This window comes from Esox lucius, chromosome 22 (assembly GCF_011004845.1).
Source record: "Esox lucius isolate fEsoLuc1 chromosome 22, fEsoLuc1.pri, whole genome shotgun sequence".
NCBI lineage: Eukaryota > Metazoa > Chordata > Actinopteri > Esociformes > Esocidae > Esox > Esox lucius.
In genome coordinates this window covers 15,845,050-16,130,375 of record NC_047590.1, presented here as the reverse complement: position 1 = coordinate 16,130,375, position 285,326 = coordinate 15,845,050, and the positions used below count along the sequence as shown (strand labels likewise).

General features: G+C 43.1%; 17 protein-coding genes and 1 long non-coding RNA gene across 34 annotated transcripts; 11 read left to right on the top strand and 7 right to left on the bottom strand.

Annotated features, from left to right (window-relative positions):
• The first annotated feature begins 27,246 nt into the window (after positions 1 to 27,246).
• Positions 27,247 to 39,430, top strand: LOC105019688. Of its 2 annotated transcripts, XR_002195937.3 has the most exons (4): positions 27,247 to 27,933; positions 33,328 to 33,493; positions 35,503 to 35,682; positions 39,044 to 39,430. It is a non-coding gene; the product is annotated as an uncharacterized LOC105019688 (long non-coding RNA). The 2 variants fall into 2 exon arrangements; XR_828665.4 differs by lacking the exon at positions 33,328 to 33,493 and having other exon boundaries at positions 27,351 to 27,933.
• An 8,210-nt stretch (positions 39,431 to 47,640) lies between these two features.
• LOC105019689 (mid1-interacting protein 1-B-like) lies at positions 47,641 to 49,386 on the bottom strand. Of its 2 annotated transcripts, none has more exons than XM_010886049.4 (2): positions 49,293 to 49,386; positions 47,641 to 48,990 (listed from the first exon to the last, which is right to left on the bottom strand). In XM_010886049.4, the coding sequence occupies exon 2, from the start codon at positions 48,625 to 48,627 to the stop codon at positions 48,154 to 48,156; it is 474 nt and encodes a 157-aa protein (XP_010884351.2). In that variant the 5' UTR covers positions 48,628 to 48,990; positions 49,293 to 49,386; the 3' UTR covers positions 47,641 to 48,153.
• Positions 49,387 to 50,573: 1,187 nt separating this feature from the next.
• Positions 50,574 to 78,850, bottom strand: LOC105019692 (tetraspanin-7). Of its 2 annotated transcripts, XM_010886050.3 has the most exons (8): positions 78,646 to 78,849; positions 55,934 to 56,122; positions 55,720 to 55,794; positions 55,463 to 55,558; positions 55,194 to 55,349; positions 54,974 to 55,057; positions 53,924 to 54,005; positions 50,574 to 52,151 (listed from the first exon to the last, which is right to left on the bottom strand). In XM_010886050.3, the coding sequence occupies exons 1-7, from the start codon at positions 78,724 to 78,726 to the stop codon at positions 53,937 to 53,939; spliced, it is 750 nt and encodes a 249-aa protein (XP_010884352.1). In that variant the 5' UTR covers positions 78,727 to 78,849; the 3' UTR covers positions 50,574 to 52,151; positions 53,924 to 53,936. The 2 variants fall into 2 exon arrangements, with proteins under 2 accessions (XP_010884352.1, XP_034145737.1); XM_034289846.1 differs by lacking the exon at positions 50,574 to 52,151 and having other exon boundaries at positions 53,923 to 54,005; positions 78,646 to 78,850.
• A 2,347-nt stretch (positions 78,851 to 81,197) lies between these two features.
• On the top strand, positions 81,198 to 89,260 carry LOC105019750 (transcriptional regulator ATRX). The gene is made up of 14 exons (XM_029116866.2): positions 81,198 to 81,469; positions 81,901 to 82,026; positions 82,193 to 82,285; positions 82,607 to 82,669; positions 82,804 to 82,962; positions 83,175 to 83,324; positions 83,526 to 83,684; positions 83,809 to 83,964; positions 84,160 to 84,284; positions 84,443 to 84,640; positions 84,789 to 84,975; positions 85,111 to 85,208; positions 85,313 to 85,372; positions 85,659 to 89,260. The coding sequence occupies exons 1-14, from the start codon at positions 81,439 to 81,441 to the stop codon at positions 88,464 to 88,466; spliced, it is 4,413 nt and encodes a 1,470-aa protein (XP_028972699.2). The 5' UTR covers positions 81,198 to 81,438; the 3' UTR covers positions 88,467 to 89,260.
• Positions 89,261 to 90,742: 1,482 nt separating this feature from the next.
• On the top strand, positions 90,743 to 92,513 carry LOC105019693 (dynein light chain Tctex-type 3-like). The gene is made up of 5 exons (XM_010886052.3): positions 90,743 to 90,904; positions 91,212 to 91,253; positions 91,585 to 91,708; positions 91,802 to 91,879; positions 91,988 to 92,513. Exons 1-5 carry the CDS (start codon positions 90,869 to 90,871, stop codon positions 92,062 to 92,064), a joined length of 357 nt encoding a protein of 118 aa, XP_010884354.1. The 5' UTR covers positions 90,743 to 90,868; the 3' UTR covers positions 92,065 to 92,513.
• A 565-nt stretch (positions 92,514 to 93,078) lies between these two features.
• On the bottom strand, positions 93,079 to 99,274 carry LOC105019694 (cytochrome b-245 heavy chain). The gene is made up of 13 exons (XM_010886055.4): positions 99,230 to 99,274; positions 99,042 to 99,134; positions 98,434 to 98,544; positions 98,149 to 98,233; positions 97,880 to 98,028; positions 97,189 to 97,370; positions 96,750 to 96,876; positions 96,564 to 96,656; positions 96,096 to 96,349; positions 95,574 to 95,736; positions 95,092 to 95,238; positions 94,664 to 94,788; positions 93,079 to 94,525 (listed from the first exon to the last, which is right to left on the bottom strand). Exons 1-13 carry the CDS (start codon positions 99,272 to 99,274, stop codon positions 94,408 to 94,410), a joined length of 1,692 nt encoding a protein of 563 aa, XP_010884357.1. The 3' UTR covers positions 93,079 to 94,407.
• A 44,273-nt stretch (positions 99,275 to 143,547) lies between these two features.
• On the top strand, positions 143,548 to 174,959 carry LOC105019695 (prolactin receptor). Of its 4 annotated transcripts, none has more exons than XM_034289919.1 (9): positions 143,548 to 144,233; positions 163,271 to 163,383; positions 168,497 to 168,638; positions 168,871 to 169,040; positions 170,134 to 170,312; positions 170,765 to 170,918; positions 171,031 to 171,130; positions 171,413 to 171,482; positions 172,004 to 174,959. In XM_034289919.1, the coding sequence occupies exons 2-9, from the start codon at positions 163,293 to 163,295 to the stop codon at positions 172,679 to 172,681; spliced, it is 1,584 nt and encodes a 527-aa protein (XP_034145810.1). In that variant the 5' UTR covers positions 143,548 to 144,233; positions 163,271 to 163,292; the 3' UTR covers positions 172,682 to 174,959. The 4 variants fall into 4 exon arrangements, with proteins under 4 accessions (XP_034145810.1, XP_034145808.1, XP_028972351.1 ...); XM_034289917.1 differs by having other exon boundaries at positions 143,550 to 144,233; positions 172,001 to 174,959; XM_029116518.2 differs by lacking the exon at positions 143,548 to 144,233 and adding an exon at positions 156,689 to 157,038 and having other exon boundaries at positions 172,001 to 174,959.
• A 3,161-nt stretch (positions 174,960 to 178,120) lies between these two features.
• Positions 178,121 to 186,605, top strand: dusp27 (dual specificity phosphatase 27). Of its 2 annotated transcripts, XM_010886057.3 has the most exons (6): positions 178,121 to 178,202; positions 178,953 to 179,130; positions 179,486 to 179,604; positions 181,641 to 181,872; positions 182,328 to 182,545; positions 183,563 to 186,605. In XM_010886057.3, exons 2-6 carry the CDS (start codon positions 179,006 to 179,008, stop codon positions 186,253 to 186,255), a joined length of 3,387 nt encoding a protein of 1,128 aa, XP_010884359.1. In that variant the 5' UTR covers positions 178,121 to 178,202; positions 178,953 to 179,005; the 3' UTR covers positions 186,256 to 186,605. The 2 variants fall into 2 exon arrangements, with proteins under 2 accessions (XP_010884359.1, XP_010884360.1); XM_010886058.4 differs by lacking the exon at positions 178,121 to 178,202 and having other exon boundaries at positions 179,044 to 179,130; positions 179,527 to 179,604.
• Positions 186,606 to 189,454: 2,849 nt separating this feature from the next.
• LOC105019697 (POU domain, class 2, transcription factor 1) lies at positions 189,455 to 205,030 on the top strand. 2 transcript variants are annotated; one of them, XM_020042518.3, is made up of 14 exons: positions 193,991 to 194,011; positions 195,208 to 195,292; positions 195,532 to 195,594; positions 195,839 to 195,921; positions 196,526 to 196,720; positions 196,801 to 196,912; positions 197,007 to 197,095; positions 197,689 to 197,865; positions 198,043 to 198,184; positions 198,316 to 198,470; positions 198,732 to 198,978; positions 199,220 to 199,457; positions 199,539 to 199,597; positions 200,907 to 205,030. In XM_020042518.3, the coding sequence occupies exons 1-14, from the start codon at positions 194,006 to 194,008 to the stop codon at positions 201,185 to 201,187; spliced, it is 1,932 nt and encodes a 643-aa protein (XP_019898077.2). In that variant the 5' UTR covers positions 193,991 to 194,005; the 3' UTR covers positions 201,188 to 205,030. The 2 variants fall into 2 exon arrangements, with proteins under 2 accessions (XP_010884361.2, XP_019898077.2); XM_010886059.5 differs by lacking the exons at positions 193,991 to 194,011; positions 195,208 to 195,292 and adding an exon at positions 189,455 to 189,539 and having other exon boundaries at positions 196,801 to 196,930; positions 199,539 to 199,609.
• A 76-nt stretch (positions 205,031 to 205,106) lies between these two features.
• Positions 205,107 to 219,346, bottom strand: cd247 (CD247 molecule). The gene is made up of 7 exons (XM_010886067.4): positions 218,856 to 219,346; positions 209,346 to 209,446; positions 209,118 to 209,174; positions 207,194 to 207,265; positions 207,058 to 207,087; positions 206,884 to 206,973; positions 205,107 to 206,642 (listed from the first exon to the last, which is right to left on the bottom strand). Exons 1-7 carry the CDS (start codon positions 218,911 to 218,913, stop codon positions 206,571 to 206,573), a joined length of 480 nt encoding a protein of 159 aa, XP_010884369.1. The 5' UTR covers positions 218,914 to 219,346; the 3' UTR covers positions 205,107 to 206,570.
• A 1,069-nt stretch (positions 219,347 to 220,415) lies between these two features.
• creg1 (cellular repressor of E1A-stimulated genes 1) lies at positions 220,416 to 222,596 on the bottom strand. Its single transcript, XM_020042301.2, has 4 exons — positions 222,228 to 222,596; positions 221,696 to 221,815; positions 221,380 to 221,580; positions 220,416 to 221,040 (listed from the first exon to the last, which is right to left on the bottom strand). The coding sequence occupies exons 1-3, from the start codon at positions 222,507 to 222,509 to the stop codon at positions 221,380 to 221,382; spliced, it is 603 nt and encodes a 200-aa protein (XP_019897860.1). The 5' UTR covers positions 222,510 to 222,596; the 3' UTR covers positions 220,416 to 221,040.
• A 72-nt stretch (positions 222,597 to 222,668) lies between these two features.
• Positions 222,669 to 223,571, top strand: LOC105019700 (late histone H2A.2.2). Of its 3 annotated transcripts, none has more exons than XM_010886069.4 (2): positions 222,669 to 222,782; positions 223,067 to 223,571. In XM_010886069.4, exon 2 carries the CDS (start codon positions 223,078 to 223,080, stop codon positions 223,495 to 223,497), a length of 420 nt encoding a protein of 139 aa, XP_010884371.1. In that variant the 5' UTR covers positions 222,669 to 222,782; positions 223,067 to 223,077; the 3' UTR covers positions 223,498 to 223,571. The 3 variants fall into 3 exon arrangements, with proteins under 3 accessions (XP_010884371.1, XP_019897861.1, XP_010884372.1); XM_020042302.2 differs by having other exon boundaries at positions 222,683 to 222,782; positions 223,057 to 223,571; XM_010886070.4 differs by having other exon boundaries at positions 222,695 to 222,782; positions 223,045 to 223,571.
• A 1,100-nt stretch (positions 223,572 to 224,671) lies between these two features.
• On the bottom strand, positions 224,672 to 229,577 carry setdb2 (SET domain bifurcated histone lysine methyltransferase 2). Of its 4 annotated transcripts, none has more exons than XM_020042299.2 (10): positions 229,512 to 229,577; positions 228,815 to 228,880; positions 228,582 to 228,695; positions 228,367 to 228,501; positions 227,367 to 228,216; positions 226,304 to 226,473; positions 225,907 to 226,182; positions 225,529 to 225,728; positions 225,347 to 225,435; positions 224,672 to 224,998 (listed from the first exon to the last, which is right to left on the bottom strand). In XM_020042299.2, the coding sequence occupies exons 2-10, from the start codon at positions 228,846 to 228,848 to the stop codon at positions 224,881 to 224,883; spliced, it is 1,986 nt and encodes a 661-aa protein (XP_019897858.2). In that variant the 5' UTR covers positions 228,849 to 228,880; positions 229,512 to 229,577; the 3' UTR covers positions 224,672 to 224,880. The 4 variants fall into 4 exon arrangements, with proteins under 4 accessions (XP_019897858.2, XP_010884373.2, XP_010884375.2 ...); XM_010886071.3 differs by lacking the exon at positions 229,512 to 229,577 and adding an exon at positions 229,324 to 229,449; XM_010886073.3 differs by lacking the exon at positions 229,512 to 229,577 and adding an exon at positions 229,306 to 229,386.
• Positions 229,538 to 234,183, top strand: LOC105019702. Of its 2 annotated transcripts, XM_010886075.3 has the most exons (9): positions 229,538 to 229,652; positions 229,946 to 230,051; positions 231,551 to 231,759; positions 231,917 to 232,039; positions 232,251 to 232,483; positions 232,568 to 232,702; positions 232,788 to 233,061; positions 233,143 to 233,226; positions 233,319 to 234,183. In XM_010886075.3, the coding sequence occupies exons 3-9, from the start codon at positions 231,573 to 231,575 to the stop codon at positions 233,462 to 233,464; spliced, it is 1,182 nt and encodes a 393-aa protein (XP_010884377.2). In that variant the 5' UTR covers positions 229,538 to 229,652; positions 229,946 to 230,051; positions 231,551 to 231,572; the 3' UTR covers positions 233,465 to 234,183. The 2 variants fall into 2 exon arrangements, with proteins under 2 accessions (XP_010884377.2, XP_034145658.1); XM_034289767.1 differs by lacking the exon at positions 229,538 to 229,652 and having other exon boundaries at positions 229,711 to 230,051.
• A 199-nt stretch (positions 234,184 to 234,382) lies between these two features.
• LOC105019704 lies at positions 234,383 to 246,342 on the top strand. The gene is made up of 23 exons (XM_034289915.1): positions 234,383 to 234,652; positions 235,148 to 235,317; positions 235,442 to 235,466; positions 235,581 to 235,694; positions 235,791 to 235,949; positions 236,098 to 236,192; positions 236,308 to 236,428; positions 236,521 to 237,063; positions 237,805 to 237,968; positions 238,077 to 238,101; positions 238,800 to 238,922; positions 239,017 to 239,157; positions 239,624 to 239,751; positions 239,950 to 240,070; positions 240,309 to 241,823; positions 243,085 to 243,150; positions 243,265 to 243,428; positions 243,599 to 243,623; positions 243,826 to 243,939; positions 244,119 to 244,256; positions 244,427 to 244,548; positions 244,710 to 244,830; positions 245,435 to 246,342. Exons 1-23 carry the CDS (start codon positions 234,556 to 234,558, stop codon positions 246,085 to 246,087), a joined length of 4,944 nt encoding a protein of 1,647 aa, XP_034145806.1. The 5' UTR covers positions 234,383 to 234,555; the 3' UTR covers positions 246,088 to 246,342.
• LOC105019751 (coagulation factor VII-like) lies at positions 237,062 to 241,986 on the top strand. Its single transcript, XM_010886149.5, has 8 exons — positions 237,062 to 237,618; positions 237,805 to 237,968; positions 238,077 to 238,101; positions 238,800 to 238,922; positions 239,017 to 239,157; positions 239,624 to 239,751; positions 239,950 to 240,070; positions 240,309 to 241,986. The coding sequence occupies exons 1-8, from the start codon at positions 237,438 to 237,440 to the stop codon at positions 241,844 to 241,846; spliced, it is 2,421 nt and encodes an 806-aa protein (XP_010884451.4). The 5' UTR covers positions 237,062 to 237,437; the 3' UTR covers positions 241,847 to 241,986.
• A 660-nt stretch (positions 246,343 to 247,002) lies between the features above and the next one.
• Positions 247,003 to 256,908, top strand: LOC105019752. The gene is made up of 18 exons (XM_034289913.1): positions 247,003 to 247,200; positions 247,511 to 247,671; positions 247,798 to 247,822; positions 248,056 to 248,169; positions 248,644 to 248,775; positions 248,957 to 249,225; positions 249,356 to 249,473; positions 249,632 to 249,819; positions 249,926 to 250,224; positions 253,462 to 253,581; positions 254,388 to 254,581; positions 254,914 to 255,077; positions 255,190 to 255,214; positions 255,303 to 255,416; positions 255,509 to 255,640; positions 255,735 to 255,820; positions 255,976 to 256,096; positions 256,226 to 256,908. Exons 1-18 carry the CDS (start codon positions 247,143 to 247,145, stop codon positions 256,810 to 256,812), a joined length of 2,907 nt encoding a protein of 968 aa, XP_034145804.1. The 5' UTR covers positions 247,003 to 247,142; the 3' UTR covers positions 256,813 to 256,908.
• A 143-nt stretch (positions 256,909 to 257,051) lies between these two features.
• On the bottom strand, positions 257,052 to 260,555 carry pcid2 (PCI domain containing 2). Of its 3 annotated transcripts, none has more exons than XM_010886078.3 (13): positions 260,450 to 260,555; positions 259,793 to 259,846; positions 259,358 to 259,447; positions 259,064 to 259,203; positions 258,847 to 258,888; positions 258,706 to 258,760; positions 258,508 to 258,611; positions 258,324 to 258,399; positions 257,978 to 258,220; positions 257,798 to 257,871; positions 257,579 to 257,704; positions 257,349 to 257,472; positions 257,052 to 257,216 (listed from the first exon to the last, which is right to left on the bottom strand). In XM_010886078.3, exons 2-13 carry the CDS (start codon positions 259,826 to 259,828, stop codon positions 257,127 to 257,129), a joined length of 1,200 nt encoding a protein of 399 aa, XP_010884380.1. In that variant the 5' UTR covers positions 259,829 to 259,846; positions 260,450 to 260,555; the 3' UTR covers positions 257,052 to 257,126. The 3 variants fall into 3 exon arrangements, with proteins under 3 accessions (XP_010884380.1, XP_019897859.1, XP_034145657.1); XM_020042300.2 differs by lacking the exon at positions 260,450 to 260,555 and adding an exon at positions 260,317 to 260,335; XM_034289766.1 differs by lacking the exon at positions 260,450 to 260,555 and adding an exon at positions 260,042 to 260,060.
• Positions 260,556 to 285,326: the final 24,771 nt, after the last annotated feature.

Sequence of the window (285,326 nt, the reverse complement as noted above, 5' to 3'; positions counted from 1 at the left end):
TGTGGACAAAAACTAACGCATAGAACGTATGTACACTGGCATGCGATATGTAAACACACGTGGGCACTTCTCTTTCCAGCCGCCATCCGCGGGCGTCAACCGATTTGAAAGAGACTCCGGGCTCCTGTAGAACGTCATGGGGGGTTAGTACATACAACCCTGAGCAACTGAAACGAAGCACGGTTTGTGAAAATGAATGGCTCTCGTTGCGAGCGTTTCTTAACTTCCAGCTGCGTTAATGTTAGCTCGCAAAACAAACAGATATATTCGTGCATTTATGCAAGCTGTTATACAAACTCATTAGACCAACATTTTTGGAATTGGATCAAAAGATCCGTTGATAGTCCAGAAAGGGAGGAAGCCCCAAACACCCCACTGCCCCCAACACGCACACAAAAACACACACTGACATATACACAAGTTGCAACTTCTTCTATACCATACTCAATAAACTGTAACTCCAGCCAGTAAATGAGGCATATACTGTTGTTTTGTGTGCTTACATTGACCAGAGCCTCACCAATTACACAGCAGCCATTTAGATGATCTGCTGCTGAGATGGCTCCTGCCTTGTAAGTGAGAGAGAATGCAGCGAGAGAAAGAGAAAAATCCGAGGTAAAAAGCAGACAAGGCTAGAGGAGTTGAAGTAAGAAGCTGTGTGAATCATGAACGCCGTGTGGACAGGTTCCCCCCTCCTCCCTTCTGCAAGTGGACAGCATGATATCACACTCACAGAAACTCTTTTAAAACCTCAAGTATTTTCCAGTACGCACATACACACTGGTTAGATAAAAAAAAAAAAAAAAGGTACATTCCATCCCATTTTAGTCTAAACAAATACTTTGGCTCCCTCGGGAAGGCGGGTGTTGCCGTTCACTGGAACAGTCTTTGGGCTCCGCTCCCTTCCCTCAGCTACAGAGAGGAGAGGACAGTGGCTCGCTATCAGTATTCAGAAGGCTTGGTCTGGATGGGGGATAATTCCTTAGCTTCTTTGATTTTAATGTATGCTCTGTGTGAGTCAGCCAGCCCTCTACGGACCGACTGCTTTTATTGCCTTTTCCCTCTCTCTCCGGTCGGGGAGCAAGAACGGCCCTCGAGGACTCTGTATTATTCATCCTGCTGACAATGACTGTGTGCGTGCGCGTGCGTGCGTGTGTGTACGTGTACAAACAATAGTGTGTAAGCACTGCTGGGGTCGGCACAAACGGAACACACCGGAAACATCCGGTTTTCAGGCATACAGTGTCTTCAACCGAGCTTCCCCGAACAACCCTTGGTGAGGCGCCTGTCGTCAGTAAAGTTAGTACGCAGGGATGTGTGCGTCTCAGCAAATGCTTGCACGTGATGTGTATGCATGTGTGTGAGCCTAAGTGTGCGTATGACTCCTGGTGCGCTCCGTGCTGCAGGATGGAAGAGGAGGCGTGAGCAAGAGGGGGAGACATGGGGGAGTGAAGTAGAAAGGAGTAAAGGGGGAGGGGGCTGAAGGAGAAAAAGGGAGCAGTGAGTAAGTGTTGGCTCGTGGTGATTGAAGACCTCCGCCAGATCTCTCCCGGGTTGCTGCCTAATTAATTGATCGATATGTACCTCACAAGCGCTCTCTCTCTCTCTCTCTCACACACACACACACACACACACACACACACACACACACACACACACACAGAGAGAGAGAGAGAGACAAAGTCAGAGAGACAGACAGTGAGGCCTGTCATTTAACAGACAAGGGCGTGCATTCCCACCCCATTCACAGTATCTGTATATTTCATTATAGCCCGTAGATGGTTTCAGCAAAAGAGATTAGAAAATGTCCCTGGCTTACATCGAAAGGACACAAACAGACGAGCAACTGGCACGTTTAATCTGTTCTCCACGGCGTCTTGAAGAACGAGCCTCGCAGCGATCGGATGTTGTTGCACAAGACCTCGAGGGCTTTGTTTGAGATGGTCCAGGTGTACGGTTCTGAGACTCTTACACGGGTCCGATTGATGACTTGGGCCACTCCGCTCCCATTCCACCCTTACAGAGACAGAGACCGACCATTCAGGTTTTCATGGCTGTCATTGGTGGACGGGATTCATTCAGCTTTGACCTTTCTGTCGGTCTGAAACCATAAGGACTGAAGTCTACAGATGGAAGAGTGCTATGTGTGGGACGTACTGCATAATGTGTGTGTGTGTGTGAGAGAGAGAGCGAGAGAGTATGCAGCACGTGCGGTTACTGTGTGTGTGTGTGTGTGTGTCAGAGAGAGCGCGAGAGAGTATGCAGCACGTGCGGTTACTGTGTGTGTGTGTGTGTGTGTGCTAGAACGCCGCCAGCCTGTAAGTGTCAGACCGCTTTGTCCTCCCCGTACCCTTTCCTCTCTGCAGCAGCCCCCGCCCCCCTTCCCCGCCTCCTCTCCCCCAATCGCCGAGGGAATCCATCAGCGCGCCAGAAACAGCGGATCTCCGTCTCCAGCGTTCCGAGCGGGATAAAAGCCAGAGGAATTACAAAGGGGCCACTGCGTCGAACGGGGACGCGGGTTTCAGATCAGTGCTCAAAGCCCGGGCGGCACCGCCGTGCCACAGAGGCTGCCAATCAAAGACGGGTCCCTGAGCAGCCCAAATGCCCCCAGTGTTCATTAGAACACCAGCTACATTAGCCGCGTTAATTGAAACAAACAAATAACTGACATTGGAGGGACGGATGGGGTGTGTGCGTGACTGCTTCTGTATGCCTGTGTGTGTGTGAGACGTGTCTTAGCGTGTCACTGGTCCTGTGTTGTAGCTGCTAGCTGTGAGGCTGACCGTTCATTTCCCATACCTACGTGTACAAGATCAAAACCGCCAGATGGGAGAGAGAGAGAGAGAGAGTGAGAGTGAGGGGTTTCACTCCCTGACATAGCAGTCTCCCTTCCTTAATGCTAATGCGTTTGCGTTGACAGCCGCTGTCTCTGAGATTGTGCCTGTATGACTTTATAGGAGAGAGAGAGAGAGTGAGAAGCTGCGCCAGCACTTGAGTCAGTGAATGCCATTCTCAGTGTGTGTGTGTGTGTGTGTGTGTGTGTGTGTGCGTGCGTGCGCGAAACAAGGCTTAGCCTAGGCCGGCTCTCCCAGGCAGGCAGGTGAATGATGCACAGAGCTGAGCAGAGCAGAGCCGTCTCTCGGAGTGTCTCGTATATGACCGGGACATTTCATCGAGAGGCCAGCCTCGACAGCCACCCACCCCAGATCCTTTCATCTAGTACAAAGACAGCTCTGGTCCAGCAACCCGCAAACCAACGCACTCAACGAAAGAACCACTCAATTGCTCGACCAGGGAGGGGTCTGTGTGTGTGTGTGTGACTAAATGTGCCTAAGAAAAAGAGTCCCCGCTCGAGAGTCAGTCATAAGGGGTAAGACCGACTAACTAAATCTTCAGAGAACGGCCAATTAATTTTCTCTCTGGGGTTCTGATTGCACTCCTGTGCTCCGGCATGCAATAAAGACATCTGCCACTTAGGGGCGCTAGCCAGCCTTGTTACCCCCTGTGGAAGAGGAGTCAAGTGCGTGCGTGTGCGTGCGTGCGTGTAACTGCCTTAGCACAAAGAGAAGCTCCCTGCCGCCGCCGCCGCAAAACACGCATGCAATAGGGAGCGCAGCAACGGTGGCAGGGATGCACACGCACAGAACCACACGCACACACACACACACACACACACACACAGGGATGTTGCAGTCCATGTGTTATAATGAGGTGCATCCTAATGAGGAAGCATGTGTTTGTTTCTCCGTTTGAGCCTCAGGGAGACCTACAACAAGACATACCATGCATGGTAACACTCTGCTACCTGTCCCTCAGGACCTCTACTCAGCACCAACACACACACCCTCATACACACACTCCCTCACACACACACACACACACACACTTGTATTTCCATCCATGTTCCCTACATCTTTACGTCTTACAGTAATGCTTAACCCTAAACCTAACCTGCAACGCCTAAATCTAAAAGTACCCACAATTGTAATACTAAACCTAACCACTAAGACTGCAATTGACACTATCTTTGTAGGGATCATCAAAAGGTCTTAAGGGCACATCTTTCATGTTTTACACTCCTTTTGGTTCTAATTTAATTCAGCTACTAACACTATCCCTAATTCCTAACCGTGACCCAAACCGTTAAACCTCACTGTGACCCAAACCGTTATACTTAACCGTAACCCAAACTGTAATACCTAACGGTGACTCAAACCAAGATACCTAACTGTAATACCTAACCGTAATTCAAACTGTAATACCTAACAGTGACTCAAACCAAGATACCTAACTGTAATACCTAACCGTAATTCAAACTGTAATACCTAACTGTAACCCAAACCATAATATCTAATCATAAACTTAATCCTAAATTATTTACCTATTTGAGTTTTTACTTTGACTGTAAACGGTGGCTTTCAGGTCATCCACAGACATTTATCTCCACCTTGACAAACATAAAGGACTGAAGAAAGACTGTGAGATCTTGTTGTGCACACACACACACACACACACACCACACAAACACCTCATCTCATTTATCTTCCTCTCACTTCTTCAACACACACGTGCAGACACACACATCCAGTCACACACCAAAGCACAAACTCCCCAATGAGCTAACTTGGCACACAGTGCCGTATCCCATTAACAAGGAGCCGTTTCAGGGACGTGAGTCCACCTTCCTATTAGAAGCATGAACACGTAAGGCACTGAATTCACCCAACTTTGATGTGTGTGGGAGAGAACAGTGGTGGGGGGGGCAGCTACAGACAGACAGAGAGGTCGGGGGCAGAGAGACAGAAAGAGAGGTGGTGGACAGTGAGACAAAGGTAGGGGACAGAGACAGACAGAGAGAGGTGGGGGACAGACAGACAGACAGGGGGTGAGGCAGTGAGACAGACAGAGAGGTGGTAGACAGAGAGACAGACAGGTGGAGAGCGGTGGTGGACAGAGAGACAGACAGGGAGACAGGGGGGGCAGTGAGATACACACAGAGACAGACAGAGAGAGGTAGGGGACAGACAGACAGACAGGGGGTGAGGCAGTGAGACAGACAGAGAGAAAGACAGAGAAGGGGGGACAGAGAGACAGACAGACAGAGAGAGAGGTGGGGGGACAGATACAGACAAACAAGTAATGGAAGGTCTTACAGGGGCTCAAGTCTTTACAAGGCCCTGCAGACAGTGACAGATGGAAATACACAGTATATGTATATAAACACATACATATTTACATGTAAACATAGTATATATTATATATATATATATACACAAACTCAGACATAGGCTGTGGAATTGCATTTTTAATGCGGTACAATCAAACCCTCTTTTAGATCCACGTGCAACGAGACCCTCGGTAACGCATCCGCGCAGGAATTACGTACTGATGGAATGATTACGTTCAGTATGAACATATCACCAGTGCTATTGTGTTCAATATCAACATATCCCAGTGCTATTGGTCCTTAATGACTCACAATTATGTTTGATGTCAACATACGAACAGTGTTGTTTGCCTACCATCGGAAACGGTCCGGGGCAGTTATGAATGTATTAATAGTTAAAGAGTGGCTGTTTGCTTGTGTGTTGTGGGCGGGCGCTTCCAAAACTAACTTTTAGCTTTTCCTGCGTCATGTTTGATTTTATCGAGAAGCAAGACTTTTGTTTAGAAATTGTGTGGTTGAGACAGGCGTTTCTCTGTTTTCGGAACCTCATTTTAGCCTTCATCCTAACCCTGACTTCAGAACTGTGAGGCCTAACCTTGACCCTAAGTTAACATTTACCGCAAATATTTTGTTACAAGGTATTTTCCATTTTTAATTGATTAAGTTAATCGCTATAACCAACATTATAGCAAAAATGTTAAGGAACAACGCAATAGTGAGTCATTAAGGATCAGTAGCACTGGGGATATGTTGATAGTGAGCGTAATTCCACCGATTTCTGTTAATACTGCACATAATCACGGTTTACAAAATAGATCCATAGTTCAGAACAGAATTTCTGAGTGGGGCAGATAGCACACCTGATTCAACATGTCAGATCATCTAACCCTTGATGACTGAATCAGGTTAGCTAGTCCACAACTAAACCCTGGAAGGTCGGAGGGTCCGCCAGGAGAGATTTGAGAACCACTGCTTTCAATAAAAGCAAAAACATAATTTGTACAGTAGGAGCTAGCTAATTACAACCATGGACGTTTCTGGCAGTTGAAACTACAGCTTGTCATAATGATGTAAATCTGAACAAGACATCCATTTCTTTTAACTATGGTTCATGTTTTTGTTCTCAGGTCAAAATATGATTTATTTGCATGTGTTACCCTTTTCTATAATACTTTTTGGCGATGCCCAATTTGTGAATATGACCTTGCCTCATTGCAGAGAGATTTAAATATGTACTCTAACATCTAGGCAAGCTGTTCTGCTTCTCATCACACTGCTCCTTCAAATGGAATGTTTTTGGTTTTCTTTGCAGCTTGGATGAGAGTACAACCACGACTGTGTTGGCAACAGTAGCCTATGTCCTGCCACAAGGAGTAGCTAAACCGAGATAAGATACCTACACTTATGTAGATTTCCTGATGCTTCAACAGTGTGTGTGTGTGTGTGCGCGTGTGCGTGTGTGTAAATCAATTAATTGCTTTTAAAAATAAAAAACCTTGAGAAATTGGGATTAATCCCAATTAACTACAGAAAATCATGTTTCATTGCTGTTAATGTTTTCATTTCACTGCCTTAACATACATATTTATTATTTCTGCTTTCAAATAAATATATACAAATATATACATTATATGTGTGTGAGATATATATGTATGTATGTGTGTGTGTGTATATATATATTTTGTATATCTATATATATCTATATGTCTATATTTAACATTTCCTGTGCAAGCACGTGCACACAAAGGGAGCTATATATATCTTAGACCCTGGCCTTTGATTTCTTAATCTTTCCCTGTCTCCAATCCATCTTTCCATCACGGAAGCGCACACACACACACACACACAAACACACACACACATACACCGCGGTGTTACGGGAATGAGAGGCAAGGAGCCGCACAGCGCAAGCGGAACAGCAAAACAGAGAGGGAGGGCTTACACACACGCGCGCACACACACACACACACACACACAGGCAATTAGAGTGTGGCACCTGGGCAGGAAAGGAGTGTGTAGGAGGAGGAGGGGGGTGAGGGGAAAATTAAAGTCCCTCATTATTCAAATCAGCGCGGAGGAAAGGAACCTCGTCCCGCTCCCCCCGTTTATCTGTCGGCAGCAAGAACCCTTACCCCAGTCCCTCCTCCTCCCTCTCCTTCTCTACCGATCTGTCAATCGCTCTGCTGCGCTCCGCTCTAGTCCCCCCCCCGTTCCTTCCCCTGCGCTGTCGCTCGCTCTCAAATTACATCGCTGCTCCTCCGTCACTTCTCATCTCCGGCGCCCGTTGCCGAGGCGGGTTGCCGGGGGGAGGACAGGGCGGCCGGTAAATGCTTTTCCACAGTGCACCACCCAGCCAGCTCACTCATCTCCGGGCAGTGTGACAAGATCTCACAGCTTCACGTTACTATTTGACGTTTGTCCAGCGGAGATAAACGTCTGTAATGAAGGTGAAGGATGAGAAGACCAACCTCTGACAACAAGCACAAGGGTGATTGTGATAGTTGTAGCAATTGCACTATAAGTAACAGTTAGGGTTAGCTTTCCATATGCACAAAAAAGTATATTTTTCTCAAATGTGTTTACATACCTAATGTTAGCGAGCATGTCATTTCCCAAGAATTGGGAAATGTCAATTCCCATTTCCCAATGCACCCACCTGACGTGATGTGTCAAATCAAATTTGATTAAACATTATGGCCATAACACGGGTGCCCCTTGATACAGTGGCCATAGGCTTTTGAAAGACAGGAGCTACAAACAAAGTAAGGGGAGAACAAATAGGGGAGAGCGTAGGAGAGTCCCGCCCAGGACAGAAAGTACAGGGTTTTGAATGTACACGCGGAAAATGTCTATGTACACGCTAGCGACCTACACGTCTACATTGTCATAATGCGCGATCGGAATTATAGATGAATAGATCAGGGGCTATTTTTTTAATATTGTTATTTTTATTCAATTTGAGTTTCGGGGCTATTCATAAAAGATCCGGGGCTACAGCCCTGGACGCGCAGGGCTAACGACTTCACTGGAGGGAAACATTGACTGTATGGTATTAACCTGACACAGCCAACACCCTTCAGACCAGCTGTAATTACCCATCCCCTGGGAGGCATTCTTTCTACCTGTTCCCGACATGATTCTGTTTTAGCAGTGGGGGCATTGACTGCCCTAGGAGGGGTCCAGGGGCAATTGCTTCCTCGTAGAAAAGCTGTCAGAGGGGCTACAGTTGTTTTTAGTTTTATTTTTGATTTTTGATTTTTGATTTTTTTTTCTTCACTGTGTCAAGGGTTTTTGTTTGTGTGCTTTGATAAATGTGGTTTCTCCACTTGGTCTTAATGTTGTGTAAACGTTTGGGCTGCCAGGCGACTTCATGACCCTGCAGACAACCACGGCCTGGCTGGCGAGTACTGGCAGAGAGCACCAGCATGCACCTGTCATCACTAATTGCCCTTGTTTCTCTGTCCCCAGAATGAGACTAGGCTGGGCATTCCGGGATGCGAGAAAGGAGCTAGGATGCCCGGAGAGGATGAAGTGCCATCTCAATGAGAAGTCTGCATTTCCCCAAAGCCGCCAGATTCCATCCAACTCATATTCCCTTAGAATACCTTGAAATGTAAAGGGAGTGACGCGTACCTGTTGTTTTGGACTGCTGAAGAAGCAAGTTCCTCTCACCTGCCTACGTAAGCTGTGATTATCCCAGTAGTCTCAGTCACCCATCCACTTTTGGCCCATTCTACTTCAAAATGACTTAATACCCATCATGTTGGATCCTGGGTCATTCCAGTACATTCACCTTTTGTTTTTGGAGTCATGTTTGGTGTCCTGCTGGAAGATGCATCTTCTCCTTACTCCCAGATCTATTGCAGGCAGATTTTCATCCAAGAAAATCTTTCAACAGGTTTTCATCCAAGATTTCTATGGACTTTGCTGCATCCATTTGGCCGTCTATCTTCACAAGCTTCACACGAGAGGCATCCCTATATGATGCCGCCACCACCATTCTTTGCAGTAGGGATCATGTTCTCTGGATGAAGTGCCCTGTTAGGCTTGGGCCAAACATAGCACTTAGCTTTGAGGTCAAAATGCTCTATTTTAGTCTTATCAGAGCATAGACTATTTTTCTACTTGGTGTCTATCAGAGCTTCCCACATGCCTTCTGGCAAACTCTAGCCTTGATTTGATGAGAGTTTTCTCTCTACAATGGCTTTCTTCTTGCCACTCCCATAAAAGCCACTTTTGTGAAACAGTATGCAGTCCATCCCAGCTCAGCCGTGGATGACTGTCACTTCTTTAGAGGTGCCATATGCCTGTTGGTGCCTCCCTGACTTATGTCCTTCTCGCCGGGTTACTCAGTTTTTGAGGAAGGCCTGTTGTAGACAGATTCACAGTTGTGCCATATTTTCGCCATTTCTAAATAATGGACTTTCCTGTGCTAAGGGGGAAATACAGTGCATTTTTTGTTATATGCTACCCCTGATTGGTGCTTTTGAAGAACTTATTCTGGATTTGATTTGAATGTTCCTTCGTTTACAGGGTGTGAACAATGGCTTCCATAACTGATTGGAGTATTTTAAGACAGATTGTAACAGGGACGTCCAGTGTTATTATTGATGACGTAGATGGGCCACCTTGCCTTGTCTTTCTGGTTATTTACAGCCTTGGTTACCTCTCCAGTTCCTCGACCCCTCTCTCGCTCTAATTCAACCTTAATAGCCCTCCCCTTTCTCGTGACATTGCTGCCCTTGGCATCGATCTAGGTGGGAGCTGGTTTGCATGTGCATGAGTGTGTTTGCTTGCAGAAAATGGCAAGAGCACACACGGGAGTGTGTGTGGAATGGGAGGTACTGGGTGGAGGGCTGTTGGCAGCGAGGGAAATGGGGGTTGTTATGTGTTACGCCTGTCACACACTGGATGGAGGGAGCGAGGAAACGAGTGAATATGAGAGAGCGATACAGGGACAGAGAGAGGTAGAGAGAGTGCTCGCGAAGCAACAAAGAAGATGACACAGACCGCTGTCTCTGCCTGTTAGCTCGTCCCAGCTAATCCCCACCCCGTTCTAAAAACAACGTTTCAGTAATGGTTTTCAGCCGAGGAGATGCTGGAAGGTGTTGTGAGAGAAAGGGATGCTGGATGGAGCTGGAGAGATGTTACAGGAGGTCGTTTATTTTTCTCCCACTAGTCTCTCTCTCTCTCTCTTTCATCTCTCTCTCTCGCCTTTCATCTCTCACCTCTCCCTCTCTCCACTTAAAATACGATGTGTGTGTGTGTGTGTGTGTGAGACTGAGAGTGCGGTCGGCCGCCAGCTGTGTCTCAGAACACATGAAAGGAGGTTGATTGGAGCTCCGCATCAAAAGTCCACCAAGGAATCCAGACCCATCTCTCCCTAGACACGCACACACACGACACACGTGGGTGTGCGCACACACAGCCCATCTTTGTTTAGATTAACTTTTTTCTTTCCTCCCCTCTCTCGCACATGTCTTTGAAACAGAAGCTGGGGTACACTGTGTCATTTCATCACTAGGCAACTTTTTTTTTAAAGCCCTTCCCAAACCTTAACATACAAAAAATGGATGTTGATACAGACAAACATTTAGGACTACCTGGACAATGGATTCTGAAGTTTAATCTTAGGATTTTGAGAGATATGGTGGCAGCTTATGCTCCGAGGATGTAGGGGTTAGGCTCCAGACTTTACAGGGTTTAGAGGGAAGGGAAAAACAGCTGTGTTTTCACAGAGCACAGAGTCGACGGTGTCCAGACAGTATTCTTTGAAGTGTGGAGGGTTTCCTGTCTACAGGCTAGTTCTGCTGTAACTCATAACCCTGCAGCCATGTACAGTAGGCTGAAGATTGCTTTACCTGATAAGAGCACACTGAGGTGGTATGATAACACACTCTTGCCTAGAAGTGGAGGATACCATAAGCCAGTATGCCTGGCTGGTTGGCTGACTGGGTTGGTTGACTGCGTGGCTGGCAGGTTGGCCTGGTTGACTCGCTGGTTGACTGGCCTAGTTGGCTGAATGGCCTGGCTGTTTTTTTGGGGGGGTCAGTTTGTTGCGTTTATAATTGTTGCGTTCATAATTTTGTTCAGAGTATATATGAACGCTATACAGTGGGGAGAACAAGTATTTGATACACTGTCGATTTTGCAGGTTATCCCACTTACAAAGCATGTAGAAGTCTGTAATTAGTATCATAGGTACTCTTCAACTGTGAGTGATGGAATCTAAAACAAAAATCCAGAAAATCAGATTGTATGATTTATTAGTAATTAATTTGCACTTTATTTGATACATCAGAAAAGCAGAACTTAATGTTTAGTACAGAAACCTTTGTTTGCAATTACAGAGATCATATGTTTCCTGTAGTTCTTGACCAGGTTTGCACACACTGCAGCAGGGATTTTGGCCCACTCCTCCATACAGACCTTCTCCAGATCCTTCAGGTTTCGGGGCTGTCACTGGGCAATACAGACTTTCAGCTCCCTCCAAAGATTTTCTATTGGGTTCAGGTCTGGAGACTGGCTAGGCCACTCCAGGACCTTGTGATGCTTCTTACAGAGCCACTCTTTAGTTGCCCTGGCTGTGTGTTTCGGGTCATTGTCATGCTGGAAGACCCAGCCACGACCCATCTTCAATGCTCTTATTGAGGGAAGGAAGTTGTTGGCCAATATCTCGTGATACATGGCCCCATCCATCCTCCCCTCAATACAGTGCAGTCGTCCTGTCCCCTTTGCAGAAAAGAATCACCAAAGAATTATGTTTCCACCTCCATGCTTCATGGTTGGGATGGTGTTCTTGGGGTTGTACTCATCCTTCTTCTTCCTCCAAACACGGCGAGTGGAGTTTAGACCAAAAAGCTCTATTTTTGTCTCATTAGACCACATGATCTTCTCCTATTCCTCCTCTGGATCATCCAGATGGTCATTGGCAAACTTCAGACAGGCCTGGACATGCGCCAGCTTGAGCAGGGGGACCTTGCGTGCGCTGCAGGATTTTAATCCATGACGGCGTAGTGTGTTACTAATGGTTTTCTTTAAAACTGTGGTCCCAGCTCTCTTCAGGTCATTGACCAGGTCCTGCCGTGTAGTTCTGGGCTGATCTTTCACCTTCCCCATGATCATTGATGCCCCACGATGTGAGATCTTGCATGGAGCCCCAGACCGAGGGAGAACGATCGTCATCTTGAACTTCCATTTTCTAATAATTGTGCCAACAGTTGTTGCCTTCTCAATCAGCTTGTACACACACACACACACACATCCACACACACTTTCCCACATATATGTACATATATACACACATACACAAATATACACCGATAAGCCATAACATTATGACCACCTGCTTAAAATAGTTTGGTCCCCCTTTTGTCGCTGACCCATCGAGGCATGGACTCCATTAGACCTCTGAAGGTGTGCTGTGGTATCTGGCACCAAGACTTTAGCAGCAGATACTTTAAGTTGCAAGGCAGGGCCTCCATGGATCGGACTTGTTTGTCCAGCAAATCCCACAGATGCTCGATTGGATTGAGATCTGGGGAATTTGGAGGCCAAGTCAACACCTTGAACTCATTGTTGTTTTCCTCAAACCATTCCTGAACCATTTTTGCTTTGTGGCAGAGGGCATTATCCTGTTGAAAAAGACCAATGCCATCAGGGAATACCGTTGCCATGAAAGAGTGCACATGGTCTGCAACAATGCTTAGGTAGATGGTATGTATCAAAGTTACATCCACATGAATGGCAGGACCCAAGGTTTCCCAGCAGAACATTGCATCTGCCGACTTGACTTCTTCCCATAGTGCATCTTGGTACCATGTGTTCCAGAAAGAGGAAGCCATCAAAACTATAAAATATGTGTCAAACAAGTCAAAATACATTTATGTATTTTACATTCTTTAAATTAGCCATAATTTGCCTTGATGACAGCTTTGCACACTTCCTTCACTCTGCGGTCCAACTCATCCCAAACCATCTTAGTTGGGTTGGGGTCGGGGGATTGTGGAGACCAGGTCATCTGTTGCAGCACCATCACTCTCCTTCCTGGTCAAATAGCCCTTATGCAGCCTTAAGGTGTGTTTTGGGTCATTGTCCTGCTGAAAAACAAATTAATGTCGCACTGAGCAGAAAGCAAATGGGAGGGTGAATCGCTGCAGAATGCTGTGGTAGCCATGATGATTGAGTGTGCCTTGAATTGTAAATAACTCACACCTCCTCCTCCATGCTTCACAGGGGGAACCACACATGCAGAGATCATCCATTCACCTGCTCTACATCTCACAGACACAGTAGTTTGAACCAAAAATCTCAAATTTGGACTAATTTCCACTAAAGATTTCCACTTGTCTAATTGTCAATTTCTTTTGTTGGCCCAAGAAAGTCTCTTCTTCTTGCCATAATGGCCAGATACACAAATTCTCCCCTGAACAGTATGGTAGAGACATAGGAGGAACCACACTGAGGGCTGACATGTCCTTTTCTGGCTGTGGCGGGTGAAGATTATAACAGTGCATGCCCTTTTGGACCATATCAATGTTTTTGTCCTCTGACTCCTCTCATTAACAAGGTGTTCTTCCGCACAGAACTGCTGCTCTCTGGACCTTTTTTGTTTGTCGCAACTTGAGAAAATGTATTAATTTAAATCTCAGGGTCAGATGTTTCTCAGATGATGAAAACACCACATCTGGCACCAACAATCATATCACATTCAAAATTCTTCTCCACTCTAATCTTTGGTCGAACAACAACTTCACTTTTTAATGTTGCCAATGAGTGTATGTATGTGTACCCAGACACCGACATGTATACACATGTACAAATACATATATACACAGAATTCAGACACCTTCGCTTTCTCCACATTTTGTTGAGTTAATGGCTTAATTTATATGGTTTTTTTGCCATTAATTGACACACAAAATGGCATAATGACAAAACGTGAACACATTTTTTTAAATATGCAATTTATTGTACATAAAAAATATTCTTTCTGATGAGACAATAATCAAACCATTAGGCATGAAGCATTACGTCTGGCAAAAACGAGGTACCAGCTAATCTCCTGGTACCATCCTCATTGGTGGTGGGAGCATCATGCCATGGGGATGCTTTTCAGAGGCAGAGACTGGGAGACTGGTCCGGATTGAGGAAAGGATTAACAGAGCAAATAACACAGACAGATCCTTAACAAAAACCTGATCCAGAGTGTATAGATTCTCAGACCGTGTGAACGTGAGAATTGCTATTTGGGACGAGGTGATAATTGATCTCACGTCTGGCAAACCAAGTGTCAATATGAGTCTGACACTTTAATGTTCATAGCTGAACACCAATGCTCCCATCCAATTTGACAGAGCTTGAGAGGATTTACAAGGAAGAATAGGAGAAACTGCCCATATCCAGCTTGCCACAGTTTGGTAGAGGCACACCCAAGACTCAACACTGTGATCCCTGCCAAAGGCACTTCTAATTACTGACTGAAGAGTCTGAATACTTAAGTACATTAAATGTTTTTTATTTTTTATTTAATTGGCACAAATGTCCAAAAATATGTTTTTGCTATGTCATTGTGGAGTAATGTATGTAGAATAACCCACAATGAAATGGAATGTAGATTGATGCCCAAATCTAAATAAATAAATTATAAGTCTTTAGCACAACAAAATACTGAGAAAGTAAATGGGTCTTAATACTTTCCCTGGGCAATGTATTTATAAATAAAACTAACATTTGGTCGACTGATTTGCTTGCTGACTGTCTTGCTTGTTAACTGGCTAGAATGTTGGCTAGCCAGCCAGTTCTCCGTTTCTTGTGCGTCAATCTTGCAACAGAGCATCTTTTATATGTGTGTCACTGCGTCTCTCTCCAGGTCCACTTATGGGACCAGACATCTATTCCAGCTACGCCTCGGTGACTACACCCCCGTCTCCTCTCCCCACGTCCTCCCCCTCCTCCCCTCTAACCCCTCCAGGGGCTTTTCAAGAAAGCCATCAATTTGTCGGTGAAGAACTGTGGGGCTGCGGGGTGTGGCTAAGACAGCGGGAGCCCTGAGGTTTATGTAACCCCACAGCCATCTATTAACCCCCCCCCCCCCCCCCCCCCCCCCCCGCCAGACACACAGACACTCGCTGACGCACACACACACCTCACATCCATTAACCACCGCAGCCCTGTGACAATTAGGCCGGAAAGAGCGTGGTGGGAGAGCAGGGAGGGGTGTGGGGGGGAGAAGGGAGGGGTTTGTGGGGGAGAAGGGAAGAAAGGGAGGCTCAGCATCGGCCGGTACAGCATAACTGACTGACAATTAAAGAGGGGGTGAGGGAGGAGAAGAGAGAGAGAGAGAGAGAGAGAGAGAGAGAGACATGGTAGAGACAGACAGACAGATGGCCAAATATATTTACGTATACATAAATCTCTCCTCCATTTATAAAAAAGTGAGATTTATGGAGTGACAGAGAGGAACAGAGAGGAACAGAAAGAAAGGAAAAGAGACAGACCCAGACAGAGGTAGAAGCACACAGTGACACACACACCCACACACACACACACACAGTTACACGTAAGAACACAAGGACCCAGTCTGTCCCGTAGCAGGTCACCTGTATGAACACTAAAATCCCACATGGCCATTCAGACTGGGGCTGGCCCAGCGCACTACTCTCTAGAGCAGACCCACTCATCTCCAAACCTCGCTTCGCTATTCATCAAGACCTCTCGTTACCATGGTTTCCCCTGTGTGTGTGCGTGCACGTGTGTGTGTGTGTGTGTGTGTGTGTGAGAGAAAACGAGGGAGTGTGTGAGAGCAACCAGCCTGCCTGGGCTAGGCATGTACAGAGCATAGCGGAGCTGAGTGCAATTCTGAGGTGTCCATTGTGTCTGCGCTTATACGATCACGTTTGCGTATGCATGGATGTGGGTCGATGCGTATAGTTGGATGTATGTGTGTTTACAAGAGCGGGTGTGTGTGTCTGTTGATCCGCGCCACAGCTGGAGCTTGGTATAAGGCTCTGTGTGGGGGCTTGCCGCTGTTGTGTAAGCAAGCAGAAAGGATCTGCATTCACACAGCGCCGGGCTTAAACAGTTAATGGCCTTTGAAGACCCATCCACGGCTTATGAGATCACTGGGGCAAGTCTGTGAAGGGCCCTCCACCAGCAAGACAAAAGCGGTGTGTGTGTGTGTGTGTGTGTGTGTGTGTGTATTTGGTATGAATCCAATTTGATTTTAACTCAATGCATTGTGCTTATTAAGGACATTTAGAACTATGTTTTTTAATTCTACAGAAAATGTTCCTCGTGTAACTGTTCAGACAAACGCATTGGAAATGGTTTGGGTCAAATTTGTCTAGGTTTAAAGGTTGGGGTTGTTATTCCTTAGTTCCAGATGTCAGGGAAATAACTGACTCTCTGGATCAAATTCAATTGTTTTATTATAGCCAATTGAGAATAATAGAGCCTCTCTCTTGATTTCTCTCTCATTTTTTTTAATACTGCGTTCATGTGCTGGAGCAACCTATCTCCATAGAGCTCCATAAATATGCAATATATTCAGTGAGAATAGCACGAGAGGGGTAGGAACTGGAGTAGTCAAAGAATATAATGGGGTCTGTATTTCGTGGTACACAACGACCAAATCAACAACGGAACATCCGTCCGTTCCTTATGTTTGGTGAAGTCCATTAAACCACCCCACAGACAGAAGTATTGTTCTTCCTGTTTTTGCCTGCTAGCTGAGATTCTATCTTCAGAATGATGTAACAGCTTGTCACAGTTTGGTAATGCTGCCTATATCATAGAATTCTTCCTCTCTCTCGCTCCTCTCTCTCGCAGTCTGACTCACCCTCTCTCCCTCATAAACCCCCTTCACCCCCCTACTCGTATGTAATTGAAAGAGAAAGCGAGCCCCACACAGCAACACAATGCTCATCGATGGGTTTCAAAGGTTCAGCACCCAGTTGAGACAGAGTCTCTACGGTCCCAGTCACCTTGGCCCGGAGCTGCAACATGGGCGTTAATGTGTGCGCGCGTGTATTAGGCATCACTCTGCCTGCCGGTAAGTGATGTGCCTACCTGCCTGCTCCGTCATGTCTGGTTGCTGTTGGGTGGATGTTATTGTCACACATACATTCATACCCCCCACCCCCCCCACACACACATACAAACACACACAGACACACACACACCAACACTGCTCAATTAAAATCAGACTTCAAAAAAACAATCACGCTCCTCAGAGTCTGGCAAATAAGCAGAGGGAGAGTGAGAGGGGAGGGAGAAGGGGTTGGCTTACGTGAATGGGCGGGTGACGCACGGAGGACATTGTGTCCCTGTCGTCTCCTTTCAACGGGGCCCTCCACCTTTTCCCACCGTCTTTAATGTGTTGACAGAGGGGAGGGATGGACGGAAGCCGGGACGGAGATGGGTGAGGAAGAGAGGGAGGGGGGTGAGGGACAGAGGTAGGGGGCATGGAAAGCGGGGAATTGTCATTGGTCCTCTGTGCGTTTAATGTGTTGACAGAGGGCAGAGCGGTGGGAGGGATGATGGAGACCGAGAGAGAGGGATGATGGACGGATGGGGAGGGCGACTCGTTCGGCGCTACGGCGCCACGTGCCTCGGCAGAACGACTGGCGGAGCGGCAGTGGAATAAATGCTAACCAATTTGAGTGGCGAGCGAGCGGGCCCGTTAATGAGCGGGGCAATGATGAGCCCCGGATACAAAGTACCTTAATTAGCATGATAATGATCTGTCATTTAGAGCCTCTTCCACTCCGCAGCTGAGCACAGGAGAGACGGAGAGAAAGACGGAGAGAGCGAGACGGAGAGAGAGGCAAAGGGAGACGGGTGGGGAAAGGGTTGAAAGAGCGTGGGAGAAGGGCTGTGGAACGGGCAGAGAGCTAGCGAGAGGGAAATGCAGCTGGGGATGACGGAGAAAGAGCAGACCGCGAGAGAAAGGAGAAAAAGTGTGAGCTGGCTAGAGAGACACAAACACTCCACAGTAAGTGCTCTTGCTCGCAATTTTTTCCCCCCGTCTCGATCGCTAACAGCAGGGCGTTTGTGTGTAAGTGCGTGTTGCGCGCGTTCGCTCTCTGTGCGCGTGTGCGTGCGTGTGTGCATGCGTGCGAGCGGGGTTATTCAGCGTGACAGCCAGGGAGGTGTCTAATCATAGCGTCGCTGCAGAGCGCTGACGCCGGGCGTCACGGCAACAACAGCGCCTGGCGACAGCGCTGCCAACACCAGCTTCACACTGTGGGAGCGGAGTGAGCCTGAGAGAGAACGCTTTCCGCTCAGCACTGCCACCGTAAACACCCCTGCCAAAGAATACCCCGCCTGCTGTTCATGTTGAGCTCACCCTCATTGGCACCGCGGCAGAATTACGCCCCTCTAGCTCTTGATGGTGATTAGGCATGGCAGGGGTCACAGCAAACAGGCACCGCTGGCACAACTGGTATAGCCTCCCTCCGTCCCTCTCTCTCACCCCCCCCCCCTCCCTGGATTGAGCTGATCTTTTAGCTGCCAACTTCCTAAAACCCTCGTTCTCATTTGGCCTCATCACAAGTAATGAAGATTGATGGTCCTCCATGCCTAATCTCCGGTTTCACCGATATGGGAGACGGGAGACACAATGCAAGGCCGTATTTAAGCTGCTGGTGGAGGGTCGCGCCGAAGCATCCCAACCCGGGGACACATTTACTGGAACTCTGTATATCTCCCCTTTCTATAGCTTCCTCATTATCTCTCTCTCTCTCTCTCTCTCTCTCTCTCGTTCCCTCTCTCGTGGTTTGAGCAATGTGCAGACCTAAACAGCTTCCACGTGGCCCGGCAGTGGGGGTGGGGGGTGCGGGTGTGGGGGGGGGCAGTCAGTCAGTCGGCAGGCAGCCGGAGCCTCGCTCCTCTCCTCTGGTAATTGAACGATATTATCTGCCAGGAAGAAAGATGACGCTCGGCCACGACTGAAAGCACCAGGGGCGGTGGGTGGGGGGTGCTGCGTGTGTGTGTGTGTGTGTGTGTGTGTGGCGGCAACAATGAGAGAAGCCAGATCTCTCCCTCACGCACGCACGCACACACAGCCTCCCCTTCTTTACATATTCTCTCTCTTTTCTCTGTCTGTCTATAGTCCTCCCTCTCCCGTACACTTCGCAGTTGCCACCTCGTCAAACATTCTCTCTCTCCCTCTCTCTCTCTCTCTCCCTCCTCCGACACTCTTTCTTGGCAGCCGGTCCTCGGAGCGTTCCGATTCTTCAGGCTCTCCGCATGGAAAATTGCACCATTAGAATCTGCAAGGCGGGTGACAGCGGCAGGAACGGAGAGCCAAGCCAAACAAACAGTATTGACAGATCCCTCCGTTCTGCCAACCTGCGGGTGGGTCGCGACACGCCGCATTTATCACAGGAACGGAGATGGACTGGCCCGGTTCTGGCTGTCGCTGCTGTGTACCATGTCAGCTTATCGACACCAGCTAGGCGCTAAAAGGCCATGCAGGTATTTTCCACAGCGGCCCGCCGAATCCCTTTCACCCGTTTCACCCTGGCTCCGACCACTGACGGGGCTTCAATTTGGCAGGCCGAATATTTGCTCCTGCCGCCCCAAACCCCGAGCCCCCGTTTTCACCCCCCGGCGCGGGTGTGAGGTTGCCAGAGCAACAGCACAAAAGGATGTCTGGCCGTGAGTGAGTGTTATTGCGCGTGAAGCAGGTAGGAGATGCCGGTGGGGGTTACTGCTTCACCGCGACCAGGCTGCCTCATGCATAGTGGAGGAGAGAGGGAGAGGGAGGCTCCAGAGGAAGGTATGAGAGCTGTGTGTTTAAGCAGCGCTGTGGGAAGGGAAAGCGCTGAGAGGAGACCGTTTGATGTCGAGGGAGGGCTGGCCCCTCCAGGAAGGGAGAAATAAATCTGCCGAAGAGCTTCAGGGTTGCCGCTAAACCCCCCCCCCCCCCAGCCCTGCCCCCTCTGTCTCTGACCCCCCCACTCACTCCCCATCCGACCAGACGGGTTAACAGCCAAACATATGGACCCCAGCTGCTCCCACAGGGAACTGTGTCTACATCCACTCACGGCCGTGGCTTTAAACACTCAGGGCAAGGTGACTGTTCCCGGAGGGCCCCTGTTCAACGGGAGAGTGTCTCCACCTAAACCTTCCATCGCCCTCCCGCCCTCTCCTCACTCCACTCTCTCTCCTTCCCTTTCTCGCTTTTTGTCTCCTTCTGTCTTTCGCCTTCTCTCCTCTCTTATGCAACGGCTCGTAAGAAAGCAACTCGTTCACATCAAAGCGGAGACATTCCGCATTCAGAGTCTTTTTTTTTTTTTTTTTTTGCAGTCTCTCCCTGACTAGAAACAATCCTGACGAGTGAGAGAGAAAGAACGGGAGAGGGAGACGCGTAGGCCCATCAGCAGATGGTGTTAGCACAGCTCTCGGAGCCAACGTGTGTACAAAAAAATGTGTGTGTCATTTGTGTTTGCGGCTTTTGCACGAGAGTACACGTGTCTGCCAGACAACTCCGGACCACAAATACCTGTAGGAGAAAAGTATGCATTGAGTGACAAAGTCCAACCCCCAACACACACACTGTAAAAACCCAGCAAGTGCGCACATGCCCCTGTTAGCGAAAAACAGATGCGGCAAATGATCCGCTCCCGGCCCCTCGCGTCCCGGGCAGTCAACGAGACCGCGTCATTCAGTGTTTTCCCATTAATAAATCACTGCAGATACAAAGTTCAGGCGGCCTCTGCTTTGCCTCACAAGCCTAGGAGCTGACGCGTCACACGCACGCACACTTGCAGCTGCAGCTACGTACACACGCAGCAGAGGAGACGCGCCACGGAGGACACACTCAGTCCCAAATCTCCAGGCTACGTGAAAGGCAGGGCTCCAGCTGGAGAAAGGGAGGATTCTTTCACCGCTCTGGGAATTAAGGCCTGGCCTGAGCTATAAATACATCCTACAGATGGAGAGAAGGAGAGAAAGAGAGATGGAGGGTTGTGGAAAGGTACGGAGCAGAGAGTGAGGGATAGTTCCGGGAGAGGGTTCTTTAAAATAGTACAGCAGCAACCACGTGAAAACAAGATATAGAGTGGGTGTTTCCAGACTTTTGATTGGCACTGTATAAGATCAAGATATACATTAAGATAACGCATCAACTTCCGTTTTTCACACGCGCCCACTGCAACAGGTGCAGACTGATCCCGATAAAGGCATAATTACAAGAACTATCCAGACAATGCAAAATATTCAATTCAAGGCAATTCAGTATCAACACAACATAGTTCCAAGGATGTTATAGATACGGGACAAGATTTAGTCACAACCCCCCTCCCAGATAAATAAAGTTCAGGGAAGATGAGAGGGGGACACCACGGAGGGAGGGAGGGATGGGATGAGAGAGATGGGCAAGGGGAAAGACAGATGGCGTGAGGGGGAACAGCTACAGCAGGCGTGGGCAAACTGACGTCCACAGGCCAAATCCGACCCACGAGTCGATTCAAGCAGACCTGCGGTAGGTTTGACGATAAACTTGTTTTTGCCTCCAGCATGCCCCTAAACATCTGAAGCTAAATTTAAAGTGTCTAGAAATGATTATGGACACGTATCTGAAACTGAAAGGTTTGCCCATTCCTGAGCTCAAGACGGTGCTGAAGAAAGAGAGTGGAGGGGTGCTTGGAAACATTAGTCTGGTGGCAGCCTTGACTTGTTGTTTCCAGACAGGCACATCTTGAGACACCTCTGAGACACCAACGCTCTAGGGTCCTGACACTGTTGTGTCTGGGGAGAAAAACCATAGAGCGAGAAGGAAGAAATAGGACATGACCCTTTCATGTAATGTCATACAGTACCAGTTTCATTTCTCTCAGAAAACCGCCTTATAACGAAAGTTCAAAAGTTCAACCCTAAGGGCTAGACATTCACGGTGAAGTAATCCCAAACATTCTAGACAGATACATAATCCAAATCCCTAATCTTTCTGCTGGCTGTTGCCTAGACAATATATATTTTTTTTATTACAGTCATCAAGATGAATCTACGGGTGGTCTCACTGTCTGTGGCTTCCTCTTCCTGGGGTTAACTAGGGCTGAGGTTCAAACAGGATGTGGACCACAAACCCAGTACAGAGCTAAAGGTGCTAACGAACGGTAACCTGGCATCTGCTGTCCCGGCATCCTCCGCCTGCCAAAGTAAACACTCCGATTAGACGCCGCTGGAACAGCCGCTCCGGAGGTGCAGTGAGGAGACCAAGGACTGGCATGAAATCATTAGAGAGAGGTAGGGAAGAAGGGAGGGACAGGGGGAAGAGAGAGGCAACTATTGGAGTGTAATCTTCCTCGGAAGACCTCTCCTGGTAGGCTACTTCTGCGGCTAAATGATGGACAGTGTATGACACACCAACAAACCAGGCTCATTTGTTTCTTTTTTGCCGTTATTTTACAAGGTTAGTATGTAAGAACTTATCCCAATTTATAGCAATGACGTGGAAGCCATTAGGATTAATTGCCCTTTTCAGGAACAGAACAACAGTTGTTTTTGTTTACTTGGGGATTAGAACCAGCAACGTTCCATGTACTGGCCCGACACTATTGACCACTACCTTACTGGCCTTAATGCCTTTGATATTTTATAGTCTACTGTATTTATCTTCTATTCATTTACCTCTTGAACATCTTGATTATTTACATATTACATTTGCATTTTATTCATTCCACAGACGTGCTCATCCAGAGAAATTGACAACCAGTGCATCTGAAAACAGCTAGTTGGAATAACCACACAAACCAGGAAGTATAATTTGTTCCGTTAAGTAGCTATTAGCAAAAAGAGCAAAAAAAAGTGATTTCAAACAATTAATAGATAAAAGGCAACAGTTGGGGGAGGGGCTGTGGAAATATTAGAGCCTATTTGTACTACAAAAATTGTTGTGAAAAATATTTTAAGAATTCAAATCAATCAAACATTCTCACAGTGTTGCTGCTTGCAAGTGTTAGAAATGAATGAAGTGTTGCAACATTTTGGTCAAAAACATTTGTCAGGCATAAAGATTTAATGAAGACACGGTGTGTATATACGGAACCAGAACCACATATCACATAACACAATCTGTAATGACATCAGAATTATGTAACTGCAGTTAACGGTGTTGATAATGTGTTGATAATATTAAGAATGACACTCGTAAATTATGATCAATAATGACAGTCTATAATTACAATAATATATGTACAATGATGATGAAATAAACCAGAACAATTAGGATCTTATTGGACAGAACATGTGAACATTGAGTCTCCAAGCCTAAACAAGAGAGCGAGAGGGGACTCACGCCTATAACTCCAAAACAAGTTTTTCTCCTTAAAACTAAAGCATGACGTTGAAGGCTTATTCATCATTTGGACCACTTGAACTGATAACATTTTCTGGGTATTTATCCCCCCAAAATGAACGTCTTGCTAGGTAGTGGTCGAGATGACCACTTGCGGGAGGCAAAACAACTTTCTCAGTACCACAGAAGCGAAGTGAGGCAACGTCAGGCTGGTGATTGCTGAAGAGTTTTGAATGGTCTGAGTGGGAGCTGCCCTCCTATGGGGGGGAACAGTCGAGAGACCAGAGGTGACAGAAGTATTTATTATCAAGAAATGATGACTCCAATGACGCTATATTGCAAACAAATCATTATTTCCTAAAACACGCGATCGTGCACATTGTTACATCATGACAAAAAAGCCATTTGAATTGAGAGGGAGAGGCAAGGACTGTGCACACATTTCTGCCTACCTTTCCGCCTGTAGACCATTGTGGCTGAGTGTGTGTGTGTGTGTGTCTGTCAATGTGTGATTGAGTGTTTGTGTGTGAGATCTAATCGGCGAGCCTCTCAGCATGTATCAATACTTGGCTGGAAGGAAGTCCGATATGGATGGTCTGACTGTTCTCTCCCTCTGCCTCTCTGAGGAGCATCGATCATGTGTCTGTGCAGCCTAACCTCTAGGAAGCTAAGAACTCGTCACAATGCACTCTCTATAGCTGTAACTGTCTATCAGCCAACAGCGTTGGAATCATTTTGCCGTTCCCGGGATGCAGATCGGAGAAAACAGACCGGGGGGGGGGGGTCTGGAAGACCGAGGTAGAATAGAGAGGGAGGGAGAGAGACGGATGGAGGGGTCACAGGAAGAAGGACGGAAAGAGGGAAACAGAGGGAGAGAAAGAGAGAAGGGTGAAGGAGAAAGCTGGAGGATGGCTAAGGACGTCTTATTCCTACTCCACAGCTCCACTTTCCTCTCATCATGGGTTTATTGATCCGTGAAGCGGAGTGAGGGAAGGAGAGGAGGGAAAAAAAGGAGAAAAGATGTGGGCTTTGTCAGTGAACTGGGATGGCCTATGCCATACTCTGCTGACCCAGAGGGAACACGTACGCGCACGCACGCACACTGCCTCCCTGCTGTGTTGTACTGAAGTCACCCTGTTGAGAGCACGCTATACTCCGTGGTTGGGCACCCGACACTAACCACAGAGCAAAACACACACACACACCCACACACTCACACAGCTCCCAGCCATCTTCTCCGCTCCTCAAGAGACGGCCCAACAAACATGTAAACATGCACACGCACGAACACACAGTAACGCGCACACAAACGCACACCTGTCTGATAGTCACGCTCCCTCGCTCTAGCGTTGCGAGAGATGAAAGCCGGAAAGAGAGAGCGAGAGAATGAGAGACAGAGGACGAGAGAAAGGCGGGCGGTAGAGACCGCTGCGCTGAAGGGAGCAGTGGATGGGGCTGTCGGTGTGTGCGAGTAGCTAAGCAAAGAGGTACATGAGCTCCCCCTGCTTGTAATGGCAGGTTATGACTTGCATGCTTTCGCTTCACTCCAGTCCGCGCTGTCTCTCTATCTCCATTTTCTTTTCTCTCGGTCTGTGTCTCTCGCTCTCTCAAAACTCAAATTCAACCGAGCTTCATTGGCTTGGTTGACATTAACTTAACGATGCCAGAAAACCTGAACCACTCCCCAAATTACAGTACCAGCCCAACGTTCCACGCAAACCTTTCGTCTTCTGAAGATGTGGTCTTCAGTTATCAACAAGCATCACCCCCCTTCCCCCGTAATGCATTCAAAACTCCACAGAGCCCACGTCGTCCTTACTTTCATCCATGTAAGCTTTGATTCATTTGAAGAACTAAGACAACCTTTCCTTGGGCAGCCTAAATCCATTCCCAACAGCAGAATAGGACTAATTACTGCCTCCCTTCAATGGTAGGAGTTTTAGCATGAAAAGATACTAACACACCCTCTCTGTAGCGCCATCTCTAGAAAGAGCTTTCTTTGGCATTGCAACCCATGGCAACACAAAGAGGCCGTCCTGATTTGACCTAAACCGTAGAGGGAAGTGCGCGCACGTTTGTGTGTGTATTAACATTTCCGTACTTCTCGGTCTGAGAGTAAGTGAGGCAGTGAGTTATGTAAGAAGGAAAGAGACGAGCTGTGATAATGCCTTTCCTGTTTGTGCGTTGCAGGGTGTTTTGGAGATGTGAGTGCGCTGAACCAGGAAGCCGGTTGCCTCACCTATCTTCGGGAGAAACCTGCGGTGCGGAGTGTGGTGGCTACAGAGGTGAAAGGAGACCATATCCCCATACAGCAGATGCCTTCGTGTTCACGCACATCCACTCTGTTATTGAATCGCTGTGGTGACACCCCGAAATCCACATTGTCTATGAACTAACCTTAACCTGAAAAACCTCACCCGTATGCCTAAAATACACCTACCCCCCTTGTCTAACCCTAACCTATAATGCACAAACCAAAACCCCAATTCAAACACTATGACCAGGCATGTGCATTTACACCAAAATCTAACCCCTAACCTGAATATCAACATTTTCCTAACACCGATTTTTCAGGTTTTAGTATGTCTGTGGGGACTTTGGATTGCCACGGTTATGGGCACACACACACACACACACACAGGTTCAAACATAACCCTGCATTCTATTAACATTCGTCGTCGTTATGGCAGCTTGAGGATATTCATCCGAAGTCAGGCCTGTTTTACATGTAGACGGTGTTCTACCCTGAATCATTTAGAAGCTTTTGATCAGTGCCACCAAGAATTAGCAGTACCCTCATGATCAATGCTAGCTAGTATTGTAGATGTGATTGTAGATGTCTAGATTCCCTTCTCTGGCTAATTTACAGATGCACACGCACATGAATACAAAGCTGGTACATTGTAGGTCCCAAACAATGGCTGAACCTAGTGCTCTGTTAACCAGCCCACCATCCCCTCCTCCTCTTTCACCTCCACCCCTAAAACATCTACACACTGTCCTCATTCTCCTCCACCCCTAACACATCTACACACTGTCCTCATTCTCCTCCACCCCAACACATCTACACACTGTCCTCATTCTCCTCCACCCCTAACACATTTACACACTGTCCTCCCCTCCTCTCTCACCTTAACCCCTGACACATCTACACACTGTCCTCCCCCTCCTCCTTCACCTTAACCCCTGACACATCTACACACTGTCCTCATTCTCCTCCACCCCTAACACATCTACACACTGTCCTCATTCTCCTCCACCCCTGACACATCTACACACTGTCCTCATTCTCCTCCACCCCTAACACATCTACACACTGTCCTCATTCTCCTCCACCCCTAACACATCTACACACTGTCCTCATTCTCCTCCACCCCTAACACATCTACACACTGTCCTCATTCTCCTCCACCCCTAACACATCTACACACTGTCCTCATTCTCCTTCACCCCTAACACATCTACACACTGTCCTCATTCTCCTCCACCCCTAACACATCTACACACTGTCCTCATTCTCCTCCACCCCTAACAGATCTACACACTGTCCTCATTCTCCTCCACCCCTAACACATCTACACACTGTCCTCATTCTCCTCCACCCCTAACACATCTACACACTGTCCTCCCCTCCTCTCTCACCTTAACCCCTGACACATCTACACACTGTCCTCCCCCTCCTCCTTCACCTTAACCCCTGACACATCTACACTGTCTCCCTCTCCCCCTTCCTTTCACCTTAACCCCTGACACATCTACACACTATCCTCCCCCTCCTCCTTCACCCTTGGCACAGCAACACACTGTCCTCCCCCTCTTCTTTCTTCGTCACAGCTCTGCATTCAGGCACTGTGTTTCCCACCAGGCCTGAGAGCCGCTGACAGCCACAGAAAACAGACACCGAGTTTGAGACATGCACTTATATAGAAACCGTTAGAGATAGTCTGTGTGTGTGTTTTGTTGAAAAGCTAACACACACACACACACACACACACACCAAAGAACGGGTGCTGAGAGCTTGAAACTGTTTACACCATGTGGGTGTCAAGCAGAATGTGAGCCAGCTGCAGAACTCAGACAAACCCATCAGTGTTTCAGGACGACAGACTCCGGTCAGCTCCGACAGGGTGATCCTATCTGCAGGACTGGGAAGGAGCCAGCATAGTGTTCCTGTTTTCAGTGGGAGCCACCAGTAAGTAATGTTCTCGAAAGGCCAATTGCTGACGCAATTCTTTTCTTCAACGGCAGCCTGTAAGTCAGGCTGTAACCGCACAACGACACGTTGGCAGGTTGGAAATGGAGGGAAAACGATGCGTGCCGCTTCATGAATCATCGGGCTCAAACTCATAAGTATGCAGGCGAGCAGAGAGGACGCTTGTTATTTCAACACTGTTGGTGTTCGGTGGGTTTTTGCATCCTGGATTCATTGGGACAAAGGAGCTAAAGAGGGCTGCTTACTAAGGTAATTGAGTAGCAGTGGCTCCGTTGAGAAGGACTGAAAACAGTGGCAGTACACACACCGTGTTACTTTGCGTTTCAGTGTGTGTGTGTGTGTGTGTGTGTGTGTGTGTGTGTGCGCGCTTTCATGTGTGTGTTCTGTTGTGTGTGCGCACCTGTGTGTGTGCCATCCACACAGGGCTCATCTCTCAACATGCTCGCTCTTTCCGCTTTCAATTACTGCAGCGGCGGCGGGGGAGGGGGGGGTCTAGGGGAGGGGGAGCGGGGGACACAGTCGAGGAGGTGTGTAAACGGGAGCAGTGTGGTCTGCCTCTCGCTCAGTGCCTGCAAGCGCAAAGATAACAGCCTGCCTAATCCACCGTGCACGCTCACACACACACAAACACACACACAGGTGGGAAACCGAGAAGAACGAGCAGGAAATAGAGATCAGCACAAACACTGGCATCCACGTACCGTACAAACCAAGCGCACACACGCACAGGCACCCCCCCCCCCCCCAACATCCCCGAGTGCACTGTCTGAATGGCCAGTCATACACAGAGTGAAAAGAGCAGGTCATGAGAGGGCTCGGTACAGAACACAGACTGAAGATTCACGGTGGAATTAACAAAACAGCTAAATGCCATTATCAATATCAATGCTTCATATACTAGAGTATATAGAGGTGACTATTTGGACAGTGAGGATGTTTAAATTAACCTATCAAATTAAGATGATTCTAATTGCATAAGTGTCGTCAGTGTCTTGTCTTGATGCTAGGCTTTGTGTTTACATTTGGAGCCAAATGTTGTTATTTGACAACATAAGAAGTTTAAATGTCAGTCAAGCTAAATTTATTGGACAGCGCCTAAATCAAGCAGCAAAGAAATTATCTGGAACACAATGCCATAGATACCAAGATTTGTTCAGGGTTAAAAGGTTATTGACGGGCCAAGTCAATCATCCTATCAAAATTAAACAAGCAGGAACTGGAGATGGCTGCAGTACAGGCCTGGCAGAGCATAATCAGAGAAGATACCCATCATCTGGTCATGTCTATGGGGTGCAAATTACATGAAAAGAACATGACTTCTTTATTGTTCATAATGCTAACATCCTTTTGCTACCTTACGATGGGAGGACTAAGAACAAAACAGGCTGTCATTTCTAAATGGTTTAGATGACATTGATAAAAAAAAACTGTCGGATCTGACCATGTAGTCACTCTATCATTAGAAATACAAAGTGCTGGATTACAGAAAAACATGTCTCTCTTCAAACATTTAGAGTTCACTGTATATTTCCTAAATGCCTTTGAGATTACCGCTGAATGGAGCTGATCCAATTCCAAGAACCACAATCATCAGAATATTACTTATTTCAAAGGGGTTACTAGTGGCAGACAACATTTAGAGACAGAAAACACAAAGGCAACACAAAGTTCACAACCATATCCAAATGGATGGTTAGCACGAGGAAACGGAACAACCTTTTCAGACCAAGGAAATGCCAGTTCAGAGAAGGTTTAATGCCGGCATTTAAAAAACAGTCGTGTGCCCTTACCGATATGCACAGGTACCCTAGCCCAAGTGCTTCATTGTATTATCAGATAATGAGAAATGAACAGTGAATAATACACATGGACTTGCCGCTGATTTACAGCAACAGTTTATCCACAGACACAGAGAGTTGAACAGACAAATCCACCACTGTAATAAGTAAGCCTACGAAACACCAACAACCCGAACATCACACTCCTGTACAAGTGGCCTTGGTAGTCAGCCACTGTTCTTGTATGGTGGACAAAAGTGCCGTCTGAGCTCCCCTGTAGCCGAAGCAGCCGACTCTCCTCCCACAATGCGTCCAGTGTTCCCAGCGTGCACGTCCACACCCTGGCCTGACGGAGGACGGAGCGTCACTGCCTACGCCTCAGCTGGCTCCACTTCCAGGCCACATCCCCGTGGCACGGAACAGCGGCTAGCGAGACGGAGGAGATTGTTTTGGCATTTCGAAAAGCCGTCTGGTCTGCATGAACTGCGGTCCAGGAAGGTTTTGCCTAGGAAAGTTTGGTTTGATGCCGGTCTGGGGAAAAAGCACATCAGAATTGTTTGCCTGCTTTCAAGGTTTGATTCATCTAATTGATTAGATAACTAAAATGAAAAAAAACCCATGTAGGACGGTTTGCAGCCAGACCTCACCCCACAATGTAAAATCACCAAGAAAAAAAAGAAGCTTATTTAGACAATTTGGTGGGGCCGCTAATGCTATCATAGCAATATTAGAGTTAAAAAAACAAACATCCTGTAACCAATACTGTTGGAAAAGGTTATGGTATGCTGTCTGCTATACCACAGCATTCAACCAACCAGGATTCAGGGTTTGGTTTGAACCGCCTGGTTTATAATAAATATATCGACAGGTCAGCTTTGACAATCCCTAAAACAGCTGCGACTTTGACACAGTCTGAACAGGCGCCGACACAACGTGCCTGCAGGCGAACAATACAGCCCGTACAGCCACTCGGGCCATTTATTCCGTGACGGCTTGCAATGCACCACGGCGGTGAGGAATTTCACATTCTATGGAAGTTTCCAGAAGAGCCACGGCCGCTGACATGTTCCTCTGCAAACATTGATTTCTCCTTTCCACAAACCAAGAATGGAGTGCACTTCCGTGTGTTATCCCCGCTCCCCCTGAGGTATTCCACCCCCTCACCCCCCCCAGAGGTATTCCACCCCCTCACTCCCTCACCCCCCCCTCAGTATTCACTACTCAGTGCCCTACTTTGACGGGGGCCCTAGTTCACTAAAGAGAGACGGCGGTGCAATTTGGGCCGACCCTTGTGATTTTGGCAGCGCAGTAGAATCCTTAACGACCTAATGAAGACGGTGACGCTGCCGGGCCGCGAGCGAGGCCAAGACGGAGAGGTGAACCCGATAACAGCTGAACTTTAGGTAAACCCCGTCCCCCTGTTGTTCTCTCTGGCTCAGCAACTCGCGGTGTATTCCACGGAGGAACAGTTTGACGGACTGACAGAAGATGAAGGGCTGGAGGTTGGAGGGGGGGGGGGGGGGGGTGCCGAGGGAGGGAGGGAGGAGGCGGGCACACGATGGAGGGAGTTGTGCAGAGATGTGAGCCGAGGAATTCATTCAACCTGTGTCAAGGACAAACTCCAGATGTGTGGGAGTGTTCTCTCTGCCTCTCTCTCTCACTCTCTCTCTCTCTTTTCTTCTGTCCATCTTTCCCTGGTTGCGTGTGAGGACATGGAGTGGGGGAGGGGGTTGTGGGAGAGATGGGTGGTTATCTATTAGCGCCGAAGCCAGCTGTCAGAGAGCAGGCAGCACACTGACAGCGCACGCCTCTTGGCCTGTCAGACAGAACGGGAGTCACGTTACAACCACCCCCCCCCAACACCCCCCCCACCCCCGCCCGCCCTCGGAGTGACAGCCAGTCCACACGGCGCACCGGAGGCCTGAAACCAATAACGCGCAGGCTTCTCCGAGCGGCCACGTGTGAGCGTGCACGTGTGCACGCGTGCTCCAAACTTTTGAGCCAGGCTGCCATTAAGGTCAAACGCATTCGCTGATAACTTAGAATTGATAACGCTAACAGCCGGCGTACCGTTTAGGATTCTAGTGGAGTCTTTACCAGAGAGCCCCACATACCCCCACCCACACACACGCCCACAGCCAATTCTGTCTGTCCCAGCTTGGCTGTAAACCACCTGGTAGATAACCCTATTGGCAGAGCATATAGCCTGCGGCTGTATGGAACGATGGAATATACATAGTATGATGTTTGTCCAGGGTCCGTGTGACTGAGGCCGGAGTGATTTCAGACCAAATGAGATGTTGGGAATGGTTGACTTTTAGTTGAACACTATAGCGCCTCCTCTTGGGCCAGTGGGCCTGATCTCTATGGCAGGACGCAGCATTCAGCCAAGATGTCAGAACCATGCCTGTGGTATCTAAGATGGAGTATGATTAACCAGCTATGGGCATATATTTTGTGCAGATCTTAAATCCTACTGAGACCCATTTGGAAAGTGGGGTCAGGGCCAGGGATCAGTCATTACTGACGATGGCCCTGGAAAGATTAGGGTGAAGTGCCTTGCTCAAAGGTACATTGATCACAGATACGTATGCAGGTGATTCACCCCCCCCCCCCCCCCCCCCACCCCACCCGCCCCAACAAATACATTAACAGGTTATGGTAATATATATATATATTTAATTTTTGTTACTTCCTTCTAAAAGTTGAGCTTTGCTCTGGGCAAAGATAAATCCGAAACAGTGACTTAGCCTTGTGCAAGCCTTGTACATTTCATGGTGGATAAGCCGGGGATAAGCATGTTCTGTCAACGCGTCCGTCTAGTCCGTGCCAGGAACGTCGCTCGTCTCCCACCGGTGGGTTTAGGGTGGTCTGAACCGGTTAGGAGCAGCATCCACCCAGTCAGCCCTCGGTACTTACCCAGGGGCACAAGGACAACAGCCCCTCTATACATAGACTGATACCAGAGAGGCCCCTGTTTTGACTGGGAGCCATCCCTCTAATATTTAACCCGGAGAGACAGAGGAAAGTGGTGTGACAGTCCAGGAGATAACAGGTGATTGAAGGGCTATTTAACTTTCATTGACAGAACAGAGTATCGGGCATGGGTATTTTCACATTGCGTTTGGCGGCAGAATATAGTAATAAGAGTCATGAAAATAAATCAATAATCATCACGGTGCAGGTTGATCTGGCCAGGAGCTCGAGGCCATAAACGTGAGGCGCTGACCCGTGAGACACGAACAGCGTGTGGGGCTGCCTGGCGGCAGCGAGGCCGAGCGCGTTTCTGATGTTTCCCAGGCCTCCACAGAGTGTGATGGGGATGGCTTCAATCTTACGGTTGTTGTTTTTTCACCTCAGTGACAGGAGAGATATAAGACAGACATTAGGTGGTATTTAATGAGCCAATAAAACGACAGCTTATCAACAGCTTCAAGGCAGGTATAAGCAGCCGAAGAGACCATTATTGCCACACACAAACTCACTGAAACACACGCTGGCTGTACACTGAAGCCAGGCTCTCCGGTCGTGGTCTGTTGTGTCTTGTTGACATGGCGTCTATTTATAGGCCGGGCTTACTTAATGTTGTCTGGAACCCCATACCACGCCATTTCAGTCCTTTGTACCCAGCACTGCCGGGCTAAAGAAAACACAGGCCAGTCTCAAACACTTCCTGCTGTTGTTGTCTGTGTGTGTGGATAGAACCAGTTTGAACTAAATGGCTGCCAGTTTTAGATTTGCACACACACAAACACACATTAATTTTTTTCTTGTGGGGACCGGAAACATAGAAACCCAGGTTCCCTATCCATACCACAATCCTTAACAGCAAAACGTTGTTACTTTTACCCCGTTTCATCCCCAGTTTCACAATATCCAATTAGTGATTTAGGCCCTGCTTCATCACAGCAACTCCCAGTGGACTCAGGACAGTTGATGTTGAGTGATGTGTCTTGTGAAGCATGGTCCTTATCATGCTGCTGGCTCCACTAACGGAGGGAACCGTTCTCTGATCTTCTACCACTATTAAGGTAACAATAGCCCAAGCTGCCATATTGAATGGACAGAGCGTGTTGAGGCAAGGCAACCACATTCGTTGGCTAACCCCTCAAAACCACTTGGTGCTGGTTAATTGCACCCCCTTCAAAGGGACCTCAGGGGTAATCATTGAGCAGGTTTTTAACACTGGTCTTGCAATGACACAGCTGACTGCTGCGCCATTTGGGGGCCCCGTTAACCTAAACTTAACCTCACCCTGACGCCTGACCCGTAATGCCTAAAAGTAACCCCAATTTTAACACTACACCCGATTATAACTTCACCCTAAACATAAGGCTTAAGGTGGAAAGAAAGCCCATTTTGTTTTTAGCGGGGACCGGACAAATAACCTTTACGGGGACTCAGCATTGCGGGGACATCTGGTCCCCACATGTACACAACACACAGATCTGGATCCCAAACGCACACATAACGAGCCAGCCGAGTGGTGTTTACAGATCGGTGTAACAGCTTATTAAGCAAATAGCTGACCAGGGGTGACTACTTAGACAGAAGGCCCCGCCCTCCCCACTGCTCTCCCTCGACTGAGTCAGGCTCCAGTTCCCCGGCTGCCGTCGCCACGGTGATATTGTCAAGAGGGGGAGGGTTACGGTGCCGGCCAATAGCAGGGCCAGTAAATGAGGCTTAGCGCCGTGGGGATTCACGGGGATTCCCGGGTCCCAGGCCTAATCCAGTCTCTAATAGAATTATTCCATGTGAATCAATCCCTCAGAGTGGTGACGACGGGGACGGGTCGGCAGGAAAGGCCACATGAGACCGTTGGAGTGACTGGAGTGGAGGCACACCACGGCAGGGAGGGGCACGACTACCTACACACACACGTGCGCGGGCATGTGCGCGCGCTGGCGCAATGTGCGGCCATACACGTGTGTGCGAGGGATAAGATAAAGAGGTGGAAAGAGAGAGAGAGAGAGAGAGAGAGAAAAAAGAGAGAGAATGTCAAAGTGTGGCATTTATTTTCTGTCATCTACCTTTGAGTCACAGCGTAGCTGCAGCACCAAAAGTAGATCTTTGATAGTGGTCTACTTCATCTGTGAAACCACTGAACTGTGCGCATGCGCGCACACGCACGCACGCACGTACGCGCACACACACAAACAAGGCAGCCAAGAAAAACCTTTGCATAACATGTAGGGCGTGACACTCTTTCCATGGCTTTGATAACGAACTGGCTGCGTGTTTACCCACACACTTTCCCAAAGTCACGCTGTTAGACAATAAAACATGACCGGTGGAACTACTGATTGGAAAGGAGCCCAGACACCATAAAAAGGCCATAATATAGTTCCCCTGTAGGGCAAAGGAACAGCTGGGGCTTCAGGTACACATGCCTACCTATCAAGGATTTAACAAGCAATTCTTCCAAGATCCTAAAACAACCTTTAGAATCAAAATACACTGTAATTGCGAGTTACATTTGGGCACAATGAGAGTTTTAGGTGGTGTAATTGTGCTGCCAGGGGTAGACAACTTAAGACAACACACAAAATCTATGAAAGGTTGTCCCCCACAGTTACATGCTGTGGGGGACTAGCATGAAACATTTGAAGGTTTTTGGAACAGATGATTAAAGGAACCAAATCATTGTTCTAAGAACCCCATAGAAGACGGGGTCCATTGAGGAAACCTCTGAGGCTGTTCAAAACAAAACGTTCCAATTTTGTGACAACATGTGGAGGAAATTTCCTGAAAAACCTAAAGCTCTTAATTTTAAAGTATAGTTGTATGATCTGATAAGTAAATTGTTTTATGACATTTCTAAAAAATGGCTATGGTGTTTGAAACCTTTGATTCCCTTTCTAGAAATGTGATTGTGAGCATATTACTGAAAAAGGTAGGAATGTGTTGAAGGATAGGTGCATTTAGATGACAAAGAACTGAACAGCTCATTTGGGTAGGCGTATGACCTGCAGACATATTGACAAGGAGCAACACAAAGGTTTGTAGAATTGATAATGCTTTGCTTCACACTCTTTCGCAGATCACATGCATCTACATCTACAAAAAAAAAAACACCGAAAGATGTGAGTGCTGAGCTCACCAGTGAGAGAAACACAGGGGGTTAAAGCCCAAGTACCAAGTGGGAGTGGGGAGAAGTCCAGATTCAAGTCACAGAGTCTGCTTTCTCCTTCCTTCAGTGAAGATCCCAGAGGCCTCTAAGGTACGGACAAAGTGATTATGTGTATGAAACCATTGTCCAAAGTGAATCGTTTTTTCAATCAGAAACCAATGACTGAAACAAATACTGCTGTGTTCATGTATTGTTATTTATCTGTGCATGTATTTTGTTCATGTTAGCATTCACATCTCTCCTCCTCCATACACCTCTAAACACATGCACTCATTCTAGATATGGGAACAGGACACTAACCTAACGTCCAGAGAGCAGACAACTAAATGACTGATGAATTTTTGTAATTCCAATTATTAATACAAATAATAGGATGGGGACTAATTCATCAATTAACCCTAGGAAGTCCTACGAAAGGTTCTTAGAGGAACCAGTAAAATGTGTCCTTCAACAAAACCTTTAGGATTTCCTCAAAAACTAAATGTAGAGCTAGGAGGCCATAGAGGCTCCTCCACAATGTTGTTCTTTCCAGCATGTACTTTTAAACTCAGCCAAGGAGATAGGCACTAAAAACCTGTAAACAAGTCCTCATGCCACCCTGTTGAAACCCCACCGATAAAAATAGAACGTTCCCTTTTTCCCACTGCCTCAATCAGAAGAGGAAGAGCAGTAGTGAAGGAGTGAGTCATGAAGTCTGAGTATTTTTTTCCTGCACCATTTCTCAGAAACCACGGGAGGGTTGGCTCATCTGTGGTCCCCGAGTGAGTGTAGGAACACCGCAGGGGTGACAGAGACCAGCTCATCCCCGGGGCTCTCCTTCCAATCAGTCAGAGCCGAATTGCTCCATGTATTTCTTCCCTCTAGTTTCCCCTCTGCTGGACGTCAGCCGAGTGAGAGACAACCAACTGACCAGAGGACATCAGGACGCAGACTATACAGGCCACTTAGACTGCCTCCACGGGTCATGAGGATCAATAGTCTGACCGCAGCAAATCTCATTTCAGACAATGGGGCCGGGATCCTTTCAACCATTATTCACTTAACAACCACCTCTCCTTGTCTGGCGTGTATTGTCCAATAATATATTAGAACTGGACCCGAGTTTCCCCGCGCACAATGCCAGCCCTGGTCTGTGCAGGGTCTAAGGCAGATTTAAACCAGAGCTATCTGGGCACGGTGGTAACTGGCAGTCATTTGTTTGTTTTGACAACATTTAGCTTTGACTATAATATTTTAACTATTTTACACCCCCCTGTCATTTATAACTGTGGACTGGCCAGGGGAAGGCCAAATGAACAAATATATTTTCTATTAACAAAAGAAAATTACAGAGTTATGAACTACTCACCATGTGGGGACAAGAAAACAAAATAGAATCCATGTTCTCTAACCTCAATAACCTAACATTTAGGCCTAAATCCAAATAGGATCCTAAATACGAACTTTAAGTTTAACCCTATGGCAAAATAACTTAGTCATCAAGGGACTGGCAAAATGTCCCAGTAACACATTTGTATTTCTATTTTTTGCTATCCTTATGAAGACTTCTGGTCCTGTTAAAACATACACATCGGAATTATTTTAAACTATTTGTCTTGGGAAAGTGTTTATTTGGCTGTAAAAATCCTATAAAACATTACAATAAAGACTAAGTATATTAAACAGGTTGTCATAAACCTAATATTTAGTCACAGACGAAACAACCAAGAAAATAAATAATGTGCGCCAACAGCCGATATTCCTGCTATCAGGGCCAGCCCTCCCATTAGGCAAGGGGCACTTGAATTTGAGGCGGCATTTTGACAGCCGGTTGCCTCCCTCCAGCGTGACAATTGGCTGCAGCAAATGGAGGGGCGCGGCATTTTTTTGTCTTGCCTAGGGTGGCAGATCATCCAGGGCCGGCCCTGCCTGCTGTCGCAGCACAAAACCCTGGAAACAAACCAAATGTATGCAATCCATGCAGAAATGGTGACCACGCACCCACTTTTAAGTGGAAGTATGAATTAGCCGTAAGGTTGAGACAGCAAGGCAGAACGTGTTTCTGATGTTTCCCACGCCATCACAGAGCGTGATGAGGATGGCTCCCATCTTAAGGTTGTGGTTTTTTCACCTCAGTGACAGGAGAGATATAAGATAGACATTAGGTGATATTTAATGAGCCAATAAAACGACAGCTTTCCAACAGCTTCAAGGCAGGTATAAACAGCCAAGGAGACCATTATTGCCACACACAAACTCACTGAAACACACGCTGGCTGTACACTGAAGCCAGGCTCTCCGGTCGTGGTCTGTTGTGTCTTGTTGACATGGCGTCTATTTATAGGCCGGGGTTACTTAATGTTGTCTGGAACCCCATACCACGCCATTTCAGTCCTTTGTACCCAGCACTGCCGGGCTAAAGAAAACACACAGGATGTTGTTCCGTTCAACAGGCAAACAGCGTTAGCAATTTCGTAATCATCTTGTACAATACCATTTTCTTTAATTTCAGGTAAAAAATAACATTTTCACATTAAGGAGGCTTTGGACAAATCAGTGTGGGACCTTTGAGTTCTAATAAGCCTGACTCGTCGAGCAGATTTATTGTCTCCATGCAACCGCTTTCGGGTCACAGGGCCATCACCTGATATTGCTGAGAGGCGGGTTAAGTGAAGACATGAGCCGATGTGATACCCTCTTTGCCCCTCGCCCGACAACACGCCAGCGTTCCAATCATTGTGCAACACCGTTGAAAACATTTGGGTTGCATAATCACACATCGCCAGCCTAGGAGAACACCGAGCATACAATATATGATTGACATGATTACCGCAGAGGACGGCCAAAGCAGAACAACACACAGGATATGAACACACACACACGAGGAACTGTCCCGCGGCACAGAGGCATGGGGACAGACGACCTCATAGCTCATGTCAGCAATGTCACAATGACATGGCATCTTATCACAAGCTACCTCAACAGTTCACCAGTGAAGAAATGGTCCTGGAGAGGCCCTTGTTTAGCAACTTTTGAACATGACTATGTTGACGTCATAAGACCTAATGTTCAGAAATTGCCCACCGGTGAAGTTACAGCAACTTCTCGTAGATCAATAAACAGATATCCTGTTTTTCAATCATTGGCCTACTTGTGGTAATGGCGTTTCATTCATAGCTCAGAACACGTTTCAATCGCAATGCTTTCTCGGCCCATGACCTAACATTTTTATATTAAAACCTTATTATTAACCATTTAAAACCAAAAACTCTGTAATTGCTTTCTGCCTCCCCTCTGTTGGTTGTTTCACTTCCAGTTCATCCCTCTGTATCTCTTGCAGTTCCTCCTACTGCCTGTCTCCTACTTTCTCTGTCAGTCTGTGTCTCGCTTCCATTTTTTTTCTGTCTGTCTCTCTTGTTCTGACTCTCTCTTACCTGTACTTCCTTTCTCTCCCGCAATTCTCTCTTTTCAGCCAACAGTAGGTGTGGTGGTTACTTAGCAACCCTCCACGCAAACTGCCAGAGGACAAAGCAAGGGAGAAGAGGTTGAGTCCAGAACAATCCCTGGTTCCCCCTCCTTCTCTGCTGGGAGTACTTAGACTTTAACCTTCCGCACAGCTCTCACACCGACCAGCTCAACAATAACCTCTCAGCGCTGAATCCCCTCTCAAGGGAAATGAAGAACAGGGATGGACAACACGTCTGTAACCCATTCATGGTCTACTCCACCCCAACAAGCCAGAAAATAAATTACTGTAGCTAAACTGAAATAATCATACATTGAGAATTATTGTATTATAGTACGTAACTATATTAATAAATGCATTTAAAATCAATAAAATAGAAAAGGTACTACCACACTGTGTCTGAAATTAGTTATGTTTTACTTGCACAATCCTTTGTCTCCATTGTCAGTCTCTCAGTTAAGCAAAAACATCTGACCTACAGCAAGGAGCCTGGCCTCTGCTTTTATGTTCTGACAACACAAAAAATACCAAAATGCATTCATACATAATAGCTGGATGGTGAAAGCTGCTAACTGAAATGCTTACCAGATCTTGCCACCTTGTAATGGACATAATCATGCAATAAGGAATGAGATACTTAAGGTGTGTTCAATAAGTATCAGTTGGGGTCAAGAGAGGTTAAAAGGCTTGAACCACCGTGAATAGCACTCTAAATGACATCTTTAGTTTCAAGTATTGATTTTGGCTCCGAATGCCAGCCAGTGATAATCCAAACATCTAAATGTCACTTATGACCATGAACAGGAAGAAGTGGAATATAAAAGGAATGCCATCCAGGGTTGGCCCCAAGAAGTGGAATATAACGTGAATGCTGCCTAGGGTTGGGTTCAGGAAGTGGAACATGACATGAATGCCTTCCAGGGTTGGGGCATGTTGCATTTAGATCCAACTCAGAGAATAATTGGAATTCCAATTGAAAAGATGAAACGTGTCACACCTTGAGTTCTTCAGTTAATGCGTTTCTTTGTAGACATTTATTTTATTAAATCACAGGCATGAGGCACACTACATACGCACCCCCTTTATGCCCAAAACAATTCAAATAAAAACAAAAAGTGAAAGAACAGTACATTACAAAAAGAAAAAATTAAAACAGAACAATAGAGCTGAGCCCATTCAGTCGACTAATCGGTTCTTTAGGTAGCGTGTTTCTCCACTAAGATGTTTTTAATGAAGCAGTCACATGGTCACCCAACACCTGCTTCCTGCGGGTCTCCTTTGACTACTCTGTTGTGGAGCTCTTGGCTGTGTAGGCACATCAGCAAGGCTAGACAGCTTAGTTCCCCTTTTAAAATAAATAAATAAACAAAATGTTCTACTGAAACTATGGTTATATTAGGATGTAAGACCAATTGTGGAACTCGACTAAAAATACTTCAAATATTTCATAACGTTTTCCCCAAATAAGTTTGGCCTAATGCCAAACATCCCCTTTCATGTATCCACATTTTATTTTTGCACATGAATTTCAGCTTTAACTCCGCAAACAGCTGTGGGCACATCACATGAAAACAGAAGGTTAGCTTACTTTATCTTCCTTTACAAAGCCCTGGTATCTTCTGCTTGAAACTAAACAAATGAGAAATAATCACATCCCAGCCAACAATGTGCATAGATCTGAAATCAAAATGAAATGGCATTCTACTTCAGTCTTCACCTGCCATGCCAGACATTTTGATCTCCGTAACAGTTACGCCTTGGCCAGACCAGATCCGCCAAGTGTGTTGTGAATGCATCGTTTTGTTACAAGCCCTTTACATATCGCTACGCAGAATTTTTTGATTTACGATGCATCTATAAATAGAGGCTGATATGTGCGGTCGCCGGTGATCCTGCCCTTTTTGATTTGTCAGACGATATTTATAGAAACATTAATGCTACAAATAATCCATGGAGGAAGATTTCATTCGATAATCGGCTACCAGCTCAGTAACTTTAACTTGTTGGCTATACAAAAGTTCCGTAACGTTCTGTTATGTAAGCAACTGCACGTTTGTCAGCTCATATGCCTGCCACTTGAGGATAACTTTCTAGCGACATACAACTGTTCTAGCTACAAGCTGTATAAGTAATTTCAATGGGTGTTGGCTGCTTTTTGTTTGTTTCAGTCATTACAATTATCTAGGCCATGCTTTTTAGAAAAAATATTTAACATATTTACAAACATATTCACTTAATTCCGTTCTGACAATGCTTTTTGGAGATTAGATGCATAACAAATTTATAAATTGACTGTTTCCGGTTTGAATAAGGAACACGCTCTGGCGCAGGAGTAGGAAAAATCCAACGCATTCAAAACCCTAAACGCGATGCACAACGCAAAGGGTACGCATAGTGCTGCATGTCTTTGTGTCATAACGCAAATTTACATTGGAAATGACTGAACTTCCGTTGTTACGCATGATGAATTTGGTCTGGCCAGGGCGTTATTCACTTGTCCATCAGGTGGGGTAAGGGCGCGTTAAGCGAATGTTCACGTCGTGGATATCGGTTGCTGTCCGCGCTTCTGAAAAAATGTCTACTTCCAAGCATGCGCCGTTTAATGCACTCTGCTGGTTTACAGATTAAGCTAAATGTTTCATTTGTACAGTTCTCTTGATATGTAGTTACAAGGCTCTCTTTGTAGCCTATCATCATTACACAACAAACAACCCAAACGCGTCAAGCCATGCCCGTTGCGGCGGAGGTCCATTCATTCCAATGGTGTGCAAACCGCACTTCTGTCTCATCTACCGCACTAAGTTGCAGAGCTCGCGGAGTGACACTTTGACGTTAGATTTTTCAAGCATGTGCGTTGCTTGGCAGTGGGTATCAGAAGTGGATCAACCAGCAACAAATATGATGATGTGTAGCTTTCACCTACAGTGTTTTGGGGGATTGCAACAAACCAACTTTTTTTACAGTATTTCGGAATAATTTATTTTGGCATTATAGATGGTATGCTTGCTAAATCACTAAATATTATCATTCATCTACAATGAGGCTTAAGTCGAGGAACCTTCAGTTTCTCACAAAAGTGAGTACACCCCTCACAGTTTTGTAAATATTTGATTATATATTTTCATGTGACAACACAGAAGAAATGACACTTTGATACAATGTACAGCTCACTACTTTGCTGGACATTGCGGTCCCCTCAAAATAACACAATACACAGCCTAAACCGCTGGCAACCAAAGTGAGTACACCCCTAAGTGAAAATGTCCAAATTGGGCCCAAAGTGTCAATATTTTGTGTCGCCACCATCATTTTCCAGGACAGCCTTAACCCTCATGGGCATGGAGTTCACCAGAGCTTCAGAGGTTGCCACTGGAGTCCTCTTCCACTCCTCCATGGCGACATCACAGATCTGGTGGATGTTAAGAGACCTTGCACTCCTCCACCTTCCGTTTGAGGATGCCCCACAGATGCTCAATAGGGTTTAGGTTTGGAGACATGCTTGGCCAGTCCCTCACCTTTACCATCAGCTTCTTTAGCATAGCAATGGTCGTCTTGGAGGTGTGTTTGGGGTTATCATGTTGGAATACTGCCCTGCGGCCCAGTCTCTGAAGGGAGGGGATCATGCTCTGCTTCAGTATGTCACAGTACATGTTGGCATTCATGGTTCCCTCAATGAACTGTAGCTCCCTAGTGCCGGAAGCACTCATGCAGACCCAGACCATGACACTCCCACCACCATGCTTGACTGTAGGCAAGACACACTTGTCTTTTGATACCATCTGAACCAAATTTTGGTCTCATCAGACCACAGGACATGGTTCCAGTAATCCATGTCCTTAGTCTGCTTGTATTCATCAAACTGTTTGCAGGCTTTCTTGTGCATCATCTTTAGAAAAGGCTTCCTTCTGGGACGACAGCCATGCAGACCAATTTGATGCAGTGTGCGGCGTATGGTCTGAGCACTGACAGGCTGACCTTTTTTCAGATCCTCAGAGAGTTCTTTGCCATGAGGTGCCATGTTGAACTTCCAGTGACCAGTATGAGGGAGTTTGAGAGCGATGACACCAAATTTAACACACCTGCTCCCCATTCACACCAGAGACCTTGTAACACTAATGAGTCACATGACACCGGGGAAGGAAAATTGCTAATTGGGCCCAATTTGGACATTTTCACTTAGGGGTGTACTCACTTTTGTTGCCAGTGGTTTAGATATAAATGGCTGTGTGTTGTATAATTTTGAGGGGACAGCAAATTTACACTGTTATACAAGCTGTACACTCACTACTTTACATTGTAGCAAAATGTCATTTCTTTAGTGTTGTCACATGAAAAGTTATAATCAAACTTTACAAAAATGTCAGGGGTGTACTCACTCTTGTGAGATACTGTAAAGAAGAGGGTATTTCCTGAGTGTGCGCAGTCCTGATCATCCACAGTGTTCCCTGCTGAGTAGTAGTCAGTGTGAACGGGAAAGTCGCTAATTGGGAAGAGGGGCTAAATGCTCTCAGGACTGAGGACTGATTGTAAACCAAACGCCTATATGTGCATGAGCTTAAACATTATAGCGGCTAAATCTAATTTAATTTCTGGTTGTCTTTATCGGGGAGGTTACTTGTGTTTATGTGTTACTGTTTTGTAATGAGCACACTGCACCAAATTCAAAGGCAGTAAAGTATGAAATCTTGTCAATACTTTGACTTAATATTTGATGAAATAGTGACTTAAAACATCCAAGAACCTTGTTTTATTGCAACATATAGGGTGTCTCTAATTATGAAGAAAAATTGAAGATTAAAATGTATATTAGTCAGATCTCAGTTGACGAAAAAAACATCTTAGCCACGAAAGCTCTACAGTACATAAAAGACAGCCCACAATTAACCTCTGACTTGAAAAGTGGATGCATTGAATTTAAAATCACAACCCAACATGTGACTCCTTGAAAAACCCTGCGAAAGGACAATGCCTTTAAATAGATCAATTAGACTGTAGAGTGTGTGTGTCAGCATGAGTTCCTCTCTGCGTGGGTGTGAACACTCCTGCATTTCAGACAAAAGTTAGGTGAGGTCTAAGGTTACAGGGCTTATGAGCTTAAAGTGAGAGAATAACATTAGAAGCACTGACTGTTCCATGAACAGTGATCGGCTTAAAGAAATGCCCCCGTTTGACCAGCGTTTAGGGCCCCAACCTCAAGTAAGAATCTGGTTGGAAGAGTCCAGAGAGGCTGCAGTGGCAGCCTGTTGTGTTGTACAGCAATGCTACAGGGATCATTGTGAGCGCTGCCTCAGAAACACACGTCTATTTTGAGCTTAGCGGAAGGAGAATGAATAGTGTGTGTCGTTGCGGAGGCTCACAGTTCGATCCCCTAATTCTCTGAGTCATGTTCTGAAGCCTGTTTTGCGCGCGCATGTGCAATTCCGTGCTTGTGCGCACCCATCGCTGCAAGGAAGGTCGGCGCTAATTGAATTAGCCAATTCTGTGCAGCCAATCGGCCTGGCTGGCTGGATGGCTGGCTACCCGGCTGACTGACTGAAGTAGCACTGTGGATAATCGTTACTCGGCACCTCAGTGGCGCAGAGCGAGAGAAGGCGAGAGGGGAAGAGGGAGAGAAAGCGGCGGCACGCGTAATTGATTAGCAGGGATTTAATTCACTGTAACACCCTCCCACCCCTCAACGCTCACGGGCTGAGAAACGATCAAAATAGGATGCGGACAACTCCGTATTAGAAAACGGACACACACCCTCTGGTTGGGAAGGCGCTGGAACTCATTTGGTCAATTTTGATTAGATGAACTCGCGACGCACAGTTGCACCAGTCTGCTTGCACGTCAGTGGTGATTTCCGTCCAGAGTTGAGTGGCTGGGAGTTTGAATCCCCCGCCGGGGTGACAGGAAAGCGACGCGTTAGCCTGCATTGAAAGCAGTGAACTCGGAGACCTCGTTCCGGCTTTCATCTCGGAACTGTTGCTACCAATGTTCCCCGGCTGGGAGATCTACACCGGGCCGGTGATTGCTCTGGCACGGAGCCTCAAGGGCAGCGAAGTTATCGCGGCCATCGCTCATCTCCCGGAGACAAGCGTCTCAAAGCGGCGTCCCCGGGAGAGGACAGGGATCCCAGTTTAATACATAGACCATCCCTGTTCTGTTATGAGGCGCACAGGCTGCTCACCAACGGTGTAACCTCTCTAACAGTATTCTCATTGTGCCCTCTAGCAGCCCTACCGGTCCGCTCCGTCTCCACCAGGCCACGTCAGCAGACAACTACGAGAGATGCTGGCCAGCACGTGCTGCATCGATTAATTTCTTTGTGTCGGATGAGTACGCATGACTGTCTGCGTGCGCGCGGTGAATTTATGCTCAACAGGGCACTGAAGAGGATTCCCACCCAGTCTATTTCTAGAGGTAAAGGGTTAATTAGAAGTTAATTAGGTATAAAATGAGGACTGGGTCTCCACTTCCAGCTGTGCCAAACACAGCTTCTTCAAGTCGGGTAGAGGTTCACGATCTGCCTCCAATAGAGACACATGATATCTCAAGCGTGATAAACACCCATTGCCATACAACACCTCACTTCTCCCTACATTTCCATATTTCCTCATCTGTCTCTCTCCCTCTTCCGTTTTTTGCGCTCCCCAGCCCAGATCTCACCAGCTCTTTTGCAAATCATTCAAATCACCCACATTCAAAGGGTAAATGCATCGAACCATGAACGACTCCTGCATATTTCAGAGAACAGGAGATGCCTGAGGAGCAGAGCTAGGAAAATGTCTGTGTCACAGGTCCACACAGGGAGATAGAAAAAGAGGGAGTGAAACAGAAAGAGGCAAGGACAAAGCAGATTAATGACATTCACTTTGTACTGCCCCACTTTCCTTGATGAAGACAGATAGGGAAATATTGTTAATTGTATTAAAACGTAAGTTACAGTCTTTTAGAAGTAGCCTTTAATGATTTATAATTTAATAGATGCTACAAATGCAGTCTACTTACAGAGCTGCAATCCCTCGCACCAGAACTTGGGTTTCAACTACGGTGACGCATCTGAACCCACCTGTGTAACTCCAAAGAACATTGTTAGAAAACCCTTCAGATGTTTACTCACACTGGGAACGGTTATTGACACTGTTTGGAACCTCAACCTAAATGACCCGAGGAGGGAGCTTGAGAATGCTTGCTTTTAATCCGTCTGTTTGCGTCGTTTAACCCTGCGAGCCTGACCAGACCTTCTGGTATACAGAGGCTGAAGACAAATACTGCAACGTTTTTATAATAGTGAAACCTCACCAATTCCCAAAACAGTTTAGCCACTGGATGCCATTATCTATCATCACGTATAAGACGAAATAAAAGCTTGGAAACTGATATGTTAGGGTGACAGTATGATTAAACCAGGCTGCTGTGAATTATGGGGGACAGTCTTGTATGCGAAAAGAAATGTGTGGGGGGGGGGGGGCATTTTGATATTGACTACAATAGATGGCAAAGCCCTGTCGAGGTGCTATTTCACCACGGCAGCAGATATTCATCACTGTTGACCAGCAGTCCAGCAAGAGTTGCTTACTCAGCACAACGCCACATCTTATAAGGCTATCTGGCCTGTCTAAGGTCACCTACTGTACTAGATATATAACATCACCCAATCTGTGTTGGCAGAGCAGGTCAAGGGGTTTGACCGCAGCCAAGGCAGCCTTTGATGAGGGAGAGTAAGTGAATAGAGGAAGTTTTTAATCTCAAAGGATTTCATTTATTTCAGCGTTGCTGCATTCATGAGAGATGGTTCACAGAGGCAGATGATGCAAGGCACATGAAACTTCTAGTTCTTGACTTTTACTCAGATAAAAAAAAGATTTTGTTTGAAACAATAGTATACTATGAGGCAGAGGACACCCAGTAATCCTAACTGGTCCTGGTGAATAAAAATAATGCCCTACTAAATTGCAACACATTGAACCTACTGAATAAAGCTATAGTGAAGGCCTACTGAATGTTACAGTTAGCTTTCTTGTATTTCTGGTCTATTTATAGATGAGATCAGGGTGTCAAGATGCGAACTGGCTGTAAATGGCTGCGGACCCAAAATGGTCGGGAAGAAATGTTTCGTCACACTCAATTATAGCAAGGTCAAAAGCTGGCTGTTAGCACATGTCTGTTAAAGAGTGAGTGGTTGTGTGACAATTCAGTCCCTGCGTTGCGGTGAGGTGTTGTTTTAACCGTTTTTATTTTTAATCCAATTTCACGGTTCACTTGAGTTACTAGAGGTGGAAGAGAATTCCAAGTTGCCCTGGCTCTACTCAGTACGATTTCCTTGCTAAAGTTCCAGGAATGTGAAGGGAGAGGTAAAGAGTGATCGGGAAACAGATTTTCAGACTAACATCCCTCTTGGGAAACAGCACACAGGGCAATCACCCCAACACTGCCTTGAAATTCAAGTTATCGTGACATTAAGCATGACCTCTTACCTCAACAGGCCATACCGACCAATACACACTAGCTCACAATATAGGCAATCAGTGCAAAGACAAAAATAACGTTCCATCGACTTCCAAAGTGATCGTAAATAGTGTACATCTCAATAAATTAGGGAGCTTTAAATACACCAATCACTTAGTAACATTATATGTTTAATCACTGAACCCTTAGTTCAATAGAAAAATGCACATTGCTTAAAATGACAAGTTGGTATTACAATCTCTTAGAATCTCTCAATTTCAAAAGAATTATCATTGGATTCCAGTTCATAGATAGAGCATATGATTTAGTCAGTGGCACGGCAAATACATCTTTCAAATGTAACATATCACTCAGTATGCAAAGATGCCTCATCAAAAACAAGCTAAATAATTTTTACACTAAAACACATTGCATCTCTTCAATAGATACGTGTGCATTACATAGGTACAGAAAGCCATCCCCTAAGAATTGTGCAAACAACCATTCAGCAATACAGTGGATGAAAAAGTAATAATGCATATTTGGAAACGTCATTTAGGTTACAAATGTCTTCCCATTTTGGGAATGAATACAAATATATCCACTGGTTTACAAAGGAGTTTTGATCTTATTGTCTCCAGCACAACACAAACTCTCTCCCTGAACATGGCCTTTGACAGCTGTCAGTGTCCACAGTCCCTTATTCCAATCTCCTGCTTGTATCTGTTCGTGAGGGTGTTTGCTTTCCGTGTAAGCTTGGAGAGAACCGTGTGCAATCCGGTCAAATGATAATGAAATTGTTTCTCCAGGTCGTCATCATCCGACTCTATTCTGGAGATGTCCAACGCGGTCACCCCCATTTTTTCTTTCCGTCTGTCGTCGGCTTGCAGGACCCCCCATTCAATGTCATTCCTGATAGATTTTAACAGGACGTAGTAATTGTACATGTCGCCGTCCTGGAAATAGGTGGCTGACCCATTGCTGGCGGTCCTAATCGGTGACATGGTTTTAACTTCCTCTTCCTCGTCTAACGGCACGTCTCTTAACAGACTAGGAACCATCACGGTCTGATCCATGTTGTTTACAGCTCCAATAAATCGGTTCATTGCATTGAATAATGAATTCTTTTGATTGTGCGAATCCGAAATATGCATCATTTTTGCGAGGAGCTAGTGAGAACGGTTCGAATGAAGAAAATAGTTTCGACTTTATTTGTAACTGCTCGAAATCAAACTTAACTTGCTACCTGTCTGGCTAACGTAATGCTCTTTATCGGATTACAATTAGACACATTTGGCTGCTGCATAAGCTTAGTAAGTCCGAAAAAACGTCCAGACTTCTCAAACTTATCGGCCGTCCTTGATTCTATGAGTAGCCCAGCACCGTAGCCTAACGTTACTCACTGTAAATGGGAAGCAACACTAAAAGTGGCAAGTGGCTTTTTATCAAGGGCGTTCCCGGATCTGTCTCACTCTCAGACGTCCGTTTTACCCTCAGGCCAAAGTAACAGGATGAACGACCTGAAATAACAGACACCATTCGGCCAATTAGTTACGCACCAACATTATTTTAATATAATTTATTGTATGGCTTGTAGTATGCCAACAGAGAAGTATGCGTAACTCAACGAACGTTAGCTAGCCAGCTAGCCGGTTACAGTAGCATTCAAGTAAAGCTAGTGAGCTAGCTAGCTAGCTAACTTGGAAGAAACAGTAAGCTACATGCAACAATAGCAGGAAAAAAACTCACCTAACGATAATGTTATTCTCCGTGGTGTTTACAAAGACCCCCAGTTATACTTATGTGGGATAAGTATTAATACCTGAATATGACTGCGTGTGAAGAAACCGGCAAGGAAGTGCCCAGATAGCTTGCTTTATAGCTATCATCAGCATCAGCAAGACTGTGATATGTAGCGCTTGCATCAGCCCACTAGCCGTACCTTCCTTTTAGCCAATCAGATTTTAGCCGGGTTTCACCAACCCCTTGACCCGCTGCCAAATGAACTCCCTGTGATTCCTTTTTTAACTATGTGGAGATGTTGATTATAAGATGGTGATTTCACTTCAGTACTAAATTACAAAAACATGTAAGGTAAAACAAAAATGCTTTCACCAACTCAGTTTAGTTAAAACAGGGCTGATGTTCATTTGAATGTAAAGGTCTAAATTGCATCATCAATTCTTAAACTAAACATGTCCTGGCAGAAGGATCTTTGGGTTGTGGTGGGAACGAATCATAGGTAATAGAACATCTTTATATCTATAGGTCAACCTATGTGAGGAGACTAGCGCCCTGTGTTCAGGCAGGAGAGTATGTTTGGCTTGGATTGCGTCATTCCTTCCCCCAAATTATAACATTAGTAGAAACTCATGTGTTGTGACAATTTGAACAAAGTATAGCATAGTAGTCAATTAGCAAATTCATTGCTTGCTGTTGTTTTATCACCAAATATGTTTTTCATGGTCATGAATTTTGATTTTTAATTGGAAATTGGATTCATAAAAATGGATTTGACAGGGATGTCAGACTGAGATGAATGTTTCATGTTTAAGTGAGCTCATTCCAATAAATTAGCAAACATAGTTACTAATGTATTTATTCACATAATATTTGGCAGTTATAACAGTGTTAGCTACAAAGTGCACTTGAGAGTAAAATAGCAGGTTTCAGAGTAACAATTTTAGTTAGATGTCCTTCAGTAAGGTGTTCAAAGATGAAGGGGGCAGTCAATATAAAATAATTCAGGTTTTGTCTGTTGGAAAGATTATATAAAAAGTCGGGTTATTTGATTTCCGACGGTACAACATAAGGCTACAATGAAAAATTGCATAATTACTTGGTAACAAATGGTAATAATTTAATTTGGTGTTGTTCTCGTTCATTAGAAAAGTCCAGAGAATCCGAACTCTATCATGCCCTGTCTCATGTGTCGTGATACGTTTTTCAAAGATGCGACAGTGACACCCAGTGGTAACGAATACAAATGCTATATATAACGGATCTTGGATTCATCAGGTGATAAGCTTGTTCAGGTGTTTTTAACAAAAAGAGACTTGTGCTTGAAACAGAAGACATTCAAAAAATACAGAAGCTCACAAAAAACGATTTAATGACCATTTTATTAATAGATTCAAGATCACAATTGTTTACAATATCAACATAGATTTGTAGGCATGCTAGCTGGTGATGCATTTTAAAAAGTTTTGTTTTTTATACAAAATCATATTATTTCACCTGTCCAACTTTGGATTGAGAGATTAATTGATCATGTACATTTAAGTTTAGTTTACTTAGACATGTTTGTAATACTGATTCACCAAAAACACAGGGCAGCTTTATACTGACGACTTTAGACTAAGGTAAAAACAAAGTGAAAAAAATATTTTGGAAACACCAGCTTTCTTCACATCACAGTTTAATTAAACCTCATGGGTCTCCCCCACTCAATTCTTCTCAAGCATCCACTAAAGCTTAGCAGTCTTGCAGTAACTCCCACCCACTGGGTACCTGTCATATTTCTGATTATCCTTTTTAAGCAATACACAAGTGGCAAAGCTTTAAAAAAGTGGTATTTATTTGTATTGTTCCAGGAAAAAACAATGACAGCTCAAATCAAAGGAACACCTCAACTTCTACTACCGACAATGACTATCTCTCTGCTTTTCTCTCTCTCTCTGCATCTCTCTCCATCCCATATAGTGAGAAGCAAATGACAACAACAGAACACAGGGTGTAATATAGTCAGTGCTGACTCGGTAAAACTAGATTGTGCAGCAATGCATGTCAGTCGAGGAGAGTAGAACTGAAACTATTGATGTGTAGCGGCATGAGAGAGAAAGAATGAATTGGAGACAGACAAGAATAGTAAAATGTTGGATTTCAAGCAGAAGGTGTCTGCGTAAAAAAACAAAAGTTTTAAACCATAAAAATGATGGGTGTCAGACTTATGATATAGAAACTTGTATTAGTAGTTAGGAGTTTTTAAATTAAGTGAAATATTACAAGAAATTTTTTTAATTCTAACTAACTAACAAAAGGCAGTGGGGAAGTTTACCAGATTCAACAGAAAATGGAGGAACTGAGGGCTTATAAAAAAGCAACACAAATACACATTCACAGAGAGTATCTTGCACAAGGTAATTTAGCGCAGTAGTAACTTGAAACAGTATGTAGGCGTACAGTACTCCATCTAGCAGCAAGAAGCAGATGGGTGTGTGTGTCAGTTAGAGAAACGGAAAGCCATTTCTGAGTGGGCTCGAGTTTCTTTCAAAGACTTGATATTGAAAATTCTGATGGCATCTCCCAACTAATCTCCTGGAAATGTAGACTGTGAAAGGTAGCCATCAACAAAGGAGCAATGACGGATTAAGACAATGAGTTACTTATATTGTCAAGTTGTATAAATTAACATTGGGACCATTTCAATTATGCATGCATGGCACAGAGCAGATGGTGCTTGTGCTAATCTAATTCATTTTAGTTAAGGTCTTGAAAGGTAACATTTCTATCACCGCACGGCTATGCATTAAGGAATGATGTGTTCAAAGAGACAAAAGAGAAAGAAAGAGGGGGAGGGAGAGAAAGAGGAGGTGAAAACTAAGATTCGAGTGTGATAGCGTTTGGGTGTCCTTCCCCAGTTTTCCAAGGTGAAATGTACTTTCCTCTCCTCCTTGTCTTCCTGGTAGGGAACAAGAAAACAAGTTCTGACCATCACATACAGCCTCAACATGATTGGTTCCACAAGCGCTCGTGTCGTCGTCGTCCCCCCCGCCCAGAATCGTACCATGTCAAAGCAAACCCATCACCCCACACATGATCAGAGATAACACCGGAATCCTCTCCTTCAGACGCAGCCTCTGTCCCTTGAAGACCCTCTGCGGGGCCACAGCAGAGCCAGATGTACAGATTGCCATTTGTCTGCTTTAATGAGCGGAGCCAGTGGACTGTGGTGTGTGTGTGAGTATGATGGATGGCAGACGGGAGCGGAGGCTGGCATTCATTCTCAGATATAGAAGACTAAATGCCACTCTCTCTCTCTCCCCATGTACCTGTGCAACGCTGTCTGTCGGTTAACCCTGAACCCCTAAGTATCCTCCTCTGCCAGGCTTCGGGTCCACAGCCCTGAAGTGACCAAACAGCCACCCAGTTTCTGCTGGATAGGAGCCAGTAATGTTAACAGTCTCTGCGAGCATCTCTTGGAAAAGGATGCTTGGGTGAAACTCTTTATAGATTTGGGATAGCGATCGGCTTTGCTCAATTCTTCTACAAGTCACTATCAGCTCCTTGATTTGTTGCAAGAAGTGACTAGATAGATTTTTTGCAGTTGTTGCGACAATGTCACACAACCAATTTGGTTTGCTGCGGTCCCCGACGAAGGGTTTTCACCCCTTCTCCCACTGCAGACACCCTCTTTTGTGCTCCTAATCGCTGTGACTTCTGTTGCACAGAAAGCTTCTATCACTCATCATTCTGATGATATGTTACATTAAGTTAAGGCACATTACAATGCGCAACTAAAACGTATCGTACATTACGATTTTGCAAAAATGTATTCACATTACAATTGCTACTAAACAAATTATGTTATTGAATGATGATTAGATTTAAGGTTAGGGATATGGTTTGGTATCACAGTACTGAGGTAAAGGTTAGGGTTATGATTAAAATAGGGTTAAGGTTAGGTATCACAGTACTGGGGTTATGTTTAGAATTAAGGTTAAGATTTAGGTATGGTATCAGAGTACTGGGGTTAAGGTTAGGGTTAAGGTTTGGTATCACAGTACTGGGGTAAGGTTAGGTCAGGGTTAAGGTTGGACATCATAGTACTGGGGTCCTTCGAGAGGCAAACATTTCCCTAACGTAACATATTTTTCAAATTCGTCTGTCAAAGACTTGCGTATACAATCTTCCAAATTCCCCCGAGACTAGCCTGCTTGTTTGCAACAGAATAAAGAAGGGAAAGCCGCTAAATGTTTTCAATACCATGGAAACAATATGTGGCTAAATTCACCACAGGCGGCTAGTAAAAGTAGCAGAATTGTTTTATTTTTTATTTTACCAATAAAAGTCCCTGGAGGGGTTTAAAAACAAAATATAGCAACAAAGTCACTAAGTTAGCAACACAACATGCATACTGAGAACATGGCTGTGTGTGTGTGTGTGTGTGTGTGTGTGAATGTCTGTACAGATTTTACAAGGACAATTCTACATTTTGGGGACATTTCAGATAAATGCCAGAGTTAAATGTTTTAGTTTAGGGTAAAACCTACAACTGGGATTAGGTAAAGAGCTAGGTTTATGGCTCAGGTTAGGTAATTGGTTAGGGGGTTGGGAAATTAGGACTTTAAATGGAGGTAATGTATTGGGGCCTCACAAGGATGATAGTACAAATGTATGTGTTTGTTTATGTGTGCGTGCATATGTGCGAGGGAGAGAGCGAGAGAAACCCACCTGCACCTCACTGCTACACCATCTCATATTGGTTTGCAGTGATAAGCCTTGACAGACAGCAAGCCAACAGCATACCAATGGACTGGGGAGAGAGAGGGGAGACGGGAGTAAGGGCGAGCGTAGAGGGGAGAGAGAAGAAAGGAGAGAAAGATGACAGACCGAAACGTTTAGTTTCACCAACACACAATCCATCATTTCTCTCAGAGGCAGGGTCATCCTCAGTTCTCCCTCCGCCGTCCCCTCTTTTCCCTCCGTCCCCATCTCCTGGGGTCTCCGGGAAGGCCTTACCAGTCACAGCCGGGCCAAGGAGGGAGGGATTGTAGAAGGTGGTGGAGGAGGAGGAGGAGGTAGAGCGGTGAGATGCATTAAAGAGGCGGCTGCTCCGCTAAAAGGTGTCATTGATCTCCCCGCCACGCTCTTTCTCCGCGCGCCGCTCCCCCCGATAACGTTTACAGCACAATTAATGGGCTGGGGGCTCCGGGAGAGCAAGGCTTCGCAGGTCTCAGTGTCCACGGAGACACACGCACACCCACACACCCACACAAACACGTGGACACACACACACACACTCCCACCTTCCCCCAGGCCCATTAAGTGTAATGGAGGGGGTCGACGTGACGACGAGCCCGCGCCGTTGGGGGGTAATTGAGTGTGTCACCCCGAGCAGGAGGTAATGACCACACTCGCCCAGAGGGGAGAGAGAGAGAGAGAAAGAGAGAGAGGAAGATGGGGGGACGAGGGCGTTCATGCCTGTGTGTGCTCTTGTACTCTGATCTGCATAATAGTTCCCAAAGCGCACCTCATCGGACCGCGAGTGTATGTGTTTGTGTGATGGAACGGGCTCTGAGTGGCGGAGCAGCTGATTGGGTGTGAAGCGACAGCGGCAAACGTCGAGCGGGCAAGCCCCAGCTGTGTGTGATCATTAATAACCTGCGCCGGGCACAGGATCACGTACGCGCCCTCACACACACATACATATGCACCCACTACATAGACACAGACACGCATAAGGCGATTGGATGAACCCAGCTGGTCCGCAGCATTAATTACCTGTGAGAGGGCTATTCCAAACGTCACTCCGGCAATGATTCCCATGTTAGTCTCAATGAAGCCGGTCACCAGATCGTAACAGCCCTGCGGACGGCGGGGGGGGGGGGGGGGGACAAATCGGTGTGTGTCAGTGTGCATGGTGCGAGCGGTCCGTGTTAAGTGTGTGACTGCGTGTGCGCTTGTGTATCTGTCCGCGCGTGTGTGTGAGCGTATGTCTGACCTGCTGGTAGACCTTGTCAGGGGCCGTTGTGGCGTTGCGCAGGTCAGTAGCGTTACAGTCGGAGACGTTGGCACAGCAGCTGGCGGGGATGCCGTTGCTAGGGAACCAGACACTGGTGAACCAGCTGGTGTAATTCAATACGCCGCAGCATTTCAACTGGAGATAACATGGGGAGAGATTAATCACGAAACGGCACTGTCCGTTCTTGTTCAGGTTCCGACTTTCGCTGTCAAGGCGTTCGTCATAGAGGCTCTGTGTGTGTCACTCACGCTGCGCTGAACGTTGTCCACTGCCAGGCTCCTCTCGTCCTGGGAATTGTAGTTCTGCACAGCCTCATTGAAGGTCCTCTGGAAGGTTCCTTTGATCTGGGCACACACATGCAGAAAGGCTGTTTTCCAAAATGTGGTTTCGCTGTGCTCGTGTGCGTCACCTCTCGTGAAACAGACAAGAGACTTGGACGGATGAATTCCGAGTGCCCATGTTCCTGTGAGAGAATGCCAGAGAGGGCCATGGTGGGGCCACTTACCTCGTGACGAAAGACAAAGCCAGAGATGCCAGCCACAAGCTCTGCCAGGAACACCAGCGACAGGAACATGGCATACTGCAGAGAGAGGGCACAAGCCCACGAAACAGGAACACAGTGAGTTTAGAGACATTTCGCGGAACAATAGCCTGGAAACGATTCTCAAAGCAGAGAGACACATAGACAGAAAGAAGCGTCAGTGTATTCAATCCTTCACCAGCTTGAGCATCCATGGGCTCCCGCGGCAGGTCGCGAAGCATCCAAACAGCCCGAACACGATGATGCAGGTCCCGGTGCCGATGAGAACATAAGGGGCGTTGGTGGAGCTATCGGCGATGATCGATATGTACGCACCAAGCATGAACTTTCCCCATAGTCCTACAGCCAGGAGGATCGCCCCCGTGATCTGGAGAAACACACGGAGGAACAGGGAGGCGAGGAGAAACACAACATGAGAGCCTACACCAGTCGTCGGTGGGATATCTCAGACCTATATAATGATAATGACAGTGTTGCAACCGTCACTGCTCCAAGTTAAATGACATTTTAGATGATACTGTGTCATCGCTGTTGGAGTAGTTGTCTCTTGAACTACCGGTAGTCCATTTGTCGGTGTAATCAACCGTCGCCAGCACTGTAATGACACAGAACTAAGAACTACACAATGCCGCCTCCCACTGGAAGAATCTGATTAATTACAGCAGGGCTCAAGGTTGGGGCCAAGAGGATTTCCCCACCACATGGCTTGACCAGGAAACCTCAATGCTCTATTTACAACAGGACTTAGGCAGCCGGCCGTCCCAGGTCCATCCCACACCAGCATGCTTTAATCTCTGTGTACTCTATGTAATGTTACCTCTAGTATTGTACGGTCATACTATTATTGCAACCGTATTTTCTCTTTGTCGATGGCAGGTTTCTGAAGGACCACTCAAAATCATCTCGCCGTGTCCAATCTTCTACTCGTTCACTTCCAGAATTCTAAGAATTTTCCAAATTGCTGGTTGGACGATTCTGGATTTCCTCATTTGCTTATTCCCTCCATATGCTGGGAATCGTCTGTCTCGCATTTTGGTGAGACTAGTGAATAACTTGAAAAATGCTGGAATTTTCCAGCCCTTCCTGCACAACACTACCCTGTTTACAGTCCGGTAGTAGTATCATCCTGAACCAGTAGATGGTGTTGTTGTCAATAGAGACAACTGGCATGATTTAATAGTGTAGAGCAGTGGCACATTCATTTGTTGAAAGCATGCAGGTCAGAGAATGATGCCATTTTCTTAGTCAATTGAGTTGTAAATGAATGTTTTCCACTATACTCTAGAGGAAAACAATAATTAAAAGCATAGAGGCTTAAAATTACTGTCTACTTTATAAGCCCTGCCTTCACCCAATACTAATTATTCAAAATAAGCAAACCAGGAACTATGCTACTACCTAAAATAATGTTATGGTCTTTTCATGTCATGTTTTTCATGATCACCCGGGATATGTCAATCAATGCAATTTGGTGGTCTTTAACCGCCGATTGTCCAAACATTTTACGTTTGTCGACTACAAGGATAAAGCTTTGCTAGTGACATATTTAGCTGTCTACGTAGCAACAACTGTTCAAATGTGTATTGAGTAAGTTAGGTTTATTTCAATGAGTGAGCGATATAACTTGGAATATGTACTTGGCAATTAGCCAATGTTAATGCCACTGGGATACGTAATGATATTATGTAGTAATATTGGTTTTAACTATCGGTCAGTCGGTGTCTTTTGCTCCTGCTTGCTACAACACAGCACGTCAGTGTAGCCAATATCAAGGCAACTAAAGCACTTTACCCCTTGCAGCTACCATTGTTGCATAAGCACCCCTGATGCGATTATGAAAGTATTTTTTATTTGTATTCTCCACTACACGCGGTACCGGTTTGATTCCTTCCCGAATCAAACAGTCAAAACACGTGCGGTGTGCCCTGTTAAGCAAGACAAAACCCAACGACACGTGCGCGCATGTTTCTTAACACAATTCCAGCAGAGTAAATGTCAGCTTGCATGTCGGCAGCATGAAATTGGAACAAAAGACGTGGGGCGTTTCCGCAAACCCCCGGGACTCAAACCCCGGAAGCCCAACGACGCCAGTGAGCTGTATTTTCATTTGTTTTAGGATTTCTATTGCCATTTTCTAGGATGTGTACGTAATACTGATTTAGTTTGAACATTCTCCATATAAACTTACTAAATTGAGCTCATTAAGCACGCCCGTTGACAGACATCCCAACTCTCCCGGAAGTTCAAATCGCATACTTCATACTACTGGTGATGGTCGTACAGTTTAGTATATATTGTAGGCTGCTATGCCAGTATTTGGGACCGTTTGGGACATTCTACCTCGTCATGTAGTAGGCGGAAATTAGTATTTGCAGTTTTTGTTAGGATGTTAATGCTGCAGAATCCTGTTTGTATGTACACAAGCTAGCAAAGGCTTGGGTGTTGCTGGATTAGCCGGTCAGTGATTAAAGATCATATCCCGAATGATCATGAATAAGGAAATTATATTATGAAAAAGACCATGATATTATAATATTGGTCACGATATTATGAAATAGGTCTTAAAATTACGAGTTAGGCCGTATATTCATATACAATCCTGTTCCCTAAAAAGTTGGGACACTGCATAAAATGCTAATTAAAACAGAATGCAATGACGTGCAAATCGTTTATCCCTATATTTAATTGACAAGAGTACAAAAACAACATGTGAACTGAAACTGGGAAATTTTGTTTCTTGAAAAAATATATGCTGACTTTGAATATGATGCCAGCAATACGTTTCAAACAAGTTGGGACAGAGGCAACAAAAGACTGGAAAAGTTGTGTAAAGCTAAAAAACGAAGCCTGGTGGAATATCACACAACTAGACAATTGGCAACAGGTCAAGTAACATGATTTGGGTATTAAAAGATAAGTCCAGAGAGGATGGATCTGTCAGATATGAGGATAGGGAGTGATTCACCACTCTTGGAAAGACTGCGCAGGCAAACTGCGCAACAATTTAAGAATAACATTTCTCAATGTGAAATTGCAAAGAGTTTTGGAGATCTCATCATCTACGATACATAATATAATTAAAAGATTCAAAGAATCCAGTGAAATCTCTATATGCAAGGGTCAAGGCCAAGGCGGCACTGCATTAAAAACAGACATGATTCTTGAGTGGAAATCAATGCATGGGCTTAACACAACTGAAAACCATTGTCTGTGAACTGAAAACCATTGCCTGTGAACTCAGTATGTCGCTGCATCCACAAATGCAAGTGAAATATCTACTATGCAAAGAAGAAACCGTATATAAACAAGATCCAGAACCACCGCTGCCTTTCTCTGGGCCCGAGCTCATTTAAGATGGACTGAGGCCAAGTGGAATCAAAATGTGAAATTATTTTTGGGAATCATGGAAGCCGCGTCCTCCGGATTAAAGAGGAGAGGAACCATGCAGCTTCTTATCAGCACACAGTTCAAAAGCCAGCAACGGTGATGGTATGGGGTTGCATTAGTGTGGGGTTACATTGTGCCTTCACATGCATCTGTGAAGGCCCCATTAATGCTGAACAATATATAAAGGTTTTGGAGAAACATATCCTGCCATCCAGATGATGTAATTTTCAGGGATGGCCTTGCTTATTTCAGCAAGACAATGCAAAACCACATTCTGCACGTATTACAACAGCATGGCTCTGTAGGAAAAGAGTCTGGGCGCTAAACTAACCTGCCTGCAGTCCAGACCTGTCACCCATTGAAAACAATTGGCTCATTTTGACCCCAAACTGTTGAGCAGCTGAAATCCTATACAAGCAAGAATAGGAATATTTCACTTTAAAAACGACATCAATTGGTCTCCTCAGTTCCCAAACGCTTACAGAGTAAATACAGGGATAAATGATTTGCACATCATTGCATTGTGTTTTTATTTGCATTTTACACAGCATTCCAACTTTTTGGGAAACCTGAGTTCCTCTCTTTGTAAAATCAAACATTAGCCAAGTTGGTTTCACCTTGATACATAAAGGCCATGAAGTGAAGGTGGCTAATCGTCCCTAGCTGTCAAAGCAATGAAATCAGGGAAGGATGCATCACCCCAGCCATATATAACATATATATATATATGTTTGTCATCTTTAGTAGAAGCTCACTTCTTCCTTACATTACATAGAGGATTTTGGCTCGGTTGCTGTGTGATGTGAATGCATTCTCATAAGATTCTCCCTGCCTACCAGTGTGCTTTCATAAATACTGTTAAGACCTGTTCAATAACCCATACAGAGCAGCCACAAAGACTATCAAGAAGATCTTCTGGTCACCACCAAAATAAAGGACACCTCAATAGGAAAACAAGGTGTCACCTATCTGTATATCTCCTGCAGTCTGTAGTCTTGTATATCTTTTGTAACATGTAATTTAGACTATCATCTACTAAAAGCAAGTCATATCCACATCAAAGTTCCTTATGTGTTTTATTAATTAGATGCAGATGTCTATTTTAATAGTTGTTATGGTCAACATTTTGCAGTCCAACCTTTCCGAACTGCACTGAACTACTGTCTTAATTATCAAAAAGTTAATTAGGTATAGAGACAATTCTAAACTGGCCCATTGAGCTATTCAAAAAATATATCAAAATCTAGGTAAATGCAAAAATTCCAAATTAAATTCCATCCCACCCCCACTGAGCCAGGACTACATTTCTCAGGAGCATGCTAATGACTTTGTGAGACAGACACCGGAGTCGCCCACTGCTGAGACAGAAATAACCGCTTACTGAATCATCCCGGTGTCAGACTGACCCGAAAATGAAGCACGTGGCATCAGCACTACTAAGAAATGTCTCTGTTGTTGACTCATGTTTATCATTTCAATGAAGGTGGTGGAGAGAAAGCCCCTGGGAGCATGCTACTACTAATTCAGTGTCCGATGTTGTTTTCCTCTCCATAGAGATGTAAAGAAGTCTCATCTGTGTTTTGCTATAATTATTATATCTGTTCTAGCATGGGAACATCAATAAATGTCTGAAATAGTATATTTCAGTGTGAAGAATTGACTGATCTCTCCTGATTACACACTTGAGAGTTGTGATCACTTGACCGACTAGGTCACCAGGGATCGGTTATTGAATAACCATATAATCAGGAATGAACAGGTAACTTGTTCTCATGCTGAGTTTGTGTGTAACCAGGCAGCAAAGCAGGCTGCTCTGGTCATTCAGTGCTGATGGTCGTGCTAGAACAATTTGTAGATTGAACGTTGTACACTAAAATAAAACATATCATATCTTGCAACACAATCAGTTAAAGGATCACTTTTATTTCATTTGTGGTAATATTTGGGCAGGATTGGGGAGTAATGGATTACATGTAATCCGTATATTTCAAGAGCGGTCTCTTCAGTCTTTGGGACATTCTGAATATCAGAGACATTTGGCTGGGAAATTATGCAGAAAAGCTAATTCATGCTTTAGTTACTTTGAGATTAGACAATTGCAATGCACTTCTCGTTGATTACCTTGATATGGCAAAAAATAAACTTTAGTTCTAAACACGGCTGCTAGAATCTACAGCTGGAGGCAGGGCCTTTTCCTACAGAGCTCCACTACTGTGGAATGATCTGCCTTTTAAAGTGAAAGACGCAGACTAAGTCTCAATCTTTAAGTGTCTACTAAAGACTCATCAGTAAGTTATATGATTTAGTGCAGTGCAGGAGTGTGAAGGTGAACTGAAAGGCAATGGATTTCCAAGCCACCCTTGCTGTCTCCTAAGGGATGTCCTTTCCATTCCCCTAGGTTTATGCTGCTATATTACTGTGCTGGGGGACTACTTTAGTGCTCAGGTGTCCTTTAAAATCCAATGAATGCACACTCCAACTTCACCAATGTCCTGTTTACCTTAGCGTGGCCTTGGACAGCACCTCAGCACTGCCTGGCCCGAATGACTCGTAGCTATCTCTGTCCCTGTCCTGGTTGTGTCGCAGATCAAATGTCCGCTTGCTGATTCCTGCTGCCTCTGCCCATCCCCCACCGGATTGTCCCTGTCCTTGTCCACATGGTTACGCAGGGGAGTTGGATTCTGTTTAACAACTCCGGACACAGCCCACATCATTTATTCACCCGCTTGTCACCTGTCACCTGTCACCTGAACATGCAAAAACATTGTTGTGACCCAAAAGGTCAGTCTTTACCCAGCACAGCCAGTAGATGACTGGCCACCGGCTCTAAGTTTGGTTCCTCCCTAGGTTCATTTCTACACTTTGAGCCACTGTGCATCAACCCGGTTGTTGCTTGCTCTTTGGGGTTTTAGGCCGGATGTTCTAAAAGCACTTTGTGACAACTGCTGGTGTAAAAATGGCTTGATAAAATACATTTGATTGACATACGTACGAGTTAGTTTTTCATTTTCTTATGAATTGGGATCCATTTGAAAAAACATGTTTTTGCTTTGTCATTATGGAGTACTGTGTTCACAATCCCGTTTCCAAAAAAGTTGGGACGCTGCATAAAATATAAATAAAAACAGAATGAAATGATGTGCAAATCATTTAAACCCCTATATTTAATAGAAAATAGTACAAAGACAAATCAAAGGTTGAAACCGAGACATTTTATTGTTTCTCGAAAAATATATGCCCACTTTGAATTTGATTTCCAGCAACATGTTTAAAAAAGGGACAGAGGCAACAAAAGAGCATCCATCTTCGTATCAACGCACAGCTCAAAAGCCTGCATCAGTGATGGTGTGGGAGAGCATTAGTGCACATGGCACTGGCACATCTGTGAAGGCCCCATTAATGCTGAACAATATATACAGGTTTTGGAGCAACATGTGCTGCCATCCAGACAATGTCTTTTTCAAGGATGGCCTTGCTTCTTTTACCAAGACAATGCCAAACCATATTCTGCACATATTACAATAGCATGGCTCCCTTGTAAAAGAGTCAGAGTGCTAAACTGGCCTGCCTGCAGTCCAGACCTTCCACCCATTGAAAACATTTGGTGCATTATGAAACAATAAATACGACAAAGCAGTCCCCGAACTGTTGAGCTGCTGAAATCCTTTATTAAGCAAGAATAGGAAAACATTTCACTTTCAAAACTACAGCAATTGGTCTCCTCAGTACCCAAATGCTTACAGAGTATTGTTTAAAGAAGAGGTGATGCAACTCAGTGGTAAACATGCCCCTGTCCCAACATTTTTGAAACATGTTGCTGGCATCAAATTCAAATGGGCATGTATTTTTCCAAAAACAATAATTTCTCAGTTTCAACAATTGATATGTTGTCTTTGTACTATTTTCTATTAAATATAGGGTTTAAATGATTTGCAGATCATGGCATTCTGTTTTTATTTACATTTTACGCAGCGTCCCAACCTTTTTGGAAACAGGGTTGTACACACAATACTCCATAATGACATCATTTCAAGTACCACTAAGTTCTTGGATACAGCACAACATGTTTTGACCAAGTGCAATTTGCGTAGTGCCCTGTTTCTGGTATTACAATATCCTAAGTTAATGAATTCATGGTTTTAAAATGCTGTTCAGAAACATGGGGCATTGACTTGGGCTATGTTATAATTATCGTTTTAGAACAGAAACACAAGAAATGAGAGGAGGGGGGACAAACAACAACATCAAGAGCATAGAGAAGAAAATTCATGAGCAGCATCTGTTAGGGATAGGCGATACCACTGATTGTCTTTTCGATCCAAGGATAATACCAAGCATAGTATCCAGATACCAATAGGTTTGTTTTATAGGTTTGTGTTACAGGTTTGTGTTATAGGTTTGTTTTATATGTTTGTGTTATAGGTTTGTGTTATAAGTTTATGTTATAGGTTTGCTTTATTACCACAATATCTCACAAACTTTTGGCACATTTTGATTCATACTGTTTATTGTAGTGAAATAAGTTGAAACAATGTTTCGCTTTATATCTGCCATTAAATCAGAGGAGCACTGGTAACCACATTCATTCCATCCCGTTGTGTGACTATCTGTGACTGCTTGTGTTAATTGGTGTGACTAGCTTTGACCAAAACTTAAGTAGCTTGATATTAGCTAATCTTTAGTTGCATAACTTGACATTGGCTCATTGAAAAGGGGTTATATTTTTACGTTATTGTGTTTTCCTAGTTACACTACCTGGGAACAAACAGACTTTTAACAACTGGTAGCGCGGAACAACATCTGGATGATATGTAGAGACCGTAGAGATTATACATAATGAGAAACGTGAAGGCCTATTTGCCGAGCCCTAACAAGTTTTGAAGAAATAAACATTTCGGTACCTAAGTCTATACAACGTTCCGCAACTAAAAAAGTCACGTTTGTCAACTACTGAAGTCACGTTTGAAGCCATATGTGCCGTTTTAGAGGATGAGGAGTTGAGGTTGCAAGAAGTAGCCGACTAGCCTACACATAAAAAAGCCCTTTTAGCATCTGATACACATTCAGTTTAATAAAAAATTATTTATAAAATCACCGGCCAAAGTGAGCAACAACACCGGTCAAAGTAAGACATTTTCATGTGAGAATCGATCCTCAAAAATAAAAGTTCAGTAGGCCTATCGATTTGCCCTTCCCTACTTCACATGCACATTCCCGAAAGCGCCTGGATATCCAGTGAGAGGGATACTTATTTTTTTGGCCATAGATGCGTCTTGTGTTAAAAATAAATTACTTTGGGATGCCGAAAAGGATCCTCCGACAATGTGATCTGTTGCCGATCACTGCACGAGGGCCCTCGGAGAGGGTTGTACCCTATAGGGAAAACATTCGTGACACAATAAGCTGTAGCCACCACACATCGGCCGTGTCATTAGGATTCTGAGCATGTCTGGCTCGGCCGTGCGTCAGAGGCCCCGCTGACACGTCCAGGGCAGCCTGCTTCACTGCCTGGTTACACAAGACCTCAGCAGGAGACACAGCCCCGCCACTTTCACAGATGGAGTGAGTCAGATACTGACGAAGAGGGGAAAGGGGGAGGAAGAGAGAGAACAGAGACATGGCATCAGGGACGTGACGTGAGATAAATGGACAGAGTGCGAAATGGAGAGCGAGAGTGAGAAACGGAGCGTACGAGCGGAAGATAACGGGACGGTAAGAGAGAGTGCATTTAGTAAGTCAGCAGGAGCGATAGAAAGATAAGGAAGATGAGATGAGTGACTGTCCAACTTATACAGTATCTAGGCACTTGGGCTGGGATTTAGAACTGAGAGGTCTCCACCTCCATCCCAAGTCCTTTCCCCAGTAATGTCTAAAAGCAGCAGTGCAGTAGGTTCATTTCCTTGTAATGTACCGTTCCCCTGTCCCCTGTTTCCTCTCCTTTACAGGGTTCATGTTTAATTCAACCCGCCACCATAAATGATTTATGACGCCTTCTGCTGTAGGGAGTGAGGGGTTTCCCCTCCCCTGCATGCTTGATAAGCATGGGGGTACTGTCCTAGGCAAGGGGGTGTGTGTGTGCCTGGCAGGTTGGCAGATTTCACCATGAATCTTGTTTTGGAGACAGATCTGCCCCAAAGACAGAAATGATTGGTTGCCTTAATTTTGAGGGAAGCGTTTGCATTTGAAACTGGCTTTATGCTCTGAGATGACGTGATTAGTGTTATGGCGTGTCTCCATCTTCACCCTAACCTTAACAATAAACCCTAAATGATCAAATCAGAGTTGAGATCTAAGCTCAGCTCTTATCAGTGAGTCAACCAAACACGTTATTTCTGCCTGCATGAAAGATGGGACTCCAAATTATGAATAATGGCTATAGTCTGAGCAGGGTCGAAGTTGAATCAGGGTATGTGTTCACATTTTACCAATATAGTAAAATAGGGGAAATGTGACCTTTTGCTAGTCCTCATCACAATAAAATAGGCTATATTCAGTTTAGGGTTTACATTTAGGGTCAAATAAAATGTAGATTTTAGAATTAAGGTTAGGGGGTTCACGGTTAGTGTTACAGTAGAAGTTATGGTTAGTGTTAATCTTTATTCGGGTTAGGTTTAGGGAATATAGGATTTTGAATGGGAATACTTTTTTGAGATTTGTTTCAACCATAAGATTGGTTTTAACAATACAGTCAATTCCGCTGCTTACATTTCTGTTGCAGTAAGAATACATTTTAATTAGTAATGTACACACAGTTCTAGATGGCTAAGCACCATGACACTGTGATGTACAGTATATGTGGGTTTTCTAAGGTAAGTCGGTTATTTTACCTATAAATGCTGAAGTTCCCAGCCTGTTAAAGAGATACAATCAGAGCCAGTCAGGGATGGTACATAGTAATTTGAAAGTCTTCATGCAGTCTGATAGAGGTGATGGAATTTGTTCTCTGGACCTTCTTCTGAACTATCACTACAGGCACATGCTAAGCCTTGCAAAAATAGCAAGTGGGGTTTGTTGTGACTGAAGAGAAGCTTGACCACTTTTCAGTGTGATTTAGCATGAAAACCATGTGGCACAGAGACTAGTCTACTGACATGTTCAAAGAACTGTCTCTGGCATATTCCAAATTATTAATCACTGATGTTGGCAGTTAGGGGAATGGATATGTTCTAAAATGTATTTTGTTGTGAGTATTGCTAATTGCCATAGACACTTTGATATGAATTCAATCTGGTGTTCCTTCTAGCTGACCTAGATTTACAAGGTCTTAAATCTCAGTCTTCACAAACATTTTTAGTCTTTAATCGGATACCTTAGATGGCAAGATGTGAAATCTAGTGTGACATAATTTTATTTTTATTGAGTGTCAGAGGGATACAACTAGAGGTGTCAGAATTCTGTCCTAAAACAAAGGCAGGCAGCGCAGACGCTAAAATCTATTACTTGCGGCTCCTCAAGTCTTCTGACCTTCCTCAAAAGAATGGCTCTGTGATTTCCACAACAATCCAGAAAAAAACTCAAAGACAAAGAGATGCGTCTCCAAACAAATGATGAATAATTAATGATCATTTTACACAGCTTTAGTGTAGTTCCGATTAGATATTTCGTTTTTGGGAAAGAGAAAACTCACCTTATCCAACACCACTGGGCGGGAATGTGAATGGAAGTGCTTGGATGTATAAAGCTGAGGGCCGGGCCAAGGCCTGAATAATGGTCTGACCACCTGCTCTTGCGTTCATGCGGACATGACACAACATCACACGTTTATAATGTGTTGCTTTGAGCTGCCGGAATGTCTCTCCGCACCAGCTATTCAGCAGAACCAAGGGGAACACAAAGGACCGAGAATGCAAAGTAAACAGACCTCCTGTGCATAGCCTATATGTTGAGGATCGTTTCTCTTCTGTCCTCCCCACACCTTTATTCTGAGTCTGAAAGCCAAAAGCATGTTTTTTATTAGTTTTGTTGTTGCCTCACTGGGCCCTGCCGATCTGTTCTGTTTGGTTCCTTTTGATCCTGTATACAGCTTGGGCAGGGAAGCAGGGAGAGACACGCCCCTATGTTTCCAATGGGACTCCAGACGCTTACAGCAGTACCTCAGTCTTCCTACAACCTCCCATGGGAGCCAGCAATACAACACTGAGACACTTCCGGAAAGAGTAAACAAAGCACGTTAATGACGCCTGGAGGAAACTATCACCAACAACAGACCAGACACCTATTAACAAGCCCCTCATCAGTCTCGCATCGTCTCCATCCGGCTTTTCCCTTCATAGCAACACAGCTATAACCCAGAAAGACAAAATAGACTTTCTGGGAGATACGGGGAACTCGGCGTGCCCACAGAACAGATTACTTGATCGGTGGATAGCGGAGAGGGAAAACGGGAAGGGAGGAGGATGCCAAAAAAGAGCACTTTTGATTTCAGTGGGGGAAGCGATCCTCTTCTCAGCATCTCCTTCCTGCATTTTCAATGACTAGACGTGATCAGAGGTGCTGTTGTTCTATGCACTCAAAGCCAGGTGTTTATAGAATTGAAATATATGTATGTTTTTTTTAGGTTTATTTCGTCACAAAGGGGCGAAGGGCTGTGTTATAGTTATCTTAGTGTCTGGCTTCTTCCTCTTGACACTCCAATTTTACTCTAATTCGCTAGATGAGTGAAAACTAAACAAAAATACATTCTGTTCTAGCAATCAGTGAGCTGTTAGTAGGCAAATGAACAGATTGAACACTTATTTTAACTTGACATTGTAAGAACAGAATAGCTCTGAACCTGGTAAATGTCTAAAAAAAAAACATGAAATGTAATGCACTTAAGATGAGTCTGCTTATGAATATAAACTCAAGGTTAAAGGACCAATGTGTAGAACGTATTCGCCATGAGGATGCTAGGAGAACTGTAGCAACAACTGTTTATATTTGAAACTCTGGACCCTCAACCACTCCTAACTAGCGCCAGTGTTATACTTTCACTTTTGTTCCACCAGTTTCAAAAAGTAGTAAAAACTTTTTTTGAAAGATATTTCACAGCGAGATGGCACAATGATTCCCTGAACTATTCAGTGCTTCTTTTCTGACATGAACAGAAAATGAGTGAACTGTGTAGAATTTCAGCAACCAGAAAATGACAGCGGGATTTCACTTGCCCTAGTCTGCCAATATTCGTGAGGGTGCATGAGCAGGAGATTACCATTTTCTTGTGCTTTCTGGTTGAAACAATATAGTAAAACACTATCATTCCGCTCTCATTGTCTATATTGTCACTGTGTCAGCCTCAAGATTTTACGCTGCTATATTATTGTGCCAGGGAAATAAGGGAGTAGGTTGTCTAACTTTCCTTGTGTCCTGTTCCGTTTAAACTTAGGAGGACGTGCACTTGGACCACATCTCGCGACCTTCGGGCCCTAAGGACTTATAGTGGGCCCTGTCCAAAGTCGTCCTGGTTGTGTTTCAGATCAAGTATCCGATGATCCCTGATGATTTCTGCTGCCACTTTGCTGATCCCCCCCCCGATTGACCCTGTCCTTGTCCATCTGGTCATGCATCTGACTTGGATTACGTTTTATAGACTCTGGACACAGCGTTTATTAATTATTACACATGCATTTATTAATTATTACAATGTGTACTTTTAAAAGGTTTACCCGGCACAGCCAGAAGAGGGCTGGTCACCCCTAAGAGCCTGGTTCCTCTCAAGGTTTCTTTCTAAGTTTCAACCCTATTAGGGAGTTTTCCTAGTCACTGTCCATCAACCCTGTTGTTGCTTGCTCTTTTGGGTTTCAGGCCGGGTGTTTGTAAAAGCACTTGATGACAACTGCTGACGTAAAAAGGCCTTTATAAAATAAATTGGATTGATTGATTGAGATACAGTTCATTATGACAATTGTTTGATATTACAATGAATATCTATATATTGCACCTTAAAGCATTATGCTACACTCAGTCAGTTCTAAAAATGACTGAACAGAGGTATTTTAAGAGAATGTTAAATCCTTTTGGGGTTTCAACACATGTACAATGAGGGGGGAAAAAAGTATTTTTATGGTGGGTTTATTTTAACAGTGAGAGACAGAATAACAACAAAAAAATCCTGAAAAAAACACGTCAAAAATTTTATAAATTGATTTGCATTTTAATGAGTGAAATAATTATTTGACCCCTCCTCAAAATATGACTTAGTACTTGGTGGCAAAACTTTGGTTGGCAATCTCAGAGGTCAGACGTTTCTTGTAGTTGGTCACCAGGTTTGCACACATCTCAGGAGGGATTTTGTCCCACTCCTCTTTGCAGATCTTCTCCAAGTCATTAAGGTTTCGAGGCTGACGTTTGGCAACTCGAACCTTCAGCTCCCTCTACAGATTTTCTATGGGATTAAGGTCTGGACACTGGCTAGGCCACTCCGGGGATCTTAATGTGCTTCTTCTTGAGCCACTCTTTTGTTGCCTTGGCCGTGTGTTTTGGGTCATTGTCATGCTGGAATACATCCACGACCCATTTTCAATGCCCTGGCTGAGGGAAGGAGGTTCTCACCCAAGATTTGACAGTACATGGCCCCGTACATCATCCCTTTAATGGGGTGAAGTTGTCCTGTCCCCTTAGCAGAAAAACACCCCTAAAGCATAAAGTATTCACCTCCATGTTTGACAGTGGGGATGGTGTTCTTGGGGTCATAGGCAGCATTCCTACTCCTCCAAACACGGCGAGTTGAGTTGATGCCAAAGAGCTCGATTTTGGTCTCATCTGACCACAACACTTTCACCCAGTTCTCCTCTGAATCATTCAGATGTTCTCTGTGAAACTTCAGACGGGCCTGTACATGTGCTTTCTTGAGCAGGGGGACCTTGCGGGCGCTGCAGGATTTTAGTCCTTCACGGCATATAGTCCCAGCTGCATTGAGATCATTGACAAGACCCTCCTGTGTAGTTCTGGGCTGATTCCTCACTGTTCTCATGATCATTGCAACTCCACGAGGTGAGATCTTGCATGGAGCCTCAGACAGAGGGAGATTGACAGTTCTTTTATGTTTCGTCCATTTGCGAATAATCACACCAACTGTTGTCACCTTCTCACCAAGCTGCTTGGCGATGGTCTTGTAGTCAATTCCAGCCTTGTGTAGGACTACAATCTTGTCCCTGACATCCTTGGATAGGCCATGGCCATGGTGGAGAGTTTGGAATCTGATTGATTGATTGCTTCTGTGGACAGGTGTCTTTTATACAGGTAACAAGCTGGGATTAGGAGCACTCCCTTTAATCTCGCTTGTTACCTGTATAAAAGACACCTGGGAGCCAGAAATCTTTCTGATTGAGAGGGGATCAAGTACTTTTTTCACTCATTAAAATGCAAATGAATTTATAACATTTTTGACATGCGTTTTTTTCTGGATTTCTTTAGTTGTTATTCTGATTCTCACTGTTCAAATAAACCTACCATTAAAATTATAGACTGATAATTTCTTTTTCAGTGGGCAAACGTACAAAATCAGCAGGGGGTCAAATAAATTTTTCCCCTCACTGTATAGGACACATAAAAATATGTTTAACCAGAATGTATTTAATACATTAGCTTTTTTAGCAATTTAGCAGATGCTTTTATCCAGAGCAACCTACAGTAGTGATTGCATACATTTTCTTTCTGGCTCCACGTGGGAGGAAAAAACATCCCTGGTGTGGCAAAAGCGTAATCTACCAACTGAACAACACAGAACCAAGTTCAACTGGGATAATATTAATGTGTGTGTGCTGAATATCAGCGTAGGTCAGTGTATGCCTTTACCAGTGTAGCATACCCAAGAAGAATCGAAGCTGTGATTGATGCCAAAGGCACTTCTACCAAGTACTGAATCATCTCAAGAAATATTCAATCAATTATAAATGAACCCTATAACACAAACATTTCTGGCAAAACTGAAGGCGTCTGAATAATTTCTGAAGGCTCTTTATATGACACATCCAACAAGCATGACCGACAAGCAGTCTATAGTGACTTAATGTGAAAACAATTGCTTTTGGGAGAAAGGTATATTTTAGCAAATCTGGCTGTATGTCAGCATAACTATATCATCATCAAACAATATTCATAGTTAATGCCTTATGTGATTTTTCTAGGATGACATGTTAATCATTTAGCAGATGGTTTCTTTTGATTATTTAAAAAAAAAAAATGCTATTAAAGTAAATTGGTCTGAGGGATGTGTAAGTTTCAGCCATGAAGCAATTAGGTTGAACTGCTGTGTTCAAGGGCTGAATGACACACACCTTAGTAGTTCTGGGAATTGATCCAGCTGGCCCAATGCTCTTAAACAATCTGCGGCCTCAATGGAATCAAAGTATGAAATTAAATATACTTTTTTGGGGGGGTATATGATTTAGTTGTGGACAATTTTCAGTGGACAAAATAGTTTTGTTTAAAATGATTATCATTATTTTCTGGTCCCACATCTGTCCCCAACTATGGTCCAGTTGCCTGAATCGTGTTCTACATCACTGGTGTAATGACTTTATATAAAGAAGAGGAAGTATTGTGTTTATCAAGCTGGATGATAACATATTGTCCATTTCTTGGGTGAGTATACCGCAGGTCTCTTCTACAACACTCCTTAAAAACCCAAATGATTGACTTTAATGACGAGTCGGAAAAGCAAGATGAAAACGATTGGCTTCATTGACCTCTCTGTGCACAGCAGTAGCTGAAACAGCGTTTACAGAGACAAGCTGTAGGAAACCTGGAAACATATGGGAGCAAAAAAGATTTCGATGTCTGTTCACTTTTGATTAATTAGTCGAAGATCAGAAAAAGAAAAGCAGAGCGAGAGAGAGAGTAACAAAGGGAGACTGGAGAGAGAATGTGCTACAAGAACAAACAGAGGCAGACAGAAAGAGGGTGGTTAGAGAGAAAACATGATTCACATCGTTCACAGGGGCTGGAAGCGTTTCTAAGTCATTTGTTAATTAAAGGCTCAAAATGTGCCAGGTAACCATGCTTGGGAATTAGACTAAGCTCAGCAAGACTCTCATCACTGCTCTCTCAGCGAAGCCGTGAGTCACCGCGCTAGACCACACAGTACACAGAATCCACTGGGGAGAGAATCACCATGGCAACGGCTATTCCGGCAGCCCGCCAGCCTACCCGACTGGTCGTGAGCGTTATAATTGTGCTCCGTTGGTCGCTAACCCACCATTGTCCCTGTTTTCACACCCAACCTTTTTCTTCCGTAATATTATGACAGATGTAGGCCTTGTGACGGGCAGCCTGGCATGCAAGCGGCAACAGTGTTTGGGTTATGCGCTCCCTGGCTCTCCTGCTCGCCTGGCGTGGGACAGATAAAATATACTTGGTATTGTTTACATATCTCCACCAGAGGAGCACAGTCTGGAAATACGAGCCTGTTTCTATTGACCCCGACGGAGTCCAGCGTGACAGTGGGCCGCGTGAGCTGCTAGCGAGCTTGGATTAACTTGGCTAATATTAGAACCGCACACAACAGGTGACACGTGAGGAGCCCTTTTCATATTTTTGCCTCAGAAAAAAAAGTTTAGTAGCTGCCACAGTGAACTCCTGACCCCCCTGTTACAAATGCCTGGCCCAGAGAACGGGATATATTTTGGCCCAGCATTCCCACATGTCCCATTGCCTACAGCGAAGACAGCAGCTGAAACATGATCTTGGTTCTACAGGCCTATATGTTAGCAAACACACTGGACATTTCAGACAGTCTCCAAGAGATCGAAGTGAAAAAGTTAAATGTGTGCTAGTATAGTAGCCTGTCTACATTTCTGAGGGTCTTGGTTTCTGTGAGCACTGAGCAGTAGCGAAAACATCTATGCATTCCTGACCTGGCAGCTACTATTGGCCGCCCAACAAGATAAGCTGATTACCTACTGGCCTCATTACCTCCCTTTTTTGGTCAATCTTTTTCTGTTTTCGTTTCACTCAACCTACAATCAACAGGGACAGGTGGAAACAGTCAACATATCTAGAGGAAGCGGAAGATATCATCTTAAAGCTTGAAAGTCTTTTAGAGGGCTAGTTATTCTTCTTACAGTATTTATTGATTCATTTGTTGGAATTATTATTTAGTATTAAATTATATATCACATATAAATGTTGACTAATGTATTTTCTGGAGAAAATCAATTTGTGAGCTGAGCTGTAGAAGTTAGCATGTTAGAGATGTCAGTCATGTTAACGCTCTCGCTTTATTACAAAGGGCAACAAGCATCAGTGCAGTTCACATTCCCACTGATCTAGCAACCCCAACGTAATTGGTTCATGGCTCAGCACTGGCTGATGTTTTATGGGTTAATAGCTTTCTGTGTGGGTTAATGGCTTTAATGGGTTAACGGCTTTCTGTATTGACCAGGCCTCCTGCATGACTGGGGAATGGCAATACCTCCTACTGTATAACTACAACATCTCAAATTATTTTACAAGTAAAGCAGTAGGAGTCAAGCATCCCTCAACCAAGGAACTCTCGCCCCCGCTTGGCCACTTGCCCGATATCACACAGACACGCACTATTAGAAATATTATGAACCCATTCTGTGAGTTGGTAGAGTAAAGAAGAACAACACATAGATCTCAAAAAGGGAGCTACATGCATGCAATATACTGTATCCAGTACAACGAACACATCACATGCAAAAAGTAGAGGCACAGCAAAGGATTAAGGTCAGACGCAAGAAGTAGATCTGCTTTCAAAACACAACGGAATTTGATGTATGACTTGAGAGTAAATCCATAACAATAAAGGAATGATATATTCAACAATATACACTACCAGTAGGCCAATAGCTCAGTCTGCACAGGTGATCATAAGCATAAAATATTATGCAAATTGAGAGTGGAATGAGTGTAGATCTGTAAGAACTATTAAAGTAAAGTACATTTCCTAAAATAATAATTGGCACTATGGAATAGTCAAATGACCTAGCCATTGAAAATGTGTTAGTTGAGCGAGTCTCTGAATCATGATTAACATAGCTTAGGTGCTAACTACTGCTTACTCCAATGTGCCCACTCACACAAAGATAATTCATCACAGAGAGCAAAGTAAACCCAAAGTATTTAGCACCTCCTCCCTGGCTGCAGGCTAATTATAGGCCGTCTTTCATTACCACCAACATGCAAACTGCTCACAGCCGTGACTAAGAGTCAGAGGCAGCGTTTGTTCAACATTTACTGGTTCTAACTCTAACATCACACAATGAATGCCACATTGGAATTCCTCGATCACAGCCTAATTGGTTGGATTGCTCTCATAGGATGACCTTTCTGTGACTTTTTAACCTTTGAACCCTACTTGGTTATAGCTATAAAGTGATAATAACAGGAGGTATTATGTAACATCATGCTCACAAGCTAAAACTGGTCCCCAAAATTGTATTTTGTTTATGTTACATCTGGGAAATCATATGAGTATTACAAATTCTAAGTACAATATGTTGTTAACACCTTTTTAAGATGTGGTAATCCATCTTTAATTCTAACGTTCAACAATAAGACTCAGTGATGGGGAGTTAGCTGACTGGAGCACCAGTGAAACAGCTATATGAGTAAACCTGGCCTTTCCAGTACAAGCTTGGACAGTGATCTATCACAGTCCAGTGAGTAGTAGATAAAAGAGAACGGCCAGTGAGGCAAGTGACCCATGCCTATTGACAGCACTTCACTGTCTCCATGCAACCAATGTCACTGGAAAAAAACCGATGAGCAAAATGCTGGCAAGCCACTGACGGCAATCGACTGGCGGGCCTTCGGCAACATGCTAGCCGGTTAAGTGGTGTCAGGCAGAGACATTATCTAGAGCCAGGCAGCTCCTATCAGACAGATTTAAACACATTACCCGTCCGCTAACACAGACAGGGGTAAGCCTTACATTCACACTGCAGCTTTAGCTCAAGCTTCTATGGGCTAACTTTGTGACTGGAGACTTTCTCTTCAGACCTTCGGTAATGGGATTCAGACAGAGGTGAGCTGGCTGAGCTACTCCCGGTCCGAGGTGTTCCAGCGAAATGTGAAGATGAGAGCGTTATTGTGAGGAGGATTTGTGAGGAAGCCTATGCAGTACACCGAGAAACGGATATGGGCAGCGCTGACGATTGCATGAGGAGGAGACTACTGATGTTGTTGCCTGGGAGATGTTGTGTGGGTAGTGGCGCAATATGATTTTACAGTTCAACCTTCCATCCAGGCTGACTGGAGTGGTGGGGTCAATTGTTTCATTTCCCTGTAATTTAAACATCTTTCAGCGACTTTTCAACCCATAGTTCAAACCCAATCAATATTATTTTGTTCATTAAGTTGAATGAATGTTTCAAAGAAGTCGACATTGAAAATAGATCTAACATATTTGCTCCGTTGGTAGCAAACCATTCTAAGATCATTTAAGAACTTCTGTTGAGCACAGGAAGCTATTTAACGTCTTTACAATGAGACGCATAATCACATGTTCAGATGAATAAGCCCCAACAAAAGGCCACACAGGAAAGTGAAAAAAACAGAATACATTACTCTACTTATTCCCATTTGGGCATTAATAATAAGCATTCCACAGAATAAATTAGGCCAAGACTTAGGGCATCTGTCTGAACTTAATAAGCTGCCTTTCCTGCTACGGCTAGTGACCTAATATTATACGGCTATGGGATAGTCTATTAACGTAAAGCATCTCTAGGCTTGTTAGTTAGCAAATGAGCACAAAAGCATCAAGCTAGCTTCAAGCATCAAGCTCCTTTCTTTTAGAACACATGGATTAAGGGGAGATATTTCTCAAAAGGGTATCTACATGCTATTCATCAAACTAGACCAGTATCCAATTCCAAACGGACCCATAAAAAACCTATTCCGCCAAAGGTGACAGTGTAGGCCTACATTTTGAATTGATAACTAACGACAACTAGGACACTCTTCAGTCCCTGGTGAAATCTTATCTGATGAAACAACTGGTGGCCCGACGCTAAAATAAGCCTTTAACAGCCTGACCCTTTCAGCTACCATGCTAGACGGCAGAGCTAGACATTTATCTTGCGTATCATGTTAATTAGACAGGTAGAAACTGCTTCTGCAAAACAGCATTTCAAAATAAAAGCTATCTTTACACGCTTGGTTTATCAAAATGTGACAGATGGTGCCCAAATAGCATGATTGTCAACAACAAGTGCTGAATAATTACAGCAAATGTGTCAGATACTCTGACAGTAATCATGCAAATAACCTTTCTGGTAATGGTCCAGGCAACAATGGTAAACAACAGACTAATAGCCTGGCTCTAGCTAGCTATTGCTGGGGTTGAGACAGACTGATAGACAGGCTGTAGTTGTTTCTGAGGTTGGAGCTCTTGATAGAGAAGTTAGTTACAAAGTGTGCATGGAGCAAAGCAACAGCCCTCTGTTTCTTCCTGTCTAACTCTCTGTTTATTATACTCTGTCTCTCAATCGCTCTGTTTTTTCCCTCTGTCTCAACCTCTGTTTATCTGTCAATTTCAATTTAAAGATCTTTTTTTAGCATTGGAAACACTGGATTTTGATTATTAGTGGGTATGTTCTCTGCCTCAATGTTTCTTTTTATCACTGTTCCTCTCATCGTTTCTCTGTTAATCTATTTGTCTTATTCTTTGTCTGTTTATCTCCCTCTCTGCATGAAGTCTATCTGCTGGGGGAGGAAAACAGCCTCTGATACATTAGGTTAAGTTGCAGAACCAGGCCATATGGTTTGCTTTAACCCCTGGCCAATATCAATTGAGTCTGTTTGTTAGACAAGGAACCAGTCTATTACAATACAGATACAACAGGTGTTGGGTTGGGGGGCTCAGGGTGGATGGGTCATATGAAGAAGGGGTGGGTCATGGTGGATGGGTCATATGAAGAAGGGGTGGGTCATGGTGGATGGGTCATATGAAGAAGGGGTGGGTCCTGGTGGATGGGTCATATGAAGAAGGGCTGGGTCCAGGTGGATGGGTAATATGAAGAAGGGGTTGGTCATGGTGGATGGGTCATATGAAGAAGGGGTGGGGCCTGATAGATGGGTCATATGAAGAAGGGGTGGGTCATGGTGGATGGGTCATATGAAGAAGGGGTGGGGCCTGATGGATGGGTCATATGAAGAAGGGGTGGGGCCTGATGGATGGGTCATATGAAGAAGGGGTGGGTCATGGTGGATGGGTCATATGAAGAAGGGGTGGGGCCCGATGGATGGGTCATATGAAGAAGGGGTGGGGCCTGATGGATGGGTCATATGAAGAAGGGGTGGGTCATGGTGGATGGGTCAATCTGAAGTGTCAGAGCTAAATCAATGCCATGTCATGTTCCAAGAAAAGGCCTCTGATCTTCCCCCCAAATCCCTCCATTATACCCACCACCATTTAATTCACTGCAAAGGTGATGACACTGACCTCATATGCAAGCCAGCATGACTGTGTCTGTGACGGATATGGATTGCACAGAGGAATGCAAGGCATTAGTCAGACCCTCGTGGCCACAAGTGAAGGGGTTCATGGACACGGTTCCCGGCGTGTCTCTAGATAGCGCACTACGTTAGACCAGGGCCTGTAAATGGACTAGGGCACAATGTAGGTAAAAAGGTGTTGTTTGAGACCCACACACATAGAATGTGGGTCAGACAGAAGAGTATTGCAGAGGGGATGGACGGATGGGATTAGAGCTGGAAATATGTGTTCACTTATGGTGGATGTGGATTCCTGACTGCCCGTCTGACTGCATTATTGATACTCCAATAGGCACAGGAGCAGGTCCTTGTGTAAAAGACTCAAGCCCTACTAACCTATGCGACTCAGCCACGCCTACCCTTATTAGTCTCAAAGGTCTTTTCCATATGGAACATAGTATAGGCATGGTATAGTAAAGTAAAAGTCCATGCCACCCTGGGCTAAGACTGCTGTGTCCTAGCATCCTCAAAATAATAATAATAAGAACATTAATTAATCCATTAACCAAATACAATAAGCATGAAAATTAGCCTACAGTATCTCTCACACCTGATTTTATTATATTTGGGTGGTGCCGCAGATGAGATTTTCAACATGGTAACGTGTCCACCATGTTCATTAGGTTAGTCCAGGCCCAGAGACATGTATTAAATTATGAAACATATAAATGGATTAGCCTACCTGTTGTGGACTCTCACATTCTTAAATTCATTTTCCTCTCACATAATCACGGGAAAATAACGATAACTTCGGTAGAACCAACGACAAATTATTCATGACATTTCCAAATCAACTGTAATAATACTTATAACTAACGTGATACTATTGATTTCATGACCTACAGAAACTCATTAAACGTTACAATTACGCTTGCCTATAAAGATAACGGTCCACACAGTGCGCACACCAATAAACATGCACTTGTTTCGAGGCAGCTGCTCGTGAGCACACAAATAAATATCCGATTTTGCAATGTAAACCACCAACCTTTTAGAAACCTCATTACATGAATATGACATTTAGGACGAGAATAAACTATTGATTTCTCATCTGCTTACCCAAAACACGAAGGAATAGACCACGAGGAGGGTTTTGAGGCAGGTTATAACTGGTTTGGTCTCCATTCTTCTTGATGCCATACTACAGTAAAATGAGGCGCTGGGTTTTCAGCGCGGCTGCGTTGCTGTGATTCTCCACTGGCCTTCGTTGGTTCAGCTGATTCACCCGCTGTCTCTTACAGCGCAGTCGCTTTCTCCTCAATGGCCAATGAATGAATGAGCTGCCTGTGGTGCTGCAGGCCTCGTTCTCTCCATGCGCCCTCTTGCGTGTTTTAGGGGTTACTGTGAAAACCCTGGTAATTGTTAAGGGATGAGTAAAGCAGGTGTATTTCAAAAGCATTTCTTTTTAAAACATGTTGCATCTAAGGTGAAAGTGCATAGAAAATAAGTTTTACATTGGTTAAATGCAAGGTCTAATCCTCTCAATCAAGAACATGGAAGTGGTCCTTAGCACTACATTTAGCAATTAATTGAATAATAAAAAGTCTTAATGTTAAAAGTAAGGCTGTGACTTGACATTTGAAACTTAGTTTGTATAATCATCTGACTGGTCAGGTGTGGCATAGTTCACAGCCTGGTAACAGAATTTACAGGCTGGTGTGCCATTTGAGATGATTGAGATTACAACCTGTTGCGAAGATTCAAAGTAAATATGTTAGCAACCAAAGAGAGCATTGGATCCCCGAAAATAAGGTCAGTTAAACTCACCCAGGCTGATTTTGCATAGCTATGAGAAGAAGCAGTGGGACACCTCAAGTGGATTGCCAATATAACATAGCATGTGCTGTTCTTTCACAAGGCGCAAAACACAATAAAGCCACTCTCAGGCAGCATGGGCGCCTGCAAAGCTAACAGATCATCAGGTGAGTTTTGGACATTTTGGACATGTGAGGCAAAACAGGGAGAAGTAGCAGAGACGCAAAGCAGGGGAAGCCTATGGAGTAAGACATTCTGATAATTTTCCCCATCTAAGACACATCTCGTTCCTTCTCTAAAAGTAGAATATGTTTTGAATGTACAGGGCTATGTTTTTTTTTACTTTACTCTTTGCTAAGGTTTAAAAAATATGTTGTTTAAAAGGGTTTGGTGTAAAATTAGTTAGTGCACAGGCTCACTTCAAAGTGTGGGTGTTTCCTAACCAGAAACATGCTAGAACATGCCAAAAGTGCCTAATAGAATCTTGCTTGCTTGTGCTTTGTTATGCTCACTTTCTTTCCTATGTTCTAACTACTCGGCTTCACTAGCTTCAAATATATTGAAGCTTGTGGGTTATCTTGTCTTACTTTTAAAAATCTTTGGTCATTGTCCATTAAAGTAAAAAAAAACAATGTCTCGATTACAGTGGGTAAATTACTATTTACCTTTAATAGAGAGACACCTAGAAATGATGTGCAATGTTCTTACCTATTATTTACCCAAAGGCAACTGCTGTAGGCCACTGATTTAACCCTAACAATACCAACATTCATATTTCAAATAAAAATCCACCAAGTATGATTCAGGTTTATAATAGTACAATTCACATTGAAATGGGGATTTACTGTCCAATGATTGTAGTATAATTATGTTTATAGAGTTTTGAAAAACAATTGACTTACATCATATGGCTTCATTAGCATCACTGCTATTGAAATAATGGGAGTGGAAAAGCCTACATGGCAGAATCATGCCCAAAATATCAAAGTCAGATGTGATGACATCCTCATTCTCTAGTGTTTCACATAGAATATGGGATAATATTACAGGGAAATAACCATTATTGTTATTAGAAGATAAACAAGTACCATGTACACAGATTCTTGTTTCTCTATTACAATCCAACCAGTATTTATACCACCTGTTATGACTGCAACTGAGCATGTATGGCTATTTTATTTTTCATATGTAGTGCATCCATAAGGTACGAAATATTGTATCTACAGGTGATCTGTCCATCTAATTATTGATACAGGTGCTGTTCCAAATACTATGCACAATGTAATACTATGGCTCAAGAGAATATTTTTGTGTGTGCCATAGTATAACTACTTTTGTTAGAATAAACCCCAATGCAGTAATGCTAACCACATGTCAGATTTTTATATGCACAAGATTACAGAATATAACAGTATGCCTCTGAAAATGATCAGGCATCTGGTCAAAATCACTGATGCAGGTCAGCCTTCCACGCTGTCGGTGGGCATATTACTACTTATGTGTCCAGATAAACCTCCAGCCAGGCCGTTGTTGTAAATACGAATATGTTCTTGACTGAATTGCCTGTAAAATAAAAATTAATACTAAATAAGTATTTTAAACATAGACCTGTAGTTGGCATTATTATATTTTTATTACATATGGACACGGAAACTCCTATGTATTATTTATATTAATGAAGACCAAGTTGACTGACAAAGCCATGACAAATTTGAAGAATTTAATAAACCACTTTACAGCTGAAACGTGTCCCTGAAGCTACTATAAAATGCCAATTTTAGTTACTGAAAGCATGCTGCCTAAGGCTCCAATTACCCCTTTTAATTTTGAAATGACTTTATGAATGTAGGCATTCGTCCCATTTAAATATACTGTAAATATGTACGGGGATCCGCCAAAGGACTAGGGGAGACAGAGCAGGAAGTGGGTGAAGGAGTAGTGTCCAGTTTTGGGACCGAGTTATTGAAACCCGTAGTAGCATGATTTTCGTTGCTACAGGTGAAATGTTGTTTACATCCGGGTTGTTTCGGATGAAAACAACACCCACTACTACACAAGCACTTAGCAACAGTGTTGTTAAGCCGATTAGACACCACGATGGCAGGGGAGACAGAAGACGAAATACCTGGTAAACTTGTTACATATCTTACGCACTAGTTTGCATATGTTTCAGGATGAACATAAACGTTGCCGCTTGCTAGTGATGAGTACTAGCTAGCTAATTAGCTAGCTAACGTTTGCAACCTGCATGTGTATTGCAGGCAGCCTTTATAAAGAAATTAGCCAAAGTTAACGTAGCTACGGTGCAGTAATGTACAGTCCACTGACATTTATCTAAAATAGATAGGTAGCTTGCATCAGATCCAAGTACAGCCTCTCTGTGTGCCGTTATTTACATAAATCCTGAAGAATAATATGGTTCACAGATAACTAGTAACACGCACGTTAACGTAGCAGCTACAATAGCTTGTTCTGGTGGTTGTGTATTATGTGTAGGTTATCTATCTACTGCCAGTGTTGTTGCTATTTCAGGTATGTTTGTTGCTTGTTTTCTAACAGAATCGGGAGCAGTCTTTACCTTTGGGAAAAGCAAATTTGCAGATAACGTCCCTAGTAAATTTTGGCTGAAAAACGACATACCCCTGAAAATCTCCTGTGGGGATGAGCATACAGCATTGATAACAGGTCAGCGTTTTTCATATTGATTGTGGGGATCAAAGCCATATAGAATATGCAGGCCACCAATACTAAATAAAAAACAGTACTTCATCTCACATTTCAAATGTAAGTTGATGCCAATAAAATGCTGCTCAAGTGCAGCAGCTGAGTGGTTGTATTTTTTTTCCAACAGAAAATGGCAAACTTTTCATGTTTGGCAGTAATAACTGGGGTCAGCTGGGTTTGGGGTCAAAGACCACAGTGAACAAGCCCACTTGTGTAAAAGGTTGGTCTGAAAATTAATTTTTTGTGTTTCATATCTGGACCTTTACTGCTGGCAAATACAGCTCATCATCTCACCTTGAATGTGGAAAACTGAAATAATCTACTTGTATTTAATTTTTACCAACAAAATTAGTTTTGGTGTTTGTACATTGTAAATGGATTCTAGCAGCAGAAGATAAAAACAGATTTGTTGGTGCTGTAATCCTACATTGAGGTGTCTGTAATCTGGTAATCTAATTTTGTTTTAAGGAAGGATGATGAGGTGAGAGAGGGATGCTATTGTAGTTAATGGCAGTCTTTCTCATTCTTGTCATTTTATAAGCTTTGAAGTCTGAAAAGATTTGGCTTGCAGCCTGTGGAAGAAATCACACTTTAGTTTGCACATGTAAGTAAACAGTTTTTATGAAATAGAAATAATTTGGCCTCTGAATACACAATTTTCTAGTAACTGCGCTCTACAGCAAAATCCTTGTAACAGAACTGAGACTGAGCTAGGTTTTGTCTGATGTGTGTACACAGCTCGGGGAAATGTGTACTCTACTGGTGGGAACAATGAAGGCCAGCTAGGACTGGGGGATTGTGAGGAGAGGACCACCTTCCAATTGGTGGATTTCTTTAGTTCACATGGACCAATCAAAATGCTTGTTGCTGGTTCCAACACCTCTGCTGCCCTCACAGGTATGACATTAAATTGCCACAATGAGAGTGTTTTGGTTCATAGTGACGAGTAGGTTTCCAATGACAACCGTAGAATGAAAATTCAGTTCTTTTTTGTACCTTGTGTGCCATCAACTGCCAGCTATTAGCGTATCAATCAACTATCTATATTCCCTTAGCTCATCATTCCATTCTTTTTGCTGAGACTAATCATAATTCCGGCCTTCTTCTAGAAAGTGGTAAGCTGTTCACGTGGGGTGACAACACGGAGGGTCAGATCGGTCTGGGGAAGGAGATGAATTCTTTGACCCCCCGAGAGGTCACTGTGGGTCGGCCGGTTTCCTGGGTGTCCTGTGGATACTACCACTCTGCTTTTGTCACTGGTGAGACGATTGTACCAAAGCCTGTACTTAACATCTGTCAACAGGGCCTGCGTGTTATCAGTTCCACTGCATTTTAGGGATACGGAGCTACCCTATAGCTATTAGTTGGTAGAATATTGTTTTAGGTTAAATATGATCATATAGAATTATATTAATACATTAAATCAATGAGGGGGCGTTGTGGATCCTGTTTTTTAACAGTTGACGGGGACTTGTACACCTTTGGGGAGTGCGACAGCGGCAAACTGGGATTGGCCACGGGTCAGTTGGCTGGGCACCGGGTGCCCCAGCATGTAAAGGGCATCACAGACCGGGTGACCCAGGTGGCATGCGGAGGTGGGCACACCGTGGCTTTGACTGGTAGGCAGCTTGGTAATGTGTGTAAAGAGACTTGATCCTTTCCACGCAAAGTCGATAAAAAAAAAAGAATGGAAAGTCGTGTTTAAACGTCTAACCTGCCCGTCCCCGTTTGATGGGACTCTAGAGGACAACCTGTACACTTTTGGCCTGGGTCAGTTCGGCCAGCTGGGCCACGGGACCTTTATCTTTGAGGCGCGGCTGCCCAGATCGGTGGACCACTTCAGGAAGGGACTTGTTCGGCACGTGACGTGTGGGGAGAACCACACTGCTGTCATCACAGGTAAACGGAACACCTTTTTGGGCCAAAACATCCTAATTCAGAAAACGTTACAAAGACACAGTGAAAGTGCTAGCTTTTATGCAACAGCAGCACTACTTTTTATTTTCAATTTTGAAATAACCTCCCTTGCCGCTTTCATTCATTTCCTGCGTCTGTTAAGTTCATTAACATGTGACCTGGTTGTCATGGCTTCAGACAGTGGTCTTCTCTACACCTTTGGGGATGGAAGACATGGGAAGTTGGGACTTGGCGAGGAGAACTTCACCAATCAGTTCAAGCCCACTTTATGTCTGCGCTTCCTCAAGTATAACGTCCAAGCGGTATGTACCTCATGCATTTAACTCGCGGCTGAACGGTACTGTAAGACAATTCCACTTTAACGTCACCGCAAGTCTTTCACGTTTATTTTCAATTATTTTGCGCCTGTGATGATTGCTTGTGCGGGATAGAGGTCATTTTCACTTTGTGTGTGTTTCAGGTTGATTGTGGGGGTTGTCACATGCTGGTTCTAGCCAAGCCTCGAGATAAGAGCTGCGAGGAGGTGACTCTGGAGGAGGGTGATGTCACAGAGGACTACCTGGACAAGTCCTTCACTGAGCTCCTAGGGGACACCCTCATCTTAACCCCTGCTACCCTGAAAGGGAGCCTCTCTGCACGTGTCAGGAGGAGAGAAAGGGTGATTACAGATTCCGGGGGTCCGTCCAGGGCCTGTTGGAACCCTTTAGACTGGAGTGTTTGTTTTAGCATTAGCGCAGCTCATAGGAGAACCATCCTTTGGCTAACTAAGCTAACCCCGCTAACTGACCCTTTTCTCTGTGTTCCAGGAGCGCTCCCCAGAGCAGTTCGGGCTCATGTTCCGCACCCTGCCCCCTCTGACATCCAGCCGCCTCGACACCTCCTTGCCCGTGTCCAGCCAGACCATCCCGTCCAAGCTGCCCCCCAGGGTGCAAAGCAACGGAAAGGTGTACAAAGGCATTCACCAACCCAGGAGCGCTGGGCCTAGCAGCACGGGTATTTACACTCAACCGCGTCGCATTCCATTCCATCACAGGCATATACGTTTTGAATGTGGAACCAAGGAAACATGCGCACGTCCCCACTGCGACCATTCAAACTCTTCCCTGAGCTTATTTTTCTTCACATCAGAAAGGAGGTCCGATGAAAGAGACGTCGGCGCCGTGGAGAACGCGACGGACACCGAGAGCGTTAAAGGCCTGGGAGACACCACGGACCTCCTCAACATGGTGAGGAGAAGGACGGGGCAGCGTCTACCTTAACCTGGTGTTTCCAAAATGTTTTACAAATGTTTAAATTTTTTGAATTTTTATTTTATTTCTCTTCACGGCAGACTCATGTGATAAAAATGGACCCATGTGACAAGACCCTGACGCTGTCTCCAGTCCAGAAGGTACGTCGCTTACACAGCTTTTTTTCATGTTATGGTGAAGAAGGTTCCGGACACACGTCATCGTGATTCCCCGGCGTGATCAGTTTCAGTCCGAGCACGATTAAGGGCAAGCTCAGCTTCATCTCTTAATTTCTACTCTATACATTTGCGATCTATTTCATTTGCTCTCTGTGTTTTGTTTTTTTCCCCCATTGACTCACGCCGCCTTCTCTGCATGCCTGTTTCCTCTAACACGTGCGCCTTTGTTTTTGTGTTTTCACCCTTTGCTTTCTGATGCTGGCGTTAGAGGAAGGGTAAGTCGGTGAAAGAGCACGGTATGGCTGGGGAGAGCCCGGGGAACTCGTCCTCTAGGAGGACGGTTGACACGAAGCGTCGGGCCCTTCCCACTGAGCTGCTGAGGAAACCCGGTGAGAGATCTCTGCTGGCTGAGGAAAGCCCGCGCCGCAGGGCCGCCCAGGGCAAAGGCAGTGGCAAGGAGAATCTAGTTACGACTATGGAGGAGATAAAACCAGCCAAGCCGAAGGCTGGCACTGCCGCGCCCAAGCCGACCGGCTTGGACAACGCTAGCGATGCCAAAACCCGAACCCGTCCCTCTGTACAGAAAAGCCGACTGCTCGTGGCGGAGAGAAAAGGCAAGGAAGTGAGGGAGAAATTTGTAGCAGAATCTAAGGCGTTACAAATGAAGAGTCCAGCCAAAAGTCAAAGTAGAGATGTCAAAAATGCCCCCCTAGAGGTCAACCCAAAATCCACGAAGGTGAAAAGTCAACTTACAGTGGGACAAAATCGACATTTTGGCCTTAAGAACACACCAGAAGGCAAGAGTAGCACAAATTCCCGAGACCTTAAGCTAGCCGATGCTCTGAGTGTGAAAAAGACGACCAAATCAAAAGAACCAGTGATGGTATTGGAAGTGCCCAAGGAGTCCACGACTGAAGAAGAAAAGGGCAAACCGGAGACCGCAGAAGCACCTGAGGGGACCTCGCAGCGCACCTTACTCACCGGAGTGGCCTGTCTGGTGTCAGGGGCGGGGCTAGCGGCGGCGGCCAGTCAGGCTGGTTCTCACCAAGCGGGAGACCCGGCCCGGAGACAGAGCAGGGCAGAGACGTTCACCAGACAGATCGCTGAGGGGACACGGTCTTCCTGGAGCGAGTGCTCTGAATCAACGGCCTCTCAACCTGGAGGAAAGAGCATGGCAGCCGCCGCCCCGGGAAGCTCCGATCAGGGGGCCGAGGAAGAGGAGCGCGGGTCCTCAGCCGGTCCACCAGACAAGCGGGGACGTGGGAAGAGGAGAGGGGAGGGGAGCACCTGCGAGACGGAGAGCGGCGACGGTCGGACGTCGACCAGGCAAACGAGCGAGGGTAAGGAAGACGAAAGTGAGGGAGGGGTTGGAACCGGTGCAGGAGGTGGGGATGGAGGGGAGGAGTGCGTGGCGGGGATCAGTCACCAGATTACCGAAGAGGGTGACAACACTGTGAAGGTGGAGGATGGTGGGAACTCTGAATCAGAGGAGGAGAGGAGAGGAGCAAATGAGCACTGGAAGAATGAAAAGGAGCAAGGCCAAAAGAGTGTGCCGGAAGTCGCCGAGGAGGAGGATGTTATGAGTAGCAGCGCGGCAGGAGAGGGAGAGGAGGTGGAAGTGAGTGAGGGTGAGGAGACTGAGAGCAACTTGAGTGAGGATGAAGAGGAGGAAGAGAGTGCGGAAGCATCGCAGGGTGAGACTAGGAGCAGTAATCAGGAATCTGAGACTGAGGACGAGGGAGAGGTAGAGGATGGAGGGAAAGTGGAAGCAGAAAGTGAGGAAACAAATGAGAGTGCAGAATCTGTAGAGGAAGATGAGAGTGAGGTGGACAGTGAAACGAAGGCAGAGGATGAGGAGGGTAGTACTGCAGAGGATGAGGAGGATAGTACTGCAAAGGGAGAGAGTAGTACTGCAGAGGGAGAGCGTAGTACTACAGAGGGAGAGCATAGTACTACAGAGGGAGAGCATAGTACTACAGAGGGAGAGCATAGTACTACAGAGGGAGAGCATAGTACTGCAGAGGGAGAGCATAGTACTACAGAGGGAGAGCATAGTACTGCAGAGGGAGAGCATAGTACTGCAGAGGGAGAGCATAGTACTACAGAGGGAGAGCATAGTACTACAGAGGGAGAGCATAGTACTACAGAGGGAGAGCATAGTACTACAGAGGAGGAGAGTAGTACTGCAGAGGGGGAGAGTAGTACTGCAGAGGGGGAGAGTATTACTGCAGAGGGGGAGAGTATTACTGCAGAGGGGGAGAGTAGTACTGCAGAGGGGGAGAGTAGTACTGCAGAGGGGGAGAGTAGTACTGCAGAGGGGGAGAGTAGTACTGCAGAGGGGGAGAGTAGTACTGCTGAGGGAGAGAGTAGTACTGCTGAGGGGGAGAGTAGTACTGCTGAGGGGGAGAGTAGTACTGCTGAGGAGGAGAGTAGTACTGCAGAGGAGGAGGAAGAAGATGTGGGGGGGGCTGAGAGTGAAAGGGAGGATAAAAGTGAAGGGGATGGAGATGAGAATCAGGGTGAGGAGGAAGAGGATCAGGGTGAGGAGGAAGAGGATCAGGGTGAGGATGCGGAAGAAGAGGAGGAGGAAGAAGAGGAGGAAGAGGATCAGGGTGAGGAGGAAGAGGATCAGGGTGAGGATGCGGAAGAAGAGGAGGAGGAAGAGGATCAGGGTGAGGAGGAAGAGGATCAAGGTGAGGAGGAGGAAGAAGAGGAGGAAGAGGATCAGGGTGAGGAGGAAGAGGATCAGGGTGAGGAGGAGGAAGAAGAAGAGGAGGAAGAGGATCAGGGTGAGGAGGAAGAAGAAGAGGAGGAAGAGGATCAGGGTGAGGAGAAGGAAAAAAGTGAAGGGGTGGGAGAAGAGGATCACCGTGAGGACGAGGAAGAAGAAGCAAGAGAGGCCGAAGAAGAGAGTGCAGCCAAGGCAGAGGACGAAAATGAGGAACAATCAGAAAAACAGGAAGAAGAGGAAGAGATTGAAAAAAGGAAAAACAAAAGTAGCAGGTCCAAACTGAGGTCAGGGAAAGGGGAGGCCTTCTGGGAAGATGTTTTACCTCAGTACCTCAATCTCAAATGATGGTAACAAACCGACTTCACGTGACTGTTCCAAACTGGTGTTGTTGGCCAACTCTAACACTTTTAGCTGACTATTCGAATGCCTTTTTTGTAACTCCAACTGTTTTATTTATTTAATCGTTATGATTTGAGTATTTATTTAGGTCAAATTCATGTCCACAGCCTTTTCTATTTTATATATTCAAAAAAAAAAATTAAACCCCTTCTTTGATCATTACCAATACTTGAAAATTACTTTTAGTAGACTTTGTTCTCTGAACTTTTTTCATAACTGTTTTGATGTATGTATATGATATTACATAATTGTTTTGTAAAAGTTTTTTTAATAAATATTGTTTCTGCGAAAAGAACAGCGACAAGAACTTCTCCCAACATATACTGCCCATATCGTGTCATTTCATTCCGCCCGTTCTCAACACATGAATACATTGTATGGTTTGCATTAAACCGTTCCAGTAGCAGGTGGGATGCCTTTTATTTATTTCTATCATTTTAGCCCAGTAGTAGCTTTATAGCGCTGTAATCCCTTAGCAGCCATCATGTCTTCCTCCAGTCCAATTAGTGCTTAGTCTTCTTCGTGTGTGTGCATGCGTGTATTCTTGTGCACACCTTCCATTTTCTCCCTTTTGACTACATGTTCTGTTACGCAAATATCAATTGATTGTTTGGACCAATCTGCCTCACTCACTCATACCTTTTTGTAGGATTTAGGAGATGAAGAGAGGGGTGAAGAAGAGGATGATGATGAGGAGGATGATGATGATGAGGAGGAGGAGGAGGAGGAGGAGATTAACACAGAGGAGTCTGAGGAGACAAACGGACAGCCGTTAGCGTCTCTGAGCCAGTCAACGTCACCACCCTTCCAGGTTTGTAATCCGACAGACCACGTTAAACCAGTTGTCGACTTGCTCCTTACCTACTTAAATGGAGTGTACTCTTTCCAGGCACCGCAGGATCTGAAAGAAGAAGCTCTACCCGTTCAGAAAGGTAAGGATGAAATTATTTTCTGAAACCACTGACAAGCGAGTGAACGGTCTTCCAACTTTTTATGTTGTTAATCGTTTCCCATCTCTGTGCTGTGGGTGGATTAGTATGAAGTCTAAGAGTGTTGTTTCTTGTCGGGGAAGGTGAGCCCGGTCGATTGGCTCCGGCAGAGCTGAGCTCTCCATCCTGCACCCAGCCATGGAATGGAAGGCCACAGGACAAACCAAAGAGCCAACCAGAGGAACACCGAAAGGTAAGACACAAAAGCATCTGAACAAAAAGTACAAGTTTAAGAACAGAACCGCTTTATACAGCTGTGTTAACGTCATTGCAACGTATGTCAACGTCACACTTTGTTCTTTCCTCTCTCCTGTCCTCAGCTGTCGCTGTTCAAACGCCTTTCCTCCTCCAAGCTCAAGCAGGCAGAGAATGTCAAGTCCCCAGCAGAGGGAACCGGTGTTGGGAATCTGCCTGTCAGTTCCAATGGTCCCTCTGCAGGACTGGAAAGCAGAGACCCAGCAGAGAGCCAAACTTTCTGTGCTCAGGCCCCTCTTAGAGCCCCGTCTGCCCCAGGTGGTAGAGGTAACCACTCTGCCACCTGCAGTCTACTGTGACTCTATTTGATGGCTATTGGAGGACTTGACTGGCAGCAACAACCAATGAAAACTCTTGTGCCTTGTGTTGAAGAGGATGCTGGTCAATTTGAAACCATAGGCAACTACACTTTCACCACTAGCTAAAACAATGTGACCTATTTATTTACATTCAGTCCCAAAAACGTCCTATATGTAAATGTTAAAACTCCCAAACATTTATTTAACCACAGTGTGTTTTTATGATGTTGTTTTCAAAGTGCATTTTAAAACTGTGACAATTTCTAAAATATTTATTGCTGACTGAATTACCCAAAATGCACACTTGCACTTTAAAAATAACGTTATAATGTGTTTTCAGGGAAATGTGAAAATGTATTGTGTGTCTTCTGATTTTTATATATTCCGATTTTGATATAGATTATATTTTCATTGTCTTGTAAACAAATTTGTCTCGTACATTTATTACAGCTCTGATGTGACCATCATTGATTTATTTGCATATAGGTAAAATAACCATATTCAAAATTTAAATAGTATTTTTATTTACTTAAAATGTACTTAAAATGTAAAATAAAAATAAAATGTATAATGATAATGTAAAAAAGCGCCATCTTCTTTTGTCCCATGTTGTTTACAAGCTCGCTCGCTAGATGGCAGTGTTGGCAGAAGCTCAGTTAAGTTTGTCTTTTCCTCCACTTGTTGACCACATGTGACAGCAAACAGGAAATATACACAAAACGACCGTTCATATCGGTTGATACAGAGAAAGCAGCATCTCACACATTATTATAAAGCTAATTTTCTCGCTTTCAAGAAGGCAAGAATGGAAGAAATTTCCGGCGAAGAAGTAATGAAGATGGTAATTTTGTTGCTGTGTACTTGATACCTGGCACAACGACACCAGACAGCTAACGTTAGCTAGCGCGTTAGGCAATTCTGCTTACCATAGCGTAAAATATATCTGGTTGACAGCTTACACTGTAGTATTGTTGTCTGTCAGACAACAAAAACCATATGCAGTTAAGGTGGACCAGACGACAGACCAGCTATGTGTGAGCTGTGTGTACTACATTGGAAACCATAATCTATTTTATTTGTATATAACTGCATCGCTGTTTAACTTGTTAAAAGTCTTGTTTAGACTCAATGTTTTACATTGTTTTTAGGGCTCTTTCAATTCGGAGGAGGCTAGTAACTCGGTGAAAGAGGTAAGTACATTCTGTTGAGAATCAAGATATTGAAGCAAGTTTGAATAAACAAACGGGGATGTGTTTTGTGTTTTTAAGTATAATTTCAGTTACCAATACTGTAATTGACAGAGGTATCATGTGAAACGTTATTGTCGGTGCCCTAGAGGTGTTGTGATGTCTGTGCCCCCAGATGAGACTACTGATGCACTCCTATCCCAGTTTAGACATGACTCTGAATACAGAACTGTACACATCAAGTCCCATGCTCCTGCCTGCAGGGGCCAGCCTTCACAGCGCTGTCTGTGTGTGTGTCTCCCTCCCTCTCTCTCTCTCTCTCTCTGTCTTGCAGTGTATACAGAGTGTCATCGGAGAGGAGAGCTACAGACAGGACAGTGTTAATCAGTGGACAGCCAAGATTGTGGAGCAAGCCCTCACCCTGCTCGTCAAACAGAGCAAATCATTCAAGTACATCGGTATGCCGTCTCCCGTTGTTCAAGCGTGACAAATAACGCCAGTGGTGAAACGTGTCACAAAATAACTTAAAACTCCTGTCTGTTGCGTTACAGTAAGCTGTGCCGTCATGCAGAAGTGTGGAGCTGGTCTGCACACGGCTAACTCCTGCTACTGGGACACCGCCGCTGATGGTGAGATGAGACTTTGCAGTTCCCTGTGATGTTCACTAAAGCAGCCCGTCTCAGTAAATTCAGCCGTGTTGCAGCGAATTGACCCCATAACTGTTCTCTGCCACTCAGGAAGCTGCACGGTGAAATGGGAGAACCGGACCATGTACTGTGTGGTCAGCGTGTTTGCTGTGGCCTTAATATCTTAGGCAAGGACCAGTCGAGGTCCTTCCGTACGAGAAACAAAGTGCAATTCCGCAAGAGGCTACCAGAGTATTCAGTAATAAGACTGTTTAGTCTATGCTGAATCGGACGAGCAGACTTGAGTTGAAATGTTGTCTACCTTGAAGAGACTATTGACATTCTTTGCATTAAATCACAAAACTGCTGGCTTTTAAGCTGCTTTCTTACATTATCACCAATGTCCCAACTTAGTTTAGGGTTGACCTCCTTGATACAGGCCAGGATAAAGAATAGGCATAGCGAGATTTAGAATGTGGGTGTTTGATGCCAACTACTTTTCTTCAAAACTACGATGTGTCATACACTTACATGTACTTTCATTTGTGAAAACTTGAAGTTGTAAGATGATCATTGGTTTGGGTCACCTGCTACTCTGTAATTAAATAAAACATGTCTAATGTTGTTTTCAGCTGAATCTGTAGTGTTCTTATATTTCAGTCAGGTTTCAGAAGATCAATTTAAAATGAAAAATTATTGAAAATACAAGCCTTAGAGGCGTCGCTAGGATCACAAAACATTCGGGGCTTAGGCCCCCCGCCGCCCCGCCTGGGACAGAAAGTACAGGGTTTTGAATCTACACGCGGAAAATTACACGCTAGAGGCCTAGACGTCTACATTGTCATAATGCACGATAGGGCTATTCATAAAAGAACCGGGGCTATATCCTCGGATGCCCAGACCTAACGACGCCACTGCCAAGCCTATAGTTAGGAAGTTGTGACATTTTAAACAGGAAGTGCAGACATAATCACTTCAGCACATGGCATGATCAAAGGGGAGTTTTATTTTTGACTAAATCAAAATATTGGACCATTTTCTTTAACTTTGTTAAAAGAAAATGTGCTGCACATATGGCAGGAAAATCCCCCCGTCCGAAATAAAAAGGTTTGAATCGAAGTCTCACTTATTTAAAAGAAATTGAACGTATTTCAGTGTGTACAGTAGTGCAATGCTAGCTAATAACCATAAGATTGTCGAAACCGAATCTGAATCACTTTTATTTACTAATTAAATTTACACATACTCAGAATTTTACACAAAAAAAATCCTAACGTGGAACATTCTTACAGAAAACACTTTCACACGGAAGGACATTACTATCAGTCCACAAGACATGAGTTACATCAGTTAGATTCCTTCTGCAAAAGCTTATCTGTTGTTTCTGGAAGTTATTCACATTTATTTTCCCCAACTTCTTTAAATGAAACAAAAACAGGCATTCACTCACACATATGGTAAAGGCTGCAATGTTTTTTTTATGATTGTTTTATTTTCGGTGTTTAGTTCTGTTAAATTACATTGTTTTGTATTTTTTGAAGTCTTAAGATATTCATGTTACAAATGTGAGGGTAGACAATAAAATACACATAAATACCACCCAAATAAATGTCTTTAGTTTGACTTGAGTTTTGCACTGTACTGTAGCTGATATGCATTGAACTTCCATATTATGTACATGATATTTTTGTGTGACTATTACATGAAACTCCTCAAATACATTCCGGCACATACAAAGGTATTTCTAACAAGCCGCAATTCCATACTTTATGGAGTGGGGCTTCAATGGTAAGCCACAGGCAACCATAATTTTACTCACTGGCACTTTTGGTTCATTGGACTTTTCTGACCTCAATAATAAGAGGAAAGCTGAACCTGCGTGGTCAGCAGACATTATACATGTCTCCATGTGTTCACTGGTCACACAGAATTACTGAGAATGAAATGAACAGAAATGCGTCCCTTTGCCCAGCTCACGGAAACATCGCTGCTATAGATTCTGCAGAGGTAGTAACCTAAACCTCACACCAAACAATTTTGTTTGTGCTAATTTAATTACATTCATACTTTTTACAGCATCTGAAACAGGAAGGAGAACGGTTTTGAAACTCGAGAGTTTCCATGTTTGCACATTTATATTGCAGAAGGAGAATAAGGTACTGGCCTGTTGTGGTAACTATGTTAAGGTTCGGTAACTTCTTGGCAGATTTATGCAATCCATTGTGAAAAGTCAGTTTGGGGAGGTATTGTATTGGAGAAGTTCAGGATCATAATAGCAATTGCTCACTTCTGTTTCAGTCCTGAAACTGATCTGATAAATGCATCTTAGGTAATGACATATGGCTTGAGATCAATTGTTCTGTTTCACTCCAAAAAAGTACAAAAAAACATATTTCAAAACAGTGACTGCTTGGTAGAACAGTTAACAGTTAGTAATGTGAGGTTGCTGGGTCCCTGCAACTGAGCAAAGCTCACTTTGATGACCTAAGTATGAGCTTCCCTAAATTGTCATCAATGTTATTGGAGGAGTATTAGAAATTCTCCTTGTTGAAGATGAATTTGACCCCAGCTTCAGAGTGAGACAGACACTGCTTCTCCAAGGCTTTACCCAACATGGTAGGACCGCACAGGAACACACCTACTTTAGTACTGGACACACACACACACACGTCATGATTATTCATGTAACACATTTTGATGTTTAAGTACATATACCAAAATGACAGTAGATATTTTATGTCTCAGGTGTACGCTAGTTGTGTTAGCTGTGGTTTTATAGGCACTCACTTTGGATGCTTTGTCCCAATAGTGCTGAACTCATTGTCCCAGTTTGGTTTCCCATACAGAGTCTTCTGCTTCAGTCCTGTGATAGGGTCGTTCTCCGCCTCATGATGAACTCTAAAGTGGGCCGCCTTTTGTAAAACAATAGGATTTTCATTTTATAATTAGACAGTGTTCCACTCCCATCTACAGACTACGGTTATGTAAGCGATAAGGCACGAGGGGGTGTGGTATATGGCCAATATACCACAGTATGCCACCGTATATTGGCCATATACTAAAAACCCCTAAGACGCCTGCCATGCTATGTTAAACTGGTCATCGTCATGCGTGAAGATGTAAAACTTCATGTCTTTGCTGTGTATCTATGTGTCGTTGAGTCAAGCGCAGCACGATTAGCCAAATGTGTCATTGTAGTTGTGAACGCGGCCAACCTCGTTCTCTTTCCAACGGGTCAGGTAGATGTTGTAGCTTAGGAAGTCCGCCATGTTTTTCGAAGTCATCTGTCGCTCCAGGGACTGCAGCAGGTCAGCGAACCATTCAAAGGCCTGGGTCTCAGGGCACAACCAGTAGAAATAGATCTGGTATGGAGGAGATTGAAGAAACAAGAGGCAGGTAGCATAGCGGTTGGAGCATTGGGCCCATGACTGGAAAGTTGCAGGTTCAATTCCCAGGGAAAACAACATGCTGTTAAATATGCCTTTAGCCCTTGAAGTGCCTGTACATTTAAAACCTTTTTTTTTTTTACATCTAACAATATGTGTAGTGTAACCAAAGGAAGTTGACATAAGTAATGTCCGTCCATTATTGCAGTGTGGTTCCTGTCAAGAGGGATATTGGTGAAATTAAATGGGGAAGTACACTAAAACGGTTATGGTGAGAGATCCCAGTCAGACAGCCAGGGTCCCTATCTCACCTTCTTGGTGAAGACGTTCTGGTTCTGCTGGATGGTTTTGTACCACACCGACTTGAGAATGGAAGCGAATGGCGTGACCCCGATGCCGGCACCGACCAGCATGACCACCTCGTAGTTGAACACATCCTCACTGGCCGTGCCGAACGGACCGTCTATCAGCATCCTATATGCGGGGAGACAGTCGCGGTTGGAAAAGTGGCATTTCTACAGTAAAACGTTTACAAATATATTGAAGAGTTGCTGGCTTGAAAATGACACGAAGCTGCCATTAAAATGTACTTCTGTAAAAAAACATGTATTCGGATGCACGTTACTTCCCCTGGCTTTAACTTCACACTAAACACCATTACACATTCCACATCCTTTTTTGTTTTTAAATGACAGCCCGCAATGTTGTCATGCAGCGACCCAAATTCCAAAATGGGGGCATAAAAACTCTAATTAACCAAATCGCTATGTAACTTTGCTAGAGCAAAGTGGACGGGTTCTTCACTCTCTCTCTCTCCGCTTTCAGCCGCATACTTAGGCAGTTCCCACGCGTCCTGGGTCTCGTCCTTGTCCCCACCGCAGGCCTCGTACAGGCCCTGAGTCCAGTCGCCCACGATGCGGATGTGGACGCTGAAGTGGTCCTCCTCGGGGGCGGAGGTGAGGGTGAAGGGGTGCCACTCCAGCGCGGAGACGGGCGGACACTGCATGAAGACGTACTGGCCCACTTCCATCTTGAAGCCCTTCATCTTCATCTGCAGCTCCAGGGTCTTGGACGGGTGCATAACCACCTGGGGGGAAAGGAAGTGGAACCGTTGGGTGTGTCGGTGTGAAGGGCACAACGCTGTTTCCCAGACACCTTTCTAACAATAACTAAAAAACAACGCCTTCCCTCTTTTCGCACTGGCTTGTAGCTGAGGAAAAGGGGGCCGCTAGACGAAGAAAACGACGACAAAGAAATGGCCTGTTGGAGTGTAGAGTCTAGTCGTCAAGGAGAGCACTGACCTTGGTGATGACAACCTTCTGTTGGGAGCGATAGAACCGGACCATTCTCTCGCATACATAGAGGATCATGGGCCCCACAACCCACTTCCATGTCTGAACAGTAAAACATCAGAAAAATCATTGCCACATAAAAAGAAGCATCACAATCCTCAAGTCGTGAAATTGCAAACATAAGTATCAGCTCACCATAGGTGGGTTCCCGGCAAATTCCGGTTTAGGGCAGAAGGTCCCATTCTCTCCCCATGTTTCAAAGTGATCGCGACACTGAAACGGATTGTGTGCCTGGAGATTTGTCTGCCCTCGGACAATTCGCCTATGGCAAACAACAGAGATTTAGAAGGAAAGAACTGTAGCTTTTTTCAAGATATGTTTTTGTTTTGGGGCATGTTATAGTTGATTCAGGATGGGTGCCGTGTGATAGATACAGAGGAGTATTTTTGGTGGAAATAGAAGTGGGACGAATTCTGACCTAAGCTATGCCGCAGCAGTATCCAAGACGACCTAACAACACTTGTGTAATGCTTGTTTACTTGTCATGTGATGTTATTATCTCTGTTGAACTCATGGCTGTCACAGTGAAACAGTGAATATGCACGTCCATGGTAGTGGGTTGTCACTGACTCACCCAAACCCGTGAAAGACGAGTCCGATGAAGAAGATGACGAACAGATGGTGGGTGTACCAAAAGACCTCAAAGTAAGACCTGCGGATGACCTCCATGGACGATGTTATGATGAGGATGAGGGCCAAGGTGATGACCACGCCTGTTAAACCCGCAATGGTGGTGAACATCACTATGGTCGGGTTCTGAGCCAATCAGGGAGGAGGATTTCAGAAGTCATTGGCAATAATATTAATAACAATACTGGATGAGTAGTTCATAAATGCTGTCATGTTGATGCCTCTGGGGGAGTATGGAGGCGGAGTTACGGAATACTTAAGTTTATTAAGGAAGTTCATGTTGCAACATGCTTCCCAATAAACCACTGAATTTCCTTCAACATAACTGAAAGTGATATTTCTGTTAAACATTTTATGATGAGCATCTCCAGGGTGATTCTAGGAAAGGATATTTTTTGTGTTTTCAATGCTATAGTAGTTCTATCCACTCAGAGGCAACAGTACATGAGTAATGAAAGAATAATAGCATGTAATGGAATGGGAATTTACTGTTTGTTATTATTTTACAAAGAGTGAATATAATGTCACATGTTATGCATTTGAAAAGCATTTAAAACTGGTACGTAACAAATGAATATGTGTCACAGGCAGTCGAAAACGTAATGAACAATCAAGATGTTTTACAGAATCCTTACGGTCTCGTTTGTTCTAATGGGGTTCAGAAAGGAGGCATTGTCTCCATTGCCGATCTCGGACAGGACAAAAGGCAGGAGGCTACTGTTCCTGTCCAGCTGGGCCCCCATGAACCACTCAAAGTTAAACAGGTGGGCAACGATATGGACCGCTGGAGATGCGCACAAGAAAAGCAGAAATAAAACCGATGGCTCTGGTTTGATGGCAACAAATACCCCAAAAATCAAAATGAAACCAAATGTAGACAAAACACATTAAGTCAGTTTGGTACCTGTATGAAATCCTATCATGTAAGCCACCAGCTTGTGAAAGGTGAGGTTTCTGTCCAGTTGTCGAGCGGCTGTGCGACTGCAATGCTGAATGTGGAGGAAATGTTGTTGGAGGGTTAGTTAAGCAATTATTTGTAGCATTGTGTGTGTTTTATAATGAGGGGTTCAGGGTAAATGGTTCGCAGGATTTTCAGTATTTCCCAAGTGGGTCAAGTCTGTAATACTGTGAAAGTCATGACCTTTCCCATCCTTCCCTAAATCTACGCCCTGGGTCGGGGGGGTTGTACCTGGATGGAGCCACGGAGAAAGGAGAGAAGATTTCTACAAACTGGCAGCAGAATGAGCATACAGTTGAAGTTGAGACAGGCTGCAGGAGCCCTGGCCCAAGAGAGGGCTTGCTGTTGAGACAAGAGAGCAGGAGAAGAAACAGGGTTCATTAGTCAAACAAAATAAATTCACTGGTAAGGGGTACTTTGGTACTGAGAAAAAAGGAGGGATGTCGACAGAGTCAGTTTCACTTCTGGCTGCTGTTAGCCTAGCCACCTGGGCTGACAGTGGAGTACGTGCTTTTGCCCATGCAACCATCTGTGACCACAGGCTAAAGATAGGTTATTAACTTGTGATTCGGTTTTTGTTTTAAAAAAATACCTTAAAAAAGATTCTCGACACCAATTAATATTTTGGGTATGTACGATTCTGATTCTGAAACACACAACATCCAAATTTAATAATTTTGAGTGGATTTTAATATCCTTGCTAAGTTAGTCCATGTTGACAAATACTCCTGATTAATAATAACATATCTACACAGTGGGCTTGAGCTTTACTTATAATCTGTTAAATCATTTCTAATACAGAAACAATCTTGAAACAATTAAAAAAAATTTAAACTTACCCCAAGTAGGACTCTTGTATAGAACCATTTGTCAGTAAGGAAGGCCATGTAGAAATGGACAAACAAGAAAGCGTTGATCCCCAGCCATACCAGCTAAAACACAGCCATTTTACCTGGTTAGAACAGTAGACCAGTACATCCTAATCAATAATGCAGATCAGCTGTGGATGTGAATTTGACAGACTTACAATGACAAAGATCGAAAGTCCCTCGTTTGCAGCAAAGTTACCCATTGTTATAAGAGAACTGAGTGTGAGAGAGAAAGAGGATTATTGAAGTAGAATAAGGCAATGATAGTCTGAGCATATATAGTGGTCTGGAGACCAGGAAGTTTCAAACAGGTTTGATTTGTCATTTTCACAACAACCCCAGTGAGTAAGGGCGTATCTCAATAGTCCAACACATCTTCCTCTTTTCATATAATTTACACTGATCTGAAAATAAAACAAAAGGTGAAAGCAGCATAATGGGTACTCATTTTGGTTACACATAACTAAAATGATCTCACACAAGTGTGTCATTTTCAGATCATGAGAGATAAAGTGGGTCTCTATACCAATTATTTGCTTTAACAAATCCAGCTTTATCCAACTGTGTGTGTCGAAGAAGGAAATGAAAAAAGGACAGAAAGGCAATTAAGATCACTGAGATATCCCCAAACTGTTTTATTTCTTCATAGAAGAAGCAACAACTTTGGTCATCTTAAAATGTTGCTTCATGACAACCTTTTCATGTCATTATAAAGGCATTGATGTTGAACACTTCATCTCCATGGCCACAGTGACTTTTAGCTCAGATTAGGTAAAGATTGATTTAAAAAAAAAATATATTGTTTCTTATATTTACACACGTAGTATTTGTCAACATGGACTAACGTAGCAAAGATGTTAAAATGCACTCAAAATTACTCACAATTATTACATACACGTGTGTATAACCTATATATGTTTATATCCTAAAGCAAACATGTGATTTTCTGACACCTGATGATTTCAGAATGGAATAATGATGTGTAAGTGGTTTGACCATCTACTTAACAGATATTTAGAAACAAGCCGTTTCTGAATACCTTTTTCAAACAACGGCAAACCCCCCCCCCCCCCCTTTTATTTTTATTTTACCAGATTACATAAATCGGCTCAATTTGATAGTTTCTCTAAATTAGCTTACCTAAACTATTTGCTCTAACTGCGAATAATCGACACCAAACGTACAGCATCAACATTTAGACAGCCGCGCGCCCATTCCAAGTCAGTCGAGATGGACATGCTGTGGCTGTTCTGGTTTCCGTGTGGACGTGCAACCAACCCAAACATTGCATGTGACGCAAGAAGCATGTCAGCACCCGGGAACTGAGCACCATCACCTTACCCAACGAGATCTTATGAGAAACGACGTTAAGGCTATCTCAGGTAATAGGTCTACTACTCTGCATGCGTGTTTGAGAAACAATATATAAAAGTTGACTAGTAAATAATGATGCATCTGGTTTATACGATCTTCACATTAATCACTTGCCAAACAATCATCAGCCTTATGCAAATCTCTTTAGTGACCACAAGATGTCTCAGTACTACACAATTTCTTTCAAAGGACTTAAAAGTAATTGCAAAAAGAATTGTTAATGTTCCACAATTTCAAAATGTTAATATATTGAAATACACAGAAATGTCTTGACTGAATGTATGCCACTCCGTTTGGCCACAGGGCGCAGTCCAGTGATCCTTTACTCTTGACGATGTTTTAAGCTTTGTGGAGAAGCAGCCCAGCGGAGGTCCAAAGGTTTGTCCAAACAGTTGGACCCATTCTAAAATAAAACAAGTTATTTCCCACCAGACCAGATATACATAAATAAAAAGTTGAAAAAGTTGAAAGAAAGCAACTGTACTCAGCATTATTGGCTAAATGAGGCACACAGTTCCGCATATGGTACATGTCCTTCAAACTAACTAATCCTTAACCAAGTGCTGAACCATTTATTGTAATAGTTCAGTAATAATGTGTCTGACTGTCTGAATAAAGTGCATGGTTAGCAAAGAGAATATTCTACATATAATGGATTTATGATCATCATTGCCCTCGCTAGTTTGTGTTGAAATTCCCTGGAAAATATCAGTGTTTGTCAAAGATATTGAGTAATTAAAAAACCAACGGAATCAGTGCATGTTCTTATAAGGCTGGAGGCTTTGAAAAAACACAGAACATAGATAGCAAGAGGCAGATTGTAATTTCAACAGGCTGCATTTCCCCCCATCCCAAATTGTTTTCGGTGGCTAGGCATACTTTAGACTTAGAATGTAAATATGTTTGTGCCATTTAGTTAGCCAACTAGAGAATACATTTGAATTACTTTACTAGCTATACTGAACTTGTCATTATTATTTTTATTTGGACACTGTCCAATGATTTGCATAAACACTGCTCCATGTGTGACAGACGTGAAAGAGTCTTGAGACACTGTGGTGAACGTTATGCTGCCTGCAACATCATCCAGCATGACCGGTTTGGCGGTGATGATCTGGGGAGGCATGTCCTTGGAGGGTCGCACAGACCTCCACATGCTGGCCAACGGTACCCTGATTGCTGTTATATCCTCAGACCCATCGTCAGACCTTACACTGGTGCAGTCAGCCTCCGTCGCCGTCAAGTAGCACCACAGACTGTCCAGGAGCTCACTGATGCCCTGATCCAAGTCTGGGAGGAGATCCGCCATCTCATCAGGAGCATGTCCAGATGTTGTCGGTAGTGCACAGGCACGTGGGGTCCATACACACTAATGAGTCACATTATGAGTTGCCTTGATGAAATTCACGCAAGTTGGAACAGCCTGTGATTTCACTGGATTACTTTTTCGGTGTGAGTTTGAATCCAGGCCTCAATCGGTTGGTGATTTTGGTTTCCAAGGACTGTTCTTTTGTCATGTGGTTCTCAGCGAATTACACAATGCACAGTAAAGATTTTGATCTTCAATATATTTTGTTCATCGCGACCCGATGTGTGATTCAAGTGTTCCCTTCATTTTTGAGCAGTGTAGCTTGGTTGTGTTGTAGTGGGGTAATGTAGGTTTCTGGACGTAGCCCAGATGCTCCAGTGTAGGGAAGTACTAGTAAAACAAGACAGTGAAATTAAGGAATATATTACATTTAGAAAATCTGAAAAATCAGCTTAAACCTCCCTAAAAACACACTGCATCATTGAGAGAAGTAGGGTTGCTGCAGCCCCCATTTTACCGTCAGCACCCCTCTGTCGAGATCTTCACGCTAACAAATCGTTTCCACGCTGCAGGAACAGGTGCGCTTCACCAACATAACAATTCTAGTGCGCTCTCTGTGCAGCCCGCTCCGAATACAAATTGACCGGTCTTTAAAGATGAATGTACAGATACAGTAGACTCATTGAAAATGCAGAAGGGACAGAAGATATTATGTCTTTGTGATGAAACTGACATATTGGATCACAATAAGATGACCTCTCTGTCATATGATGGTATTTACAACAATTACATTTCTAGTTATAAGAAATTCTAATTATTACCTGACAAAATTCTTCGTATAGACAGAATTAGCATTCCCTGCAGCTCCAGCTCAACGTAATGAAGACCATGGTGTGAATACACTGATGATTGATGCTTTCATGTCCGACAATAGAAAATTGCTTCTCAATGGGAGAGCTTGTCTTGAGAAAGGCCATGCTGTTGAAACGCATCAACATTCAAGTCTCCATTCGCATCTCCATTCCTTTCCACACACAATGCATGTACGTCAAAAGTCAATCTTATCCTGCGTTGTAATGTTTTGCCATAGAAACGTGTGGTGTAACAGTTGCTGTCTAGATTACACACACACACGCACACACAGACACACACACTCTCCCTTGCACTGTCTCTCACTCACCTCATTTAAACCATAACACTGAGCGGCAGGCTATTCTTCTGCAGCTAAACACTGTTTTTGTTACTGTGGATCTATTTCATATGGTCTTGAATGCTGACCCCAGATGTGGAGTCATTAGTCTCTGGCTGTATCCTTGGCTCTCTTGTAGTGACATGACCATGTTCCATCTAGCTGTTAAGTCTATCATAGTGCATGTGCCTACAGAAATTCAGATAGGTGTGCTCGAATCCCAACTAGATGTTACTATAATTCCTTGGGTCCAACATTTTTTTTTTACTGAGCTATGCAAGAGCATATCTTGCCTGTGCAGAAAGGCCACACAAATGAGTTTTATCTCTCTCCCTTGAATCTTTTTTCAGTCAATGTTGCGTGCCAACTTCAAAAAGCGAGTTGTCTGTTTGAGCTCTTTCCCATCACCCCTGTGTTGTACGCATGTGGATGTGTGTGCGTGTGTGTGTGCGTGTGTGCGTGTGTGCGTGTGTCTGTGAGAGTGCAAGCGAGACTGCGTGCAGGTTTGTGTTTATGTCTGTGTATTTCTAGCCTTATATACATATCCTCACTAATATATTCATTCATAAAAATCTAATTACTGGATTGGAATAATGAGGGGGTTGTACACTTTGATTTGAAATGGATTGAAGGGGGGAGAGAAATGACAGTTTTCCAATCAATGCTTAATCACTTCTTTTCAGTCTACAACATGCAGGCTTTCTGAATTGTAATTGTTCTGTGCTCTATCCTAATGGCATCTCATTGGTTGCTGATTTGCTCAAATTGATAGAAGGGGATTTTGATTGGTCAACAGTTAGGCTACTGTAGTAAGCTTTGTGTTTTGATCAAAGTGATAAGGACTACTACAGATAGTGTGGAAGGCATACTAACAGGCTGGTTTCAACATATAGCCATATTAGGTTAAGGGGCAAGCATTTAGTCACACTGAATTCAATGAGTTATTTAACGTTTTATAACTCCATCTGAAGATATGAGCTGCAGAAAATTGGGAGTGTCAGGGGAATATATATAAAAAGAATGTTCTGAGAATGTCTCAAATATAATTGCTGGAGAAAAAAGTATTCTGAACCCATACACTGTCTTCTTTTGGTCTTGTGATACTAATGCAATGTTTGAACTGGCTTTCATTTATTTATTTTGGAATTAACCTTTAGTGCCTCACTAGTAGTCATCACAAGAGTTGTAAGAAATACTTCAGAACTTAACATTACATTTCCATTTTATAATGAGGTGGGTCATGGCTCATCAGAAAAAATTCAAAATACAGGCAAAACATATATATTACGCAGTATATATTTTTCATCCTGAAATCGATTGGTTCTTATAAGAGTTTATTATAATTACTACATAAAATATCATTACGGGTCTCTGTGGGCCGATGTCGATAACATACAGGCTCATTCTGAGTCAAGGTATCAACATAAAACGTTTGTTTGTTCTGGTATACACTGTTGTTACTGTACTGTAGAAGTACAGCTAATCCAATAAAACCAATTCCAGCGCACGGTGGGGAAGGGTTGAAAGGCCGGTGAACGAGGAGACCCTAGCCTGAAGATGCCCTTACGTACTGACCCAGAATTTGTATTTGTGTCAGCTGCATTAGTGATGGGGTTACTGGCAGTCCTCGGTTCAAAAACATGTTTTGCAGTATCTCATATTTACTTGGATTAAATGCACAGTAAGTGGAGTTTAGTGTCTCCAAATATATTCCTGTATTCATCTACCTTATTTAACACAGGACAAATATAAATATATTCTTTATAGTACAATTGCTGTTTGGATTGTATTGTCACAAATTAGATGTGTTTTGTGCAATGGCTTTTGTCAATGGTATTAGGCTTCACTATGGAATAGTGAGCCATTCTAAACACATTATAGAGGAAAATAGAGCTTTTGAAGTGATCAGGGGTCCATGCATGAACTTGTTGCATCAATATCTATGTAACAGGCTGTATTTTCACGTCCCTATTACTGCCTTGGCTCAGGACACACTGTAAAAGGTCACCATTGTCTTTGTTTTGCCTCAGTTTAACCAAGTTATCCAATTGAAATAGTAAAGTTAACAGAGTTAACATTAGTCTGGTGGTGTGACGTATTAGATTTCAATCAAGTGTACGGTGTAATCCCATGTTCATTCTGCATGCGTGCTCTAGTAATGGAACAAGATAAAAGCTATATTGAAGTCTTCAGCATGCAAACTAAAAACTGCCTCATACATACTTCATTAAATAAAACCTACTGAGCCTGATGTTTCTAAAACTTCTTCAATTAGAATTACATTCATAATTGCTGGTGGATTAATTTGATATTTTTTTTTTTATAGAGGTGAAGCAATCCAATTCATCTCACAAAACTTCCTTGTTCCTTGTTAGGATGTTATTGGTCTACATTTCTCATTTTCATGATTATTAACACTGATCAGCTCCTACTACTTTGTAGTAGCTAGCTAGCAAAATTGGGCCTGTAAATCTTTTATGTCCGGTCCTTTTATCAGTGATGTCCTTAGAGCACTAGAACGTAATGCTCTCATTCTCAGTTGTCTTTTAAGTTGGATGCTTTTTCCGTACAGTGCTTCGATGGTTTGATTGAAGTATTGGGAACAGGGCTATCCAACCGTGTGCCTCAAGATTTTTGCTCCAACCCAGCTTGGATTCGTTTTATTAACCAGCAAATGTTTAGAAGCTGATGTTCCAGATTAGGGTTGGAATAATCTGCTTTAAGTAGCTGAATGGGGTCAAGTCAGGCCTCTGTTGGAAACCTACAGGTCATTCTCTCTCCAGGAACAGTTGGAAAGCCCAACCCGTGAGCATGTTTATTCGTCTCTACTTTCTACGGTAGTCGGAAAATGCCTTCGTTTGCGCAGGTTTTTTGTCATTTTCTATAACAGCTTCTGCCTCCTGGTCGTCATGGAGCTCCTGCAACATCCTAGTGGAAGATGAATGTCATCCCGAACTCATTACTCAAGTGCGTGCACGTGTGTGTCCCTGGGACGCCATCAGGTCATGAAAGCAACATAAACAGTGGCACCAGACATGGGCTACCTTTAGCCGACCACACTTTACCATTGTTCCTCCTCTGGTTTCTCAGAAACGGTCATTTAACCTTAGGCTACTCTTTAATCATCAATAGACAGTACTTTGCCCTCCACTTTTGTAGATCTGCAGATAGCTCCCACCCAATTCATCTAAAGCCATTCTGCAAAAGGCAATCACCAACACAGCAATCAGTCCGGCATGGATAAAAGACCTTTGGTTGCTTCCCGAATACCACCCTATTTCCTTGATGGTGCACTCCTTTAGACCAGGGAGCTATGGGATTATGGTACCATTTGGGATTCAGCGTCACGGCTCTACCATCCGTTCCCCAGTGGAAAAGTCTCTGTCTTCTGCTCCTTGCGATGCTTCATTTCCCCTGTGCCTCCAAATAAGTCGGCCCCTGGACTGAACAGTGCTATGCTGTGTTTCTGGCGCCACCAGTACTGGGTCACTGGTCCCCTCTGTACGGCATGTCACCTAGAACTGGTCAGATTCACCCCAGATCCATCAGAGTGAATCAGAGTGAAGGTAAGTCAATTTAACTATTTGAAAATGTTGTGTGCAATTTAAAACACTCCTAATGCATTATCTATACAGCTAAAAACACAAAAGCAATTTAACCAGCTTTGAGTGTGATTTCTCAATGTACCTCATTTTGATAATTGTCACTTTAGACAAAATCTGTATTCTCATAACGTTTTATTGTAGGAAAAATGCGTTTATCTTTATTAAATAAAGTATAATAAAGATAGAACAAAGCTTTTATAGTTGACATCACCGCATAGGCCTCCACATAGACCACCACATAGGCCTCCACATAGGCCTCCACATAGACCACCACATAGACCACCGCATAGGCCTCCACATAGACCACCACATAGACCATCGCATAGACCACCGCATAGGCCTCCACATAGACCACCGCATAGGTCTCCACATAGGCCTCCACATAGGCCTCCACATAGACCACCACATAGACCACCACATAGGCCTCCACATAGACCACCACATAGACCACCACATAGGCCTCCACATAGACCACCACATAGACCACCACATAGGCCTCCACATAGGCCTCCACATAGGCCTCCACATAGACCACCACATAGACCACCACATAGGCCTCCACATAGACCACCACATAGACCACCACATAGGCCTCCACATAGGCCTCCACATAGACCACCACATAGACCACCGCATAGGCCTCCACATAGACCACCACATAGACCACCACATAGGCCTCCACATAGGCCTCCACATAGACCACCACATAGACCACCACATAGGCCTCCACATAGACCACCACATAGACCACCACATAGACCACCAAATAGGCCTCCACATAGGCCTCCACTTAGACCACGACCACAAAACTCACAAATGGCATTCAGAATACAAAGTCGGGAAATACGTCCGCAATGAACTATGAGGCAAAGACAAATAAACAGAGAAATATGCTTTGTGATTAAGGATTAATTAACTACAGCTGTGCGTAATTGGGAGTGGGTTGTGTGAGAGGCTGATGAAAACCTGGGATGGCATACAGGGCTGTACAGGGCGGATCAGGCGGAGCAGACGTCACAATGGTTACATACGTAAGCTAGCATCTCTATTTATTTCTCAATAGGGCCATGTACAGGAAAACGGTCCACTAACTAAAAGGATCAGACTTGCCAAGTCTCTTCATTCATTAATCTGTTTCACTGTAATCCCACCACAGAAAGTGATATAAATTACACAATCTTTGTTTTTCTCTGCATTTCTCTGGCTTGCTCTCCCTAATTTACTCTCTTCCAGTTTTCTCTGAAGTGATTTCACACCAATTACCTAATTATCCCTCCCTCTTTGTTGATCCACAGAAAGGCACACTTAATGGCAGCCGTTTGGGTACGTGACCTAGATCTCTAGGGATTACTAGAAAGGCTTTGGACTGGAATGCGCTCCACGCCGTGGACCCAGAAACCGACTGGAAGGGACAAGCAGGTTTAGTCATTGAGCAGAATACTGTTAATGACCGCTAAATATTATTGTGCATTGTGTGGAAGTAAAAATCTACAATCTCCCATGTTTTGATTGGCTGCGGAATTTTTTGGCGTGTGCAAGGTTTCTGTGTTGTGCTTTGAGATGTGCTTTGCATTTCAAATCAGTGTTTTTCTCCTCGACGGAGTTCGCCACCATGCATTGTGTTCACTAACACCAATGAGCAAAGGCTCCTGGTTAGCCATCATTTGTAGTCTAGTGGTAATGGTTGTTGTCTTGCCTTGCTTTTAGCCGACAACAGATGATGGTGAGAATAAAACACAGAAAATTCTCTGGGGTATTTCTTTCAGTCGTTACTGATTAAGCCTCTAAGGACCAACCGACCAGCCAACCAAATCCTTATCATCTAAAACTGTAAAGAACAACATGCAGCCATTTCCTGTAAAGTGCTCTCATGCTCTGGATGATAAGCAATGTTAACTGTGGTGTTCTCTAGTTGAATAGGGGTCACTTTGTACTTTTAGCTGTTCAGCACGGAGAGGATGACATGTCATAGACTCGTACAGCCGCCAGATCCCGCGAGCGTACATTTGAACGCTACACAGATATCAAGTCAGTTTGGGCTTGTGATAAAAACGCTTGGGCACGGGCCGTTTCCAGTGGGTGCTGAGAAAAGTTAATCCGGAGGCAGTTGAATGGACCTTCAACTAATCACACCTACAAGCACGTGACGTAGCACCAAAGCATCGTAATTCACAACAACAAATATCAAGCCACAGCAATCAAACAAGCAGATAGTAAGTGGAGCTTATTGTAATGTCTGAAAGCGATTATTGCTGTTTTTGTTACAAGTATCCGCAATTCAAAATCCCCTAGTGCCAAGAAAATATTCGAAAAAACATTGGCAATTATAGTTTTTTTGTTTGTTTCAATGCTGAACATTGCAGAAAAATGTCAAATCGGGTTAGTACTCGTCATCACCTAGGCCACAACCATAGTTCATGAAAGTGCGCTGATTGGCCTGATTAAACGGTGTAGCGGGTTCAAGAGACAGTGTGCAAGCGTAGAAGATTATTTTGTAACACAGGCAAATGTATTTTATTTTACTTTACTTTATTTTCACAGGTCTTAACAACAACAGAATTGGTGAGGTGGCTCACAAAACACTGGGCCCAGTTTTCGCTCATGATCACCACTGGCTTGAATTATAAAACATAAAAAACCCAGAATGCATCTTTAATGTGCTTTTAATACACTTAAATGTAGCCGACTTTAGTGAGTACTTAGGGCCTCTGGTAGATCTGTAGCTTTGATCACTAATGAGTTAGACCCCCCTCAAATGCCTCTGTGGACAGTCTTTTGGATGAACCAGTTAGGCCTTTGCTTATTACAGTAATAAGTAAGTAGCCTAACACTCTGGAGGCAACCAACATGGGAACATGTATTCGGGGGGTTTCACTTCAGATGGCATGAGTAGAGCCATATTCACTTGGAACGGGAGGATAGAAACATTTAATATTTATGACAAGGTCTTATAAATGGTATTTCAAGGAATCTACTAACAGACAGTGATTGGAATGTCATGGCTCTGGCAGTGAGGTTGAAATGGGAAGACATCATTAGAATGTTCATTATGTGTATTGGATCTTTGGTGCCTAAATAATCCAATCAAATCATCTTAAAGAATATTAAAATTGAATCCATCCTACTGAAGTTCTCAGGGCAACACACACCCGCTATCCATTTTTCGGTTCAGTTGAGGAGACACAAACACAAACTGATTTGTGTATATTCGGAAACTTTTCCATGCATTTTTCCCCCCATCAACTCTTCATCACTTCACCAACATAAGTAACGTGAACACACACTTACCCGGCGCTCATTCATCCCTATCCCTCTCACACTTTGCATCTACTTAATATGCAGGAGCTATAAGAGCAACGGTATGGTTGCGAGTGATACAGGCCAACAGCGGAGGGGGGGGTGGGGTTTGAGGAACACAGGACAGGAGAGATAAATCCTGTCAGCGCAGAAACGTTCTGACTGGAAAAGGGGGGGGAGCCTGAATCCCCAGGGCTTGCTTTCATCTGGCTGTCTACCTCTCTCTCTCTCTCCATTTTTTCTCTTTCCTCCCTCTCTCACTCTGGAACCTCTTCCTGATGTGTGCAAATGTCATCCATTCTGACATCCGCTACAAGGCAAAAACAGAGGGTGAGATCGAGAGAGAGGAAGAGAGTGGGAGAGGAAGGGAAAGAAAATGGAAGGGTAGTGGTGATGAGTGCTTTGAGTATGAAAACAAACCAGGAATGAACATAAATTGCACTATTCTGTTTTTTTTTTTTTCAGAGGGCTTCCAGAAACAGCAGCCCAAGTCCTGCATGGTCAATAGAATCATGTTATCATCTGACACATGACCTTTGGTTTGGAACTGTGATCTCTCTGTCCGCAAGCAAGTCCCCGCTGCTGCCCTTGGGGAGTTTGTAACCTATGACAGCAAAAGCTTCATCCTTCTCACGCATGAGGGAGAAGGAGAGATGGAAAGAGTCAGGACAACACGTCAGGCATTTTACAAGGAAAGGAAGAGGAGAGAAGGATGGAGAGAGTTAACTCCTTGATGCATGAGAATGCTTTAGATCAATCCGCTCTATGCTTTTAGTTGGAAATGGAACTAATGTCAGCCCTGGATTTCCCACTAGTGTGTGAGTCAGAGGAAGGATGGAATGCCTATTGATCCCGCCCACTGTAGAATGTGTTCTTTGTACTCATAGCACTTTCCAAAACATTTCCTAAACCAGTCATGTCATTGTTTTAATTTCTACTTTCATCTAATAACATTCCCCAGTGTTATGTAGCGCATGAGTATCGGCTGTGGCCAAATTGCCAGACAAACCGCAATGATGGAAAAATAACAGCTTTAGCAAATGAAAACTTTCGCAAGCACATACCGCGCATGAAGTCCATGTTGACTGGCGTCAAGTCCCCTGGATGCCGATTGAGACAGTTGTTCGTGACAAAGGAAAAGTGTCTTACTGTTGCACTCTTTCACAACCAATGTCCACACTCATGTGCTCACACATCCATCAACGTGCATACACACATTCTGTCCATGCTGCTGTACACTGTGAACACAGGTCACTTTCCATTAAATGTAGTATACATTTCTTCCTTGATTTTGTGTTTTTTTCTATTTTATTTTCAGATGTGGAATTGTACTCAAGTTTTTCTTCATTGTTTTATGTTGTATTTCTTTATTTGCCGGACAGCAGTGTTTAGGGGCCATTCACAGGCGTTTCATTACAACCACAAGATTGTCTGCTACAATGTGAATGTGACCTAATGCTTTGACATTTCACTTGGAAACCATGTTTAGCTAACGTCGCCACAAAAAAAATAAAAAGCATTCATTTGCTCTCCGTCTAAGCTTTTATTTTGGGATGTAGGATGTACTCTTTATCCTTGAACCTCGCTTTACAACTGCTCTTCTCCACCTATATCGGCAGAACTGTGAACAGCAACCACCACGTAACCGCCGTGTTTGGCACTTTAAGTAATCACTCTAAATCTCTGGATGGATTAAATTCCTTGTTGGAACAATGGGAGAGAGTATTTGCCGCCTGTTTGGGTCAGGGACTTAGCCATTCAATGCATTTTTCATGTTGCACCCTGGAATGATATTCATTAAAATGGTACATGGAGGTGGACCTAAAGCTGTAGACACCCTCTGGAGAGTCATGCAGTGACCATCAGGCAGGGCCGCTCGGCAGATGGGAATCATAGTATATATAGTATATATATATATAGTATAATCCTAGTATATATATATATCGTCTACATATGGTTTACATATAAAACACCTACCAAGATGGACAGAGTGAATATGTACATCTTGTATGTACTGTTTTCATAGGCAAATTCCTAACAGATTGTCCAGGAAGTAGTTTAGTATACTGTATGGATTGTATATTCTGTTTTGCCATGAAATACCCACCGGATATGAAGAAAAGTTCTCCTGTTCATCTTGTAAATGAAAGTTTTTGATGCCCATGTATCTCACAGTGCGTTCAAAAGTAGTACGAGCAGTTCACTTTCTCCACATTAAGTTATTGGCTTTAAAATGGATTTAATATTTTTTCCTCGTCAATCTACACACAGTACCCCATAATGACCAAGCAAACACAGGTGTTTAGAGTTTTTGCAAAAACAGATATATTACATTTACATAAGTATTCAGACCCCTTTACTCAGTACTATTAAATATATACACTGATCAGCCATAACATTATGACCACCTGCCTAATATTGTGTGGGTCCCACTTTTGCTGCCAAAACAGCCCTGACTCATCGAGGCATGGACTCCACTAGACCTCTGAAGGTGTGCTGTGGTATCTGGCACCAAGACATTAGCAGGAGATACTTTAAGTTGCGAGGTGGGGCCTCCATGGATCGTATTTCTTTGTCCTGCACATCCCACAGATGCTCGATTGGATTGAGATCTGGGGAATTTGGAGGCCAAGTCAACACCTTGAACTCGTTGTGTTCCTCAAACCATTCCTGAACCATTTTTGCTTTGTGTATGAGTGCATTATCCTGCTGAAATAGACCAATGCCATCACTGTTGCCATGAAAGGGTGCACATGCTCTGCAACAATGCTTAGGTGGTATGTGTCAAAGTAACATCCACATGAATGGCAGGACATAAGCTTTCCCAGCAGAACATTGCCCAACGCATTCCACTGCCTACGCTGGCTTGCCTTCTTCCCATAGTGCATCCTGGTGCCATGTGATGTAAAAGAAAACTTGATTCATCAGACCAGGCCACATTCTTCCATTGCTTCGTGTTCCAGTTCTGATGCTCACGTGCCCATTGTAGGTACTTTCGACTGTGGACTGGGGTCAGCATGGGCACCCTGACTGGTCTGCGGCCACACAGCCCCATACACAACAAACTGTGATGGACTGTGTGTTCTGACACAATTTTACCAGTACCAGCATTAACGTTTTCAGCAATTTGAGCTACAGTAGGTCGTCTGTTGGAATCAGCCTTCGTGCCGCACGTGAATCAGTGAGCCTTGGCCACCCATGACCCTGTTGCCGATTCACCGCTTTTCCTTCCTTGGAACACTTTTGATAGGTCCACGGCAGACCGGGAACACCCCACAAGGGCTGCAGTTTTTGAGATGCTCTGACCCAGTCGTCTAGACATCACAATTGGGCCCATGTCAAAGTTGCTCAGATCCTTGCACTTGCCCATTTTTCCTGCTTCTAACAAATCAACTTTGAGGACGGAATGTTCACTTGCTGCCTAATAAGTCCCACCCACTGACAGGTGCCATGATAATGAGATTATCAGTGTTATTCACTTCACCTGTCAGTGGTCATAATGTTATGGCTGATCGGTGTATATTAAGAGAGAGAAAGAAAAGAAAGTAAAAAACCTAACAAAAAACACATGGATAGGAAGCACAAATATTCAAATGTTATTTTATTTTAAATCACAAACTCAAAAGAAATTATTATAACTATAATTATTATAATTATGGTAAACTTCGTAGGAGCTACCGAATTCAGGGGCTGGGCGTGGAGTAATGGGGCACTAGCAAGGGCGTAGATTTAGGGAGGGACGGTGAGGACAAGTCCCCACCAATGTTAAGAGACAATGCAAATGTCACCACCACCTGAAAATATTTTTCCCTTGTTCACTTCTTTCTACTCCACAATGAGTTATCATTCTCTCCAGATCTGAGTTTCTCCTGATTGGCAGGTGAGCAGTAACTGCCGATGCGAATGCCACTCTGGAGGGGATAATTGCAGTGTAAACTAGGGAGCGAGTCAATGCTCTAGAAGACGTTAATTGTCTGACATTTTGTTAAGGAAATATAAATAAATGTAAGTGAATATAAACCTATACTGTAAGATTGTCGTAAAATTTTTGTGAATAATAAACTTTAAAATCGAATTATGTTATGTGTGTTTTGTTCAAAATCTAGATTTTTGCCACAAGCAACTGCTAGCATGCTAGCTGTCAGACATTCACTTGTGTTGGATTAGATTCAACTTTATTGTCATTGAACAGTGCAAGTACAGTACAACGAAATGCAGTAAGCATATAACCAGGAGTGCAAAGAGGGCAGAAAATGTACACGTATTTGCAAGTATATGTGGGGAGATCAAGTATTTGATACACTGCCAATTTTGCAGGTTTTCCCACTTACAAAGCATGTAGAAGTCTGTAATTTTTATCATAGGTACTCTTCAACTGTGAGTGACGGAATCTAAAACAAAAATTGTATGATTGTATGATTTTTAAGTAATTAATTTGCATTTTATTACATGACATAAGAAATCAGAAAAGCAGAACTACATCAGAAAAGCAGAACTTTGTTTCCTGTAGTTCTTGACCAGGTTTGCACACACTGCACCAGGGATTTTGGCCCACTCCTCCATACAGACCTTCTCCAGATCCTTCAGGTTTCAGGGCTGTCGCTGGGCAATACAGACTTTCAGTTCCCTCCAAAGATTTTCTCTGGCGAGGCCACTCCAGGACCTTGAGATGCTTCTTACAGAGCCACTCCTTAGTTGCCCTGGCTGTGTGTTTCGGGTCGTTGTCATGCTGGAAGACCCAGCCACGGCCCATATTCAATGCTCTTACTGAGGGAAGGAGGTTGTTGGCCAAGATCTCGCAATACATGGCCCCATCCATCCTCCCCTCAATACGGTGCAGTCGTCCTGTCCCCTTTACAGAAAAGCATCCCCAAAGAATGATGTTTCCACCTCCATGCTTCACAAATGGGATGGTGTTCTTGGGGTTGTACTCATCCTTCTTCTTCCTCCAAACATGGCGAGTGGAGTTTAATTTGTTTCGTGTAGCCCATCCCAGCCTTGTGCAGGTCTACAATTTTATCCCTGATGTCCTTACACAGCTCTCTGGTCTTGGCCATTGTGGATAGGTTGGTGTCTGTTTGATTGTCTGTTTGATTTGTGTGGACAGGTGTCTTTTATACAGGTAACGAGTTCAAACAGGGGCAGTTAATACAGGTAATGAGTGGAGAACAGGAGGGCTTCTTACTTGTTGGTAGTTGATCAAATACTTGCAATAAAATGCTAATTAATTATTTAAAAATCATACAATGTGATTTTCTGGATTTTTGTCACTCACAGTTGAATGTACCTATGATAAAAATTACAGACCTCTACATGCTTTGTAAGTAGGAAAACCTGCAAAATCGGCAGTGTATCAAATACTTGTTCTCCCCACTGTACGTGCAATGAAGGCAAATGCAGTACAAATGGCAATACTGAATGTGCAATTAAGGCAAATAGAGGAGGGCGGAAAGTTTACAAGTATTAGGTATAGTGTATAGTGTTACGAGTGGGATAACAGTTTTTCGGGCAGAAATGGCAATTTCCAAATGGCATAAAACATTTGCAAATGAAGGAGTACTGTAGTAGGGTAGCATGAGCAAACATGATGCAGAGATAGCAGCGCTAAGGTCCTCGAGGTAGACGTGTGTGTAACAACTGCAAAAATGCAAGTACAATGGCAACACTAAATGCGCAAAGAGGCAAATTGAATGTACAAGATGCATGTGCAACTGAAATGCAGGGATGGCAGCGGTGAGGTTCCTGAGGTAGACACATACGTGTAAACATTAAAAACTTCCATTATCAGGCTTTGCAATGCAGTGTCAGAGTAGTATAAGTGAGTAGTGCAACAAGGTCCCAGAGAGGCGAGAGGGGTATGGTAAGTGATGGGTTACAGAGTTCACAGTTCTCTGGGTCACAGAGTTCAACAGGGTTACAGTTCTTGAGCCTGCTGGTGCGGGAACGAACAGACCTGTACCGCCTGCCTGATGGTAGGAGGGCAAACAGTTTGTGGCATGGGTGTGAAGGATCCCTGATGATCCTGCATGCCGTGCGCAGACACCGTTTGCGCTGGGGGTCTGTGATTGCAGGAAGCTGGGAACCAGTGATTTGCTGGGCAGTTTTCACCACACATTGCAGAGCCTTCTGGTTGGCTATGGAGCAGCTTCTAAAACACACTGTGGCGCAATTTATCAGAAGGCTCTCAATTGTCAAGAAGTACAGGCGCTGCTGCACCTTTTTGACCAGGGCTGAGGTGTTGAGGGTCCAGGAGAGGTCCTCGTAGATGTGGACACCCAGGAATTTGAATCTGGACACACTCCACCTCAGCACCCTCGATGAGGACTGGGGCGTGGGGGTGGAGGAGGTGAAGTTGTCTAACCTAACAGACTGGGCTCTGTTGGTTAGGAAGACCCGAGTCCAGTTACAGAGAGAGGGGCTGATGCTCAGGTCATGGAGTTTGTTGACCAGCCTAGAGGGGATGACAGTGTTGAAAGCTCAGCTGAAGACTATGAATAGCATCCTCACATAGGTGTTGATTTTGTTCAGGTGGGTCAGGGCAGAATGTAAAGCTGTGGAGATGGCGTCCTGTAGACCTGTTCAATCAGTAGGCAAACTGGTAGGGATCCAGTGTTGGGGGGAGACAGGACTTAAGGTGGGCCGGAACTAATCTTTCAAAGCACTTCATGATTGTGTGGTTGAGATGCAACTGATCTATTTGCACTTCTGGTTAGACGCAAACTGCATTTTGTTGTACTGTACCTGTACTTGCTCAATGACAATTAAGTTGAATCTAATATAAAGCACATTGCAGTGTACCATGTCCATTGGGAAAAACTGGACTTCATTGATCTCAAAGGGATCTGCCAACAATTAGTGTCAGTCAACGACAGATGTAGACGTGTGTTTGGATCTTTCATATAACAAGAAATAGAAGGCTGCACTTTCCAGCAGGCAAATGTAACATGCAAGTTAATGATAACAGGAATAATGTTCAGATAACCTGTATTTGTTAGTATATTTTCACTCCGTTATTTACAAAGTAATATAGCCTATTGTGACAAAAAAGGAACAACCATACATACACACCTGTGTCACTGCACCTGCACACTAGAAGAAACAGGTAATCAGTAAAACATTAGCTAGCAGACTACAAATGTATTTTAGTTAACTACATGTTGGATGTAAGTCTCTTTCTGTAACTAAACTCGCTGTAAACCTACATCTTATTTGACACCTAATACTATTCAGTATCTTGTGTGTGTGCATAAAAACACCCATCAGGGCAGGCTCATCAATAGCATATACACAACAGTAAAAAAGTGTCCCTACCAATGTCCAAACCAAACCTACTCCCTTGTGCACTAGTGAACCATATTAATAGCTGTGCATAACACTGGTCTCTATGTGAGTGTGACAAGACTGAAAGAACATCTTGAGTTTGCCAGAAAACATTACAGTGCATACAGGTCATATGAGACCAAGATAGAGCTTTCTGGACAAAGCTCTAAGTGCTGTGTGTGGGGCACCAAGCTCAACCTACCCATGCCTCAAGACAAATAACCTGAGCTTGTGAGGAATTCCTTTTCAGCAGAACAACAAACAGAGAAGAACAAGACCAAAGCAACATTGGGGTTGCTCAAGAATTGAAAGGTGACTGCCCTACAGTGACCCAGTCAAAGTCCTGATTTCAATCCCATTGAAAACTATTTAAAATTGTAGTCTACAAGCTTTGTCCAAACAACCTGAAGAACCTGGAGCAAATCTGCCAAGAAGATCACTCCGACATTGTGTGCAAAGCTGGTACATACCTAGCCCAAAATACTTAAGGAGCTATTGTAGTGTAAGGTAGCTCTACCACCTTTGTTGGGGTGTTGTGGGGGTTGACATTTTATGAAAACAACATATTTCCTTTTTTTCTTACAAATATTACAATCATAAAATTTTAGTTTCAGTGTTTTAAAATAAAATCCCAAGAAGAAAAAAATTTAAATTTACCATTTGTAATTTAATAATGAGAGAATTGTTCAGTGGTTTGAATAATTTTGCAAGGAACTGTGTTTTAAGTACTATGTGGATTATTTATTTAGTAAAATAGTTATGCCAAATGTCTTACTGAGAACCCCTTAGGGGCCTAAGCCCCCCTGTTGAGAACCACTATATTATATAAACTCTCTATGACACATTTATTATTTATTCATGTTTAACTTTTCATTCTGGTTTCAAGATTGCTGTACCGGAATTTTCCAGATTGCCTGTCCCTCTCTGTGTTGTTCTGGTGGCCTAATGTGCAGCCATGGAGGAGGCTACTGGAGACTACTGGAGATATGCTGATTCCACACCAAATATACACCTGTTTTAACTAGGAAAAACTATTTGTTCTGTTTTGTGCGTCACTGTACATTAATTAAATATACATGAACTACATTTGAGTAAACTGTGTTGCAGTGTTACACCCCAACAAGTGCGCTTATTTTAAAGTTAGAAATATTAATGAGTTTTGAGTTTATGCATTTCTTTTTGCATTTTGTCTGCAATACAATTAGTAATTTTCACATGCATTACCAGGGTTCGTAGAGCATGCATAACGCTCATTCCTCCAATAAGTGCATGTACATCTGCAAGCAGTACAGAATGCTGTATAGACCCCCTTAGGTACAAACGCCCTCATACATAAATGTCCTCTCTAATTACTTAATTAGATTTAGATTAGATTCAATTTAATTGTAATTGAACAGTACAAGTACAGTACAACGAAATGCAGTTTGCGTCTAACCAGAAATGGAGGCAGATAGAGGAGGGCAGAAGAATTTACAAATATGTATATACAAGTGGAAATGTGAAAATGACATATTGCAATTTTAAATGTGCAATGGACAATTTACAAATGTACAGAAAATGTACAGGTATTAACTATAATGTACACTCACCTATAGGATTATTAGGAACACCTGTTCAATTTCTCATTAATGCAATTATCCAATCAACCAATCACATGGCAGTTGCTTCAATGCATTTAGGGGTGTGGTCCTGGTCAAGACAATCTCCTGAACTCCAAACTGAATGTCAGAATGGGAAAGAAAGGTGATTTAAGCAATATTGAGCGTGGCATGGTTGTTGGAGCCAGACGGGCCGGTCTGAGTATTTCACAATCTGCTCAGTTACTGGGATTTTCCCGCACAACCATTTCTAGGGTTTACAAAGAATGGTGTGAAAAGGGAAAAACATCCAGTATGCGGCAGTCCTGAGGGCGAAAATGCCTTGTTGATGCTAGAGGTCAGAGGAGAATGGGCCGACTGATTCAAGCTGATAGAAGGGCAACTTTGACTGAAATAACCCCTTGTTACAACTGAGGTATGCAGCAAAGCATTTGTGATGCCACAACATGCTCCACCTTGAGCTGGATGGGCTACCACAGCAGAAGACCCCACCGGGTACCACTCATCTCCACTACAAATAGGAAAAAGAGGCTACAATTTGCACAAGCTCACCTAAATTGGACAGTTGAAGACTGGAAGAATGTTGCCTGGTCTGATGAGTCTCGATTTCTGTTGAGTAGAGTCAGAATTTGGCGTAAACAGAATGAGAACATGGATCCATCATGCCCTGTTACCACTGTGCAGGCTGGTGGTGGTGGTGTAATGGTGTGGGGGATGTTTTCTTGGCACACTTTAGTGCCAATTGGGCATGGTTTAAATGGCACGGCCTACCTGAGCATTGTTTCTGACTATGTCCATCCCATTATGACCACCATGTACCCATCCTCTGATGGCTACTTCCAGCAGGATAATGCACCATGTCACAAAGCTCGAATCATTTCAAATTATTTTCTTGAACATGACAATGAGTTCACTGTACTGAAATGGCCCCCACAGTCACCAGATCTCAACCCAATAGAGCATATTTGAGATGTGGTGGAACAGGAGCTTCGTGCCCTGGATATGCATCCCACAAATCTCCATCAACTGCAAGATGCTATCCTATCAATATGGGCCAACATTTCTAAAGAATGCTTTCAGCACCTTGTTGAATCAATGCCACGTAGAATTAAGGCAGTTCTGAAGGCGAAAGAGGGTCAAACACAGTATTAGGATAGTGTTCCTAAAAATCTTTTAGGTGAGTGTATGTACAAGTGAGATAAATAGTTGTGGCAATTCTCAATGGCATTCTGAATTTGCAATTGAGGCAAATTGAAGGAGTAGTGTAGCATGTGAGCCGAAATTAGCTTTCTCCGCAGGGTGGCTGGGCGATCCCTTAGAGATAGGGTGAGAAGCTCTGTCACCCGGGAGGAGCTCAGAGTAGAGCCGCTGCTCCTCCATATCGAGAGGGGTCAGCTGTGGTGGCTTGGGCATCTGTTTCGGATGCCTCCGGAACGCCTTTCTGGGAAGGTGTTCCAGTCCCGTCCCACCGGGAGGAGACCCCGGGGAAGACCTAGGACACGCTGGAGGTACTATGTCTTCCGGCTGGCCTGGGAACACCTCGGTGTCCCCCCGGAAGAGCTGGAGGAAGTGTCTAGGGAGAAGGAAGTCTGGGCATCTCTGCTTAGACTGCTGCCCCCGCGACCCGGCCCCGGATAAGCGGAAGATGATGATGATGATGATGAGTGTAGCATGTGAAACTGAAGTGCATGGATCGCAGCAATGAGGTGTGTATGTAACAATTGAAAATGCAAGTACAGTGACAGTTCTAAATGTGCAATCAGGGAAAGTTTAAGGTGCAAGTTGGTATGTGCATATGAAATACAGGACTAGCAGCAATGACACGTGAACTGAAAATTCTTATCAGACTTGTAAGGCAGTGAGTCCAGAAGTACAAAGGGTGGGCATAGTTAGTGATGGAAAGTCACAGAGTTCAGCAGGGTAAATGTGAATTTGCCTAAAGATTTGGATATCTGTTCAGCATGGTCAATTACACCATGTTTAACTGATTTTGACTTTTTTATATTGTGTATGAGTAATAAAATAAATGCTTTTGTTTACCCACAATCTTCATTAAACACAGCCACACAGCCCTTACAGTATTCATGTTTTTTACAGTATTTGTGTTTTTTACAGTATTAGTATTCACAACATGCAAAAATTCAACACAGTGTTTTTACTCAGATATCATTGTCTGATTACTGCTGTATTATTTAAGTAAAGACGTATTTTAAGTAAAGAACTTACATTCAAATGTGCACATACTATTTGTATTGAAAAACATTAGTTCAGACCACGTATTATGAGTTTAATCATTTATTAGAAAATATATGTACAGCCCTGTACATGCAAGTCTTGGCATTAGGTTCTGCTCCTTTAGGGTAACTCATTGCCATCACATGATCGTGTTTACGATACTACCACAATAACATAACCTTGTTATTATTTATGCAATTCCCATGGCAATGAGCAAGGTACGCAGTACCCAACACCCTCACCCAGCACCAGAGAACTGGATGTCTGGAATCATTAAGCAAAATGCTCTATATCTTATTTGCGTCATGCCTTATGATGGATGTCTTATGTAAATGCTTAATTAAAGTCTCCAGGGATCTAATGACTGGTGGTTATGAATGTGTACTCTTATCTACATTGTGGATAACTTGCCGAGGCAAGGAACTGTAAGAGATGTTACTTTGTTCAAATACAGTCCAAAAGCATTCCATATTATAATAGATGTTCCAACTACCTTTGGCAGAAATGTCAGACCTCATGAGCTTTGAATACATGGATTTGAATTACCTGGATTATAATCTTCCAACTGTTATTTTCTAAATCTTGGTCAAGGTGTTGGGGATCATGTCTAGACAAAAATGTTAATGTTTTTCAAGACAGTTGTCAGAACTGGAACTTGGCTAAGGAATATTAATTGTCATCTTAGTAACCAACTCCAGTGTACACTTGGCTGTGTCTTGTAGGTGATTGTCTGGTGAAAGGTTTCTCCCGGTGTCTGGTGTAAAGCAGACTGAAGCAATTGTCATCTAGGATATTGCCTGTGCTTTACTTCTATCAGTTTTTTTATTGAGTTGCTGTGGATCTGTCTTTTCTCTGACCTCGAGATATGTATTTCTCTGCCTAACTACCAGAAGCTTCTGTACATGTATTTATTCTTTATACGCTCTTCAATTCACATATCCTCACCTCCCTTAACTCCTTTTCACCTGAAAAAAAACAATGTAACTAGAGCTTTGCAATTACGTCAAACCTTTTCTTTTCATTGTACTAGTTTCATCAAAAAAAAAATATCCAAAATGCAAAAGTAATTTCCTGGAACATGCTGCCAAATATCTTTTCCTATTCAATTACATGAAGAATGTAACATGATGTGATTATCTCTTAATGTTGAAGTACCACGTGAAAGAGAACTGAATGAGTTGGTCAATAAAATATTTTGTATTTAACTTTTTATGGGTTAGACATGATGGTACTTTCCATACTTTTGTCATTAGGTTTTTGACCATAAACACAGGGCTACCTCACTTTTGTACTTAATCCAAAATGACTACTTCATATGGATTCTAATGGTGATTGGGTTTTAGTAAAAAACACTTTGGCTGGTGTGCTGTCATTTTTAACAATTTATGTAAAATGAATGGTACTAAGCAGCCAGAAGGTTAAAAGATTATGACTATGCATTGGGGGTTTCTGGTTTCAAGGCTGCAACCTTTTTTTTATTTGAACCAGAGTTTTCAAATAAGCTCACCCACAAGCCCTCATACAATGTATATATGACATGCCCTTAGTATATAAATGCAGTGGCAATATAGTTGAGATTGCTGTTGTGATGGTAATTCCATGTATCGACACTCGGAGTAAGGGACACAGAGACAAAGTTCTCTTTGTACATTATTTTATTAATTATTATGCACAGAGACTATTATGAGAGACGCGTCAACTGCTTACACAAACATAATCGTCTGAGGAGCCTCTAACTAATATAGCTCATTCAACCATATATATCACATAAGAAAAAAAGGGGTGTGGTAAGATGCTGCCATCTGTCTCATGTCAATCAAACACCTTTCCCTTTGTTCTATCACACAAGTCAAATGCTATCTTCCCCCACCTTATCCTTCCTGCCATAATATTTACTGTAGTGTTTACCCAAAGGGGCCAACTGACCTTACTGCCCCCTGTTGTATCTTCTCCTATCTTGTCCTAAAACCCATTGATCTGCATCTGGACAGACAATAGATGCCCCCTATGCAAATACCAGATCCCCCACATTCCTCTACCTATCTTAACAGTGGGACTCAGTCCTTTACTCAGTGAGAATACATTGTATAAAGAAATTTCCACAACACTGTACACCACAGGTATTGTAGGTGTTACAGTAAAATCACAAACAAATCACATGGGGATAGGCTGTGGTGACAATTGTTTGATCTTTGTGACCGACAAAGAATTGGGTAGGGCCATTAATAATTACTAATCTATCTGAATAAATCTGACTAAATCATTTGTACCGTATGAACAAATACCCTAAATTATCATGGCCAGATCAAGCAAACGTAGCTGAGTTTTGCATCACTGGTGTGCATTTAGAAATGTCTATGTTCCAGATAGTCTGTTATGCGATCATGAGAGTTTAAATATAAATAGATGATTCTTGCATTATATTGAGCCTTTAGTCTCCAAGGCAGGAGATTCTTTGATAATTAATTTAATGTTCTCCAACATTTGGCATAGACAATTGTGGTGAATTAAAATGAATTAAATCAAAGATAAAGCATAACCTATGTTACAAGAATGCATTGTGTCTATATTTTTAAGTAATTCCATTTATTACTGTTAAGCAATAAAGTAACAGTTCATCACACAACGATTTATGTGCAAAGTGGTCAAGGTAGTATAAAACTGCACAGCTACGGAACACATGTTGGTAAAATCTTGAATTAATCATAATTTATCTAGCTATTTAAAGGCTAAATCAAGACCCCCCATGGCATGTAGCAAATCTACATGACTTAACCTTTGCCAAAGGACTGAGACAAAGGACCGGCTATCACATGTGTATGTGAACACTATTAGAATCAGAACATAGACATTTGGTCTTGATTTTCTTTTCGATAGTCTTCCTGTAGAAAATGATGTATAACATGTACAGTACCGTGAAGCATATTGGAGAACTCATCCCTTCATGGGACATAAAATGTCCAAACATGACAGTTAAATCGACACCAGATCCATGAGTTTAAAACGTTCTCGGTTGATACTCCTTTACACTGGTTTGCTTTACACCTCTTCTTCACAGTTAAGTCCACATTGACCCCCCTACCTTATAACTAAACTCCCCAAACTGTTTCCCAAGCAACTCTTTATAGTACAAAGATCAGAAATAAGATTGGTCTGTGTGTGTGTGTGTATGTGTGTGTGTGTGTGCATGTGTCTCTGTGTGTTAATGTGTGAGAGATGGAGGGAGGGAGAGAGAGAGAACAGGCCCCTGTGTGGTCATAGGGGCCTCTACCACCTAAGATGGATATCTTTTTTCTGAGAGCAAAACAGTTCATGGTATCAGACGGTACCAGACGCAGCACTGCCCTGGCCTGTTGGATATTTCTGTTAACGGCACAACTTTGCTAGATATTACAAAAAAAGGAAATTTACATGAGCATGAGAACAATGGCCTTGGGAAAGTGAACCTGCTGACATTGAGCCAGTTAAAAAAATATAGTACACATGTTGTAGGGGAACCAAAACTTTAGAAACATTTGAAATAAGATGCACGTCTCATTAAAATGTTTCATGTTTGAAAAATGATTGTGTTAACATTAAAATGTAGTGCTCCCCCTTACGTTGAAGGCCAAAATATGTCATTTTTTAGAAATGATTTTGCATTCCTTCGTTATGTTAGCTAGCTTTAGCCACACGTCTCTGAGTCCATTGGTAACTTGAGGCAGATCACGGCGTGCTGATGTACCTAGAATCAAGACGTTTTGTGAATTTTGATCGACTTTGCTGTCATACCGGCTTGGATTGGATGGTAAGGAGATTTAAATTGAACATTTAGTTTCAACCGATCCATAATACATCAAACGATCTTTTAGTCCCCATGACATGTCAAGTCAAGTCATACACTAACAGCGCTCCACTTGGCGATTAACCATTAATCATGTTTTCAGTGAGTTGACAGGCAATTAATGCCTACCGAATGGTTGTATTTGTTTCTCCTTGGCTGTGTCTGAGTCCTTAGAAAATGTAACCACAGTGCGAGTTAGAAAGCACGTACTGCCCAGCTACCACATTAGCAACTTCATTTCGAGCTTTATAAATGTATCTTACCCACAATGTCCCATATCTGAAATATCATGGTGTCTCATGCACCACACACACACACACACACACACTGCAGGTACTGTATATGGGTCTATTTGGATACCTTGCGTAATGTTCAAATAACACCTTTTTTAAATACCAATCATAAATTTGCCAAGCATGCAATTGCTATTCACAAGAAATGTGTGTTGGAGTTACTGTACACACGAGATATAAATGTTAACATGAATACAATTGCGTTCAAACAGGATTTTTATTTTATGCATATATATAAATGTTGGATTTTTATTTTATGCAGATATATAAATGTTGGATTTTTATTTCATGCAGATATATAAATGTTGGATTTTTATTTTATGCGGATATATAAATGTTGGATTTTTATTTTATGCGGATATATAAATGTTGGATTTTTATTTTATACGGATATATAAATGTTGGATTTTTATTTTATGCGAATAACAATGGTCGAATGGTATAGTCCTAATTCTGCAGTGACGGACCCAGTTGGCAGCAAAGAGTTTGAGTCATTCTGCGGTTTCACAGCTCCGGAAAAAATTAAGAGACTACTACACCTTTTTCTTCCTTTTCCAAAAAAGTCGAAAAGGCAAGTTTTGAGTGAGGAACAGAAAGGTTAAATTTGCAGTGGTCTCTTAATTTGAACCCTTCTGTTCCTCAGTCAAAACCTTCCTTTTCAACATTTATGGAAATGAAAGAAAAAGGTGCAGTGGTCTCTTAATTTTTTCCGGAGCATGAATGTGGAATTGACACTTTAAATGTGAAAAGCGTTTATGTGAAAATCTAGCTTTCACATGGGTAATTCCAAGTTCCCCTAAAGGGATGAATAATGTTATTCTCTCATGTGAAAATATGTTATCATGTTGTATTTGTGATGTTTGAATGTGTGAAATTGTGAGATCTTTAATGCCTTTCTGTAAAATGTTTACTTATCATGCTTGCACTATAATGGCCTCCATAAATAATTTGGACAATAAAGCATTTGTCTTTTTTTTTGGCTCTATAATTGAAATTGTAGATTCTCAGCTTTTCTTTGAAGGTACCTATGTACATATTGGTTTCACCATTTAGAAATGACAACACTTTATACGTAGTCAGGGCAACAAAAGTATTAAGACAATTGGCTTGACAGATGTTTCTGGTTAGTCACATTATAAGGACATCAGAGAACTGTCAATGTCTAGTCTTGATTATATTTGGAATCTGCTATTGGTGTCTGTTAACAAGAAGACCAAAGAGTCGTCAATGGAAGTCAGTAAAGCCAGGCTTCAATAACAGGATCGCCAGGTCACATTGTTTAAAAGTACCTAAAAGAACTAGCAGAGTTCTGGACAAGTAAATTATGGACAGATGACACAAAAATACATGGTAGAAAATGAACCCAAACACATGTAAATCTAATATGTAAAAATTTGAATGTTCCTGATTGGCCAAGTTAATTCCCAGATTTAAATCCAACTGAGCTTGCCTTTTATTTGGTGAAGTTGAGAGGCAGAGCAACACCTGGGAATTCTAGTATCAATGGATCGCATATGTCTGATAATTATTGCATGCAAAGTATGCAACTAAATACTAAAAGAAGTGCTTAATTTGGAAATTATATGAGTCAATCCAAATAAAATTGGCAGTCCAAATTATTGGACTATGTATAAAAAGTGTTATAATCTCTAAATGGAGATATCAAATTCTTCACAAATACCCTCAAATGAAAGCTGGGAATCAATACTTCATCCTTATTGTAATTGTTCTCTTTCATATCCAAAAACATTTTGAAATGTACAGCCAAAGATACAACAGAAGAAAATGATTCACAATCCCAGTAAATATGTAGGGCACTGTACACGTATAGCTAGCATCACCACTATGAAGAAGCATTTATGTTACTGCTGCAGGCCTGCACCTCCCTTATTCATATTTTAGGAAATACATTCTTGTAGTCTCTGGTTGTTCTGTTGATAATCTACTTAACTGTAATTCTGTGAGACATTCTGGGCCGGGGACAAACTGTATCTTTAAGGCTGAATGTAATTGCTGATGAGGTTTGTCTGGTGTCCGGGCCACTGACACTGTTAGGGGATTAGTAGCCTTTTGGTAATCTTTGGAATATCGGAGGTCACCTGAAATAGATATTTAACAGATGGTCCTCCCCTGCATAGCAGGACTTGGTTCTACCTAACACTCTATAATCTGTGCAACCGAGGCAAATTTGTGCATTGTGGCTTAACGCTCTTAGTTGTTGCAGAAATTTACCCACTCAGCTTTTCACTGAGCAATTTCATATTTTTTTATTCATTTGGATATTGCTTCAGATTTGTTACTGAGCACATTCCTGCTCTTGTTGGCAGAAACTTCAAACTTGTGGGAATTTTGTGAAATACACAGCATGTGGTTTCAGGCAACACTAAGGCTGGATTGACATTAAACTGAATGTTTGACCTAAAATCCTATTTGCGTGAAATTTCCCTTATGGGTCTGAAGGTCAATGGTGTCATATAATAGGAGGCAGAATAAAAAGACACCGAACATAGAAATGTTGCAGACAGGAGAGCTGAGGCCGTGCCCGGCTGTTGTAGCTCTTGAAATGGCAGAGTCAAAGCCCAGATCTCAATCCTATCAAAATGCTCTGGTGGGACTTGAAGCAGGCTGTGCAATAGAGACAGACCTTGAACATGACACAGTTGCTGAATTATAAAGCTGAGTGTTATTGAAGTGAAGATGTATAATTTTTCACACCCAATGCAATAAATCAGACTGGGAGAGAAAGATTGCGTGCACTTTTTTACAATTACTTGTGGAATATATATTTTTTTCAGGAAGTAAAAAAGCTAAAAAATAATAAAGTACACAGGTAACTGCATCCTTCTTGTTGGAAATGTTTGGGTCGTCAAACAAATGTCATCAAAATGTGTCAGAGTTACAAAGGTTTGGGAACCCCTGAACTAGAGCCTATAGGCTGGTGACAATTTAAAGGAAAACCCTGAATAATTGAGTGGAGGAACATAATGAACACAGTGCGCAAAACAATGGAACAATTAAGTTCCTATCATGATCTGTGGCATGTAAACAAATGCTGTGTAGGCACAGTTGGCCTCGATTTTGAATCAAGATGGCAAGAGGAAAGGATTTATTGTAAGCGACTTTGAAAGAGGGTATCAGGATGACAATACCCCCATCCACAGGGCACAAGGGGTCACTGAATGGTTTGATGCGTATGAAAATGATCTCAATGATATGCTATGACCTTTGCAGTCCTCAGGTTTCAACCCAATTGAACACCAATGGCAGATTTTAGTTTTTTCCTTTCATTTGTCCAACGTTTGTAAATGCGCGCACTGTAGCTTTATCAAAATGCTTAATTGCAGCATTTCATACTGTCTTTTTGCGAAGTGCAGCCAGGAGCTAGTTCTTAAGTCCTACAGTATGTGCGAGTGGGGAGGCTGACTAACCATAAATAATCCCCCATATTCTTAAAAATGTCATGTTTGAAAACATTTAGGCTTCCCAGTAATTACAAAGGAGCACGAATGAGAGTGAAGGACATTATCTTGACATGCTCAGTGTGAATAACGTATGCAGCTGCGAACACAAATACGTTGACACGTTCAGGCTGACACTGCCCCAATACCTGGCAGTAAGATGGAAGTACCAAGAAACAACAGCAGAAATTAAAAACGAAGAAACAATATCGTCTCCCTTCTGCATTTACTTCCAGATATATGGAAATAATTATGTGGTTAACAGAATTGTGGTGTAAATCTGACCAAAAAAATCTGTCAAAATCTTATGTTTCTGAAGTTATGATAATCAATTATTGCAATATTTGGTCCTCAAATATAAAATAGTCATAGCTGTGAGCTAATTAAAGTGATAAATTATGTTTAACTGTTTAATTTACTGTTTAATTGAAAGGGGGCTGTAAAATAATGTGAACATTTGAAATTCCATTGAATTGAATTAAATTATGTTTGCACATGATGATAGAACAGCAAACACACTCTAAATTAAGATCTACACTCAGTAAAACGATAATATAATTGTCTTTTCCTTCAATTACAATAGCCACAGGAATGCTGGGGTGTCTGGAACATCTTTCATGAACATACTTTTATGATAGTGAAGGAAATACTTTGGTTAATAACTTATGTTATGTGCCAATGAATTGAACATTGCCAAATGCTAAAACAATACTGTACCTACTAAAACTGTTGCTGTTAAGAGATTTTCAAGCAAACTCCACATCTTAAAAACGTATCTCAAGTGCCATTGTGCTCATGTCAGCAGTCTGTGGACATTTAGGACATCTAGTTTGGATTATTGAAATGTTTCTGATCACACCTTGAATAAACTCCTGAAGACAAACTTCCACCTTTCATCCTTTCAAGGCTGGTAATGCGACGATGAATGAATGTTGAACCTCGTTACTTCCTTCTGGGAACCAGGGTTATAATGTTTATATGCAGTTATTTTTCAGTCAGTCACTCTTTGAGACAGTATGGGGAATACCCTTGGCGCTGTGCCCAGCTCCTGGAGCAAGCACAGTCAACACCCACCCTTCCAGTCGACTCCCACCCTTTGCTGTCATGTATTTTTGTGTACTCCAGCTGACAAAAAGGCTTGGAAGCATTGTCCTGTCATTTGAACGATCTAATAAATACTTAAGTGAACAATACCTTGTATACTAACATTGTTTGAGATGTCATGGTGAAATCCCAATGAAATAATTGAATGGGATTGGGGATGGAATAAACAGACAGTTTCTATTACCCCACTTTTGTCACATTTTCTAACTCTAGACTATGAACAAAACTCTGTAGGAGATATCATCAGTTCTAGTAAACCTGGCAACCCGTATTTCAGGATCTGGCTCATGAAGGGTTCCTTTTTACACTTTACACTGTTTCAATCAAGGTGTTTGTACCTAACCTATCATGAACACAGACATTGTAGTGGCTGGAAGCAACACTGTACGCTCCTGCGCTTAAAAATCATGTAAATATTACACTAGGTTCAATGGTCAGCAGACGCAAGATGGATGAATGTCGATCCGAGTCCTGGTGCAGTAGCTGAGTGGATGAGTCCTGGTGCAGTAGCTGAGTGGACGAGTCCTGGTCCAGTAACTGGGTGGATGAGTCCTGGTGTAGGAGCTGAGTGGAAGAGTCCTGGTGCAGGAGCTGAGTGGACGTGTCCTGATGCAGGAGCTGAGTGGACAAGTCAATGTGCCCTTGCAACAGTAGACCAGGTTCAAGAGAGAAAATCATTTTATTTTTAATCCTGATTGTCTTGTAAAAAAAACTTGTAAAATCTGTTTTCCAAGGGTGAGTGCATTCTAAAAATACCAACCGTGCACATGAAAATCTATCTGTGTTGACACAATCCATAGAAGAGAAATCATATGGAACCTGTATGGAACTTTACAAACGGATTCACAAAACTAATAGAAAGTTATCATAAAGCATGAAGAGAGGGAGGGAAAATAGTCTTAGAGCATTTTCTTACTACATCCTAAGAGAAAAATACTAAAATTGATTTTTTTTATAAACATCTATGAGAAGTTTCGATTCAAACTGAGTTGTTAAAAAGTTGCCTTCCAATCATATTTCAGACTGTCATGGAGGTGACAGAATGGGGGATTGCAAGAATTCCTCAGTCAACACAAAAGGATAACTCACCATTCTTACATCAATCAAACAGGCTCAAATTAATAAAAGAAAACACTGAATACAATGGAAAGGATACAGTGGACAACTACAGACCGCTCAATGGATCATCAACAACATACTGAAGGCAACCACTATGCTAAGTTTTAGGAACATAAATAATACGTTTGTTAGCTACCATCCACTCACCCTGGAGGCTTATTGGCTATGTGTATGTTATAGATTTTTAGGATCAAATTGTCACTCAAAATAAATTACTACTATATATACATTGGTTAAACTGCCTTTTATATCGCTTAATCAGTGACTATTAATCCTTATTCAAAATAAAATAAACCTTGTCGGATATCTTGAAAGTTATTCTGAACATACGAGAAACATGCAGTGGCGTTTTTATATGTAAAAGATTGGTGGGGCACAAACCGTTTCTAAATATATGATACATACCAGTAAAGCTACAAAACCCCTTCTTGCTACTGGTGTATTTATTTAACACATCAACAAACAGCATGGCTCCACAAAACACTTTTAACGACAGAGCGGCTTGCTTCTACATGGTGTTGTAGTACACATGCTGCAGAGAGAGAGAGACCTTCTTGTGTAATTGCTCTCCTTCTCTCTCACACACATGTAAAATGACCACTGTTACATTTACAAACCTAAATTAGGAATGCAACCAAGCTCAGAACCAATGTGCCTACAGGACCGTACAGTAACAGCAATGAACGCAACACAACTGAAGGCCACAAAGAAGCAGAAAGACAACGTTTTAGGGATACAGATTCATTCTATGACAACAACCTTAATAGATAAGCATGGACACACTGACACTCGTCACCATCTATATCAATCGATCCAGCACAAAAATATGACTAATGCACAGACCAGCACAGCAAGGGCAGGATGATAAAACATGCTTTCACTCACCAAGGCTGAGGGCTCACTTGAAGAGAAAGGTGGCACGGCGGTTCTTCCTCTGGGCAAACTTTTCAATGACTTTGGGAATGAAGTAATGTAGCTGATGAATCAGCTGGCTTTTGATGGACAACATGGCCAATGTGTTGAGTCGCGGCTGTATTGCGAGTGAAGGTTTTTCCCTCTTCAAGATGGAAAAGTTCCTTTCTGACCTGGATGTCATTATAGGTGTTGTTATGATAATTTTCAGCAGAGTGATGGTCTCAGTAAAAGCCTCCTCTAGGTTGTTCTCATGGATGGATCTTAAAAGAGACAGGGCCATCTTACCAGTGTGAAGCTCAGTGTGGCGGTACAGAGTGGTCAGCTGAGACTTCAACTTTTCCTCGTTTCCTAGAGGCCATAGTTTCACCACACAGTCAAGCTTAGATGTAGGGAATGACAGGACAAATTGAGGGAAGAGCAAGCTGTCAACCAGCTTGGCAGCAGTCAGGTGGTCACTTTGTGAAAACCTCTGCTCCACCTGGGAGATAATTGTGTCGCATGCCTCCTTCATCACCGGAGCTGTGTTGGTTACTCGTCGGCAGAGGCGTCGCTAGGATCACAATATATTCGGTGCTTAGCCCACCCCCCCGCCCCGCCCGGGACAGAAAGTACAGGGTTTTGAATGTACATGAGGAAAAGTTCGATATACACGCTAGTGGCCTACACGTCTACAGTTGCTGGTCATATAATTAGAATATCATCAAAAAGTTGATTTATTTAAGTAATTCCATTCTGAAAGTGAATCTTGTTTAATGCATACATTCATTCCACACAGACTGACTTTCTTTTAATTGTGATGATTATAACAGACAACTAATGAAAATCCCAAATTCAGTATCTCCGAAAATGTGAATATTACTGAAGACCAATACAAAAAAAGTATTTTTAGAAATGTTGGCCAACTGAAAAGTATGAACATGAAAAGTATGAGCATGTATAGCACTCAATACCTAGTTGGGGCTCCTTTTGCCTGAATTACTGCAGCAATGCGGCGTGGCATGGAATCGATCAGTCTGTGGCACTGCTCAGGTGTTATGAGAGTCCAGGATGCTCTGACAGTGGCCTTCAGCTCTTCTGCATTTTTGGGTCTGGCGCCAAGTCCTGTTGGAAAATGAAATCTGCATCTCCATAAAGTTGGTCAGCAGCAGGAAGCATGAAGTGCTCTAAAACTTCCTGGTAGACAGCTGCGTTGACCTTGGACCTCAGAAAACACAGTGGACCAACACCAGCAGATGACATGGCACCCCAAACCATCACTGACTGTGGAAACTTTACACTGGACTTCAAGCAACGTGGATTCTGTGCCTCTCCTCTCTTCCTCCAGACTCTGGGACCTTGATTTCCAAAGGAAATGCAAAATGTACTTTTATCAGAGAACATAACTTTGGACCACTCAGCAGCAGTCCAGTTCTTTTTGTCTTTAGCCCAGGCGAGACGCTTCTGACACAGGAGTGGCTTGACACAAGGAATGCGACAGCTGAAACCCATGTCTTGCATAAATCTGTGCGTGGTGGTTCTTGAAGCACTGACTCCAGCTGCAGTCCGCTCTTTGTGAATCTCCCCCACATTTTGAGTGGGTTTTGTTTCACAATCCTCTCCAGGGTGCGGTTATCCCTATTGCTTGTACACTTTTTTCTACCACATCTTTTCCTTCCCTTCGCCTCTCTATTAATGTGCTTGGACACAGAGCTCTGTGAATAGCCAGCCTCTTTAGCTATGACCTTTTGTGTCTTGCCCTCCTTGTGCAAGGTGTCAATGGTAGTCTTTTGGACAGCTGTCAAATCAGCAGTCTTCCCCATGATTGTGTTGCCTACAGAACTAGACTGAGAGACCATTTAAAGGCCTTTGCAGGAGTTTTGAGTAAATTAGCTGATTAGAGTGTGGCACCAGGTGTCTTCAATGTTGAACCTTTTCACAATATTCTAATTTTCTGAGATACTGAATTTGGGGTTTTCATTAAGGAGGAGTTGAAGTTCCACGTTAAACCTGCGATTACTTTTACCAGCAGTTTGAGTGATGACAATATCCCATTGCTGATGGGCACCAAGTCGTTTTACTTCAAGTTTCTCCTCCAAATTAAGGGTTTCAAACCAGTGCACCAGGATGAAATCCACTTTATTCATTTTTTCAAGTTATCTGGCGTTTGTGAAGCTAACAAGCTAGCTAAGACAGTCTACCCTCCTTGCTTTTCTTGCTGACTAATGTTGGTGCCAGACAGACAGACAGCCAATCAGGTCTGAAATACAAAATGACGCTGTTGTGGGGCTACGAGCTGTTACCCCACTTGGCATCAAATTTGTGTGATCTACATTGATCACACTAACATTCTGAACATGCATATTAATATTTTCTCACGTTCAATGTACATTGCATTTTGAGAGAGGGGCTAGCCCCACATTCATGCTTAGCCTATGGCCTACTACTGTGAACTTGAATCGGCAGAACGCTGTCTGAAGCAGCAAGGCAGGGACCAATGAACATGAAATAAAATCCTAACACAAATTATATGCAATTTAGGAAGATGCTATATTCATAGATAATAAATTATAGTAAGTAATCTTCGAGAAATAAAAATAACATAGTAAAATAACAGGGCTGTGCCCCACCTGCCCCTAATGACCAATCGCCCCTGGAAATACGGTAAACTAAAGAAACAGCATAATGAACCTTTTTAGGGGAAATCCTTAAAAGCACATGAAACGTGCTCCAATGTGAAGGAAGGATCCTCCAATAACTACGCCTCTGAAGTTAGAATATGCAAGGACGGATTTGACTAACTGGAGGTTGCAATCAGCTGGCTATTAAAGATTTGCTGCTCATCATTATAACACTGTAACATCACCTTGATGTAGGTCCTTTTGTTATCTTCTTTTGTTGTTTTTTTTGTCTATAATGTGTGACTGAAATTGGGTAGTGGTCACTTTAATTTAGAAGGCAGAGCCAGGGGGGACTTGGAGATTTTTTTTGTTGGGGGTGGTTTCCCGTGTACCCGATGACCTTGTTCAGTTGTTGGGTGCAGAGGTTGGGGGTTGTTGGGTGTATTGTGAGTGGGTATTATTTTCATTGGTGAAGTTTGAACTGGAATTTGATTTGGGCAGTGTTTTGTTTGGCAGAAGTTGCCCATTTCAGTTTGCCTTACTTTGTTTTCTAATTGAAACACCTTCGCGGACAACTACTGCTGGGGGGAAAAAATGTGACTGTTATTTAATGTTTAAATAATGGTTAGATCAGACCAACCTGGGTTGTGTTCCCCTAACTGGAAGGACTACGGCCCTGGGACCAGCACATACATGTCATGGCGTGTCTCAAATCATTTAAATCTATTGAAATGCGTTTCATGCAACTTCCCGTTGTTTGGGTGATAAGTGCCAGGTTTGGAGGGGGACTGGATTTACTATTCTTCTGAGTATGTATCCAGCTTCCCACGCCCTGTTTTAATTTGCTTGTATCTGTAGCCAAATTACTTCTGCTGTACTAAGATGTGATAAGTATTATTACCTTAATCTGCTGGTGTGTAGTACTGTGTCTTGCTAAGGCCATCTCCTTTGAGGATTATTTTCCCAATAGCCTACTTCTGCTGTGAACTGCTGACATAGCATAACTTGCCGCTGTTGACAAATCAACTAGGTTTAAAGGGGCACTCCAGTTTTACGATTGCTCCACGGAAATCGCCAAGCTCCTCCAAAAATACACTGTTTTAGAGCAAGCACCTGCTTTAGAGGGACTTTACCCTATTTCAGACATATAGCACCCCTATCACAGTCCAAAGGAGGGTCAGGTGTGCAGCAGATCATTTGGATAGTTTTCTTATTAGGCAAGAATCCAATGTCCCCTTATTTGTCTACACCAATTATATGTTTGCGTGGTGGGTCTTTCCAACTGAAAAGTGATATCAGATGGATGTTGGAGTGACTGGAGAAAACATTTGATTTGGCAGTCATCAATTAGCACAAGCACTAGTCTGTTAAATACCAAGTCTCTCCATGTCTTTCAGGGGCAGCTGTAAGGGGCCTTCTTGTCAAGCAGCACTAATGTCACCAAAACACAAATACTGCCTCCGTAACTAACAGTTAGATATATAACTCAATCTACATTCTACATTCTAGTTTTTTAGAAAGCTCTCTTATCCAGAGTGATAGCAGTTCACTTAATATAAATGAAAGTTTCTCGATTCATTCTTAGCTGCTTGATGATTTGTTGCCTGCAGTATCAGACATGAATTATACAGTGGTGTAAACCCTGGAACTACAAGGAACCCTTACCAGTATTGTAGTTTTAGATGAAAGGGTGGCCAAATTGTCCTGACAAGACACTGATCTCAATGTGCCCCAGAGGAATTCCAGCAGGATGTACCCATAAAAGGGTGTAAGCAACATTAGCCCCTGTCCCCAGAGAGCCCCTTCTACATGTTGACCTTCAGGCCCTGCTGGAAATGAATCTTAAAATGTCTCACATATTGGCAGCTGCTGCAAAGTAGAATATGAGAAAATCTGGCTTCAAGCTTACACTCAACTTGGGTTTCTGAACAGATAAGACTGAATATATACATTTAATTTTAATATTTTGATACATTGAAATGTCATTGCAAATCCTGAAATATGAGTTGAATATAGGAACTCAATATTTAAATTTGTGCCTTACAAATTCTAAAATAATCTATTCTATCAGGAAGCCAATGTCTGAAGTTTTCAAATATTGTATGGGGCCAATTAGGATTAACCACCTTGTTTATGTATCAAACCACAGCTTTTTTTGACTGCTTTGGGTTTCAATGTAGCAAACATTCAGCTACTGGTCAGTTGCTCTAACCACAAGGCTACACTAACACCCCAAAAAGCCACATATTTGATTATGGAGACTACCACTTTGTTTTGAAGACTGCTATCTAATAAGAATTACTCTTGGTTGACGAAGGAAACAAACAATGCTGGGAATAGCTTGTCCAAGCAATGGGAGAGAAACTGGAGCAGGGCAGATGGGTACCACTCCAACATGGTGAATACGTGCCGTACTCTAGACAGATGTTCCGCATTCGGTTCCTTGCTAGATTCCAGCTCCACCTACATAGTCTGCTTCCATGACATGCCCAGTGCACCCACTGTTGTGTTCGAGGGACAGTGACAACCCATCACCTACCCCTGGAGTGGGAGATGAAGTACCATGCTACAGACATAGCCACTTTATGCGAGTCACAAGTGCACATCTGGCACTGAAGGAGGCCGTGTACTGGTGCGTTCGTTGTCAACAGGGAAGTGCACATTTAGTGTCCTTCCATCTGATGACAACTGTACACTTGTCTGTCTTCCGGAGATCCCTCTTTTCACATGGTGACCTCTGACAACAATCTGCAAGCCTCAATTAGCTCAAACCACATTGGTGCATGGAACTTCACAACCGGTCAAACTGAGATTGACGTTTCATGATCCCACAGTACAGAGAACTCAAACCGAACCATGCCGCGAACTCAATATCGCTATGAAAAATACATGAAATGTCCATTAAATGTTTCAGCGCTGTATGTCTGCTAAGCTCACTGCGAGCCCCGGCAGATCTCATCACCAGTGTGTCTCCTTCACCCTCCACCTGCTCAGCCATGCACCGTTGCAGTTTTTGCTCTCTCTCCTCCACTACTCTCTCCTTCCATCCTCTCTATCCAATCATCTCTAACTTAGTGATGGTCTAAAATCCTCCTGGAGGTAAAGGCCAGGACCATTGTGGCCAAAGGCAAATCATTTGGTCCTGGTTTTTGGTTGTAACTAAAAAGCCAACGCTAATGGCGTTTTTCCACTGTAGGCCCGTGTTGTGGTGGGACTTTATAACAATGTCCCATGTCCAGCTTCTATACCTCAGCTGGCACGAAGCAAGTAGGTCAGTGGGTGGGGTTACAAATGTCCAAAGTGAATGATTGGTCTCATGCAATGGCGTCACACTTGTGATTGTTTTGGTCCCCTGCACTGGCCGCGGGGGGAATAACAAAAATCAAAGATGAATACAAAACATTAAAAGACCCCAACAGCTGAAGTAAATGAAATCTTTACTACTGATGCTGGGTTCAGGGGAAGAACTTGGCTGTGTATTAAGGGATGCTAGAAAACAATAACTGAATCCATGATTATGCCGAGCGGTGTTGATGAAATATGCTATATCTATTTATTAGCACGCATTTATAGCTGCATGTTATTTTTAGGTGTTGTGCCTCAGTTTATGTGCTGCCACTCAGAACATTGTTGCACTTGTTATCAATGTACAGATGCCGCCCCTGCCATATTGATGGTCAGATTTCCCCCGGGGTCCAGCAACACAATCAATGCCCCTGCTTACCCTGACCCCTGCTGTTTTCCCCAGTGCCAGGGGCCTTTTCTCCATGGGTAAACCGTTCAATTTCAATTGATTGTCGTGTTCAGTTGTTTAGCCCCAATCACACAAGTTCTGGTCTTCAATAGGGTGGGCAATCCACAGTGGGCTTTTTACATGGCAGGGTTGTGTTCCAAAACATTAATCAAGGAGACAGGGTGGATTGAGGGATTTATATATAAAACCATCACATGATTCAGTTAATCGTATTCTGACTCACTACCGTTATTATTTGGAGCATGGGCGTATTTGGTTTGTAGATCTGATTGGTCCCTCGCTGGCTTTCCCTGGATAAGATTCGATTTCATCTTGATTTGAAAATAACATGGCATAAGAACAGAAATGCACTCACTAGCTTCCCTCAGGTTTACTGAGATGTCTGTGGTGTCCTGGTCATTCCTCCGGTACTGTACATGTTGTTAATTCGGCCTGAATATTTTCCTGGGGAAGAGGAAGCTCACTGCAAGCTCACCTGTGTGTACCTGAACTACGTCAGGGAGACTGAGACAACGAATCACAACACACAGCAATGAATACTAGATGGGATGCGCACACATCCCAGTCAAGAAAATACTAATCTGTTTTCAGACATTAATATTTATAAAATGTATAATGAAATCCGGAAGCAACACCCAAATTGATAAAAATAAAATAGGGGTGTCAGGTAACCTGTTCTCCGTCAATGAGCTTAGTAAATATGGTTAAATAAATAAGAATAAATTATGGGTTGATAAAAAATTATCTGGATTGCTTTCTAGCCTCCTTGGTGTACAGGAACATGTAGACGGACTATTTATTGGTATATTCATATGCCAGTAAGTAAAAAAAAAATCTGTTCAAAGAAGACAAAATGCGGCAAAATTTGCCAAGTTGCTTCTTGTTTGTTTCCCATTGCAGTCGAACTGGAAAAAGGGCTATATTTGCAACGAAAACGTACTTACCTACTTGCAATTATAACACATTAACAGTTGACACACTTCAACAGCAGCATTGTTGTGATACTTGTGATAGGCATTTTGAGGATGGTGGCACGCTGGTGGAGCTAGTTTGTGCCATTGTTTTTTCATTTTTTTTATCAATAGAGAACAGAAAAGTGAAAACGGTTGAGTAGAGGCAGAACAAATGTGTGTGCAGTGCTTTGGCCGCACCCCTGATATGGATGGTGAAAAAACTCACTGACAATGTTGTTTACCTAAATATTATCATGGCACTCTTTGTCGAACAACTAATGTTGCTTGTGCCAGTGTCAGATGTTTGAAGATGATTCCCAGCAACTAAAGATGCTTTTTTTTCTGTTTCTCCCTATAGATCTATGCCTCAATAGCTGCATGGACTGTCTGTCGAAACCGTTTCCAATGCTACCGTAGAAACTGACATGCTGCAAATGATTATTTTCCCCATGTAAACTAAATAAAATGTATATCTGACTCAACTCTGGCAACAAGTCTTGTTTATCTATATTATCTATATCTAATATTAAATCTTAGTGTAAAAATGCTCCGATTTCACCACTACTACTGCTACTACTGTTGCTCCTACTATTACATACAGTGATCAAATACATATGTCATGCAATAAAATGCAAATGAATTACTTAAAAATCATACAATGTGATTTTCTGGATTTTTGTTTTAGATTCCGTCACTCACAGTTGAAGAGTACCTATCATAAAAATTACAGACTTCTACATGCTTTGTATGTGGGAAAACCTGCAAAATTGGCAGTGTATCAAATACTTGTACATTTAATATTTCTACAACTTTTAATACTTTTCAAACTAACAATCTGAACACTTCAAAGACCTTTAATACTGCTTATACCCCATATATTGATAATACTTGAACTGTTCATTTTAATACTGGTAACACATGTAAAACTGCTAAAACTCTAATACTTTAAATTCCTTTAAACTTTCTAACAGTCACAATTCCAACACTTGCAAATTTCTAATGCTTAAAAAAATGCTTTTCAAGCCAACCCCTCAATGTTCCTTGGAAAATCAACATCTAGCTCACTTTGCCATTGCAGTAGGTTGTATTCATTTAATTTGCAATGGTCTCAATCATGTCAATTGTAAAGAGAGTTGTACAATACAAGAATAAATCATGCCACAAACATTTGGGAAGTATGACATATGAAATGAATGCCTTTTAGTATGTATAATTTAGAAGAGAACTATATATTTTAGCATCTCAATTTTATAAAATAAGATAGATCTATGCAACTGAAAAATTTACTGTGACTTTGTCTCGACTGGAACATGCTTTCAAGGGTGTTGCCAAACCCCTGACACCAATATAGTGGATTAGAGGGGTATCATGACTGACTCCAATTCTGGTCCATGTGACTGCCATTCAAACCAATTATGTTGTCACAACTCTCGCTATCTCAGCCACATTACATCTCCCACTAAGTGGGTTAAACCCTTTTGCATATGGTGTTTCCAATTCAGTGAACATTTTATTTTGCTTCCCTGACCATTTGCTACAATCTCATTCTGATACAATCATTTGGTGATGCTGAAGTGTGCAGTACTAACGCTGTTCTACACAGTACTAACGTTGCTCTACGCAGTACTAACATTACTCTACACAGTACTAACACTGTTCTACACAGTACTAATGCTGTTCTACACAGTACTAACACTGGTCTACACAGTACTAACATTGGTCTACACAGTACTAACGCTGTTCTACACAGTACTAACGCTGTTCTACACAGTACTAACGCTGTTCTACACAGTACTAACGCTGTTCTACACAGTACTAACATTGCTCTACACAGTACTAACATTACTCTACACAGCACTAACATTACTCTACACAGTACTAACATTACTCTACACAGTACTAACTTTGATGAGAAGTTCAGGCTATAGTGCCACTTCCTGAGGGAAGGGGTAGGAGGTGTGCAATGGACTCCCCTGCGCAAGATCTGTGTTGACAGTACTGTGGCAGAAAAATTCCTATCCGGCTGAAAGGAATCATACAGACAGAGCACCTTGACCAACAACAGCATGGTTTCTTAGCTCTGTTATACCATTGTCACAGATTATGTGACATGTCATGGGGGATGTCACGGAACAGCTGGCAGAACTAAAGAAAGGGGTAGCTAATTGGTGTAAGAAGACACCCAAGGAAGGCCTTAATTGCAAACTCTGTGCCACCCCTCTGGCCTTCTCCAATTTTGAGGAGAAAGGACACAAGGAGAAGTTGAGATCTTCCTTGTCTATTCTTTTATCAATTAGCGAAGCACTGCTACAAACCATTAAAAAAAATAAACACGATTCATTCTGGTTTGTCGACTAGAGGTTTGTTACCTGAAATCCTTTTGTCTGCTGAAACAGAACAATGAATGACCTGTACAGTACAGGAATAACAATATACAGACACCAAAGCAAACCTGAGGGGAGTGAGTGCAGTTCTGTTCTAACACCATGTTTTTGTTTCATCACATTAAATCTTGTCTTGCAAAAGATCAGAGTGGAATCCACCAGAGCTATAAACCAAATCAACCCACAATTTATGTAGTAAATGTATTAGGTCAGAATATCATTAAATAATTACCGGAAAAGTTTTGTATATAAATCCCTATATCCACACAGTCTTAATGTTTAGGAACATAACCCTGTCATAATGATCAAGCCTTAGTGGATCAGTTAAAGAGCACAACTTGTGTGACTAGGGCAGGGAAAATCATTGAACTGTTTAACCACTAGGACTGGTTCATTAGCAACAGAGTGAGTGCCGTGTCGGTTCAGGTAGCAGGGGAGCTGACTGTGTCGGTGGACCCCGGCTTCTGGGCTTTGTGGTTGAGGCTTCATCATTTGAACAAGCACCTTCTTCCGAGTCCATAGGTTAAGTGATGTCCCCAAAAAAATGATGTTTCTATCATGTAAAGTTGGCCAGTATACAGTAGCTAACATCAGACATGTAGCTAATGGCATGGTCTGTGGATGTTTATCGAGCGTGTGAGAATGACCACTGACCTGGGCATGCCCAGTCTAGCCAGGTGTGGAGGATACTGCATGACAACTTGATGATGGCAAAATTGTATGCTACTAATCGTTGCAAATGTTAACTGTGGAATTTTTCTCAAGCCTGTATTGTGCAATTGAGACAAACCATTCATCATTATTTCCTCCGATTTGACTATAAACATGGCTGCGCAGTGTATGAACGCTAAAAGAAATGACTCAATCAAGTGGCAGAGTGCAGCCCATAAAATACAATATGTATGTTTAAGCAATAAGGCACGGGCGGTGGTGGTATACAGCTAAGAGCTGTTCTTAGGCATGACATTGTGGAGTGCTTTGACACAGCGCTTAGCCGTTGAATGTATACCACAAATCTTTTAGCCTTATTATAAACCGGTTACCAATGGAATTAGAGCAGTAAAATGTGATGTCAGCCCTGGACTCTACATCCCAGCAGAGCATGGCTAGCCTAGTGGTTAAGAGCGTTGAGCCAGAAAAAAATATTATTGGTTCTAAAATCAAAACCGTAGACAAGATAGTTAACCTTTATTGCTCCCAGGTCGTAGCTGTACCAACTGGTAAAAAAAAACTGCAATGTTTTAGTCATTCCCATCTTGGCTTATGTGTCCAGATTTTTTTAATTTCTGGCTGTAAGACACATCAGTCTTGATGGGACCACGTCATCCAAACCCTCAGTTCAATACCACCCTGCACACAACTATCATCAGAACCCCCTTATCTTCCCCCAACTGTGGTTGTGAATTGGATGTTTAACCACACAGACCCTCAAAGAGGAATTCATCCTTCTGAACTAAGGTAACCCGGAGTAAAATCTGCTTCACTCTGCTTCACACCAGACACGGAATTCACATAACAGCAGGAGAATAACTTCAGCAACCCCTGAAGAATCCCCTCATGTGCATTTTATCAATTCGTCCATGGTCTAACAAGTCGTCTAATGTGGACAGGCCGAGTTCCCCCAGGGTTCCTAGCACCCGTCTGGGGAACCAGTGACCTACATCATAAGAATACAGTGAATATTCTTGAGTGGTCAAGTTACAGACTTGACATAAATCTACTTAAATCTGTCAACACTTCTGCCTTTTCATCATCCAGAATACCTTGACAGAGCTTTAAAACATTTTGTAAATAATATTAGATGTTCAGACATTTTACAGACTTAGGCTGGCAGGAGACCAGACTAGGCAGCATTGTGATAACACACCTGCTGAGGACAGGGCAGAGTGCCAAGGGCAGAGTGCTAGTGGCAGTGCTAATAGGGAGGGGCAGGTGGATTTGTTCTTCATCATCAAGATAGGCCTAATCAACCAGGGAAGTCCTAAAGTCCACCAATACCAGGAAAGATATGTTAACTTTATTTTATGTGTCTGTTAATGTACTACAGTATAACCAGCACGTATATACTTCATCGTGGGGTTAACATTTATAGCGTGGTAGCTTGTGTTTGTATACATGTACATTATCTTCCAGCAGATATAGAGGTAGAGCACGCACCGGTCCGAGTCCGAGATAGGATTGATCTTTGTGCATGTTCCGTTATACACGTGGCTGTGGCAGGGATACATTAATATGGGGGGAGATTATATAATTCTGCTTCGGAAATAGATGTTTGAGATTGTGGCTATCACTCAAGGGGTTTGCACTCCATATACAAAGTTCTATTCACACGTAAGCTACCATAACACAAGAAACGGGGAAAGCATATGTTTATAGAGGTAGGCTATCGGAAAATACGCGAGGGACGGGGCCATAATCCGCGAGGCGCGCGCCTACCTACGGCCAACCCGTGCTCTGGCTAAAGAGATATGACGTGAAGTGAGATGAAGCAAGGCAAATCCCCCTTGAAGCAGAACATAGCTAACAACCGGGCGACGGCTTGTACAGGCGCAAATGTTTAGAGAAGGCTACCTTGGTGTATTGTGTAAAGAAAAACTGTTGATATGTTACGGTGACTTGTTGTTTGAGTATATTCCATTGCATCAGATAGAGAAGCGGTTGCCTGAAAATGTTCAATCTAGGCAAAGATTTCCTCGACCGTCTCTTAGATAATTCTATGGGGCAACACTGAGAAAATCCGCGCAAGAAGCAAGACAATTGTTCAGAGCTTGCGACGGAGAAACGAAGGAGGTTTCTAGGGAAACATTCAAGTGGAACATTCAAGTTATTTCCAAGGTAAATTCTTAGAGTCGCGTATCGCTGTTTTAAGTTTTCATTCGTGCATAGCTCATACCAATCTGTAAAAATCATATTCTAATTTTCTGTTTTTTCTGTAACTGCACATTGCATTTTCTACATTATTTCAATAGACTCAGTTTTGTCATAGACTGCACGTACGTTGTTGAAATGTAAATTTGTTTCCTGTGTTTACATCTAACGCGTTCTGCCTACAACTAAAACTACCTTTACTATAATTATGTTGCAGACAGAAAAGTTATTAACAAGTAACCTATTTGATGCAGAATGTTGTTGGACATCCTGAAAATATTGAAACATTAGAAGTTGTATGAAAACATCTGAAAAAGCATCACGTGCATTTCAAAACACAGACATTTCATTTCTTAAAAAATAAAAACCTGACGGTAGCCTACCCCTTCTAATGCATTATGAGAACACTGCGTACACTATGAAGTTCTCTGATGTTCATTGAGAGTTTATTAGTACCAGCTATAATGATAATTAATGCAGAGTAATGCAGAGTAATGCAGACACATTGTTTTATAAGAGATTAGTAAACAATGTACTGTAATTGATTTATGTTTTTATGGTATACAGGTATTTCAGAATTGAGTTTTGTGAATCAGACCACACGAATACTGCAACACCACTCACCAGGGAATTAGCAAAACGTCATATTTGTACAAATTTACAGATAGAAAAGCTGCATAGATTACCATATGATACATAATACTTATAGATACAAATGGAATTAGGTGCAAGTTGCTCACCATATAAGGTGACACAAAAACAGTTGGGTAATGTACATTGGGTAAGCATGTGCAGTGATCAAATAGCAGCTAAGACAGTTTTATTTTGAATGAATAAGGGGTGACGAAAGTGGCAACAATCTTTTTTAATTCATACAAGTCAGTTGCAACATAGAACTGAAAAGAATGACGGCAAACAAAAGTGTTGACTTTACAGGATGACCAGTGAGAGAAATCTAGCAGAGCGCAGCATTCTGTTAGGTAGGCTGCTATTGAGGGCTTGTAGATAGGAGAGCAGGGATTCTGGAGTCATATGTGCAGTGAGGGCCAGTTTACCAGATTGTAAAGATCACAATGAGGAGTGTTGTAGGATGTGTTGTGGTAAAATCTATACGTATAATGTCCTGAGGTAAATATTAACGGCAAGCCTGGACTGGCAGTATGGTCATTTTAACAAGACATGTTTTGCAGTGTAAGTAAAGGAGGCTTTGTTGTGAAATAAGAAACCAATTCTAGATTTGAGTTTAGACTGGAGGCGGTTGATGTGGATCTGGAGAAAAAGTGAATGGTCCAACCAAATACCAAGCTACTCATAATCAGAACCCAGCACCAGACAGTTCTTAACAGTGTCTTAGTTTCCTGTCAGGGCACTTCATTATGTGACAATCCAGCGCACAGGTTAACCAGTGTGAAAAGCGAAATACATTTTGCATTTGATTATGTTCAAATTGACTACTAGACTAATAACAACGGCAAACAACAGAAAATATATCCTTTCCAATAATGTATATCCCCCTCCACTCTCAAAGGAAGAAAACTACCTAATTTGATTGTTTTGGGAAAAAAACCTTTTGGGATTATGTTGACTATTTGGTTTTGGAGTAATATTGTAGTGGGGAATATTTTGGAAACCACCGGCCACATTTTTAAAACTTTTCTTTAGATACATTCTTGGTTGTACTGTGTGTGTTTGATGATGTCCACATGTCCTTCCACACATTTTAATTTGGTAGTTACCTCCAGATCTGAATGAAGGTGCAATCTGTAACTTCTTTCTCTTTTTGCAATAAATGAAATATCAATTAAAAACATAGTATATCCCGAAATAAATAACATTTAAATAAACAGAAATGCTGAAACATTTAAGGAAGATTCTTTGTGAAACTTTTTGCAATGCTGAGGGAATTTTTGACGGAGCATAATTTATTTCCACAAATCAACGAGATGGGCACCATCTTTAAAACATATATTTCTACTATTTATTTCCAACATTAAAATAAACATTAAAATAAAAAGAGAAAATGTATTTTGAACAAAATCCATGATATTATTTAGAGTAACGATCAGAGATTATATTTCTTCAGAGATTACTTCCTTTTCTCTGTCAAGCTCTAGTCACAGACCCATGAAAGCCACCAGTAACCATGTCCCAATTGGCACTGTTAACCGAAATGTTCATGCATACAATTATCAACAACCATACATCCTATACAAGCTGGTAATGTGTGGAATGGAGTCAAATATTAATATATTCAAATACTCATCTTTTTGACACATTCAACAATTGAACCAAGCTAGATGCTCATTATAATATATACACTCCATAAGGCTTTTTATCTGTTGTTGTGTGCGACAGGAAGCCGAGCCTGGAGAGCATTTGACCAGTAACCAATATCTTGCTAAAACAAATCCTGCTGGCAGGTGAAAAATCTCTCATTCTGTTCTTGAGCATGACTGTTAAACCAATCTGCAAAATAACAAAATTATGTAAACATTTTAATGTTATGAAGAAGCTTGAAAGCGTTAAACATTACAGGCAAAGTTATTTGAAGGTTTATGTAATGATTCACTATAGGCAGTGCTTGTCCGTGCACATTTGAGCTTGTGTATGTCTACATATTCAGGTGGACTTAAAGTCTTTGTTTTGCAACGTTTGTATATTTGTGTCCATCTATCTACCCACTTAATACAGACGTCAGCCTCTGTGACCCCCTCGTGCCCTTTTTGTTGTCGATGGAATACCTCGGTGTCCCCGTCTGCCTTCCTGCATCGGTACGCTGCCTCAGGGCGGCGGTTACCATGCTGATACTTACATATAAACATACCTTTCCTGTATGATAAGCCTTATCAGCAGTTAGGGGAAGGCTTAGGACATTTAACGTGTGTCTCCAGACTCTCTGCTTTGGACTAACGATGCCTCCAGTGACACAGGGAAATATTCTGCAAGGACACAGGGTCGTTTTGCTGTATTGAAGCAGCAGTGAAGTGTAAAGAGAAATACTGTCAGTCAACTTTTCAGTGCAATTGAGGTTGTTCATTGTTTAGGCAATTTCTATTCAACAGGGTGGAAATGTGTGGCACATCGTTTTGCATTTGCAATTATGTTCGGTAAATATTTTCTTTGCACAGTCAAATCCTGATTATCATCATTGATAAAGAAGAGTAAAAAAGACTGTACTAAATACACAATTGAAAAAGAAATACGGTGTATCTTGAAAAAATACACAGTTGATTTTTTTATTATCACTAATAAATAACACCAATATCATTTATGACATTATATTACTTAAACACTATTTAGGTAGCGAAAAACAAAAGAGCTTAAAACCAATCGAACTGGGATTTTACGCGTGCGTATCTTGTTCCCAGACTCATTTAGGAAAATTATTTGGGAGCAAAGTTCATGGGCAAGAAGTTCAAGTTGCCACAAAATTTAGACCATTTTGATGGAGTGATGGAATCACTATCCACACCCACTTTGCCAATCACCGACCACACACCACCAAAGAAACATCCTCAGCCTACTAACCAACTACCCTTAGACAAGGCTGAGTATAACTTATATAATTCTCTACCACAGAGTCGGAGGGCACACAAAACCAGACAAAAGATTCAGTGTCAGCAAGCTGGTATGACGTGATGCACTCTGTCAATGTGGCCTGACCATAGTGGACGTGTTGGTATGTACGGCACGACCAATTCAGTTCAAGTATGAGCAAGTCCATGTAATGCTTTGTAGGTTAGCAGTAAAACTTTGAAATCAGCCCTAATCTTTATGTAGCTGTGTTAATGTCAGGGGAATGTAGCAGGAGTTTACCTTCGATAAAACCATCTGTGACCAATGGTGGCTGCGTTTATTCATTGCATAGAAACCTAAAGTCCACTAAAGATCGAAATGTAGAATGTTTGTACAAACATCAAGTTTCTTTCTTAGATCTGTTTGTTTCACAGATGGGTTGCTAGATGTGGGTCCTACATCTAGCAACTATGTTTCAAAATTAAAACATTTCCACCGTCCACTTATAAAATACAATACCCAATATAATACAGTGAACCTAATTTATACCGAATGTAAGCATACAATATCCCTCTGTGTTTCAATGATGTGTTTTATACACACATTCTTACCAGACTTACACAAATGTGCGCACACACACATACATTTTGACTGATTGCATTTTTATTGACAGAGCTTATTAGAGCCAATGTAAATTCAGCTTAATTCACCGTAACGGCTGAAAAAATCTGGTTGAAACAAATTCATTGCTCCACATGCCTGCCAGCATTGATTTTTAATTGGGTTAATGCATTGGCTGGACTTATCTGGTATATCGCAACTGTGGTAAAAGGTGCCAGGTCAGTGTTTGGTTGGACCATTCTGCGTGTATTGTCTGAAACATTGAAATAGCCTATTACTGTCCAGATAGGAGCCATTTGATTGGATTGATTGGATGATGATTGTCGCTCTTGCCTTTAACTTGGAATGGATTTCTCCATTTTAAACCTGTTGTGTGAACTGTTCTGCCAAACAGTGACATTGATTGATTATTTAAGTGCAAGGGAAAAACTGACATCAATAGGGGACCGCTGCTATGAATACCTGTCCTTAGAAATACCCGTTTGCACAAACGGTCCCGCTGAAATATGTCTTCCACTTCTAAACTAACATGTACATTGCTGTTATTTTTCATTTTGGTAAATACTAATACTGTTACATATTGTGATATCGTCCTTCACAATAATTGTATCGTATCATAATGCCTCAATATAATTTGTGTGCTAGTTTGCTGTATCCAGATCAAAACTAATTGTTTTTCCTTTAAAACTTTTTTCTGGCTTATTTAATTCTGAGTTTGTGTTCAGCAACTTTACTTCCATGCCTGGTCAAAACATCTCTTCAACATTCTCATTCTTTCTCTTACTCTGGTGAGCAATATTTGGAACATTGACAAAGAAAATCACGCTTTTGAATTGTAAATGATATAGATTCATGAGAATGTTAGGAATGTCAGTGCAATGACAATATGCTACTATCATATTTTGGAGATGGCAATTCCTAACTCAAGCAGTTACATCTAAGTCCTTTGTATTCACTAAATTTGTCATCAGTTCTGTCCTCTTAGCACCATTCTACAGGATGATTTTCATTAATATAATTAAACTAAGCACTAAATACGGACATGTTTGGATTTTAACAATTCTGACAGCTGATTCCTGTCCTTGCTTTTGTGACAAATTAAAAGACATTATAAAAATGGAATGAAATTGATCAGATAATGATCTTGTTTTTCTTATTTATTGTTGTGTATGTGTGAGAAACACAACGCTACCGAGTGTTTATCTTTTTGAAACAGTGTGGTTGTGCACTAATTAGTAGGTGTCTAATTAATGTCCAAGGACTGCGGTGCTTCTCTGGTTAATTATGGTTCAGTTTGTTCAATTAGTTTGATCTGCTTGTGGGGGCAGCAAGTGAGTGCATTGGAGTGTGCTCACTTGTGTGCTCTTGTGCCCTTGTGATTGGTTTTAGTTTGTAAGTGTACTTTAGCTATTAATATGTGTGTAAATGCAACCTGTGTTGTGTGTGTGTGTTTAATAGTTCAGTGCAGCTCTCTGACCCAAATAGGTATTTGTACTGGCCCCTGGCTGCTGGTTTATCCACACACCTCAGTGAACTGTGAAATCTGTTTGCACCATATCGATTTTGTTTTCGACTATATATTGACAGAGCTTGTCAGAACCACTGCCCTGTGCTCTTCTGAACACTCTGAAAAATTATTTTGGTGTGCTATGGAGGATGTTGCTACGGTAACGGCATAATGTGATGCGGATGGAACTCTGATTGGTCAGCCCTGATACCAGTTAGGTACCAGGAGGCTTAAAAATGCATTCTGGGATTTTGGGGAATAACATTATTGTAGCTGTCCATTTTGACCTGGATGGATAATATATTGCTTATATGTTCCTAATCTATAACTCAAATTAGTATATTTGAATTCACTTAGCCATTCAATTCCAAGTTTGTAAGAGAGGTTGTGATGACATGGGACAGCAACACCACTTTTACATCCCATGGACAAAAAAATCACAGAATGTATCTCCAAGGTAAACATGGAAATTATGTTTGACATTCCTTTTCAAGAAGGAAGAACGCCCTTCTTGTAAAGATGATAGGAAAATAACTAAAGATGCACAAATTCTATACTGGTATCAGAAAGTTCCACTTTAATATTGAGAAAGTTGTTTATAAAACATAGTATCATGTACAATTCAGTCATGCAAGAATTATGGCAGTCATAGCACATCAACAAAATGAAAATGGCAGTATTGGATCGAGTACTCTGTATTGGCAGATACTCAAAAGTTCAGTACTCAAATTTGGTATCGACAATTGGATGCATGCCTGAGAAGAACTTATTGAACTTGATGATATAGCCCAATATCAGTGATTCAGTGTTCTATACCTCCATCAGACTCTCAGTATGACTTGGTCAATTGCAGCTATAGACTGGTCCTTCTGGTTCTCTTAATTTACAGCAAAAATTGTGAAAGATTCGTAGGCTGGATTTGAACCTGCAGGCATCTAGTGAAACTTAAAGGGAAAAGAATCTCTGCTGACACCTTCTCTTGTCTGTCTTATAACCTGCAGAGACGAAAGCATTGTCGCAGAGAAAATGTTATCATCCTTTCTCTCTAGCACATAATTCTATATTGACTTATCTGTTTAAACACACTGGTGAATGTTGAATATTTAAAGGGAAATAATTAAAAGACAAAGTCAGGAAGTGTTGATAGAAATGTACATAAATCCCGCTTTTGGTAATGACATACAGCCAAAATCCATGAAGGAAGTAAATATTTACAGAAGATAAGAGAAAATAGAATATTGATTAATTAGATGGTGCCACAACCGGCCCCATGTGGTGTAGCTCAAAGAGGAAAACATCTTAATTTCAGGTACAGTGGATATAAAAAGAAAAGTCTACACACCCCTGTTAAAATGCCAGGGTTTTGTGATGTAAAAGAATGAGACAAAGATAAATCATGTTAGAACTTCTTCCACTTTTAATGTGACCTATAATGTGAACAATTCAATTGAAAAACAAACTGAAATCTTTAAGGGAGAAAAATGAAAAATAAAAACCTTACAATAACCTGGTTGCATAAGTGTGCACACCCTCTTATAACTGGGGATTGTTATGGACATTTTGAACTAAGGTACATTTGAGAAATGTCTGTCTTTCTATTGCCTGGTATGTAAATCTTTACTTTGATTGTGACGCACATGTCTGTATAATATCAGAGGATTATTAGGTACTTTGACCATGTTTCTCTGCCTAGACCAAGAAGGGTGTCTGTCCTTTTGTTTCTTAGGAATTTGGTCCTAGGGGGGAAGTATGGTCAGTTGGCCCCTTTAGGTAAACACAACAGTAAACATTATGTCAGGAAGGATAAGGTGGGGGGACAGCCCTGCCTTTGGGTAAAACCTATGTGACACAAGACAGATGGGCAGCATCTTACCACAACCCTTTTTCCACCATAAGTACTGATGACTGTTCATGTATTAATGACTCCTCGGACAATTATTTTGTAAGCATTTGACATGTCTCTCTATTTGCATATAAACTGTTAATTGTGCAAGATAATTTTGTCTGTACTTCCTTCCTTCTTTAAGAGTTCTGATCGATGAAATTGCCATCACAGGATGTGGCTGTGTTCAGAATTAACCAATCACATTAAAACTCATGTTAAATAGACGTCATTACACACCTGCCATCAATTAAAGTGACTCTGACTAATCACAAATAATGTTCAGCTGTTCCAGTAGGATTTTCCTGACATTTTCTTAGTTGCGTCTCAGAGCAAAAGCCATGATCCGCAGAGAGCTTCCAAAGCATCAGAGGGATCTCATTGTTGAAAGATATCAGTCAGGAGAAGGGTACAAAATAATTTCCAAAGCATTAGATATACCATGGAACACAGTGAAAACAGTCATCATCAAGTGGAGAAAATATTGCACAACAGAGACATTACCAAGAACTGGACGTCCCACCAAAATTTATGAAAAGACAAGAAGAAAACTGGTCAGGGAGGCTTCCTAGAGGCCTACAGCAACATTAAAGGAACTGCAGGAATTTCTGGCAAGTACTGGCTGTGTGCTACATGTGACAACAATCTCCTGTATTCTTCATATGAATTGGCACAAAACCTTCAGGTGTCCATTAGAAAGCTGAAGATGAAGAGGACGTTCACCTTTCAGCATGACAATGACCCAAAGCACACATCCAAATCCACAAAAGCATGGCTTCACCAGAAGAAGATTAACGTTTTGGAATGGCCCAGCCTGAGCCCAGACCTGAATCCAATTGAACATCTGTCAGGTGATCTTAAGAGGGCTGTGCACAGGAGATGTCCTCGGCGATTTGGACAGATTTGGAGCTCTTTTGCAAAGAAGAGTGGGCAAATATTGCCACGTCAAGATGTGCCATGATAATAGACTCCTACCCAGAAAGACTAAATGCTGTAATAAAATCAAAAGGTGCTTCAACAAAGTATTAGTTTAAGGGTTTGCACACTTATGCAACCAGGTTATTGTGAGTTACATTTTCCCCCCAAAAAATGTCTGTTTGTTTTTCAACTGAATTGTTCACGTCATAGGTCACATTAAATGTGGAAAAAGTTCTGACATGATTTGTCTTTGTCTCATTCCTTTACATCACAATAACCTGGCATTTTGACAGGGGTGTGTAGACTTTTTATATCCACTGTACGTGGTCATGACTGCAACCGTGTGTGTGTGTCTGTGACCCACGTTTTCTGTGTATGTGGGGATAGTTTTCTAACACACACACAGACAAATATGTGTGTGTGTGTGTGTTTGAATCTGCGTCATCTCTGATGTGAAATGTCACCTTATTTCTGTTTATTGTCTGTCTGGTGCTAGACCAGTATTGTAATATCTTCAGATTCTCTAGCTCCTCCTTTATTTTTGTCAATAAAACCAAACAAAAACTTGAATGAAACTTTATTGGAACTTGGATTAAAACCAAGAGCTATGGTCAGAGGAGACATTAGTAGGGCTACCCACACAAGAAGAATGCATCGGTGGGAAATGATCTCATACACACTGTAAAATAGTGTAGTGTACCCTTGATGTTGTCGGGCTGTTTTTCTTCTGGTCCCCTGGCACTGGTACAGATCAACAGCATTATTAACTCTACTCTTAACCAATAACGTGTTGCCTCATCTTGGAAGCTGACACTTGGCCTCAATTGGATTTTCTAGAATGACATTGACTCCAGTCACACACCAAAATCCCCAAAGAAATCAATGATTCAACACAAAATCGCACATGTTCAATGAGCATCCACTTCTCTGGACCAATTTTAAACCTGTGACATCAGTTGAAAAGGGCGGTCAAATCACAGCCTGGAGGATATCAATGAACTGAAAAGATTTTACATGGAGAACTGGTGTAAGATCCCTCTGGATGTGTCCTCCAAGCAAAGGAAAAAGGCTCAGTGCCTTTCTCTTTGTGAGGGCTGGGTGCATGTTTTGAAAACGGGGTGCCAATCATGTTGGCACCTATCATTTTGTGAGAATAAAATCATTACTTTAACTACAGCTATACTAAACAGTGTTACTATATATTTTATTATCTTTAGCAAAGGTGCCAATCATTTTGAAGGCAATAGCGGTAAAAAGCAATTTTCTAAAATCATTGACCATTAGCTCTAGAATCAGATTTACACAGTGGGCTCCAGGTGGATGTCAGTATTGATAAAAGAGCCTCACTTAAAACCACACGCACATCTAAAGGCTTGCATTACGCTGGGTATTCCTCTACCCATTTAGAATTGGAGAATTGTAATCGAGTCAGCAGGATCTTGACTAATATAATTTGAATAATATAGTAATTCTAACATACAGTGTTAATGATAACGACAGAGCCCACAGGATTGAAAGTGTCAAGACAAGACAACACTGATATAATATTATAAATAAGTGATTGGCAGGCGGCCATTGGCCATTGTTCTATGTATAACCAAAGCCATTTTTTGCTTTGTAATAAAAATAAATAAAAGCACTTTTTTGTAAATGACTATTGTAGCTGGAAATGGATGATTTTTAATGGAGTATCTACGTAGTTGTACAGAGGCCCGTTATCAGCAACCATCAGTCCAATGGCATGTTGTGTTTGCTTATCCTAGTTTATTATTTCAAAAAGCTAATTGATCATTACAAATCCCTTTTGCGATTATGTTAGTACAACTGAAAACTGTTATACTGATTAAAGAAGCCATAAATCTGGCCTTCTTTAGACTAGTTCAGTATCTTCAGCAAAAGCAACTGTGGGGTCAATAACAGGCTCAAAATGGATCGAAAACAAAGAACTTTCTTCAGAAGCTCGTCAGCCTATTCCTGCTCTGAGAAATAAAAGCCATGTGAGAAATTGCCAAAAAACTGAAGATCTCATACAGAAACATACGCCTCACAGGTCTTCAACTGGCATCTTCATTACATAGTACCCACAAAACACCAGTCTCAACATCAACAGGTATAGCCTTCTAGGAAGATTTGCATAGAAAAAGCCATATTTCAGACTGACCAATAAAAACTGGACACTGGACAGAGAAAGATTGGAGAAACAGGCGATTTGAATGTTATCATTGGATTGAATAGGCGTTATCAGTGGTTATCAGCCTCATAGATATGGGTCAGAAGGGGCCTGCTAGCCTACTGGTAGGCTCAGAAGGCTGTTATCATCCATTCGCATGGTTAATTTAGTATTTAGATAATTTAGTATTAAAATTATCACAGTTTAAAGGCTCTCATTTTAATGGTCTTACCTGTAGACTTGTTTTGGACAGATTAATCTAAGTTTGAGGTGTTTGGATCACAAAGAACATTTGTGAGACGCACACCAAATGAAATGCTGGAGAAGTGCTTGACGCCATCTGTCAAGCATGGTGGAGGCAATGTGATGCTCTGGGGGTGCTTTGGTGTTGGTGAATTGAGACATTTGTACAGGGTAAAAGGGATCTTGAGGAAGGAAGGTTATCACTCCATTTTGCAATGCCATTCCAAACTATGCAAGAACTATATAAGGAAGAAGCAGTAAGCTGGTATTCTGTCTATAATGGAGCTGCCAGCACAGTCACCGGATCTCAACCCTATTGAGCTGTTGTGGGAGTAGCTTGACCGTATGGTACGTACATCAAGCCAACAACTTGTGGGAGGTGCTTCAGGAAGCATGGGGTGACATCTCTTCAGATTACCTCAACAAATTGACAACTAGAATGTCAAAGGTCTGCAAAGCTGCAGTTGCTGCAGATGCTAGATTATTTGATGAAAGCAAAGTTTGAAGGACACAATTGTTATTTCAGTTAAAAAATAATTATGTCTAACCTTGTCAATTACTATTTCCTATTCAAAATAATTTAATGTATGTTTTCATGGAAAACAAGGAAATGTCAAAATGACCCCACATTTTTTTACGTTAGTGTATATACAGTATATACAGTAAAGTATTGTATATGCGTATTTAAATAAATCATATTTTATCCCTCCCAACCCAGCACATGCTTCATCCTTTTCCAAGTTAACAGACTCTCTTTGTGAATTAGATATAGCAATGCAGATCCGATTGTGTTGACTTCAAGAGAGGTAGGGCCGGGGGTGTTGGTCACTACATACTATGAATACGGCTTCTCTTATGAGTACAGTCATGTGGGCATCCCCTGAAGCATTGCATGGTCTGTTCACTCTTTCAGGACACAACGAAATCAATCTATATTTATAAGAGCATTTTGTGTGTTTGTGTATGTGAATTAGACACAAGAGCCTACAGCTAAATCACATGTGGACGCTGGCCAGCTATGTTAACAGCCTGTCATGAGAGACTAGTGTCAGTCGTGTGTGTGTGTGGCTACATCTTTCTTTTAGATTAGAGGTAAGACTATTGCTGGGGGTTGAGCAGCTTCCCGTCTCAGATTCTGTCCCAGTGACCGGCACGCTAAATAGAATTAGCACCAAAGTGGATTGCAGCGAAGACTATGTATTAGATGGGTCAGCTGCAACTCTCACGCACACACTCCTGCACTGTTAAAAAACGATTACCAACCAATCACGTCACAGTATCGCCAATTTACAATGCTGTGTCGTCAACATACAGAATAAAATAAGATTCGCTGCAACAGCCAGTCTTGGAGAAGACAAAGAGAATTATAACCACTGTTTAGATCTTTTCAGACTATGAGCAAAAAAGTAAAGATGATCGAAACGTACCTAATTTGACTTCATTATTTACATCCTGTTTCATTTTACATTGGCATGTGGGAAGAGAAGAGTGGAGAGAGTGTTGGGGGTTATTACAGGGGATATGTGTGCACGACAACCTGTCTAGGGCTTTATCAGTTTCAGACATCTTTACATAAGGTATGACGAGTATATTTAGCTGTGATTAGCTACACAAAAATGAATAGTAGCAGTACTTTAGACGTGTAGTGTGTAAAGAAATTCTTCCAGCCAAGGGTGTAGATTTAGGGAGGGACGGTGGGGACTAGTCCCCACCAATGTTAAGAGACAATGCAAATGTCACCACCACCTGAAAATATTTTTCCCTTGTTCACTTCTTTCTACTCCACAATGAGTTATCATTCTCTCCAGATCAGAGCAGTAACTGCCGATGCGAATGCCACTCTGGAGGGGATAATTGCAGTGTAAACTAGGGAGCGAGTCAATGCTCTAGAGGACGTTTATTGTCTGAATTTTTGGTAAGTAAATATAAATAAATGTAAGTGAATATAAACCTATACTGTAAGATTTTCGTTATCACTGAGTGAAAAATACATTAGAAAATCAAGTTATTTTATGTGTGTTTTGTCCAAAATGTATATTATTGCCACAAGCAACTGCTAGCATGCTGGCTGTCAGACATTCACTTGTGTTGGATGGAGACAATTCTGTTGTTAATCGTCGACTTGGTGACTGGAGAACATTATGTAAGATAATTGCTTACATTGTGTTTTAGATTAACAACAGAATGGCAGCCAAAAAAGAGGAATTGATATGAGGACATTCTTCACAAAAAGCCAAAGTATAAGTTGCCACTGCACTACAGTTGTAGAATTGTCACAAATGTCATAAATGTGCCTAAATCACACTGCAATGTGCCATGTCCATCAGGAAAAACTGGACTTCATTGATCTCAAAGGGATCTGCCAACACCTTGTGTCAGTCAACGACAGATGTAGACATGTGATTGGGTCTTTCATATAACAAGAAATAGAAGGTTGCACTTTCCAGCAGGTTGAAGCAAATGTAACGTGCAAGTTAATGATAACAGGAATCAGATAACTATAAAAGCAATTAATGTGAACCTGTACTTGTTTGTAAAGTATTTTCACTCCGTTATTTGCAAAGTAAAATTGCCTATTGTCACAAAAAAGGAACAACCGTATATACACACCTGTGTCACTGCACACTTGAAGAAACCGCTACTTAGTGAAACATTAGCTAGCAGACTACGAATTTGTTTTAGTTAACTACATGTTGAATGTAACTCTTTCTGTAACTAAATTCTGGATAAACCTACATGTTTTTGACACCTCTGCCTAATTCTATTTAGTATATGCTGTGTTGGCGTGTGTGTGTGTGCAGAAAAACGTCCATCAGGGCAGGATCATCAATAGCATTAACCAGTGTTTCCCAAACCAGGTCCTGGGGACCAAAAACAGTGCACGTTTTTGTTTTTGCCCAAGCACTCACACACCTGATTCAAATGTTGCCCTACCACTTACACACTTGATTGACGTAATCAACCTTTCATCAAGTCTTTAGTTTGAATCAGGTGTGTGAGTGCATGGGCCAAAACGAAAACGTGCACCCCTTTGGGTCCCGAGGACCAGGATTGGTAAACACTGGCATGAACAATAGTAAAAATGTGTCCCCACCAATGTCCAAACCAAACTTATGCCCTTGCATCCAGCTCTCTGCAGAATGAACAGGTCCATCTGCCGCTGCAGCTCGCTACATTCTTGTCACAGGTCTGGCAATAAAATATTTTAATCTTCGTACTGTTTAAAATGTTCTCTTTTGTCAATAAGTAGCCTACACGATACATTGGTCTTCACATTGCAATACCCAGATCAGGGACTCACTTCAGAAAAAAGTGTGTGATATTTGTGCAAGAAATCTCTGGTCTTCCTGGGATATAAACTGTATATTAGTGTATCTTCTTATCCCAATGTCCATATTGTCCTCACATTCCCAGCTTACTTTATTAATCTAGTTCCAGGTTCTGAAAGTATTCATAAATATTAATAAAGAAGATCCTTTGTTAGAGTAAGAAAAACTAGAACAGAGGATTATTTGTTTTAAAGTCAAGGGAAAACCATATGTTGCATTGATTTAATCTCCTGGTCTTTGTGGATGACCCAATGGTCATCTTTTTCCCAGATCAGATAAGCCATGTGATAAAACACCTAAAAGAGAACCATTTGGAGTTATATCTGTAGATATGGTGATCCTACTCTGGGTACCAAGGCAACGTCATGTACATTTTTTACTACTGCTGAAGATGAAAAAACTAGATACGTAATCTAAGTGGAACAGCTTTACAGTTAAATAACGCTTCCAGTTAAAGAGTGACTGTAATGCTTTGCGGGCAATATCAATCTCATCTCTCTTTATTTCGAAAAGAAAATTACATGATGATTAATCCGAAGTTTGTTTATCAGTCAGTGGTGAATTGCAGTGGCCAGAGGCCCCCTTCAATCTCTATTACTTTTTTCTTGTCGTTACTTTCCTGAACTGCCATGTGTTCAGTCAAGTGGGGACAAGTTGTTAAAATGGAATTGACTCAGACAACGGGCTGCACATGGACTGTGTACATAATGTACTGTATGGAAATGCAACCTGAATCTTGACCTAAGTCCTTATGATCTAGTCACCACTGCTCTACCTGTGTCTAGCTGGGTTCTAAAAAGAGCTGAATGTCACTGAATAGGAAACTATTTGAAGGAAGTCTTCAGGCAATGATGTGAAGGCAAAATGCAATCAGAGATTATGTCTGAGGTCTAAGAGCTCCAATGGAATGTTGGCAGGGCTGCAGTGTTCCCTGGTTCGGACTGAAGCTGGGGAACTTAATGATACAATGTTCCTAGGGTGAAAGCCATGTGACCTGTGATGCATGTTGCCATGGCAGTCAAACTCTCTTCCTCTGCAGCGTTTCAGACACAGTGGGATAGGATAGCTATTCCAGGTCATCCTTAATGATGGGCTGATCCTTCTCAGGACAATCCAAGCCGTTTGTTGTTGACCCAGACCAGGGTTCAAATACTATCTGTGGTATACATTTTTTTTTCAAAGATATTTTTTTTTTTACAACTTGTTAAAAAACTATTAGATCAATATTGGAGTTAGCAGAATTTTGGAATTTATTAATAATGCTAAAATGAACATTGCTTAATATAAATATTAAAATACGCTCATGGATTTCAGCCAGGTCTGTGCTATGTATTGGAAATTATTTCAAATGATTTAAAATATGTCCAATAGAGTAGATTTGAAAATACAAAAAAATACAGAAATTGTATTTAGATAAGAAATATAATGCCCCCGCCAGATTGTTGCAGTCAATCCAAACAATGATGATGTTATCTTTTTTTAAAGATGAAATGGCAAAATGTTCCCAACTGAAAATCAGACAAAATGTAGAAAATAAGATGTTTCGCTATATCTTTTTGAAAATTATTTGACCAGGTCCTTGTGAGGTCAATCCAGCCTATTGTCAAATAATAATCACCTTTCAGTTTTTCTCGCTGCATTTACGTTGCCCTCAGTACCATACCATAATAAGGTTTAGGGATCTTTCTGCCATCTGGCTGTTCAGAGGAAAGGAGCCTATTATGTTCTTGTGACTGTTGTTGACTGGGCTTCTGTTCATCGGCCACAGCGTCCCTGCAAAGCTAATTGTTGGATTTTAACCCATCCGGCCATGCAAACCTTATATGTGGGCCTCTCTCCCAGACAACTGTTAACAGCACAATACACACTTAAATCGTTTTTTTGAATGAGATCTATTCGGATGTATAGAAACCATCCGTGCTAGACTCAACAAAACCCACAGCTGCATTCAGATACCGACAGCCAATATGTCACACAGTGTGGTCATTAGCAGATTAAGTGGCAGTGTCTATTTTCGGCTGGTTCACGGGTGGGTGGCTATCTGTTGTCTTTACTAATTGGCCTGTTTAGTCAGTTTGCTAGAAGACACTGAGAGCCATTCCTAGGGAAAGAATGGAAAAGGATGAGATTGATCCGACTTTTTTATTATAATAATAATAATTGATTGCATTTGTAAAGCGCTAGTCATAATAGAAGAATAATCTCAAAGTGCACCACTTTTCCCGACATTAAAGGTCGCTATGTGATTTGCCACCTAAATAGGTTACTATGGTGCTTATTTAAGGACATTGTAACAAAGATCACTCAATGTCCCCATAATGGTAATACTTCAGATGAAGATGATTGCATTTTTCTCAACAGCCCCTTCCACTGGGTTAACGAAATACTTGCTTTAATTTAAACTAAACACACGTAGGCTGCGCTACAGTTGAACACAATTCGCTCACTGTACGTCTTCCCAAACAACATGTACATATGTATAACTCGAGAACATCCAAATGCATATCTACATGAACCAATTGAGAGACCCGACAAGCCTCACCAAGTGCTTCTGCTTTGGGACAGAATAAGAGCGGGAGAGACAATGTTTTCTTATCCTCCTGCTCCGGAGGGCTGCGACACTAAAGGGCGGGGGTGAAGGAGTGGGGGTTGTGTGGTGAAGGGCAAAGGGCAGCTGCCTCTGATCAGATGAGGGCTTTGAGCCGCGATTGGGCCTAGAGAGGCTGAGGGCTGGGGGCGGAGGTCAGAGGAAAGGCAGGTGACTTGGCTGGACCTTCCTTCTGTACTGCTCTGGTAGAAGACCCAGGGTAAGATGTTCTAATAGGCTCTAACCTCTAATCCACGCTACAGATCAAAAGGCAGATAATCCCCAACATCAGTCTAGTCTGATGAAAGGGGAACCGGTGGGAGTTGTTTCGAGCAAATCTCTTGTCTTTTCGATGTGCTTTTTAAGCTATAAAGCTCTTTTAATGCAGTATTTGTCTTTATAGCGGTGTCCTCAAAAGCATTAAATCTCAGGCTTGAATGCTCCTACTGCACTTACACGTGTATTGGTGATAGAACTGCTGCAACAAAACCTCAGTCATGCGTCCACAATCCGCCAACAACTTCATCCTCTGAAATCACCTCAGAATCACACAAATAAAACACTTGGTATGTGGGCCTTGGTTATGTCTGCCCAGGGAACCCCAATTAACGCACCAAAAAAAACTTTCAAAATGTCCCTATACCCTTCTCTTACTAAATATGAGCTGAAAAAAGACTTAAAAAAAAAAAAAAAACATGCTCATCTCAATTGGCACATCTTTTCGTGAGGCACAGATGGAGACTGTCCCCGTAGATGGGCGGAGTCGATGGACCCCAGTCATTGGAGGATGCTCGGCCGTCGTTTACGTCTCCCTATTACCACGGTCACAGACGGTGTTATGGGTGAAAGCCTAACAGTGTGTCACCCTGCTGGAGGGAAATCGTGTGCCGCTGCCAACACCTCTGATATTGCCCAGTGGACCCTGTGTTGTGCTTACTTAACAGTGACAGTCCTTTTACACTGCCCCGGGGCGGGTGATGGAGTACGGACACTGCCGCATTATAGGAGTCACAAGGGTGCGTTTACAAATGAAGTAGGCAGTGTGTTCAGTTCGGTCACACGAGTTCACCGCATTGGACTGGGAACAAGTGATTTTAACGGACCGATCAACTGGTAATTCCTAGTTAGAAACTCAGTAATTCCTAGATAGAAACTCAGTAATTCCTAGTTAGAAACTCAGTAATTCCTAGTTAGAAACTCAGTAATTCCTAGTTAGAAACTCAGTAATTCCTAGTTAGAAACTCAGTAATTCCTAGTTAGAAACTCAGTAATTCCTAGTTAGAAACTCAGTAATTCCTAGTTAGAAACTCAGTAATTCCTAGTTAGAAACTCAGTAATTCCTAGTTAGAAACTCAGTAATTCCTAGTTAGAAACTCAGTAATTCCTAGTTAGAAACTCAGTTAATACGTACCGAGCTGTGAGTTTTGTGACTCTTTGCACCCACTAAGTAAATGGTAAAGTTGAGGTTTGGCAATAGCTGAAAAGGCCAGGGACACGTAACTAGCACCTTTAAGCAACACTAAAAATAGATTTCCTTGGCTATTGTTAAACTATGATGGCCAGATATATTACAGAACCTTTTAAAGCCATTGTCTCAAACCTCTCAGTAATGTAATTTTATTGACGGGCGTACCAGGTGAACGTACATGATTGAGGGAGCTTAGCCTCCGGTCTTTTCAAAGCTGTAACTGAGTAAATATACACTAGTCCTTATTAGTACAATAAGCTGTTCTAACCCTTTTCAGCTCATAGTCTGCCATCAAGAATAGCCTTGAGTTGAACTTTCCTGGCTTGGACTTTGCGGACTTCACCCAGGGAATTAGACACTCAAACACACAAAAAATATAGAATATTCCGTGTGGACACTTTGGAGTTTTTAAACCCTTGCTGCATTTGTAGACTGTAGATATTGACTGTGTCCCAGTGTTTGACTGTCCTCATAGGTTAACTCTGCACCCCGTTTTCGGACCATGTGATCAGGACAAATATCAGCTCCTGGGGATTCTGGCTGTTGTGACGTGTGGCTTGTTGCATGGTTATGATTATGCCTGCAGGCCACGTTGAGAGAGATGCCCTGTGATCAGTCTCATGACTCCAGAGGACGTTGTTCACACACTTCACACACACACACACACACACACACACTCACACACACACACACAGGTTTCTCTGAAGGATTACAGTCAAATGTATAACCTGTGGTGTTTGTTTGTGTGTGTGTGTGTTGGCAGTTTGCTGGGGAACAGCGCTGTGATGCTGTGGCTACTAGTTCTTCTCCTTCCCCAGATGGGATGCGTTGGCTCAACCCAGAACTTTCTTCACCCAGACAATGACCACATAGATGGTGAGTACATACAACCCACCACGGATCGACCTGTCAGTCCAACCCATAGAGACTGTAGACACTCAGGTTGTCTCTGTGATTTTGTGTGCCTCTACACGTGCAGCAGTCACAGCTTAGGGGTCCAATTGATTCGGCATTGTGTTTTGGGCTCTCAGGGAGTGACAGGAAAAATATCTTTCTTCGTCTGGGCAAACTGCAAAGCCTCTTCCTTTTCAGTTTCTTACTGACACTTAACCGTCCCACATTGTTTGGGTGTAATTCCAGGCCTTCCATGGGTTCAATCTGTACCAGCATGTTGTTTGTTGAGCCACATAAAATTTGAGAGAAACATTTCACAGTTCTCAGAAGTTGACACAGAGAGCCCAGTGTCCTATATTGACTTTTCCATGCTTAAAACCAAGTGCTTGGCTGACAGACCCTTTTTTTTTTTTTTACACAGTATGGGAACTACGACTACTGGTGCTGTTGTTCTTCTCCTAGCATCGAATTCTGTACAACAGTGTTTGAGTCCAGGTCTGTGGAGACCACAGGATGTGCAGGTTTTAGCCACAGTCAACGCTGTGGCAACACTCCTGATTATACCAATTAGGGACTTGCCCATTAGTTAAAGGAGTAATTAGCTAACAAGTTAACAATATAGATACTTAATTGTGTTTATTCGAGCCTGTTAAAAAAAAACATCTCCACACAAATGATGGCTGGTGTTATACATATTTCACTTAAGTGCAAAATGAAACAAACAAAAATGTGTATGTTTCCTTTTGCTGATTTAATTCAGCGATGCAAGATTTCCTTTCAAGGTATATCGTCACAGACACATTTTTTAAATACAGTAAACATCAACATGTTTCAATACCTTGCTATAGGATTGGTTGGTTGATTGTAAAATAATTTGATTGGAGAAAGGCCAATTTGTTGCAGTTTCATGATCATGCACTACTTACGGTTGAATACCACCCCTGAGACGGAAAAATATAATGTTATTTTGGCCAAATTACTCAGCCCAAATGCTCTCATTGACTACCATTGTCCTCAGCTTGTCGTTTGATCACTACACTGCTTGTTCAGTGAATAAACCAGGGCATTGTGAATTATATATTAGGCCTGTCTGAATGCCTGCCTCCATGGGCCCTGCTACGCTGCCTCTGCCTAGGAAAACGAGACAGCTGGTCGGGTAAACCTTAGTATCTGTTTACGGAACCTATTGAATAATGGTATAATTAGCTAAGCTGCTGAGGTACCGGTTGGTTCCTGCCTAATCCAATTGCTTAGCACACTGCTTTTTGGTTTTAGGTTAGGCTACTTTGTCGAAGCGAGGCAGCGGTTGCTGAGACGAGGCGTTTGTGTGGCATGCGGGGTCTCCTACTGCGATTTCTGAAGAGCTGAAGGGTACGCGGACCTGACTGCTAGGGTCAAAGAATAGACAGCTATCATGCCTTTCAATTTCACCCTCTGTATTCTGTCCGCCATCGTGAATGTGTCATTGTTAGAGAATGTGTCTGTAACACTTGGATGGGGAAGATTGGTGGCTGGAATAGAGAGAGAGAAATAGAAGGACATGATCGCTGTCTGTCGTCTGATATGTGTACCCAGCAGCCCAGAAGTCACAGTGGGAGATTGGTTGTCAATGGAGCCAGCACAATACAGTATGACCAATACATTCCATCTTGACAATACAGAAGCTTGGGCACAGACAGAGCACAGAGGGCAACAGTCAGGCAGGGTGTCTGAGCTAGGCGGGAAAAGAACAACATTTTCAATGTACTTCATTTAGTAAAACATCGTTTGATGAATTGATAGTCACCTCAGCGACACTGAACACTGAACAGATTTAAGAAAACCATTTAGACATATGTCATTCATGTATTTCCGTGTAAAAAGGATGGTGTAGTAGTTAAAGCAAGAGTCATGATGAGTTGACTATTGAATGTTACAAACACGACTACTGCGCCTCTCTTAAGAATGTGTCACATGACCAGTTACCTTTCTCCGACTGGAGACATCTAATTGACCGGCGGTCTACTGCATCCAACTCAATTAAACATGGACAGTCTTTGCTAACATATTAGAGGTAATCTCTTATGGCATTAGTACATAGTTTTCTTAACAAGGTGCAGTAAGTCGTTCATCAGATAACAGTGTTAATGTAGTGGAGGGTGGCTTTGACATTACCTACCCCCATGACCAAAGTCATAGTAATAATGTAAGCTCTAACATCTCCATGACTACAGTCATAGTAATAATGTAAGCTCTAACATTTCCATGACTACAGTCATAGTAATAATGTAAGCTCTAACATTTCCATGACTACAGTCATAGTAATAATGTAAGCTCTAACATCTCCATGTCTACAGTCATAGTAATAATGTAAGCTCTAACATTTCCATGACTACAGTCATAGTAATAATGTAAGCTCTAACATTTCCATGACTACAGTCATAGTAATAATGTAAGCTCTAACATCTCCATGACTACAGTCATAGTAATAATGTAAGCTCTAACATCCCGTCTAAGGGTAGACGTGAGGGCCAGGTTAACTTTAGAATTAAGGGTTCGTTTTAGGGGATGGAAATAATTTGTCTGGTCTGGAAAGGATTGAAAAACAAATGTGTGTGTGTGTCTGTGTGTGTGTGTGTGTGTGTGTGTGTGTGCAGGTCAGGCTAGTATTGGCTAGAATTGACCCAACTGGCAAGGTACTGTTGAGAATGACAGGGTCCAGGGTACATTCCTATGTCGGCCTAGTTAGATTACTGTGTTGCCCTGGAGGGAACATTGAAGGGAATCCCCAGATCACATGAATGATGAAAGACCAAAGTCTGGGCGGAGGAACATCTTCAGAGGCATTGTTGTTCTTCATTTCATTTAGTTTCATCAACATCCACATTTCTTACCAGCTGTTTACTGATATATCTGCTGGGATTGACGCACTCGTGTCATGTACCAATGTAATCTCGCTCAGACAATCAGCGCCCCCACCCACCCAGCATAATATCCCTACTGTATGTAGATGGAACTGTATCTCCATTGATTTGTTTTACACGTTTTCAGTTTGTTGATACACTCTACTACTCGAATCTGCTTCAGACATTGCCGTGCTTCTATGGATAAAACATATGAAGTAGATACACAGTTCCATTGCTGTTATTTCATCTGAAATGGTCAGATTCGTGTTTTGTACTATCGCAGGCTTGCAGGCCCATCACACGTAGTCTATAAGAGCTTTCCTCCATTCAATAACTGGATGTGTAATTGTTAGAGAACTCCTTTGGGAATGCAAAATCGTGCTTTATTTGACAGCGACACACAATGCTTTGCTCATTGGTAATTTACTCATCGACTGAGATTACAAGTTCACTGAGGGTATGCCGGCTTGATGGTGTATTTCCCACCTCTATTTTGGCTATGGAGATGTTGGAGTAACTGAGCAGATTGGACCTACAGGTGACGGGTAACCCAAAATGTTGCGGATGGAACCATCCAAAGGGGTCGAAGCGCTCTTAAGTTTTCGAGGAAGGCAGTCACGTGTGTCACTGAGCTGGAGATGGCTTCCCGGAGACCTGTGTGATTCAGTTAGACGGTGGAATAAGATAAGCCGTTAGCAGCGCGCCAATGACTTTTTCAGGCGCACGTGTGCAGAATGTACCCGCTCATTAAAGGCCTGATCTAGATAATGACCTTATTATTAGGCTCTCAGGTTGTGCGTTTACACGTGTGTAATCAGTCTGTCACAACTGATTTGCCTCAATAACGGGGTTTTCTGACATCAAATAGGTAGAAAAATGAAGGGATACGTCAGGGCCCTCTCAGGCAAACCCCGTGGGCACGATCTTTATGTCAACAAAATTAGAAGGAAATGGAGTGGATGCAAAAAGTGAGCGAGTTTCCGTCGTATCTAGGAGGGTTGAAGTGGAATGCACGACTGCTCAGCTACATCCTTCTACCATGCTAGCAGTTGACTTCGATTTCTGGTTGTTGTTATGACATTAGTTAGCAATTTGCTTCAAAGATGCATGCAGAGACAGTTTATCTGACTCTGGGAAAGTAGATAAAGGGCACCATTACTGGACGTTTCACTTTAATTGTCAATCGAACTGCATTATTCAACTGCTTTATGTGTATCATTCTGGTACAATAATTTACTTGTTTGGCCTTATAACCGAAATGTTCCATAAAGTTTCCACCTCTTAAGTGTTTCATTCAATGTTTCTTCCATAATGTGCTGAAACAGTATCTGTTTGATAATGTTTCCAGTCAGACTGAGTGTCACTGTTCTAGTAAATCCATCTCACAAGGGCCTTCTGTTTGATTTTCGGGTCCAGTTTAATTTTCATGTTGCTGCTGCCTGCTCTTAACAACAGTCATAAGACCACACTTTATATTAGCATCAATTTGTCTTTGGTACGACTTGACCTCTCCCTTCCTTGTGTGTAAATCTATCTTAAAACTACTGTTTGTTTTCACTGAAGAAGTGGTATGGGCAAATTCAAACAGTGAGACCCTCTTGGCCCTGGATGATGAACATATCATATTGCATCAAATTTACTGAGATGGAAAACAATTCTATCACCAAACCCTCGTGTTGAAACTTGCTCTGTTTGAATAACACTGGCTTATTATGGCATCCAGATCCAAGCCAACTCATCCCACTCTTTCCACCTTTGGCAATTTGTGAAACATTAAAACTCTAAAACTGATTAACATTGTTTTTAGCATTAGCCCCAATGTCATAAGCCCGGATCTCTGTTGCCCTGACAACCAAGGCACCTGGAAGCCTGTTGAAATGTTAAGATCGTAATATGCTAATATGAATTATGGCAAAGATGCCAACCAATCTGATCGATGCACCGTCATACCACATTCTTCATTGTATCAAACCAAAATCAAAACATAATCCTTTGAAAAATAAAGACATTTAGGAAAAAGTGTCAACACAGCTCTATTTTATTTGTAGTGGTATGTACTGTTTTCATTTTCCAGATTTGTCTTTAAGAAACTGAAATATTATAAACTGGTCTCTGTAGATCACTGGGTCATTTTAGGCTAACCACAAATAATGATTATTTATCATTGACCTCCTGTTGACCTCCTGTTGACCTCCTGTTTCAACCCGCAGGTGTTGCCGTCATGAAGAAACGGCCTCAGATCTACTACTGCCGCTCGCCCAATATGGAGGTGTTTACCTGCTGGTGGCATCCCCTTGACAACAGCTCAGAGAGTGACGGTAACGTCACGTACAGCCTCACCTACACTGTAGAGTATGTGCTATTCATCTATACCTTGTACATTAAGCATTTCCAACTGTTGAAGTAAGAGTAGACAAATAAAACTTGCATTTACTAGACTAGTGTTGAAATACTCAGATATGAGTTCAGCATTTTATGGCTGTTTTCCCTTTAATAAGGTACTTTTGTTCTGTCAACCCTGCATTTGAGAGACGGTACATTCACCGGAAGTGGCAGAGTTGATTCATTCCCTTGCTTGTCACAGGAAGGGGCCAAAGCGTGACTGTCCGGACTATGTGACGGGCGGGCCCAACAGCTGTCACTTTGACAGCAGCCACACGTCCATCTGGACCATGTACTGCATGACTGTAGACGCCAGGACATCCCACGGAGTCTTCAGCTCACAGGAGCACTGTCTGGATGTGGCCGATATAGGTATGGACTGATATTGGTCACCAGGGGGCTCCACTAAGGAAAGACCCTATTTTGTATGCTAGTTTTGACCGGTGCTTGGAGGTCGTGGGGCATTATTTACGTACACTATATTAAATATTCTAATACATTTTTAGTAATTTAACAGAGGCTCTTATAAACAGCGACTGACTATTAGTGCATTCATTTTAGCCAAGTGTGACAAACACACAAATTGGTAGTAGTAAATACACCATACTCAATTAACTAGCTATCAGTACGGTCAGTGTTCAAAGGAAGAGAAAAACAAATGTTAATAAGAACTGCAAGCGTTAGTTCACAGAGGCCGTGGATTGGGACGAGGGCGGGTGTACTTTGTCTGCCATTGGTCCTGCTAACAGTCAATCGCCCTGGGGAGAAAAAAAAAACATTGGCTTTACAATTCTGTATGTGCATTGCAAACAGTTACCATTTGATTGTAATTGTGCTTCAATGGGCACAGAGAATTGTGATGCATGTAAAGGAATATAAAAGCATTCTTTACAAGGCTTTTGGCTTTTCTCAAGGTAACCGTAGAGATGAGTCATTCAGAACCCTATTCAGCATCTCCCCCTTTACTCGGAGACACCATTGAACTGACCGTACTCCATTTTCTATTCATCATCCATGGTTACTCTTTCACACACCATCAACTCAGTAAATAGTTTGGAGTCTCATTATGTTTCCCTCCTCAACCTGATTTCTCTTAATTGTGTCATCTTCCCTTATCCTGCTGGGCCCACTCATGTACCGTCTGTCATCTACCATCTATCATAAGTCACCTACCATCTCTTCTATATATCGTCAGTCATCTATCGTCTATCACATACCATCCATCAACTACCACCTACCTTATTTTATCTGCCATCATAAATCACTTTAAATCTACCATCTATTTTATATCATCTGCCATCCATCATTTATAATCTACTGTACCCTCCATCATTTATCCCTACAATCCCGTTAATTATTTTATTTTCTGTAAAGAACACGAGCATAACAAACCAGTGCCAACCCAGCATGCAGCACTCTTAGCTTCTTCTCCCCCTGCCACGTCTCCTTCTCTCCCTGTCTGCAGTGGAAACCGAGGCTCCGGTTGACCTGACATACACCCTGATGAACAGCTCTGAGGAGGAAGCGGGCCGCACTGCCCTGGTGACCTGGGCTTACCCCAACCCCACCCACATCCAGTACGGTTGGATCACCCTGGTCTTTGAGCTTCAGTTCCGACGTGTCGCTGAGCCCAACAACTGGAAGGTACATACAGGGAAGGAGAGAGGTGGGGAGGGGCCTCGGTATTGTTCAAATAATGCATGTGGTGTAACAAGTGTCTGTTGGCTGCAGTCAGCATTTCAATCTGGTTTGGAGGGCCTGTATAAATAAAAGATTGATCTATAAAAAGAGAAAGAGAGAGGGAGGGAAAGATGTAGGGTTATTTTAACATAATGGTTTGTTTGAGGGCGTTAAGTGAATGTCCATGATTGATTTTCTCACAGGAAGATGTGCTTACAGCACGGATAAACCCTGCACACCCTCTGTCCCTTTAAACCAGTGATTTACATTTTCCTACCTATGATTTAATTTACTCACCTGATGTCTCAGGTCTGAAATAGTCCCTGATAAAGTGGACCATTAAACTCGATCACCATCCTTTCGTCTGTACGGTGACTGCCAGTGACGGCCCTCGGCCGCCCCCTGTGTGTCCACAGGTGAAGCGTCTACTGAGAGAGACTCAGCTGGAGTTGCTGGACATGCCGGTCGGGGAGTACGTCGTCAGGGTTCGCTGTCGCTCGCGTAACCAAGGTATCTGGAGCAAGTGGAGCGCCTCTCTCCTGCTCACCATCCCCGCCAAATCGACCCCAGGTTGGGATTTTTCCAGTCATGCCTAGTTGACGTTAGCGAAGCGATGACTCGTATGGTGATGTCGGCACATGGGCGTGATGATTTTAGTGTGTCCCGACTCTGTCCCTCATAGGTAAGCCACTGACTCGTCTCCCGGTCACGATTTCGGTGACCGGTGTTGGGGTTGTGGTGCTTCTCCTCATCATCTTTGGAATTATCCCACAGGGCAAGAGGTAGGGAAGGAACCACACACACATCAGGCACACACATTAATGACAATTAACAACAATGAAAACATCAAATTCACCTCAGATTTCTTCTAATTCTTTAACTACCCTTTTGATTTATTGCGTTATATGATAAATACGAGTGAATAGTAGACAGATTATTTTAATTTTTTTATCAATCTCTTTATATAACATAACTTCGACATGTTTTTATGTACTGTGGAGTGAATACATGAAAAAGAAGGACGTGTATTGATGGGACTCTTTGAATCTTCTCTGTCGCTGTAGGATAAAAGCATTCCTTCTGCCTCCTATTCCCAAACCACACATCAGAGGCATCGATCCCCTGCTTCTGAAGGTAAAAACACATTCACAAATCACACACATACAACCTCAAACATAGTCACACACACACACCTGTGTACCAGCATAGGTTTACTAAAACCATCAATCTCTTCCCTTCTACTCTTCCTGCTCTCCCTGTTTCCTCTTCCTGCTCTGTCTTTTGCCTGCTTTTTCTTGTTTCTGTTTCCTGCTCTCCCTGTTTCCTCTTCCTGCTCTCCCTGTTTCCTCTTCCTGCTCTCCCTGTTTCCTCTTCCTGCTCTGTCTTTTGCCTGCTTTTTCTTGTTTCTGTTTCCTGCTCTCCCTGTTTCCTCTTCCTGCTCTCCCTGTTTCCTCTTCCTGCTCTCCCTGTTTCCTCTTCCTGCTCTCCCTGTTTCCTCTTCCTGCTCTCCCTGTTTTCTCTTCCTGCTCTGTCTTTTGCCTGCTTTCTCTTGTTTCTGTTTCCTGCTCTCTTTTGTTTCCTTTTCCTGCTCTCTCTGTTTCCTCTTTCTGCTCTCTCTTGTTTCCTCTTCCTGCTTTCTCCATCTCTCTCAGAAGGGCAGTTTAGATGAGATCAATCGTCATTTCATCTCCTTCCATGGCTACCAGCCGCCTAGTTACAGCGAGGAGGTCTGGGACTCTGTCAGCACGGATGGCAACCAGCCTCTCCAGGGGCTCCCGGGGGTCCTTGCAGCCCGGACGGAGGAGTACAGCCTGGCCCTGCCCCCTTCCGCTATCCACGGCCATCCACTGGTCCAGACAGGGCCCAGCCTTGCCTCTTTCACTCCAGTCCCAGCCTTTTACTGCCAGGCTCCAGTGGAAGACTTCTCGACTGCATGGGCGTGGCCAACGACAAACCTAGTGCAGCCGGAGCTTCTGGCCTTCCCGGGCACAGACTACAGCATGATGGTGGAACCGAACCAGCAAGCGACGCCCCTGTCCTCCAACCAGGACTTCTACACATGCGTTAACGTGATGGGCGAGGGTGGGGAGGTACACCTGGTGCCCTGCCTGTCCAGCCACCGAAAATCCAGCCTCCAAGTCCAGCCGGACGAGGAGCTCACCGACGGAGGGCTGGAGAAGAGTCGTCAGTTATTTGACTACATAGCGAACCTAACTGCGGCCAATGGGAGAACACCAGAGGAAACAGAGGTAGAGAAAGAGGGCTCGGAGCAGTGCGAAGTGGCCGTGCCATTACTGCCTGAAATCACTAGTACACCAGGCAACAGGGTGTGACCGGTAAAACACACACTGCTGAATTACTTAGGGATCACACAAGGATGTCAACTGATGGATGGACCTCTAAATGGACCTAATAAACATAGGAGCATATTTACTAGGGCCATTTACAGCATATTGCTATATTCCAGCGCTAGGACATGAAGTGCATACTAGTTCCTCCCCTTTCTTGTCTGCCATATGACAGTGGCACTCTTCAATTGGCAGGGATGTTCTGACAGCTTTATGACAATCTTCTCTCAGCGGGGAATCGGAGAGGCAGCATTAAACTTCTGCATTTGTTTCAGAGCAGAGCTGAGCTTGAGACGGAAGATGGATTCCTTCGTAGCGCTGGAAGTCCAAAGACAACAGTGTCAACTTGCAAAGTGTCTTGAACAATTGATTCGCTGCGGAACGATAGCTCAAGACATTGTGCAGACTTTCAGTCCAAGTCACCTGTTCCTCAGCCTAAACTCTCTGTAAAATACTTTTTGAGGATAGATTTTTGATGTTTTAGGTCCAAACTCAAATGAGTATGTATAGGTAAAAAGTTACATGAATGCAAGAATAACAGTTGTACCTCATAAAGACCAATCATAGCCATTATAATGCCCTAGTTGTAGTTTGTATGAATTTACAGAACAGTTGAGCACACCAAAGATTTGAACGCCCAGACCGAGAGAGCACAAAACCAAGTGCCCTTCTTCAAATGTAAATTCTATTTTAAAGAGATATGGTCATGAATTACAGAGAAAATAATATATCACAAACTGTTGACGCTAAATATAATGAGGCAGAGAAGATCATTAAGATAACAGTAATCTTATAAAGCGAACTGTCAGGGTAAAATTTAAATGAACTACAGTAAATCACAGATTTAACTGCATGCTTTATACTCAGGAACTCAACCAAGCATAATAATTCCCAGCAACAGTGCAATATTCTTCTAGTCCCAAATGATGGGATGAAAATGCACAAGTACACAAATACACTCTGAACCGTTTAATTATTTTTAACCAGAAATTAAACTAGCGCTCACGCTGTATTCAAAAGAGAACAAAAATTGTGATTGTATGTTATGGTATCATCTGTCATTTTCAGTCAGTAAAACAGCTTTCTGGAGGCACTCTGCTTTGAATATTGACTATGACTGGATTTTCTTTGAAGCACTTATTTACCATAACGTAACACCTGCACCCTTTTCAGGGGAGACAAGGGGGTGGCAAAAGAAAAGAGCACTGTGATCATTTCTATTGGTTTTTACATTAAAAATGAGGCAACCAGACAGGTGAGGGGAGAGAATGCATTCTCTGAAGTTGACAGATATTACAACGGGGACAATCGATGGTTAAAACGTTGTTTATTGTTACAGATGTTTTTGCCACTCTCCTGAGTAGATATGTTCACAAAAGTGATTTCTTATTCCTCAACAAACTTCCTGGTGAAAAGGTGGAGATGTACCTAGGTTATTTAGAAAATGACAAAGAGACTTTTAGTTTCTCGGGAAGATTACCAGAAAGGTGTGGAGGTGGCAGTCTAGCATCCATGAAGGCTATTTAGGATATTTCACATCCATGAAAATCTCTTGTTTTGTTGAGGTAGAGTTAAATAGTACCAGAGCTAGTTCATTAGGAATTCTAAGCTAGGACTTTTCTTGGTAAAGCCATCACGCAGCATAACAATGTGAGATGACACATAGTACACATTTAGATATAAAGCAACAGTTAGTTCCAATCTTTTCTACTAAAACACTGTGCTCCTGCTACACTAACCCTATGGACGAATCTGAGTCTGTCTTTCTGTCTGTCCATTTATGTTTTGTGTTACACAATGGTCAATTTTAAGCTTTAAATGGCTTGTTCTTTAATGTTTGTCTGTCTATAAAGTCAGGTGTATTTCTCTACCAGCAGTCCCGTGCAGTGCTTTTGTCTATTGTCCTGATGTTCTTATTTACTCTGCCGCTTCGAGTTTGTGCCTGTTTGTGCCTTGACGTGACTGTGTAGAATTGTTCTGTCCTTACAAGTGCTCACATACTGTAGTCACTTGTTTGAACACTAAAATGATTATTTTTTCTAACCAGAAATATAGAAACACAAATAACACACCCAGTAAAACAGACAGCAGCTCTAAATGTACAGACAAGTTTGTAGGACAGGCAGTCAGGTCAAATGTGTTTCTGTTCTTTAAGTTGCATACTGTTGAGACGGGGGAGATTCATGCTGTTGGTTTTGGAAGCTTTGTTATTTGCTGCAAGCACTTTCCCATGTAGTGAATAAAGCCAATTGTTGAACCTCGACTTCATCGTCATTCATTCTCCTGAACACTATAACACACACACACACATGCACAAACTCTAACTCTGACTGTATGTAAGAAGTTGATAATATATATTCAAACAAATGTGATTCAACGATATGATATCAAAATACGTTTAGCGATGCATATAAAATACAATGGGGAGAACAAGTATTTGATACACTGCCGATTTTGCAGGTTTTCCTACTTACAAAGCATGTAGAAGTCTGTAATTTGTATCATAGGTACACTTCAACTGTGAGAGACAGAATCTAAAACAAAAATCCAGAAAATCACATTGTATGATTTTTCAATAATTAATTAGCATTTTATCGCATGACATAAGTATTTGATCACCTACCTACCAGTAAGAATTCCGGCTCTCACAGACCTCATAGTTTTTCTTTAAGATTCCCTCCTGGTCTCCACTCATTACCTGTATTAACTGCACCTGTTTGAACTTGTTACCTGTATAAAAGACACCTGTCCACACAAATCAAACAGACAATCAAACAGACTCCAACCTCTCCACAATGGCTAAGACCAGAGAGCTGTGTAAGGACATCAGGGATAAAATTGTAGATGGGCTACAGGACAATAGGCAAGGAGCTTGGTGAGAAGGCAACAACTGTTGGTGCAATTATTAGAAAATGGAAGAAGTTCAAGATGATAGTCAATCTCCCTCGGTCAGGGTTCCATGCAAGTTCTCACCTCGTGGGGCATCAATGATCATGAAGAAGGTGAGGGATCAGCCCAGAACTACACGGCAGGACCTGGTCAATGACCTGAAGAGAGCTGGGACCACAGTCTCAAAGAAAACCATTAGTAACACACTACCCCGTCATGGATTAAAATCCTGCAGCGCACGCAAGGTTCCCCTGCTCAAGCCAGCGCATGTCCAGGCCCGTCTGAAGTTTGCCAATGACCATCTGGATGATCCAGAGGAGGAATGGGAGAAGGTCATGTGGTCTGATCAGACAAAAATAGAGGTTTTTGGTCTAAACTCCACTCGCCGTGTTTGGAGGAAGAAGAAGGATGAGTACCGTGAAGCATGGAGGTGGAAACATCATTCTTTGGGGATGCTTTTCTGCAAAGGGGACATGAGGACTGCACTGTATTGAGGGGAGGATGAATGGGGCCATGTATTGTGAGATCTTGGCCAACAACCTCCTTCCCTCAGTAAGAGCATTGAAGATGGGTCGTGGCTGGGTCTTCCAGCATGACAACGACCCGCTACACACAGCCAGGGCAACTAAGGAGTGGCTCCGTAAGAAGCATCTCAAGGTCCTGGAGTGGCCTAGCCAGTCTCCAGACCTGAACCCAATAGAGAATCTTTGGAGGGAGCTGAAAGTCCATATTGCCCCGAAACCTGAAGGATCTGGAGAAGGTCTGTATGGAGGAGTGGGCCAAAATCCCTGCTGCAATGTGTGCAAACCTGGTCAAGAACTACAGGAAATGTATGATCTCTGTAATAGCAAACAAAGGTTTCTGTACCAAATATTAAGTTCTGCTTTTCTGATGTATCAAATACTTATGTCATGCAATAAAATGCAAATCAATTACTTAAAAATCATACAATGGGATTTTCTGGATTTTTGTTTTAGATTCCATCACTCACAGTTGAAGAGTACCTATGATAAAAATGACAGACTTCTATATGCTTTGTAAGTGGGAATACCTGCAAAATTGGCAGTGTATCAAATACTTGTTCTTCCCACAGTATGATATTTGGCCAATTTTTTATTTTTCACATGAATTTATAACATTTATTTTATTTTACTCTACTGGCTCCACAATACCTCACTTTAGTGCACTCAAAGTAAAATAATTGTCTGACTGGGATACAAATATTGAAAGGGCGAATGCAAATGATCATCAGCATGCATAAAATGTCAGTAAAATGTCGACCTGTCAAGAGAAAACTGTAGGCAAACAAAATATTTGGCAACCTTAAAAAAAAATATTCAAAAATGAATATTAAACAACTAAATACTGAGCTGTATTGCATGCAGGAAAAACATGGAACTCTAGATAATTTTACGCTAATGTCATTGTTTAGAGAAATAGATTTAGTTTAACAAGTAATCAATTGAAAATAATTGGTGTCAAAATGTCTGTCATCCATAATCAATATTTTGTGAACCCCCCCCCCCCTTTGCAAGAAGTCTTTCTCCAAAATATTTAATTAGAACGGAGAACATATTGGAAGGGATTTTAGACCACTCCTCCGTAACAAATAGTTCCAGATCCTCAAGATTGCTTTTGGATTTCCTGCATCAATTTATACCACAGGTTTCAGTAGGTTCAAGTCCAGAAACTAAGATGGCCATTGCAAAATGAGAAGCCTATGTTGTGGAATCTATTAAGAAGGCTATGATGGTTAACACGGTCAAAGAATTTTGCCTAATCAATAAAGACAGTAACAGTACTGCTTTTTGTCTAAAGCAGAAACTATGTAATTTAGGAGCTATAGCTTTAAAACCTGTCAGTAAGTGTAATGTAAATAGGCTCTTATGAGTGTGAGTGCCTGAGCCAGTGAAGAATAGTCTGCATGCTATATATAAATAGACCCAGACCTGTTGTCAGCTGGAGATAACAAAGTCTGCACATAATTCTTCACTCAGACCCCCTAGAATGACAATCACACATGCACACGCACCCACAGTCATACACAAACATACATACACAGACCATCAAAAAACAGGCTCCTACATTAAGATTACAGTCAATTGTGCTTCTGGTGTCTGTCTGTGTGTCTTTGTGTCTGTCTGTGTGTCTGTGTGTCTGTCTGTGTGTGTGTGTGTGTGTGTGTGTGTGTGTGTGTGTGTGTGCGTGCGTGCGTGCGTATATGTGTGCGCACAGGTATTACTATGCTATTTACTATGTGGAATCTTTGAGGAAAAAAGGGCTAAGTTACAAAATGGGTTAAGATTGGAAGTATGGTTTGGGGATTAGGTTTAGGGTTAATGGTAGATGGTCAGGTTAGGGTTAAGGCTGTGTGTGTGTGGGGGGGTGGGGGTGGGGGGGTGCTGTTCTGAGAGATGCTGTTGTGGTGTATCACAGGGGTGTACAGTATCAGGGGGAGGGTCTACACTGGGTGGGAGGCGGGGCAAGGGGAGGGGTAGCAGATAGGGTCCGGGGCTGTTTTCTAAATTTAGTCTGGGTCACTCTGTCGACCCCTTTCAATCCCACAGTCCAAGCGTCCCGATCTCAAAAAGCGGAGCAAAGAAGAGAGCCAGCTTGGGTAAGAGACAGTCATTTTGGGGGTCAGGTGTTAGAGTCCAGGGTACACCATAGCGCAGGTTGGTTGGGGGACAGAACTGTGCTTTCTTCACCTTCTTTTTAAAAACTTTTTCCTCTATCTGTTGCTTTTTTCTGCTTTCTCATACCAGTGTAGTGGGCCTGAAGGCTCCCTGCAGCTGTCCTCAGTGCTAAAAATAAACAGGCAGGAATACACACATGACAGATACACAACACACACACACATACACACGCACACACACTTATTTGACAGATTTCCTAGCTTTCAGTGTAATCTCAGATGATTGCCTTTTTCAGTTGTCACAGTGAGTGAATGATTACCTGTTGAATGTCGGTGGGATGAAGTGGAATGAAGCATAGGTACCTCATCATATTCTTCTGGGCTTATGAGTTGAGCGCCTGACAACTCTGAAGCCTGTCACGACGTTCAAATGGAGGCTCTGACATAGATGTTTACGCAGCCATGAAGGACTAACAATATGTCAGAATGATGCGCTTGTCATGAGGCAGGAGCACTTTGTGTAATGGCAGAGACATTCTGCTTCCCTCCTTCAGGAACTGTGATTTTTGAAAGAGTAATTTCTGCTTAAAGGACGTAAACGTTGCAGACATAAATGTTTGAGACAAGCAAAACCACCATCATATGTTTGTGTACTTGTATCTGCAACAGGATTTTTACATCAGTTTTGAATTTGCGCTTCTTTAGTGAACACATTTTTCCCTGTGAATCAAGGCATTTGGCAGATCCCACATCCTCGAAGATAAGAAAGGGAGGATTGAGTTGCCATGGCGTCACAGAGCGAGGCCACCGAAGAGGGTGATCAGACGGTGCCTGACGGAGAGACTGAGGACGAAGCGATGAACGTCAAATCGATTCAGTCCCGCTATCTCCGCTGTCCCTCCCCCAGCAAGTAAGCGTGTGTGGAGACCTTTAATATATAGCTTTTATATTTATTGTAGTTATGTAATGGGATTTGAAAATATCCACTCCTAGGACTCTATTGGTTTGCCCCATGTTTGAAAGCAATTTCGGTTTTTGATTCAGCTTCCAAGCACAATTTGATCAATTGGGCCTTTCCTTTCAGTGATGTACTTTACTGTAGAGAGGAAAGCTTTTTTCATTAGAAGTGCTCACAAGCATTGAGGAATCATGCCAAAAACCATGGACGACACTTGACCTGGGTATAACACACATGTCAGATACTATATGTTCACCTACTAATGTGATTTTATGGCACTGATCAAAGTTCTATGTCTTTTTGGCAGTTTCTCCATGATATCTGAGTCCAGATTCTCGATGATTTCAGGGTCCGATGCTGAGAGCATCTTTATGGAGCCCATTCACCTGTCCTCGGCGATAGCTGCCAAACAGATTATAAACGAGGGTGAGACATGGATTCATTCCACAAACCACACAATACTTACATGATATTTTTCTACTTTTTGGTGGGCCTGAACAATCCAACTTAAAGCATATAAAAGCTTTTATAGGCAGAATGCAATTTCCAGAAGGCCGCTTACCAAGGTAAGGTTGGGCTTTCTCTGTGGTTGATTAAGGCCACTACATTTTGATAATAATCAATGTTTTTATCCAAACCAACATCCGGCCATCCGTGTATAATTTTATTGGCTGTCCCAGGGGTCCAACCCACAGTCCTGGCATTGCAAGTGCTTTGCTATCCTGGCTGAATTACGGAGGACCATGTAGATCATAGCAGCTAGGTTCAATGTGAGCTATTTGCCAGTTGCTTGTCATGTTTGTTAACCTTGTTTTCTTCCTGCATACAGACCTATAGTATGGCGCTAGACTTCATTACTCTATACTGTATTTGTCTTATAGAGAGAACTTAATTGATCCCTGTGATCCCTTTGAAAATCAATTAAGTCCAATTAGTTACATTAGTAGCATGTTACATAATAGGCCCTTCTGGCTTGGACAAGACTACTTACTTACATTTCATATTAAACACTCCACAGAGACCTTGAGTATAATACAGTATGTACCACAATGCCCTATTATCTTTATAATCAAATAGCCAGTCTTAAACCTTCATTCTCTGTGAATACATTTTTGCCATTATGGCAATATCCAGCTGAAGACGTTATTATGATGTATTCTCTGAGGCACTGTCCATAGCAACACGTGGTTCACCCTGACACCATTAATTAAGCTTCTAGCGAACATTGAATACAGTTGGTTACTTTCCTTTACTACTGTGTGTCATTGGAGCCTTGTTCTATACGTGACAGAAGCTGTCTTCAAAGGTTATGTAGGTCAGGTTATGAACTCTGATGAGGGTGTTGGTATTTATTTTTTTACTGGTAAATGATTTCATTCAATCCTGACCTTTGTAGCCTTTTTTCATGTGATTTCTCATGAATGGAGTATGATTTAAAAATTTTGAAAACTGTGTAGGTGAGAATCAAAACACAGGAAATGTGCTCTAAGAGAGACAAAGCGGTGGCATTCACTGGTAGAACTTAGTAAAACTGATTAGCGTCCAACAATAAGGAATAAATGAGTAAACAAGAAGGATAAGAAGCACCTTGTGACAACTGCTGATATAAAAAGGGCTTTATAAAATAAATGTGATTGATCGATTGATATACTTTTGTCACAAAACATACTGCTATCTAGGTCACTGAGGTAATATTGCTGAAATATTGCTGACAAGCTGAGAAACTTGGCCTTGAGTATTCGACCAGGCTTGATACAGTATGATTGATATGGTGGCCGGAGCAAAGAGTCACCTATTTGCTGATGTGCAAATCCCGTTGCAAGATTCTCAACAAAATTAAAAACACAACATGAAGTGAAAAAATGAGGTCATGCTTAAGCACACCTACATGTGACACTATGTTGCTAAGCAGAAAAGAGTGCTGTTTGGAGTAAATGTCTGGTGGATTTGTACTGCTACTATACAGGTCCATCTGATGAACATACTACTCAGTTAGACTTTCTTCTACTGGATTTGAAGGGGAGAAATGTCCCTTTGACCATAGACATTGAGGACGACTTAATGGTTTTCTGGGTGGAAGACAAAGGGAGAACTGGGAACACTGATGGATATCGGTGCTGATATCAGTGCTGATTTAAAATGTGGGTATATGTAAGTCTCAACCATGCTCACAGAGCCTGGCCTTCAAATGAAGAAAGTCCTGTCTTAATCCAAGGCAAAGCCATTGGCAAAGTACCACTAGATGTGTCAGCAGTCAAGGGCAGTCTGGATGTCTGGAGAAGGACGTGTTTTCTCTGCCAGTTACTGGCCATATAACAGTTATTTATAAATAGTTTGAAACCTTCCCACACTTGTGTAATCTGTGTGTTCTAAAATGAAGAATCTGAAACGTGTGTGTGTGCGTACAGCAACGCGTAACTGCGAATCGTCTTCCCGTGGATGGTTCTCGACCCCTTTCTTAGAGCTCCCACAGCGGGGTGTCAGGACGGAGAGTATCCCGGACAGCATGCTGGAGACTGCGGAACAGCTGATGGTGGAGGACCTGTACAACCGGGTGAAGGACATGATCGATGACCGGAGCCCCTACAACACCCCCTGTGTGATGGACATCCAAAGGGCCATGGTGCAGGACCGCCAGGATGTCCGGGCCAACCCGGTGGATGAGGTGTGGAACAACATATTCATCTCTGAAAAGTGAGTCACTCGCTGGACTGTGGAATTCACAGACCACAACCGGGTGCAATTCACATCCCTGGACACAAAGTTGTGCAGATGCGCTTCGAACCCTTCAGGTTATTGCGTAGTGCCTTGTATGGGGAATGGTGTTTATGGATGTGGCGGTGGGTAACACGTTCATCGACCAGGGGCCCAGCGGGTATTCAGTTTAAAGGGAGAGACTGATAGAACACTGGGGTTTAAGGTTTCTGCTGAAAAGCCTGCAATTCACTGTCCCCTTTCAACAACGCTCTTTGAAGCTGTACGTTGAATTTCTTTATGCTGGATGTTAAGACGTTTCAAGATGGACAATTGTTTACTTTGTATAAGAGTCCTGTGTCTTGAAGTCTGATGTTTTGAGTCAGCTTAGGCTACTTGTCAGCTGCTCGGGCTATATAAACGCAAAAGTTTCAGCCGTTCCTTCTTGATTGCAGGTCGGTGGCTGTCAATAAAGCTCGCCTGAAACGCATGAATATCACCCACATCCTGAACGCTGCCCACGGAACTGGGGTTTACACCGGAGAGACCTTCTACGCTGGCATGAACATCACCTATATGGGCATCGAGGTGGATGACTTTGCAACGTCTGACATCTCCCCTCATTTCAGGACATGTGCTGAGTTCTTGGATGAGGCCCTGTTGACGCACAAGGGTGAGTCTGTGTGTTTTCACGCGGGCGTTAGTGTTTTGTTTTTTTTGGTTGGATAAAGGCGTGATCATAAATAGACCCCACTAAACCCTACGCAATGTTAGCTCTACAAGGATTCGATTGATGTAAGTAATATGGTGAAAATTGTACATAGACATCAGGCAGCAAGGAAGAGCTAGCATATTACCAGGGTATTAAATGTATACAATATAAGAATATATTTGAGTGGTTCCATGTTATTTTCCAATATTAATTGACCTTGAATCTGTAATCATTTAGACTCAGTGGAACAAATCTCTGTTTTGCCTGCTTTGGTTTTAGCCAGGCCCAGTGATAAGACTTGGAATTCCATTCTAGAACAATCCAGAGAATGCTTGAAGTTCCATTTAGATTCAAATCCAAAAAAAACTCTTAATGAATGACTCATTATAACTAGGGGTTGCTGGCAGTTTTATTTCAGGAAGATCATTCAGAGGTGAATCATCTTCTAAAGCTTTGCATTGCCCCACAAACTGTAATTTAAACCCAAATAGATTACATCTACTGAACTCTTCGGAGTTAATTAGGCAAAGCTGTCATATTAAATGTCAGGCAGTAGTGATTTATCATGTCATGGGTTTGGGAGAGTGTGGGTCTGGCATTTTGTTTTGTTATAGGGAGGGAGTAAGCAATGAATCATATTTCAAAACTGGCATGGGTCAGAGCAATATCTGGGGATTTCATGCAGTGCTTACAGTGCTTAAAAATGACAGTCCCAATTAGAAGTACATACTGCTATCTGCTGGTGAGAATGTGCCATTGCAGAGCATCAAGCTGACTCAAAATAATTGTTAAACCTTTCCCACTGTGGCTTTCATCTAACCAATGCTTTTGGAGGAATTAAATCAGTTGTCCTCTTATGCTCATCCTTTATCCACTTACGTAAAATGTATTGTATATAAACACTGAATTTAGTATAGTTATTTAATTTGTTGATGGAAACCAATGGAAGTGTGTATTTGTTATTTTATTTTCCTGAAGGCAAGGTCCTGGTTTGCTCTATGATGGGTGAAAGCCGCTCGGCTGTGCTGGTGGCCGCCTATCTCATGATCTTCCACCACATGACGATCATGGAGGCACTGATGACCCTGAAGAAGAAGCGGCCCATCAACCCCAACGAGGGCTTCCTGAAGCAGCTGCGTCAGCTCAACGAGACACTACAGGAGGAGCGCGATGACGATGATGACGACACGCTCAGCCAGTGCTCTGTCATCGACGCCAACACCCGGGCCCACCTGTTCGACGACGAACAGAGCATGGTGGGCGTGAAGGCCCACTCAATCACAATGGAGGAGGAGGAGGACGGCCAGAGTGTGATGAGTAGCGTGGCCTCGTCCGCAGCTGCGGCAGCCCTCAGGGCCGGTGTTTTTGGCGGACAGCAGGTGGGGTCGGAACAGCCAGAGATGGCGGAAGGTCTGCTCCTTCCTGGGGAAGACGGCATCGACGGTGGAGAGGAAGGAGACCATGGGGAGGAGGACGGGATGAGCATGATCCGAGAGTGGCAGAGGAGGAATGAGAAGTACCAGAGTGAGGAGTGGTGGGAGAAACAGCTGATGAGCGAAGCCGGGGATGAGGAGTCTTTGCTGGGAGGACTACAAGGTTCTGGGGAGGACGTGGAGAGCGTGACCAGTGAGGACGTTCGGGCCGTGAAGGAGCGCCTGAAGCAGCGGCCGCGGCGAGCCCCCTCCGATTCAATGTCCACAGCCAGCTGCAGCAGCTACTCCGACCTGTGGAAGCAGCGTCTGAAAGAGATCGAGGAGCAGGCGGCCGCGCGCTACCGCAGGAACGACGATGACAGCGAAAGCACGGCGACGGAGGATACGGAGAGGAAGAAGACGATTGAGGAAGACTTGGAGAGTGTGCTCTCGGACACCAGCTCCATGTACAACTTCTGCAAGAAGAACAAGGAGAACCTGACACCCCTGGAGCGCTGGAAGGTGAAGAGGATCCAGTTTGGCTGGAATAAGAATGATGAAGGGAGGTTGGGAGAGAAGGGAGCCGGGGGAAGTGGTGAGCAGGGAGAGGCTAGTGCTGAGACCCGCACCCCGGCTCTGGAGGATGTCAACCTCACAGCCTATCAGACCTGGAAGTTGAAGCAAGCGAAACGGCTCGGGGAAGACAACAGGGCAACAAAAGATGACATTGTGGAGATGAGCCGTGGAGAGGACTTGGCCACAGCCAAAAGGAGACAGCGGCGAGAAGAGCTCCTGGAACGTTCGCGGAAGAACCTGGAGGAGAGTCAGTCCATGTGTGGCTGGGAGACAGAGAGCTCCATGAGTGGAAGCACACTGCCCCTCTCTGCCTTCTTTGCCACTCCAGGTGGATCACAAACTGGGAGCATTGCCAACGACGACAACATTTCCATGCTTAGCGGCAGGTCTTCTGCATCACAGGCCCACAGTACAAGATCCCAGGCTTCAGTGGTCCCTGGAGTGCCCCAGGGCATTCCCCAGGTCCCCATGGTTCCTGTGCCCACCATCCAGGGACCTGGCGGGGAGCCCATGGTGGACCTGTCCAGCATTCAGAACTGGATCGCCAACGTGGTGTCTGAAACCTTGATCCAAAAGGAGCGTGAGATGAGTCTCCCCCCGTCCCGAGCCGGATCAGTGCTAAGTTTCGGCGGGGGATCCAGCGTGCTGGGCCCCGCGAGGCGTGGTCTGGACGATGACAAGGCGTCTATGCTGAGTGGAGCATCCTACTCCAGCTCGCCGGCCCATCACTCAGTCGGGGCTGGCAGGGCAGAGTCGGTGCTCTCTGGTAGAAGTGCAGCTTCTTCTACCAGTAACCTCTCCAGCATCTCTGGGTTGGGCTGCCGCAGGAGCAAGATCACCACCACCAGCGTGCCCCTCTATAGTCTCTTTGCAGACCAAGTGAACCTCAAGAAGCTGGACTCCATGGATAAGCAGATGCAATCAGACATGAGGGACAAAATGGCCTCTTACGAGGTGAAGAAGATTGCTGAGGATAACAAACGCAGCACACTCTACAAAAAGAAGAAGCCCAAGGACGAGGAAGAAAAGAAAGAGGAAGACTATTTAAAGACTAAGATGCCAGAGAAAAAGAAAGCACCTACGAAAAGCTATGGCCTCTCAGGCTGCCTAAATCTCTCCACTGCTCTGGAAAAGGAAAAGAACACCAGCGTAGATGAATGGCTGAACAACGTCATGCCTCCTTCCAGGAAACCAGCATCCCATAGCATGGAAGACGAAACTGATATAGGGCCATCTGCCTCTGAGTATAATTTCGGAGGCCGGAGGGGCTCATTTGATGAAGACGAGGAAGAGTATGAAGTAGCATCAAGATATCGGTCCAGATTCCTTGCCGATACAGAGTCACCAGTGCTTGGCGATTTATCTTCAAATGGCGTGGATTCCAGCAGTTACAGGTCTAGAAGATCCTACACAACCACAGAGGAAGATGAGGACGAAGAGGAGAGTTACACGTCAAAGAAGAAATTCACTCATCATTCACAATATGAGAGTGGAGGGGAGACAGAGGGGAGGATAGGAAAAGAGGAAAAGGAGGAGGAAGAGGATGTTGACAATTTCCTCAGCCAGCTTAGGCAGAGGTCTAGGGCTCGGGCTCAAGCAGAGATGCAAGACGATGATGTCGTAGCAGCTTGGAGAGCGCAGCAAGAATTTAAGTCAAACGGTTACAAAAGCAGTGACTCTTAACCAAAGTCTTACACTTACATTATACAGTCAAATGAAACACTATCCAATAGTGATCAATGTCAACTGTTATTTTAGCAGACTCTCTTCTTTATCTTTCCTTCTTTGTCTCTTTATATTATATTCAAAATATTAAAATGATTAAAATAAAGAATCACTTTATTGCTAGTGCAATGCAAGCAGAAAAGCACAAGAAATTATTTTCTGTATGTTTCATTGATTGTGAAATGTAACAACTACAAACAAAATCAACACTGACTACCAGGAAATAAAATATTAATGCTGTACTTTTTCAAGAGCACATCCTTATTTTAAAGTGTTTCTAATTGCAATACATTTGCAGTGTATATGAACCTACTGTCTCTTGTTTTTATTATCTTCATTATTGTTTGCATCTCATTTTAGCCTCTTCCTAGAACAGGACATGGCATTGAATATATCTATACATACAGTGGATATAAAAAGTCTTCACACCCCTGTTAAAATGCCAGTTTCTTGTGATGTAAAAGAATGAGACAAAGATAAATCATGTCAGAGATGTTTCCACCCTTAATGTGACCTATAACATGAACAATTAAATTGAAACTCACAATAACCTGGTTGCATAAGTGTGAACACCCTTAAACTAATATTTTGAAGCACCTTTTGATTTTATTCAAGCACTCTTTTTGGGTAGGAGTCTATTAGTATGGCACATCTTGACGTGGCAATATTTGCCCACTATTCTTTGCAAAAGCACTCCATATCTGTCAGATTGCGAGGACATCTCCAGTGCACAGCCCTCTTCAGATCACCCCACAGATGTTCAATTGGATTCAGGTCTGTGCTCAGGCTGGGCCATTTCAAAACATTAATCTTCTTCTGGTGAAGCCATGCTTTTGTGGATTTGAATGTGTGCTTTGGGTCGTTGTCGTGCTGAAAGGTGAACTTCCTCTTCATCTTCATCTTTCTAATGGACACCTGAAGGTTTTGTGCCAAAATTGCCTGGTATTTGGAACTGTTCATAATTCCCTCCACCCTGACTAAGGCCCTGGTTCCAGCTGAAGAAAAACAGCCCCAAAGGATGCTGCTGCCACCACCATGCTTCACTGTGGGTATGGTTTTCTTTGGGTGATGTGCAGTGTTGTTTTTGCACCAAACATACCTTTTGGCATTTTAAAATCCTGCAGCGCACACAAGGTCCCCCTGCTCAAGCCAGTGCATGTCCAGGCCCATCTGAAGTTTGCCAATGACCATCTGGATGATTCCGAATAGGAATGGGAGAAGGTCATGTGGTCTGATGAGACTAAAATAGAGCTTTTTGGTCCAAACGCCACTCGCCGTGTTTGGAGGAAGAAGAAGGATGAGTACAACCCCATGAACACCATCCTAACTGTGAAGCATGGAGGTGGAAACATCATTCCTTGGGGATGCTTTTCTGCAAAGGGGACAGGACGACTGCACCGTATTGAGGGGAGGATGGATGGGGCCATGTATCGCGAGATCTTGGCCAACAACCTCCTTCCCTCAATAAGAGCATTGAAGATGGGTCGTTGCTGGGTCTTCCAGCATGACAATGACCCAAAACACACAGCCAGGGCAACTAAGGAGTGGCTCCGTAAGAAGCATCTCAAGGTCCTGGAGTGGCCTAGCCAGTCTCCAGACCTGAACCCAACAGAAAATCTTTGGAGGGAGCTGAAAGTCCGTATTGCCCAGCGACAGCCCCGAAACCTGAAGGATCTGGAGAACGTCTGTATGGGGGAGTGGGCCAAAATCCCTGCTGCAGTGTGTGCAAACCTGGTCAAGAACTACAGGAAATGTATGATCTCTGTAATTGCAAACAAACATTTCTGTACCAAATATTAAGTTCTGTTTTTCTGATGTATCAAATACTTGTCATGCAATACAATGGAAATTAATTATTTAAAAATCATACAATGTGATTTTCTGGATTTTTGTTTTAGATTCCCCCACTCACAGTTGACGAGTACCTATGATAAAAATTACAGACTTCTACATGCTTGGAAGTGGGAAAACCTGCAAAATCGGCAGTGTATCAAATACTTGTTCTCCCCACTGTATATATATATATATATATATGTACACCACCGTTCAAAAGTTTGTGAACACTTGTTTTCAAAAGAAAATACATTTTTTGTCCTTTAAATAACATCAAATTGATCAGAAATATAGCATAGACATTGTTCATGTTGTAAATTACTATTATTATTGAAACTGTTGTGCTAATTAAAGAAGCAATAGAACTGGCCTTCTTTACACTAGTGGAATATCAGGAGTATCTAGAGTGTCTAGTTTGAGAAACAGACACCTCACAGGTCCTCAACTAGCAGCTTCATTAGATAGTACCCGCATAACACCAGTCTCAACATCAACAGATTTATTGTCTCTGTAATCAGCACAGCAGTTTCATAATTGTAAAATAGTTTTCTTATGCTCAATTAGCCTTTTGAAATGAAATACTTGGATTAGCAAACACAGAGTAAGACAGAATAGAAGGCCTTTGGATCATCGTGAACCAAATTTCAAAACAATTTGCATTGCAATGGGGAATGCATTGCAAGGTGAAAGCTGTTGTTCTGTCAATGCACTTAACCTCAACTGCTCCAGGTGTTGCTGTAAATAAGAATGTGTTTGTGGTCAACTTACCTGGTAAAATAAAGATAAAAATATAACCATAACATACTTTTAATCACAGTATTTCCCCAAAACACTTGGCAAAAATTGTTGCTGAAAGGTCTACATACCGAGGGAAGGCATACATTATCCTGTTTTTATTACTCACTAAAAAAACTATTGAGAAAGACAAGCATGGACTTGTATGCCCTCCTGCCCCCAATTCATACCAGAAGAAAAACCCAGGCACACGACGAATAAAGACCTATACTGACTACAATGTTTCTGTTTGCCAAGGCTATACTCTCCCTGTTTGTAGAGATGTGATTTATTTTAGAATGCCTGCCAAGTGTAGTGATTAGATGGCCAAGCCCACGGATAATTGTAAATGAGCATGCATAGCTAAGCTATACATCGTTTTAAGTTAATGTTAGAGTCGGTAGGCGGTCAGGTACTACAAAGTGTTCGAAATCGTCTTCGAGGCTTTCATCGTGATAGAGGCCTATTTCTGTGTTTCCTAGCATGGTCGATTTATATCAGAGCTATAAAAGGACAGGTCACATTGTGACGACGACACGGGTGGGAGGGCTTCTATCGTTGACTGATGCATTTGTTTTAAATATTCAATATGGCTGACGGAGGAGTAATGAGTCAACATGAAAGTTCAGGGCCAGGTAATCATTACTACATTTTACATATTCATTTGAAGAAGATCTTTTATTGCGCTTGTTATCGGGACAAATGAACGAAAAGGCTGGCAGCAGAGGTTAGCTAGCGTTAGCTATAATGTGCGGGTAGAAGGAAACTATACAGGATGGTTGTTGTCGTTCCGAGGAGAGGACATTCCCTCCTTTGTGTGGACCACGGTGCGCGTTCCATATTCATAGCCGAAAGTCAAAGCGTTTTAGCATATTATGTCTTTTATTTGCAATCCATTTTTTTTGTATCTGAGACGTTTTTGTTGTTCATGTGAATAAACATTAAGGAAAAATGGCATACTAAACTAGCTAGCATTGGCACTAGCTTAGTTTTTACTTTGTGCTAATGCTAACTAGCTGCTAACACCAATCGTTGAATATTCATGTCTCACAAGAGGTATGCATATAATTAATTAAATAAAAGTAGCTAACAAGAACTTGCTATTACAGGTATATAAATTTCATCAGTGTGTTATTTACAATACAGTTCAGAGTTGGACTTGACAGTGCGTATTTAGAATGAGATTACTGTTTTCATAACTTAACGCTTTGGGATTAACATTACTTCCTCAACCCATTCTTTACAGTTAAGATTTTTGAATCTGTATTTGCACTTGTGTGCCAACGAGTAAGAATGAAAACATTAAAATTGTTGTCATTAAGGAGACGCTGTTCACGACTTTCTGCATTCCCAGCCAGTTAAGACAACCACATCAGGGGCAAGGAAGTTTCTTTTAGGGGAGTCTGGGGTGTGCCCGCCCTGAATATTTTTTGAGACAGCTATGTTTTTTTAACAGTTAAAAATAAAACCATCTTCATGTGGTGTCTGCCGCTGCACAAGGTTAAAGTTGAATTGTCTTTGATCACAGACTAGTTATCTGGAAACAATTTAGAAAGAAACACAGGTAGGTCGTTTGGCAGTGAAAGTAGGCATTGAAATGTCATAGTTTGACATTTAGCTGTGTAGAAAGCTACAGATATTGTTTCAGGACAATAACTACTGAGATGACTTGGCCTTTCGTATACATTCATCAGAGTCACACTGCTGCTCTCATTTAATCAAGCCTCACTGATTGGGGTTCTGAATGGTTATTCACAAATCTCTATGTAGCATACGTAACAGGGGTTGGGGAAAAATCGATTCAGTAGTGTTGCAATTTCTATCCATTTGACATTGTTTTGATACAGTGACACCAAGAAGGAATGTTATATTAACGCCAAATGAGGGTAGATTTTGCCATTGGCAGGTAGGCCATGTTTCCAGCCACACTGGTGGGTGGTCACACAGGGCCGTATACAGTGAAAATGTTTCTCTGGCTTTTTTGTAAATAAACATACTTTAAAGTATATTATTAGTACATGCAAGTTGTGATTCATATCACAAGAATATCTGCCTACCATTGATGTTTTCAAAGTATTTCTGATGTTTAATTGCTGTAATATTTAAACCACGGGCATCAATGGCATCAACAATGTGCACAATATACTGTAGCCTATCGTTGTTAGTACTAGAGTGGAATGTTGAACGATAAATCCCCTGTGCAAGATACTATAGTTAATAACAGTAGTCAGATTTAAGTTAGTGAATGGCAGCGGAAGAAATTATCCCACAGACAAAAGTGCTGTTATTTTCGTTAACATGATAACCTCCTTTCGAGGCAACTAAAATGCCTGATGTATGATATTATGGTTTAACATCATGGCACTCTGCAACAGATTTAGACCTTGGTACCAGTTTGTGATCGTCTTACCTGTGATCGCTAACTCACCTAAAGCTGTGTTTAGTTGACCACCCATGGCTAGTCTTAAGCGATTTGTATTACTGAATCGCCAGACAGCAGCACTGGGCCAATCAGAAAACGGGAGAAGTAATCGGTAGTGAATGTCAGTTAGAGCGATAAGAAAAGGGTATTTCTTGCGCATGCACAAAACTGAACAGCGTTTCCTGCTGAGAAGTCAGCGTAAAGGTCCAAATTGCTTTCGCGTCTGAGCGCAAACCAGGCACCTATATGTGCATAAGATTCTGCTCTCAACATTTGTTTGGAAATTGAACACCACTTCACCCAAATTAAAGTTAATAATGAATCGCAATACTTAGTTTATTGCAAAACACGAAGAATAAATAAATCACAATATTATCTTATCAGGATAATATCGTATTGTTTGTATTGTTCCCATTTATAATATGCAACCCAATAACCTTTTGAATTAAAAAATTGTAGCCTGAACTACATATCAGTCATCTTTTTTGGGGAGGTCCAGACATTGGAAAGCCAGTTAAAAAAGCATTCTTGCAACATTTTGTATCCCACCCAATTTGGAATATACAAGTTTGAATTACCTTCTAAAATCATCTGTCAAACATCTCCTGGGGCTTTTATTGCTCAATCTAATTTAATAATTAAATATTTTTTTCCACAGGCCTAACAGAGACATGATCAGACTTTGCTCTTTTGCCCTTTAATAAACTTCAGGAGCTAAAACTGGATAGCTATGTGTCACCAACAAAAATGTTATTTATACAAATTGCCTAATGTAATTTAATTAGAACAGCATTTCTGTTTCAATGTTTTAAACAGTGAGTCCTTAATGATAATAAAAACGCAAACAACAGAGTAGGCTAATACATACAAGTTATGATGATAATGATAAGCTGACTGACTTCTTGTTTAATATAAAGCCCAGTCCTGTTATTATCTTGAAGTAGAAAGCATTTGGTTAGGAAAACAACATCCATTAATGATCATGTAATATGCCTTGTCTTTTAATGTTTTCTAGTAGGTAAGTATTCTAAAAGCAAATCTGAAAGTAATCAGATTACATTACTGAGTTTTGGTAATCCAGAAGATATATTACTCTTTACAATTTTTGATAGTAAACTAATAAATTACATTTAGAAACTACTGGATTTAATAAATATTTGGGGCTTAAATGATAATTGATTAGTCTGCAGATTTCCAGGGAACAAATCATCAACTATCAAATACCAATAAAAGAACACTGATGCTTTCTATGCAGGTGTTTTATTGTAAAAAATAAATAAATGTTAATCCTGTACAACGTTCTATTCAAGATTTTCATGGCAATAATCCATCTGTAAGAGTAATGCTTTTAGGTACAGTATTTGGTGCTGCTTGGCTATAAACAAATTTCCCATCCACAAGTAGACCACCTGTTTGGTGGCTCCAACGTTATTTTAATGTGGAGCTCAACCAAGCATTCAAGATGAACAATTTCTCACTTCCAAACACAACTCATGCCAGGAAGCCAAACTAAAACGATCGACCTGGTTTTACATTAACGCGTTGTTCTGAGCCGCCATCGACCTATGTCGTCATGGCGTCAGTGTGTGCTTCTCAGTGTGCATGCATCAAAGTCATGCTGGCATAATGTTCAGAGGAACTGAGTTGTGTACGTCTTTTCCCACGTACATAGCGTCCTTGGCCCTTTTCACATTTTGTTGCGTTACAAAATGAACATTATCTACAGCTTCGGAAAAGAAATTGAGACCACTGCCCCTTTTTCTTTCCTTTCCAAAAAAGTCGAAAAGGAAGGTTTTGAGTGAGGAACAGAAGGGTTCAAATTAAGAGACCACTGCAAATTGAACGCGTCTGTTCCTCACTCAAAACTTTCCTTTTCAACTTTTTTGGAAAGGAAAGAAAAAGGTGCAGTGGTCTCTTAATTTTTTACGGAGCTGTATAATTTTTTCCCAGCGGCAGCCTGTATTTTACTGCAACCTGTTGTTTTTTTCGTCTGCAACTCCCCAGTCAAGCATAGCCTTACAATGCAGGCGTCTTCATGTATGAAAATAAGGGGGCAGTTACTTATTGAAGGGTGGTGTTGGATTTGTGCCCAGAAATGTTTTCATCGAACTTGTTTTTATTTTATTACGTTAGTGCCATGTTTTTCACGTATTTTTGGAGTAACTAATATGGTTGATCCATCCTTGGTCATTCTATTTGCATTTTTAAAACGACCAGTGGCCACATTAATATCCCTGAGCATCCATCCTGTGCTACATGTTAGTTCAGAATTACAACTGTCTTTGGTGTCTGGGTGGTTAAATACATCATGAACAGCATAATTATTACGTGACCATGCTTAAAGAGATTTAATGTGTGCTTCGTTAGTTGCCTAGCACTTCCCTATATGAGGATTTTTAAAAGTATTTATATTTGAATCTATGCTTGAAATTCAAGCCTTATCTGAGGGACTTTACAGATGTTTGTATCAGGGCAGAGCAAGATGTCTACAAATGATGTCAATCCCAATATTTCTTTTTTTTTTTTTCAGGCCCAGTAAAGACTATCACGTTGTAGTGTGGCAAAAACACAACCTGAAACAGTGTTTTCATGTGATTTTTCAATCACCTCATAAGTCACTCGTGTTGGCTATCTGTGCAATGAGGGCATCCAAACAGTGCAGTGTACGGACAGACTTTTATGAATGTAATGACATGTTACTGGGGAAAGAATTGTCTGGACCTGCAATTGTTGGGAATATTATGAGGTGTTTTTCAGCACCAGTTAGACAGAATATTCTGAATGTTTTGCATGTTGTTTTGCATATTTTTGGATGTCTGTTATTTGAATATGCTGAATTATATCTGCTGCCTCAGTCTTTCTCCCCTTGCTCACTGTCTCTCCTCCCGCGCTCTTCCTCTCCCTTATCTACTTTGCATTATGCATTGGGGCTTTCAATAACATGAAAGCATAATGAATTGCTAATCTGAAATTCTATTAATTGAAGGATTTACATAATGCATTGTGTGCCAGTTAGGTTTATGGAGCCCCAGCAGCAGTGAAATGCAAGGCTCTTATCAACAACTTTCCGGTGCAGCTCAAACGACGTTTTCAATGTAGGGAGTCATATGCAAATTCACTGTCATCTATGCTTTGTTTAGGAGATTTACCATTTAGGAGAAGGCCATGATAATGTATTGGGTAAGACTGTATCCACTCATGCCTTTGTCATTTGGAAGCAAAGTTTACTATCAGTTTTATTTGGAGATGATAAAGTCGGGCCTTGTGCCTAGAGCTTGGAAGTCACTCAGCCTCCTCCTCCCGCCTTGCATTATCAGTGTTGCATTTGGCTGATAATTGGTGTGGGTATGTAACGTGGGTGTGTTTGTGTGTCGTGTGCATCAGTGTGTGTATACGTCTGCGTGCGTGGGAGCGCGGATGCACGAGAGTGAACTTATTTGGCACATGCTACGTGCTCCTTAAAAGCTATCCAATTAATATGCAAATGAGCCGATAAATATTTATGGAGATTTTTTTTTTCTTTTTTTTTCATTTCGAATTATGCAGAAAGCTTTCGGAGCCCTGTGTGAAATGAATTGCTCGCAGGAACTTCAAAGCGGGCGCCAGGGCCAAACGAGAAACGGGGCCCGAATTTGCATACGGCTCTAATCAGCTGAATACTGATTAGGCTGCTTCGTTACTGCCGCTACGCTACCAGCTGCACTCTTTGTTTCTGTTCCATTCCAGGGAGGGGGGGGTGGGGGTGAGTGAGACAGTTTGCCACACTCTTCTTGATTGTGGAAGTGAGTGCGCTGTCGTTCCGAGCAGCTAGTTCTTTGAGTTCAACAACCATATCTTTAGTTGTCTTGAATCCTGTTGGCTGTTTTTGTTGCGGTTCCCAGCGCCCAGCTGGTCAGAGTGAGCTTTTCAGGCTCGTATGGCATGACCGTGATGCTGTGGACTGTGGACTGGACTCTGCCATAGAGGGTGAGAGCAGTGGGGGAGACCTGTGCCAGCCTCCACACCAACATACAGTTTCATGGAGACTGTGTTTTGGGCTTGTATTCCATGTCCTGTGCTAGACTGCTAGTGTTTTGGGGAATTTGACACTTGTTGATTGCTTGAAGGTGTATTCTGTTGGCTTTTAAAGACAGAATGCTGTTGCCTCTTAAGAAGATGGATTTTTCCCAGCTGTCTGGTAAGCCTTGTTTTGTTCTCATTTACAGACTCGGTAATCAACCTGTCAATATCCAGTAAGAGCACCATGGAGAACGGCGAAGTTGTCAAAGGTGAGTTTTCGCTCATATAGTACATGCCACATTAACATGGTGAACGTATGTAGCTTCTAGATTACAATGTCAATTTGCATTCTATTAAAGTTTGTTTGAAATAAATGAGTATTGAAGCCAACTCTTCAGCCAGGTCATCATCAACTCGGGACTGTTGTAACCGCGGTAACAGTAATATTGTTGACGAGGGCTTGAGTCTTTGTGAAATGAGTCACCGTTCTGACTGACTGCCCCTTCCCTCTAGGAGTCTTGACCAATGGAGTGGACGCTCAGAAGCAGACAGTCATGTCTCTTAGCAACGCACAGTCGCAAGCTCTCCTGCAACAGGTAACACATCGGCAGCCTTCATTCTGTGGAGGGGTGGGGGGCCCCGTTTCCAACGGTAACATTCTGTTTTCTGGGAACCTTAATGTCCCGAGGAGATTAAGTACATTCCATTATGTCGCTCACATGCATGTCGTTACCGAGCTTCTCATAGTCCACGAGGCAACAGTCACTTTGTCCTGGCCGACAGGACAGGAACGTCGTGTTCTGGCAGGCCGGCTTAAATAGACAGATAAAGCAGTGTCCCCTGCTCAAGAGGTCCGTTCGTTGCGTCCGGCGTTGCCACAGTGACCCCTCAACACCCTCGCCATGGTTAAATGAAAGGACAGTAGCCTTTCACAAGGCATTCCTTATCTCCCGGACCCCCCTGTATGCTAATTAGGACGCTCGACTGGCACTTATAAACAGACGGAGGGGAATATGCTCATCACGCTCTCTCTGGCCCTCATTCACTCCGGTTTAAACCACACTATCTCCATTCAGTGGGGTTTCAAGTCAACTCTGAATCAGTCATTTTGCAATTGCACATGCCATCTCATCCCTTGCCCTTTTGCTTACACTTCGGCTTACGCTCCCTCTTTCTCTGTCTCTTACCCGAACCCCCCAGCTGAGCCTGTCCCCGGCGCAGCAGCAGTTGTTCTTCCAGCAGGCCCAGGCCCAGCTCCTGGCGGCGGCTGTCCAGCAGCACAGCGCCAGCCAGGCGGCGAACAACAGCAGCACCACGGGGGCCGCCATCTCTGCCTCCGCAGCCACCCCCGCCAACGCCCAGCTCCCGCTGTCCCAGCCCATACACATCACCCCGGTAACACGTCTACTGATGCGACACACACACACACACACACCACACACTAACATGCATACTAACGGCCCCCTTTCTCTCAGCTCCAACAGCAGGGACTTCAGCAGTTTGTGCTGGTCCAGCCGGGCCACTCCATGGCCACCCAGCTCCAACCGACCCAGTTCTTCATCTCCCAGACTGCACAGGGACAGCCCAGTATGTTGTACAGTCCTTGTAAGCTATACGCCAGCGCTGAAGTCGTTTTCTCGTCTTTTGGTGCCTTTCGCTAAACGTTGCCTCGTTTTGACAGGTCTCATGCAAGCCCAAAATCTTCTCACTCAAGTACCTCAGAGCCAAGCCAATCTGCTACAGACGCCGACCCTCACCATCGCCCCTCAGGTCAGGGAAATACAGATGCGCACGCACGCACGCACACACACATACACACACACATACACACACACATACACACACACATACACACAGAGACAGACATATTTATAAACATTAAACATTCTGCTGGCAGAGAGATGCACAATGGAGTTCAGGTATTTTGCCTGTAATTTAGGTGCAAAATTGATTGTCAAATTTCAATGTTTCTTCACATCCATACATTAATAAAACAACATCTGTCTAGGCTGCCTCAAGTAAACTTGGCTCAACCTTCGAGACAGCCTCATTAATTAGTCACTACCATTGTTGTAAAACTCGATTGGTTAACAGGCTTGTGTTGAAGGCGACGCAATTTTAAAAAATCAAGACACTCTGGCTTACATGTGGATATTTTAAGCTGTTTGCCATCAGCGTTAGTTTTCTAAACTTATGGCACAAAATGATGGCTACACACGCAGCCAGTGATTTCTGGTCTACACAACTGCATTACGGGTAGGGCTATAGCCTGTTTCTGGACAGACCGCTCAATGGGATCATTCCCTTCTTCATTATTTAGTCTTTTTTTTTTTCTCCCCCTGTCATTCTGTTATCCCACACAGCCTTCCACCCCCACACGGGCCATAGCCTCCACCCCTGGGCAGTTCTTCCCCCACTCCCAGACCCCGCCCCTTAAGGGTGGGGGCACGCCCAGCCTGGAGGATGTCAACGAGCTGGAGGAGCTGGAGGTGTTCGCCAAGGCCTTCAAACAGAGGAGGATCCGATTGGGCTTCACACAGGTACGGCCGAGTGACTGTATTACACTCCTTACGGAGGGCATGCGTTTGTGTGTGATCAATGGTTTAATCCAAAACCCTTTTCAGCTCCTCCCATGAAGGAAATAACCAATTAATTTACTGTATATGTATATTGACAATATGTGACTTTTTGACTCTGTACGTCTCCGCCCCTCTCAGGGTGACGTGGGATTGGCCATGGGGAAGCTATATGGTAATGACTTCAGCCAGACCACCATCTCCCGCTTCGAAGCCCTCAACCTGAGCTTCAAGAACATGTGCAAGCTGAAGCCGCTGCTGGAGAAGTGGCTCAACGACGCAGGTCGGTCTTTGCAGGGGCAGTGTGTGTTTGTGCGTGTCAAAATATCAACATTAAAAATTTTCATTGTGTATCTAAGGGCTTCCTCGCCCTCCATGCTCACTGATCCACTCTTCTTGTCCACCGACCTCCAGAGCACATGAGCTCCGAGTCCAGCCCCAGCCTCAGTCCCCTGGGCTCTGGCCACGGCTCGCCGGGAGTGTCCTTGGACCTTGTCAACCGGCGGCGCAAGAAGAGAACCAGCATTGACACTAACATCCGTATGGCCCTGGAGAGGAGTTTCATGCAGGTAAGACCTGGTTAACGGAACAAAGAAGATTTCTACAAGATACGTTTCAGCCATTTTGAAGAGTTTGAATCAGATGAGGAACATAGGATTTTCCACAGCAACATTAGAAGTAGTCGGGTTGTCTACAGACCACTTTAAATGAGCTTCTTAAAAACATGTGAGGTTATGTGTCCCCCTTTTAATGGATAGAAAATTATTTCGAATAAATAGCCTCCCCTTTCTGTACTGATGGGGAGTTGGGGTTTCTTTGTCCCCTTGCAGCAGAACCAGAAGCCGTCGTCGGACGAGATCTCCCTGATAGCTGACCAGCTGAACATGGAGAAGGAGGTGATCCGGGTGTGGTTCTGTAACCGGCGGCAGAAGGAGAAGAGGATCAATCCCCCCAGCAGCTCAGCTCTCCACAGGTCCATGTTCTCCGCCACCACCACAGCCTGCATGGTGAACAGCCTGCCTCAGACCACTGTGACAGTCAGTCCCTCTCTGCCCGTCACCACCCTCAGTCTCACAGGTCAGTCAGCCTGTCTCTCTGCCTGCCGGCCTATGTCTGTCTCTCTGCCTGCCGGCCTCTGTCTGTCTCTCTGCCTGCCGGCCTCTGTCTGTCTCTCTGCCTGCCGGCCTCTGTCTGTCTCTCTGCCTGCCGGCCTCTGTCTGTCTCTCTGCCTGCCGGCCTCTGTCTGTCTCTCTGCCTGCCGGCCTCTGTCTTCCTATATTATACCGTTGATGTGTGATATGCCTTATTATCTGTTTAGGCACGTCTCTGGCCTCGGGCACCAGCAACACGGCATCAGTCATCTCCAGCGCCCCCGCTGCCACCTCAGTGTCACTCACGCCCTCCTCCTCCGCGGCGACCACCGTCTCCCAGCCGTCCGTTGCCGTGACGCAGGCTGGGCCGATGCTCTACAGCAACGGAGGGGGCCTGGCTGCCATGGCAGCGGCAGCGGCCGGAATCACCCCGGGTCTCATGCCCTCATCACAGTTCAACACCGGGTGAGGCGCACGCACACGCACACGCTGAGTACTGTGTCTGTTCAGTCGTTATGTCACGTTACTGACAGGTTACTTCCGCAGGGGCACCTTACTTAATCTAACCACTGGAGGTCTCGGAGGAGCATTGGCCACCATCCAAGGTGTGTTGAGCGGCAAGTACACCCTGCTTCTGTACCCCTACACATACTGTAGCAGCTTCCATCGAAAAAAAACTCATTAGGCCTTTTCACACTGCATTGCTCTAAGCCCCAGGCTAAGTCTGTTAGCCTAGCCTGTGTTCACACGAGTTTGTTAACCCTGGGCTAAGGTTTAACCCTGGGATTAGGATTCACACTTGTATTCCTAAACCACGGGCTAACGGACAAATACGGCACAATACCATTTTACATTCCATGATAAGTTACAAATGTTACGTTCTCTCTGGCATGCAAATAATGTTACAGTACATCACTGACACGTGATCAGTGTTCCGCTACCATGATTTAATTAACGACTTCATGACATCGTTTGATCAAGATGCCCACCCTATTGGTATTTGCTTTGGCATCTTTTTTAAAACTATGCAAAGAAAGAAAAACATTAGTCCACCTTCATTCTTTCAACATATTTGCTAGATTTATGTCAAAAGCAAGCTGCAATAACTACTTTAGATTTAGCAGGTATAATGAAACGACAAAAGTTTGCAGAGTGAAAGGACCGAAAAAGAAATACATTGTAGCTGTTGGTAACGGCGCATGTCAAGAGCGTATGTAAATTAAGTGAAAGTGCAGGTTTTGTGATTGGACAATAAATATTCTATGGTTTTGTTCTTGACCCTGTTACATACTGGTTATTTTGGCACCGTGTTTCTGGGGCTAGCCCTGAAAAGTCAGGGCTAACACAGCTCCAGAGCAGGGCCAGCTAGCCCTAGGCTAAGGGTGGCGCAAGCCTGCTTCAAAATATGCAAGTGTGAACATTTGAGGCTGAGTTTGACCGTCTTAAATGCCCAAAGTCCTTTAAAAACAGATTACTTTCTTGCTTATTTAAATGTATTATAAATCTATTTCAATTTGGTTACCACCGTTGTGGCATCGGGGATAAATGATCCCTAATCCTTTTGTTCTGGAAATTACCATGGAGAAAAGTCTGAATACTCAAATTGAACCTTTATTAATACAGCAATTGCAAGAAACAGCGGTTAGGCTTGATCCAACACACTGGTTGTTGAATGATGTCTGGACCCTGGCTAAATAGCAGAACAAAAGGACAAACAGATTAACTGCTTAACTGTCTCCTCTGTCCTTCTGACCAGTTCATCACTTCCTTAGTTGCCCCAATCCACAAGAATCCCTTTCATGTACTGCAAGCCATAAACAAAGGCCTGTTTACTATCCCTTTCATGTATAAAATGTCCTGTTCCACCCTTTTGATGGCCTAACCTTCCCTCCTCCATGCTCCCTCTAACCGCAGCCCTGGCCTCCAGCGGCTCCTTCCCCATCACCACCCTGGACGGGAACGGGAACCTGCTTTTCACCAACACCAGCGCAGCCGGTTCCGCCTCTGGCCTTGTGAACACACCCCTTTTCCTGAATCCCCAGAGCCTGTCCCTACTGGCCAGTAACCCCGTCAACTTCGTCCCTGCTGGGGTCTCATCCAGCCCACTTAACCTGCACGTCAGCGCTGGCAGCAACGCCATCACCACGGCAACCACGTCTGTCAACAGCATCGCAACCGCCTCCAAGGCCCAGTGAATGAACGCTCGGGTCACAACCCCTTCCCCTTTCTTCCGTTCCTTTTGGTAGTTATTTAATCTTTTTATTTGTTTTGCTGCCACCAAAAAGTTGTTGTCTGGAAAAAAAAAAAATTCCTCCCTGTTCTGTGAACCAGAAGTCTAATTCAAGACTGATTGAGGGTTTGCAGTAGTAGGATTTTCTGTTCCTCAGAACTGCTTCTGACACCAAGTGGGTTTTTTTTGTTTTTTTGAATGAGTATTGAATGAAAACAGACACTTTCTAGAGAGATGTCTTGATGATCTTTTGTGTGTTAATTTCCCTGTGAGTTTTATTTGAGGGTCTGTTGTACAGGCCTCAACCGTTGATGTCAGATTTGTGACTAAAGGAAAGATTTCTCTCTGCTGGTTTTCACGTTACCTAAACGGCTCCTGTCACAGGTCAGTTGGATGCTCCCTGATATTTGCCGTTTGTACATTTTCTGGTATTTTTAGATTTTCAAAACTTTGGAAAGATTTTGTTACATGTCTGTTTTTCAACATGGTTACAATGCTTTAAAAGGACTAACTATCGGTCAGAAAGCCTAGAAAGGCTGGCTGTGGAAGAGCTTTACTGCAGTCTCTGGGAAGAGTTTAAAACCGCAGACTTCAGAGGACTTTAAATGTCCTTTATCCAACCAAAAAACTATTTGTTTACTAGACTAGCTCTATATTATCATCTCACTAATATAACGTAGCATAGGTATTTATCTTAATGGACCTCTCTCCTGACGGAGAGATTAATGCAATATTTCGAAGGGACTTTCCAAAGACTAACAAAGATATCTATATCCGATATTCTCCTCCCTTTGGCTGAGGTCTTAGACGACTGAGGCGGGCTACCAAAAAGAGAGGATGGAGAATGGAAAGGGCGAGTTGTCAGTGATGTGGAGGGGTTGCTGTCGGATCTCTGTTTTAGATCACATACCGCTCAGGACAGCCATTTCCAAGTGAGTCACTGCATTTGACAAGTTTAGGTGGAGACCGGACCATCTGAGCCTCTACCTTCTCATATGACCAAAAAGAAACGCTTCCACTGCCCCCACGTACTGCAACCAGTACTAACTCACCATTATCCAATGAAATACCTCAGCAGCAAGACAAAATATAGTCAAGCGAAACTGAAAAACACACTGTTTAAATTCCAAGAATGTAGAAATGTTTACCTGCCTTCTGTAGCTTCGCTGTAGCTGTAAGTTTCAAACAAAGACTTCAGCCAAGAATGATATTTTGATCATGAGCTGACGTTGATTGGTTCCACATAGCACTGTAACGGCAGTGGCCAGTACTACTATTACTATGTTTATGATGTCAGATATTCACTGAAATAGTATATGATTTTTTTTTGTGCTCCTACACACCAAAGCATTTGCATTCAAGCATTCTGAAGGTGGTTTGATGGGTTGATGTAGTCTTTTGGGAGGGGGGGGGGGGTGTTTTGCAAAGCCTTATAGGAAACGTAGTCGTCTCTGGTTATTTGAGACATTGTTGTGGGTTTTCTCTACTATCTTGAATTTTCTGAAATATGTATTCAAGGGACATATGGGAAGACTTAACATTTTTGGCTCTATATCCACACAAGTAATATATACATAAAATATTGTGTTTTTATATCTGAACTAAGGTCAGCTGAATGTAGTGCCAATTCTAACATCCTCTCATGGATAGACATGTTTAATAGTGTGACCCAAGACCAAAGTAAACCTGAGGTTGTTGACTCATTCCTTTCATTTTCTTATGTCGATTTGCAGTTTTAATTGTAATTAAGAACTGAGTCTGAAGCTGTCTCGCATATTAATGTGACAGTTTTTGTGGGGGGTTTTCCCCCTTTTGCTGTTTTGTTGTTGTTGTTTTTTTACTCACAATCTGTGCTTTTCTGTTTTGAGCTATTACTTGTTTATATCACCAAGAAAATAATTTTTTTATGTCCTTAATGGAACAGATATCTTCAGACTACTACTGCCACTCTATGTTAATGCAGGTTATAAAACAACCTGTTTGAAAAGCTTTATTGAAATCCTAACTGTTCCAGTCTTAGCAATGCACAGGTCTTCTAGTGTTGGTTACACCTGAGGCTGTTCACTTATTTTACACCAGGAGGCAGCCTTTCAAAAGAAACCAAAGACTAGTTATAGCATATGGTCATAACTCTACAGCACACGCACACATTTTATCATCTAGATCAGCAGGGCTGCTTTGTTGGCCCTTTAGCTGAATCTTCTGCCTTGATTAAAATGAAACTGCAGGTTATAGGCTGTTATAGTATTTTTGAAAAATGCAACGCCTGGGCTCCAGTATGGCGCAGCTCTTAAACGACTACCGCACAGTTCAGCTGCGCCATTGTGACTAGAGTTCTAATCCTGGTCTCAGAGGCGAGGTGTGATTTGGCTGAGCGTCATCCTGAGTTTTGTGGGAGGAATGTCAGACATAAGTGTTTTATCGTGCTCTACTAACTGCTTGTCTGGGTTTAAGTGCTTGCAAGTTGAATTGTCGTTGTTGGTGGTGAAGAATAAGCTCTTCCCTGGGCATATACATTCTGGCAAATACTTCCTGGTTGAGCAAGGAGTGCGATAAAAGTAAATCTTCGACTGTCCCATCCTGGCTGGAGTTGATTGATCCTGGCCTTAATCGTAAATTGGGTTTAGGTGAAAGGAGAACACATTCAAATGCTTATTGCCTGTTGTTAGATTGAATGCTGGCCTTGTCATATACAAATCTTTTTGTTTGTTCATCAAGTAGTCAGAATAGGTATGTTTCCCATAGCCTGTTGTAAAACTCCTGTTAAATGTTCACTCTACAGAAATACCAAAGATTACTCTGGAAAGGATTCAATCTGATCGCAGGGATGGGGTGCTTCTGAACTGGCACACTGACGACAGACAGAGCTAGAACCAATTGGTTTCAGGCTGTGGTCCTCTATTCTGATTGGAAGTTTTCTCATGTCCTACAATGTGCAGGTTGCATGGGGAAAGCATTGGAAATCACAGACACACATACCAGCCTGGCAGCACAAACTTAAATTAACTGCCTAGTGTAAATACATTTGAGTATGTAAAGTTAACGTTGTTAACTCATACTCAAATGTGGTTGACTCAGTCGATTGTACATGGCGAAGCATACGTTTTGGAAAAAAAACACCTCAGTCAACCATCCATGTGCAATAGAACCGTAAATCGGAGCGGGACTTCTGCAAACACATTGCCTTTGGCAGCCGCAATGACTACATAACCCGTGACCAGATTGAATTCCTGGCTGTTACAGTCTTTCCCTTTTTACATCCATCCTACAGTTTATACAGACTGTGGTTCACCAACGCACAACACAGCACAGGCATCCAAAAAATAGATCCCAACTACAGAAAAAATTTACAGACGACTGAAGTTAATATCCCATAATGCGTATCTTTTATTATACATTGCAGTTTGGCTGTGTTTCAGATTGAGAGGTTAAGACCCTTTTCTGTGCACCGCTACAAATCTGTTCCCGTTCAGTGAAGTGGAAGCCATCAGAGTAACACTATGGTACTGTATGTTGGTGACAACGCAAAGGCAGGTCGCAACTTGGCAAGCGAAGACGCCGAACACACCCACTCAGCAGTACACCAGCACACTACTGTTATATCAACAGCAATCGCTCCGTGTTGTCATCACAAGGAAGAAGACGTGTAGCGAGCCCATAGTCGATTAACTAGCTCCTAACTTGCGTTGACCTGATTTTGTCTGCTGTAATTCTGGGATTTCAGTTGTTTGTTTTTTTTTACTTAAATGTATGACAAATCTTTTACTGTAACTTTGTTATAAAAAAACATTAAAAGTCATAATATTGATGCCAATGTGTCTCCTTGGCAGATGCACATCTTTTGGGATAAGGGACAAATGAAATGTAATCACAACCACCAATCCTCCTAATGAAATGGCTTTATTGTAAAGAAGGGGAAGAAGAGGAACACAATACTGTACATTACATGCAAAACAAAAACGGTCATATTTAGAGTAACTGAATTACACTACAGACACAGTAGCCAATGAGGAACCACCAGTCAGGAGGGTAGAACTGGATTCAAGGTCCAAGGCTACAGACTTGGGGTGTTGGTGATTAGTGGAGACTAAGACAGAAATAATCAGCAACAATATGAACAAAGTTACAAAGTTTGCTGGCATGAAAGTGTCCAGTTTACACAACTTAAAATCCTTAAAGATTACAAATGTGTATAATATAATAGGTGTAAACACAAATCCAAATACTTTTTACACAAGGGACATTTCTAGATAAGTAGATTAGCCTGGAATAATTTTCTGGATAGTGTAACTTGGTGAAAACAATCAAAACTATACATTGAGTAAAAAATAACTCACCAACCCACTCCTGTACAGTTAAATCTGGAATTATTTAGACATTACAATGGACATACTGTATACAGGTTTTAATTACTGCCCTTTTCTGGCCCGCAAATAATTCCTGATTAACAAATGACAAAACAAATGTGTTGCCTGAAATTTCAATAGAAAATTCTGACATGGCCCTGAGACAAAAATGCTTGCCACATGGAGTTACCAAAACAACCTTAATAAGTGCCATTAAGCTCACAGAGTTGGCCGAAAGAGAGTTGAGGTTTTCATCTTTAATAAAGAATAAAATCCCCTTGTGACGGAGAGAGCTTTAGACGTTCTTTATTAATAAACTATTTCAAGACTATATCTATGGGCGACTGTGTACATGTTATCCTTGATGAGCTCATTTTTCCACCAGAATATGTCATAAAATGGCCAACAAATAGAACGAGTTCACATCCTTCTACGCTATGGTTTGATGTTCAATTTCTGTCTGTCTTTGTAAAAGAATAATTTCACCATATTAAAATTTAGGGTTTACCTAAGACATTTGACATTTGAGTAATGTAGCATACCCGTCCATCCAGAGCGACTTACAGTAGTGAATGCATACATCTTCAAAATGGCCTCCCTTGTTGCCACGCTTTACCCACTAAACTACACAGCACCTGGAATATGACTTAATTTATAATCCCAATTAATAAATAATAATCCTTTGTAAAAATAACACACTTTTTTGACTTTTTTCCATGCCACCTATATTAAAGGGCACAACACTGAATATTCAGTTTTTTCTTAATCAATTTTATTTTCTCCTACTTTTAACTGTTTAATTTTGTTAAATACAATCTAAAACAGGGACACAAAGTCTACTCAATTCGTGGAACGACCCAGACATTGGTGGATGAATAAGTAAGCGTCCGATAGGGACAGGTTAATATGCGTAACAGCAGTGTTACAATAGAACAATGCTGTTACAGTGAACTCACTGCAGGTAAAAAGGGGGAGGGGAGAGTTACTGCCAGTTCACCCTGGTTAGCGAGGAGGGGGGGGCAGGGGTTGCATCTGCAGAGAGTCGTACGTATCCTTGGTAGCGGAACTCAAACCCTAAGAGAAGTGTGGAGAGGGGATGTCAGGGTCAACCAGGATTCATCCCTCAATAAACCAATTCCCTCATTCACAACGCAATAAATCAAAAAAAAGTGTTTATTCTAAATCTCTTACTACACGCATCCCTCTCAACCCGTCTCCTTCTACTTTCCGGTCAAACGGGGAGAAAGGAGGAACACGAGCGGGGTTATGTTTGTACGTTGTGATGGGTTGGCTGAGCGGAGGCATTATCGCTCACCTGATACACCTGGTCGTTCTTGTGTCTGCGGCGTTTCTGTTCGGTCACGGTGATCTCCTTGTAGGTGTCATCTGTGGCTCTCTGGAGGGGCTGGGGATGGAGAACGGCAGAGTTACTATCCTGACGGGTAAGGTCTGAGCTACCGTTAAATATGATGTGGTGTTAAGCTCTTACCGTGTACGTGTCGTCAGTATTCCTGCGATTCTGCGGAGAACAACACCGCACATGCAATCAGGTCTTGGATGTTCGATAACTATAATTACCATCCAATTCACACACACACGCACGCAAACACTGAACTTGCTCTTACCACACGTTGCCCGCGCTCCGGGTCCAATCTTTTTATTTCTCCATAACCGTCCCGGTCCCGGATATTTAGATCCTATAAAACACGAAAACATCAACCCTAAACATTACGGCCAAAAACATGAAATGTCAGTTAGATGGGTTAGAATCAGAGTTGGGGAGTATCGGATTACAAGTAATCCTTACATGTAATGGATTACAAAAATAACTAAACTCAGTTACATTATTGTAATGGGGGGTGGAATGTAAAGAAAAAAAAAATTTTCTTCAACTGAAAAATAATAGGTGCACAACATAATTATAAACACGCTGCTGTTTGATTTTTTTATTTCCTGTTTTAAAAATCCAAATAACAATTGTGCACCTCATTTGTGTGTGATCATGTGCGCAAAGGTATGCAATGATAGGCATAGGCCTACCTGGTGTTATATATTTTTCAGATAGGAATTGTGTAGATTACGCAACTATTTGCTAGATAGCTGTAACATTGCGCTGCCTTCAAGATGAAATATTATATGGAATTCATCACAATATTTGAGAAGAAAAGGTGTGGCGGTAAAGCACTCTGCCAAAGGATGATGATTTGCATTTCATGCAGCCACCTCAACACCTTTTGTAGGCCATGTGATTCTGCTTGCTTTGCATCTCAGAAAATGGCGTTCATTGGTTATCATTGGCTGCTGACGACATTGAATTTAAGATAAGAGTGCAGGTGTATAATCACAGTTTATTTCTTTAATAATCGCAGGTTACGTTTGCGCAGGTAATACTTATTTGAGTGCTTGTGTTCACGATTGCAAACGGGCATTCGCGTGCCTGGGGTTTCTGCATCGTTTTGAACAGGGGTGTAAAAAGTACAAAGTAGAAGTACTCGGCTGTGTTCACCAGTTTTGGGAAGTTCCTAAAGAAGGGTTAAATGACCATGTAAACAGAGTTCATAACTCATCAGTGTCCTTAATTGATAATTTACACTCTTCCTTTTTATTTAATTGATCACAAGTTAGTTTTGAACTCCCTTTACCTGGTTATTTAGATCTTAATTAGATACTTCCCAAAAGTGGTGAACACTGCCGAACCCAGTTGAGTACTTTTACTTTGTACTTTTTACACCTCTGGTTTTGAAAATGTTGTTGGTTGTGGAGCAAAACATCATTGCAGATTTATTGTACGCGCGAAAAGCTACGAATAGCCTATCATGCTTTTTATTTACAATAATGTCAATTTTCAAGAAATGTACGTTTATTTTTAAAATATGTATTGAAGCAATAGAAAACATGAATAAAGTTTCAAGGTTTATTTGTCAATAAAACAAAAATAACAGAATAGGCTAACACATCCTTGGATTTTGGGTTATGTTCCGATAAAAAGTCAGATTCTGGAAGATCAAGGGTTATTGGATTAATTGGAATGACTGAATATCTGACAGACCTTTAGCGTGTAATGTAGAGATGTAGCCCAGTCATATTGTTAAGTAGAAAGCAATGGTTTAGAAACCCTTTCCCAAGGCACTGTACATAAACATAAAATAAAATTCAAATTCTGTTTTTGACCAGCTATCTAAACTCCAACTTTGATTGATCCTGCAAACGGTGTTCAATTGATTAAAGGCTATTCCTATTTGTCTTCTAATCTAAAAGTAATTACTGAGTTTGAGTAATCAAAAAGTTATGTTATTGATTACAAATGGACTTGTAACTAACAAATCTAATTTAAAAAAGTAACCTACCCAACCCTGGTTATAATAAAAGGATGTTTTTGTAGGGGTTGATACACTGTTTGTGTGGGCAATCAAGTCCGATTTTTTGAGGTAGAATAGATTAACTTTAGAAGCCCTTTCAAACATTGAAAACACTATGTGTTTGCATTTTGTACTGCTGAATGATCAGGATAATGAAATGTGGTTTGGCATTGTAACAATGGATACTTACAGTGTATAGTCCTTCATTTTTCTCCTCTACCATGCCCTGTACCTTGGTCTTGAAGAACTACAATGAAAAGAGAGCGCGAGATTAAAATAAAAATAAAAACTAACATTCAAGCATTATTCAAAGAAAGAATGAGAAAGGGGGAACTGCTTCGAATAAAACCGATCTATCTAATCAATTGAAATAGACCTACTAAGGAATATTTAGTGTGGTGCGTAAAAGTGGACTCACTTTCTCCCTGAGCAACAGGCCAGTGACAAAGAGTGCATAGAACAGGAGGAAGCCATCCAGGATGTAGCAGAGCTTGGGGTCATACAGTGGGGTCATCGCCTCTGCGGGGAGAGGTCAAAAATCATGAGAACACGCAAACAATCATTGTGTCTATTTTCCATGTCTGTAGCCAGTTGCTGAACAGGGACGACAGGCTTATGGCACATTGTAGATTAATTTAAACTCAGGTTAAGAAACGTGTCGGTAAAAAGAAGTGCATCGGTGTGGTTTTGCACACTGGACGCCCTCTCAACCAGTACAGAGACACACACACACACATTTTCTCTGTTTCACTCTCATTTGATGTAGAGAAACAACTTGACTTCTGCTGTCGTGTTCACTTGTCGTTGTCTCAGACAGTCATATGACAGCCAGGCTCAGTGTGGTTGCTGTGAGTCTCTGGCTTATTGTGGTCAGGGTGAATGGAGCAGTATCTAGCTCAGTGGTTTCCTCAGCTGCAGCACATTTTGAGTGTGAGGTGGTATAACGGCTTGTGAGTGCTCCAGGTGTGTGTGTGTGTGTGTGTGTGTGTGTGTGTGTGTGTGTGTGTGTGTGTGTGTGTGTGTGTGAAAGACAAAGACAGTGTGAGAGGAGTGCCCCGGTTTCTGTTTCTTGTGTTATACATCACAAACTGACTTTGTATCAGGACTGACAAATCGGAGCCCAATCAGCAACCTCCTAGGGACGGAGATCAGCCCAATGGACCAGGGATTCTTAACAACCACATTGCTCTCTTACCAACAAACACACAGTGATGTAGTCTTAGCATTTGCGGTGCTGGGCAGTGATACTCCTTACCACCAAAACAGGCCACGTATAAACTGTCCAGAAGTATGCATGGTTTAAATGCATGGTACCATGAGCACCATTTCGCACTTTTAGCTTAAATCGCATATCCAATTTCACACACACACACATACACAATATTAGGGGTGTGAGGCCTTTATCTGCTGCAAACAGGAGGACATCTGCGGTTATTTATCTCACATCTCTGAGTCAGAGGGCTGTCATTATATGTAATTTTCTGAGATGTATCTAGGCAGAGCCTGATAATGTGGATGGAACACTGGTGGCTGAGACACTGAATCACACTGTTTAGTAAACTGTTTCATGTTCCCTGTGTTCCTGTCTTCATACAATACTACGCAAATGTCTTAAGCAGTCTGGGAAAATTGTTTGAAGCTGTTTATTTACAGTACCGTTCAAACATTTGGGGGTCGCTTAGAGATTTCCTTGTTTTCTAAAAGAAGGCAATTATTTTTGCCAATAAAATAACATAGAATTGATCAGAAATAAATGTTGTTAATGTTGTAAATGACTATTGTAGTTGGAAACTGGCCAGTAGCTTTTCAATGGAATATCTACATAGGCATACCGAAGCCCATTATCAGCAAACATCACTCCTGAGTTCCAATGGAATGTTGTGTTTGCTAATCCGAGTTTATCATTTGAAAAGGCTTATTGATCATTAGAAAACCCTTTTGCGATTATGTTAGCACTGCTGAAAACTGTTGTGCTGCTTGAAGCAGCAATAAAACCGGCCTTTAGACTAGTTCAGTAACTTCAGCATGAGTGTTTGTGGGTTTGATTACAGGCTCAAAATGTCCAGAAACAAAGATCATTCTTCTGAAACTCATCAGGCTATTGTTGTGCTGAGAAATGAAAGCTATTCCGTGCAAGAAATTGCCAAGAAACTGACGAGTTCGTACAATGTGTACTACTCCGAGATGCTGCCCTTCCAGGCAGAGTTCTTCCTCTGTCCAGTCTCTGTGTTCTTTTGCCTATCTTGATTTTTTCTTTTGATTGGCCATTCTGAGATGTGGCTTTTTCTTTGCTACTCTGCCTAGAAGGCAAGCAATCCGGAGTCGCCTCTTCACTGTTGACGATGAGACTGGTGTTTTGTGGGTACTGTTTAATGAAGCTACCAGTTGAGAGGTTTGAGAGACAAACGCTGATGCTGAAGAAACTGAACTAGTCTAAAGAAGGCCAGTTTTATGGCGTCTTTAACAGTTTCAGCTGTACTAACATAATGGCAAAATGGTTTCTAATGATCAATTAGCCTTTTAAAATGATAAACCTAGATTAGCAAACATAACGTGCCATTGGAACACAGTGATAGTTGCTGACAATGGGCCTCTGTACGCATACGTAGATGTTCCATTTAACCAGCTACAATAGTCTTTTGCAAAATTAACAATGTCTACACTGTATTTATGATCAATTGTATGTTATTTTAAAGGATTTGCTTTTCTTTTAAAAAACAAGAAAATTACTAAGTGACTCCAAACCTTTGAACGGTAGTGTTGCTTGCAAAACTGCATAACATTGGAATGTACAAATAAACAGTAAGCTACAAATGACTACACAAAGAGAGAGTTTCTGGTGTTATCCAAGAGGTAATTGATATCTTGTGAAACGGCAAGAACAAATGTCAAACAAATATTAGGAAACGTGGCAAATTTAAGACATAAAACGCAGGGAAAGACCTTTCTGAATCAGACAAGTCTTACTTAAAGTCACTTCCACGAGGCACAGTACAAAATCCAGTGAAGTGTTGTTCAGCAGCTGGACGTCATCTGGCACCAAAATACACACTTTACCAAAGAGGTCTTAAAAGAAATGTCCATCTTTGACTGACTGGCAAATACATTTCAAAACGACATCATTTTTTAACCTACTTGGAGACAAAGTCTGCTGTATTAGATTGGCCACCTCAGAGCCCCAGTTTCAACATAGTTGAAGCTGTGTGGGATCACTTTGACAGGGAAAAATGAGACTAAAGATAATGTTCTCAGGTGGTCTAAGACTTTGGCATGGTAGTGTATGCTGTTCATCATTAGTGGCCCCAAATCCCTTATTAGTAACGTGGTTAGGTGTGTAAATGTACATGGCCAATTGAGGCGATTAAGTTATTTTTCTACCAATGGCTAACAGATTACTTAACCAATATGGACATTGTCAGCATAACTGACTAAGTTAAAAACATTTGAATTGGGTTTGTAAGCCCATTACATATTGCAAAACCAACTCTCAAAAACCTAAGTCGATTAAATGAAGTTGATGTTTTTTTTTATCAGATAACACAGCATACTGTAACTATAAACGTTTTGCTTCTAACCTTACCACAGTTATTTTCCACTGTGTATGCTCTCCAATCCATTATATGTAATTTTTTCCCATTGAGCAATGGGTAAAATGGCATGTTCTTTGTGTAGATACTATTTGAAAAATAGGTCCAAACTCATGCTTCGATCCTAATCTAATCAAATGCTATTGGAGTTCTTACTGTTGTAGTCATTAGGGTGACTAAATCAACAGAGGCCAGAAAAAAAGTTGGTGAGTGAAACATTTTACTTTGAATAAACATGTCACAACTATGGGTGACTAAGGTTATTTTCCCAATGGAAATTAATATTAGTGCTAAGTAACTCTTTACTGATGAATGAGTCATCGGTCTTCTGAAATCTATAGGACATAATTCAATAAAAAGATTGACAATTTTGAGACATTTGAGATGTTGTTTTATTCATCAGTTAGCATAGGCTTTTCATTTTAATCTCACATTTCCTTTCTTGCTAGAATATTTATCCAAAAAAGGGTGCCTCGGGTATATAAAAATAGCTTATTTTCAAAGCCTTTTTTAAATTTAATTCCTCATACATTTTACTTTCTGCATCCCAAAGAAAGATCATGGCAGACTACAACCAGAAAATTCACAATGCTCTAAACATTTTGAATATGATGTTAATGATGACACAGATAACCCCTCTAGAAAATGTACTACATGACAAATCTGATGTCTTGATAAAAAAATATTTTATAACATAAGAAAGTGAAATGTCACTGAAGTCACACTTGGTCATAGTGGGTGGACACTTTGTATGGTGACTAAATGAGTGCAATGGTCGTGGCTGTGGTCACATCAAACAAGTCCTTCTCTTTTCACCACAGGTAAACACTATTGTGGTTGAAACCTTGTCAGCAGCCCTGGGAGAAAGGCCCAAACACACTGGGCAGGAAGACTTTGTTTCCACTTCAAACCATCTACAACCCTGTTTCCAAAAAAGTGTCAAATGTAAATAAATGCATTGATATGCAAATCATTTAAACCCTATATTCAATAGAAAACCGTGCAAAGACAACATATATCGATGAAACAGAAGCATTTTGTTGTTTCTTGAAAATGCGCTAACTTTGAATTTGTTGCCAGTAACACGTTTCAAAGAATTTGGGACAGAGGCCACAAAAGACAGGAAAAGTGTAATGCTAAAAAACTAATCCTGGTGGAATATCACACAACTAATTAAGACAATTGGCAACACGTCAGTAACATGATTGGGTATTAAAAGATCATTCCAGAGAGGATGGGTCAGTCAGAAGTGAGGATGGGGAGGGGTTCCCCCCTCTTTGAAAGACTGCGTGGGCAATTAGTGCAACAATTTAAAATCTCTACGTAAAATTGCAAAAAATGTGTGTCTCATCTACGGTACATAATATAATTAAAAGATTCCGAAAATCCAGAGAAATCTCTGTATGCAAAGGAAAAGACTGAAAACCAATATTGGATGGCTGCGATCTTTGGGCCCTGCATTAAAAACTGTCACGATTCTGTTGTGGAAATCACTGGATGGGCTCAGGAACACTTCCCAAAAACCAACGTCTGTGAAAACAGTACATCGCTTCATCCACAAATGCAAGTTAAAACTCTACCATGCAAAGAAGAAACCATACATGAACAAGATCCAGAACTGCCTCCACCTTCTCTGGGCCCGAGCTCTTTTAAGATGAACTGAGGCAAAGTGGAAACCTGTCCTGTGGTCTAACAAATCAAAATGTGAAATTATTTTTGGGAATCATGGACACCATGTTCTCTGGACAAAAGAGGAGAGGGACCATCCAGCTTCTTATCAGGACAAAAGCCAGCATTCGTCATGGTCTGGGGGTGTCTTAGTGCACATGGCATGGGTGACTGGCACATCTGTAAAGGCACTATTAATGCTGAACAATACACACAGGTTTTGGAGCAACATATGCTGACATCCAGACTACGTATTTTTCAGGGAAAGTTACAATGGATCACAATTTGACGTTGAAGACAAAGGATCACTGCACATTGTTCTGCAATGCATTTGCATGAACAAGGGCGAGCAAAGACAAGCGCTGATTATGTGTCTTGTAAATTACAGTCAATTATAGTTATAATTAAATTATAATTATATCTACACTCAGGTCACATCCAGTTCTAGGCATGCTGACAGGAACAGAAATGTAATGGACTTTCCCCTTAGCATTATTAAGCATGTGGATTATGGTCACGTCCAATTCACAGAAGGCAAGATGTGGAGATCAGTTTTAGTTTATATTATCTAACACAGGAAGTCCTGAGTGAAGAGCTGACAGCAAGAAGCAAAGTAGGGGAGATTGATGGGGTGGAGTTGGGGGATATCAGACCTGATCTGATGCAGGTGGTTTCCTAATAACTATTTTTAAAAAGAAGTTTCCGTGCATTGAAAACATGTGAGTGCCACGCTCTGTGTTGCGGTCCAGTTCTTACACGAGTCCAGTTACATCACATATATTGTAGACAGTATGGGGGCGTAGAAGAAACATTGTTTGAAAAAATACTTTTGGAGGGGAGTTTGTCTACTTTGTGCTAGTGTGTGAATACAACACTGACTCTTGCAGCGAGGGGATTACTTGAGGAAAACAATCTATCCTACACTCAAAAAAAATCTAAAAACGGTTCTATTCAGGATCATTGACTGTGCCCACTGGAGGGCATTCTTCCAGGAATAACCCGTTTTGGTTCCAGGCTGACCACGTTTGGTTATATGTATAATATAGTGAATGTCAGTGAATGTTCTACTGGTGTAGCCTCAGCCGCCGGCCTGAGACAATTAGAATATAAAGGTTAAAGGTTACAGTGGTCTGTTGATCTTTCATAGCCAACTTTAGCACTACATTCTGTCAGTGACAGAGTTGGAATAAAGTATGTACATTAACTGTATATACACTATCTGTAAAAGGAAACCGACTGAAATATTTGTCTCGTAGATGATTCTGCAAGGAGGTGACGTCAACATCTACCACTTCTCGACAGAGGGTTGTAGGAAAGAGAGAAACAAGTGGGAGTACATGTGTTTAAATCTTTAATTAAGTGACACTCAGCAACTTTGAGGCATTGTCAGTGATGGTTCGCCCACGGACAACCATGTTTTGAAAAAGTGAAGATATTTCCATGCTGCTTTTAACGTGAGATGAACTGTTAAAATTGCACAATCATGTATTTTATATGCCCTTTAGGGCATTTAGAAATTACACCATGACAGCAATCTTAAAATGTTTACGCGTATAACACAACTGTGACATTTAGGTGTTTTGATTTCATTAGTGTTTATCAGATTATCAGACAGCAGCAAATCAGGGACTACAAAACATTAATAGCCTGAAATAATCAGCATCTTAAACCCATTCATTCCTCACTTCAAGGAAATAATAATTGCTTCCCCGCTTTTAGAATTGGGCTTAATTTAGTTTTACATTTTCTTTAGTAAAATGTTGTTTTTTAGTTTCTGTTAAAGTAACTAGTTCATCACCTTCTCACACAAAGTAACTAAAGTTTTTACAGTAGAGACTGGAAACAGAAAGCCTCTGGCATGGTTCAATGTCCGGGTGACGTGACTGAGTGAGAACCCCAAACAGGTTCTGGTTTAGTTCAGTCCTCAAAAGCCATGTGTTCCATTATAGCCACACAAACAAGGATTCCCCAAAATGACACAGTCAAGAGGAGAAAATGACTGTAGTCTTTCACTTGCGCTCTGGTTCTGACACACACACACACACACACACAATTAAACTTTGAGGCTGATTTCCATTGATGGTTTCCTTAATGCAGCAGTTTTCAACATTTTTGGGGCGTCGGGGAAAACTTTTGTTATAGCAAATTCATCTGGGACCCCATCAGTCAGGAATGACCTTGATTGAGGTAAAAAAAAAAAAAAATATATACACATAAAAAGGGATTTTTTACACTTTATGATGCTTGAATGAACAAAACAACTCTTGGGCTCTGGAAAGCAACATTTTAAATGCCCAACCCTTAGCAAATGAGAGAAAGTTTAGTAGTTTACAAGCAAATATCCTGCAATTGTACACATTTTGTCAAGGGGTGTAGGTTTTTGTTGTTGCTGATTTAAAGCTAATTTGCTGCAATTCTACACATTTTGCTGCCTGGCAGATGGATAATGATTTAGTTTAAAAGCTTAAATTACAATGAATTTGTTTAAAAATTATGTTGGAAGGAATACAAGTATTCCATGGAACTTGATGGGTGAAGTAAAGCAGACACCATTATCTCGGGGTCAATAAACCATATTACATTAAAACATCAAAATAAAAAATATTATACGTATTTGATATGGTACCATACAGAGTCTGCAGCAAGATCAAATAATTATTTGGTGGTGTTTGGTACATGTTACGTATACTGTTTTTTCAAACACTATTAACAAGTATTTACATCGTTTTGGCAACGGGATCAGACCCCAGCCTGAGAACCATTGTTTTGAAGCAAAATAGAAAGATTGACAACACTGACACTTTCTTTCGTCAGCAAACACAGGGAGTTGTATAGTAGTCCAACAAAACATATCCTTGTTAAAATGCATACTTAATTTTTTTAATTTTGTGTATTATTTCTTATTTAAATGAAAGATTTCTCTTTAACAGTCACCAATTGATGGTTGATGGTGGGGCCTTATGTAAGTGTTGATGGAGATGCTTTGAAGAAAGTTTATCAACCAACTACTTGACACCAAAAGACATTAAGCTACATTTAAACCACTATGATAAAAAAGATGGTAATCAAAGTTAGTTTGAAAAACTAGTTCACTACATCCAAACTACGCTGTGAAAAATTAAATGGAAGAACTACCACTTCGGGTTCATATAAAATAGAATGTGTCATTTAACCTAATTAACACAAACATTTGGTTTCTAATAAGTAGTCTGGTCTGATACCGAAAAATAACGGTCTGCCTTTTCAGCAACAAAAACATATTTGTTTTTGTTACCACAAAGGTTGTGCTTATTTACAGTAGGTAAACAATACCACTAGTGGGTTAAAAAGTAATGAACTACTGAAAACACCTAGATTGGAATTTAATTCAACTACCACCGAGATATTGCAAGTTGCAGTTGAAGTCCACTATTCCCAAACTCGTTCTCACACACAGGCCGACACTACTTCACAATAAACTGAACGTTTGAATTAGTATATCACAAAACATTAAATTAAAAAAACTTGTAATAGTAGACTAATCACCCAAAAAACTAAACTGGATAAGTAATGTTTCAAAACGCTTCTTATTATTATCCCTCCCCCCTCCCCCCCTCCCCCCCTCCTCTTTGACCTTGAAAGGAAATATTTTTCAACAAAATCTTGTAGTATCTCTCCTCCCTTCTAATGTTTTCCTGCCTGAGCTATGATATTACGCTTTTTGGTTAAACTACAGAAAAAGGGTATGATGTTAAGTCTCATGTATTTAACAATGAAAACATTATTGGCAAAACAATTGACACCTTTTTAAATCAGATTATTGAAGAGTAACACAATATATATTGTGCTAGAATATAACAATATAGTACTGTAACTCAAAACAGCAACAAGCATGTTGTGACGCAGAGCAGATCCCAGTCGCCATACAGTGAACCAGTGCAACATAAAAATAAAAACATCAACGTGTTTCTGGAACTTAACTGGAATAGGGGTAAATGTTTCCACTGTGAGTAACTTTGTAGAATGCGATCGTTTATTTCCATGCTGTATTGTAAAAGGGTGTTTAACTTTGTTACAGAATATTGCATTTTCCCCATTGAAATCCTTTGATTATAGTTTAGGGGTGTATAGTAAAGAGCACACACGCGTCCCTATAACTAGCTCTAAGCCAAAGCAACTTGAAATCATTCATACAGCAGTCAGCAAGACACAATGAAGAGAATCTAGAATGACATGGAAAGGACTAAATGTGGTGCATACATACAACTCAAAATGCATAAAACACAAAGCTGTTTCTCTTACACAGGCCTTTACTCTAAACAGCAGAGTTGCAAACCTCTGTTTTGGTTTCACCCATTTGTCTTTTTCCTGCTTCTTCAAAGATGGCTGCCTTTCGTTGAGAAATGGAGGACAGCATCACAAGCGAGTTGGGTTTCCACCCAGCCAGAAATCAGAGCGTCATATTAGCATCATGAATGGTACTGTTCTGTCCTAATGTGTCCCTGTATCGCCCTTTATCTTTATAATGGCATTTAAATCAGTGCACAGCACTTTCACCTAAATACTACAAACCCATATGAGACCTTTGCTGACGATATCAGGTTACTCAAGGCTTCGGGGCACTAGGACCAAGTTAAAAGGGGTAAGAATTCAGGGATGAGCCCAGAAGAGACTGGGTTTTTGAGGGGTCTCACCTGCCCAGGGTATTGCAGAACACAGGACCAGCAGGCCTGTCACTCTCTGAGGGTCCATCGGTCCAACCTGGATGAGTGTGGTCGAGGCCGTTCTCGAAGAAGCCGTGCCACAGTCTGCTCCTCTGCCTTCCTTAGCCTCAGGAGATGCTGCTAGCCCTCCAAAGCCGGTTTATTTTTTGGTGGGCGACCGCTCCTTCACCGGTCTCTTCCGCTGGGGTGCACAGTGCTATGTCGGCCTCCTACAGCGGCTGCTCAAAGCTGAGTGATGCTTCGACTTGCTGGCAGCGACTTGTTTGAGAACAGGAAGTGGCTTAGTGTTTCTCCACCTGGTGACGCCACAAACACACACGCGCAGATAATCTCTCACCCTGACGGCCTGCCCTTATCCTCAAATCTTAAAACATGGCTTCTCCATATTTAGAGGAAAATATTCTCAGTAGTTAACTAAAGAGCTGATGGTTGTACAGTTGAAATCTGACTTGTCTACTTTCTAGCCCACCCCAAGGACACTTCCTTACATCCTCCATTGGGTAAACTTAGTATAATCGGAATAAGATATTACTTTTCATAAGAATCAGGAAAACGACTGTACCTATACAAATCAAAGTTTATTAATACAAATCATCCATTATTAAGTTTACAAAAATGTCAGCATATAAATATAAAAACTGAATCAGTGTTTGTTTTTTTTTACCCATTAATGATCAGTAAAGCATATAAAGCCCTTTTAGAGTCCTAAAATCACAATACAAAGTTTTAGTAGAGTAACCTAATATCTCAAAAATTTGCTTTCTACATTCACAAACTATTTAAATTCCAACTGAAGCGTAGATGGCTATAATATTGAACAGAATCTGGTCTATTTAAATATCATAATTAGCACTGTTTTGGTATGGAATTGTAGTAGATAAATTCTTTTTTAATACCTTTGCTCAGTTTAACTTTTAAAATGCCAAACAGATTTCTGGACAGAAAGTGCAATGGTTAAAAATAAATGCAAGATAACACGAGGGTCAAATCACTAACTGATATATTAAAGTCAGTGTAATTCAACTTGAATGCAATAGTTCCAGCAAACATTCTGTTCCGTAGCAAAGATGAACAATGTGAGCTTGCCAGATCAGGACAGCGCGTACAAGGCCAATGATTTCCCTTTGGTTTAAAACAGAGATTGCACTTCACATAAACTTTAAAATTGATTCTCATTAAGGTATTCACTGACTCTAGAGTCAGCAACTTAGTGGGTTTGTTTGTTTCTGTAGCTACAGATATTGCCACCAATAATCACAAATGTATATACTGATGGTATAGGTAAACATCATATTTAAAAATAAGAATCACCTTGATACTAAATATGTAATTTGGTTGAGCAACTCTACTAGCAGCCTCTTCTATCCGTAATAAGTAGTGATGGCCAAACGAGGCTCCATTGGCATTATTTTTGCAGCAGGATATTATGCTGGCAGCATTCAAATGTTATTTTTCAAAATAAAAGCCATCATTGAAATTTGCAAGGCAACATAGTTAACAATCTAGTCAGTAAAAAAGAACAGACAAGAACAACATCGGAATGGACATTAAAAAAAATGTACAGACTAGATTGTTAACTATATTGCCTTATATATTTCAATTATGGCTTTTATCCTGAAAAAGAGTCAGCACTGCTATCATAATATCCTGCTGCTAGAAGAAGGGTAATGATGCCTCGAATGGTCATCACTAGTAATAAGCCACGACCCCCTCGTGTGGAAAAAATACAACAATGCATATAATCACTTCTCTATACACAAGGGTGAATGAAGCCATGAAATATTTCTTATAAAAAAAAATTATAAAGCCAAATGAAATCCCTAGCAAGGCTCTCTTTTAAACCAATGAAGCAATTATATTATACTCAAGCAAAATAGCTTCTTAAAATGGTAGAACTTGCTCATACACGCAATTACACAAACTGATCATTCCCAACAGCCATACATTTACTTTGAAAGCATATGCGAGACACAAATTCCGAATTATTTTCCCAAGGCACCCATTTGGAGTTCTGCAAATGTCTGTTACTGAGCATATTTTGAAGGTAGATTCTGCATTGTTCTGAATACTGGGGCGGACCTCTCAGCAGCTCTCCGGACCTCTACGATTCCCCTCTGGATCCCTTTAGAGATAACACACAGGTGGTGGTGTCCTCCTGAAAGAATCCCAAGACAGAGAAGCACAACCATCAGCTGTGCTGTGAGTCCATTTTGAACTAAAACAGGAACTTAGTTAATTTCACACTTTCACAACAATAAGCCATATTTACCACAAAAACTGACCACCACACAACTACACCTTAAAACAGAGCTGGACAATATAAAAAAATTAAATGTACATAATGCTTATAAAATGGATGTGCACTACAGTTTATTTGTATATTATTCAGATTATTTTGCAGCAAAGTACTGTGTCACTGACATTGGATTAACGGCAAAAATAGTGGATAAGTCTGGACAGGGCCAGAGGGGCATAGGAAGAGCTTGCTACTCACTTAGTTGTATTTTTTGTAGGGTGAAGCCTTGAAGTAGTCTTCTGGGGTGACCGTCTTCACCCCTCCAAAGTAGTCCAACACCCACACCTTGGTGATGTTCATCTTGGCAAAGAACCAGTTGTGGTCCGCGGGCCATTCGACCATCTCAGGGTGGCGGCTGAACAGGGCTTTCTTGGCAAAGTTGGCCTCTGTGCCGTTAACCTGACAGGCATATAGGTGAACACAACCGTGAGAACTGTTGATAAACTGGGCAACTTAATGTCAACTACTGGGACGAGTGAGACTTTGTGTGTGTGTGTGTCTCATTAAGTCTCACCTCCACCACAGAACCAGAGAAGATGATATGGGCACACAGGGGATCCTGAGTGTCATATCCCTGGTTCTTACAGAAATCCGTCTGAGCCAGAGACATGGACAAAGAGGCCTGCGGGTTCGCCTAGAAAAACACAAGTCTGTCAAATAAAATTGCTTTTTTATATGGATAAATAATTCATCGGAATCAAACATAGGCCAGTGATAACATTACATATAAGAAAAGGGTCTGGTACTGTGCCACAATACTATATAATAACTAACAGTGTTATTTAGGTGTTTTATTATCAAACGCAACCATTGGGTAGAACCGAAAACATGAATGTCTGCATACAAGCTCCTGGCACGGTTAGATTAGGGCCAAAGACATGAGCCATCTGTCACGTCATTCAACAAGACAAAAAATGCTGCGTCACTCCCTGGAACGTGGACTCGTGATAGCGCTTGACAGTAGCATAAACACTTTTCGTGGCCTTAAATGAAACCTACGTTTATTATTTCCTTGACGTTGTTGAACGGAATAGTGCCAAACCCACCTTCAAATCCTGAACAGATATCTCCATTTCGGTGAGATACATGTAGGGTACCCCCGTCCCAAATCCGACCGGTCCGTCACTTATAGAAAAAGCATTGGAAAAAGGTTGTCCTTGCACTGGGTCGTGCGTCGATATCGTGGCCATGGAAGCCCAATCGCACTGGTTTGCAACGAATCTGGCCATCCTTGCGACTTCTTCATGTGGAGGGATTATATAAAGTTTGACAGGTATAGTTAAAAGTAGAAGTCCTGCCGCCAACCATGCGTTCAAATTTTGTGCCATCTCCTTCGTAGAAACAATCACATAGGCTACAGTTTAAGGAACGAGTCTTGTTTGTATACAAGGGTCATGTGCTCTAATGGGAATGGGTCATGTGCTCTAATGGGAATGGGTCATGTGACCATCTAGCTGCGCGATAGCGCACATTATCCCCGCCCCCAGATTCAATAAGCTACAGGTGCTTTAAATTCTAGGTAATGTTCCCATTATAAGTACGCAATCTGTCCTAGAAAGCCCGAACAGGTTATTTTTCGAATAGCTACGAAGGTCAGAACGGTAAGCTGAAAAATCTTTTTTTTTCTCCCCCCTTTAAGTTTAAAATTATTGCGGAACTTCAAAGGTTTACCATTTTATTTGGAATTAATAATGTAGGCTAGTTGCACACCCAGTGATGACTTCTATAACATGTTCAGCTCAATCCCACAATAGAACAAGGGCTTGTCTTGAAAAAAAAAGTTATTTTAGACCTGTAACATTTTTGGGTTCTCTTTGGTAGTTTGATATACTCCCAAGAACGTGATCTGATAACCATTCACAGCCCGCTAAAAAGTGCTTCTCAGGTATTCCCAAGATGTCTGGTCGTGGAAAGAATGTTGTGGCAGCCAAAAAGACATCCACAAGTCGCTCCGCCAGGGCAGGCCTCCAGTTCCCTGTGGGAAGAATCGCCCGTCTGTTGAAGAATGGAAACTACGCGAACCGCATCGGTACTGGAGCTGCGGTGTACCTTACTGCTGTCTTGGAGTATCTCTCTGCTGAAGTTCTGGAGCTGGCGGGCAACGCAAGCCGAGACAACAAAAAGATGCGCATTGCTCCGCGACACATCCAATTAGCGGTGAGGAACGACGAGGAGCTAAACCAACTGTTTGGCGGTGTCACCATAAGTGATGGGGGTGTCCTTCCTAACATACAGGCAGCACTTCTCCCCAAGAAAACCTCTAAGACGCCCAGCGGCAACGGAACTGCCGCCGACTTACAGTCTCAAGAGTTTTAAATGTAGACCCTGAATGTTTTGATCACTAACTTGTTTTTACAATTCTAAATAAAATATTTGTACATAGAATTTGAGTCATATTTTGTCATGGAATTTCATGCTTACATGTCAGCATCATGGTCTTGGCTTTTTGCAAACTGTTTAAAATCCAAGTAGTTCTGCAGTCATTGACATTTATATTCTTGGTTAATACTTTCGAGGTTCCTGAATCCCACAAAAGCCCTATGTTTACTTGATGATCACTGTCCTGCTCTTGTCCACAGTGACAGATTAATGTAATCTGTCAAATCAAGGGTGAATGGACAAGCTTAAGGACTGATTTGCCAATTCACAAGCACATGTTTGCTAATCAGTCAAACAGCAACACTTCTTGAAAGCATATTGGCTCCTGGCTGAACAAGCAATGTGAAACCAAACAGCTTGTGATGTGCTTCCAAAGATGTCTGAGCAATTTTTTTTAAAAGGTATTCAGTCCTCACTTTTTGCAATAGACCTTTTTGTCTGGACTGGTCCAATAACGGCACAGAATATTTTCAATTGAATCAGTTTTATATGGCTCAAAAGAGCTTTATACAAAAAAATGACAAGTTAATGTACAATAAAGGACAAGGCATAAACTGGCTGTGTCAAATTCAAGTAAAAAAGGTAATTCTAGGATCACTGTGGCCTGCTCTAATGTCTGTGTTAAAACTGACTTCAGTTCTCAGGCCATACAAGGCCTGGTTATATACCAGCTGTCCCTGTCAATTACAAAATCAATGGCATGTTTATAGGTATAAATGCAATGGTGACCCTATATCAATGGTCAAGCTTGGTGATGGTAATTAATTCTGACCATGAGTTATGCTGTGTATGAAATAATTCAAAAGTCCAGTCATCTGACCAAGAGTTGAAACTGAAGCACATCAGTCCTACAACAACACAACTTCAAAAACATGTTTAAATCGCAATGTCTGAAAAGCAACAAACATACTTTTCGGAATTGCTAAGTTCAGTTCAACACTTAAACTGATGTTGTGGCAGGACCTGAAACAAGCAGTTTATGCTTGAAAAACCATTGTCAGGGTTAAATGCAAGAGGCCCAAACTGTTTCTACAATGTGAGGAAGTGACTCAAATAAAATACAGTTGCAGCCACTGCAGATAAAGATGGCACAACCAGTAAAACCCCAGGGTTGAGGATTTCATAACTTTTTTAATTAAATAAAGTGTTTTTGTTCACTCAGGTGATCTATATCATATTAGGGTTGTAAGAAGATCTGGAAACATTCAATGACATTTGGGCAAAAGAATACAATCAAAAACAGGGCAATATTTGTTTTTCAATCATACAGTAGTTCTACAAGCAGACTATAATCAAGTTTTACAACTAATCTCCCAAGCTTCAGACAAGCAGTCCTTGGCATTCTTCACCGCCACATTGACATGGCACTTCCTGTTCCGGGTCGCTGCCAGGGCTGTGGGAGTAGTTCCAGGTCAACTCAGTCCCCGCCTTTATCACTCTGCAAGAAAATACACTTTTGTTGATGCCTATTCGTCATGTGAAAAAGTATACCAGAAAAAAGTTTAATTTTAATACACATTTTGGATACATCTGTCAAAAAAGATGACCCAAACATGGACAGAAGAAATGGAGGATTATGGAGTAGTCAAAACAAAGCTCAGATCTCAATCCTATCAAAATGCTGTGGGGGTATTTGGAGTGGGCCTTGATTGCAAGAAAGGGCTTGAACATGAAACTGTTGAAGCAAGAAAACTTTCTAGAGGGTGTAGTTATTCACATGACTGTAGTTTGAACACAATCATCGCCCTTCTTGGAGGGAAAAAAGGCTGTTCAGAAAAGAACCTACTTGCTTGTGAAGAAAGCGACGATTGGAAAGTTGGGGTCATGAGAGTCAGTGAAGACGTTCTGTACGAACAGATTGGGGTTACAGCTGTGCTGTAGAGACAATAGGTCAGAGCTCATGAGTGGACAGATTAAAAAGAATTGGAGTAAGTGAAAGTGAACCTATAGTCACAGTCACACACTTACATTAATGAACCTTCCCACGTTCCCCTCCTTTGTGGCGTCTAGGTAATACAGGTGCTCCGTAGAGTTCTGCTTCAGTCCCAGTTTTTGGGGACTACGGGACACAGAAACGTTCACATCCACTTCTTTCAAGTTTGGCCCAGAATTCAACCGTGGCTTCTGTACAACATTCTCAGATTCCTTCCCCTCTTCATCCGCCGTGCCTGGACAAGGGAAAAATTGTTTGTCTACATTTTAGTTACTCAACGTTCATCGCTGGGAACCCTAGCCCAATTGAACCATACTGACTTAGTGAATTAATATTGAGTGTAGCGGTCAGTAACCAGGCTAATGGAACCACAGAGCCGACTGTAGCCAGTGCCTGGCCCAGTGTTTCCGTACCTGTGGGAGACTGGGTCGGCAGAAAGCTCCCCACCACCACGGCCTGTATCTGTGGAGAAACGTCTCCCCCGGGCCTCTGGATAACAGGCACATGAAGCCCGTCAGAAGGTGAGCCGGGGGGAGAAGGCTCCAGGGGCTCGGCATCAGCCTGTCCCTCCACCGCCGGCACCAGCCACTCATCCACCACCTCCACCTCATCGTCCGATGGAAGCTCCGCCCTCTGGCGCTTAGGTGGGAGGGGCTCGTCGGAGTCCAGCCCGGCCCGGAGTACCACGCCTGGGAATCAAGAACACAAACCCGCCGCAGACACTGTAATTTGGATCCAGTGATTGGCATTTAAAGGGATAGTTGCAGTTTTCCTATTGAATGTTCAGGACCAAGTCAAACTCACTCCTACCTGCGTATGTACACACAAAGGTGCCCATGTCCAGGTCGTCACGACAGCGTACCCCCCATCCTTTGCTTCCGGCGTGGAAGACCTGCAGGCGGACACGCAGACCGCGCTGGACCACACGGTTCTGACACCTGCTACGGTCGCACCCGCACCACGGACCGCATTCATACAGCCTGCCAGACACACACAGACACACTGCATGAGTGGCTGGCAACGCCACGCCCTCACCAAGCACAATGCCACGCCCTCACCATGCACAAGGCCACACCCTCAGCAAGCGCTTGAGATTTGTTGCATCAACTCTGATTGACAATAGGGAGAAAAAAAAAAAACTCAAGCATGTGTAAAATATTATTTAATAGATTTGTTGCATCAACTCTGATCGACAAAAGAAAAGAAAAAACTCAAGCATAATAATACTAATATTGTAAGTCGATTTTATCATTTCCATCCATATTTCCTAATTAGAAAATGCACATTAAAATGGATGGACAGAAATCTCTGTTGTCCTATTGCATATTAACGTTTGAAATTTAAGTGAATCGTCCTTGTACATTTTTGACTGAATTAATTAACTGAGCATTAAAACACATTTTGCTAGGTGAGGAATGCTATTTCAAATAACTATAATATTTGCTGCAGAGCAAGAGGTGAAAGGTCACGATGCGCAGGAAAATGTAATTGTCATTGCGGTTGCGTTTTGTGAGGAGCAGTCGTTAACAACATTGATTTAGTGGTAGTTACAAAGCCAAACAACTGCACCGCCCTGGGCACATTTTAGTTTTAAGCCAAATGAAAGAGGTTACCCCAATCATTTCAAGGAGGAGGCAAATTGCCAGATTTGCACCAGAAAGGTGGCGCTCAAACACGCGAACACCACAAATCTGAAGAAATATCTCCGGATCCATCCCATGTAATTCTTAGCCTACAATATTATTTTGCTCACACTATAATAGTGGCATTCAATTGACAATATAAACAACTAAATTGTTTATCGCAATTATTTGGATGACAATTCATCGTCAACTAAAATGTCATAATCGGGACAGGCCTAATCCAAACTAACCCTTTTGACACTGGCTCAGTCAATCTCTGGTGGGAGTAGTGTTTGCCCCTGGGGCTCAGCCCAGCGCAGGCACAGCTCTCCGTGTCGCCACATCCGTCGGAGCAGTCGCAGCAGGTGATGAACAGCGGACCGGAACTGAGGAAACAGCCGTGAGGCCAACGCTCCTTCCTATAGCGAAACTCCTCCGGCCGTAGTCCTTCCTCCCCCAGGCACAACTGCACCGGCGTCGGCTCAGATCCCCGGCTCAGGTCCCTCTCACACGGGCCAGGCCGGCGCCACTGTGGCGGCCACGGACACTTCAGCTGCACCGTGGGGTCAAAAGTGAAGTCGTCCACTTGCAGGATGCCGTAACTCTCCGTGGCAACCAGAAAACACAGCACCTCCTCTGGGGTGCGAAGGCTCCGCCCACAAGGAGCCTTGTAAACAACGTCTAGCTCCCCAACCGGGGAGTCCATCCCGGCACCAAGAGAAGGATCAGAGCCCTCCCCGTTAGAGTCCGGCTCAGTCTCGTCACACTCCGTCTCAGCCGCTGGGGCCAGATTGGTTGGGGCAGCACACTGCCGCTGGAAGGAGCACAACAGGGGGATGGTGAGAGGGTTGAGGCCCTGGAAGTGGTGCGCGGACGGGGGTAGACGGGACACACACGCCTGGCTGCAAGTGTGGGGCTGGTAGGGGAGCTGGATAGGCACCAGGGGGGCCATGACGTCCTCTCTGTTGGGGTAAGGGGGTGAAAGAGGGATGTTGGAGCCATCATAGCACGGGGGTGAGGGAGAGGATACGTGTTCGGTTTGCTGGGGGGGAAGTGGAGTCTGAGGGCCATCAATATCAGGGGGCGAAACGGCAAGGATTTCTGTGTGGACAGATGTTGTGGAGATGTTAAGCTAGCAGAGACTTAGATACTGGGATAGATGTTACCTCAGAGACCAAATCTATGTCCAATCAATCCAGTCGCCTAACAGTCAGTGATAAAATATAATACATAGTAATGTAGGCTACATACCAGAACCAATAACCACCTCCACAAAAGACTCATTCCCCATGGTTGGGGTTGTAGCTGGAGCTGTTACTGGAGCTGCTGGTGGAGCAACCAACCCAGAATCCAATAATGTGATCATATTCATCCCCTGGACATATTCTACAACGGAAGTCAAATAATTGCTTCATTAATAGCGTGTGTGCGCGTGCGTTGCGTTACGTGCATGTGTTATTTTGTACCTCTGTCGCTAGCAGTGCAGGTCTTGATGGCATGCTTCAAGTGTATCAGATATTCAAACAGCTCCTCAAATGCCTGTTCTACATCCACCTGTAACCAAAATGACTTTGCCCTCACTGAAATTAGAGCAAAAATACATCAGGACAATTATGTTTATGTGATGACATCCGACCGTTTCACCTTTCAAACTGCATTTGATCATATTTATGTAGAAACAATATAGAAGAAGCCTCACCAATTTCTGGTTGCTCAGGCCTATCCATTTCCATTTTAGACGATATACGGTCATCTGAGTATTCCTCTGAAACGTATAATTGAAGATATACAATTGGCTAGGCACATAGCTACCTGCAGTTATTATTCCACAAGATACACAATATAGCCTTCATAATGAGCACAATCAGTTGCAACTAAGACTGTGTATTCTGAGAATCCTGCATGTACTCCACTAGCAGCCCCATTTAGCCGAATCAATATCGGAGGACGTATAAATGTACTTAGTGATTAAAGATGCATGTGGTACTAGGAAACAGTAGCTAAGTACTGTATATCAACTAAGCAAAAATGACAACAAAGTAACTAGCTAGGATGCTAACGTGATGCAGCATACACGCACTGACTTTAGAAAGTTGATCAGACATTTTGTACTGCAAAAACATGGTAACATGCAAATAATTTCGGCCCCAATTTACAATGTCTCTTAAACCATGAACTATACTACTGTACCTAGCTATTTCACCTTACTTAGATTCTCCTCGATCGTATCGAGAAATCTTTGCATTTGAGAAACGCAAGTACTGTACCCACAATGCAATTCACTATTTTGCTCCTAGTAAGATACCTTTAACCCATCTGCAAGTCAATTGTGTGACAAAGGAATTGAATATTATGAATTGTCGCATTTTATATTCGATTAGGGCATAATTACTAAAATTTTTGAATTTTACTTATGAACTCTACTTTGAACACTTTCGTTTAAATGTCTTATTTCGGGATTAATTCGCCGTTCGCTTTTCGTGAATTGATCTTTGCCTGCCGGAGAAAAGAAACGTGGAGTCTATCGACAAAGTATTGTATGTATATGTCAACCAAACATTTTTATCCACACGCATCTTGTAGTTCCTGCACGTGTCCAATGGAAATAGATAATAGTCATATGATTACGTAGCTACTTCGGTTTTTTGACTTGTTTCATTGGCTCGTTTCTGGGTTGTATTCATTACGGAATTTTTTTTTATAACGGAAACGTTTCGCCACATAAACAATAGTGTCTACTTGGGCAAAGTCCCAATCCGTTTCAATGAGTTTTCATACGTTCCGATTGTGGCGAATGTAACCCGGTATCGTTTTGTAACTACAATTACAGATTTATGCAAGTCTGAAAATATGAGCTATCTGGTGTTGATGCAAGCAGCAGGAACTACTCTACACCTTCAAAAGGAGGATCATTCTAAACTTTACGTTTCTCGGGGGTAAGACAAGATACCTTTCATGTATAGTAGATGGTTTACCACTTCAACAAACTGTCAATGAAATGTATTGTCCTGAATGCTGTACCTTGTTTCATCTAATTTACAATGTGCTTCGTTATAACAGCGCCAACAACTATCCTCCTGTTGCTCCGATCAACATACAAATTATATCTTATGATTTGAAATATTAAAATATGTGAATGTATGTATATTGTTGGTATATTTGGTATATATATATATATATATATATATATATATATATATATATATATATATATATATATATATATATACACACACACTCACCTAAAGGATTATTAGGAACACCATACTAATACTGTGTTTGACCCCCTTTCGTCTTCAGAACTTCCTTAATTCTACGTGGCATTGATTAAACAAGGTGCTGAAAGCATTCTTTAGAAATGTTGGCCCATATTGATAGGATAGCATCTTGCAGTTGATGGAGATTTGTGGGATCCACATCCAGGGCACGAAGCTCCCGTTCCACCACATCCCAAAGATGCTCTATTGGGTTGAGATCTGGTGACTGTGGGGGCCATTTCAGTACAGTGAACTCATTGTCATGTTCAAGAAACCAATTTGAAATGATTTGAGCTTTGTGACATGGTGCATTATCCTGCTGGAAGTAGCCATCAGAGGATGGGTACATGGTGGTCATAATGGGATGGACATGGTCAGAAACAATGCTCAGGTAGGCCGTGGCATTTAAACGATGCCCAATTGGCACTAAGGGGCCTAGAATGTGCCAAGAAAACAACCCCCACACCATTACACCACCAGCCTGCACAGTGGTAACAGGGCATGATGGATCCATGTTCTCATTCTGTTTACGCCAAATTCTGACTCTACCATCTGAATGTCTCAACAGAAATTGAGACTCATCAGACCAGGCAACATTCATCCAGTCTTCAACTGTCTAATTTATGCGAGCTCGTGCAAATTGTAGCCTCTTTTTCCTATTTGTAGTGGAGATGAGTGGTACCCGGTGGGGTCTTCTGCTGTTGTAGCCCATCCGCTTCAAGGTTGTGCGTGTTGTGGCTTCACAAATGCTTTGCTGCATACCTCGGATGTAACAAGTGGTTATTTCAGTCAAAGTTGCTCTTCTATCAGCTTTAATCAGTCGGCCCATTCTCCTCTGACCTCTAGCATCAACAAGGCATTTTCGCCCTCAGGACTGCCAATGTTTTTCCCTTTTCACACCATTCTTTGTAAACCCTAGAAATGGTTGTGCGTGAAAATCCCAGTAACTGAGCATATTGTGAAATACTCTGACCGGCCCGTCTGGCACCAACAACCATGCCACGCTCAAAATTGCTTAAATCACCTTTCTTTCCCATTCTGACATTCAGTTTGGAGTTCAGGAGATTGTCTTGACCAGGACCACACCCCTAAATGCATTGAAGCAACTGCCATGTGATTGGTTGATTAGATAATTGCATTAATGAGAAATTGAACAGGTGTTCCTAATAATCCTTTAGGTGAGTGTATATATAGTCCAAGATGCCCCATGTGCGGAGTTCGGTTCAAGAGGCTTTGTGGGGAATGTGCGCCGCGGACGCTATGTCCATGCCTGTGCACTGGTACTACAACATTGATGATATCAGAAGGGATTTTGGAGGATGGATCACTGGCTTCAACGCTCCCAAAAACCAACACCCATCCAGCATCCTCACCCTGTCTAACTCCGGTATGATAACCAGAAGATGGACCAGTGGTTTTACTATATGACGTGGTATGGAATGATTGGTTGATAGATGACCATTCATTCTTCTAATGTTTCTCAAAATGTCTCAGGCCCAAAAAAATCGAGTCAGCTGTTAAACCTCTTTCTCTCCGGTCCGTAGCGGGGAGCGGTCGAACTGCATGGTCCTCTGCAAGTGACAGAACCAATGTGGTGGGGAACATCATCCTCCATGACAAGCTCAAATTCTGGAAGGCACCTGGCAAATCGGTCCACTATCACCAAGGTACTTACAAATTACAGTACATATGTTTCATTTTAGTTTATTTCCCAAATCTGACCAAAGAAAAGGAACTGACTGGTCTGTAGTTCTATGACCCCTAACATGTATCAGTCTGTTAAAACTACTTTGTGAGGAACAACATTTCCTCATCAAGGATAATACATGTGATCAATCAGGTCAAATCAATTAAGCATTGCTCTGTGTACCTCTGCAGGTCTCCAGGCCGGTGAGAACACTCTGAATGCTATCTGCTCTCTCAGGGTGGCACAGGCTCTGGCACGGGGGAGGTTTGCCAATGTGGCGGAGCCGGCAACGAGGGGGGTGGTGCTGGCCGATTACGTACGCTTCATGACAACACCAGGGACCCATGGAGACACCTATGCAGAGTCCTTCCACAGAGACTTCTTCTCTGACTGGCGGGACCCAAGACCCACATCCCCCAGCAGGGTAAAACACGCACTCCCACAGACACCTGGTAACAAACAACCCTTAAATCGGGTCTCGCCCTTAGTTTTCTTCTATGTGTGCTAGGTGTTGGAGTTCGCAGAGCAGCGCTACAGGCAGAAGATTAACCGGTCGGTCCCAGACAGCCAGCTGGACGTCATTGGCTGCCTTCCCATGTCCATCCCTTTTGTGCTCTCCGCCAGAGCCAATGAGGACCAAGCTGTAGGTCCTGCACCCAACCATTCCCTGAACATTTCAGTGAAACCTCCAAGTGCTCTCTCACCCCCTCACTCACCCCCTCTCCCAGGTGTCTGCGGCTGTGGAGTTTGTCCGACTCACCCACCCTCACCCCCGGGTGGAGAAGTATGTGGCCATGTACGCGCGAGCCCTCCACGCCACCCTGAACGGGGCCTGTCTGAAGGAGCAAGCAGAGGCAGCCCTGAAGTCGCCACTGCTGGACGCGTGGGACACCTGCGAACCGTGCATACGCAAAGCAGACAGGTTCCCGGTCACCTCCGCCGAGAGGCTCAAGGTTCACCAGAACGCAGTACAGATGCTTGGCTTGGCCTGCTACAATAGAGGTACCTGATCCGCGTCTATTCACGGTTGTTTCGTCGTGTTTAATGCCGGCATGACTAATGGAAGTGTTTGTGTCCTCGTAGGTGCCCTCAGCAGCATGTTCTACCTAGCACACCAGTTCCCAGATGATCCTCGCGGTGGGATCTTGGCAAACACCAACTGTGGCGGTAACATATATTTTAGTTATTAGGCGGGTTCACCAGTCTGAGAGGTGTGTTTTTGAGAAAGATGTAAAGCGTTTGTTTGTGTTGCCTTTCAGGAGAGAACTGTAACAGGGGTGCTGCTTTGGGGGCTCTGCTGGGGGCCAGGGCAGGTTGCACAGGTGGGTCCGTACCCCAGGAGTGGAAGGACGGACTGCGGAATGCTCAGGAGGCAATCCGGGAAATTCTGGACCATATGCCCTGAGGGTGTCCCCTGCAGAAAAGGGGACATTGTCAGAAGATGCGCAAGAGCATCATTAATTATTGCAACATATGATGTCATGTCTGTTTCTATTTTATGCCTTATACTGTGTAGGGAAATGTGTGGTAGCGGCTATAAGCTCATAAAGAAGTAATGAACATTGAAGATGTTATCTATGCTAAAATTATTCTGTTTATTTTTTGATGTAAATTTGCTTTTTGGGCAATCCAAGATAGTCACTTCTCAGCTGAAGGCTCTGTTATCGCTAAACTACTTCTAGAAACTTTTCGCTGATCTGTCTCCATATGAGATGTTGGATTTAACACACTCATAGTGTTTGAGATGAGAGGAGAAAGGTTGTTGAAATACTTTTTAGGTAAATGTAATGATATACCTTGACTGCAAAAACAGACTAAGTAGCCAGCAACATTTCCACAATCATTTTCCAAGTTATTCAAATGTAAGGGAAATATTGTAAAGCATGTTGTATTTTGAATAGGGCATTTTAGTTTCAACTTTATTGTTCTGTATTATGTGTAATTTCTATTTCAATAGAACCTTACTGATCAGATATGCGCACATTTAGCAGTATAAACTGTTCTAATCTTTAATTACATGGTAATTAAGATGTGACATTTGCATTACATGCTGCTTTTCACATGGATTAAATCAAGTTTTTCTTCTGTTTTTAGGCAACCCAATAAGTGGTTTACCAAAGCTTACCCCCTTGTCTGTAACACTTATTTCACTGTTTATTATATGCTCCCTCAATGACAATTGTCTTTCTCTTTTATACTTCACTTACGTTGAAAGAGAATACACTAAATATTTTGTGTTATTACTAGGAAGCTTTATTGAGCATATGTTGTAAGCCCTTGTAGCTTGGTTTGCTTTTAGCTATATGACAGCACCTTCAGCTGGTGGGATCCCAGTAATGCATCTTTGACTCCGCTATTTCACAATGGTAGTCTCCCAACCAGCTGCCCTTTGGGTTTACAATGTTCTGTTTGAGATGAGACTGGCTGCGTGTGTTTATTTGTCTGAATAGTGTTTGTAAAGGGTCTGGACTTTGGTCAAGTCTGCAGAACTCAGTAATGGAGTCGCCCACCACCGCAGAAACTATGAGAGCGAAGCTTAGCCACCTGGTGCTGTTGGCCCTGTGTTTCCCAGCCGGCGCCGGACAGCCTGACGGTGAGTCTTTGGGATCAGAAACGGCTCGACTTATGTGGAACCCGGTTCCACCCGGATAACCCATCACACGCGGGAAATTCATTGATCTGTCTGCTTGACTTCCTGTCAGTCGTTCTGTCTTTATTTGCTCTCATGCTGTCGGCTGTTAACAGCATCTGCTCTGCACAGCAATGGCAACTTCTCAACCACAATGTGGTCTTCATTAGGATTGTGTTCCTACGATGTGTGTACTTTTCATGATAGTGGGCTGGCCGGGTAACCTACTGGTTAAGGGGACCAGTAAACAAAAGGTTGCTGGTTCAAATCCCTGATATGACAAGCTGAAAGAAATCTAGTTCTGTCCCTGAGTAAGAACAGTTAACCCTGACTGGCCCCAGGTTGTAGCTGTAAATAAGAATGTGTTCTCAGCATAGTGAAAAAAAGAGTTTGGTACATCCGTTTACGTTCTGCATTGTGTCTGTACTGCTTCTGACCTGTCACGTGCTGTCCTGGCAGCTCCAGTGTTCCTGAGCAGACAGGACGCTAGTAGTGTGCTCCATCCTCGCTCACGTCGAGCTTACAACCTACTGGAGGAGCTGAGAGTTGGAAACCTCGAGAGGGAGTGTATGGAGGAGAAATGCAACTATGAGGAGGCGCGGGAGATCTTCGCACTCCCTGAACAGCTGGTGAGCCCCCCCCCCCCAAAAAAAGCAAACCAGTAAACCTAACGAGTACATCTGAGTAGACATGTAGTCCAGAATCATCTCAAAACCATGGCATATTTTTAAATGGCCACTCTCTTTTATACAGAAGCAGTTCTGGATGAGCTACACAGGTACGCCCTCCTCAGGCGACTTTAAGATACACTCCGGTGTAGCTACATTCAATTCACCAAATGTCTGTCTGAAACGGCTCATTATAATGATTCTGCTAACAATCTCCCCTGTAGTCACTGATCAGTGTGCCTCCGGACCCTGTCTGAATAATGCTACCTGTGTAACCCAGGTGAACACCTACGTCTGCATCTGTCCTAATGGGTTCGAGGGTCGGACCTGTGGCATGGGTAGGCACCTGTCCGTCAAATTACATCCATAACTGTCTGTTGGCTCTTCTTTTGACGTTTGCTTGTATCCCTTGGTTTCTGTCTCTTTCTCCACAGCTTTGGGGAGCTCGTATAATGGTTGCCTGTACAAGAACGGGGGATGTGAGCACTTCTGTAAAGAGTTCCCAGACTTAGTTCCCAGACAAGTGTCCCATAAATGTCATTGCGCCCCGGGATACAGCCTAGGCAATGATAGCCAGAGCTGCTTACCCCAAGGTTTGTACCACACAGGAAGAACCCTAACATCTGCACCACCCATCTGCGCTGTTTCTAAAACACATTTCACATGTACTTGTGTAGTCCTTCTCTTGCCTGTGCTTTGCCTCTTCATCTCCCATTCCTAAGCCCCGTCTGTCTCTGTTAGTTCCCTTTCCCTGTGGAAGAATTGTGAAAAGTTCAAACTTCAGCCCACGAATTGTTAAAGGAGAAGTGTGTCCTAAAGGAGAATGTCCATGGCAGGTACAACATTGAATGGCATTAACACTCACCCATAACCCCGGGGTTGTGAGGATTCACGTACCTGTTTGGGACCGTCTTTCTGCGTCTATATTTTCCGCTGTCTTTTCTCTCCCAGGCATTGCTGAATCATATGGGTGTGTTTAAATGCGGGGGGGTTGTCCTGGCTCCCCGGTGGGTACTCACCGCCGCCCACTGTCTGTCAGGCACCATAGCCCAACACTGGCAAGTCATAGTGGGTGAGTTTGGTCAGCCACCTCCCTGTTCCTGCCGACACCATCCCGGTCATCTCTGTCGGTGCCTACTAACACCGAGTTCTCCCCTGGTTAAGGCGAGCATGACCGTAAAGAAAAGGAAGGCGAGGAGCAGATTCGCCAGGTGGCAAAGATGCTGATCCACCCCGGGTACATCCACAACACCACGGACCGGGACTTGGCCCTGCTGTACCTGAGGAACGAGGTAGCCCTCGGACCCTTTGTGATCCCTGTGTGCCTGCCGGCCCTGGACGGTTCTTTCGGGCGCACGCTGGGGGCCCAGCGCACCTCCGTGGTGAGTGGCTGGGGCCGCCTGTCCCAGTCGGGTTCCCTCGCCAGGTATCTCCAGAGGCTGGAGGTTCCCCACGTCCCCCTGCAGGTGTGTCGCAGCACGGGGCTCAACGTGACCAGGGACATGCTTTGCGCCGGGTACAAGGAAGGGAAAAGGGACGCGTGCCAGGGAGACAGCGGAGGGCCTCTGGTGACCTTCTACAAGAACACCTGGTTCCTGACGGGTGTGGTGAGCTGGGGTAAAGGGTGCGCCGAAGCGCAGCGTTACGGAATCTACACCCGCGTCGCTAACTTCCTGGACTGGATCAACCAAACCATGGCGACCGGCTGAGAGGGAAAAGCTCCCCTTTAACAACACTAAGAGACTTCCTCTGAGTTTAACGCAGGATAATTATAATGTAATACAAGATATGACACCAGTGTTAGGACACAGGCAGGAAACATCAATGTCCATAACCTTTAGACAAACCAATGGTGACCAAATGCATTGTACATTCTTTGACCCAAGCTTGTGTTTGATGAAAATACATTGAGCTGCTGCGAAAAAATAAAGTCCTACCTACTGACTACTGGTTATTCTGAATGATAAGACCTTAAAAAGACTCAGCATAGTGTACAGGTAGCCATACGTTCAGTGATGTTCAGTGATGTTCAGTGTTAAGGGGAGAGGGCGAGGTGGAGAGGAGGATCCTGTGTAGGGGCAATGACAGGGGTGGACGTCAGTGGAAGGATAGTTCCCAAATCAGGATTTCGCCCGGACTTTGGACCTGTTGGGACTGAGGGGAACGGAGACGCAGCCTGGTTAGATCCTGCTGGAGCGTTCATCATGTGGCTTCGTGTTCTCTTTCTTTCACTAAGTGTCTGTTGTGGTCATATCGCCTCAGGTGAGTGAGTCCACTCGCACGTTCGTAGTGTTTCTGCGTATGTGTGTGTAAATACGCGTTCATTTATGTGCAACACTTACATACCTCTCTGCCGTCGTACTGTGTGGATGTACTGTGTGTGTGTGTGTGCGTGTGCGTGTGCGTGTGTGTGCGTGGGTGTGCGACTCCCCACCTCCGGTCTTGCAGTGTTCTTGGGGCGGGACCAGGCTCACGCCCTCCTGATCAGACCCAGACGGGCCAACTCTGGCTGGTTTGAGGAGCTGAAAAAGGGAGACCTGGAACGAGAGTGCATTGAGGAAAAGTGTTCCAAAGAGGAGGCGAGGGAGGTGTATGAGCATGAAAAAGCCACGGTCAGTGCCTTCTCCAACCACCTTCTGATCCCGGAGAGACCATATTAATGGGTTAACATAATTCCGACCTGATTTCCTCTCTGAATTGTCCCAATTCTCTCCCCTTAGGAGGACTTCTGGCAAAACTACAATGGTGAGCTTATGTGCTATAGAGTGCTACGCGTTTCATTGCCCGACCCTGTAAGCGGAGCCAGCCTAGAAGAGTGAATGTCTCTTACTGACTGACTGACTGAATGAGTGTGTGAGTTCCTGACTGACCTCCCCTTGTTAAATAGCGCAGTGGTTAGAGACGCGGACTACAGAACAACAGGTCCTGCGTTCGACTCCTGTCTCAGTCAAAACACACTATGCCTGAGGATTTGTTCAGGACAGACATAAACTTTGCTGGCTACAACCTTCAGTAGCTACGTAATAGGAAACTCAATATTATTGGCTAATAAGCTTTTAAAACGGCCAGTGGCAAAAGTCATACAGTTCATAGATACTATTTGTGGTGGAGGTAAACATAATATGAAACGTTACTCAGTTTTGCACAAGGCTTAATGGTATCAAATTCAAAACATGGTTAAAGACAAAACGTCTTACGTGGGAGACCCGGGTTCAAATCCAGGGAGGGCAACAAACGATCATTGCTTTTTATTGCAGGTCGGCTGAACTAGGCTTGCCTGGTTTCTTGTTTTGTACTCACTATCGTAAGCCACAAATGCTAACAAACAGACCTCACCACTTGTTTGTTGTCGTGATCCCAGATGTACACAAATGCTAACAAACAGACCTCAACACTCGTTTGCTGTCGCGATCCCAGATACACAAATGCATTCGTCCATACAGTTGTAGACGGCTGCCTGTCCGCTCCCTGCCAGAACAGAGGATACTGCTCCAGCGTATCAGGAAAGACCCCCTCTTACACCTGCCTTTGCCGGCCGGGTTTCAGTGGAAGGAACTGTGAGCTAGGTAAAGGGTTTTTGTATGGGAGCATCCACGAAAAGTTTCCTTCCTAAGCTTTCCTTTTTGCCATATCTGATGTGCATGTATTTCTTGACGTCAGTATTCAAAGCCATTCCTGAATCTTGCTTGCATGAGAACGGGGGCTGTGAGCACTTCTGCGAGGAAGTGGTGGGCAGACGCAACTGCTCGTGTGCTGATGGCTACTTCCTGGGAGCTGATGGACAGCGTTGCCTGACACAAGGTGAGAGGTGACAGGCGATGTGCCGTTAAACGACCACTGCGGCAACACTTTATTTCGAGAGTCCCAAATGTGTGGCTGTAGATGCTATACAGATTGTCCACTGACTATCTGAAACATTTTAACTATCTACTAAACCTAACCCTTATCTATATCCTAACCCTAATCTTTATTCTATCCCTAACAATAACCCTAAACCTTATTCAAACCTAACACTAACCTTACATTAGCAAGCAGTTTTTTTTCTATCAACTGATAGTTTGTTTAAAGTTTGGTGAAAGTTTGTTTATAGTAACATTATCTATAGAACATCTCCAGATGCAAATTGGGCCTCTCAAAATAACCAAAACTAAAACTTAGATTGTCATTATGCATGTCATCTGTGGAGTCAACCCTATTTTCAATATAGGGAATGACACTACGTGGCTGTTACATACAGTTCATGACCTCTGACCTCTTTTTGTTCCAGAAAGATTTCCCTGCGGAAAGGTTCCTGTTCTTAACGGCAGCACCTCAGAGAAGGCAACCGGCCCACTGAGCCCCAAGTCACGCATCGTGGGCGGAAACGAGTGCCCCAAAGGGCACTGCCCCTGGCAGGTACTGCAGGGGCACTGTTTCGACGTCAGCGTTTTAACAGGCAGTTCTTTTTTTTTGGGCCTCATTTATACATTGATCAGTGCAGCCCTTAAAGACATCTGGTGTGAACAGATTTGATTGGTGAAGAGTCCTAATAAGATACTGACAGGTATCAGACGTGAGTTGACTCTCATTACCCGCATTGGTGTTTTTCCACAGGTGTTGTTAGTGAGTAATAAGAAGGGCTTCTGTGGAGGAGTCATCTACAAACCCACCTGGATCCTCACAGCATCTCACTGCTTGGTGAATATCAAGGCCCAACAGTTTCAGGTGGTGGCAGGTATGTTACCTGCATATTGTCTGGTCGACCATTCAGCCTGTCAGTGTGTATTTGTTGAATCATCAAAATGTGTATAGAAACACATACCTAACAACATGGCACATACCTAACAACATAGTCACAAAAAAAAACAGGAAGCCTCCACCACAAACACATGCAGATCTTTATATTGCACAATGTCAAAGAGAGACAGTCGACCTGTGGGCTTTATATCAAATCTTTGTTTGCATGTGCACAGGGGAACATGACACAGAAATAGAAGAGGGTACCGAACAGACGATAGACATTGCAGAGGTCATCATGCACAAGAGCTACGTGCACGCAACGGCAGACAACGACATCGCCCTCTTACGTCTGAAGAAGCCCATCATTTTCACACCTTTCGCTGTGCCTATCTGCCTGCCCACGCAACTCATGGCAGTGCGTGATCTCTGGGCGGTCCACCTCCACACGGTGAGTGGCTGGGGCCGGCGCAGCGAAAACGGGCCCACCTCACGTCTCCTTCGGCGGTTGGATGTGCCACGTATCCGCAGCCAGGAGTGCGTGGAGAAGAGCGGCGTCATGCTAACGACTAACATGTTCTGCGCCGGCTATATCGAGGGCAAGCAGGACTCTTGTAAAGGGGATAGCGGCGGACCACTAGTGACTCTCTACAGAGACACCACATTTCTGTTGGGCATCGTCAGCTGGGGGAAGGGCTGCGCCCAGCCTGGGAATTATGGGATATACACCCGCGTCTCCAACTACCTGGATTGGATTCATAACTACACGTCAAAGCAGCCGACAATGCAGAGCCAGAATGCAGCGGCTGTTTTAGATAGCCCCACAGTCATCCCGAAAAATACCAGGGCCACTCTGAAACACACCATGGCCGATCTTAAAGCTATCACAGACACCCCGAAAAACACCACGGCCAATCTTAAAGCTATCACAGACACCCCGAAAAACACCACGGCCAATCTTAAAGCTATCACAGACACCCCGAAAAACACCACGGCCAATCTTAAAGCTATCACAGACACCCCGAAAAACATAACGGCCAATCTTAAAGGTATCACAGACACCCCGAAAAACACCACGGCCAATCTTACAGCTATCACAGACACCCCGAAAAACACCACGGCCAATCTTAAAGCTATCACAGACACCCCGAAAAACACCACGGCCAATCTTAAAGCTATCACAGACACCCCGAAAAACATACCGGCCAATCTTAAAGCTATCACAGACACCCCGAAAAACACCACGGCCAATCTTAAAGCTATCACAGACACCCCGAAAAACACCACGGCCAATCTTAAAGCTATCACAGACACCCTGAAAAACACCACGGCCAATCTTGAAGCTATCACAGACACCCCGAAAAACATAACGGCCAATCTTAAAGCTATCACAGACACCCCGAAAAACACCACGGCCAATCTTGAAGCTATCACAGACACCCCGAAAAACACCACGGCCAATCTTAAAGCTATCACAGACACCCTGAAAAACACCACGGCCAATCTTGAAGACAACACGGCGACCCCAAAAAACACCAGGGCCAATTTTGAAGACAACACGGCGACCCCAAAAAAGACCACAGCCAATCTTGAAGCTATCACAGACACCCCAGAAAACACCAAAGCCAATCTTGAAGCTATCACGGACACCCCAGAAAACACCACGGCCACAGTTAAGAACACCATAGCCAACCTGAGAAACATCACAGATAATCACCATGTAGTGTTGAATCTCACAGGAGAGGAGTCCAGTACCACATTGGATCCAAATTGATATCATGTCATCTCTGAGCCATTTTGATTGCTCTGATCATTCTATTTATATTTATCCGGTTTTCATTGCTTCAACTTCACTTCCTAATGTTTTCTGTTAGATTTTATTCTGATTAAAATAAAAATTTTGGTTACACTTCATTTTGTGAGTCACAATTTCTGCCGGTAGTGGTTCTATAGACAGTAATACAGTACTTAAAAAAAATGCCTGACTGTCTTAGTAACTTCGTACTAAGGTTTTGGTAATTGTTAGGATTAGAAGAAGGTTTAGGATAAGGGCTAAGGTTAGAGTTATGGTCAGTAGATAGTTTAAGTGTAACTGATAGTGAGTAGATGTTCTGTACAGCATCAATTTTGGGACCAAATAAAGTATTAGCCCTTCTTTTACTTTTTCACTAAAAGTAAACTCTAGATTGATGCTAAAGTACAGTATAATGACCCCTCTGTTGTGTCATGATGACCATTAATGGATTGAGTTTGAGCCAGGTTGATCTCAACAAAATGGATGCCTGCCTCCTGGGCTAGTATTTTAAATAACATGTTCTTAAAGCAAACATACAGAGGAAAATCATTTAAAAGATGTCATTAACATATTTACAATGTCCTTTTAACAAGAAGTCTTTTTAAGTCTTTATTCAAGGTTTTGTGCCAGTATGGTAATGTAACAAGCAAAAGATCTATTGAAAATATGCAAGGGAATTGTGAAACAGAGCAGACATTCACATCTACTGAAATTGTAACTTACTGAAAACAGTGCATTATAAAATAAATCGTCCTTTTTGTGTTGTACTTGGGGTCTCTTTCCACAGTTCCTGCTAATCCCAGACCTTAGAATCTGCCATTTGTCATGTTGTGAAACAAAAGCTATTATATACAATTGGTAAAATACAGTAGCCTACTTTCTAGCATTGTGCATTAGGGGGTATTACACTTGAGGTAGCCTACCTTTCTACCCTCCCAACACAACGTATTCTCTATTTGGCAACATTTGTGTTTTGGAAATTTGCGTTGAAACTTTAATTGTTATGAATGAGATGGATGGATATCTTTCAACCTGAATTATCCTATTTTAAAGACCCCAAAAAAGTGTTAACAGTGAAATGACAGTTAAATAACAGTTAAACAGCCTATCGACTGTTGTTGAGCAGGGGGGAGTCATTTGTGGGAGTGGTTGTTAAAGGAGACCAATTCAGCTGACAACGTTTATGCAAGATCTCTTCACTTCTGGGTGGCTGTGAGCTGCAATAATGCTGGTGAAAACATTTTACGCAGTTTGGGTTATTTCAACCATTGTTTCCGCTGCTGGTAGGTGACATCAATTTAACAAAATGCTATTTTGATTTCAGCTAGTTAAAATCATTGTTTTAAATATGGCTCAGGGATGAAAAGATGTTAATCGTCTGTCTTTGGGTGCTGAAGTGTTCTTGGAGAGAGATGATGCGCACGTGGTGCTCGTCAGGTCCAAACGCGCCAACAGCGGTTACTTTGAGGAGATGAAACAAGGAAATCTTGAACGTGAGTGTATTGAAGAAATTTGTAACTATGAAGAGGCTCGGGAAGTTTTTGAGGACGACACCAAAACGGTATTTCCTTTTAATTATAATTTTTAGGGGAATATATATACAATTACATCTGAAATTGTTGTACATGTACAGCTGGACAAGACTAGGCCACATTGCTTTATACATTTATTTTTTTTGTCAAATGTCAAAGTTAAACACTGACTATATATATGTATGAATTCTTTCCTCAGGAAACGTTCTGGCTGACATACCGCCGTAAGTGATTTTTACATGTGGACTGCAAATAAATCATTCCTTATGGTTGGTAGGGTACTCACTAGCTATCAAGATATAAAGGTTTCCAGCATTCAAATGATTATTTTGCCAGAGTTTTCATGACTTACCTTTTCAATATTACCTGTGTTCAGCTTGTTAAATAGCAAATGCCAGGGCATTTTCCTGTGTCAATTCCTTTAAGGTCGCGACCCCTGCCTGGACAACCCATGCAAAAACAACGGAACTTGCGTTAAAATGGAAAACTCCTACAAATGTCAGTGTCCTGAAGGCTTTGAAGGAAAATACTGTCAGACAGGTAGGATGAGAGTTTATTAGCCACATGTTAACATTTTTATACCATTTATGCAATCCTTTTTATTTTCTGTACATGCAGCAATAAGACACAGCAATAAGAATGGTGTAATTTTTAGTGTTGCCAAGATTGACTGTGACCCTTATATTGTAAGTTGACCCAATTTTGCTTTTACTTGCCAGTATTTGAGGACACTCTGAAATGTCTTTACCTGAACGGGGGTTGTGAGCACTTCTGCAACAGTTCTGGTCCCCAACGCAAGTGTTCCTGCGCTCCTGGATACGCCCTGGGAGAAGACGAGAGAAAGTGTATTGCCCAAGGTGCTAACAGGAGCTGACTGTAGATTAGCCCGAGTTTTTGTTCAAAGACTGAAAATCTCCAATGGTTACCAAGTAGTCAGCATTAAGGAAGTTGACAGCATGTTTGCTGACATACAAAACTAGGTCTTCAAAAGAGCAACTCACAACTATTTCTGTGCATTTATCAACAGTTCAGTATCCTTGTGGCAAAATCCCAAGCTTGGATGCTGGAATGAATCAGACCCAGAGAGTCAGTTTACAAGTCAAACTAGTGGGTGGAAACAATTGTCCCAGAGGACAGTGTCCATGGCAGGTATAACACTAGTGCCTCACGTTTGTGGAGGTGAATCGACATTCCACCTCTACAAACATTTGGCTCACCGATTATGACTCCTCCTGGAGAACATGTATGATTACGTTTTGTTGTTGCGAATGCAAGCGGATGATCTGTTGTTTTGTTGGTCGTGGTGGCAGGTCTTGTTGAAGCATAATGGCAGAAGTCTCTGTGGTGGTGTCATAGTTCATCCTGAATGGGTCATCACAGCTGCCCACTGTGTCGTGAACAGAGATGCCAAGGATCTGATTGTGGTTGCAGGTATGTTATGGTGTCTAAAGTGCATGTGTGTATGTCTGTGCTTTTGGTCCTTGACTTCCAGTAGGAGTCACTTGCAGACATGTTTTTGGACTTTTGTCAGATGCAATCGAATATTTTCTGATCATGCATTCCAAAAACAATTCCTGTTGCATGGCCAAAGAGACACATGAACGTGTGAATTTGCTTAACAGCACTCTGATTGAAACCTCTGTTTTGGTTGGAAACTTTTGCAATTAGTCTCTTGTGGTTTGAATTGAAGAGGGCAGTTCATATGCACAGGTCATAATATCCCCAGGATCTGGAAAGACTTTAAGAAAAATGGTTTAGGATTCCTTCCAAGTCTCGAAACATATGCTGTTATTCTTGCAAGGGGATGGTTTAAAAAGTATGGAAAACAAGGGGGGAATAGATGAGTCATTATAGAAATGTATCTTGTTAAAATATAGCTCATTACCTGTGGTGTGTAGTTCATCTTTCTCAAGGATGCCAAAGAATGTGGCGATAAGTGTATGTTCCTCAGAGCAAGTGAGAATGCATTCATATTCATGTATTATATCCAAGCAGCAAAACAGTCCCCTGTTAATGAAGAACACTGTGTTTTCAGGGGAACATAACCTCGACATACCAGAAGGCACAGAGCAGGGGATCTATGTCGCCAGTGTGATACCATACAACCAGTATGAACCGTCAACAGGAGACGGTGACATCGCCCTGCTGCGTCTGAGGATGCCCATAGCCCTGGGCCCCAACGCCGTGCCAATCTGCTTGCCTCAGCAACACTTTGCCAAAAGCGAGATGGCGGCTGTCCGCTTCCACATCATCAGTGGCTGGGGGAAGCGCACCAGCGGCGGCAACGATAACCAAACTGGCGCCTCCCACACCCATTATAGCTCGCCCATCCTCCGCAGGCTAGCCGTGCCCCTCATTCCCAACTCAGAGTGCAGCCTCAAGTCTGGCTTCAACTTCACGCAGAACATGCTGTGTGCCGGCTACTTTTTGGGGAACCATGAGGCCTGTAGGGGAGACGATGGGAGCCCCCTGGTAACTTACTACAGTAACACCTATTTTCTGATGGGTGTGGTAGCCTGGGGGAGGGGCTGTCCTAAAGAGGGTTCCTATAGTGTCTACACTAACATGGCCAGTTTCCTGGACTGGGCTGAGGAGGTGATGAAAACCCCTGTTGTTGGTGGCCCATTTCTGGGCGAGGGTGTTGCTGAAATGCCATTCGATCTTGAGTCAGCGTTAGATGACTATTAGATTCAGCAGGTACCAGAGAAGACTGTGCCACCACCTCCGCTTTAAGAGATTAGTCACCAGTCAACGCAACACCACACGTCACTTTAGTGCCACCAACCATGTTCCAATCTCAATGATGATTCTTCCTTTAAGTGAAGAGTGCATTTCCTGACTCAGTGATGATTTAAATGACCTAATGGCATACAACATTCAATGTATTTACTTCCCAAGATTCCTCGCTGATTTCTTGAGAATAAAAAATACTTCCAAACAAAATGTTGCTCATTTGAGGTGTTTGTATCTGTGTAAAGAGAAATTGAAACATTACCATTGCCACACATTTGCAATTGCTTTACATTTAGCTCAGGTGGTAGAGCTTCGAATTCAGGGTGTTAGGTTCTTTTGCAATGGGGAACCCTAAAATGTACTCACCATTTTAAGTTGCTTAGGATAAAAGCTGCTTAATTAAAAATAGAAGTATAGAAGCATTTATTTCTCTACAATGCACATTCCAATTAATAAGCATTTCTTTACATTTGCCACTTAAACTTGTTATTTATGAGTCATAGGATTTTTCTCTCCCAAAAACAGTGCTGACTCTTGTAAATGATAAACCTCAGATCCTTCAGTATCAATATTAGCATATATCACGTGATCACTAGGGACTTTCTGCCCTTTCAGAAAGCCATTCTGATTGGCTCAAATAAGGGCTGATATGTTTTTGGCACTAAAAGATAGAATGGACAAGCAGTTGTGTGACATTTGGGGTGAAAGATAGATTTGGGGTGTTTCCGTACCCTGACACTAAATACAGGGCCAAGACTTCTTTCTCCCTTTCCCTCCCCTTCATCACCGTCCCTCCCACTTACCCCCCCCCAGTCTCCTCCCCCTTTCACTCCCTCCAACTCTCACTGTGGCCTAACCTGCCCCCACCCCTCCTCCTCTCCTTTCTCTTCAGCGTGTCCTGTCTCTTCCTGTCTCTCCGGTCATTGCCCTCCCTCTCCTCCAGCTCTCCCCAGAGTCGTGCTCAACAGAGCAGCCAGGAGCAGAGAGGCGCCTCACCCAGAGATTCGGCCATGTTTCGGCTGTCCCAGACCTGTATCCTTCTCCTGCTGCATGCCGTGGCCTCCCAGGGTACGTTCAAAACATCCCACTGTCTCAAAAGGTTGACGAATGGTGGCGAAATGGTCGTGTGGAAGCTCTTGCAGTCAGTCAGTATGTGCGCGGGAGAGGGCAGGTGTGTGGAATGTTGTGTTGATGTTGTTGAATGTATAGACCGGTTTCATAATAATGTGAGCAAGAATGTGTGTGAGATAAGAATGTAATGATTATGACGGCCAACAGCTGAATTACTGATCAAGGTGGCGAAGAGGATGATGGTGATGATCGTAACAACATTGTCTGGCAGCCACTGATCATAACATTTGTGTCCCTGTATCCCCAGTCTTCCTGAACAGAGACTATGCTACCCAGGTTTTGAACCGGCAGCGGCGGGCCAACAGCCCGTTCGAGGAGTGGAGGCAGGGGAACATGGAAAGAGAGTGTGTCGAGGAGCGCTGTGACAAAGAGGAGGCCAGGGAGATCTTCGAGGACAACGAACGGACTGTAAATCCTCCCCCCTCCGTCTCCCCCTCTTGCAGAAATTCCTTTGTTCAGATCTCTTCCAAGGCCGTTTGGGGTTTCAGTTTGTCACAGTTTCGTTTGTTTTGTCTTGTTTTGTCTGTCCCTCAGGATGAGTTCTGGAACAAATATTACGGTAAGTCATCGGCATGTGCTGAGGCTGAGGCCGGTAGCCGGGGGGGGTCGAGAGCGACTGGTGAGGTGTTGGGTCAACCCGAGTACGTTAAGGGCGTGAAGGATGTTCTGGCTGCACACCAAAAAGAGTGGACCGTTCTCAGCTTGTGGAAGGGTTGTTTGCAGTGTGTCGGGTGTTGCTGTGCTGGTGTTTCTGTGCTGGTAGGTACTTGATGAGAAACTGTGTTCACTAAGATGGAGATGCCTGTGAGTCCAAGCCATGTGTCCACAACGGGGTCTGCAAGGATGGGATCAGTACGTACACCTGCTTCTGCAATGCCGGATTCCAGGGGTTCAACTGTGAGATCGGTATGTCCGTGTCTGCCTGCATTTCCTTTACGCCTTGAAGTGCGACGTATGACATCATTACTAAGTGCCGCTCAGAGGGCTCCGGATATTGTGCTCAAAAGGATTGGACCGTAGGCCTGGCTTGGTTTAGATCACGTGGTTAGCGGCGATAGACAACACACCAACGTAGTTTGTGGTTTGTTATTGTCTGAGGTTCACCTGCATCACACCTGCCCCCCTCATGTTAGAAGCTCTAAATGAGACAAAACAATGACACTCAAAAAAATAATGATTAAAGGAGATGATCAAGGTTTCTATCAGCCTGTTATTGAGTAAAAGATTGATGGGGTTTTTACTAATGTGACTTGAGACAGTTGCAAAGTGGATGCTGGTTTTAAAGCGGTTTGGTTTGAAATGGGCCCTTAGTCATTGCTCAAAGCCCTGGTTGGTCTGTGTCCCTTGTGTGATGTTGTTTGTTTATTGACGGTTCTGCAGCGATTCCTGAGCTATGTGAGAATAAGAACGGAGGCTGTGCTCACTTCTGCAAGGTGAAGAAGGCCAGTGTGGAATGCTCCTGTGCAGATGGCTACTATTTGGACTCTGATGGAAAATCCTGCCTTTCCAATGGTGAGAGAAGGGACAAAGTGAAGGAGAGAGGTTTAGGGCTAAAAACACAGAGACAGGAACATACAAACATTGAGTTGGTAAAGAGAGGCTGTAGCATATTTGATCTCCATTCTCCAACATGGGGGAGCCCGTATGTCGGGCTTAGTACCTAATAACTATGTTGTCATTTTTGTCACTGAAGAGGACTTCAAGTGTGGCTTTGTGATATCCAAGAACACCCGCAGCAGCTTCATCTACCTCCCGAACAACACTGCAACTAACGCCACCAGAGAGATGGAGGGCCCAATCATGGAGACATCCTGGAACGTAACCATTGAGAAAGAAATCCAAGTCACACTGGAGGACGATCGTATCGACGAAGCCAAGGAAGTGCCGATCTATGCCGAGATAAGAGCCCAGACCCGCATCGTCAACGGCGAGGAATGCCCCCCGGGGGAATGTCCCTGGCAGGTACAGCGTTGGCGTAGACACCTCAGAGTAGCTATTCGTTTCAGGAATGTTGACATTGCTTTTGGGACGTGTGTACGTTCATACTAGATGTTCCCTTTGTCTGCATCTTCCCCTGTCTGTCACTGCACAGGCTTTCCTGCTGAACCACGAGGACAGGGGCTTCTGCGGAGGAACCATCCTGAACAAGTACTTCATCTTAACCGCAGCACATTGCATGAACCAAACGCGCTCCTTTTACGTTGTCCTTGGTAGGTACTATTAATCGTTCTTTTTCATCTTCGCATCATCCAGAAAACGATATTAAAGCACACGGCGTGGCTGTTAGAGGTCGCAAGTGTTTTCTTTAAATAAATGGGATGGATTGAAATGGAACCAGTTCCCCAACCAATCAGACGTCCATCCACAGGAGAGTTTGACACGGAGGTGAAGGAGGGGCGGGAAGCCGTTCACCAGGTGGAACAGGTGTTCATTCACAAGGCCTACATCTCCGCTACCTACCACAACGACATCGCCCTCATCATGCTGAGGGAGCCCATCAAGTTCACCCAGTACATCCTCCCCGCCTGCCTGCCAGATGCCAACTTCGCAGAGAATGTCTGTATCACCAACAAACCACATTACCCATAATTCACATGAAACGTGTCTAGATTTGGTATTGGTAAGAACGTTCATAATGGTGTCCCTGCTGTATCGACAAAAGGTGCTGATGAAACAGCCGGACGGCATGGTGAGTGGGTTCGGTCGCGTCGGGGAGACCAAGCAGCCTTCTACCCTCCTGCTGCGCCTGTCCGTGCCCTACGTGCCCCGGGCCACCTGCCTCCAGTCCAGTGCTCACAAGATCTCCAACCGCATGTTCTGCGCCGGCTACGACAAGGAGAAGAAGGACGCCTGCCAGGGAGACAGCGGCGGGCCACACGTCACTCGTTATAAGGAAACCTGGTTCGTGACCGGCGTAGTCAGCTGGGGGGAGGGATGCGCCCGCGAGGGCAAGTACGGCATCTACACGCAGGTGTCCAAGTACATCGAATGGATCCGGACAGTCATGGGAAGGTTCAAGAAGGACGGCAGGAAGAGGAAGAGGAGGGAGGCGGGGATGATGACGCCAACTGTTTGGGTCTGAGTTGTGTTGATGAATCGACTCTTTTGTTTGTGGAGTTGTGTTGATGAATCAACTCTTGTTTGGGGAGTTGTGTTGATGAATCAACTCTTGTTTAGGGAGTTGTGTTGATGAATCAACTCTTGTTTGGGGAGTTGTGTTGATGAATCAACTCTTGTTTAGGGAGTTGTGTTGATGAATCAACTCTTGTTTGGGGAGTTGTGTTGATGAAATATTGTTGCGTGTTTGGTTTGCTTTTTGATGTTTTGCTGAAAAAATGTAAATGCAAAACCTCCTCATATTACATTGGCAATCCTCAATAACATTTTATCTGTTTTTATTGTTAATAAACATAATGCCAACATCAAATTACCTCACAGACTAAGTTGTCATGTGTTATATTAATCTGAAATATTGCTTCTGTTCTGTCCTGTTTGTGCAAATTGAAGTGATTACATAAGGAAAAAAAGGTTTTAAAGGTCACCAGTGACTAAAATCATTGCTGGTAAAAGTATTGGTCATACTTGGTGGGTTTGTTGTTTGCTCTACAATGTGTACAGACTAGAGTCCACCTGGGAACTTTATTTGTCAAGCCCCAATGTGGTAAAAAGTTTCTCTGGATCTATTAAAGACTATTCCAAATTGTTCAACTTTGTCTTATTTTAGTTTAGATATATAATTTATTAGCGTATAAGTAATAGCGTAAAGAGAAAACATTTGGTAGCTATTACATTTCAATTGCCAATGGGACCACTGCTAAATCATTAAACAGAGTAACAGGCAGGTCCACAGACATGACAGCGCAACCTCCTGGAGAAACTCACAACTGCGGAGAGGGTGGGGGTGTACATGGGTATTGCAAGGTGAACCTGGTAGCCAGGTTGTCTGTGCAGCAAGACAGGAAGGGGAAAAGGGAACAGAAAAATAGCACTAGACAGACAACGACACGGCTGGAGAAAAGACCTTGGCACAAGGCAGAGTTTTGGGGGCACTGTGCTTATCTGGATTGTAATGGAGTTGTGGGGGCGATGGTGGATTTCTCTTTTGCTTGTAAGCAGCGTCCTCCAGACCTGCAGCTATGGCCAAGGTAAGCCACCGTGAAACTTACGGAACAGAGCAGACATGTTATTCCTAATATCAAGCGAGCCACGGCTTGAGTTTTGCTATTTGCCATTTACAAGTTCACCTTCATGGCTAGCAGTGTTTGACATACAGTACACTAACTGTCCTGTGTGCAATTCTACAAGACTACTTAAAGTTAATAATCTCCAAGAAAATCACATCATTCCATAAATTATTTGCCACCCATTTGAGGTTTTCTCCTGGTGGATGAATTCTCCCATCGAGAACTCTCCCATGTCTTTGAAACCGTCTCTTCTCCGGTTCCTCACCCACGTCATGATCTTCCCTGACCTTCAGTGTTCAGACCCCCTGCTCACGCCAGCACGGTCTTCCTGAGGTCAAAGCGCGCAAATCAGTTTGAAATGGGCCCTTAGTCATTGCTCAAAGCCCTGGTTGGTCTGTGTCCCTTGTGTGATGTTGTTTGTTTATTGACGGTTCTGCAGCGATTCCTGAGCTATGTGAGAATAAGAACGGAGGCTGTGCTCACTTCTGCAAGGTGAAGAAGGCCAGTGTGGAATGCTCCTGTGCAGATGGCTACTATTTGGACTCTGATGGAAAATCCTGCCTTTCCAATGGTGAGAGAAGGGACAAAGTGAAGGAGAGAGGTTTAGGGCTAAAAACACAGAGACAGGAACATACAAACATTGAGTTGGTAAAGAGAGGCTGTAGCATATTTGATCTCCATTCTCCAACATGGGGGAGCCCGTATGTCGGGCTTAGTACCTAATAACTATGTTGTCATTTTTGTCACTGAAGAGGACTTCAAGTGTGGCTTTGTGATATCCAAGAACACAAGCAGCAGCTTCATCTACCTCCCAAACAACACTGCAACTAACGCCACCGGAGAGATGGAGGGCCCAATCATGGAGACATCCTGGAACGTAACCATTGAGAAAGAAATCCGAGTCACACTGGAGGACGATCGTATTGACGAAGCCAAGAAAGCGCCGATCTATGCCGAGATAAGAGCCCAGACCCGCATCGTCAACGGCGAGGAATGCCCCCCGGGGGAATGTCCCTGGCAGGTACAGCGTTGGCGTAGACACCTCGGAGTAGCTATTCGTTTCTGGAATGTTGACATTGCTTTTGGGACGTGTGTACGTTCATACTAGATGTTCCCTTTGTCTGCATCTTCCCCTGTCTGTCACTGCACAGGCTTTCCTGCTGAACCACGAGGACAGGGGCTTCTGCGGAGGAACCATCCTGAACAAGTACTTCATCTTAACCGCAGCACATTGCATGAACCAAACGCGCTCCTTTTACGTTGTCCTTGGTAGGTGCTATTAATCGTTCTTTTTCATCTTCGCATCATCCAGAAAACGATATTAAAGCACACGGCGTGGCTGTTAGAGGTCGCAAGTGTTTTCTTTAAATAAATGGGATGGATTGAAATGGAACCAGTTCCCCAACCAATCAGACGTCCATCCACAGGAGAGTTTGACACGGAGGTGAAGGAGGGGCGGGAAGCCGTTCACCAGGTGGAACAGGTGTTCATTCACAAGGCCTACATCTCCGCTACCTACCACAACGACATCGCCCTCATCATGCTGAGGGAGCCCATCAAGTTCACCCAGTACATCCTCCCCGCCTGCCTGCCAGATGCCAACTTCGCAGAGAATGTCTGTATCACCAACAAACCACATTACCCATAATTCACATGAATCGTGTCTAGATTTGGTATTGGTAAGAACGTTCATAATGGTGTCCCTGCTGTATCGACAAAAGGTGCTGATGAAACAGCCGGACGGCATGGTGAGTGGGTTCGTTCGCGTCGGGGAGACCAAGCAGCCTTCTACCCTCCTGCTGCGCCTGTCCGTGCCCTACGTGCCCCGGGCCACCTGCCTCCAGTCCAGTGCTCACAAGATCTCCAACCGCATGTTCTGCGCCGGCTACGACAAGGAGAAGAAGGACGCCTGCCAGGGAGACAGCGGCGGGCCACACGTCACTCGTTATAAGGAAACCTGGTTTGTGACCGGCATAGTCAGCTGGGGGGAGGGATGCGCGGGCAAGTACGGCATCTACACGCAGGTGTCCAAGTACATCGAATGGATCCGGACAGTCATGGGAAGGTTCAAGAAGGACGGCGGGAAGAGGAAGAGGAGGGAGGCGGGGATGATGACGCCAACTGTTTGGGTCTGAGTTGTGTTGATGAATCGACTCTTTTGTTTGTGGAGTTGTGTTGATGAATCAACTCTTGTTTGGGGAGTTGTGTTGATGAATCAACTCTTTTTTGGGGAGTTGTGTTGATGAATCAACTCTTGTTTGGGGAGTTGTGTTGATGAAATATTGTTGCGTGTTTGGTTTGCTTTTTGATGTTTTGCTGAAAAAATTTAAACGCAAAACCTCCTCATATAACATTGGCAATCCTTAATAACATTTTATCTGTTTTTATTGTTAATAAACATAATGCCAACATCAAATTACCTCACAGACTAAGTTGTCATGTGTTATATTAGTCTGAAATATTGCTTCTGTTCTGTCCTGATTGTGCAAATTGAAGTGATTACATAAGGAAAAAAAGGTTTTAAAGGTCACCAGTGACTAACATCATTGCTGGTAAAAGTATTGGTCATACTTGGTGGGTTTGTTGTTTGCTCTACAATGTGTACAGACTAGAGTCCACCTGGGAACTTTATTTGTCAAGCCCCAATGTGGTAAAAAGTTTCTCTGGATCTATTAAAGACTATTCCAAATTGTTCAACTTTGTCTTATTTTAGTTTAGTTATATAATTTATTAGCGTATAAGTAATAGCGTAAAGAGAAAACATTTGGTAGCTATTACATTTCAATTACCAATGGGACCACTGCTAAATCATTAAACAGAGTAACAGGCAGGTCCACAGACATGACAGCGCAACCTCCTGGAGAAACTCACAACTGCGGAGAGGGTGGGGGTGTACATGGGTATTGCAAGGTGAACCTGGTAGCCAGGTTGTCTGTGCAGCAAGACAGGAAGGGGAAAAGGGAACAGAAAAATAGCACTAGACAGACAACGACACGGCTGGAGAAAAGACCTTGGCACAAGGCAGAGTTTTGGGGGCACTGTGCTTATCTGGATTGTAATGGAGTTGTGGGGGCGATGGTGGATTTCTCTTTTGCTTGTAAGCAGCGTCCTCCAGACCTGCAGCTATGGCCAAGGTAAGCCACCGTGAAACTTACGGAACAGAGCAGACATGTTATTCCTAATATCAAGCGAGCCACGGCTTGAGTTTTGCTATTTGCCATTTACAAGTTCACCTTCATGGCTAGCAGTGTTTGACATACAGTACACTAACTGTCCTGTGTGCAATTCTACAAGACTACTTAAAGTTAATAATCTCCATGAAAATCACATCATGCCATAAATTATTTGCCACCCATTTGAGGTTTTCTCCTGGTGGATGAATTCTCCCATCGAGAACTCTCCCATGTCTTTGAAACCGTCTCTTCTCCGGTTCCTCACCCACGTCATGATCTTCCCTGACCTTCAGTGTTCAGACCCCCTGCTCACGCCAGCACGGTCTTCCTGAGGTCAAAGCGCGCAAATCAGTTTTTCGTGGAGGAGATTCTTCAGGGGAACCTGGAGAGGGAGTGTTTAGAGGAAGCCTGCACCTACGAGGAAGCCAGGGAGTACTTTGAAGACATACCCAAAACGGTAAGCAGGCCAAAGGATGCATTTCAGTAGTCCGACCTCATCCCAAAAAACGACCTGGTACTGTCATCTCATAATGGAAACCTTGACTCTATTCCCTCTTGTGTCTCAACAGAATTCTTTCTGGACTGTCTATGTGGGTAAGTCTCTTTGAAATATTAGCAGAATGGAACTTTGGTTTCCCTCCAGTCCAGGCGTTCATCTTCTCTTCCTCCATCCCCAACTCAGATGGAGACCAGTGCAATGCCAGTCCCTGTCTCCACGGCAGCAGCTGCAAAGATGGCATTGGCAGTTACACCTGCAACTGCACGGAGATGTACCACGGGAAGAACTGTGAACTCGGTCCGCAGAAACCTGAGATTACGGCTCTTTACGAATGTGTCTATTCGTAGTTGTGGGACATGGCTAAGGGGTGTGTGTGTGTGTCTCAACAGATATCAGTCAGTGCCCCATCGACGGGCCTAATTCCTGCGACCATTTCTGCGTTCCAAAGTACTTATCGTACGAGTGCTCCTGCACCAATGGCTACACAATTCACAGCAACAAGAGGAGCTGCGTACCTTCAGGTAAACCACTACTTGCTCTTCGGAATTAGACAACTGCAACAGCCTTTCACACAAACTCACATGATATTGAGACCAAAAATGCCTGTTTCCTTAGTCAAGCAACCCTGTGGAAGACTCCAGCCGATGAACCAAAAAGGCTTGGCCTATCATGTCTGTCCGAACCACCGTTGTCCATGGCAAGTAAGTCCCTCCTCATCCAGCACAATATAGAGTTGTTCCAAATATGGCACTAGAGGACAGTTCCGTGCTCAATGCATTCGTTTCAGCATGAACGTCAAACGTTAAGTCATGGAGCACTGAACTTCCCTTTAAACCTGTGGCTTTGCGATTGGCAGGTGGTGTTTACGGACCGGGCTGGCGCTGAGCTGTGTGGCGGCGTAATCCTCGGCCCTCGTTCAGTCCTGACTTCAGCCAGCTGTCTGTACATGGGACACAAGCTGCACAGCATGCAGACAGGCGAGTCGCACAAATTCACATCATCTAGTCAGTTAATCAGGGTCAAATCCCATTAACGCATCTCGTGCTCAAACCCAATGAACGACAAACCTCAGAACACTAACTGCCTTGTGTCCTTCACCCCCAAAGGTAACCTGAACATTAGCATCCCTGCGTCGACCAGGCTGTACATGCACAACCGCCACAAGAGGGGCAGTCAGGACGACGACCTGGCCTTGGTGAGAATGAGTCAGCCTCTCCCCTTAGGGCCGACTGTCTTCCAGCTGTGTCTGCCAACTAAGGACTTCAGTGAGAACGTCCTGATGACTCCAGAAACAGAGGGCGTGGCGAGGGGTCCGGACAACCTCCGGGGCGAATCCGATGGGCACCCTGTTCTGTCCTACATGCACACAGAGGGCTGTCGGAAGAAGGTGAACTTCACTCTCACCAACAAGATGTTCTGTATGGAGAGAAAGAAGGGCTTCTGCGGTTCTGGGTTAAATAGGTTTAGCGAGAAGTTCAGTCTCTTGCCTGGGATGCCCGTGGCGACTGTGGTGGGGCATACAGCGTTCCTCACAGGCCTGCTACTCTCACCGCCTAAGTCACAGGACTGTGAACAGATGCTGGTGTTCACCAAGCTGTCTCGCTACTTGCCTTGGATAAAAGAGCATCTGGACAAGGCAGAGAGGGAAGAGAGAATGACACCACAAATTCCAGAATATCCACCTCTGACTTAAAAGGTCACCTTTCAGGAATGGGGACTTACCATACTGGACTAAAAGCCACACAGGCTGCATGACTGAAGTTGTTTTTACACGATTTAACAATTTAAATTAAACATGAGTGTAATTTTATGGTGTACTATAAATGATTTTTCTGCCATATATGTATACTATAAATAAAGAATTGAATGAACAACAAAAAAGCTGAATAATTACCACAAACATAATACCTTTTATTAAAACATAAAAAACAAAATAAAAAGGAACCAAAATGAACAAATATTTTTCGGGAACAGTTGCTAGGTGAAGAGAATGATGGGATATGTAGTTTAGGAAGAGGATGACAGAGGGGGAAATGGATTTGCTTTGCTGACGACGAGTTTCTGGTGCTGGTGAGAGATGTAGCCCTTGATGTGACCCTAGAAAAGAGGAAGAGACTGTTAAACTGCTGCTACACGTCTTCTTCCTCGTACCTTACTGTTTGGTAAGGTACGAGGAAATAACACTCACTGCATGTATTTTCCATCAGTGTAATTCTGTTAGTGCCTCACCTCACAGATTAGGTTGGCCAGGATACACTGCACCTCGTCAATATCCACCTCGTCCACCTGCATCATTTTCAGAGCTACCAGGAAGGCATCCAGGGGGAGCTGGTGGGTCTTCAGAAGCTGGTACCTAACGCACATGAGGTCCACACCACAAGCATGTTACCGTTTAGTATCCAGACTGGCCTGGTGCAGCTCCATCTGGCCCAGAGAAGAGAAAGCTGAACGAGACTCACACTTTCTTGAAGAGGTTCCGGTACGTGATGATCTTCAGCTTCTCCAGGATGAGGAAGATCCCACAGCGGATGAAGAAGGTCTCGTGCTTCGCCAAGGCCTCGTTCAAAAGCAGCAGGTTTCCCTCACTGGTCGAGAGACAGTTTGATCAGCCACAGAGAGGGGGGGAAATCAGAGGAGCAGAGTTCGAGAGCGAGGAGTGTGCGGGCGAAAGCGTTTACCTCACAGCTTTCGTGACGTCGGCAAACTGCATGAGGTCGTACTTCCTGAGCAACTGGTGACTGGGCATGTGACCCTGAAACAACAGGAGCGGCGCCGGGATCAGTGCCTCGTTAAATGAGATCTGTGATGTGCTGCCGGATGATTGCGTTGGGCTCTGACGATGAGGCGCCCGGTCTCACCAGTAGCATCTTGACGGGCAGCAGGTAGATGAGAATCATGCGTTTGTTCCTCTGGCTTGAGCGGTGGCAGTGCTGGAACGAGAAGGACAGGTACTCCTCCGCTGGCTTGTAGTCACTGTCGAACATGGCCTTGCGGCCGACGTAGTATTTGTAGGTGACTCTCTGGGCCATGCTGTAGTCGTCTTTCAGGTTGGAGCTGTCGATGGCTCGGATCAGGGGCTTACACAAGTGCAGCTTGTTGATCTGGGCGACACAGGGCCATTTAGACAAACATAGGAGCACGCTCGCGTGCAAAAAGAGGCGCTTATTGACGTGAAGAAAACGTCCCCAGAATCTGCCGCCTTACCTTGAAGTAAATCTTGAAAAGCTGATTGATGAGAAACAACATTCCCCACTTCTTGGAGTCATCAATACCAGCCCGACTGCGAACGAGAGCAGAGTCAAGGCATACCGGGTGAGGGGATATGAAATGTCCTAAGACATATAGCTAAATAAGGCAGCCAACGGCATGCTGTTCGTTGGAAACTCACTTGTCACTAGCACACACTCTGAAGCAGCCCATCAGCAGCTCAGCCGCTTTCTCTAGCATGTCTCCCTGCTTGCCTTTTCCCTTTTTCAGTAGCTGCTGCTCCGCCTGGAAAACGACAGTACAATCATCAAAGCCCTCTTAAAGCACGCCTTGCATGTCACCGGATTGGAAGCGTTCGCAGTTCTTTTGGTTTGCTTACATTGTTTGCAAATATACGCAGGTCCAGCGTCACAGCGAACATCACTGGCAAGGCCCTAGACAGCAGAGAGAACGGTTGTGCCACAGACTGGAGATTTATTGTACAGAACAAAATAAAACAACTTTCTTTTCGTATTCTTACCAGTTCTCCTCTTTGTGAGATTGGAAAGCCCTCAGGAATGATGTAGAAAGTCAAGGAGGAACCACAGAGAAACCATGACAAAACCATTTGTAAACAGATTAGTATATAATATTCACAGCGTGTGTTGCTTGCACGTGTAGCATATGGGTAAGGCATATTGGTCGGGCAATCATGAGAAAATTATTTCAAAGTTATGGCCGGAGTAGCATAAGGATATTGAACCACCAACGTCTGACATTTGTACGCCTCAACGAAGTCGTGGTTGGACACTGCGTAAGTGCACCTCAGGTGAGCTGCGACCATCTCATCGTACGGGACCTCCAGCACCTGTTGACACTTCTCCTCTGGACTGGACAGCTGCGAGCATGAATATGTTATGGGAGTAAAACACTGAGGATGTTCATATTATGTTCAGAATAAATCTAACTGGCTTTTTTTTTCATACAAATTGAACCTCTGTTCCACAGGACTTGAAGGCCAGAAGGTTCCAGCAGACAGAGGGTCAACTTACCTGGAGACGTGGGTTAGCCACATGTGCATGTTTGAATGACAGCAGTTCTGCACAGAAGCTCCCATCATGATTATCAATGGCCTCATAAACCTGGGCAGGGGTTGCATGGGGTGAAGGGGGCATTGAATAAACAACAGCAATGAATTTGAGTCTGTTCAGGAGGAGTGGTACTTTTTTCCTACTTTGAAATAAACTAAAATTACACTAAGGATCTGGGTTATGGGCATCAGACCTAATCAGAGCTATGCTTGTAAATATCTTTACATCTGTTTCCTAAAATCAACATAATCAGACTAAGCATTTAATTAACACATACTGTGATGATTTTAAATTACAAAAACTGCTTAATGCTTAAGCGTTGGAGTCAGCCTGTTAGCTTGAATGATTCACTTCATAATCGTTAAGATAGTAGAATATAAAAACGGCTATAGGTACCTGTTGGAGATACTGGTTGATTGTTATGTGTGCCATTGCGGCCCAGATGTGAACCTATATGTAAAAAATGAAACATACATTTTAAAGATATTCACAGCAAACTCTCTAACCAGCAAGAGTTACGAATCAGTCAAACAAACAAAACGCTAAGTTCCGAAACATTTAGTGAACATACAACATAGAAGGACACAGAACGAAACAAAAAACTTTGAAGAAATAGTATCTAGTAGGTCCCTATTTTATTTTTACTTCTGTGTGAAGTACGTTTGCTGAACTAAAACGTCTTGTTTGGCAAAATGAAAAAGCCCCAGGACCCAGATCAACTGGTGGAGGCTAGATAGCAAGCTGTGATTATACTCAAGCAGTGTAGGTAACTGGAGCTAGTTAGCAAGCATGCACTAACAAAGAATTAAATTAAGAAACAAATGATATGATTCAATTGTACTACTGTAATCAATAACATGTTCTTGTCGCTTAATCAAAGGTTAGCTCAATAATATGTTTGTAACAACATATTTAATTACTTTAGCATTTATAACATAGGTAGCAAGAATGCATTCATTGCATCACTGACTGGTACAGTAGTTTGCTAGGTTGTGGCATACGAACTACATTGCGGTATATAGCTAATAACACATTATTAAGGTATTTAGCTACCTGCTGTTAAACTTCTCTCGGAGTGCTCTATTTAAATGTGATCATTTTTTTAAATATAATTTTGTTGAACTGTTGCTAAACGAATAACTTCCGGATCAAAATCCTCCAATGAACCTTCACAACAAAAGTCTCCAATATTCTACGTTATTCTAAATAAACGTTGTCGCCTCCCTGTGGTTATAATATGCTATGCACAATTAAATCTATTTTTCCCAGTGTGCGCTCACGCACAGGCACAGACTCCCGCGCACACACTCACACACAAACAAAAAACAGCTCAGTGATGTATGATGAGGCTGGCGGTCCTTTGTCAAGAGTTTGTGCCAGTGGGAGGGAGTGTTTCACACTTCACTGTGTGATTAATGGCAAAGAAATGGGCTCCTGAAATAGAACCTCCAAAGTGCTTCTGGTCTCAGTGTGTTTGTGTGTGTGTGTGTGTGTGTGTGTGTGTGTGTGCGTGCATGCATGCATGCGTTTCTGTCTGTCTGTACACGTGTGTGTCCTGCTAAACCTTTGAGAAGTATGATATCACTCACTCTACCTTCCTCAGTGAAGTGGTCCCTGACCTGCACAAACCATTAATTCCATTCTCCTCATCTTGCAGCTCCTCTTAGGTCAGAATCAGAAAGAGCTTTACATAGCTCCTGGCAAGGTTTTACCACAACATACAGAAATCCTTAGCCGTGGTAATGATGTATGAATTACCAAAATGCCCTCCAGTATTTGTTATATACTCCATAAATACCTCTGTTTTTGAATGAGAATGGGAGAAGCTTTCTTGTGCTAGCCTTGCAACATTCAGACATGCTGACACAGCCCCTCTAGAACCCTGTGGGTTGCATTCATTGAGTTCTCTGAAAGACATATCAAAGTCCACCAACAGCTCTGTCATTAAAAACCACATCTGCTTACTGTAGATCTCACAGCTGTCGCCTTTGTCGCCTAGCAACATTCTGTCACAGTTTTGACTATGTCTGTGGTATCACATCAGTAATAGCTTTCTATTTGGGGTCACTGCTGGGTCGCTCATCTAAACATACATAATTGTGAGAGGCAGACATGTGACACGTGGATTTAAAAGGTTTTCAATTTATACACACCAAAGCAATTCCCTACCTAATCTTGGTTAACCCAGAACAGAACTCATGTTTAAATGTTTTTGTGTGTTGAAAAGAGAGTTCCACACCCTCTCTTGCAAATCTATGGGCCAGCCTTCCCCATCAGAAACTATGACGGCTTTTTATCTCACAAACACAGCTGTTTTGTGACAGATCTACAGTACAATATATGTTGACCAAGTCTGTCCACGAGAGATTGTTTTATTACAAATGCAACTGAAATGCCACTGAGCTGACTAAAAATTATTCTCCTTAATAAGCCTCTTTCTGATTTCGGTCTCTGTTCAAGCAAGCTTTTGAGAATGCTTTCGTCTTATCCCTTCGTCTTGTCAATCCCTCAGAGAGAATTTTTCCCCCCAAGATGTCTTATAGGAGAGGCAAAGCAAAATATACACTGTGAAGGCTGAGTGCCAAAATCAGGACGCACTGTACTCACTGAAAAACCTGTTTGGCTTAGCAACATATTAGAAGCCTAAGTCTGGATATAGCTTTGTATTTACAGGGAGGGATACAATCTGTATACTGTAAATAATACCCTTTACTATGCAGGTATGCGTGTCATTCACTGGACCTTGCTTGATGTTGTGGGTGACTCAAGTGGACACTTGAGTGAAAAGGTGACCTCTTATTTAATTCATGGTGCTAATTCTTTAATATGGCTTTTTCTTATAAACTCTAGGCAGACTTGGGGAAAGTCAGAAATGTTCCCCCAAAGTATATCCCAGTGAGCCGTTCCACATATTATGACATTGCTCACTCCACCAGGAAGTAGGCATTAACCAACATACTTGTAGGAGAGAGCACCCCTCCAGCTAGGAACCATATTTAAGCTGGTACGTGCTCAACCCGCCACAAGGAATTGCCAGAGTGTGACGTGGCAAGGCAACCCTGTGTAATCATTCATCTTCACCAACCGGGGCGGCGCTGAGACAATTTGCAACCAGGATATGAACACTGATCGTCAGTTCCATAGACCACTGCAAGGAATCCCCTTGTGTTAAAATCTAGTCTGTTTGAGTAAATTATTTTGTCTTTCCTCAATAACATTTCTGTTCATTTCTGCTCTGGACTTCAAAAACAAAATTTTACCATTCTGACATTGTCCTTTTGTAACACTGAACAAGCAAATATTGACAGCAGGCACTATATACATAACAACTTACAGTGAGAGTGCACATGACTGAATGTTTGGGTGAATGAGTTGGTTCAGTTCATTGATGCCCATTTGAGTAGCGTTGGTGCAGGTGGTCACAGGTTTAGGTGTGGCCTTGTGCGTAATAGTTGCCATAACCCACTCTGATGCCCTTCAGAATGTAAGGACTCTATACTGCTCTTCTAGGTATTATGCTTTCCAACTAAAAATGACTTCTGGTTTCTGGTTACAAAATGATGGTTAAAAGACTGTATTCCCTGTTGAGCTTAGGGGCCTCAGCTGTGAGGGTAGCAAAACCATCAGTATAGGCAGGCTGGAAAAAACATTTTCTTGCATTGTCTTTTCACTGCAATGCAGACGACATCTTAACACTGCAAAGGTCGATCCTGTCCTGGAAACCTGTGTTTCAGAGATAAGGGATGTTATTTCTCATTCCAAGAAATTAACTGCTGTCTGATCGGACAGTGACTTTCAACAGTTCAGTAATACAGTACAATTGTACAGTAATCTAAAAACTGTAAAGGATCCGAGTGTTCATCTGGGCTCAGATTTCTTTTCTGAGGAACATATAAAATATATATTCATCAAAACAATTATGCAGAGAAGCTAAAAAAATGCTTTTGTTACTTTAAGAGTTGATTGTTGCAATGCTATTCACTCAGGCTAACCCGATGAGTCTAAATCACAGAGCATGAGTCACTGGCTTACTTGTCTTCTTCAAGGCCATCCCTAAGAAGGTGCTTCACTCAATGCTTTACTCCATGTGAGTGCATTGAGTCACTAATGCAATCTTTCTGTCTAGCTTCATGGGTTTTGGAGGCTTCTGTGTCCAGCAACATCTTTGGAGAGGTCAAGAGGGCTATGGTGTCCCTGTGGCCCAGTCAAATTACCTGTCAGCAACCCACATGCTCCCCTCTGTATTCCTTGACCCGCGGGTCTTCTGAAAATTTGAACACCATGATGAACAATTTTGCCTTTAAAGGTGATGTACTGTTAAAAGCTCTTTACATTGGATGTGCATTGTGTTGGAGCCAAAACATTATATTTTCGATACACCAGCAATAACATTGGTTATATTGTGATAATGTGTACAGTATCCGACCAAGGCATCTACTTTGACCATACAAATCATTGATGGGTATAATATTAGCATTGAACCAGCCCCCAGACTGTTGACTGGCAACAGCAGAATGTGTGAATGTAGTTTGTGCTTACAGTTCACACTAAACACACGAGGACACAACTGAGAAATAAGGGTCTAGAAATGCACACAAGTGTTGTTTTTCCAAATGGTATGCAGCCTTAGAGTATGTGAACACCACATATGGGCACAGATTTTCCTATTGGAGTGCAACCTGGAAGTCCATACATGGGAAAACTAAATTGACAATGAAACTTAGTAGAAGCTTAACAGGACTCCATCATTGCCACACCAGCTTATGGACTCTGTGCAGCCCAATCAGTCAGTATAATGACCAGCACAACCTGTGCTTCCCATTGGGTGTTGGCCTTGCCTGTGAACTCAGCACAATGCCAGTTCATGACTGGGGGCTTTTCCTCCCTGGTGCCCATCTAATGACCTCGGTCCACAGATATGACTGGGGGGGGCAGCATAACTTTGGCAGGGGGATCCAGCATAACTTTGGCAAGGGGGGCCAGCATAACTTTGGCTTACAGATGGATAGTGGGCAGTCTGCAGCCTTAGCAGAGCCACATGTCAAAACTGCATAAGGCCAGCTACAGATGTGCTCATAAGTTTGCATACCCTGGCAGAAATTGTGATATTTTGCTAGAATGATTCACTTTTATTTAAGGATAGTGATCATATGAAGCCATTTATTATCACATAGTTGTTTGGCTCCTTTTAAAATCTTAATGATAACAGAAATCACCCAAATGGCCCTGATCAAAAGTTTACATACTCTTGAATGTTTGGCCTTGTTACAGACACACAAGGTGACACACACAGGTGAAAATGGCAATTACAGGTGAATTTCCCACAACTGTGGCTTTTTAAATTGCAATTAGTGTCTGTGTATAAATAGTCAGTGAGTTTGTTAGCTCTCACGTGGATGCACTGAGCATGTTAGATACTGAGCCATGGGTGTCACAAATGTGTCGTTGTGGCGTGTGTCCAATTAAAGGTGTCAAATGCAAGGAGGCAGTTAACGTAGCTGTGTATTGTTTTCTTCTTTATATGGCACGCAGTAAACAAAGCGCACAAGCGCGAAACAAACGTGCATAAGTATCTCCAGGACGACACTGAACATAGAACAAAACCTCACAAAGACACCCAGGAAGACAGGAACTAATATAGGTAAACTAATGAGGGAATGGACACCAGGTGTGTGCAATAACAAGACATGACAGTGCCGTGGGAGGAGGAGCGGCATGACTATAAGGCCAGTCCTCATTTCAATGGGGAGCAGAAAAGAACTGGCAAAAGACCTGCGTAACAAGGTAATGGAACTTTATAAAGATGGAAAAGGATTTATAAAGATATCCAAAGCCTTGCAAATGCCATTAAGTACTGTTCAATCACTTATTAAGAAGTGGAAGATTCTGGGATTTCTTGATACTAAGCCAAGGTCAGGTAGACCAAGAAAGATTTCAGCCAAAACTGCCAGTAGAATTTGGGATTCAAAGAAAAGCACACAGGTAACCTCAGGAGAAATACAGGTTGCTCTGGAAAAATATTGGTTGTTTCAAAGAGCACAATACGACGATACTTGAACAAAAATGAGCTGCATGGTCGCGTTGCCAGAAAGAAGTCTGGTTACAATATGTTTACTGCGCCAATGCCACAAAAAAGCCCGGTTACAATATGCCCAACAACATCTTGACACGCCTCACAGCTTCTGTAGTAGTGAACAGAATTCCATCCCCACTGTGAAGCATGGTGGTGGCTCGCTGATGTTTTGGGGGGGTATGAGCTCTAAAGGCACAGGGAATCTTGTGAAAACTGATGGCAAGATGAATGCAGCATGTTATCAGAAAATACTGGCAGACAATTTGCATTCTTCTGCATGAAAGCTGCGCCAGGGACTCTCTTGGACTTTCCAGCAGAGCAATGACCCTAAGTTGACCCTCCAGTGGTTACAGCAGAATAAGGTGAAAGTTCTGGAATGGCCATCACAGTCTTCTCACCTTAATATCATCGAGCCACTCTGGGGAGATCTCAAACATGCGGTTCATGCAAGACGACCAAAGCCTTTGCATGACCTGAAGGCATTTTGCCAAGACGAATGGGCAGCTTTACCACCCGCATTAATTTGGGAACTCATAGACAACTATTACAAAACACTGCACGCTGTCATTGATGCTAAAGGGGGCAATACACAGTATTAAGAACTAAGGGTATGTAGACTTTTGAACAGGGGTCAGTAAATGTCTTTCTTTGTTGCCATGTTTTGTTTTATGATTTTGCCATTCTGTTATGACCTACAGTTGAATGTGAATCACATAAGAAAAAAAAACATGTGTTTTGCCTGCTCACTAATATTTTCTTTACAAATGGCACATACACTCACCTAGAGGATTATTAGGAACACCTGTTCAATTTCTCATTAATGCAATTATCTAATCAACCAATCACATGGCAGTTGCTTCAATGCATTTAGGGGTGTGGTCCTGGTCAAGACAATCTCCTGAACTCCAAACTGAATGTCAGAATGGGAAAGAAAGGTGATTTAAGCAATTTTGAGTGTGGCATGGTTGTTGGTGCCAGACGGGCCGGTCAGAGTATTTCACAATATGCTCAGTTACTGGGATTTTCACGCACAACCATTTCTAGGGTTTACAAAGAATGGTGTGAAAAGGGAAAAACATTGGCAGTCCTGAGGGCGAAAATGCCTTGTTGATGCTAGAGGTCAGAGGAGAATGGGCCGACTGATTAAAGCTGATAGAAGAGCAACTTTGACTGAAATAACCACTCGTTACAACCGAGGTATGCAGCAAACCATTTGTGAAGCCACAACACGCACAACCTTGAGGCGGATGGGCTACAACTGCAGAAGACCCCACCGGGTACCACTCATCTCCACTACAAATAGGAAAAAATTTGCACGAGCTCACCAAAATTGGACAGTTGAAGACTGGAAGAATGTTGCCTCGATTTCTGTTGAGACATTCAGATGGTAGAGTCAGAATTTGGCGTAAACAGAATGAGAACATGGATCCATGTTACCACTTGTTACCACTGTGCAGGCTGGTGGTTGTGGTTGTGTAATGGTGTGGGGGATGTTTTCTTGGCACACTTTAGGCCCCTTAGTGCCAATTGGGCATGGTTTAAATGCCACGGCCTACCTGAGCATTGTTTCTGACCATGTCCATCCCTTTATGACCACCATGTACCCATCCTCTGATGGCTACTTACAGCAGGATAATGCACTATGTCACAAAGCTCGAATAATTTCAAATTGGTTTCTTGGACATGACAATGAGTTCACTGTACTGAAATGGCCCCCACAGTCACCAGATCTCAACCAATAGAGCATCTTTGGGATGTGGTGGAACGGGAGCTTCGTGCCCTGGATGTGCATCCCACAAATCTCCATCAACTGCAAGACGCTCTCCTATCAATATGGGCCAACATTTCTAAAGAATGCTTTCAGCACCTTGTTGAATCAATGCCATGTAGAATTAAGTTCTGAAGGCGAAAGGGGGTCAAACACAGTATTAGTATGGTGTTCCTAATAATCCTTTAGGTGAGTGTATATTACGAATTCTAAAGGGTATGCACATTTTTGTGCATTACTGTATCAACCCCGATTTGGCAAAACCCCTTCCAACATGCGACAAGCGGAATTTGTGAAATAACTTTACCCATCTTGTACAGGAGTATATTTATCTAGATGCATTTGATATATTTAAATCTTCATGGGATTGTCTTCACCGTGTAAACAAATAGGTTTCTGACAAGGAACTGCACGCAGAACTTTTTTTGTAGCATTCAGATTAAAAATATATATATTTACATAATTCCTCAGATTCACTGACTCAGCATATCAGTTAGCAGTGTGAATGGAGTAATGCACAGCAGATCCAATGCCCCATCGGACTGCGGTCAGTCCCTCTCGATGACTTCATTCAATGGCAATGCCCACGTACTCATACATCATAATGGAAACTTCAGTAAATAGGGATGCTTTCTCAATCAATCTCTATGGTTCAACAGGTTTGTGCACTGTGCTTCTCATGAAGTCGGAATAACGTCTTCAACCAATAAGAATTTGGCTAGCCTGATTAGATTGCTGCTATAGCTAATAATCAGTTTAGCTAGGTTAGCTTTGGCTACACTAATAGGAACTTTGAGTCCTATTAGCATTGACCTTGGTTAATTGCCTTCAAGCGTCAGGTTAAGCAGACTCATTTAGTCTTTCTATAATAAATTTACTGCCCAATTAATAGGTTACTAAATGTGAAAACCCCAAGAAACAATTCTAATATAGGACTCCTTTAGTGTAATCAAAAAAATAGGCTACAGTGGGAAACTGGGTTTCTGGAAAAATGCAGATACATTTAATAGAACATGAGAAAAGTTTATTAAATATAAACTTGTTACATGGAAGAAATTTCTGAAGGTGTAGCTTTGCCATGCATATTATGTGGATATTTTTGGTTTAACAAAGCCAACAGATATAATGGCAACCAATAAGAAATAGGAATAAAGCAAAAACTAATGAGCCTGTTTGGGGAACATGCTGTAGTAAAGGCACATCAGGAGAGGGGCCTTGAAAGTTTAAATTTGAGCCTTGACACTAGCTGACGAGTGTCTGGGAAGCCCTATGAGTGTTACTAATTGATAACACTCGTAAAACATTCTCCAGGGAGTAGGAGGTGTCACCAGCAGGGATTTCCTGGTTTTATCACTATAGCACCTCCCTAAGGCAGTTGAATTCCTGCAAAGCTCACTCAAGCAGACCCAAATTACTTGCTTATTGGAAGAGCAGTGTGAAAAAAATACAGAATGGCTTGCCTAGGAAGAAGGCTTGCTGTTATCTTTAATCCTCCCGAATCCGTTGGGAGTTGCTGTGAAAAGACAGGGCCGTAGATACAACTGGATATAAAGAAGTTGACAAAGGGGTAATAAAAGCGAGTACAAATACAGAAAAAAAACAAAAATGACAAAGGCTTTGGTGTTCTCCAGATTTAGCGTATTGCAGCCAGTTCTGCTGTTTCAGACTGTGAGGATGTGTATTAGTGATCAATTCTATCGAGTCACACAAACCTGCATCTATGTCAGCAGTGAGGCTCAATGCACACTCACCTTCCCACACTGCTTCTTTCAGAGAAACTAAGATTTCTTCCAAACTTGTTCTGCAGTAAAAAAAGAACATGTACAGTACGGAAGGCAAATTAAACTCATTTAGATCTTGATTTGTATTGTTCTGTCTTTTTGTCCCTGAAGTGTAGTCATATTATATGTCCTTGATCTCCGTTGTGATCGAGGGTCACCAGTAAACCTGATGTAACTTCTTCACTGAATGGTGTTGCTGAGTTCAAATCAAAGTGTATTGCTCGAGATTGGTGTCATTCAAAACAAATTATATTACATATCACTCACGCTAAAGGTAACTAAATTACTTCACCTATTACTCCCTGGGTAAAGTACTTTGGTTACTTTGCTTTTATATTACTTTACTTTACACACCCATAAAAGTCACACCCATTAGACTAGAGCAGACCTACTGTTTCTAAGCATTTCAAAGGGGGCGATTTAAAAAACAAAAAATAAAAATGTAATAGTCGGTATCAGAAATGAATAAATGTTTAAATAGTGTCAGTCTTTAAGCTGCACTTTGCCCACCAGGATTGGCCCACCCAGCAAATGAATTGGTACAAGTCCCCTTGACCAGGGAACGCACTGTACTCCCAGAGTGTGTTTGCCTGAGAGCACTTCCTGGTTGAGTGATCTGTGTGATCTGTGTCTTTAACTCCCAACCCTGAAAGAAACTTCAAGCCACCCATTCCACCGTGGTCCTGTCTATTTTGACAGGGTGGTGCTTCTTCTTTGGCCTCCAGCAGTTCACAACCCTTCCTTGTAGGCTGTAACTGTTGACAATCAGGCCGTGGTTATGGCATGACCAAGCACCAACGCCACTGTAGGTGGCTGCAGTCGGGAGTCGACCGTAAACAGTAACGGGTGAAAAGGCAGTAAATGAGGGGGCTGGGTAAACACCCCTGAGGGCCCCTTTCAAAAGATGGGGTCAAAGACCCTGTCGCATGTGGGGGAGTCCAGACTCGTGGTTGGAGGGCAGACTGATGTGGAAAGCGGAGCTGTCTTTGTGGTTGATCTAAGTTGTCACATAAGGTAGAGTTACGGTGGTTGACAAGATTCTCAAATCCCCCTGATGATCACAGAAGTGAACGCTACAGAGCGACAGTCATTCAGTTCCGTCACCTCAGCTCTTGGTCACGGGAAAAAACGCACGCCGCCTGACAGCAATATGGAGAGGCACTTAGGCTATTTCCATTCATCATCCTGCCCCGAGACTGAGCAGGTGAGGCGAGATGCGTCAGGAAGATGGAATATGAGAGGCAGGGAAGAGGGGAAAGGAGGGATGCTGATTCGCAGGAAATTAAAACCACCCAAATATTGAAGAGAAAATGCACTCTCTCAGCAATAGTTTGCATGACGTGTGAAACCCATCCGCACACACTCCCAGACACCTTGGTCGAAAGGACATTTGAGGAGCCATTGGTGTGATAGTAACCAGGCCCTCATTTCCCGGTATGTTTAACGTGTCCTTGGGTGTTTAATGTGTACTGTAAGCAGTGTCTGCAGGGCGGTGCATAGTCTCATTTCCCACTGTTGACAGTCAACACCCATCAGGACCTAGTACACTTGACAAGGTGGGGGAACCATTGACTGGGTTGAGCCTGGTGTCAATAGTGACTATGAGAAAGGATTGTCCTGATGCGTAAATGAAGGGAGCTCTCTTCTTCACACATTGAGCCAATTTACCCCAGGGTGGTCCAGAGCCATCAGCTGCTGCCCCCGGTGGACAGGTACCACTGCAGCATGGGTCCAAACCTGTCCTACTGCTCTTTCAGCAAAACTGTCTTTCATACAATGGGCTGATTTTCTTCAGGGAATTCCTCTCTGTAGTGTTTTATTATATGGCTTGATAGATTGCAGAGAGAAATGCTGTTTCTAACTGTGGCTTTGCTCAGGGAGATACAGTGAACATCCCTAGACCGGAGAGAAGAAATTGTTATTTAGATCTGGACGAAAACCTGAAGACAGCTTTGATGACAGCCCTGACAGTTCCTCAGTAATCTAATCACGTTAGTCGTACAGTGACACCACTGAGATGGGCTTCAAATGAATTGGCTGGGTTTGCAAGCTCCGGGCAGACCATGTTTATAGAATACGTCGCCGAAGTGGCTCTACTATTGCTGCAAGGAGAGACAACATCGTATATACACACAAACCTCTGAATTCCTCTCTCTAATTGGCATCTTTTGTTAACGTCAGGCTGGCACGGGTGTCGCGCTACCCCCGATGTCACTGACGGGCTTACCACAGGGTAATCCAAATATAAGCCGAAAAGTTAGATGAGCTTTTTAAGCTCTGGGTTTATTTATGTATCTTCTTATTCCAGTCTCTCCAGAGGCTGGGTGGCCTGGGAGCACAGAGTTAGTGGAGGAAGGGCAGTCAAGGACAGGCACACCGCTTCGAACGTATTACGCTTCGCAATTAGCCCTGGCGTACTATAGACTGCGTGTGGGCACAGGGCATCGATGTGCTGAAGACATGCCTGGGCTGTCTCTAAGCGGGAGCAAGTTAACTCTGTACGCCAGATATTGTTCTAATTAGTGTAATGACTTGGAAACTTTTAATGAGCTTAATTATTGCCTAAAATTGAAGTTTTCATGTGTCAAGGGGTTCAGGGGATTCATTTGCCAGGCCATCAGATGCACGACGCTACTGCATAGGCTTTACAAGACATCTGCCAGCACCCTAATGTCCTAAACGCGTTGCAACGATTGCCGTCGTTAAATTGGAATTAGACGCGCCAATCTCTTCCATTCATTAAGGATTTAGCCATGTTAACCCGGAACTAAAATCTCAAGTACAGTGGGGGTGCTAAACGTCATTGACAACTCACCAGCCATGTATATTCTATTCTATATTTGTGTCTGGAGGCTGAATTTTCTCAGCCTGCAATGGACACTGTCTGTCAGTAGGGTGCAGGCTTATGCTGCCTCAATACCTGACATCAAACTACAGGAAAATAAAAGCAGTATAGTGTTTTAAGGGGGTGTTGGGCAACCACAAGCGACCAGGTTGGCTTCAATGCTCCTATATTATACTAGAGGGATACGACACCATTCTTTCATGAGGAGATTCCATAATTTGCTGATAGTGTTGGAAAACGTTGTCAGGCGCCACTCCAGAATCTCCCATAAGGGTTTCGTTTGAGATTTGATGATTGTTCATCAGCAAGTTGAGTAGTCTTTATCAACAAAGCATCCAACGAATGGGTCCCAACCATCAGCCCTCTTTTAAAGAAACGCTGATTTCTTCTGGCCATGTCAGTCAAAACAGTGGCTTTGTTCAGCATTTGTATGTATTATTATAGGTAAAAAACCTGTTCAGCCTCCTTTTTGTTTCCATTGTTTTGGAACTTATTGTTAGAAATACATTCGATGGGAAAAGTCTACTGAGGACAGAATAACTATTTATCTCTTTGGACCTAAAAAAAGGAGATGATATAATGTAAAAATGCACTTCTAAAAATGTGTATTAACAAATCAGATAAGTTACATGGATTCACTCTGTGTAACACTTACAGGATTTGTTTTATTAACACCCCTTCAAATATCTCTGTTAAATAGAACATATACAATGTCCCTCAGTCAAGTTATTTTCTGCTTTAAAACAATACTTTCCTCTATTCTAATGAAAAAATGTCAGATGTTGATCAAAACCAAAGCCAGTAAATTAAATTACATTAAAGATCCAAAAAAAAAAATGCATAATGAAACTATTCAAGCCTTTCGCCCAACTTAATCCTCTGGTACAACCCTTATTTTACGGTCTCATTTCTAGTACTGCAAAAGCGACTGATTGATGAAGTATATGCTTTATTTATAGAAAGACAAAGCGCCTTGTCTGCTGGGCTCTGACAGGGGAGAAAAATGATTAAAGATGGGGATAATATTCCAGAGGGGTGCAGTGGGAACGTTCGCTGGGCTGGGTCAGTCTACTGTGGTACTTTTCCGTCACTCTGAGTGACGTCTGTGGAGAACACGAAGCCCGTTTTAGAAACAGAAGCACTGCATTCTGGACTCTCTCTTCAGCTCTCTCTTTCTCTACTCCCTTTCGCCTCGTTCTCCCCCTCCGTATGCCTTCCGCTATAAGCTCCAAATGCAGTGTTGCTATCAATAACACGGTGTGTTTGTGTGTGAGGGAGAGGATGTGGGACAAGGATGCAAACTGATTGATCCTCTCGTTGATGATCTTGACCCCTCTGCGTTTCGCCTCTCTGGCGAAATGTTGGGCATCATTACTACATCCCCAGAGGACGAGGGAGCTGTATGCTTCTAAATGTTTTCACCAAAAAAATTGCTATTTTGGTTTTTGTAGGATGCGTGTCTAATCGGCGGATTATTCCTGTACATTTAACATCATTTCAGTTCTAAAAGAGTGGTTCCATTTATATCGTCTGCTGCATAATCTGCGTTATCGCCAGTGGGAATGGTGCATGATGGGAATACAAATAGGCAGTATGCTTAAAGGTAAGCATGGGAAATTGAAGGTTAGTATGCAGAAAGGACACTCCGGTCCACAGTAACTGCAGCATTCTTCACTTCCTTCCTGTCACCGTCCCCTGGCCCAGGTGATCAGCTGGGGGAGGAGCCTCCTCTCACAACCGTCCACTCACAGGAGGAGGATTCGGAAGGAAGGAGGAGCCCAGCTCAGGGGGAAAGGCCTCTGTGAGTCACCAGTTACGGTGCAGGTGATGGATTTGTTTTCTACTCACACAGAACAATTCTGGTGACGAGACTCCAGACGTCAGCACAGTCAGCGACCAGGACCACAGCGCTTGACTCTAGCTCCCGCAGCACCGGTTTGACCAAACTGTCAGTGTCACTGAACCACACGTAGGGGAGGGACGGTCCTTACCTGTGTGGTGGGTTAATCACATTACTACACCACTACTGCAGGCACTCCAGAGGAACCTAAACACACGCAGGTGTAGCAACAAAGCCAATGGAACTTTGTGATAATAGATAGTTAAATGATGAAGTAGCGGAGAGGAGGAGTCAGAGAAGGAAGGACAGAGAAAGAGAGAGAGAGAAACTGTTAGTAATTGGGGGCCTTCTCTGCGGTGTGCTACACTGCAAAGACAAGGTGACTTTAGGGCCATGATATAATGTGTTAAAAGAGTGAAACATGAGGCTGTGTTTGTCCTTTAAGAGAGGTCCTGTACATGCCCTCTGAAGGCCTTTCAGCGTGAACAGAGCTGTTTGTGCAGATAAACTGTTCACCTCATTCATATCTGTTAAATATTAAAAGTGAAACTGAATCCAAAGACAACAGGACAATGATGCATAGAACTACGAAGTGTTAAAAGTTTTTAGGGGTGGTTCTCTATTGTGTTAACGTACTCTCGGGTACCGTTTTGTGCCACCAAGTATTCACACAGAAAATGGCACCATAAAACGATATTTTATCTTAAATAAAATGTTTCAGGAACTGTGTTCACCCAGCTCTGCAGCAGATGACATTTCCCTCCTCTTATGTTCACTTTTCAATTTCCTGTTACCAATCACGCTTTTGGCTCCGTACCAGGAAGTCGGAGGATAATCAAGGTGCCCACATGGTCACTGGCATGCTGCTAAGACCACATGGCGTGATGCTGGGCCAAGCGGTAGGGAGGAGGGACAGCGAGTAATTACACCAAACGATGAAAGAGGAGCACATTACTGACGGGGACAGATGCCGGAGACAGGTGTAGCGTGCTAAGGAACAGGGAAGGGGCCGAGCGTGCCATTTCGCCCAATCACTTGGATTCACAGTTTCTCCATACTGATCTTACTTGGGAACACATTTGGGTGAACATTTTGTTCTTGCCCTACACTATAACACACCTAATTCGATGAATCATCAAGCCCTTGATGAGCTCACACAGCTGCCCATGAGTATGCTGTTCAGGTGTGTCTACCGCTGTGCGTTATCTATGTATTGAGTTTCCTTTCCTATCTAATGTATTGCTACTAACTCTGTCTAGGAGGTCAAATCAAGCATGGTGTTTCTCTCCATCACAGCCGGCTGGTTCACGGAATGTCATCATACGAAATCTGCATTGCCGCGTGTCCCATCATGCCTCTCAAAGGAGTCGTGACTTGGTCCCGCTCCACTTTCCCTCCGTGCAGCCTCCTGCCTCCCGTTGCCACCCCAGAGGGAGAATCATTCCTGGCCGGTACCGTTGCAGTCTAGATACAGACAGACGGCCCCGCGCTTTACAGCAATACCAGCTGTTACCGTGGGTGACGGCAAGCTGATGACTCTGCGGAGAATGATGCCGTGTCTGGTAAGATGAGAGTTGTGTGATTGGAATGTCCTTTATGGTCCGTCCCAGGGATAGGAGACACGTTTTCACTAATATATGGATCTGGGTAGCTTGGTTAGTAGAGCATGGCACTAACAAATGACAGGCTGTGGGATCAATTCAAACGAGGGGCAAGTAGGGAAAGAAAGGCTCCCATAAGCCACTCTATATAAGACCGTCTCCTAAATGACTTAAATGTAATGTAAATATATGAATTCATGTAGCCATGAACTGCTATGAAATCTTATAGGATCCTAAGATACATGTATTTTCACCGTGAATGCATTCAGTTAGAGACTATGAAGGCATTTGCAAGTTAAAGGCAGACACTACGGCCCTTGTGTTGTTTTTCCCTCACCAGCTGTACTGACTAACAGTGTTGAAAGCCAGACTCAGGCAAACAGATAGCGACTGTTGTGACATTGCCGAGCAGTCAACATGAATAGACATCCAGTATTTGGTGACGCTGGGAGTCACAAAGCTTATGGCCCAGCTGGCACGCACACAGCTCAGATCAGTCCTTGCCAAGCGGACTAGACAAGCCAATGCTAACTTGACAGTACTTTAAGTGTCGTGTGCAGAGGTGACTGTGTGAATCTAGACGGGGATTAATGGGAATTTCTAGAAAGATCTTTGCGTATTTCTTGTAATCCTCACTGGCATTTAGTGTTACGGCTGATAACACCACGCTCGGATGGAAGTGTGGTTCTGATTCGCAGAAGAAGACAAATTGTGCGTTTACCTTGAAAATCTGTTGTCAGGACTTGACAAAATGGTGCCCCAGATATTGACGAGGGCCGCTGCAATTCATTTTTTTTTAAATCAGATGAATTGTAGGGATACATGAATAAGGACCAGGGAATTGGATATGGACACTGGCAAACATTTGTGGTTGAGAGCAGCTGCCGCTTCAGCCAGCAAGGAAAATAAATGTTGAATGCTTTAATAAAATATGAAGGCTTTAGTGTGGGAAGTCTGGCGGGCATCACAGAAACAGACATTTCGGTACAGCACATTGTTATACAGTGGGGAGAACAAGTATTTGATACACTGCCGATTTTGCAGGTTTTCCCACTTACAAAGCATGTAGAAGTCTATAAGTTGTTCATAGGTACACTTCAACTGTGAGTGGCGGAATCTAAAACAAAAATCCAGAAAAATCACATTGTATGATTTTTAAGTAATTCATTTGCATTTTATTGCATGACATAAGTATTTGATACATCAGAAAAGCAGAACTTAATATTTGGTACAGAGATCATACGTTTCCTGTAGTTCTTGACCAGGTTTGCACACACTGCAGCAGAGATTTTGTCCCACTCCTCCATACAGACCTTCTCCAGATCCTTCAGGTTTCGGGGCTGTCGCTGGGCAATACAGACTTTTAGCTCCCTCCAAAGATTTTCTATTGGGGTTCAGGTCTGGAGACTAGCTAGGCCACTCCAGGACCTTGAGATGTTTCTTACAGAGCCACTCCTTAGTTGCCCTGACTGTGTGTTTCGGGTCGTTGTCATGCTGGAAGACCCAGCCACGACCCATCTTCAATGCTCTTACTGAGGGAAGGAGGTTGTTGGCCAAGATCTCGCGATACATGGCCCAATCCAACCTCCCCTCAATACGGTGCAGTCGTCCTGTCCCCTTTGCAGAAAAGCATCCCCAAAGAATGATGTTTCCACCTCCATGCTTCCCGGTTGGGATGGTATTCTTGGGGTTGTACTCATCCTTCTTCTTCCTCCAAACATGGAAAGCATGGAACCCCAGACCGAGGGAGATTGACCGTCATCTTGAACTTCTTCCATTTTCTAATAATTGCGCCAACAAGTGTTGGCTTCTCACCAAGCTGCTTGGCTATTGTCCTGTAACCCATCCCAGCCTTGTCCAGGTCTACAATTGTATCCCTGATGTCCTTACACAGCTCTCTGGTCTTGGCCATTGTGGAGAGGTTGGAGTCTGTTTGATTGAGTGTGTGGACAGGTGTCTTTTATACAGGAAACAAGTTCAAACAGGTGCAGTTAATACAGGTAATGAGTGGAGAACAGGAGGGCTTCTTAAAGAAAAACTAACAGGTCTGTGAGAACCGGAATTCTTACTGGTTGGTAGGTGATCAAATACTTATGTCATGCAATACAATGGAAATTAATTATTTAAAAATCATACAATGTGATTTTCTGGATTTTTGTTTTAGATTCTGTCTCTCACAGTTGAAGTGTCCCTATGATAAAAATTACAGACCTCTACATGTTTTGTAAGTAGGAAAACCTGCAAAATCGGCAATGTATCAAATACTTGTTCTCCCCACTGTATTTCTAATCATGATAATCGGTCCTTGACAGAAAGATGGGTTTGGGAACCATCCGAGGCTGAAATATCCTCATCTCTCTCCTCTTCCTAATCCAGTTAACCCCCATCCAATATCCCAGCTATTTAAAACCTTCTGGTAAATGCATGACCGAATAGAGGCAAGGCTAAAGTGTTTTTAATGTTAGTGACTGGGACTTATCTTCTAAAGGCCAGATGATCATAATGATGACGGCCGTTCACTTTCGGAGATAATATACGGGAAATTCGCTTTCGCTTTCAGATTGAATGTCAGACGTCTGAGTAATGTTGCTCTGCTCATTTGACGTCACCACAGACGACTTCTAGTGTCAGTCTGACCTGCACCAAACTGTGTTACCATGGAAAAAGACTAAAATTAAATGTTCGCCCATTCTTTTTGTAGACTGGTTATATTTTATCCCTCAGGAATGTATTATATATACTTGTGAGGAAACGGTTTCTAACTTGCGTGTTGTTTGATATAAGTCTTTTGTATTTCCAATTTAAATCTGTTACGTATAATAGGAATTGGAATTCACAACATATTCGAGTTAAGGATGGAACATACTGTGTCAAACGAGTGGGATGACGCAGTGAAGAGCATTCAGTGACATGTCTGGCTCTGGTTCAGGAAGTTCTGGCTGAAGTACTACAAATGTTCTTGAGTTAAGGTGATGTATTGCATATGGATGAGTCTCCTGTTACGTGAGGTCATGGCCTTTCTGCCATTAAAGGAGAAACTTCAGTCATTTCACATTTTGCCTAATTTACACTCTGTCTTTGCTTGTGGGTGATTCCCCCAACCATACGGTCTGTTCATGTTTTGTTTTCTAACAGAGAATTGGTTGTCAAATTAGTACGGCCCCCGCACATATTACCACAATGTTTTAAAATGCTCCAAAACACTTAAAACCTACTCATAATACATTGAGTCTGAATATATTTATTAAAGATCCAGCATATTTGATTGTTTTCAGGCAGTTAACAATCAGCCATAACATTATGACCACTAATATTGTGTAGGTTCCCCTTTTGCCGCCAAAATAGCCCTGACCTGTCAAAGCATGGACTCCACTAGACCTCTGAAGGTGTGCTGTGGTATCTGACACCAAGATGTTAGCAGCAGGTCCTTCAAGTTCTGTAAGCTGTAAGGTGGAGCCTCCATGGATTGGACCTGTTAGTCCAGCACATCCCACAGACACTCGATTGGATTGAGACCTGGGGAAAAGTCAAAACCTTGAACTTGTTGTGTTCCTCTAAAGATTCCTGAACCATTTTTGCTTTGTGGCAGGGTGCATTATCCTGCTGAAAGAGGCCAGTGCCATCAGGGAATGATGGCACTGGCCATTACCATGAAAGGGTGCAATGCTCAGGTAGGTGGTACGTGTTAAAGTAACATCCACATGAATGGCAGAACCCAAGGTTTCCCAGCAGAACATTGCCCAAAGCATCAAACTGCCTTCGCCGGCTTGCCTCCTTCCCATAATGCATCCTGGTGCCATGTGTTCTCCAGGTAAGCGACACACACGGCCATCTATGTGGTGTGAAAGAAGATGTGATTCATCAGACCAGGCCACCTTCTTCCATTGCTCCATGGTCCAGTTCTGATACTCACATGCCCATTGTAGGTGCTTTCGGCAGTGGACAGGGGTCGGCATGGGCACCCTGACTGATCTGCGGCTAAGCTGCCCCATACACAACAAACTGTGATGCACTTTCAGCAATTTGAGCTACAGTAGCTCGTCTGTTGTATCGGACCACACCGGCCATCCTTCGCTCCCCATGTGCATCAGTGAGCCTTGGCTGCCCATGACCCTGTCGCCGGTTCACCGCTTTTCCTTCCTTGAACCACTTTTGATAGGTACTGACCACTGCAGACGGGGAACACCCCACAAGGGCTGCAGTTTTGGAGATGCTCTGACCCAGTTGTCTAGCCATCACAATTTGGCCCTCTCAGATCCATTTTTCCTGCTTCTAACACATCAGCTTTGAGGACAGAATGTTAACTTGCTGCCTAATATATCCCACCCACTGACAGGTGCCATGATAACGGGATTATTAGTGTTATTCACTTCACCTGTCAGTGGTCATAATGTTATGGCTGATCGGTATATGAGCATGAATTGTCACATGCAAAAATTTATTGACAATTTATTAAAAGCCCCGAGGCGGGATGGGAGTTTTTATTATCGCAAACATTGTTTTGATGATGCAATGCGTTGTCAGACTAGCTGAACACTTTCCCAAAAGTACTGTTTGTGTGATCACATGCGTGGCTGGCTGTATTTTATACAGGCATTAGTCTTTTTGCAAAGCAGGCAACACCCCTTTGACAAGATAAATCACTTGAGAAGTATGTTATGCTGAGTTAGGCCTCATGATAAATGTTCACATATAGTGAAAAATGTTCACGATGCAGAAATACCCATTGTTGCAAGTGTGTAGCATGCAGCACATATCTCCCTATGTGAAAAAGGGTATACGTCACATTGCATGGCTATTGATAGGAATGTGCCATTTGTTTTCTCTGGGCACTGCTTCATTTTTAACCAAGGAAAACTGGGTCTGTGTATTAAGGGGTAAAGCTAGGACTGCATGGTGAGAGTACTGTTGAATTGGTCTGTATCATAAAATTATAACCTAAATTGTAATTAGAATCATCACACGCGTACATGCATATACTCACATACACGCACATACACACGTGAAGCTATTACAAGTGTTAGGACACATGGAGAATAAATGTAATTGGGAAAACATTCCCTGCTGACCTCCTGGGGTCAAGTTGCATAGGAATCCTATTAACCCGCATTGGTCTTTCAGTAAGGAACCTAAACACTCCAAAAATGATTGTGATTACCCTGTTCATATATGATGGGTCTTCAGAAGAAAACTGCATTATTTTAGTTTAGTGTTTATATACTAAATTCATTGCAGTTCATGTTCTATTGTGGTCTAAATCATATGATTTGTAAGACAATAGAGTTGTGTGATGGCCTCTGACATGTAGTGCTATCAACGTAATCCAGCCCTTCCTGTTTTTACCATAGGAAAGACTTCTGCCTCTTAAGTTTGGTCAATGTCAGCCACCATCACACTGTATACGGCTTGTTTCCAACGTGATGATGAAATCCGTTTTCTTTTCTGCTGTGTGCTGAGACGTACTGGCTGTCCATCCGGCGCAAATCATTACATAAACATTACTTCCGAACAGATATCCTGTTCAGAACACTAATGAACGTCAGCCGTCTTTCCATCTGTCCTGTGCCTTTCAGGTACCTTTTCATGTTTCACCCTGTTCTCCACTTTTGCAACAGTGGCGTTTCCTATTGCTGACATTGATGAGTTCTCTAAAAGAGTACCGGACTTAGTGTTTGTTCTCTTTCTCTCCACAATCGTAGGCCGCTGTTTTATAACACAGCCTCTTGAAACACATTGTTTGCTAGCTGTGGTTGTCAGCACCACTTTTAGCTTGATTTATAGCAAGCAATTTAATAATGTTGTTTTGGAGCTGGTTTTGGAGCAGACAGCTACTGTGTGTACAATGAAAAGCATGTACTCCATGCTTTTCAATGTTGTCTCTCTGTTGCACACTTGTGCAATTGGGCTGTACTCTGCTGGCAATACCCGGCCCTCATTCAGGGTCGTTGCGTTTGGTGGGTGTCCCTTTGGTTGATGCCTGGCAATGTGGGTAGATTGATTTCCTGCCTGTTGGGCCCTGTCCGGGGCCTCCCCCGAGTAGGGCCACAGTGTCGCCGGACCCCCCCGTCTCAGTTCCAAGGTCTTACGCTGCTATACTATTGTGCTGGGGGATTGGGTCAGCTCTCCTTCCCCACTAAGTTCTCCTTCTCCACTATAAATCATTGTTGATATGAGGAATGCATTTTCTGAATTTTCCCAGTCTCCTCCCGTTTTAAACTTTAGGAGGACATGAGGTCCTGGTCCACACCTGCAGAGTACCTGGTTTGGGGGGCCCGTTGCTGTCCCTGTCCTTGTCCATCTGGTCATACTTCTGACCTAGTTTAAATTTAAATAGACTCTGGACTTATCCCACATGCATTTATTAATTATTCCAATTGGACTCTTAATATCTCATCCGGCACAGCCAGAAGAGGACTGGTCACCCCTCTGAGCCTGGGTCCTCTCTAGGTTTCTTCCTAAAATTCGGCCTTCTTAGGGAGTTTTTCAACACTACTGTTCCTTGGAGTTAAAGACTAGGTGTTTCTGTAAAAGCACTTTGTGACAACTACTGTTGTAAAAAGGGCTTTATAAATACATTTGACTGATTGATTGATATTCAAATCTGGCCCTTAAAACCAGTTCCACTCTATTTTGACATTACAACCCCTTAATCAAGGACTTGGCCGTCTGTTCAACTTCATCATTTATTAAATCCACCTGGTGTCCCTGGTCTAAAAAAATTTTGTGCAACTGATTAACACTGATAAACACCATTGTATATCAGCATTAATACATTTTATCACTCAACCATGAGAGTTTGTCAATTAAAATTCAATGTGACAGGGTTTTCTGGGTCCAGCTTTTGGACGGTGCAAATGGTGTCTTTCCAGACCAGTACCACTCCATTACGTAATTGCAACCATCTAACCAGGGATTATTCTGACCTGGTGGGTACAATTACTGATGAGGTAGACAAGAAGGCGACACCTTCATATATTGTTAATATATTCTATGTAATTCTATTCATTACACAAAGTGAAGCATTTCAAGCCTTTTTTGTAACAGTCTTGATGATTACGGCTTACAGCTCATGGAATTCAAAAATCCAGTATCTCAAATTCTTAGAATAAACAATGTACAATACAGAAATGTCGACCTGAGAAGAGCTCAAATCAGCTAATTAACTCCCAGAGCCTTCAGTACACATGATCACAATCATAGACTCTCTATGGGGTTCAGGTCAGGCGAGTTGGCTGGCCAATCAAGCACAGTTATACCATGGGCAGCAAACCAGTTACAAGTCATTTTGGCACTGTGGGCAGGTGCCAAATCCTGCTTGAAAAGGAAATCAGCATCTCCATTAAGCTTGTCAGCAGATGGAAGCATGAAGTGCTGTAAAATCTCCTGGTAGATGGCTGTATTGACTCTGGGCTTGATAAAACACAGTGGACCAACACCAGCAGATGACATGGCACCCCAAAGTATCACTGACTGTGGAAACTTCATACTGGACTTCAAGCAACTTGGATTCTGTGCCTCTCCACTCTTCCACCAGACTCTGGCACCTTGATTTCCAAATGAAATTCAAAAAGTACTTTCATCTGAAGAGAGGACTTTGGACTTTGGAGTTTTTTTCTCCTTCGCTCAGGTAAGACACCGTCTCTGGTTCAGGAGTGGCTTGACACTAGGAATGTGACACTTGTAGCCCATTTACTGGACACGTCTGTGCGTGGTGGTTCTTGATACACTGACTCCAGCCTCAGTCCACTCCTTGTGATGCTCCCCCAAGTTCTTGAACCTTTGCTTGACAATCCTCTCAAGGCTGTGTTCATCCCTGTTGCTTGTGTAACCTTTTCCTACCACACTTTTCCCTTCTAGTCAACTTTCCATGAATATGCTTTGATACAGCACTCTGCGAACAGCCAGCCCTTTCAACAGTGACCTTCTGTGGCATACCCACCTTGGAGGGTGTCTTCTGGACAACAGTCAAGTCCGCAGTCTTCCCCATGATTGTGGTCGTATGTTCTGAAGGCTCTGGGAGTTAATTAGCTGATTAGAGCTCTTCTCAGAACAACATTTCTGTGTTGTACATTGTTTATTCTAATATTTTGAGGTACTGGATTTTTGATTTCCACGAGCTGTAAGCCATAATCATCAAGATTGAAACAAAAAAGGCTTGAAATCTTTCACTTTGTGTAATGAATCTAGAATATATGAAGGTGTCACTTTTTGTTTTGAATTACTAAAAAAAAGTAACTTTTACACAATATTTTTTTGAGATGCACCTGTATTGGAAATACTATATAAGGTATTCAATATATGTGTATTCAACACAACCTACGAGTTTGGGAGCCTGCTGGTTTTCTGTTCTACCTCATCAGTAATTGCACCCACCAGGTCTAAATAAGTCCCTGATTAGATGGTTGCAATAACATAATGGAGAGGTACTGGTCTGGAAAGACACCATTTGCACCATCTACAACCTGGACCCTGAAAACCCTGTCATATTGAAATCAAACTGAATTGACAAACTCTCGTAGTTGAGTGATAAAAATCGATTAACGCTGATATACAATGGTGCATATCAGTGTTAATCGAATCTTGCCCTCAGTGCCAGTTGCATTTTTTTCTTTGAAACCCCCTAATCAGGGACTTATTTAAACCAGGGACACCAGGTGAGTTTAATTAATGATGAGGTAGAACAGAAGCCCAAGTCCCTGATTAAGGGGTTAAGGGGCAAAATAGAGTGGAACTGGTTTCAAGGGCCAGATTTGAATACCACTGGAGTACATGCTTTTCATTGTACACACAGTAGCTGTCTGCTCCAAAACAACATTATTAAATTGCTCGCTATAAATCAAGTTAAAGTGGTGCCACAGCTAGCAAACAATGTGTTTCGAGTGGCTGTGTTATACAACAGCGGCCTAAGATTGCGGAGAGAAAGTGACCAAACACTAAGTCCGGTACTCTTTTAGAGAACTCGTCAACGTCAGCAATAGTTTGAGACCCTGGATTTTTGATTTTCATGAGCAGTTAAGCCGCAATCATCAAGATTGAAAAAAAAAAAGGCTTTAAATGTTTCAGTGTGTGCATAATGTATCTAGAATATATGAAGGTGTCCCTTTTTGTTTTGATTTATGGATTAACTTTTCCACGATTTTATTTTCCACGATATTATTAATTTAACTTTTCCACGATATTCACATTTTTTGAGACATGCCTGTGGTTGCTGTTTTTTTATTTGAATTTTTTTTTTAAATAATCGGAATATTAGGAGTCATCGTTTAATTACCCGTAGTATTTATATCCTGGCCTATGGATAGGGGTGGAATTGTCGAGAATGTTGATAAGTCCTCCTATAGTACACTTATTCGAACAAGGCCATCTGGATGTGCACGTACCGCAAGCTAGGGGTAAAATCTAATGAGACGCACTAAAAAACAAACAACAGTGCCTATATGTTTTGTTTGTGCAGTCGGAGACATTAAACTTGGGATTTTGCAATCAACGAGATGTCGGTCATCCTGGAACTGCCCGCATGCGCTGGTGTGTTGTGAAGGAACGACTCACCCAAAGACTTTGTTATACCTTTCAACAGCAGCTAATTCTGGCTCAGACCTCAGGTACTTTGCCTTCCTTCTACCACAGTGACTCAGGAAGGAATACGTGGAGGTCACCTCTAAGCCGGGACAAGTATGTAGCACTGAAATCTCAAACCGCAATTAAAGGAGTCGGAGAGGTTCATGGTTCAAGGGTGTACAAGAATCCCCCCCTCCCGGACATAAGCACACCTTGGTCATTCCCTTGGTCTGCCTAAGGGCGTCTGATTCTTCAACTTCTCCCTCTAGCCAGATTATCAGACTGGGACCCCTGCCGATCAGTTATCCGTCACACACTCTCCCCTCTGTATTTGCCCTGTGCAGTCTTTATAGGCCAGCTGTCTGGTATCATAATCACTTGACCATAACTCTATCCCGACTCAACTAATCCGGTGGGATATTCTTCAGGGTTATTGGTTGGGTTCAAGCTAAGTTTAGCCTGCA

Bases quoted from the DNA above. Each gene is read 5' to 3' on its own strand.
- LOC105019695 (XM_034289917.1), top strand. From the start codon at position 163,293: ATGCTGTGGCTACTAGTTCTTCTCCTTCCCCAGATGGGATGCGTTGGC. The intron at 163,384-168,496 runs GTGAGTACATAC...TTCAACCCGCAG, and splicing joins AGACAATGACCACATAGATG to GTGTTGCCGTCATGAAGAAA. The intron at 171,131-171,412 runs GTAGGGAAGGAA...CTGTCGCTGTAG, and splicing joins ATTATCCCACAGGGCAAGAG to GATAAAAGCATTCCTTCTGC.
- dusp27 (XM_010886057.3), top strand. From the start codon at position 179,006: ATGGCGTCACAGAGCGAGGCCACCGAAGAGGGTGATCAGACGGTGCCT. The intron at 179,131-179,485 runs GTAAGCGTGTGT...TCTTTTTGGCAG, and splicing joins CGCTGTCCCTCCCCCAGCAA to TTTCTCCATGATATCTGAGT. The intron at 181,873-182,327 runs GTGAGTCACTCG...TCTTGATTGCAG, and splicing joins AACATATTCATCTCTGAAAA to GTCGGTGGCTGTCAATAAAG.
- LOC105019751 (XM_010886149.5), top strand. From the start codon at position 237,438: ATGACAGGGGTGGACGTCAGTGGAAGGATAGTTCCCAAATCAGGATTT. The intron at 237,969-238,076 runs GTCAGTGCCTTC...CTCTCCCCTTAG, and splicing joins ATGAGCATGAAAAAGCCACG to GAGGACTTCTGGCAAAACTA. The intron at 239,752-239,949 runs GTACTGCAGGGG...GTTTTTCCACAG, and splicing joins AAGGGCACTGCCCCTGGCAG to GTGTTGTTAGTGAGTAATAA.
- LOC105019689 (XM_010886049.4), bottom strand. From the start codon at position 48,627: ATGATGCATATTTCGGATTCGCACAATCAAAAGAATTCATTATTCAAT.
- LOC105019697 (XM_020042518.3), top strand. The intron at 195,922-196,525 runs GTAACACATCGG...CGAACCCCCCAG, and splicing joins CGCAAGCTCTCCTGCAACAG to CTGAGCCTGTCCCCGGCGCA. The intron at 199,458-199,538 runs GTGAGGCGCACG...TTACTTCCGCAG, and splicing joins TCATCACAGTTCAACACCGG to GGGCACCTTACTTAATCTAA.
- LOC105019693 (XM_010886052.3), top strand. From the start codon at position 90,869: ATGGAAGAAATTTCCGGCGAAGAAGTAATGAAGATG. The intron at 90,905-91,211 runs GTAATTTTGTTG...CATTGTTTTTAG, and splicing joins GCGAAGAAGTAATGAAGATG to GGCTCTTTCAATTCGGAGGA. The intron at 91,254-91,584 runs GTAAGTACATTC...TCTGTCTTGCAG, and splicing joins CTAGTAACTCGGTGAAAGAG to TGTATACAGAGTGTCATCGG.
- creg1 (XM_020042301.2), bottom strand. From the start codon at position 222,509: ATGGCACAAAATTTGAACGCATGGTTGGCGGCAGGACTTCTACTTTTA. The intron at 221,816-222,227 runs GTGGGTTTGGCA...GTGTTTTTCTAG, and splicing joins TATCTGTTCAGGATTTGAAG to GCGAACCCGCAGGCCTCTTT. The intron at 221,581-221,695 runs GTGAGACTTAAT...TATGCCTGTCAG, and splicing joins TCTCTGGTTCTGTGGTGGAG to GTTAACGGCACAGAGGCCAA.
- LOC105019692 (XM_034289846.1), bottom strand. From the start codon at position 78,726: ATGGCATCAAGAAGAATGGAGACCAAACCAGTTATAACCTGCCTCAAA. The intron at 56,123-78,645 runs GTAAGCAGATGA...GTGTTTCTCCAG, and splicing joins TCTATTCCTTCGTGTTTTGG to ATCACGGGGGCGATCCTCCT. The intron at 54,006-54,973 runs GTAATTAATGCT...CTCTCTCCCCAG, and splicing joins TTGGAATAGCCCTCTCACAG to TCCATTGGTATGCTGTTGGC.
- cd247 (XM_010886067.4), bottom strand. From the start codon at position 218,913: ATGGACCCTCAGAGAGTGACAGGCCTGCTGGTCCTGTGTTCTGCAATA. The intron at 209,447-218,855 runs GTGAGACCCCTC...CTCTCCCCGCAG, and splicing joins TTCTGCAATACCCTGGGCAG to AGGCGATGACCCCACTGTAT. The intron at 206,643-206,883 runs GTGAGCGATAAT...CACTTCTCTTAG, and splicing joins AGAACGACCAGGTGTATCAG to GGTTTGAGTTCCGCTACCAA.
- LOC105019750 (XM_029116866.2), top strand. From the start codon at position 81,439: ATGGCAGGGGAGACAGAAGACGAAATACCTG. The intron at 83,965-84,159 runs GTAAACGGAACA...TCATGGCTTCAG, and splicing joins CCACACTGCTGTCATCACAG to ACAGTGGTCTTCTCTACACC. The intron at 85,373-85,658 runs GTACGTCGCTTA...TGCTGGCGTTAG, and splicing joins CGCTGTCTCCAGTCCAGAAG to AGGAAGGGTAAGTCGGTGAA.
- setdb2 (XM_010886071.3), bottom strand. From the start codon at position 229,360: ATGCAAAGATTTCTCGATACGATCGAGGAGAATCTAA. The intron at 228,696-228,814 runs GTGAGGCTTCTT...CTCTAATTTCAG, and splicing joins GCCTGAGCAACCAGAAATTG to TGAGGGCAAAGTCATTTTGG. The intron at 225,729-225,906 runs GTACGGAAACAC...TCCCTTGTCCAG, and splicing joins GCCGACCCAGTCTCCCACAG to GCACGGCGGATGAAGAGGGG.
- LOC105019702 (XM_010886075.3), top strand. From the start codon at position 231,573: ATGCCCCATGTGCGGAGTTCGGTTCAAGAGGCTTTGTGGGGAATGTGC. The intron at 232,040-232,250 runs GTACTTACAAAT...GTACCTCTGCAG, and splicing joins ATCGGTCCACTATCACCAAG to GTCTCCAGGCCGGTGAGAAC. The intron at 233,227-233,318 runs GTAACATATATT...GTTGCCTTTCAG, and splicing joins GGCAAACACCAACTGTGGCG to GAGAGAACTGTAACAGGGGT.
- LOC105019752 (XM_034289913.1), top strand. From the start codon at position 247,143: ATGTTTCGGCTGTCCCAGACCTGTATCCTTCTCCTGCTGCATGCCGTG. The intron at 247,201-247,510 runs GTACGTTCAAAA...CTGTATCCCCAG, and splicing joins GCATGCCGTGGCCTCCCAGG to TCTTCCTGAACAGAGACTAT. The intron at 253,582-254,387 runs AGTTGTGTTGAT...TTGTCTGTGCAG, and splicing joins ACGCCAACTGTTTGGGTCTG to CAAGACAGGAAGGGGAAAAG.
- LOC105019700 (XM_010886069.4), top strand. From the start codon at position 223,078: ATGTCTGGTCGTGGAAAGAATGTTGTGGCAGCCAAAAAGACATCCACA.
- LOC105019704 (XM_034289915.1), top strand. From the start codon at position 234,556: ATGGAGTCGCCCACCACCGCAGAAACTATGAGAGCGAAGCTTAGCCAC. The intron at 235,318-235,441 runs GTGAGCCCCCCC...TCTTTTATACAG, and splicing joins TCGCACTCCCTGAACAGCTG to AAGCAGTTCTGGATGAGCTA. The intron at 244,257-244,426 runs GTGCTAACAGGA...ATTTATCAACAG, and splicing joins GAGAAAGTGTATTGCCCAAG to TTCAGTATCCTTGTGGCAAA.
- LOC105019694 (XM_010886055.4), bottom strand. From the start codon at position 99,274: ATGGGTAACTTTGCTGCAAACGAGGGACTTTCGATCTTTGTCATT. The intron at 98,029-98,148 runs GTACCAAACTGA...GCGCATCTCCAG, and splicing joins CATGATAGGATTTCATACAG to CGGTCCATATCGTTGCCCAC. The intron at 96,657-96,749 runs GTGAGCTGATAC...TTTACTGTTCAG, and splicing joins TTGCCGGGAACCCACCTATG to ACATGGAAGTGGGTTGTGGG.
- pcid2 (XM_010886078.3), bottom strand. From the start codon at position 259,828: ATGGCACACATAACAATCAACCAGTATCTCCAACAG. The intron at 258,612-258,705 runs GTAAGCAAACCA...GTCGTTTTCCAG, and splicing joins TGCGTATATTTGCAAACAAT to GCGGAGCAGCAGCTACTGAA. The intron at 257,872-257,977 runs GTGAGACCGGGC...CTGTTGTTTCAG, and splicing joins TGCCCGTCAAGATGCTACTG to GGTCACATGCCCAGTCACCA.